This window comes from Muntiacus reevesi, chromosome 2 (genome assembly GCF_963930625.1).
Source record: "Muntiacus reevesi chromosome 2, mMunRee1.1, whole genome shotgun sequence".
Classification (NCBI taxonomy): domain Eukaryota; kingdom Metazoa; phylum Chordata; class Mammalia; order Artiodactyla; family Cervidae; genus Muntiacus; species Muntiacus reevesi.
The window spans coordinates 189361029-189593341 of record NC_089250.1 but is presented as its reverse complement, the minus strand read 5'-3'; the positions used below and the strand labels follow the sequence as shown (position 1 = coordinate 189593341).

Here is a 232313-nt window from a genome sequence, read left to right as displayed (position 1 = left end):
CAGATGTGTCTGAACTGAACTAGCAGTGTGGGGAGATGTTAGACCTATGAAAAGCAATATACAGATTCCTATGCTGTCATTTTGTCTTCTGCAAGTGTGTTTATATTGTTGACAATGCAAAAACAGGGTAATTGGCTACAGACTTAGGATATTACAGACCTAAACATTTTTCTTTTCTGTCTTTAGCATAGATATGTTAGAATCACAATTTTCTTTGCATCTTTTTACATTAAGATGTTCTTTATACAGCTTTCATGTTAGATTATTTAATCATAGTTTTTTAAATTAATAAGATAATTGAAATAAACATTAAATAATTGCCATTTTTAAACCTTTTATTTCTTACTATGGGAGAAGGGGAGATACGTTTCTTGTTTTTAACTTGCAAACATAATTCATCCAGTGAAAATCTATGTATGTAAAGTCAAACTAAAAGAGATGGACCGAGTATATAATGCTATGAAATTAAGTGACAAATAGTAAGGTATTCTTGAATAATTAAGCCCATGTATATTTGTTTTGAATTGAGTCTTGAAATATGTGATAATTGAATGTAAAAACTTTGTGAATTGTAGAAGAATAAGGTTATTCACTGTAATGAGGTAGTTCATACTTGTCTGCTAGTTACATAAACTATAAGAACTACTTTTACAAAATAGGATGGACTTTGAATGTGATGCAATTGACAGATACTGGCATCCTCAGCTGAAGTGCTACAGATACTGGGGGTCATACATTCAACCAGCTGCAGTTTTGCAACCCAAGAAAAAGGTGAACTTATGCTTAACAACTGCTTTCATGATGAACTTTTGGGAAAAAAAATCAAGAAAACTCCCTGGCAATCTTCAGAAACACTAGTTGTGACTGTAATTACTCCGTGGTCTTTGATGGCTGTTCCATCTGACAGCACTCTAGCACCTTTCCTCATTGACGTGGACTTCTTATGCACTGCTGCTTCATGGATGACAGCTTCATTGGTTTGGGTAGGAAAGTTTCTATTACAGCTCTTAACATCAAGCAACTTTCAGCTTTTAAAAACCCTTTGTGAAAATTCTGGTAACAGCACTATAGTGCTGACTGTAGAATGATTAAATGTTCAGTGTTGGCCTATCTTATCAGAATAAACTGTGCCATTAATCCTCTCACAGACATACATACATAAGGTAGATAGCAATCAACAGAATTTAGGGGACGATTTTCTGTCTCCAAATAACATGGCTTATATTTCCTCCAGCTGATTTTTTCCATGATTGTAGCAGATGTCATCTAACACGTTTACGATCGTGTTTCTTTCCTCTAGAGATCTTGCCATGGCAGCAACTTAAGTAAATAAATGTACTTAACACATGCACAACTCAAAGTCTAGTAGGTTTAAATTTAGCAGTTATATTAGATTTCATAGTAAATGGAATAGGAAGTGTTTTTATTTCCCTGTAGTTCAGTGGATTCCATTTGAACCAATGTACTGCCAAATTTCAGATAGGGTAAATTTGGTTCAACTTATGATAGTTTTGGCTCTAGGATATTCTTAATTTTCAATATCCTAGGACATAACTGAGTCTTCCTTCAGTAAATACACTTTTCACATACCTCTAATCCTATGCTTCCTTGAAACAGTAATGTGCTAGCTGAGTTGTTTATTAAGAAGTGTTTTAAGGGCATGGAGGTGTGGGAATGTTGGGAGTGTTCTCCAAAATAAGGGAGAAGCAGAAAGGCACCATGTCTGATTAGGTGGAAAATTAGGCAGGATTTAAGTGACCCTCAGAATGGTGGTAGTCTTTTCTGCCTTGTCACACATGCCACTGTGCCCTTTACTACGTACCGTGGAGACCTCAGGTTTGTGGACAGCAAAGGCAGAATGACGTTGTGCTTCCCGAGGCTCCCCTCTGCCGGGCACTTGAGCGTAGTGCTTGTCAGCCCAAGTCCCCGCTACCTCCTTGCCTGCTGACTGGGAAGAGTGTTTGTGCCGAGCTGCAGCTCCCGCACACCTCAGGCGACCAGACCACCCACATGCGTTAGGTGAAACAGGTCTGAGCCCAGGTCTGCATTTTAAGGACTTAACATTTGGCACTCGTCCTCGTTAACTAGTTTCTTCTCTTTGTTCTAGAAGAAATGTGGCTCTCTCTCAGGCCAGGATTTAGTGACTAGTTTTCACTAGATGGCAGGTTAATACCTAGCTCTCCTTTCTTAAAAAACAGAATTGAAGGGAACTGATTAGGTTTGCTGGGTTTTTAACCTAATTCCAAAGCATGGCAGACTGCTCTAGGTAGGAATTATGGGAATCCAAGGTAAAGAAACCTTTTTCTTATGATTTGTAGCTACCTACTGTGCCTGACTTGGTGCCTGTGTGAGGATTAAGCCCTTAGTCTGCTCTTGCAATTATTCAAATGACTGAAGTTTAAAAATTTGCTTTTGTAATAACAATAAAAATTGTCATCTTCCCTTTTGAAGGATTTGTCCGTTTGTTTGTAATTACTGTATTGTGTCATACTCTGAGTGTATGTTTTCTTTACAGTTCTCAATGTTGTGTTCAGGCGTCAGACACACAGGCACTGCAGAGCAGTGTGTGCAAGACTGACAATATTTTTTATACTTTGTGGCCCATAGAACCAGTGTCAAATACAAAAGTTGTATCAACGCATCTTAAAGCAGAAAAATAGCATTAGTACCTTGGATGTTTTAGCTTTGTAGTGGATAATTTTATCTCCCAATCTAGAATAAATGATGACCAAATTACAATTAAGTTTTCCGAATTTTAAAAGAACCAAAATTTGATGCTAGCATGAAGATTTCGAAAAGTCATACATGGTCATGGCATCTTTTTGTGGTTCTTTGTATTTAATTTGTCCTCTAAACTCAACATTAGTCTTAAAAGTGAAATAAACAAGAATAAGCAACAAAAGAAGTTGTAATTTTATGATTTATATGCACCTATAATTTGCATGTCAAAGGCATTTTCACCAAAAGTTCTATGAGTTTAGTGAAGAGCCAGGCTACTGATAATTTCTGTTAGTACAACAGTTTAGCTAGAGCAGGCATAATGGAAGAAACATGTTGAATTTGCTTTACACTCTTGTTTGTCACTCTAGGTTGAGACTTCACCCCTCTGAATTGAGCAGTACAGTCCTCCTAAAGAACTTTGTGTTTGCTAATAAATCACACAAATTGTTATACTTCAAACAAAAACTATCTCCATGGCCATCTTTGCTATTTTCCTGGTAAATACACTTAGTTTTAGAATAAAAGAAATTTTGAAAGATTAGATTCTGAAGAGTAATTACTATTTATAAAGAAGGTCCAGCAGACAGAATGTGTACACAAAGGAGAATTTTTTTATTCAGATAAAAGTTGCATACAGAGAAATGCACAGATCTCAAGTTTTAACAATGAATTATCTGGTGTATACAATTATGTTAACATCCCCATCAACATACAGAACATTTTCATCACTACAGAAAGTTTCTTTCTGCCTCTTTCCAATCCATCCCTTCCTCCTGCCAAGGCAATCACTACTCTGCCATAGATCAGTTTTGCCTGTTTTTGAACTTGATGTAAATGGAATCATGTTATGCACCCAGTTGTCTTTTTTTTCCAGGGGTTTCAGAAATTAACCCACCTGTCTAATCACTAATTTATTCTCTTTACTGCTGGGTCATTTGTTTGAATTATCATTAGAAATGCAAATAAGTAAATAAGCCAGAGAGAAAAGCTTCACATCTCCTCCCTTTATCTGCTTTTATAAGGCTGTTACCAAACACAGACCACTTAGTATTACTCAAAGGTGGTGAAATAACTTGAGCTTCCCTCCCAATCTATCAATCTTGAGTGCCTGCCTCACTCTGTTCCCTTTGATGTGCCCTGTCAGTTCTAACACTGGATTGTCCCAGGACTTCCCTGATGGCCCAGTGGCTAAGACTCTTGTGCACCCAATGCAGGGGGCCTGGGTTTGATCCCAGGTCAGGGAACTAGAACCCACGCAGAAAACTAAGACTCCGTGCAGCCAAATAAATACTAAGAGAAAAAATATTAGATTGTCCCTATCAGACTTTCATGTTGTTACAGCCAAGTTCATCTGACTTGTACCTCTACTGATTAAATCTCAGGGCTAAGTCCTTGTTTTCTTTTTTTGGTAGATTTTTATTAAACTACATGTATGAATAACTTTTAGAAGTTCTTTTATTGATCCCTTATTGATGACCTATCATACTTCACAGAGACTATTGGAAGTCACTCAGTTGTGTCCAAATCTTTGTGACCCCATGGACTGGAATTCTCCAGTCAAGAATACTGGAGTGGGTAGCCTTTCTCTTCTCCAGGGGATCTTCCTTCCCAACCCAGGAATTGAACTGGGGTCTCCTGCATTGCAGGTGGACTCTTTACCAACTGAGCTATCAGGGAAGCCCAAATATTGAGGCTATTGAAAACCTTCCTAATTTAAGGAAAGATGCACTTTGACTATCAGTAACATTTACCAATTACATACTGTTATGGTTAAATGAACACAGTCCTCCAAGAAGTTGTCAGCTGCTTATCTTCAATAATAAAAGATGATCCATGGTGCCCAAAGTACCCCCCTACCAAATTTTAGGCCTAGAAATTACTTTTTTAAGAATAGTCTTGATGACATTTCTCAGGGAATATAATTCCTCTAAATTAAGGCTGATAGGATTAAAAAGCTGTCTTCCTATAGGTGCTCAAGGCACCCACATAGCTGTACAGATACAAGGAGAGAGCTAAACAGGAACAGCAAACAGGTTAATAGTTTCCCTACTGAAATTTTCTCTAGTTTTACTGTTTTCCTGCTTCTCATTCCCTAGGGCCTTCATTCCCTAAATTTTTTTTAATCAGAATCTAGTAATTTCTTATCAACCTCTTCTTCCCTCCTTGAGTTTAGGTACACTACCTCCCCTCTTTCAGACCCTAAGATGCACACTTCACTTTTCAATCCTTTTAAAATGATTATTTTCAGCAAAGGGCTAACCCTGTCCTATTACAGTCTGTGCCAGGTACTATGTACATATATATCTCATTCAATTCTCTTTAACAATTCCAATGGAGAACTCTTACACATTTAAAAAAAAAAAAAAAAAAGGCTTGGGAGATTAGCTGACTTGTCCAAAGCTAAATAACTACTATATTACTGAGTTAGGATCCAGACTCAGATCTTTCTGACCAAAAAGACCATATTCTTCCTATTTCCCTTATGTCACAGTCTGTACTGTTAGCAATACTGTTTCACCTCATGCCTAGATCAATATTTTCTAGCAAATTTCAATACCAAGATGGATCTTGAGGACACTGACAGAACATTTTAAAAATTGCTTTTAGATAACCCAGACATTGGATATTTAACTATATGGCTTGTTTTGCCATTTGTACTAATAATTATCCTAATTCTGTAGGGCTGTCTAGATTTACTAGTTGATTCTAGCAAATATTTATCTTCAAGTAACTAGAATTTGAGCTCCATTATTAAATTTGTTATTAAACTTTGTTTACCATCCAGCAACATCTTCATACATTCTTAGCAGGTAGTTGCATTATGATTTATTAAATCCTTTATATGATTATATACTACTTTGCATATAGTTGATGCCATTTTGTTAATAAGCAGACAGATTTTGCAACTACTAAAAAAATTTCAAGAATAAAGAGAGACCTCTTTGAGTACCTTCAGGGAAGCAGTAGTATTCAGTGAGCCTGGGTACTCAAAATGTTGACTGACTCTTACTTATGCTTACTAGAACAGAAACACTACAAAACTTAGTAATTGTTCCATTAGAAATGTACATGCTAATTACTTTGATCTCTTCCCCAAGATGTTATGTATTAATTTTTAAAAAGCAATTTGCACATATGGTTCAAGACACTTATTGCTTTTCCTTTAACTCAATCTCCACTGATAGAACTGCCTTTATTACTCCTTTTCAAGTATAATTTTCATTTTGGCTGGCGATTATCATATTTAATTCATTTAAAAGTGAATAAAGGATAGATGGGCATAAATAATGTAATTAAATAGGTGGAGCCTGGATAGAGTTTACAGAGTATTAATCTTGTGTGTGTTCAACAGTATCTTGAGTTTAAAAAGTTTTAAAAAGGAGAGGTAGGATTGACAGCAGTTTAAGAAGAATTTAAGTTACTTAATTTATGAATGAAATATCTACCCTCAGGTACTGAGTGAAATTTTATAGAATATGGATTAGTTTTTCAGGTTAGTTCTTTTAAAAGACTAATTGATAAGAGTAAAATATTTTCCAACATAAATCCCAAAGTTAAATAACATATTGTAGCAACTACATCTATACAGAAACAAATGAAGTACAATTCACATTTAAAACTAGTGCTCACTAATGGTTAATTCAGGTCTTAATAAATAGCAGGCATGAATATTTCGGAAGGGGTAAAATTCCTTGAGAAATTTCACTGAACATGAGAATGGTTTCAAATACAACAGAGCAAAAAGAATGAGGATTTTTTTAAAAATTATTTGAATTAAAAGGTCATTGGTGACTTTACAGGGAATAGTAATAGTGTGATTGAAATGATGGAGTTAGGAGAAAGCTAAAAGCACTTGGCTACAAAGACAAAAAAAGGTAGGGGAAAGAAACAGGATGGCACTAATTCTTTTTTTTTTTTGGGGGGGGGGCACTAATTCTTAAGAACACACATGAAGCACAAAGACAGCTACTGGAGAAAAGGAAAAAGGAAGACAATGGAATAGAAGGAAAATTAAAAGAGTAAAGCTTCAGAAGGTAAGAAGGGATTCACAGATTCAGTGTCCACTCAATACATGCCACGCAGACCCTGTGTATAGTAAACTTGAACGACAGTTCTGGTCTCAAAGGACTCAATCTAGTGCATAGAGGAAACACACTAATCAACAGTCACTATCACACAACAGTGAAAACACTAAATTTAGAGAAGAACTCTTAATATTGCTATTCTTTCAGTCTGTAAGTAATCTGAGTTCATGTGACAGCTTATAAAAATTACAGCATTGATCACATCCTGCCTCATAGGTCTTACTTCGCCCTGTTGCCCTGTTAAGCTGTAAACTCCTTGGTGATAAGTACATACATGAGTTGTAACCTATGGATCGAAAGTGAATAGGTTAAGACCACAGATGCTCAATCTGTGGAGAAATAAAAAATGCTAACTAGTAATTCAACAGATGCTATAGAAGTTGACATAGCATTTATATCTATATAAATCTATATTTCGATACATAATCGTGTCCAATTCTTTGTGACCCCATGGACTAGCCCGCCACGCTCCTCTGTCCATAGGATTTCCCACGCAAGAATATTGGAGTGGGTTGCCATTTCCTTCTCCAGGGGATCTTCCTGACCCAAGGATTGAACCCATGTCTCCTGCACTGCAGGCAGACTCTACCGACTGAGTCACCAGGGAAGACAGAGAGGTAGATAAGCAAATACTATTATGTACATTATCACTGATAGTAAGGAGAACTGGCAATATAAAGAATTCCCTGGGACACGAAAATATTTTCACTTACTTCATCTGCCTTAGCCTGGGCTTCCCTGGTGGCTCAGATGGTAAAGCATCTGCCTACAATGAGGGAGACCCGGATTCAATTCCTGGGTCGGGAAGATCTCCTGGAGAAGGAAATGGCAACCCACTCCAGTATTTTTGCCTGGAAAATCCCATGAACGGAGGAGCCTGTTAGGCTACAGTCCTTGGGGTCGCAAAGAATCTGAGTGACTTCACTTTCACTTTTACTTTCATCTGCCCTAATGGTAAATAAAAACTTAAAACATAACCAATGTTCCATTTTTTTCCTCTCTTACTCATATCTCTCATAATCCTTTCACTGAAATTGTTTTCTATAAGGTCACCATAACTTAACTGCCCAACAAATGGCTTTTCAGTTCTTCAGTATTTATGGTATTAACACATCCTCACTTCTCCATTCCTAAGCACCCTCTTGGTTTTCTTTTACATCCTAAACTATTTCTTGATTTTATAGGCTCTTTTTCCTCCTGTCTCCTAATTGAGGGTTTCTCCAAACCTCTATTCTCTCTGCTGCTTCCTTTGGCAATCTTATGTATTTCCAGTTTCCTTTTTTCTTTTCAGCCTTGCTGTCCAGCCTGTGGGATCTTAGTTCTCTCTGTAGTGGAAGCTTGGAGTCTTAACCATGGGACCACCAGGAAAGTCTCACTTGGTTGCCTAAGTAGTCTCAGGACTTCTCAAAGCTTCACCCAGAGCAAGTAATTTGAATAACAGAAAGAGGCAGGGGAAAAGAACACTTAAGGTTGAACCTATAGTCTTTTTATAACCTAATCTCCAAAGTGCCATCCCCTCACTTCTGCTCTATTCTATTTACTAAAAGCCAATCATTAAGTCAAGCCCTTACTCAAGGGATAGGGGAATGAAACTCCATCACTAAAAGCTTCAGTGAATTTGTGGGCATATGACTCTTTTAACCACAATACCACAGAAAGATCAACTTTCCTAAAGTCTAACTCATCACTAATTCCTCTTTTTCCCTGACACCAGTTCAAAAACCTTGTATCCGTATGGTTTCTCTAAAATATAAAACTTCAGCTTGATAATAAATTCCTTAACCTTCCTCATCTCTTTCTCCCCTCTGTGCATCCCCACTCCAGCCACTTACTACTTCCAAACACCACCATCCTCTTTTACCTGAATTCATGCTGTTCCCTAGGCCTGGAAGTCTGGTTCTTGACTTGAATTCAGGTGACAACATGTGGCAGCCCTAATGCTCTTTTCAGAATACTAGGAGACACACTACATGAAGCCTAAAGTAACAGCTCATGATCATGTTAAAATGAATTCCAATCTGCTAGCAAGTGAATCTGGAATTCTAAATGGAATTCTAAACAGATTCTAAAACAGGCAACTGGGAATGGGTGCCAAAGGTTTAGAACATTTTTCCTACAAGTTTTTGGTTAAAGACAAAATGAAAAAAAAAAGACAAAACGAGACATAATACTGTAAATTAACTGTATTTCAATAATTTTTTTTAAAAAAAGACAAAGTCAGTATTAGAGAACAGCAGAACTCCCCTTTTTTCAGCTTTGGCAATGGGGAAGGAGCATTTCCTTGAAAGCCACTGACATGGAAGGCATCCCACTCCCATTCTTTCATATTAAAATTTCCATAGCTTTTTAAGAAACATTTGATTTACAATATAGTGTTAGTTTAAGTGTACAACACAGCGATTCAGCTAATTTATCAGTAAATCTTTGCTGCTTATCTATTTTATGTACAGTAGTTTGTACTTAATCTTTTTAATTAAACTTTTTATTTTGTATTGGAGTATAGCCAATTAACAATGTTGTGACAGTTTCAGGTGGACAGCAGATGGACTCAGCCATATATATACATGTATCTGTAGCTCTTTGCAAAACGAGCCATCCTGAATATCCATCAAAAAGCTCCTTAAAAAAACTCTGGTTTACTTCCGTGGTGAAAGGCCATATGGCCGTTAAAAAAAAAGAGAGAGAGAGAGAGAGAGAGAGAGAGAGAGACAAAGCCTTAAGTACTGACTTGGACAACTTCTAAGATACTTTAAGAGAAACGGGCAACGTACAGAACGATGGGTATAGAGCCTACTAGTTGTCTTAAAAAAGAAGAAAACTAAATTGAAGCCCAACCATCCATAAAGAGAAAAAAGTTAAAGTCTTTCCTAAACATACGTAGAACATCCCTGGAAAGCTCCAGGAGAAACAGGTAGCCAGTGGTCCTCTGGGGCCGCGGGGAGGGAGAGGGGCCTTCTCTCGTTCTCCAGTCTGCACTTGCTCTTACCTCCCTCCTCCGTGAAACTCGAAGCTCAGGAGACAGGCCCCGGCTCACCGTTCGGGCCCCACACCGCTTAACTACTCGTCCGGTGTTTCCAGTGCACGGAACCGTCACCAGTCGGCGGGGAAAGGCCTGTGGCTGGGCAGCGGCGGGGGTTCGCCCCAGGTCACCCGGTAGGTAGGTGGTAGGGCCAGATTCCCCACGCCCCGCGCCTCCTGCTCCAAAGTCGGGGTCCACCCAGAGCGGGTGGACCCACCGGGTGGGCGGACTGGCCTCCCTTTCCGCTTCAGGGCGCTCGCCCGCTTTCGGGGAAGAGTGAGAGCCAGGCGTTGCCAGGCTGCTCCCAGCTCCTCACAGATACCGGGAGTTGAAGAAACTTGAGAGGCATCCATGCCCCTCGTCTTAGCGACTCAGGTCGCAGACGGAGAACCTACCTCAGTTTGCTAGAGCCCGCCAATCCCTAACGCCCCGACGCCGAAGTGCTCGACCCCGCGATCCTGGAAGTGACGCGACCATCCGGTTCCCGCCTCCCAGCTTCCGGCTACGGGCTTGGATCCGCGCGTGCGCAAAGAGAGCGAGCTCCCGGGTCGGCACGCGAGTCTCCACGCGGTGAGGGCGACATGGAGGCTTCGGCTTCTACCCCGCCGTCTACTTCAACCGAGACTTCAGCTTCGACTCCAGAGACCCCGGCAGGCCCGGAGCAGCTGGACAAAGAGCAGGTGAGTGGCCCCTGAGCGGGGAGTTTGGAAGCGGGGCAGCCGAGGCCTTGTGAGTCGCGGATTCCGAGGGCGGGCTCTGCGCCGTTGTGGAGGCCTTCTGGGCTTAGGGTCGCTCGTTCGCTGTGTCCTCCGCTCTCCTGCTGCCTTAAACAGCCGGCTAGACGCCCGCCGCCTCCAGCCCTGCGGCCTGGCTCTGTTGAGCTGATTTTTTTTTTTTTTTTTAATGGTCGCTCCGCGCGACTTTCGGGGTTCTAGTTCCCCGACTAGGGATGAAACCCGTGCCATCTGCAGTGTGAGCTCAGAGTCTTAACCGCCGGACCGCCAGGCAAGTCCCTTACTTTGGGTTGGATTTCAGGTATTCTTTGGGACCCTGGGGTGAGGCCCATCTGGCTGTGCTTCCCTGCCGTTTGCCCTTTTTTGCTTTTGTTTCTTCTAATTCATAAATCTCTCAGTTGATTGCAAATAATTAGCGCGGAACACAGAGTAACCTCCGAGGAGAAGTCCTGGGAGGAGGCGTCACAGCACAAGAAGCATCCGGGCAGCTGGTCTGTTAACAAGCCCGAGAGGGAAGCAGGCTCCTGCTGAAACAAGGCCTCCGGCAGTATCCGTCTGAAACAGCTCTCAGCAGCTTGGAGACGGAGCCTCCAGCGAGGAGACTTCACCTCTCTGGGCTCCGGGGTCTCTATTTGAGGAGTGGTGGTAAAGAACCCACCTGCCAGAGCAGGAGACATAAGAGACGCAGGGTTTGATCCCTGGGTGGGGAAGATCACCTGGAGAAAGAAACAGCAACCCACTCCAGTGTTTTTTCCTGGAGAATCCCATGGACAGAGGAGCCTGGTGGGTCCATGGGGTTCCAGAGAGTCAGACACCACTGAAGAGACTTGGCACACACACAGTTATTACAGGGGAGTGGGTCATGGCTCTATCAGTTGCTTCTTCTGTTCCACACACGTTGCCCATCAGATTTCTCATCTAAAGTAACACTCAGTTTACCACTCGGAGACACTTGCAGTCTTACAGCAGGTTTTTAAAAAATATTTATTTGACAGATCTGGGTCATAGTGGCCTCATGTGGAAACTCTTGGTTGCTGCATGTGGGATCTAGCTCCCTGACCAGGGTTGGAACCCAGGCCCCTGCATTGGAAGCACAGAGTCTTAGCTACTGGACCACCAGGGAAATTGCTAGCAGATGTTTTAAAACAACTGATACAGAAGTTCATGCTGGCCACTGTGACTCCATTTTGAACTGCCTTACAGAGTTTTTGTTGCTCCATCGCTAAGTCGTGTCCAGCCAGAGCATGGAGGCTCCCCTGTCCTTCACTGTCTCCTGGAGTTTATGTTCATAGAGTCAGTGATGCTATCCAACCATCTCATCCTCTGCTGTCCCCTTCTCCGAGTTTAACATTGCTTAAATATTTTAAGTTTTTTGCAAGATGAGTAGGTATCAGAACACAAAAGGAATCACCTTATAACAGCAATACAGTGGGGCAAGAGAAAAGGAAATGTCTCTAAAACAGGCCCAAATTATACCTTGAAAACCACACGACTGATTTGACTCCTTCTGGGTATTCTAAAAGAATGCTTTTCTAAGTTCCTATCAAGTTTTCCTTTTCAGTTCAGTCATTTCAGTGGCTCAGTCGCGTCCGACTCTTTGCGACCCCATGAACCGCAGCACACCAGGCCTTCATGTCCATTGCCAACTCCCAGAGTTTACTCAAACTTATGTCCATTGAGTCAGTGATGCCCTGCAACTATCTCATCCTCTGTCGTCCCCTTCTCCTCCTGCCTTCAGTCTTCTCCAGCATCGGGGTCTTTTCCATTGAGTCAGTTCTTGCCATCAGGTGGTCAAGGTATTGGAGTTTCAGCTTCAGCATCAGTCCTTCCAATGAATATTCAGGACTCATTTCCTTTAGGACGGACTGGTTTTCCCTTTAACATTCTGAAAATTAGGCTTTGTTAGGAATAAAGCTGCAAATTAGCTTAATTTTTTGTTAATTTTTATTGCCGTGTAGCTGCTTTACAACGTTGTATTAGTTTCCGCTGTACAGCAAGGTGAATAAGTTGTGCGTGTACACATACCCCTGCAGTTTGGCCAAGTCGCTTGGTCCTCGGTAACTTCCTCGCATTTAAAAATGGGCTCCGCTCTCCAGGATCAGAGAAGGTGATGCAAACAAAGCAAGGGGGCCGGGGGGGGGGGGGCCTGGCGCATAATAAGCACTCAGAAAATGTGAGATGCAGATGTATTGCGCTTTTATGGGGTTTGCTGCCTTCATGGTTGAGTGCAGGGGAAGCATGCTCCCACTTGATGTTTTGTTTTGGCCTTGCGGGAACCTGTGTCTCCTGCAGTGGAAACTCAGAGTCTTGACCACTGGACTTCAGGTGACTGCATTCCCCTGATTATAAATTGCACATCCTTCATGAGTATGGTTGTGGAGATTACTTGTGAAAATAGAAATTGAAGCAGGGCAAATTCTGGGGAGGGGCTAGATTCTGAATTTTGCTAAATTCGATTGAAATTTGACTTACTTGTGTATCTCCACTTTGCAGGTTAAGAAGGCAGTGGAGGCTCTGTTAGCACATTCCAGATCCAGGAAAAACGCGAATGGATTACTTCTGAATGAGAATGAAAATTTCTTTTTAATGGTGGTATTATGGAAAATTCCAAGTAAAGAACTGAGAGTCAGATTGTAAGTTCTTGTTTTCTACTTTTGCTGGTCTTAACTGGTTGGCTGTTTTGTGCAGCTTTAACAACTGTCGACTTAGTTTTTGGTGGAAACTTTGCAAACTCAAAATACCTGGTTTGAAAACCATCAGATTTAGACATGCTTAAATTTTCTAAAAATTCCATCTGTTTTCTGAATGGTTGGTGGATGGTTTGACCAAAGCCAAACTCAGTTCTGTTGAATTGAAAACCTGGTTTTTGAGAGGACAAAGGTTAGAATAAATGAAGCAGCTTTTGTATTTTTATAGAATCTTTTATCTTTCCATGTCAAACTAGTTCTAGGCTAAAATTACTGAGGCGCTAAACTCATTCCTGTGTACAGAGACTATTAAAAATTTGACCGTGGTCGTTGGCTAAGAGGAGACTCTGCCTTGGACCCACCAGTGTAATAAATTGCACTCCACTATCTAAAAAAAAAAAAAAAAAAAAAATTTGACCGTGAATTCCTTACATAAAAGAAACCCATGAAGATTACACATTCTTATTGCTATAACTCTTAGGTCAAAGGTGCCAGACTTAGCAAATAAAAATACAGGGGAATTTTTTTGTTAGTATAAGTAGGTCCCATGCAGCATGGGGACATAATTATACTTAAAAAAATGTTTCAGGTTTAACTGGGTGTCCTATATTCTGTCTGGTAATCTGCCTCTCTGTGAAATCCTTCATTTCCAAAGCTAACTCTTGTTACAGAAAGCAGGGTGTGGGATAGCTTTTCTTTCCCCCATAAGGGTGGAGGATAGGGGTTATGAATAACTGCAATTGGAGATGTTACCCCCAGATGTCCAGTGGTTAGGGCTTCACTTTCTAATGCGGGGGGGGGGGGGTGCAAGTTCGATCCCTGATTGGGGAGCTGGGATCCCCCATGCCTTTTGGCCAAAAACAAAAAACAGAAACACTGTAACAAAGTCAATGAAGATGTCTAAAAACAATTTTTTTTTTTTAAAGAATGTTTACAAATTGGGAAGACCCTTTTAACCCTCAGACTCTCTCAACCTCATCCCCATGAACAGCTCTAGCCATGTTGTTTTAGTTACTGCTTTACATATCCGGCTGTGTCTTTCTTTATTCCACACTTTTGCCCTCACATTCTCCAGGTTACTTTCCCAGCTGCTCACCTCTTGGTGATTTCTGCCACTTGCCATCTCATTGTCCAAGTCCTGCTGCTGTGGCTTGCTCTTCTCTTAAACTAAGGAAATGTTTCCTCAGGACACAGACCTAGCACCCGAGCTAAGCGTTTTTTTCCCTTTTTTGAGACTCAGCATAATGCATGTTTTGCTGGTCCCTGTAGGTTTGCTGGGTTTTCTGTTTTAGCTCTTTAAGAGTTATGATTATGGAGCCCAGAGATTTCTGCAAGGTGGCATTCTGAACCAGAACTGCCATTAGGAAACTGGATTATTCTAGCACTTTGTAGTACATATGTATATATAGCAAACATATAAAATAATGATCAGACTTCCCTAGTGGGCCAGTGGTTAGGATTCCACCTTCCAATGCAGGAGGCACAGGTTTGAATCCTGGAAGGAACTAAAATGCCATGTGTGTTGTGGCCAAATAATAGTTACGTTTGTACTATTTTGAGTGTCCTTGATAAAAAATGCCATGTGTGTTGTGGCCAAATAATAGTTATGTTTGTACTATTTTGAGTGTCCTTGATATCATTTTAACTCTTAATCGTATCCCAAATGGTAATGGTATTTTGGTCTGTGGATATTTGTGGTGATTTAGTATTTGAATCTTAACTTTTCTGTACCATTGAAAACCGTGTATGTGTGTGCTGTGCTCAGTAGCTTATTTGTTTAAAAAAAAACATGAATAAAGTTTATTGAAATGACTGGATTTATTGTGTATTCTGTGGAATATAAACATATATATGATCAGTTATAATGCCTTATTCCTTGGTCTGTCTCATGTATTTTGCAGGTCTTTGCCTCATGGTATTCGATCAGATTTAGCAGATGTTTGTTTATTTACCAAAGATGAACCCAATTTAAGCTCTGAACAGACAGAGCGTTTTTATAAGAAGCTTCTAAACAAGCATGGGATCAAAACCATTTCTCAGGTAGGGAGCAGGTTAATATTTCAAGACAACTAAAGAGTGGATTCAGTTAAAGTAACAACAGGGTCTTCCCTGGTGGTCCGGTGGTTAAGATCCTGTGCTTCCCCTGCAGGGGGCCTGGGTTCGAGCCCTGGTCGGAGAACTGAGATCCCTCATGCCTGTTGGCTCTCCCTGCTGCCTGGACCCCCCAAAAAAAGATTTCAGTTGAAAAGACAAATAATACCTTACCTAGTACATGTTCCTCTCTTGGGAATTTAATTTTTAAGTTAATTTTCCCTTTTTAACTCTCATTGGCTTTGGGTAGGGCATAGTCACTCTGCCTTGTAACGAATGAGCTGTTGAGGTTTGTTGGCCTAAGAGCTCTACATGTGCATCAGTGATGTTTCTGTCTTGAAGATTTTACACAAGTTGCTCCGTTAAATTGCTCCTTTCTCCTTCGGGGTGTCCTGGGTTTGCCTCTGGCTCGGCACTTCCCGCCCTGCCTGTAGTTGGTGGTGCAGTGTCTTTAGCTGAGGGTCCCGCTCATTCCTCTGTGTCCCCAGCATTCATCCTAGTGCCTGTGCTGTTTCAGGCACATTCGTGTCCACTCAGCTGTGACTCCAGGGCATTTTAAAATCTAAACACTGTATTTCTTCTTCTTTTAATCAAAGTATAGCTGGTTTACAATATTGTTTTGTATCTGTTGATCCCAAACTCCTAATTTGTTCCCCCCCTCCCCCTTGGTAACCATAAGTTTGTTTGCTCTGTCACTGAGTCTGTTTCTATTTTGTTTATTCATGTTTTTACATTTTCTTAAATTTCCTAGATTATCCCCCTCCGAACTTTAAAAAAGGAATATAAGGCCTATGAAGCCAAGCTCCGCCTCTTGGGTAGTTTTGACTTCTTCATTACGGATGCCAGAATCAAGCGGCTCTTGCCCTCACATCTGGGGAGGCATTTCTACAACAGAAAGAAGTAAGTTTCTCAGCTGTGACTGGACTTGAGTAACGTGGCGTTCACGGCTGTGCGTGTGCTGCGGTAAAGAGCCATTGTGTTCTTCTAGGGTTCCAGTGTCTGTAAACCTTCAGTCCAAGACTTTATCTAGAGAGATCAACGACTGCATCGGGGGAACGGTCTTAAACATCTCTAAGAGCGGCTCTTGCAGGTAGGTAAAAGGCATGAAGGTGCGCCTCTGTTTAATTTTATGTTTAGAAATGGTTTTATTGGGGTTGCAAAGAGTCGAACACAACTCAGTGACTGAACGGTAACAGCGGTGGCTGTGTAAACATTTATAAGATGGTGTGAATCAAATCAGACTCTTCAGCTAAAACTAAAATTCATTCCTTAGAAGCATTCAGTTCTCTAGAACGGTGCTGCCTCCTAGAACTTTCCACAGTGCTGGAGATGGTTTGCGGCTGTGCAGTCTCATAGGAGAACAAGCCACACGTGGCTGCTGAGCTCGTGATGTGGCTGCTGAGCTCGTGATGTGGCTGCTGCAGCTGAGGAACCAAATTTCCAACTCCTTGATTTTAGCTGAATTTTAAAAGGCATGTCTGCTGACTTTTACTATATTGGACAGGGCACCTCCGGATGTTCAGGAAAACAGGAGAATAAGACCAGTGCTTAGGGAACATTAGTAGTTCTGGGCTTCTGTGTTGACTGACATCATTTATCCTTTAAAGTCCAGGCCCACTTCAGTCTTGCTTTAACTTCTTGAGAAGTGAGTTCCCCATCGCCCGTTTCACCAGCCTGTCTTATATCGGCATGGTCTCATGGAGCTTCTCTTTCCTGGAATGCTGAGCTGGGTGGAATCCCCTCACCCACCAAAGACCTTTTAGGGCAGTGACTGCATCCCAGCCTTCAGGTGGACAGATAGCGGCTCAGCCTTTTGCTTTTTTTTTTTTTTAATTAGACTGAGAAGCAGGTTGAGTTTGCCTGCCTGAAGGGAGAGTTATGTTTGAGTTGTGTGGAGGAACATAATTCAACATCATTTCATAAAATATGTAATCTGATGACTGGGACATCTGGTGTGGGGCTGGGCGTCTGCCAATAGGGCAGGGCTGTGGAGCCTTCCCACCCAGAGATTCCCCGGAAGCCCGTGTGGGCCCAGTGGTCACATCCATAACAAAACGGGATGTCTTGGCTCTGCTCACCAGGGAGGCCAGCCCTCAGCAGTGTCTCTGGGCGAGTTAGAGCAGGGCATGGCTGGGGAGACTGGTGGACTCTGGTGTCATCTTCTGCCTGCAGGTGGGAACCCTCCTACTTGGGTGAGTTAAGCAGCTCAGTAGAGTGGATGGTCAGGCCTGGACCCCCCACTCTATAGACTATAGGTTGACCTGAAAGTGGCGGTTCATGGGAAGTAGTTAGCTTGAGGGTCAGAGGCCTGGTTCAGGGTGCGCTTCAGGTCAGTGCCAGTGGGCACACAGAATGGGCGACTCCTTCTTTGGTTGGAGAGAGGTGGGATCACCAGTCCATGTCACCCTCATTCTGCAGATAGCCCACCAACAGCCAGCCTGCCTGTCAGCTCCCCTGGTAGGGAGAGTGGGAGCTGGCAGGACCAGGGGACCTGGTGGCTGAGCTGTGGGCACTTTCGGGCTCTCCACTGGTCCATGGGTACCCTCTGGTTCAGCTGAGGAGATAGTTTTGCTCTCAGCCAGAAGATGCTATTCCACGAGCAGCTGATGCTGCGTCAGGGCAGTGGGGCTCTAAAGATAGCAAGCGGACCTCCTGGGAGTGGGTCCTTTCCAGAACAGCCACTCTTGGGGGTTATCACCCTCAAAGCTTGAGGGGCTGGCCTGGGGACCCGTGTTCTCCAGAATGCAGGTGGGATTCCTGGCAGCCCTCCCCACTGACCCTGCCAGCCTCTCGCTCACTTCCTGCTTTGCTGGCGGAGGTATGGTGACCTCACAAAGCTGCGGTAGTCTCTGCTGTACCGTGAAGTGACTCAGCCGCACCCATACACGGACCCCTCCCTCCTGGGTTCCACCATCTGGGTCACCAGAGAGCAGCGGCTCATCACCTCCGGATATTTCAGGAGGAGGGCATTTCTTCTGGAGCAGGAAAGATGACCATCTTCTCTTAAATAAATGGAGGAGCTAAAGATCTTAATGTTTCAACCCTAAAAAAAAATGTTTGTGTTGTGTACTTCTGTTTCTCATTTACCAGCCTATGCTTTATTTTGAGAAACAAGTTATGTTTTCATATCTCTGTGTCGGATGCTTTTTCAGCACTATCCGCATCGGTCACACGGGGATGCCGACTGAGCACATCGTTGAAAATGTCGTTGCCGTTGCAGAAAGGCTCTCGCAGAAATTGCCGGAGGTACGGTCTCGCAGGTGTCTCGCAGTCCGTCCTTCATATCAAGGAAGCAAAACCCGTACGGGTGACGTTGCTCTTCTCTGTTTCAGAAGTGGGAGAGCGTGAAGCTCTTGTTCGTGAAGACTGAGCGGTCAGTGTCCCTGCCTGTCTTCTCGTCCTTTGTCAGCTGTCAGGGCGAAGCCCAGGGACTCCACGCACGAGACCTGTTGAAAAAGGTTAGTAGAAGTTCATATCCTGGACAGGCTTCATCACGTCTGTAAGCACAGCTCAAGAAGAGAGAACAGAGGTTCAGAAGAGCCTGCAAGAGAGGTTGAGAGGAAGAGGAAACCCAAAATCTAGGCTGTTGAGTACTTGGTTTTTCATGGGCAAAATGTAAGACTGCTTGAGGCTGACATGCCTCTTGGTTCTGGTTTGTGGGTTTTAAGTACTGCTGGTACTACTGTAAAAAGTGGCAGGAGAGAAAATGGAACCTTTTGTTATTGGTTGGACCAGTCTCCTAGTTGATTCAGTCTTTCTTCAGCCATGTTCATCCATGTGTCCAATGAGTGGTTTTTTGTTTTTTTTTTGTTTTTTTTGTTTTTTGGTTTTGTTTTTGTGCCTGAAAAACAATGTCCCGTATATAAGTTAAACTACACACATCCTACCGTATACTTTAAGTCATCTTTAGGTTATAATACTGAATGCAGTGTGAATGCTATGTAAACAGTTGCCAGAGTGCAGCAAATTTAAGTTTTGCTGTTTGGAGCTTTGGGGATTCCCCCCCCCCCCAGAACATTTTTGATTCACATGTGATTGAGTCTGTAGATATGGAACCCTGCATGTATGGAAGACCAGCTGTTTCACAACACATACTGTACAGTTCTGGATCATTCGTAACTCAACCTATAGACAAAGTTGACTTCCACACAGCCGGTGACTACACGCTTCACATACTCAGATTCTGGATAGAATTTACCACATAAAATGCATCTTTGGCTGTGGATTTGAGACAAAGTGAAATTGGGTTTCAAGTGGTGGCAGTGGGGCTCATTTGCTTGGATCTTGTGCAGGTCTAGGCCCTTAGGAGCTGATGACAGACCTGACTGCACGTGCTAAGAAGATTCTGCCCTTAAAATTATGCTTGGTTGTTTTTGGAGGTATCAAAGAAAAGCCGAAAGAAGAAGTCAAGAGCTCTTAAAAGACAGCAGGAGAAGAAAGAGAAGAAGCTTCTGAAGCAGGCTGGAAAGGCCAAACCTGCCCCGACGACTGACACGGCAGCTCCCAAAACCGGGGGTGCTCCAGCCCAGGACCCTGCACCCCAGAAGGAGACCGGTGGGGTGAGCGCCCTGCCTAAAGCACAGGACGATTCTGAAGATGAAATCCCGTTGCTGGTGCCATTGAAGGAAACTCCAGCTGCAGGAAGCACCAAGGTATTTTCATTAATATTGGTGTCCATTGTGGATGGTTCTGGGGCCCACGTGTGCCAGCAGGCACTGCCGAGGGACAGGAAGTGCTACACCTGGGAGGCAGCTCTTGTAAAAATTTGTGAACTAAGGGATGAAAAATACCAGGGTGAAAAAAAAATAAAAAAATACCAGGGTGAGCCCCAAGAACCTTTGACGGACTCTGCCTCCCTCCTTAAATATTGGAGTGACGTGTAGTCAGCCAAGGCTTTCTTCATGTACCTTGGAATCAAGGGAGACTCAGCCATATTAATAATGCTAATAATTCAACCATGTTGCTTGTGGTTTTGAAGAACAGATTCAGTTTCCGAAGGTGAGTCCTCAGTCACCACATTATTCATCTCAGAAAACTTACCTGAGAGGAAACCTGGGTGCTGGGTCCTGCCTCTGACACCTTTTCAAACACTCGGTCCTGCATGGCTCTTAACAGAAGTCTGACTTCATGGGTTTCAGAGGAGGTGGTTATAAGGAACTGAAGTTTTATTTTGGGGTGCTTTGTTAATGTTTTCACTCAGAGTATCCATCCAGCTACTGGGGAGAGACTCAGAGGGGAGCAGTGGGTCCTTTTTAAGAGATTGGAGGGTGGCCCTCATGATGTGTCTGGGAGACTCACAGTGTCTCTGGGCACAGCCCATCAGGGTCGTCCCATGGCTGTCACTACACTTTACATGTTCTGTGTATTTTTATAACAGTAATCCTTAAAATCTTCAACAAAATTATAATTTTCCTCTGTTAGTGAAAATATTCCTTTTTAAAGTCTCCCCAAAGTGCTATTGAGATTTTTTTTAATATACTTGAAGTTAATGTTGGTGATCAGTATGTTTACTGTAAGCAGCGTAATTGTTTCTAGAAGAAGTAAGCTGTATTTGTTTTAGTGTGACTGGAAGGTGGCATGCTGGAGATTAACGAGGGGAAGCATCGCTGCTGGGTGACACGGTTCAAGAGTATTCAGGTGTCGGCAGTTCCCTGGAGGTCCAGTGGTTGGACTCGGCGCTTTCACTGCCGTGGCCCTGGCTTCGATCCCTGGTTGGGGAACTAAGATCCCACAAGCTGTGCGGCATGGTTGGAAAAGAGTGTCAAAGTGTGTGTGCCTTTTGAACCACCTAGGAAATTTGGGGAAAGATACAAAAGTTTCATCATATTTTTAATGTTTTTCAAATTTTCCACCTGTTGTTTTATATTGTCAGAAACAAAGTCCTGTTGGTGGTTTTGTCTATATTGTCTCTCTGTGTGGGACACAATCCATTGCTGGAATGTTATCCTTGGATCATCTAGGCTGCTTGGAAAATCCAGGAGTCCCAGCCTGGAGTCCTGGAGTGCAGTCCCCGCTTTTTTCTAACATGCCCCACAGTTGATTTTCACTGGGTAACCAGCCAACCAACCTGGTTTTCAGCAGGGTAACCCACGGCCCTAACCCACATATAGGGAATTTACTCCTGGGGGTGAAGAAGAGTCAGGATGAGGTCACAGGTCTCCCTGCCATGCTCCCAGCGCGTGCTTCCTGGACCCTTAGCCCCAGCCATAGGAGATGTTTTTTTCTCTGATTGGACCAAGAAGATGCTAGGGTCCTTTCTACAGTTGTTAATTATGAAGTGCAGCTGCCTTCCAAAATGTTTGCAAGTCACGAGGAAAAGGCCGTTCCTTACTCTCTCTGCTGCAGTGTGCCTTTTAGGGGCTCTCTAAATTTTAAGAACAGAAGCTCTTTGGGTTATGTTGTCAGTAGTCTGGCCCACATTCACCACCTGTTTCTTTTTCTTAGAGAAAAGCTGCCGCAGGAAAGAAGTCTCCAAAAAAGAGTCCTGGTCCCAGCACAGCTCGTGGGAAGAAGAGAAAGGCCTCCCCAGCCCTGGAGACCCCAGTAGCTGCAGAGGCCAAGACCCCAGGGAAAGGCCCAGGGAAGAAGGCCAGAGTCAAAGAAGAGGTAGAGAAAGAAAGAAACTCTTCACTGGGGAAAAAAGACCCAAGACAGACTCCCAAAAAGCCAGAGGCCAAGTTCTTCACTACTGCTAGTAAATCTGCGAAAAAAGCCCCCCGTACCCTGACGCAGCGACCCAAAAAGCCCAAAGTACGCCAGTCAACCTAACATCAGAGACTTACCAGCAGGAGATTCAGCTATCCGAAGGGCTTGTAAAAAAGTCCCTGGGTTCTGACTGATCCCTGCTGCAGCCTCAGAGTGAGGCCTGCCTAGACTTCAGTGTATTTTTTAATACATCCACAAGTAATTCTGATCCATATTCGTGGGTGTATAAGAACCAGTAGTTGAAAGTAAGTCCATTTATTTTGTTGTTGTTCTGTGTATGTACTAATATAATAGAGGGAAAATACAGTGCTTCTTCGTGGTTGTGTTTTTTATTATTAAAGTGTCACATTTGTTTCACGATACACTGTTGGCATTCCATATCTTGTTGGTGTTTTATTTGAATGCCTGTGAGATAATTCTTATCTTCATCTGCTTTCAATCATTTGTTCACTTGACAGCTCCATTACAGTAATTTGTGCAGATGTATCCAGAGCTTGTCTGCAGGCCACTGGTGGACTTGCATGTGAATCAGCCATGGAACTGGTGACCAACTCCAGTTTCATGGCCCCCATTCTGAGTTGGGTCTTGGAAAAGACCCTTGAATCAGAAATAAAATAATTGATTCCATGGCCCAAGATTCCAGATCACTGAATTAGCATACATTTGTTGAGGGAAATTAACCATCATCATTTAGAGAAGCCCTGGATCCAATCTTGCATGCTGGAGGCAAGAAAATACTTATTTCCCATAGCCTTTCCTTATTCCTCCAGATTACTCCTCACCCTACATAGATTTACTTACCTAGGGGAGGAAGCTCAGGAGAAAAGACTATAAAACTTCAGGTCATTGTCAAACATACCTGAGGCAGTAAATTGACTTTGCAGTTACTTCCGCTGGATTTGAACTGGAGTATACGTCTCTAGTAGTAAGTGATGTAGGTACTAGTACAGAAAAGACAAAGTGAAGCATGCTTTCAAAATCATGTCGTTGATGAATAGAACAACTAAAGGAATAAGAGCTTTAGGTGGTTCTCCAGGTTTTTAAATCATGAAAGCTTTTGAAACAAAGTGACTCCATTCAAAATGAATGGAGTCATTCAAAAATGACTCCACTGTTATTTTAGACTGTTTAAAGTGAGTACACTATGTTTAATGTAGGGGTTTAGCATAATTGATTTGTTTACCATAGAAAGTAGATTCCATGGAAAAGTGTATTTAAGACTATAAACCTATAATTCAAAAATAAAGACAATCCAATTTTTAAAATGAGCAAAGGGTCAGAATGGACATTTGCCCAAAAGAGACACACAAATGACCAACAAGCACTTGAAAAGATGATCATCATTAGTCATCAGGAAAATGCTAATCAAAACCACAATGAGATATACCACTTGACCCTAAAGGACAAGAGAAATGTGAAGAAATTGGAATGCATTGCAAATGGGAGTATGAAATGGTGCAGCTGCTTTGGAAAACAGTCTGGCCATTTCTTCAAACGGCTTAAAACAGTTACCCACATCCGTTCCTTTGTATACACCCAAGGACATTAGGAACATAAGTCCACGGAAAGATTTGTTCTTGAATGTTTACAGCAGCATTATTCATAACAGAGAAGTAAAGCAACCCAATGTCCATCAGCTGATGAATGGATAAACAAAATGTAATCTATCCATTCAATGGAATATTATTAAACCACAAAAAGGAATGACTTACTGATACATTCCACAACATGGATGCACCCTGAAAATACTATGACCTGTTAACCTCCAAGTCCGAACTTTCAAGGTGGGAATGTGTGTTTGCATGTGCAGTCACGTAAGGTGGCTCACGTGTCTGGCATATATTGTCACGTGTGCATCTTCTGTAAGTAATGCTTTTATAGTACTGTATAGAGATGGTATCTTTATTTCAAGCCCAGGGTGTCTGGAAGCAAGAGGGTGGATAGAATTGAATCTAGCAAGGAACCAGAACCTGTGCCAACAACATCAGGGGTGAGTGAAATTGCAGCTCGCCCTCCACCTCCTATTGCTGGTGATCCTTCAATGTTACTGTCTTCTCCCTCCTCCATCAGTCACTCTTCTTGCCTATTCACTCAATGCCAGCCCCTTAATGCCAGCTGTTGTACTGTCCTAGGTCCTGTACCATAAGATTAAAAATATTTTCCTTGATTTTTGTGTTTGTGTTTAATGCACTATTTGTGTGAAAAGTTTTATAGACCTACTACAGTACAGCACTGTATCAGTTGAGGCCGATTGCTCAGTTGTGTCTGACTCTGCAGCCCCATGGACTGCAGCACGCCAGGGTTCCCTGTTCATCACCAACTCCTGGAGCTTGCTCAGGAGTCCATCAAGTCCATCATGTCCATCAAGTCAGTGATGCCATCCAACCATCTTACGCTCTGTCGTCCCCTTCTCCTGCCTTCAGTCTTTCCCAGCATCAGGGTCTCGTCCAATGAGTCAGGTCTTCGCACCAGGTGGCCAAAGTATCAGAGCTCCAGCTACAGCGTCAGTCCTTCCAATGAATATTCAGGACTGATTTCCTTTAGGATGGACTGGTTGGATCTCCTTGCAGTCCAAGGAGACTCTCAAGAGTCTTCTCCGACACCATAGTTCAAAAGCATCAATTCTTCGGTGCTCAACTTTCTTCATGGTCCAGCTCTCACATCCATGGGTGACCACTGGCAAAACCATAGCTTTGACTAACAGACCTTTGTCAGCAAAGTAATGCTGTGCACGCACAAGTCCTTTTGAAGGAGATGGCCATTACAGTCATTACCGTAACATAGTCTGGCCTCAGGTCAAACAACAGGGAGGCAACACAGCCCCACCCATTGGAATAAGACCCAGTTTCCCCAACAGTCACTCTCTCCTATCAGGAAGCTTCCATAAGCCCCTTATCTATCAGAGGGCAGGCAGAATGAAAATCGCAATCACAGAAAACTAACCAAACTGATCACATGGACCACAGCCTTATCTAACTCAATGAAACTATGAGCCATGCCATGCAGGGCCATCCAAGAAGGAAGGGTCATGGTGGAGAGTTTTGACAAAACGTGGTCCACTGGAGAAGGGCATGGCAAACCAGTATTCTTGCTTTGAGAACCCCGTTAACAGTATGAAAAGGCAATAAGATAGGACACTGAAAGGTGAACTCCCCAGGTTGGTAGGTGCCCAATATGCCACTGGAGAAGAATGGAAAGGTAACTTCAGAGAGAATGAAGAGATGGAGCCAAAGCGAAAACAACACCCAGTTGTGGATGTGACTGGTGATGGAAGTAAAGTCTGATGTTGTAAGGAATAATCTTGCATAGGAATCTGGAATGTTAGATCCATGAATCAAGGTAAACTGGAAATGGTCAAACAGTACTATATAGCTGATTGCATTAGTTGGGTACCTAACTACATTGGACTTAACGAAATTGCTCTTGAAATGGAATTTGTATGTAGGGAACTTAACTGTATTAAGTAAAAGGAGTCAGACACAATGACCATCTATTGTAAGATTTCATTTACATAAAACATTCAGAATAGGTAAAGCCATAGAGACAAAAAGTAGATTAGTGGTTGCCAGGTTCAGAGGGAAGGAGGGTATGGGAAGTAACCACTAATGTGTACAAGGTTTCTTTGGGGATGATGAAAATGTCCTGTAATTCATGGTGATGGTTGTAGTCTTGTGAAAAAAATACTAAAATCTTCTGAACTGTACACTTGCAAAGGGTAAATTGTATGTTACATGAATTATATCTCGAACAGCTTTGATAAGAACTAGTGTTCACAGAAGCAAGTTCAAACTTCTCATTTATAAATATAAAAACCTACTATTGAGGAGTTTTATAAAAATTCAATCTTTAGTTTTTCCTAATAGGGTGTACTTTAATATAATTCCAGATTACAGAAAATGTTTTGCATTTTCCCCACAAACTTCAAATAGAAAGTGAAAGAAAGTAAAGATGCTCAGTCATGTCCGACTCTTTGCTACCCCATGGACTGTAGCCTACCAGGTTCCTCCATCCATGGGATTTTCCAGGCAAGAATACTGGAGTGGGGTGCCATTTCCTTCTCCAGGAGATCTTCCCAACCCAGGAATTGAACCTGGGTCTCCCACATGGCAGGCAGATACTTTACCATCTGAGCCACCAGGGAACCTCACAAACTTCATATAGATGCCTCTAAATCACTTCCAGTTTCTCCCTGAGTACCACCAGATACTGACATGTTCTAGAGACTTCTCTGGTGGTTCAGTGGTTAGCACTCTGAGCTTCCACTGCAGGGCACACCAGTTTGATCCCTGGTCAAGGAGCTAAGATCCCCATACGTTGAACCCAGTGGTCAAAACAACAACAACAACAACAAAAACTAAACATTGCAAGAAAATAATATCCCAAACCCCACATCTCAAACACATGAGAATAGTGTATTTTCTATTGTTGTTTTACACAAATAGAATTTTTCATTTCCTTCTTTTTTTTTTAACCATTTATATTTTTCAAGTTTCACTCATAAAATTTCTATTCTAATGAAAAAAGAAAAGTTCTCTTTTCTTAATTATACTTCAGGTTGCTGCCTGGATGGAAGGGGAGATGTGGATTACCAAGAGGTACAAAGAAACTTTGGGAGGCAATGGATGTGTTTATGACCTTACTTGTGCTGATGCTTTCATCGATATATGTATACATATGTCAAAACTCATTGAACTGCACTTCAAAAACTCATGAATTGGTGCAGCTTCAATTCTGGTCAGGAAGCTGAGATCCTACATCCACCATGGCCAAAAAATCCAAAACATAATAGAAGCAATATTGTAACAAATTCAGTAAAGACTTTAAAAACGGTCCACATGAAAAAAATCTTTAAAAACAAGGGTCCCAGGCTTCTTAAACTCAGGGCAGTTGGAAACCACTGGTACCAACTAGCTAAGGAGAGAGACTTCCCTCATCTTGACCAAATCAAGTGAAGCCAAATGAAACCATGACTATCAACATCCCAGGGATAAATAAACCTATGATTTCCTAGTGTTTTACATAAATGCACGATCTGTAATCAGTATATGATACGTGAGTGTCCCACAAGGTTCTCAGCCTCTCGCTATTTTCTATCACTGGATTAATTGGGATGAAAGCTGACAGGTGATAAAGGCTCTCCATAGAATCCACGTTATTGCAATTATCCAATCAAGATCCTGTCTCCTATAAAAGAAACGCAGTGAGGTAGCTGTGATCAAGGTTTCATCTTGAAATGTGTTTGCCTGTTTGTTATTAAGGAGATTCATTTAATCAGGTAAAGGGAACTCTATTTTTAAAAAATATATGTTGTGGTGTGTTTGAAAGTCATCTAAGATTTTTTTCTCTTGTTACTAGGTGAACTCAGGTATGTCTAAAAAAGATTCACTGATCATTGCAGTTCCCCAGATGTGTTCCTTGTTTTGCCTTTTGTCTGTTTTCCCTTACTTGTCGATATTCTGTGTATATGTGTCAGTAGTTTCTGACTCTTTGAGACCCCATGGACTGTAGCCTGCCTCCTCCATCTATGGAATTTTAAAAACAGGTAAGAATACTGGAGTTGCCAGTATTCTGGTTTGCCATTTCCCATTCCAGGAGATCTTCCTCACCCAGGGATCAAACCTGAGTCTCTTGTATCTCCTTCATTTGCAGGTGGGTTCTTTACCACTGTGTCATCTGCTAAGCCCTCTGCATGTCTTTATTATCTATGCATGTAAAGTTTATTTCTCCCAACTAATCATTTACAGCTTGTCTGTAATGCCTCTTGACAGTCAAGGAAATTTTTTTCCCCCTTTGAAGCACCTGTTTCACTTTTTCCAAGAAAAACTTGAAAGCATATATTTATTTAGCCAGAAAAACTAAAACATGCCTTCAATGTAAGGCTCTGGAGGAAACAGTAATAAAACCAATAGAAATTAAAGAGGAGTAGTTTAATAAGGGAACAAAATAAATTGGAAAACTGAAGCCATGCCTGGTAACACTCAAAGTTAGTTGCTGAAGAAGGTGACAAGTAGCTAAATGTGGCAAGCCAAAAAAAAAAAGTGAAAATTGTATGAATGAGGCAAGAAATATAGTCAGATAAAAGAAGTTATAAAAAAGCTCACGTAAAACTTCACGGCAATATACTTGGCATTTTAGGAAAAAAAATATGGTTTTCTTTTTCTTTCTCACCATTTATTTAAACAAATGCTAATACATTAATTCTGTGTCTGGCCTTATTTAGAGAGTTTTTATAATTGAAATATAACTGATGTACAATATTATGTTAGTTTCAGGTGTACTGTTGATATTTGCATTTTTATTATGAAATGATCAGCACAGCAAGTCTAGTAACCATCTGTCCCAATACAAAGTTAAAATGTTATTGACCATATTTCTTTTGCTGTATATTTCATCCCTGTGACTTATAAGTGGAGGTTTGTACCTTTAATCCCTGTCACCTGTTTCACCCACTCACGTCTCAGCCCCCACCCTTCTGGCAATGACCCATTTATTCTCTGCATCCACGAGTGTATTTTCATTTTGTTTGTTGTTTTATTTTTTCAGACTCCACATATAAGTAAGGTCATGCAGTATTTGTCTTTGTCTGCCTTATTTCACTTGACATAATACCCTAAAACACAAGGTTTTCTTAAATAAGTCACCAAAGAGTGTTACTACAAGTTACCAAAATTGAATCAAGGAGAGTAGAAACATCAGAATAAACCAACTTTTTTAGAAGAAATGAGAAAGGAGGTCGCCTATCTACCTATGCTGGCTTGAAAAGACAGTTCTAACAGTTTTGTAGTCATCTTACAAAAGCAGTGTTACGCTAACCTCAGCACCCAGAAAAATCCTCTTGACAAAACTAAAAATATAATGGAAAAATTCTTAACAATGTGAGCAAATCGTGTCTTTTAAAAACTTTTAATCATAATTTACAAACATTTAGACAAGTTTTAGAAAGTCCCTACTCTCCACTGTGGTGCAAAAGCTTGTTAATGTTTTTAGTGGTACATAGGTATATAATTATTTGCTGAATCATTTGAGAATTGGCTGATAGTTTAATAAGACACAACCATGTCCTCTAGCAAACCTCAGGTCTATGGTGTTCCCCGGTTCTGTAGTGTTCTCTGGATATAATCTAGAAGTTTGTGACAGATGATTTCATGGAGGATACTGAAAGAAATAGTGAAAGGAAATTAAGAATATGTACTCATCCTCCTGAATTTTCTGTCAGTCTTCTTTGGAAGTCAATTCCCAGGTCATCCAGAAAGAAGTCCTTTGTTTTATACCACCAGGACACTTAGTAATTCAGTGAATATAATTAAAAATTTGATCCAAAAGTACTGTCATGACAACTGGAGAGATAGGTTCCTGATCAACCTTTTGATTTTTTTTACCCTTAATTTTTAACTTGGGCTTCCCACTTGGCTCAGTGGTAGAGAATCCGCCTGCCAATGCAGGAGGCACGGGTTCAATTCCTGGGTCAGGAAGATCCCCTGGAGAAGGAAATGGCAACCCACTCCAGCATTCTTGCCTGAAAAATCCCATGGACAGAGGAGCCTGACAGGCTATCATCCATGGGGTTGCAAAAGAGTCGGACGTGACTTCATGACTAAACAACAAACAACAATTTTTCCCACCTCTCATCCTACAGATAAGACTCGTCATGATCCCAGCTACTCAAGCTCATGGTCAGTGGACCTGGTTTCAAAGACTAAAGCAAGAATTCTGCAAGCCTATCTGTTGGTTCCGTATCGGATTAATAATTATGCTCCTCAAAATTGCTGTGGTAGCCTTCTTCGGTAATCATTTACCTTTCTCCCTCTCAGTGACAATAATTGCTTCTGGCATCATTTTAATCCTCATTTCTGGAGGGATCCTCTTGTATGGATTATGCCAAAACTCAGACTACACCTCTCTTGGATCAGAAGAATTAGGGAGGCATCGAACTGCCCACAGTCATCCTGAGGGTTTTGAAACAGAGGCAGCAACTATCTGCACCTCGCTATGATATATATTAAACCCAGATATCACTGGGTCTTTTACCCTTCTGAAAGTTCCTTGAGTATAATTAAAGTAGAAATAAACTCTGACCTCTAAAATGTTTTGTTTTCTGAGTTTGGAATGTATTTTTTCTCTCTTGCCTGTATGAAATCGTTCTTCTTCAGAAGTCCTCTCTCTCTCAAATTCATCTCGAAACTAGTTTTGTCTTGCTTGCTTCTGCAGCTCCCAACCTTCTTATTCTCTTCCTACCATCACTGGTGCTGCTTCTCTCGGTCTTCACTGTCAACTCAAGCAGATTTTAACCTGCGATGGCCTGTTCTTGCCTCACCATCCTTGGTCATGTTTTGTACCTTGTCATAAACACTACCTGTGAGACCCCTAGAACATCATTGCAGACACCTCACTGGCTCACCACACTTCCCTCAGGGAAGTTCTGAGCTGCTTCTTGATGTCTAAGAAAACTAGAGCCAGCCAGTAGTGAAAGTAATAAAATTAGATTTTACTCAGGAAATATTGCAATGGGAAAAGAGACTTCAGCGTAGAACTGGGCTCAATTTTTCTTCTTCTTTTTTTGATATTTATTTATTTAACTGCACCCAGTCCTAGTTGTGGCACGCGGAATCTAGTTCCCTGACCAGGGATCAAACCCAGGCCCCTTGTATTGGCAGTGCAGAATGTTTGCCACTGAACCACCAGGGAAGCCCCCTGGGCTGAGTTCTGCCTACAACATGTTCAAGTGGGAATTTATGGCGCAGGTGAAGTTTGGGTATCAGTCACTGGGTAGAAAACTACTGAGGAAACATTAGGGGTGTGTGGAGGGGGACATGGTGAATCTGGCTAAATCAGCCTAACAGGATTTTTGCAGAAGGCAGGTCAAGGTGACATCACCTGAGAGCTGGGGTGGGGAGAAACAGGAATCTGACCAGCCATCAGGGGTGGGGGTTTCTCACTAAACCAACTTAGCAAGTTTCCAGCTCAGATTGGAAGATGCAAAGACCAGCACAGAAGTGCAGAAGTTGAGTCCCAATTGGGATGAGGACTCAGAGGAGCCGGACTAAATCTGAGTCAAGAAGAGACACTTTGTCCTTGAAAGTACCCCCAATTTTCTACCATTTATAACTCTCCAGGCCTGGGCACCTAGGAAGCCCACTGAAGTTTGCCACTGTGGACATGAATCTATAGACCCAAACATCTTAGAGCAAGTCATGCTACAAGACTGAGTGACTTCTTTGAAAATCATGATTATTGCCTCAGAGGAGACTCCCTATATCTATTCCACCTTTTGAGATTGTTCCCCACTCCTTCAGTCCTAATGGTCAGTGGAATCTTTTTTTTTGCCACACCATGCAGATTGTGGGATCTTAGTTTCCCAACCAGGGATCAACCCCAGGACTGGGCAATGGAAGCATGGAGTCCTAACCACTGGATGGATGGTCAAGGAATTCTCAAGAGTGAAATCTTGTCTTTTAATATAACTGACCAAATGTCTTTGCTTCCTCAACACATGTGTGTGGGGTTTCACAATGAAATGATGACTTCTTATGCCACCAACTCACCTAATCACCCTACAGATCCCACCAGTGCACCAACCCTACCCAACAGCCCTACGTACCTCACTGAATATGAAGGGAGAGTCCAGAAACTAAGACCTTTGGGGAAGGTTTCTGTTATGGTTGGTGGCTCAGAAGGTAAAGAATCTGCCTGCAGTGCAGGAGACCCTAGTCTGATATCTGGGTCAGGAAGATCCCCTGGAGAAAGGAATGGCTACCCACTCCAGTATTCTTGCCTGGAGAATTCCATGAACAGAGGAGCCTGGTGGGCTACAGTCCATGGAGTCGCAAAGAGTCAGACACAACTGAGTGACTAACACTTTCACTTTTCTTTCTGTCATGGTTGGTAAACTCAAAGGTCTTTAGAGGATGCTCAAACAGTCCAGAGAGCAGCACACAGAAAAAACATCTTTCAACCTGCATCTTTAACATTTCAGACACGTAGAAAGCAGCATATAAATGAAGTAAGTATAGAGTGTCATAAAGGATCCAGAAAAAAAATTGCAAGAACTCTTGAAAATAAAAAATGAGGGCAAAAATACAAAATCTAAAACTGTTGTATCATACAAGTGAGGGGATAAATTCAAGACAAATCACTTCCAGTGGAAAATACTGAAAACAATGTTTAATACTTTGTGAAAGACGCGATAGAATAAGACAAAGAAACATTTACCATCCCTGAACTGATGTCAGAAGGAAGTAAATGTAATAGGAAATCACCATTTAGGTGATGGTTTCTCAGTGAGGTAAATAATGAACTTTGTTTCTAGTTGAATTTTTTTGGATTTTCCCAACGTTTCACTAAGACTTTTTTTTATTACATGGCAATAAAATGGACAGGGAAGCCTCATGTGCTGCTGTCCATGGGGTTGCAAAGAGTTGGACACGACTGAGCGACTGAACAAAAACAGAAATAAAAAATACTAGTTTAAAAAACAAAATTGCACATATATGTATATGCATGCATACACACATATTCATTTATAGATAGATCCATCCATCTATCTGTGTATATACGTATCAATAGGTATGAATGGATGTCTCTATCTATCTCGGTGGCTCAGTGAAATATTACAGGAAATGAAAATATATTCCTCCCAAAACTGGCAAGGAGCTGAAAGACAGTACTTAGCTTGTCTGCTGACATCGCATACAGACCATTTCTTGGTATTGTCTTAAACATAATCATCAACATTTTGTGTTGGCTTTTCCACTACTGGAATGGGGAAACATCCCCATGATACCTTGGAAATATCTTGTGCTTCTGAAAAGTTCTGTAAGAAAAGATATTCAAATCCAACAACTTCCAAGCATAAGGATGATTGGTTTTCTGATCTTCTTTCCCCAAAATATATAAGGCTTTTAATTTTTCATCTATATTTCCAGTCTATATGTTTTCAAGCGTTTGTCAAAACAAATTTCCTTTTCAATAAAGAAACAGTAAACTGGCATTTATACTCTTTAATGTCCTAAATTGTTTGTAATGACTCCAAACTGGAAACAACCTAATGTTCATAAACAAGAGAATGGATTAAACCAACAGTGACATATCCATACAGTGCAATATTACTCAAAATAAAGAGGAACAACTATAGATACTAAAAACAACAGGAATGAGTCTCAACATAATTATCCTAAGTGAAAGATGCAAAAGAGAAAGGAATACATACTTGATACTATTTACATAAAGTGCAAAATAATCTTTAGTAACAGAAATCAGACTGGATGGCTGCTTGAGTCTAGGGAGGGAGGCATGGGCTACAAGAGGACATCAGGAAACTTTAGAGGGCAGCGGACGTGTTTAATGATCTTGTTTGTCTGATGCTTTCACTGATATGTCAAAACTCACTGAACTTCACACTTTAAATTTGTGCTATCGTTTGTATGTCATTTGTACATCCATGAAGCTGTGAATAAAGAAGTACAGAGTAAATAAATTTAAGCAGAGTCCCCCCGCAGGCTTAGCATCAGTGTTCTGATATTAAGAAGCCTCCGGCGCCGTGGGAGGTCCGTACTCCTGGTCCCAGCGCTGGAGCCTCCATGAAGCCCCAGATGAGCTGCGCTCTCAACAAGGGTCCAGGGAATTCTCAAGCTTGGGGCAATTGGAAAACCCTGGTACCCATTGGGTGGCAGCTCTTATCTTGACCAAACCATCATCAGGTGAATCCAAATGAAACAACTACCATTAAAATCCCAAGGGGAAAGCAAATGATCATTTGTCTTATTTATGCCACATTACCCTTAACCATCAAATAACAAGTGTTTGTCACCTGTCTCTGCTTTAAGAAGGTTTTCAGTCTCCCGACACCTTATATCATTGGATGAACTGGGAGAAAACCAAACTGATGAATGAAATAGTTCTTTATAGAATCCGTGCTATTGCAATTATTCAATCAAGATCCTGTCTCCTATAAAAGAAACACAAAGAGCTGTATTTAGCATTTCACCCTGAAGGGTGTTTGCTGATTTCTGTTGAGAAAGAGCTGCTTTTAATGCCAGGTAAAGCGTGACTTTTTTTTTTTTTTTACATTGTTGTAAAAGTAGTGGTGTGATTGGAAGTCACTAAGAAAGCTTTTTTTCATGACTAGGTAAGGTCAGGAATATCTTTTGAGATTCACAGAGCATTGCAATTCCTGAGATGTGTGTTTTCTCTCATGCCCTTTGTCAGTTTATTTTTTTCCCTTTAATTTGTGGTGTCCTTTGTTTGTAATGGATTTTAACTCTTTGTCTTCTCACTGTTGAAAATACATTCTCCCATCTGTCACTTTAACTTCGTCTCTAGTGTCTTTTTTTCTTTATGGCAGCTGTGCTAATTTTTTTCAGTGAAAACTTGAACTTTTTTCTTTATTTAGCAAGACTGAAATTACATAAAACGTGCATTCAATCTAGGAACTGAGAAAAACTCTCTTTAAACATTGGAAATGAAGAAGGAATTTAATATGAACATCTAAAATTAGTCAACTGGAGAGCAAACATTATGGTTGATGGATATAAGTAAAAGCTGGTTTTGGGGAAAGGAAAGTATTTTTCTTTTTGGAACCCTGTCAAATCAACTAAAAACTTAAAGTTTATTATGAATAAGACAAGAAATATTGGACAAAAAATTATAAATAAGACAACAGACAACTTCATACCTATATGCTTGACATGCTAGACTACATGACTAGTTTTCTGGAAACCGACATTACCAAAATTAAATTTAGGGAGGACAGAAACTCCAAACAAACCACTTTCTTCAAAGAATTTTAAAAGTTTGTCACACATTTATCTAGGGATAGCCTGAGGAGCTGATTCCTTTGAGTTGCTGAAAGCTTTGCAATTATTTTACCAAGGTAGATAGATTTACCCTAGTCTTGGCATCCATAAAAATTTCCACAACAAAACTGGGGCCTTAAGTTTAAAACATATATGTAAAAATTCCTAACAAAACAAGAAAATTAACCCCTGTGTTTTTTTTAACTTAGTCATAATATTTACAAAAATTTAATCAAAAGGTGGCTTATCTATACTTAGATTTAACAGATTATTTGGTCAGAACTGGTACATGTGTATATAATTATTATCATTATTATTTTTATTGGAATGATTTGAGAGTAAGTTGTAGACTTCATGACATTTCGCCCTTAAACACTTAAATTTGCATCTTCTACACGTAGAAACATTCTCCAACAGTAACTCACTTATGTGCAGGAAAATTACTAAATAATTTTAATATAATCAAGACGGTTATGAGGGTTTATTTCAGGACACAAAGATGAATCCAAATTGGGGAAATCATCAAATATCATTGTACTAATAAAAGAAAACTGAAAGTCCCATTTATCAACAAATACTGAGAATGTGTTTGAAAAAACTCCCTAGAAATTTTCATCACAATTTGCCACAGAAGAACAGAAATGTTCTCTAAATGTGCAAAAGAGAATCGGCACTTGTCCAAGAGCATGAGCAACAATCAAAGTGTTTCTGAGAAATGTAATATACACAGCTCTGTAGTTTCCAGTATGTCTGAGATATTCAATTTCCTTGACCCAAGAACCATAACATTTTTGGAGGAAAATTGTGTCCTTCATTATACATTAAGTTGACTTCTAAAACAATTCATTGTAAATTAATATAATCACAAAAGATACACTGACATATTATAAATGATGTTTCAAAGTAACTGCTATACCACTTTTAAATGCATGCATTGAATTTGAATCTGTAACTCCATCATCCGTTTGAAAGACATATGAACTGAACTCTTCATTAAAATTCAAAATTTCATGTTCTTCACTTCCTTTTTCTTCAACTTCCTTTTTATTCCATGCTCTCTCAACTAGAGGTGCTGTCCTAATGTAATATGTTATGCCTTAAATCTTTTTTTGATCAATATATCATAGTTCTCTGCAGTAAGAGTATCAGTTCAGTTCAGTCTCTCAATCATATCCGACTCTTTGCGACCCCATGGACTGCAGCACTCCAGGCCTCCCTGTCCATCACCAACTCCTGGAGTTTACTCAAACTCATATCCGTTGAGTCAGTGATGCCATCCAACCATCTCATCCTCTGTCGTCCCTTCTCCCGTCTTCAATCTTTCCCAGTATCAGGGTCTTTTCTAGTGAGTCTCTTCTTCGCATCAGGTGGCCAAAGTATTGGAGTTTCATCTTCAGCATCAGTTCTTCCAGTGAATATTCAGGACTGATTTCCTTTAGGATGGACTGATTGGATCTCCTTGCAGTCCAAGGGACTCTCAAGACTCTTCTCCAACACCACAGTTCAAAAGCATCAATTCTTTGGCACTCAGCTTTCTTTATAGTCCAACTCTCACATCCATACTTGACTACTGGAAAAACTATAGCTTTGACTAGATGGACCTTTGCAGTAAGAGTATACATAAACCTAAATTGTAAGAAATATTTTTGACTGCAAGACTCTAGGTGTTAAATTTCTTCTAAGTTAAAAATTCAGTTAGTATACTTCTGATCAAAATAAGATAGTGCAAATCATATTTTTAACAGGAAAAGGAAACTGGTAAGGGCTTCATCTCCAATAATGGAATAATATGTTCTTTTCTCATTTTTTTCCCTTTTCAAAATGCATATGTAGAGAATTCTCATTGCTAGAATGAGACCAACTTCAGCATCATTACACTTCTTTTATTTTTCAGAGACAAAAGAAACTCATTCACAAACATAGAGATGGGCATGTACAGAGATGTTATTTAATATTTTGGACTCCTTCAAGGTTACATGGAAAAATCACAAAATGATCTTTTATTGAGTTATTTTCCTGAACTGAAGCTTCCATTGATTCCTTCAGCTTTTGTTAACAGCAAAAAATAAGTGACTTCCTCTTGTAAAACTGTTACATGGTTATTAGTCATTTATTTTCTTAAGATAGCTGCCCACATTTCTAATTGTTCCTATATTTGATGCCTCAGATTTTTTTTTAATACCTACCCTAATGCAATGCACCATAGCAAGATAAATACGAATGAGATGATTTTCGTTTGAAGAAGGTGAAGGGCATCTGCCAAAGGGATACCCTACCTGCAGGCAGAGCAGCTGTAGGAAGGACCACAGCTGAGGTTGTAGAGCCTGATAAAACTTTCCAAACACAAACCACCTGGGTGGACTTTGCATCCCTTGAGGGTACACATGGGTTCATTTGAAGATCACTGTTCTAGATGATGTAATAAAATAGGAAGATGCAATAGTAAAGTGATTGGGGAAATTATTCTTATGGATATAGTTTTATACCTAGAAAATCCAGGATTTAACTGAAGAGTTTTAGAATTAGTACAATAAATTTAAATGTCTAGTGATAAGAAACGGTTTACAAATCTAGCAGTTTTCCTTTGTGATGGTAATTGCCAATTAGAATGAATAAAAATTTCACTTACTAAGTTAATCATATGTCATTGGATATAATTGTAATTTTGTGTTATACATAGAAATAAAGGAACAGAAATGTAAATATTAAATAAGAACTGAGCATAAAGCAGTAATGAAGACTAGAAAGATGAACTCAGTAGAGAACCCTTCCTGAAAAGGAATTCTTATTATTATAAAATGCAATGTCTTTCCAAGAAATGGTTAGTTACAATTTCAATTATAAGGCCCAACTTATCTCTGGCTGTTGAGGGTAATACCAAGAGATGTCTAACAGACAGGTTTTGGGAAACACTTTGAACAGGATCACAAAAGGGAGTCTAAATCAGTACAAATTGGGACTGGCAAAAGACTAGACATAAATAGAAGATAGAGTGTTGAAATACATCCTATGGTGTAGTTATTTAATATGATAGAGGTAGCATTTCAAAACAGTGTGCAAGGATTAAATATTCTGTAAGTGGTAGAGGACTGCTTGGCTATACATTTAGGAGGGAATCTAGAGTTCCTTTTCATCAAAAGTACAAACATGGTCAATGGATTAAAATGAACACTTGTTAATAAAATGTAACACTTGACAGTGTTGATGTGGGTTATTGCTCCTTAAATATTTCTTGAAATGTAACAAAATGTGCTAGTACCAGGATTTGTTGATCAAATGGAGTTTATATCTGAGAAAGTAGAGATTAATAATATAATGGAGAGTAAAAAATCCTGTGATTCAGTTGAGATTGTTGTGGCTCTTTTTTTAATTTTAATTTTTTTAAAGTATAGTCGATTTACAATGTTGTGGAGACTGTGGCCCTTAACCACGCTAATTAGAAACCCTGTCCTTCATCAGGTGGGTCCTGAGACAGCAGGCAGCCCATCTGTCTGATAAAACATCGATCAAAATAGGAGTTATCTGCTGACCCTTCCTTAACTCTGCCCTCCCAAGTGGCCCTGGGAAGCCTGGTGAACTCAAGACTCCTCTTCAGTCCACTCAGGCAAGGACAAGGGCATCGGTGGGAATTTCCTTCTGGAAGCTTCCTTCTGTCTTGCTGGTTAAACCTTGCAGCTGGGTCTTCCTACTGGCAGAGGAAGGAAATCACAGCCTCCTGGGCTGCAGGTCAAATTTCCCTTGTTATGTTTTGTCGGGAGAGTGTGTTGCTTTTAGCATGCATTCCATTCCATTATATCTGTATGTGTAATTTTTTTAAAAAATGTTATTTTAAATTTTAAGACTTTTGGCTGTGCTGGGTCTTCATTGCAGCACAGGCTTTTCTCCAGTTGCTGAGCTGGAAGCTACTCTCCAGTTGCAGTGTACGGGCTTCTCGTTGTGGCTTCTCTTGTTGCGGAGCATGGGCTCTAGAGCACTCGGTCTCAACAGTTGCCACTCCTGGGCTCTGGACCACAGGCTCAGGGGCTTAGTTGCTCCGAGGCAAGTGGGATCTTCCCCAGCTGGCAATCAAACCCGAATCTCCTGTGTTGACAGAGGATTCTGTACCTCGGAGCCATCTGGGGAGCTGTACAACTGTATCTAAATTAAATAATGAGGCCCTTGTTTTGTGTTCCATTTCGTTTATGTCTGATGAACAATCTAAGATATATCTCCAAGTAATGTTGATCTTGCCATAAAGAGCAATGTGTGTTCTGAGTCTTTGCATGTCTGCCAGCAAACCTCAGGACAACATGATATACCCAATCCCTAGTGGTCTTTCTAAAAATGACCCAGAAGTTGGGGACAGACAAGTGTCATGAAGATATTGAAAGAAATATTTAAAATAAATATGGATTAAAGACCAATCTTCCCTGATTTTTCTAGCAACATTCCTTTGGAATTCAACTCCTAGGTTGTCTTAATTACTAGCCCTATGTATTATATCACCAGGACACTTGATAATTAGCATGAATGCATGCTCAGTCACTAAGTCATGTCCAGCTCTTTGTGACACTATGGACTGTAGCCCACCAGACTCCTCTGTCCATGGGATTCCCAGGCAAGAACACTAGGGTGGGTTGGCATTTCCTTCTGCAGGGGATCTTCCCCACCCAGGGACCAAGCCCTCATCTTTGGAGTCACCTTAAGATAACTTAGGGTGAATGGAATTTGAAACTTCATTTAAAACCAAATCCCCATCAAGTTAACCTTTTGATTTATCTGACCTTCAATTTTTTCTTTCTTCTAATCCCTGTAGCTAAAACTCATCATGATCCCAACTTTTCCAGCTAACAATCAGTGGACCTGGTTTCAAAGAATCACGCAAGAAGAAGTTTCACGTAGATGCTGGTTGTGCTTCTATATGTTCTACGCTGTGACATTAGCATTGTTACTTGGTGGCGTTTTCATCACTTTGTTCTCTGGTCATCCAGCTTTCGCCCTTGTAATGACAATGATTGTTACCGGCATTGTGTTTTTCATCCTCACTGGATTGATGTACTTGTGTGAAGCAAACAAAGTATCAGCTTTCATACAAGAAAAATTTTCAAGAAGAATAGCTCAGGATCCTTGCAAGTCTTTAGAAATGGAAAAAACCAACGGTTGCCACCTGACTGTAATATCATCTTAAACCTGGAAATCCTTGGGACTTGGATATTTTAATGATTTAAATAGAAATAAACTCTGGCTTTTTTAAAAAAAGAAAAGCTTATTTGATTTTGGAATGTTTCTATTCCGTCTTGCCTCTCTTCAGTCTTCTTACAGAAGCTCCTGTTCTTTCCAGTTCCAGCCAGATGAACGGACCAGGTTCCTCTTCCCTGTTGCCACAGCATGCTTCTAACCATCGCCGAAGACCCAGCCCCTGCCTCTCACTCTGGCTTTTCACGTGGACTCCTCCAGATTTTAGTTGACCCATCCAAGACCATAGGTGCCCAGCTTATGGCCAACCTCCCTGGCAGTGCCCTGATCTTGTCCATTGTCCTGTCCTGTAACTTTTCATCACTGTTGCCTGTGAGTCTCCAAAATGATCCTCCAGACACCCCTTCCTCCCACCACACAGCCCTTATCATCCTTGGTCAGTTCCCCTGGCATCCCTCACCTAACCATCCTCTGATGTAATGGTGTGGTCCACACTTTTGATGCTAAGTTCTCCTCACTCTCTCACAGTGCCTCGACTTTTTATCTCTTTGGGGCTTCTTTTTGGAATTACCTTCTACTTTTCCTCCCCTTATTCTTGCCTTATACATTCCCTTCTACATGCCTGGTGACATACGGACATGTGAACCTGCTTGAACTAAGCTATCTCCCTGTGTACATGAATCCAAGGAGATGATCACTCAATAAAGGTGACCTCTTCCTTTCTTTTTCTTAAAATTTTATTAATTTTTTTGGGCTTGCTGGGTCTTCACTGTTGCCCAGGCTTTTCTCTAGTTGTGGCAAGCAGGGGCCACCCTCTAGATGTGGGCTTCTCATTGCGGTGGCCTCTCTTGCTGCAGAACACGAGCTCTAGGCATGTGAGCTTCAGTAGTTGCAGCACATGGGCCAGTAGTTGCGGCTCCTGGGCTCTAGACCACAGGCTTAGCATCTGTGGCTCATGGGCTTAGCTGCTCCTAGGGATGTGGGATCTTCCTGGACCAGGGATCGAACCCATGCCCCCCACACTGGCAGGGGGATTCTTTATCACTGAGCCACCAGGAAAGCCTCGGTGATTTTAATTCCTTTCAATCATGATCATTCACCAAAAGGATCACCACTGCTGTCCTGCTTTTCTGAGTTGTTTCCAGTCCTTCAGTTCAGGCAGGAATTGGAAGACTCTTTCTGAAGTTTACTGGCCAAAGAAAAACTGTCCCTTCTCCCCTAACTTGTAGGGATCCCATAATAAAAACACTGCTCAACCTACTCTAAGTTGAGGGTTGGATGGCATCATCCACTCAATAGACATGAATCTGAATAAACTCTGGGAGACAGCGAAGGACAGGGAAGCCTGGTGTGCTGTAGCCCACGGGGTCACAAAGAGTCAAACACGGCTTAGTGACTGAACAACAACATACCCACCAAGGAAACCCTATCCTCCAACAAGCCCTACCCAACAGCCCTGGGGTCTTCCTTCTGAAATGAGAAGGGAGAGTCCAGAAACTAGGACCCTCTGCGAATGCCTCCGCCATGGTTTGTAAACTCAGAAGACGTTACAGGACATAGAGAGTGTAGGGAGCAGTAAACTGACCTAGCTTTCAACTATGTAACTGACATTTTCAGACACTTAGAACATACTACATAATTGAAACAGCAATAGGGTGTTATAAAGGATTCATAAGAAAAAAGCAGGAACTCTTGAATTATGAGTTCAAACCATGTTATGGGCCAGACTGGATGGGAGGGGAGTTGGAGGGAGGATGGATGCATTTATATGTCTGGCTGAGTCCCCTTGCTGTCCACTGGAAACTATCACAACATTGTTAACTGGCTATATTCCAATACAAATTAAAAAGTTAAAAAACTAGAGGGTGGGAGGGATATTTGAGAAAAAGGGGACGTATGTATACTTATAGTTGATTCATGTCATTATACAGCGGAAACTAACACACACTGTAAAGCGATTATCCTCCAATTAAAAAAAATAAAAATAAAATTCTTTTTAAAAATGAGAGCAGGACTTAATTCAAAAAGTCGGGTACAATAAATGTAAAAAGAAATATTCAAGAAGAACAGCTTACAGTGGGGGAAACTGAAAACAATGTCCAACAATGAAGAATTTTTCAAAATCTTGATATAATAGAACAAGACCACAAAATATCTTACCATCCCTAACTGATATCAAAAAGATAGAAACACAAAAGGAAACCATCATCAGTGTTGACTGTCTCTGGGAGCTGGAATAACTATTGATCCTATTTATACAAAAATATTTCTTTTATCTTTCCAAATTTTGCAAGATTCTGTAATTTAAAAAAAATCAAATGTCAAAAAATAAAATTGCGATTTTATTTTCCCAAAGTTCTCAAGATTCTGTCATCAAAAAAAAAAATCAAATGTTGAAAAATAAACTATATCCAGGTGATCTGGTTAAAGAATACATGACATGAAATTACATTTCCAAAAGGGAGACTTCCTGCGCCATCCAGTGGCAAGAAGACTGTTGTGTGCTCCATTTTAAAAACAGCTGTAACTCTTTGCCTTGACTTTTCCGTCCTTGAACTATGGATACATTTCCTAAATGTTTTTGAAGTATCTTGCTTTAAAAAATATATATTTATTTATTTATTTACTTTTGGCTAAGCAGGATCTTTGTTGCTGTTGAGGGCTTTTCTCTAGTTGTGGCGAGTGGGGGAAAACTGAAAACAATGTAGTGAATTTTATTGTGGAGTGCGGGCTTCCATAGTTGTGGCACATGGGCTCAGTTACTCCGAGGCACGTGGGATCTTCCCCGATCAGGGATCCAACCCATGTGTCCTGCACTGGCAGGCGAATTCTTTACCACTGAGCAGTCAGGGAAGCCCTGTCTTGCACTTTTGAGACCGAGAATTTATAAGAAAATAATATTGAAGTCCCCACCTCTCAAACAGAAGGATGGTATGTTTTCTGACAGTCTTTCCATGTGCATAGGGTGTCTCTCTTCTCTTCTTTATGACCATCTGTCATATTTAACTTTTTCCTAGCGAGTTTTTTCAAAAGAAAAGGGAAAAGCAATCTCTCCTTCATTGTACTTCTTCAAGTATCTAAAATTACTTGTGATAGTCTCAGCTGGAACCAACTTACAGATCCATCCACAGAGGGAATGGGTTTATCCTGGCAGTGGAATTGTGGTTCTTTGTGACCCACACCTCTTCCCTTCATTCCAAGCCCACCCTGGACTTCCCTGGTGGCTCAGCTGGTAAAGAATCCGCCTGCAATGTGGGAGACCTGGGTTCGATCCCTGGGTTGGGAAGATTCCCTGGAGAAGGGAATGGCTACCCACTCCAGTATTCTGGCCTGGAGAATTCCATGGACTGTATAGTCCATGGGGGTCACAAAGAGTCAGACCCGACTGAGCGACTTTCACTTCACTTCACTTTGCAAAGGAATACTACTCAACACGAAAACAACAGTCTGTTGATACTCAAGACAACATGAATTAATCTCAAAATAATTATGCTGGGGGAACAAGCCAGACAACAGAAAAGTACATACCAGATAATGTCATTTATATAAAAATGTAAACTCATTTTTAATGACAGGCTGTAGATTGGTGGTTGCCTGGGAATGAAAGGGAGGAGGTGTGGATTACAGAGAAGCACAATGAAACTTTGGAGGTAATAAATATATTTTTTATTTTAGTTAGACTGATGCTTTTATTGGTTCATACATGCCAAAACTCAATGAATTGAACACTTTGAATATGTGCTGGTTTTGTACCTCACTTGTACATACAAGTGAATAAAGAATCACAGAGTGAATTATTTTACACAGTGTTTCTCCAAACTTTGCTGATATTAAGAAGCTCCTATTACCTACAGTTAACATACTCAACAGTGAAAAGCTGAAAATGTCTCCTCTAAATTCAAGAGTAAGACAAGAATGCCCACTCCCATCATTTCTGTTTAACATAGTATTAGAAGTACTAGCTGGGCTTCCCGAGTAGCTCAGCTGGTAAAGAACCTACCTGCAATGCAGAAGACCCCAGTTCAATTCCTGGGTTGGTAAGTTCCCCTGGAGAAGGGGTAGGCTACCCACTCCAGTATTCTTGGGCTTACCTGGTGGCTCAGATGGTAAAGAATCTGCCCGCAATGTGGGAGACCCAGGTTCAATCCCTGGGGTAGGAAGATCCCCTAGAGGAGGGCATGGTAAACCACTCCAGTATTCTTGCCTGGAGAATCCCAGGACAGAGGAGCCAGACAGGCTATAGTCCATGGGGTTGCAAAGAATAGGACATGACTGAATGACTAAGCACAGCACAGCAGTATTAGCTACAATAATCAGTCACAAAGAAGAATGAAATTCTGCGGTTAGCAACAATATCATAGACCTGGAGAAGGATTTCCTAGTGGCTCAAATGGTTAAGAATCTGCCTGCAATGCAGGAGACCTGGGTTCAATCCTGGGGTCAAGAAGATCCCTTGGAGAAGGGCATGGCAACCCACTCCAGTGTTCTTGCCTGGAGAATCCCAGGACAGAGGAGCCTGGCAGTCTACAGTCCATAGGATTGCAAAGAGTCAGACACGACTGAAGCAACTTAACATGCACTCATGCATGGACCTAAAGAGGCTCATGCTTAGTGAAATAAGCTAGATAAAAAGAAGACAAGTTTTGTATGTTTTCATTGAAACATAGAATCCAAAAAAATTAGACACTTCCCTGGTGGTCCAGTGGTTAAGATTCCATACTTCCACTGCAGGGGGTACAAGTTGGATCCCTGACTGCATGGGGAACTAAGATCCCATGTGCCTTGTGATGTGACCAAAAACAAAATAAAATTCAAAAAACAAAACAAAACAACACATTTTAAAAAAAGAAGCCCCTGGTGCTGTGTAAAATCCATACTCCTGGTCCCACTGCTGAGTACTGCATGAAGCACCAGGTGAATTGTGCTTTCAGCAAGAGCCTCAGTGATTCTCAAGCTCAAGGAAGTAGGGAAACTCTGGTATAAAGCGGGTGGCAGCTGAGAAAGAATGACCCTTCCCTCACCTTGACCAAACCATCATCAGGTGAAGCTGAATGGAAACCACCACCATCAACAAGCAGGGGGAAAAACCTATGTGATTTCCTAGTGTTTTCCACAAGTATATGACCCTTAACCACCATTATAGCAAGTGTTTGTCACCAGGATCTCCTTTAAAGAGCTTTCTCAGCACCCCCAGGATCTTATATCACTAGATGAATTGGGAGAAAACTAAGCTAATGGGTGAAATGGCCCTCCACAGAATTCATGCTGTTGTTATCCAATCAAGATCTGTCTCCTATAAAAGAAACACAAAGAGCTGTGTTGGATGTTTCATCTTGAAAGGAGTTTGACATTTCTACTTTTTCAAGAGCTGCATTGTAAGCCAAGTAAAGGAATCTACAATTTTTTGCACGTAACTGTAGTGGTATGTTTGGAAATCATTATAGATGCTCTTTTCATCATTACTCAGTGAGGTGACATATATATATATATATTTTTTTTTTTTTTTGAGGTATCTTTTTAGATTCACTGACCATTGCAGTTCCTCTGATGTGTTTACTCTTTGTCTGCTTTTCTTTTTTCCTTAATTTGTTGATGTTCTTTGTTTAGGAAGGATATTAACTCTTCTACGTGTATAAAATAGTGACTTACCAACACTCTGTCTGTGATGTCTTAATGCCTTTCAGGAGTTTTCTTTCTTCCTTTATTTCACTTTTCTGAGTAAAACATCAGTGCCTTCCTTACTTAGCAAGACTGAAAATATGCATTCAATCTAAGAAACTAGAATAAATAAAATCAATGGAAATAGAGGAGGAAATGTAAAAGCCTAAGTTAAACTTGAAACCAAATACATTACCATGCCTGAAGGGTAACACTAAAAGCTTGTTCTTGTAAAAACAGTGACAAGTAGATCAATTCTGTCAAAACATTTTTTTTTAATGAGTATTTGGTGAGCAATAACAAGAAATAGTGTCAGGTAAAAGGTAATGTACAACTGCATATCAAAATACCTGATAATTTACGTGAAAGGGATAGTTTCCTTGAAAAGTTATAAAAATGGATCAAGAAGTAACAGATACAGCAGACAAATCACTCCAGAAGAAAAATTCACACCTCCTCCTAAATAGCCTGATTGGCCTATTGCTCTGAGCTCTGGAAATTTGTCAAAGGCACCTTTCTATAAAGATAATTTTACCTCAACCCAGAACCCACAAAAACCTTCATGATGAAACTGGGGCATAGTCTAACTCAAAAACCTACTTGGTAAAGTTCCTAACATAATGAACAAATAAAATCTTACTTTTTAAAAAACCTTTAACCACAATTTTAAGTCTATTTATTTTTAATTGATGGATAATTGCTTTACAATATTGTGTTGGTTTCTGCTATGCAGCAGCATGAATCAGCCGTAAGTGTATATATGTCCCCTTCCTCGTGGCCCTCCGTCCCACTTTCCACCCCATTCCACCCCTCCAGATTGTCATAGAGCTCTGGTTTGAGTTCCCTGGGTCATGCAGCAGAGTCCACTGGCTATCTATCTTACATATGGTGGTGTATATGTTTCCATGCAACTCTCCCTATTTGTCACACCCACTTCTTCCCATTCTGTGTCTGCACATCTGTTCTCAATATCTGAGTCTCCATTGCTGCCCTGCAAATAGGTTCATCAGTACCATCTTTCTAGATTCCACGTATATATGCATTAATATGATATTTGTTTTTCTGACTTACTTCACTCTGTATAATAGGCTCTAGGTTCATCTATCTCATTAGAACTGACTCAAATGCATTATTTTTTATGGCTAAGTAATATTCCACTGTATTTATGTACCACAGCTTCTTTATCCATTCTTGTCAATAGACATCTAGGTTGCTTCCATGTGACCACAATTTTCAAGTCTGTAAAATGTTAAAACACAATGAACACTCACCTACCCTCCTTAATGTTAACAAATTAACACTTTGTTGTAACTTTAGCACATGTTCATAACATTTGTTGCTATTGCTATCATTGTTGTTGGCTGGATCACTGAAGAATCAGTGGCAGACTTTATGAAATTCTTGCCTAAATGCTTGAACCTGCATCTCCTGTTTAAAAAAAAAAAAGGAGGGGGCATTCTCCTACAAAAATTGAATGCCACCATGAGTTAGAAAATTACTTGCACCTTTGCAGCCAATTAAGCCGACTGTGCGCTTTTCCCCATGGGGGCCCAGTGTGCGATGGCTGCAAACAGCAGCCTCCTTGGTAGTGTATGCAGCCTCTTGCCTGTACAGGTAGCCCTAAGGGACCTTGGAGACAGCTCTTCCTAGTGGGCATTCATGACTGGCCTGCTGTTTCTCAACCTAGACTCCAGACAGGTATGCGCGGTGCCTTTGGAAAGCCCCAGGGCACAGTGGCCAGGGTCCACATTGGCCAGGTCATAATGTCCATCCGCACCAAGCTGCAGAACAAGGAGCATGTGATCGAAGCCCTCCGCCGGGCCAAGTTCAAGTTCCCTGGCCGCCAGAAGATCCACATTTACCAAGCTCAATGCGGATGAATTTGAGAACATGGTGGCAGAAAAGCGACTCATCCCGGACGGCTGTGGGGTCAAATACATCACTAATCGTGGTCCCCTGGACAAATGGCGGGCCCTACACTCATGAGCATCAGCTCTGTTCCCTCCTTAATCACGCTCACCAATAAATGCTATTTCCTGTCAAAAAAAAAAAAGAAAGAAAGAAAGAAAGAAAATTACTTGTACCAGTTAATAAAGATGGCCATGAGTTCAAGAACACAAGGATAGGTCCAAATTAGGAAAACTGATAAACCTCATCATACAAATGAAAAAAAGCAGAAAGTCACATTTACCAACAAGTGCTGAAAATGCATTTGACAAAATTCCCTGCAATTTCTGATAAGTTCTCAAAGAAGAATAGAAATGCTGATTCTAAAAAAGAGAATCTGCCTACACAAAGAATGTAAAAAATGGTGAAATAACTAAAGCATTTGAGCTAAAGGCAATCTACAAAGTGAGGCAGTTTTTGATGTTTTTCTCCCTAGGTTTGAGTTCTTCAATTTCCTTGATCTCATGCATCATAACATTTTGGGAGAAACACCATAGTTAATTATACATTAAGTTGACTTCTAAAGTTTTCCATCACCTTAGTGAAAGTGAAGTGAAAGTGAAGTTGCTCAGTCGTGTCCAACTCTTTGCGACCCCATGGACTGTAGCCTACCAGGCTCCTCTGTCCATGGGATTTTCCAAGCAAGAATACTGGAATGGGTTGCCATTTCCTTCTCCAGGAGATCTTCCCAACTCAGGGATTGAACGCAGGTCTCCTGCATTGTAGACAGACCTTAAATAGTCACAAAGAATGCATATTGTAAACGCTGACCCATCAAAATAACTGCTATATCACTTTCAAATGTATGTATAAGCCTGAATCTTCACCACCATCATTCATTTACACATAAATAAATTTTTCTTTGTCTCAAGTTTTGCTTTATTTCCTTTTCTTTAATCTGTTCTTCCGTTTCATTCAATCTCTCCTGAAATGTGTCTTAATATAGTATGTTATGCTTTAAAGTCTTTTTTGATTACTCATATCATTGTTCTCTGCAACAAAGATATACATTAATATGTATATGTATATGCTTGGGTTTAAGGTAAATTCTTCTGACCATGATGTTCTAACTGTAAAATTTCTTCTGAACTGGGTTACAGTTATGATTTGTATACATATGATCAAAATAACACTGCTATGTTCTGAACATTTGTGTCCCCAAATTCATATGTTGCAGTCCTACCCCTTTAGGTGATAGTATTAGGATGTGGGGCCTTTGGGAGGTGGTTGGGTCAAAAGGACTGAGATCTAATGAGTGAGATTAATGCTCTTAGAAAAGATCCCACGGACCTCCTTTTCCCCTTCCCCAAGGTGGGGATAAAAGGAAAAACCCAGGAGAGGTCTCTCTCCGGTGATACTGGCTTCCTGATCTCAGAGTTGCAGCCTCAAGACCCTGATCACTATATTTCTGCTGTTTATAAGTCACCCAGTCTGTGGCATTTTGTTAGGGCAGCCCAAATAGACTGAGAAAATATATTACAACACAGAAATATATTAAAGACAGAAAACTTTTTTTTTGTTAGTTGGAGGCTAATTACTTCACAACATTTCAGTGGGTTTTGTCATACATTGACATGAATCAGCCATGGAGTTACATGTATTCCCCATCCCGATCCCCCCTCCCACCTCCCTCTCCACCCGACTCCTCTGGGTCCTCCCAGTGCACCAGGCCCGAGCACTTGTCTCATGCATCCCACCTGGGCTGGTGATCTGTTTCACCATAGATAATATACATGCTGTTCTTTTGAAACATCCCACCCTCAACTTCTCCCACAGAGTTCAAAAGTCTGTTCTGTACTTCTGTGTCTCTTTTTCTGTTTTGCATATAGGGCTATCATTACCATCTTTCTAAATTCCATATATATGTGTTAGTCTGTAATGGTCTTTATCTTTCTGGCTTACTTCACTCTGTATAATGGGCTCCAGTTTCATCCATCTCATTAGAACTGATTCAAAAGAATTCTTTTTAATGGCTGAGTAATATTCCATGGTGTATATGTACCACAGCTTCCTTATCCATTCGTCTGCTGATGGGCATCTAGGTTGCTTCCATGTCCTGGCTATTATAAACAGTGCTGCGATGAACATTGGGGTGCACGTGTCTCTTTCAGATCTGGTTTCCTCGGTGTGTATGCCCAGAAGTGGTATTGCTGGGTCATATGGCAGTTCTATTTCCAGTTTCTTAAGAAATCTCCACACTGTTTTCCATAGTGGCTGCACTAGTTTGCATTCCCACCAACAGTGTAAGAGGGTTCCCTTTTCTCCACACCCTCTCCAGCATTTATTGCTTGTAGACTTTTGGATAGCAGCCATCCTGACTGGCGTGTAATGGTACCTCATTGTGGTTTTGATTTGCATTTCTCTGATAATGAGTGATGTTGAGAATCTTTTCATGTGTTTGTTAGCCATCTGTATGTCTTCTTTGGAGAAATGTCTGTTTAGTTCTTTGGCCCATTTTTTGATTAGGTCATTTATTTTTCTGGAATTGAGCTGCAGGAGTTGCTTGTATATTTTTGAGATTAATCCTTTGTCTCTTGCTTCATTTGCTATTATTTTCTCCCAATCTGAGGGCTGTCTTTTCACCTTACTTATAGTTTCCTTTGTTGTGCAAAAGCTTTTGAGTTTCATTAGGTCCCATTTGTTAAACACAGAAAACTTTTAAGAACCGCACGTCCAGTCATAGAACATGTATACCTTTTTCTTTGGTTTGCTTTAAAAAATCTTTTTGTTTCTGTTGCAGTATAGTTGATTTATGATGTTGTGTTAGTTTCTGCTGGATAGCAAAGTGAATCAGTTATACACAGCTCTACGCTTTTTTGAAGTCTTTTCCCACATAGTTCATTAAAGAGTATTGAGAAGAGTTCCCTGTACTATACAGTTGTTGTTAAGCTGCTAAGTCGTGACCAACTCTTTTGTGACCCCATGGACTGTAGCCCATCAGGCTCCTCTGTCCTTGTGATTTTCCAGGCAAGAATACTGGTGTGGATTGCCATTTCCTTCTCCAAGGGGTCTTCCCAACCCAGGAACTGAATCCATGTCTCCAGCATGGGCGATAGTTAGTCAACCTTTCGGTTTATCTAACCTTAATATTTTTCTCCTCTTATTCCTTCAGACAGGATTCATTATGATCTCACCACCTCAAGTTTATGGTCAGTCAAACTGGTTTCTGAGAATAACTCACGTCAAATGTTCATATCAATTATACAAACAATTCTTTTTGTTCTTTGCTGTATTCATTGTTTTGATTTTTGGAATTGCCATGGCAGCTTTCCCTCTGGATCGCAAGACGTTATTCCTGGAAATCACAATAATTATTACTGCCATCGTTTTTCTCATCATTATTGGAGTGCTCATTTTTTATGAAGTCTGTCGAAAGCTGGAGGAATTTATCCCTCCCCAAGTGGAAGAATCATGGAGGTATAGAATTGAACACATTGAAATTTAAGCTTCAGCAATAGATTCCAAATGTCAGCACCTGATTATCACCTTATCTGAAATCTGAACCTCCTTAGGACTTTGGACCTTTTTAAAGTCTTTTGAGCATTTTAAAAGGAATAAACATTGACTTTTTAAAAGGTTATGATTTTGGAAAGTTCTTGTTCCCTACTGCCTCTGTGAAATCTCTTTCTGGGAAAGCCGTTTTTTTTCTCGAATATGTGACAGATAAATGTACCAGTGTTCTCACACCTGCTTTTATTTTATTTACTTTTATTTTTGGCTGCACTGGGTCTTTGTTGCTTTGCGTGGGCTTTCTCTAGTTGCAGGGAGCAGGGGCTACGCTTTGCTGCAGTGCAGGGGCTTCTCCTTGCCGTGGCGTTGAGGAGTGCGGGTCTCTAGGGTGCTTGGGCTTCAGTACTCGCAGCTCTCAGGCTCAGTTGCTCTGTGGCATGTGGGATCTTCCCAGACCAGAGATCGAATCTGTGTCTTCTACACTGGGAGGTGGATTACTATACACTGCACCACCAGGGAAGTCCTTCTTCCAAGAAGGTTTTGCTTCGACCAACTTCTTGCTCTCTTCCTCCCATCACTTACGACCTACCTCTTACTCTGGCTTTTCATATCAGCTTCTGCTAATTTTAACACGTACGGAGGTGACCCTCTGAAGACTCCAGGTTCCCAACTCATGACTCCTCACTTGCAATGTCCCAATCTTATCTCTGCTATTGAAGAGGAGCAGGACCCTATGGCCCTTGGCCTGCATGTCCTCAGCCTGCCTTTTGTGTGTGAAAAAAACTTTAGCCAAAGAATAACTTTAATCAGAAGGGAGAAAAGGCGGAAGCTAAGAACAGCAGTCAAATAGGACAAAACAATAGTCAGTAAGCAAAGTCAAGGACCTTTACTTCCTTTTCAAGGATTATAGATAATATTGTGAACCACACTCTGTGGGTTGTTTTGTAGAGACCAAACCCAGGTGGAAGAAATTAATGACATGATGATCAGATCGCAGCCATGACATAAGCTGCCACAATTCCAAGAATTTTCCCCAAAGAAATGAAAACAAATCAATCCTGGAACACACACACAATGTAACATGACCTTATTTTACTGTTCCTAAAACGGATATCAAAACCATTTTCAAAAATGGTTTTGTGTACTTAAAAACCTAAGAGAATAGATCTCATGTTGTATTCTTACCAAAACAAAAAAGCCAAGAAACACAATAAATGGTTTGGAGGTGAAGGATATATTTATTACCTGATTTTGATGATGATATCACAGGTATAGGTATATGTCCAAATACATCAAAATGTATATATCAAATATGTATGTTTTTTTATATAGTAAGTATGCCTCAAAAAACTAAACACACTGGAAGCCACTGCTAACGGGAATTGGTTCTGCATGGTGGAATACTTCTATTTGGATCTTACTTATTTTTTTCAAAGTCTCCCAAACAACATATGTGTTACTTTGTAATCAAAACCCAGCAAATTCTTAAATTTGCTGGACTGCCATGCAGCCCACCATAGATGATAATATAGGCATCATACTTAAAAAAAAATCCTAGATAATGTGTAAGTTACATCTTACAAAAAAATGTCACTGAAATTGCCTTTGAACTGGACTCTCGGCTTCCCTTCCTCTCATAGCCCTCTGTCATCTCTTGTTAACAGAGAGCATGATTTTTTTTAAGTTTATTTTATTGAAACATAATTGATTTATAATCTATTAATTTCTGATATAAAGGAGGCAGTTACACATGCATGTGCATACATACATACACATTCTTTTTCATATTATTTTCCATTATGGATTGTCACAGAATATTGAATGTATTTCCCTGTGCTATGCAGTAGGACCCTGTTGTTCATCCATTCTATATATAATAGTTTGCATCTGCTAATCCCAAACTCTCAATCCATCCCACCTCCAACCCCCTCCCCCGTGGCAACCACAAGTCTATTCTATGTCTATGAATCTGTTTCTGTTTCATTGAAAAATTCATTTGTGTCACATTGTGTTTTTTATTTATTTAAAAAATTCTTAATGTAAAATTTTTATTGGCCATGCCACATGGCAGGTGGTATCTTCCTCAACCAGGGATCCAACCAGTGCTCCTGCATTGAGAGCAGGGAGTCTTAACCCCTGGACCACCGGGGTCATATTTAAGTATGACCACCTGTGACATATTTCAGATTCCACCTTTAAGTGAAATCATATGATATTTGTCTTTCTCTTTGTAACTTACTTCACTTAGTATGACAATCTCTAGGTCTACCTATGTTGCTGCAAATGGCATGGTTTCATTCTTTTTTAATGGCTGAGTCATATTCCATTGTGTATACACCACATCTTCTTTATCCATTCATCTGTCGATAGACACTTAGGTTGTTTCTATGTCTTGGCTATCCTGCATAGTGCTGCAAGAAACAGGGCGCTTTTTAAAAAATAATTATTTTTGGCTGCATGGGAACTTCGTTGCAGTGTGAGGGCTTTCTCTAGTTGCGGTGGTGATCGGGGGCCTCTCTTCCTTGTGGCATGAGGGCTTCTCTTCCTGCAGACCATGGGCTCTAGCGTGCTCGGGCCCAGTAGGTGTGATGCATGGGCTTAGTTGCCCCGTGCCATCTGAGATCTTCCCAGATCAGGGATCGAACCCTGCATTGCTGGGCAGGTTATTAACCTCTGGACCACCAAGGAAGCCCTAAGGAATTCTTGAGTCTGTCCTGCAGAGCAACAGATCTGGTATAAGGTGGGTTGCAGCTGACAAGGAAACTTTCCTCAACTTGGCCAAACCATCATCAGGGTGCATGTGCGCTGAACCGCTTCAGTCGTGTCTGAGCCTGTACAACCCTATGGATGCAGCCCACCAGGCTCCTCAGTCTGTGGGATTCTCTGGGCAAGAATACTGCAGTGGGTTTCCATGCCCTCCTCCAGGGGGTCTTCCTGACCCAGAGACTGAACCCGCAGCTCCTGCATTGTCACCTGGGTTCTTTACCACTAGCGCCATCTGGGAAGGAAGTCCAAACCATCATCAGGTGAAGCCAATGAAACAACCACCATTAATAGCCAGGGGGAAAATAAAGGATCATTTCCTAGGTTTTTCCCAAGACACATTATTCTTTTTTTTTTTTTAAATATGGAACGCTTCACGAATTTGCGTGTCATCCTTGCGCAGGGGCCATGCTAATCTTCTCTGTATCGTTCCAATTTTAGTATATGTGCTGCCTAAGCGAGCCAAGACACATTATTCTTAACTACCACATAGCAAGGGCTTCTCTGCTGGCTCAGTGGTAAAGAATCTGCCTGCCAATGCAGAAGACGTGGGTTTGATCCCTGGGTCGGGAAGATTCCCTGGAGGAGGGCATGGCAACCCACCCCAGTATTCTTGCCTGGGAAACCCCAGAGACAGAGGAGCTGGGTGGGCTACAGTCCATGGGGTTTCGAAGAGTCAGATATGACTTAGTGACTAAACAACAATAACAAGCCATACAGCAAGTGTTTGTCATCAGTCTCTCCTTTAAGAAGGTTTCTCAGACCCCAGCATCTTATATCATTGGCTCAACTGGGAGAAAGCTAAGCTGAAGCATGAAAAAGGCTTTCCATAGAATCCATGTTATTGCAGTTATCCAATCAGGATCCTGTCTCCTATAAAAGAAATAGAAAGTGCTCTGCTTAGCATCTCATCTTGAGGTGTGTTTGCTGGTTTCTGTTGTGAGCAAAGCTGCATTTCATGCCAGGTAAACCCCACTATCACCTCTATTTATTTATAAAAGCAGCGATGTGTCTGAAAGTCATTAAAGACGCTCTTTTTCTTATTTCTAAGTGAGGTCAGGGATACCTTTTCAAGTTCACCAGCCATAATTCTACAGATAGGGGTTTCTTGTTATACCCTCTGTTTTTCTACTGGTTTTATTTCTTTACTGTCGATGCTTTGTGTATATAAGGGACCCTATGCAAGAGTTCAGGAGGGTGTAGAAACACACAGGTATTTTTACCTGGAGAATCTCATGGACAGAGGAGACTGGCAGGCGACAGTCCAAAGGGTTGTGAAGAGTTAGACATGAATGAAGCGACTGAGCACTCACCCATGAATGCAAGAGTTCAAATTACCTTTGATGGGGTTTGTCTAAAGCACATGCTGCTTTCTGCCTCTACTCCATTAAACCTAAATTAATAGGGGCTTTGCTTTGTGATCTGTATCACCCGTACTTAAAATAGGATAACAGTTTCAAATGATGCATTTAAGTAATTCTGACACTTCCTTAAAATGAGATCTTGAGTCTCTTCTTGTCCCCAAGCAAACCTCAGGACTATGAGCTATGCCCAAGTGCTCTGTGGAAATGTTCCAGAAGTTTGTGATAGTTTCATTAAGGTTATTGAAATAAGGATTTAAAGAAAATTAATATACTTATATTTCCTGACTTTCTGGTAACCTTCCTTGGTCATCCTAGACCCTAGCCCTTTGTTTCACTCGATCAGGACACATTACAACTTAGAGAGAATAGAATTCAAAACTTTGTCTAAAAGCAATGTCATGGCAAATGGAGAGATGGGTTCCCAGTCAACCTCTGATTTATTTGACCTCATTTTTTTTCTTCTAACTTCTGCAGATAAGATCGTCATGATCCCAACTTTTCAAGCTCATAACCTGAGAAGCTAGCTGCTGAGAATACAGTTTATACAAAAGTATCTGGCTTTTTTATTTTGGAGTAATCACTTCGTTCCTGGAACTTTTTGCAGTGGCTTTCTTTGCTGATCAGATACATTTTCGTCTAGCAATGATAACAGCTATTTCTGGAATTGTTTTTATTGTCATTACTGCAATCTTTGCCTCATATGAAGCTTGTCAAAACAAAACCCAGAAAATTCACCTTTAAGCCTAGAAGAATTATCAAACCTTAGAAACCCCCAGAGGCTTAGAAATAGCTATTTTGAAATGGGGGCACCAACCACAAGCACCGGATTTATAATTTGATGTTAAACCCCAAATACCTTTGTACCTTTGGATGTTTTTAAAAACCCCTTGAGCATTGTTTTAAAAAGAAATAAAACTCTGGTTTCTAAAAAGCTTACTATCTGATGCCGGGGTCCAACCCCAGCAGGATCCAGGGGAACCCTCAGGATGAACGGCGTTGGCGAGAGAGAGACACGTAGGACTGGCCTTGATAGGGCCAAGTCTGCTAGGGAGAGAGAGAGAGAAAGAAAGAGACCAGACCAGGATATGCAGCAGAGTCTGGCAGTTGCTTTATTTTTCACCATCGCCTTTATACCCTAAGTTGGTACATTTCTAAGGGGCAGATAAACACACAGACTTAGTTTAACATTACATCACCTTGTCCTTCACGAAACCAGGTGTGCTCTGTATATTTTTTGTTTATGAGAGTATTTTCCCATAGATTTTTTGTACATTGTCTTCTGGCCTTGAGGTTAGCAGAAAACAGAAGGTTGGCAGTCTCATGGTACAGCAAGTTGTAACATAATAGAAATACAATCCTGTTAACATAAAAGTCAGTCTTTTTGCAGAAATTCTCAGCTAAATTTATCTAAAAAGTTTAACACACAAAGACTCTGGCTCTGAAGAGGCAGCCCCTGTTTAGCACTCCTGGTTAAAATTAACAATTATCTTACTGTTTTTACATTAGGGCTAAACTCTTATTTTACTAGATCTTTAACTATATTAACAATAGTTGCCACTGCACAACCTCAGCACATTAACATCAATCAAACGTTGATCTAATAACCACTTTTAAAACAATATTTTTTGTATTCTCTGATAGGGCTTCTTCACCCCCTAAAGGGCTCTGTGCTTATTAGGGCCTTTTTTATGGTTAATCTCTATGTATAATATCTTTTGGCTTTCAGGCCTGTTGACAATTTATGGTTTGCACCTGGTGCAACTTTAAGCAACTTCAGTAGCTGACCCTGTCTTTTTTGTGGTTAATCTATTTTCTTTCTATTAGGTGTCATCTCCAAGGGAACTAGATAGGATTACATTTTCACAGAACAGAAATGCAAAGGATTGCAAAAACAGCAGATATGGCACAAAACAGGCTCCTAGTCTAAAAGTTAATTACCTGCAAGAAGTCACCAGCTAATCTCTATCTAAACTATTTTCTATAAGGCACCTTTGTGGCTATAATATTTGTGGAGCTTTTCTCACCCTGTGAAGGGGCCTATGCTTAGTTTCTTTTGTTAGCATACTGTACTTAGGATGTTTAGAACAATCATGAGCATTTTGTGCAATGAGAGCACACGTTTATCAAACAAGCCAGAATGCCAGCAAAAGAGTTTGAATTGAAGCATTTCCTTCATCCCTGGCCACTTCATAGGGTACCAGTGTCCAGGAGATTTATTAACTAGCTTTTAAGTTGGTCTTTATTCAGTGAAAGAGGAGCAGGAGAGCTCTCGGCAGGCAACACAAGAATCTGCAGCAGGGCAAATAAGAACAACAGCAGAAAAGGGGGGAGGATATAGGGTAGGGTAGAGGCCGAGGCCAACCTGGAGGGTCCCTTATCCTAGATGGCCTTGCCTGTCAGGTATTTTCCTCGTGACCTCGTCACGGGCGGGACCTCCCATAATGGCTCCCGACAATCTGATTTTGGAATGTTCTTGCCTGTATGAAATCTCTTTTTGCAGAATTCCTTGTTCTTTCAAATTCACGTCAGATGAAGGAACCAGGTTCTGCCTCTCTGTTGCCATGACTACCAACCTTCTTGCTCGTTTCCAACCATCACTAAGATCCAGTTGCTGCTTCTCACTGTCTCTTCACATCAATTCCTGTGGACTTTAACATACACAGAGGGGACCTTTCCAGGCCCACAGGTGCCCAGCTCACATCCCTCCTCACATGCTTTGTCACATTCCTGTCCTCCCCAAGAATTATCTACCTCCATGGTCCCATCCTGTGCCTTGTCAGAATCCCCAAACATCACTGCAGACCCCTCATCCTCTAACCACACAGCCCCCTTGTCCTCACTAACTTTCTCTTCTACCCCTACTTGACAATCCTAGATGGGATGGAGTTCTCCTCTCCTTTGATTGCCATGGTCTCTTTGCTCTCCTGAAGTGCCTTTTTTTTTTTTTTTCCTTTTAGCTTAACATTTTGTTAAAAAACAACAACTTTATGTTTTGTGTTGGGGTATAGCTGATTAACAACGTTGTGATAACTTCAGGTGGACAGCAAAGGGACTCAGCCACACATACACATGTATCCACTCTCCCCCAAACTCCCCGCCCATCCATAACGAGGGACATAGTGCCATGTACCTACAGTAGGCTGTACATCTTACACTAGTAACTTGTTGGTTATCCACTTAAGATATAGCAGTGTGTTCATGTCGATTCCAAACTCCCTAAATATCCCTTCCCCCTGGCAACCATAAATTCATTCTCTAAGTCTGTGGGTTTTTTATTTTTATTTTTTAAAATATTTATTTATTTGGCTGTGCCAAGTCTTGGTTGTGGCCTGTGGGATCTAGTTCCCTGACCAGGGATGGAACCCGGGCCCCCTGTACTGCGAGCAAGGAGTCAGCCACTGGACCACCAGGGAAGTTCCTCCCATAGCGCCTTGACTTTTTTCTTGTCCCTCTTGGGTTCTAAATTTTTCACCCTCTCTGATCCTCCTGTATATTCCGGGCACTTCTACTGGCCTATCCGCGTAGTCCAGAAACCCAAGAAGCCACACCTCCTGGAGCAAGTGACACAAGAAAGTGTCCTTCAAATCATGATCACAAAGTTCAGTCACCCGCACTGCGGTCCTTCTGTTTCATTGTATCTTCTCCTTTGCTGCCAGGCTGGGAACTAGCAGACGCCTCTATGAGAACAGTGCCTCAAAAGAATATCTTCCTTCCCTTTGTCTGACGTTTTTGGGTGCCCCCTCCTCCCACCACCATTGAGAAATGGACTCACCATGCCACCTACTCATTCTAGAAATCTCACCAGTCAACAGCGCTACCCAATGGCCTGTGATATAGGAAGACAGAGCCCAGAATCAAGGACCTGGAGGGAATTCTCCTCTCATGCTAGAACAGCTAAAAGTAATTTGCAGAGGGAGCTGATGCAGATAGTAAACAGAAAACAATTTTTTTCTTTCAACATATAATTACTATCCTCAGGTCTGGGGTAGTAGGCTGTATCACAAAATGAAACAAGAATCAGATTGTGTGAATGATCAGTAACTAAGGCAAGGACACCTGGAAATTGAAAATGAAGGCAGAAATTGAAAAGTGAAAAGATTTGGAAGATGAAGGAGAGAAGCCTATGAGGTCAGCCATTTGTGATGGGGACAGTGGAAACAATGTTTAAACACACCAGATTTTTTTAAAAACTCACATTCAGTTTTGCAAGATGCAAGAAGTTCTCTGGATAGAGTGCACTGACAACGTGAATGTACTTAATGCTACTGAACTGTCCACTTAAAAATGGTTACAGTGGTAAATTTCATGTTACGCCTGTTTTACCACAATCAAAAATCATTTTTTAGAAATGGGATATGGCAGAAGAGAATATGATTCAAATTGATATGGGAAAAAAAAAGAACTTCAAATGAAAGTTCCCACCAACATATGACTTGAGGGTGGTGCAATAATTGATAACATAAAGGAAGGGCTATAGAAGATATACTTTAAATTGCAAGTGATAAAGAAGATTGAAGTTGGTTGTTGAGGCTGAAGTCCTCAGGGGGATTTCCTAATCTGTAGGACTATGAGTCATCCCCTAATAACCTTCTAGACCATTCACTGGTATTTTGTGGGGGGGGGGGGTGCACTGCATCTTCGTTTTTGCGAGCGAGCTTTCTCTAGTTGGAGCGAGCGGGGGCTACTCTTTGCTGTGGTGCACAGGCTTCTCATTGCGCGGCTCCTCTTGTTGCAGATCAGAGGTGCTCAGACCTCAGTGGTCGACGTGCATGGGCTTAGTTGCTCTGTGGCATGTGGAACCTTCCTGGACCAGGGATTGAACCCGTGTACCCTGCATCGGCAGGTGGACTGCCATCCACTGCACCACCAGGGAAGTCCCTGTTGGTCTTACTTTTAATATCTGCTAGAAACAACACATATGCACTGGAAATGGAAGGCTGACCAAATCCAGGATTCGTGAGTTCACAGCAGCAGAGTTCATGTGCAAATGTGTTTCTTGCCTCTTCTGTTGATGTTCCTCTTTCCATTTTTTTCAAGAAGTACGAGGCCATGAGGAACTCCATACAGCAATTTTTTATCACAGCTCTTCATAGAATCGTTGGTGCCAGTGAGATTTATGGTGCCCCAAGAGCCACACAGTTCTATAAATCCCTAGACACCTGACAGCATTGGTTTTTACCCTATCTTTCCATTAATGCATACTCGTACCTCATGATGAGAAAATGCAGACTGTACCAACAAATCAAATTATTTGAGCCTATTGTTTTTAGATGTAGAACAGAATCACCTGATGAAAAATTTAAAAGAAAATTCTACTTGCCAGGAAAATCTAATTCTGACATGTACATCCAGCTGAAGATCATCAATTTAGTCTGAGCGGGGGCACTTCTGATTTTATCGATTTGATGAGGTTTCAGTGAGTAGTTCTGGCTGATGAACTGGGGGTGTAACCGAGTAGGACCTTTGGGGGCCTTCCCAGGACAGACTACCCCCCACACCCAACCCATGTCCTCCAGCAGCCTGTTGTCTGTAGAAAACTTTGGCTTCCTAGGCCTTCCCCAAGCTCCAAAGAATAAATTTAATCAGAGAATTGAGAAAATGTAGAAATCAAGGAAAACAGTCAACCAAGACAATAATAATAGTTTAGCCATTAAACAAAGTCAAGGACTTTTAGTTCCTCCTCAAGGGCTACCAGTTATCTTTTAAGCCTTTTGCAGGTATTTCAACTCCCATTAAGTGGAAGAAGTTAACTGCTTGCTGACCACAAGCACATAGACCCCAACCCCAAGAAGGTTGATGATGTTGACTCCCCAGTTACCTCACCATCAACCAGTCAGAAGAATGTTCATGAGCTGATTATGTGTCCACAACCTCTCTCCTTTATCTTGAAAGCCATTGGGGAGTTTGGGTGTTTTGAGCACTAGCTACCTGGACTCCTTGCAATAAACACTGCACTTTCTTTCACCAAGACCCATTGTGAGTAGATCTTACTGCATGTGGGTAAGCAGATCCAAGTTTGATTTGGTAATAGAAAAAGCAGTAGACTCCTGCTTTTAATTAAATACTTTAAAAGGATCTTCTTTCCTCATCAAGAAATCTTTCTCAGTCCCTTCTGAGATTCTTGGTTATTCTTGGTGTAGTTTTCAACTGGGAATATCAGATATATAGATGTACAGTCTGCTTGGGAGTATGCAAAGACAGAGGTTTCCTTTCTTTGTATGAGGAGTTCCAGGCATTGTGGGGATGGCCAAACAGAACTGAATATCTGAAACAATCACTTTTATTTTTTAATATTTATTTATTTATTTGGCTGCATTGGGTTTTAGTTGCAGCACGCAGGATTGCTGATCTTTATTGCATGTGAACTCTTAGCTGCAGCATGTTGTATCTAGCTCCCCAACCAGAGATCCAACACCAACCCCCTGAATTGGGAGTGCAGAGATTTAGCCACTGGACCACCGGGGAAGTCCTTGAATCAGTCATTTTTAAACTTTTCTGTTGCTGTGTAGTTGCTCAGTCATGACCAACACTTCTGCGAACCCCTGGACTGTAGCCTTCCAGGCTCCTTGTCCACGGAGTTCCCCAGGCAAGAACCCTGGAATGGGTTGCCACTTCCCTCTCCAGGGGATCTTCCTGACCCAGGGAACGAACCCACATCTCCTGCACTGGTAGGCAGGTTCTTTATCGCTGAGCCACCAGGGAAGCCAATAGAGAGGGCTTCAGAGTCTCCTGAAGGGTTTACTGAAAGCCAGACTGCTGGATCCCACCCCCGAGAATTCCTAATCTGGTAGATCTAAGTTGGAGTCTCCAGAACCTGCATCTCTAACAAGATCCCAGGTGATGGTGCTGCTGCTACATTGGAGAACTCGTTGAGAAACTCTGACCTATTCCACCTGCTCAGGCCTGAGAGGGAGGTATTACGAAATACCAAAGGTGTTAATGACTACTCTATGGTGCCAAAGAGACCATAGAAGGAAAGCAGACTCCGAGTTGAATCCTAATTCTGCCACTTCCTGCCTGAAAACTCTGTGCAAATTATCTAACTCTCTGTACCTGGTTTTCTTGTTGGTAAAATATGGATGATAATACCTGCCTCACAAGATTCTGTCTGTAAAATAGTTGGCCTAAAGTAACATACAGGAGAGAGCATTTCTGCTGATGACCTTTCTCATAAGTAGTTTATAAATTTTTCACCACTCTTCTCAGTCCTGGCTGCATATTAGAGTCATCTGGGGACCTCTTGAGCCCCAAACACCAGCCCCAGGCGTGTTAATATAGTAGATGGGATGACACCATGGATGTTTTCACTTTCATTGGGGTATAATGGCTTCCCTGGTGGCTCAGACGGTAAAGAATCCGACTGCGGGAACTGGAGGGGCGGGGGCGGCGTGGAGGAGGCGGAGGCCGGCCATCAGCTCCGCTCCAATGTGTTCGCCATGTCCCGGCAGGCGAAAGACGACTTCCTGCGGCACTACACAGTCTCCGACCCCCGGACCCACCCCCAGGGCTACACTGAATACAAAGTGACGGCGCAGTTCATCTCAAAGAGGGACCCAGAGGATGTCAAAGAGGTGGTGGTCTGGAAGCGGTACAGTGACTTTCGAAAGCTGCATGGAGACCTGGCCTACACCCACCGCAACCTCTTCCGCCGCCTCGAGGAGTTCCCAGCCTTCCCCCGCGCCCAGGTGTTTGGCCGGTTTGAAGCCTCGGTGATTGAGGGGCGGCGAAAGGGGGCCGAGGACTTGCTTCGCTTCACTGTGCACATTCCCGCGCTCAACAATAGCCCCCAACTCAAGGAGTTCTTCCGGGGTGGGGAGGTGACACGGCCCTCCGAGGTGTCCAGAGACCTGCACATCCTTCCCCCGCCCCTGATTCCCACACCACCGCCTGACGAGCCCCGGGCCCAGCCGCGTGAGACTTGCTTGTCGCAGCCACTTCCAGCAGAGAGAAGGGGCCTTGAGGAGTTGGAGGTGCCAGCGGACCCGCCACCATCCAGCCCTGCTCAGGAGGCCTTGGATCTCCTCTTTAACTGTGGGAGCACCAAGGAGGCATCCAGTTCCCCTGCCCGAGGCCCCCTCACTGAGGCTGAGCTTGCCCTGTTTGACCCCTTCTCCAAGGAAGAAGGTGCAGGACCCAGTCCTACCCACATAGGGGAGCTGGCAGCGTTGGAGGCAGAATCTGGAAGACTGGACCAGGAACCCTGGGAGCCAGGTGGACAAACAGAGGAAGACGAAGAGGAAGGAGAGCCCGCCCCTGCCTATCTGAGCCAAGCCACAAAACTCATCACCCAGGCCCTACGGGACGAGAAGGCAGGCGCCTACCCTGCCGCTTTGCAGGGCTACCGGGATGGGGTGCACATCCTGCTCCAGGGAGTTCCTGGTGACCCATCACCTGCCCGCCAAGAGGGTGTGAAGAAGAAGGCGGCCGAGTACCTGAAGCGGGCAGAGGAAATCCTGCACCTGCATCTGCCCTAACTCCCACCCCGAGATGGGAGTGGACCTGTTCCCAGGACTCCGGCTCCAGCACTGCCAGCCACCCTCTTGTCTCCCTGGTGCCTGATCACCTGGTCCTATAACTGGCCATTTCTGTATGTAACTGGACCAAGAATGAGAAAAATAATGGATTCTCAGCTGCCTGACCACACCTGCCACCTTGGAATCAGGGACTCACATGTCTGAGCCTGCCTGTCTCTATCTTGATATGGGAGGCTGCAGCTCTGGTCCGTAAGCCATCTGTTATCCATCTAGAATCGGGGTCTGCAAACTACTGCCCACAGCTGGATATGCCCCACTGCCTTTTTTTTATAAGGCCCATGAACTAGAAGAGTTTTTACTTTTTTTTTAATAGTTGAAAAAATTCAAAATAATAATATTCTGTAACAGGTGAAAATTATAATGAAATTTAAGTGTCTAAAAAATAAAAGTTTATTGGAACACACACACACACACACAAAAAAAAAGAATCCGACTGCGATATGGGAGACCCAGGTTTGATCCCTGGGTCAGGAAGATCGCCTGGAGAAAAAAAGGGCACTCCATTTCAGTATTCCTGCCTGGAGAATTCCATGGACAGAGGCGTCTGGGGGGCTACAGTCCACAGGGTTGCAAAGAGTCAGACATGACTGAGTGACTTTCACTTTCACTTTCAAAATTGCTTTATAAGGCTGTGCTAATTTCTGCTGTACAAGAAAGCAAATCAGCTAAATATATATATATTCTCTCTTTCTTGGACCTCCCTTCCACCCGCCCCCATTCCCACCTATCTGGGTCATCACACAGCACTGAGATGAAATCCCTGTGCGATACAGGAGCTTCCCACTAGCTGTCTATTTTACACCTGGTTGTGTATTTATGTCAAGCTCCCAAGTGAGTCAGATAAACATCAAGAGTAGAGAACCCCTAACTTAGTAGTTAACAAACTAGTAGAAGACGAAACAATAGAAGGACCAGGTTTAGCTCCTCAGTGGAAGACATGATCCGTGTGAAATAGACCCATGATGCCTTGAGAGTATTCAGAGATACCTGGGTGTTCTCTGTGCTAACATTAACAAGAGTAAGCTCACTACCAGTCCCATTAATGAAGTCCTTCACAGCCCTCCGGAGAGGGCAAATTACTGTGCTAAGTGGGAATAAGTGCTCATCTGAGGCTTAATAATGGCATCCCCGGAAAGTTCACATTATTGTCATTATCTAATCAAGATCTTCTCCCTCTTAAAAGGAAAAGGAAAGGCTTCAACTCTTCTCCGAAGGTTATGCCAGTTTGGTTGGAAAGCCTGCTAGCTGATTTCTTGAAACTCCTCCTTATTTTTACTGGGTAAAAATAACTACTGGGTAGGTAAAACAAGACTGTCTTTCATGAAAGTGTTAACTTTTTGCAGATATATGCATTGAATTAAGAAAATTTTGTTAAAAAAAAAAAGAAAATTTCAGTTACCATTTTGATAAGTACTTTAAAAAATCATGAATGGCTCTGAAATTTAATCAAATGACTTATCGGTACCTATTGCAATACTCATATGGGCTTTTTTCATATGCTTTTTAAATGTGGTGTTGTGTTATAGTGAGATTTTTGTCAAGCTAAGCCATCTTTCCATGCTGGGATAGCCATTATTTGTTGGCTATATGTGTGCATGTGTTTTGTTTTTAAATACGGATACCACACTCAATGGGCTTTCCAGGTGGCGCTAGTGGTAAAGAACCCGCCTGCCAATGCAGGGGATGTAAGATACGCGGGTTTGATCACTGGGTTGGGAAGATCCCCTGTAGAAAGAAATGGCAACTAACTCCAGTATTCTCACCTGGAGAATCCCATGGACAGAGGAGCCTGGTGGGCTACAGTCCATGGAGTTGCAAAGAGTCGGACACAACTGAAACGATTTAGCATGTACACACAATGCTGAATGCTGAATTTAAACTAGAGTATTTCTTAATTATATATGAAGCATGCATATTTCTGTATAGCTAACAAGAATTTGTTGATAACTTCTTTGTAACTGAGAAGATTGTTTAAATCTGGGAAATGGATGCATGAACGAATAGCTAATCTGATGTAAAAATGGATGCCAGAATATTACCTGCAGTGCCTGTTATTGTAATCCCATCCCAAAAGACAGTACATTAGTTGGTAAGTCGTGTCCAACTCTTGTGACCCCCAAGGACTGTAGCCCACCAGGCTCCTCTGTCTGTGGCATTTCCCAGGCAAGATACTGGAGGGGGTTGCCATTTCCTTCTCCAGGGAATCTTCTCTACCCAGGGATCAGACTGGCGTCTCTTGCATTGCAGGTGAATCCTTGACTGCTGAGACACCAGGGAAGTGCATCTAAAAAGGTATATGAGACTGTAACTTCTGAGGGATCTTCATGGAGGACAAAAGGACTGTCTGAAACCTAGCCTTAGGGACTTCCCTGTGGTCTAGTGCTTAAGACACCGCACTCCCAGGGCAGGGGGCTTGGGTTTGATCCCCGGTCAGGGATTTAAGCTGAAGGAGGAAATGGCAACCCACTCTAGTATTCTTGCCTGGAGAACCCCATGGACAGAGGAGCCTGGCAGGCTACGGTCTATGGGGTCGCAGAGTTAGACACGCCTGGGCAACTGAGCACACACACACAGGGAACTAAGATCACACGTGCTGTACAAGGCGGCGAAAAATACAAAAGAAACAAAAACCCAAACCTAGCCCTTTACGTTATCTTCTAAGAGTATTAGATTCAATAAATAGTCTAACAAGTCGTGTTCACAGTAGATTTTAGATTGTATCTAAATAAAATGTCATCTCAAATAGAGAGACATATTAATATTTTGCATATCTAACACATTACTTTTTTTTTTTTTTGCAACTGCAGCAGCAAAAACTCGCCATGTTTGAGCCTCATAACTGGAGGATAAGGCTACCAAAAAGCATGCTGCAAAAACCTTTTCACATTCGCTACCGGGATTCCCTCATCCTCACCAGCCTGGGATTCGTGACTTTGGCTCTGGGAATTGCTATCACAATCGGAGCTTTTAACAATGTGGTTGTCCTCCTTGGGATGATGCTTGATTTTCTGGGTGTCCTTCTTGGTATTTCTGGGGGTATAAACATGTACACCACGTACTCGTGCTTCCAGAACTCCTTAGGAGCACGAGAGGCAGCTGAGAACATTCATCTCGTGTGCTGTCAGGTTCTACATCAAAAGCCTGAACTCTTGGCCAGCACCTGCTTGTAATCTCATATTTAACCTGAATATCTCTAGGACTCCAATTTTGTTTTATGCACCATTTTCAAACTTGAAATAAAATTCTGAAAGCTACCGTGAAAGAGATTTTCAATGTCCCTTCTTACTTTTTTTTTTTCCTCTTAATTTGACCATGCCAACACATTGGATTTGCTATAGAAGTTCATGACTGTTGACTTCTGATCTCTGGTGAAAGAAGGGAATGTAGGAGTACAGGTGATGATGTTAAACCTTTCCATATAGAAGAGATACTGACACGAACTTCTACTGTAGAATTCAGTCTTTCCACTCATCCACAAAGACTTGTGACCTCTGTTTTGGGCCCCTGAATCTTGGCCTCAAACTGCCCAGCTCTCCAGAGATGGACCTGGAGTCTGTACTGTGATCTGTTAGGCTCAAGCCTCAGTTCTCATGTGGATCCAATGATTTGGAATGGAAATATACTGCCTGCAACCCACGTTCCTGTCTGAGCCACCAGCGAAGCTTAAGAGGTGGGTGCTAGTTGTGAAGAACCTGCCTGCCAATGCGGGAGATGTAGAAGATGTGGGTTCAATCCCCAGGTTGGGTAGATCCCCTGGAGGAGGAAGCAGCAACCCACTCCAGTGTTCTTGCCTGGAGAATCCCATGGACAGAGAAGCCTGGTGGGCTACAGTCCACGGGGTCACAAAGAGTTGGACACAACTGAATCGACTTAGCACACAACCCATGTTCCCATCATAACTGTCAGCCAACACCAATTGTCTTGTTGGGTCTTCTAGTTCTTCACTCACAGCTGACGTCATTCACAGTGTGGCACATGGGTCCCTAGTTCCCTGACCAGGGATCGAACTTGCACTCCCTGCACTGGACCACAGAGACTTAACCACCAAACGGCCCGGGAAGTCCCCCCTCTGCCTTTGAGCTGGCTATTTCCTCCTAATGAAATGCACATTCTTCAAAACTCGTGCCATCTCATGGTAGCACACCTCCCCTGCCCGGGGCTGTCCTCTTACGGTCCACCTGTCCAGGGGCCAACATCGTATTCCTCATCCCTCATCAGTCGTGGAGAACTTCTCCAGTCCTACCGTTTTGTTCTCATTCCTATTATTCTTGAGGACAGGGATGACCCACCAGCACAAAAGCTGCTTGGTTCTTGTTGGAATTTAAAAAAATAACTTGATTGCAGGGACTTGCCTGGTGGCCCAGTGGTTAAGAATCCATCCTACTACAGCAGGGGGTGTGGGTTCGCTGGTTGGGGAACTAAGATCTCACATGCCTCTTGGCCAAAAAACTAGAACATAAACAACAGAAGCCATGTTGTAAGAAACTCAATAAAGATTTTACAAGGGACTTCCCTGGTGATCCAGGGGTTAGGACTCCTTGCTCCCAGTGTGGGGGGCCTGGGCTTGATGACCCAACGAAGCCAAATAAATAAGTGATTTTTTCTAAAAAGACTTCACAGATGGTCCACATTAAAAAAAAATCTTTTTTTATTAACAAATTTTATTGAAGTATAGTTGATTTACAATGTTAATTTCTATTCTATAGCAAAGTGACTCAGTTATACACATATATTCTTTCCCATTATAGTTATCACAGGACTTTTTGAACTTTTTATTTTATATTGGAGTATACAAACTTAAACAAACTTTGGTGCTCAGTCGTGTCCGACTCTTTGTGACCCAATGGACTGTAGCCTACCAAGCTCCTCTGTACATGGCGTTTTCCAGGCAAGAGTACTGGATAGGGTTGCCATTTCTTCCTCCAGGGGATCTTCCCAACCCAGGGATCGAACCCGGGTCTCCAGCATTGCAGACAGACGCTTTACCGTCCGAGCCACCAGGGAAGCCCCATATTGGAGTGTAGCCGATTAACAAATGTTATAATAGTTTCAGGTGGACAGCAAAGGAACTCAGCCATACATATACATGTATCCATTCTCCCCTCCCATCCAGGCTGTCACATAACACCGAGCAGACCTCCCTGTGCTACGCAGTAGGACCTTGTTGGTTATCCATTGTAAATATGGCAGAATGTACATATCTGTTCCACCCATCGTCCCCCCCTGGCAAACGCAATTTCCTTCTCTGAGTCTGTGAGTCTGTGCCTGTAAATAAGTTCATTTGTTTCATTTCTTTTTAGATTCTACTCATAAGCAGTGTCATAAAATATTTCTCCTACTCTTTCTGACTTACTTCACTCCATAAGACAATTTCTAGGTCCATCTATGTTGCTGCAAATGACATTATTTCATTGTTTTAATAGCTGAGTAATATTCCATTGTATATATGTACCATATCTTCTCTATATTCCTCTGTCAACGGCCATTTAGGTTGCTTCTGTGACTTGGTTATTGTAACCAGCACTGCAATGAACATTGGGGTGCATGCATCCTTTTGGATCACGTTTTTCTCCAGATATATGCCCAGGAGTGGGGCTGCAGGATCATATGGTAGCCCTACTTTTAGTTTTTTAAGGAATCTCCATACTGTTCTCCATAGAGACGGCACCAATTTACACTCCCACCAACAGTGTAGGAAGATTCCTTTTTCTCCACACCCTCCCCAGCATTTATTATTTGTAAACCTTTTGATGATGGCCCTTCTGACCAGAGTGAGGTGTTATCTCATCATACTTTTGATTCCCATTTCTCTAATAATCAGCAGTGTGGAGCATTTTTTCATGTGCCTGTTGGCCATGTTTATGCTTCTTTGGAGAAATGTCTATTTAGATCTGTGCATTTTATTATTATTATTTTTTTATATTGAGCTGCATGAACAGTTTGTATATTTTGGAAATTAATCCCTTATTGGCTGCATCCTTTGCAAATATTTCCTCCCATTCTGTAGGTTATCTTTTTGTTTGTTTTATGATTTCCTTTGCTGGGCAAAATCTTTTAAGTCCCATTTATTTATTTTTGTTTTTAAACCCATGCATTTCAAGTGTGCGGTTTAGTGGTTTCCAGTATATTCACCATTGTGCAATGATCAGTAACTGTAGAACATTTTCCTTGCCCCACCCTCTCCAACCTCATAACCTACTTCCTCCCAAACATGTGTGTGTGTGTGTGTGTGTGTGTGTGTGTGTGTGTGCACGTGCGTGCAAAGTCATGTCCAACTCTTTGCGACCCCATGGCCTATAACCCACCAGATAATCCACCAGGCTCCTCTGTCCATGGGATTCTCCAGGCAAAAATACTGGAGTGGGTTGCCATTTTCCTCTTCCCTTTCTCCCCGACATAGGCAGCTACTAACCTACTTTCTATCTCTACAGATTTGCCTGTTCTGGACATTTCATGCACATGTAGGTTTTTGCAGCTAGCTTCTTTCACTTAGCATGTTTCTAGGCTCACCCATGTGCACCTTGTATCAGTATTTCTTTTTTAAATTAAAAAAAAATTTTTTTTAATTTTTTATTATTTATTTTATTATTATTATTTTTTTTAGTACTTCATTTTTTTTTTTAGTTTCTTTTTTTTTTTTTTTATTAGTTGGAGGCTAATTACTTCACAACATTTCAGTGGGTTTTGTCATACATTGCTATAGTTTCATAATAAAAACCACACCAATTTGTATGTGTGGCCAAGGATGGAGGTGTGGAAAAAGAAAAGAATTGAAATTGAGGTAGAAAATAACTCTTTGCCTATTTCCTTCGAGTCTTGTTTGGAGAAGAACCTCTGGAAAACCATGAGTTAAGGATAACACTAGTCTACTAGCATGTCAGAGGTAGAACCAATATAATCTCTTTAAATATAGATATGTCATTCCTCCAGGTAACTCCTTTAAGGTGGTTTGGTTCCACCAATGAATAAAGTTCCTAATTCTACACTAAGTTCATCCTTTGGGACGTCAATATCATCTCCTGCTTCTTCCCCAAGCTTCTTCCACCAGGGTGCTTGTATATGTTTCAGGGTGGTGAGATGGGCCTGGGTTGGCTTTGGCTGCCACAGGCCTGGATCTACTTAGGAAGAGCTCAGGATCTTTTCCTTCTGCCTCCTTCAGACTTGGTGCTTTCATCAACTGTTCAATGCTGGTGCTGATCTGAGCCATCAGCGCCTCCCTGTGCTATTGAGCTCTCTCTTCTAGAGCCCTGCCCATGAAGTAGTGTTGCAGTTGTTTTTGTGGTTGGGAATGGAGCTCCTTGCTGGTCACATCTGATATCTGAGAACCGGGATGTCTTCTGATATAGTCATCCACTTGTTGTTTCAGTTCAATTCTGCGTGCATCAGTGAGTTCTCTGAGTCGAGGCCAAGGAGCAAATAGTTTCTTTTTCTTACGGCATTTTGCCAGGAATTAAAGAGTTGCTCTCTGAAGTATGACAGCTGCTTTATATTCCGTAAGAGATGGCCTCTGTTGGCGAAAATTTTTCCTTTCCCTGTACCCTTTCCAATGTTTCTGGATAATCAGTGCTGATTTCTCTTCTATTTCCCGGTTATGTTTTTCCACCTGACCTGGATGAACTATTTCAAGCATACTCAGCCGAATTTCTCAGGAAAGTCTCATGGCTCTCTCCCTTTGAATTTGCAGCTGTAATCTGTGGTCCTCTTCTTCTGTCTACTTAGCTTCATTAACATCTTTATTCGTTTAGATCTGAAACTCCTCTGCAAAGTAATCACAGCAGATGGAAGCTTCTTCAATCTCTTTCTAGTCTGGAAACCCTTCCAATAAACTTGAATCAAGCAAGCTGCTTTATGTTGTTTCTGGTCTTTTACTTCCTGATAGGCCTTAGGGCTTAAAAGACCAATGAGCTGTCTAAGTTCTTGACTAAACTCTGTCCCAGGTTCTTGTTTATTTAGTAGACTTCTAAGTCTTTTGCAGCAGGCACTCAGTCTCAGTAAAATCAAAATTTCCTGATGGGATTCAGCCATCAACAGTAGTAGCTTTGTAGCAGTACCTCTTATGACTGGACTAGGAGTTAATAAAAGTTTGAAAACAACTTCATCTAAAATTGAATGCAGTAGTACTTCATTTTTGGTTGCCAGATCATATTCCATTGCATGGAGAGACCATATTTTATTTCTTCATTCACTACTTGATGGGCAGCAGCTTGGTTTTGGGCTCTCTGTCTAGCCAAATGGCCTTTCTGCTACACTCCATTCTTCATCATCCACAACAGTACCCTGAATTCTCACTTTTAATCATTCCAACTTTTTAGGTTCTTTTTTTTTTACAAAAGTAATTAACTTCTTTATTGTGGCCACACTGGGTGGTCACTGCTGTGCGTGGGCTTTCTCTAGCTGTGGTGAGCGGAGGCTCCCCTCTGGTTGCGGAGCTCAGGCTCGAGGGCGCGTGAGCTCAGTGGTTGTGGCACACAGGCTTAGTTGCCCCTCAGCAGGTGGGATCTTCCCAGACCAGGGATCGAACCTGTGTCCCCTGCATTGGCAGCTGGATTCTTAACCACTGGACCACCAGGGACGTCCCTTTCAGGTCCTTCATGCTATTGTTCCCACTGGTGAGATTCTTTTCTCGTGAGACCACCAACACACAGACAAACACACACACACAAAACTCCCAATTTTCTCAATTTCCATGAATCCTCTAATGTCTTCATTTCTCCCCTCATCTGATTTAGACCCTGTATCCCACCATGATTGCTTCCTTTCAAATGTCTCCAGCTCTCCTTATCTCTCCCCCTCCACTCTCTCCTGCTTCTTAAAATACATGAAACGTGGTCAGTATAAGAATTTACTGGGACTTCCCTGGTGGTCCAGTGGCTAAGACTCTGAGCTCTCAGTGCAGGGAGCCCAGGTTCAAACCCTGGTCAGGTAACTAGATCCCACATGCCTCAACTAAGAATTTACATGCTGCAACGAAAGATCCTGTTGCAACTAAGGCCTGGTGCAGCCAAATAAATAAATAAAATAAGTAAACATATTAAAAAAAAAGAATTTACTTCTTAGATGGCTGTACTGAGGCAGTTAAACGTTATGCCTAAACTGACATATGTTGATCTAAAATCAAGTTCACCCACATCAGCTGGGCATCAGGCTTCTTGTCCATCCTTATTTCCAGCCCCCAACTTCTCACGGGAGACTGGGAGACTCCTTTCTCAGGAGACTTACCACTTTAACACAGCGACCTAGGCTTACTCAGTGAAAGTTGGCCTCTTTATGCTCCTTCTGCAAATTCACCAGTTGAAAAGGCTGTTTGAAGAGATCCTGAAGGGTTTTTTGATGTTTTATTCTTAACACAGGCAGTAAAGAATTACCAAACATCTGAAGAAAGCTCTACGATGAATGAGTCACCCAAGCAAGAAGACAAAAAAGGAACTAGGGAAGAATAAAACAATGCAGGATGCCTTCCCATTCCCAACAGAAGAATAATTTCCCGCCTAAGAAAAGCCATACTCAGGAAAATTATCAAAGGTGAGGTTAGGATAGAGATATTTTCAGACACACAAGGTCAGAAACATTGGCTTGACCTGTAATCTTTCTCAAGAAGCCTAACAGGAACTTGCCTGGCGATCCAGTGGTTAAGATTCCGAGCTTCCAATGTGGGGGGTCGTGGGTTTGATCCCTGGTCAGGGAACTAAGATCCCACACGCTGTGCGGCCACACACACACACACACACACACACACATGCACGCCCTACAGAAACAAATTCTTAAATCAAGAAAGAGAAAGCTTTTTTATAGAGATATAAGAGTTATGGGGAGATTACAGCTCTCTTGAATCAAACCAAGAACTAGAACCTGAGCTTTCTGGTTCTCAGTCCAGTGATGATTTTACTATGTTACACTGTTTGCAATATTTGTCTCAATAAAACTGTGAGTTTTAGAATGCAAGATTCACTTTACGTTGCCACAATGCTAAGAGAGAATTTCCAGTTGGTCTTTGAATTTAATATTATTTAAGCACCAACATGGAGAAGGAAATGGCAACCTTCTCAAGTATTCTCACCTGGAAAATCCCACGGACAGAGGAGTTTGGTGGGCTACAGTCCATGGGGTCGCAAAGAATCGGACACGAAGTAGGTGACTAAGCATGAAGCACCAACATAAAGTAATCTTACAGGCCTACTGTGGTTTCCTTGACCTGTCAAAATGCTATTGTCACGAATAAGTCTGTGCATAACTGATGAAATCTGGTCAGTGTCAGCCTCCTGGTGTTGATAGTATAATACACTAACGCTGGGAGAGGCTGAGGGGAGGGCACACGGGACTTCCCCATACATTTCTTAGCAATCTCCTGTGAATCTGTAATTGTTTCAAAATAATAAGTTTTAAAATTAAATTGTATGAAAACACAGATTATTGAAATTTACAGACTTGGTGACTGTCATATGGAGTAACTCAGAGACAAATACCATGTATTAATGTTTATATGTGGAATCTTAAAAAAAGATACAGATGAACTTATTTGCAAAGCAGCTATAAAGACGCAGATGAAGAGAACAAACTTATGTATACCAAAGTGGGAAGGGGAGGGGCGGGATGAATCGGGAGGCTGGGATTGATGGATATATACTATTGATATTATGTATAAAATAGATGAGAACCTGCTGCATAGCATGGGGAACTTTACTCAGTGCTCTGTGGTGACCTAAACGAGAAGGGAATCCAAAAAAGAAGGGGTCTATGTGTAGGTATAACAGATTCATTTTGCCGCAGCAACTAACACAACACAGTAAAGCAAATACACTCCAATAAAAGTGAAAAACAAAACAAATAAAAACCCAATGTCAGTGTGTCTAATTTTACATTGAAAAGTAAAAGTGAAAGTGTTAGCTGCTCCCTTCTGTCCGACTCTTTGTGATCCCATAGACTGCAGCCTGCCAGGCTCCTCTGTCCATAGAATTCTCCAAACAAGAATACTGGAATGGGTTGCCATTCCCTTCTCCAGGGGAACTTCCTAACTCAGGGATTGAACCCGTTTCTCCCACATTGTGGGCACATTCTTTACCACCTGAGCTACCAGGGAAGCCCCCTACCAAGAAACACCCCCAATGCTATTGTAATTATAAGGATTGACCACAGGGTGTCACCAGTGGCCTGTCATAGCCCTCTGAAAGTTTGTTTTTAACTCTTACTAAACAAGAGTTGTCATTAAGGAAGAAAGGAGTTGTTCATCTTAAAGGATAAAGAATATAAATTCAATATATTTGAATATGTTCAAACATAATTTTTTCTAACTGGGTGCACTAGGAAGTCCCAGTATCTCATTCTTTTTTTTTTTTTTTTTTTTTTTTTTTAAGGTGAAAACACAGAAAACCCTAAGAAAAGGAAGAGTTTACCCAAGGCAAATAAGACAGGTTCTAGAGGAATCTCACTTCTCAGAAGCGTGGCCCATGGACCAGTAGTGTTGGCTATGAATTTGTAAGATGTGCAAAAAGCTCAGGCCTCATCCAAGGTGTACTGAATTAGATTCCTAACAAGCTCAAAAGTCCACCCACCACACCGTAAGTAGTAAAAATCTAAAAGAGACCTGGGGGTTCAGGATGGTGGGACATATGTATACCTGTGGCTGGTTCATGTCAATGCATGGCAGAAACCACCACAAAATTGTAAAGTAATTAGCCTCCCATTAAAATAAATTAATTAAAAAAATAAAAATAAAAAATTCAAAACTAAATTAAAAAAATAACTTCATTGAAAAAAAAGAAAGAGACTTAAGAAAATGAATGCAAGCATGGAAAATACCAATTGCTGCCAATACAACAAAACTGTCCTAATTTGGAGCTCACTGAATCAGAATTACAATTTTAACCTGGATTGGATTAAATATTGTTACTATGTGTGCAAATGCATAATTATACCTATAAAGTAATGTTTGCACATAAATGTGTATGTACATAAATATGTAAATTATATTCCATGTTTATTATACATCAAACTTCGGTCCTGATTTTGCAAATAAAACATTTAGAGATAGCTTGTTTTATAAACTTAGACCAAATCATCAATATGGTTTACACTGGTCTCGTGATTTTTTAAATGAAATGATATATTCTATGATCACTTAATAATTACTGAATTTGAACAAGATACCATGTCACTTCCTTCTTTGGAATTGCTAATAAAATCAGATAATCAAATGTCAGCAGGATGCTCTCAGAGTATTGTGAAGTAAAGCTTTCAGAGTTTAATAGGGGAAAACTTTTATCTCCTCTAGCAAATTTACTTTTTAATCTCTTGATATTACGGTTGTGTAAATTCACCTTATTTACTTCCTGCAGCTCGTGAATGCTATTCACTTTCCCCATTTCCTTTCTCTTAACTTTTGCATTTGATTTTTTTTTTCTTCCCCTTTCTGGCCCCCCTGCATTTGATTTTAATATTTTCATATTCCTCTGCAGTCTTTCACTCTCAGGGGACTTTCCTGGTGGTCCAGTGGCTAAGACTCTAAGCTCCCAAAACAGAGGGCCAAGGTTTGATTCTTGGTCAGGGAACTAGATCCCACATGCTTTGAGTTAGAGTTCACATGCTGAAACTAAAACCCAGCACAACCAAAATAAATAAATACATATTTTTTTTAAAAAGGAGAGGTTCTTATTATGATAACTATTGTCTATAAAATTAACAGTTCCTCACTATTTTAAAGCTATTTTACTTCACAGCCTTCTAGTAATCTACTTCATTGCTTTTATGGGGCAAAACATTTCCAGAGCTGCCACTTTCAAATATTTTAAAAAAGCATATAACACAAAAATTACCACCAGAATGGCTACGGTTGTTTATTAAACATGGTGAACTTTGTCACAGAGCTGACTTCCTTGAAGGACACTGTGCTCCCTGGCTGATGGCATCTTATGGTGGACTTTTCCTTCCCTGTCTGGGTTTCATTCCTGACCTTTTCTCTGATCTTATCAGTCTCTGCTTAAGTTCCTCCTGGGCTGATCACTTCTAACATAGGGACATCTCAACCATAATGGACAGAATGCTATTTAATAATAGCTTGATTTTCATAACTAAATATAAAATGTTATAAAATACAAATTCAGAAAGATACGTGAACCCCAGGGTCCACAGCTGCATTATTTACAAGTGCTAAGGAATGGAAGCAGCCTAAGTGTGCATCAATAGATGAATGAATAAAGATGTGAGGCACACACACCATGGGATACTACTCAGCCATAAAAAGAATGCCGTTTTATTTGCAACAACATGGATGAACTTGGAGAACATAAGTGAAATAAGTAAGACAGAGAAATACAAATAATTTATGGTATCCCTTACATGTGGAATGTAAAAGTGACAACAAGCTAGTGAATAAAACCCCAAAGAAGCAGATTCAGAGAACAAACCAGTGGGGAGAAGTAAGTGCAGAGGGGCCACAGAGGGGTGGAGAGATAAGGGTTATTAGGGGATCGCATGAAATCGTGTGCGGGAAACATCTGAAAACTATAAACATTATAGAATTTAAAGAATTTTTCACTCAATAAAAATTTTAAAGCTTAGGAAACTTAATGAAAAGATTATAGCATTTTCATTGTAATAAAAGCCCTATCTATAACTTTAGAGAAAAATATGAATGCTATATACATTTTAGAGGAACCCAAATGTAGAACTGAATAGATTTGCTTTATTGTTGAATAGAAATATAAATGCAATAAAAATATATACATATATGATGTTACATGCAATCTTTTTTACATTCGTGTCTTCTGAGAGCCCTCATGCCCTTGGAAATCTTTCAAGGTGGCCTTTTAAATTGGCCTTAGGAGATCTGTGTTGCAGGGCAGTGGGTGTTAAGGAGTATGTATTCATAATCAATATCTTCCTACCCACTACCACCCATCTGGTCTTCTGTACTTTGGATTAATTTCTGACTAGCAAACTGTCTTTTTTTAGGGGGTATTCATACAGTAGTGGGACACATTTCTCAATAAATAATTACAGACCAATAAATAGTAATATAAAAAAATGAAATGTTTATTGAATATCTGTGTTCCAGTCTCTACGGGATACGATGTTATAGAAAAAAAATACAGTCACTACCCTCATGGGGCTTCAGTCGATGAAGAGAGACAAATATGAATCAAATAACATGCAAACAAATGCAACCTTGCACTTGTGTCTAGGGCCAAAAGGGAGGTACCCCATACACTGAATGTCTCTGCTGGCAGACTTGATCTCCTTGGGAAAGTTAGGGAAGGCTTCCCTAAGAAAGTGTCATATGGGGACAGGGAGGCCATGAGTTCAACCTTTTTTTTTTCTGCCCCTCCCAGTGCCTGACAAACGGAAGGTTGGAGGGGGGAGGGATGCCATTCCCTTCACTGGGCCTGGAGCTGAACTACAGGGGGAAAGGCTTGTAAAAGACATAGGAGCCAAGAGGTTACCAACTCAGGTAGAAAAGTAGGATGACGGTGCTGAGAATGTGGCGGTAGGAGGGCTGTTATAAAAGGCCAGAGGAAGTCACTCGTATCTTAAAAACTACAAAATAAGACAGAGAGTCACAGATGTAGAAAATAAAATTTTGGATACCAGGGGGTAAAGGAGGAAGGGATACATTGGAAGATTGGCTTTGACACATACACACTGCTGTATATAAAACAGACACCTAAGAAGGACCTCCTGAATAGCACAGAAGACTCCACTCAGTACTCTGTAATGGCCTCTATGGGAAAGGAGTCTGAAAAAGCGTGGATATATGTATATGCACATGCATAGATGAGTCACTTTGCTATAAAGCAGAAATTAATACAGCATCGTAAATCAGCTACACTCCAATAAAAACCATCTAAAAACACAAAATAAGAATTATAAAACTCATCCCAAATGGCCCGAATGGGGATCATGCACACAGAGGAAAAGTGAAAAGGAAGGACATGTACAGAAAATCTTCCCGAGCTCTCTAGCTGCCATGGGTCTCCCTCCCCTTCCTCCCCTCCCTCTCCTTCTTCCTCCCCTTCCTCTCCTTCTTCCCTTCTCTCCCCTCCCTCCCCTTCCTCCAAGTTCAGCTTTTGAGATGTGGTGTTGGAAATGCTTCTGAGCTGTCCAAGAAGAGAGGTTAAGTAGGCAGTTGGATTATTTATTGGGCTGGGACTCAGGACTGATCTGGACTAGAGACCTACACGCAAGAGCCACCAGTGCATAAACAACAGTGGAGGCCAGAACCATCAATGAGATTGGCTAGATGGTAGAGAACTGGAAAAGAAGAGGACCTATATCCATTTATTATCTTCCTTTATCAGCACTAGAGATACAGTCTTTGTTTTGGAAAAATGTGCCAGCCACTTATAATCTTCTTTAGGCATCTTCTTTAGTACTTTTCCTTGGAGGAATAATCCTTTGTCCCTTTCTTGGCTGAGTTGACAGAGCTCAACCAAGAAAGGGAATTACATACTGACCCCCCAGCACCAGGGGGGAGTATATAATTGAAGCCCAAGCCATTAGTTTCTAACATGATACTGTCAATGGACAACAACTCAACTGTGTGACATCCCCCAAGCCTCAGTGATTGATTCGGGACGGTCAGACGCTGACCTGGTTCTGGCCAATGAGACTCAGGCCTTGAGTATTTGTGGGGGTTGCTGAGAAGACGCCCCAGAAGCCTGAAACTGCTAGCAGCTCTTTGGACTCCATAAAGGGAGGAACTGCCTGAAAGTAACAGGGTTGAGTGATGGAGAAAGCTTGGGTTTTGCTGACATTGAAGTTGGCTTTACCTGGGTAGGTGAATTTACATGTGATTAAGTTAAACTTGCTTTCTGCCTTAATCTAGGCTAAGCAGGGCCCCCTACTTAAAGATCATTGCTACCAAAAGATTCTTGATATACCCATTCATAGACTTTGAAGAAAATGCCAGTAGAGAACTCCCTGGCGGTCTAGTGATTAGGACTCCATGCTTCCAATGACAGGGGTTGGGGTTTGATCCCAGGTTGGGGAACTAAGATCCTATAAGCCAAGTAGTGCAGCCAGGAAAAAAAAAGAAAAAAAAAAAAAACCAGTAAAGGGTTGTCCTTAAAAAGGATCTTGCCCCTGAAACGGTAAGTAAATCACTAATACTGTGGGTTCCCCTGGTTAGAGGGACTTCTTTGCCAGAACTTGATGTACTCCCAAGGTGCCAACTACTGCAATGTTTACTCGAGATGAATTAGCCAACTTAAAACCTGTTCCTCTGATCAAAGCTGAAGAAAAGCAAGACAGACTTTGCTGATACTGTAGATGAGGTGAGGAAGAGTAACATTTGAATTGAGGAGCAAAGAGAACTCTTACAAAGTCATGATGAGCCTAAGAATGTTTAAAATCTGGTTAGATTTTTAAAAAATATATAACTTTATATTTTTGGCCACGCTGTGCGGCCTGTGTGATGCCAGTTCCCCGACCAGGGATTGAACCTGTGCCCCTACAATGGAAGCGTGGAGTCCTAACCACTGGACTGCCAGAGAAGTCCCTAAAACCCAGTTAAATTTTGCTCTAGAAAAGAAACAAGAGATTTAAGCCCATCCTATAATAAATTTGTGTGGAATATACGAATTTTGGGGGGTTGCAGCATATATACATATATACAAACACACACACACACACACACGCATATTCCTAGAAAGGTCTTTTCTAACGAAAACACATGCCTTAAATAGCATGCCTGAAGGACGGACGCTGAATTAGCGAGCAGAGCTGGCTCAGGCTTGTTTTTTTTTAATTGATATTTAAAATTTATAGCACAACCAGATGACTATGATTCAGATTTAGAGTTTATTCACATTTATTCCTTTTTTGCAAATGTCTTTAAAAATACATTAATTTAAAATTTTGCTGTAAATCAGTCTAGAGCAGCAGATGTAGATTTGTGCTAAGTACATTTTATAGCAACTTCACAGAAGGGAAAAATGACTTTGGACATGTTGTTAGAAGCATTCACGTGGTTACTCAAGGGAGAATTTGTACATTTTTTATATCTATGGCTTCTGCAATTTCTTAATAAGCCTTGGCACTCTGCCAAAGGCTATAAAAGACTGAGTAAAATTTATGATCCTTGAGCATGTTAAAAAAAACAAACACTCTATTGTAAGTTAGTTGGATTAAAAGAGCCTGCCGGCCATTTCCTTTAATTAAGGCAGTAAGTATCTTTTAAACTGCAGTGTCGCTGGTAAGTTTTCTTCTGATTTCATGTTAATCCTCCTCGTGTACACATGTCCTGAGAATTTCACATGTTAAAAGACAGAGATCTTGGACCCTACATCCAACAGATCACGTTCGCTTAACCTACACTTTAGGTTCATCATAGGGGCTTCACTGATGGCTTGGTGGTAAAGAATGCACCTGCCAATGCAGGAGACTAGGGTTCGATCCCTGGGTTGGGAAGATCCCCTGGAGGAAGAAATGGCAGCTCACTCCAGTATTCTTGCCTGGAGAATCCCACGGACAGAGGAGCCTGGCGGACTACAGTTCGTGGGGTCACAGAGTCTGACATGACTGAGAGACAGCATGCACGCCCAGGGGCACTGGGCTCTTTCCTGTTCTAACTGTCTATTTCTCAAGTCCTCATCTTCGAGGATCTTCAAATAGCAAGTATAATTTTAAGCATCTTGAGTGTAGGAACTCTGACTGTAGGTTTCAGAATTCAGCACACGGAATGTAGTTGGCACTTACATTTGTTGAACAGATGAATGGAGCTCCCTGGATCCCATCCACTATTCCAGAAGGACCATTTCCAGGTGGTTTGAGTTCCAGAGGCTGGAGGCAGTAGAAATCACGGGCTGGATTAATCAGTGGATGGGGGAAGAAAAGTCAGCTGGGAATAGGTATGGAGGGGAAGACAGAACACAGGGAAAGGGGACCCTTGTACTTCCAACTTTGGGGCAGAAAGAAGTAGGAGAAAGAATTGAAAATAATTCCTGCTGTGAAGACAGCACTCCTGAATTTCTCTTGATCCTCTTTTTCTAAATGTTAAATGTATCTCCCCACATAAAAGCAAGGAACTGTGTGACACATTGTGGCACCAAACTTAGTATCAAGTCCACGCTAAGAATCAAGGGAACACACTTTGGAGGCAGAAACCTGCTTTCCTACCACTGTATCCTTTTTGGGGAACTCCAAAGAATTCCTGGAAAAATGCTGACAAGTAAAACGTAAAGTCTTTCATCTTATTCCAATTATTTATTTATCTGCTTCTTTTATTTTCTTGGATAATTAGGGCTCTTTTACTCTATACTGGGCTTCCCTTGTGGCTCAAATGGTAAAAAATCTGCCTGCAACACAGAAGACCTGGCTTCGATCCCTGAGTCAGGATGTCTCCTCACCTGCAATTAGTCACACATGTAAGTTGATGTACAGGCCACCAGCCCATGGGTGGTTTTAGCAAGCTATCTTCAAAGCTGAGTAACATGAGATAAATACCAAGAGAAAGTGGAGAGGAAGCACATGCCTAATCCATATAATACCTACAAAGCCAAATAAAGGAATCCAGTTTATACTTTTTGTATCTTTCTTATATTTTAGCATTTCATCAAAGCAGAATGTGGAAGAAGTATCAGTTCAGTTCAGTTGTTCAGTCGTGTCCGACTCTTTGCGACCCCATGTACCACAGCATGCCAGGCCTCCCTGTCCATCACCAACTGCCGGAGTCCACCCAAACCCATGTCCATTGAGTTGGTGAGGCCATCCAACCATCTCATCCTCTGTTGTCCCCTTCTCCTCCTGCTCTCAATCTTTCAAATGAGTCAGCTCTTCGCATCAGATGGCCAAAGTATTGTAAGAAGTATAGTCCCAGTGATTTACTTTGATTACGCAGTTCATATGACTATTCAAGACGGAATATAATAACATTACATTTTAAAAAATGCTGAACATGTAGGTTCCAGCACAGGTTCCCATAGAAGCACTGACATAATTTGTGCGTGTGGCTTGTTGAAGTATCATGTGGTCATTTAGTAAACATTTAACATGTGCCTTTCCTGTTCTGAGTCACCATAAAATTGAAGGTTTTCCTTTTCTGGAACACGTATATAAATTGATGCTTTCAAACTGTGGCACTGGAGAAGACTCTTGAGAGTTCTTTGGGCAGCAAGAAGATCAAACCAGTCAATCCTAAAGGAAATCAGCCCTGAATATTCATTGGAAGACTGATGCTGAAGCGGCAGTACTTTGGCCACCTGATGCAAAAAGCCAACTCATTGTAAAAGACCTTAATGTTGGGAAAGATTGAGGGCAAGAGGAGAAAGGGGCATCAGAGGATGAGACAGTTGGATGGCATCACGGACTCAAAGGACATGAGTTTGAGCAAACTCAGAGAGGGAGTGAAGGACAGAGAAACCTGGCATGCTGTAGTTCATGGGGTCCCAAAGAGTCGGACAAGACTTAATGACTGAACAACAACAACAAATATAATTTAATATTTGCAAACAGATTGTTTCTATTTTCATTCTTATTTGAGGCTGGCCCTGTGGTGAATCCATTTCTGTAGATAATACATTGACAATAGCCTCAAGATGGTGGGTTTATCTTTAAATAATTTTTTAAAGATTTTTTGATGTGGGCCATTTTTAAAGTCTTTACTGAATTTGTTACAACATGACTTCTGTTTTATGTTTTTGCTTCTTGGCCAAGAGGCATGTGGGATCTTAGCTCCCCGACCAGGGATCAAACCCACACCCCCTGCAATGGAAGGCGAAGTCTTAATCATGGGATCATCCAGGAAGTGCCCTGAGGTTCCATTTTCAAGCCAGTGACTCAAGCATTTTTCCCCTTCAGGATGCCTAAGAGATCTGTCACCCTTCCATCATGCCCCCCTCAGGAACAGTTTTTCCAAACGTAGGGGGACTAGGGAGCATGCTTCATGGTGTCTGGAGGTGGGACCCGGTGCAAATGCCCCTCCCCACCTCCAAGATTGTGGTGGCAAGTTTATTCATTAGTCAACACCTTGAGGGAAATGTACTGCTAATTACTGACCATTCTCTGTGCCAGGTGCCTTACGTACACATTATTTAATACTTACTGTGAGAGAGGGATTATCAGCCACATGTTAGGACGATGAGCTCAAGAGTGAGGTGTAAGAAACGGGCCCCAGGCCATCCATATGGGTAAGGAGCGAGTTGGGATTTAACCCTTGTTTCCCAAACTCCAAGTTCCCTCCCCACTGTGCTATCTCCTACTAACAAACTGCTTGTATCTTAGATGTTCACTGTCTCAGTTGGTACCTGCTGCTCTCACAAAATAACCATAGATTGGGTGGCTTAACCAAGAGACATTTTTTTTTTCTCACAGATATGAAGGCTGGGAAGTCCAAGATCAAGATGACAACTGATCCGACATGTGCGGGGGTCTCACCAGATCCCCATCCCAGCTTGCAGACGGCTTTCTTCTCCTTGTGTCCTCACACGATGGGGAGAGAAATCATTTCCCTCATTTCTCTTTTATAAGGGCACTAATCCTGTTCAAAACGTCTGCACCCTCATGACCTGATCACCTCCCAAAGGCCCACCTTCTAATATCATCACATTGAGGGTCTGGATTTCTAACATAAGAACTTAAGAGAGGGGACACAAACATTCGTGCCACAACATTCACTTCATATTTATTTGGAGGAACTTGAGTCAGAGAGAATGGTGGAACTTGAGTCAGAGAGAATGGTGTTTATAACATTATGAACATTTTTTTTTTTCCTTTGGAGGGGACTTAGGACGTGAATATACAAGACAAAACCCACTTTTGTCATGTGTGCATGCCAGCTGCAGCTGAGAATCTTCAGAAACTTTACACACAAAACAGAGCCATCAGTGATGTTACTGCCAGGGCCAGGAGCTGCTGGCCAGAGATCCCCCCAGTCCAAGAACTCACTCCCACACTTCCAGATGAGTGCTAGCAGATGAGGTTCTTAAACGACCACTCCTAATTTGGTGCCCTGCTGAAAGGAAAACCCAAGGCAACCAAAAATAGACATATACTGAGAGAATTTTGACAGGATAACATGCAGAGGAGTGGAGAATTCAAGGTGGGTAGAAGACTGGGATCACAAACTAATGCAACACACCTTAGCAAAAACAAAACCCATCTAAAAAGAACAGGCCAAATAAAATAAAAAGAAGAGGCCTTGGGACTTCCCTGGTGCTCCAGTGCTTAAGAATCCACCTTGCAATGAAGGGGACTTGGGTTCGATCCCTGGCTGGGGAACTAAGATCCCGTAAGACAGTGCAACTTAGCCCACGCATCACAACGACTGAGCCTGCACACCACAGTAAAGATCCTGCATGCGGAAACGAAGACCGGCATGGTCAAATAAACAAAATAGATTAATTAAAAAAAAGAACAGGCCTGGTTTGCCTTCTCTTGCTTAGCAGAATACACACTTCTGGTCATAAGAACTCTCCCATAGATAGATTAGATAGATGTGAAGATCATCCTACATGATCTGGACAGGCTCCGTGTCACCACAAGGTACTTACAAGGGAAAGTAGAAAGCAGGAGAGCCAGAGAAGATCTGACGTCGGAGGCAGAGCCGGGGAGGTGCATCCTGAGAAAGGCTTCCCTCATCACTGCTGGTTTTGAAGACGACGGGAGGTACCGTGAGCGAAGGGAGACTGCAGCCCCCAAAAGGTGAGAAAGGCAAGAGAACAGTCTTTTCTGGAGCCTCCAGAAGCAATCAGCCCTGCCCATACCTTGACTTTAGCCCATGAGACTCATTGTCAGACTGCTAGGACTGTAAGATAGTAAACATGCATTATTTTAAGGCACTAAGTTTGTGGTGATTTGTTACAGCAGCCAAAGGTAACTCATACAATCCCCCCAAGTTTTCTCCTGTACTCGCAAAACGAAGCCCATCTTCATATAGCTTTACAACACCCTTCAGGGCCTGGCCCTTGCTCATATCCTGTCTAATTTCCTGGGACCCCACTGAGGTGTCTGTGGTCCAGTCACTCTGGCCTTTCGGCATCTTCTTCTCCTTTCTTTCTTTCTTTTTTTTTTTTTTTTTTTGCTGTGTCAACACATGGGATCTTAGCTCCCTGACCAGGGATCAAACCTGCACTCCCTGCATTGGAAGTGCACAGTCTTAACCACTGGACCACCAGGGAAGTCCCTTTTCAGTATCTTCTGACTTAAGTTTCCTCTCTCCAAGCACCCCTGCAGCCAGTTACCTCTTGCTCATCCTGCACACTTTAGCTCCTAGTTACCTGGGGACATCCATTTGAGAAACGTTTATAGGGTGCCAGCACTATTCTAGGAGCTGGGAATAGAGAACAGGGCAGAAAGAGTCTCTACTGTCCTACGGTGGAGGAGGAGGACCACAAATAAGAACCCAAATGATCAAGCAAGTTCATTCCAGAGAGGGATGACCAAACAGAGCGCTGAGTCAATGGGCACTTTTAGGTGGCGGTCAGGGAAGGTCTCTCCAAGAGAAGATGTCTGAGCTGAGACCTGAGTGATGAACAGAATCCCTTCCTCAGACGGTCAGCTCTCCTTGAATGCTCCTGTCACAGTGCTTACCTGGTGTTACAGACTGAACTGTGTCCCCTCCAAATTCATATGTTAAAACTTTAACTCCTGACATGACTGTATCTGGAGACAGGGCCTTTGAGGAGGTAATTAAGCTTAAATGAAGTCAAAAAGGGTGGGGCCCCAAGCCAATATGATAGGTGTCCTCCTAGGAAGAGAAAGGCTTGTACACAGAGGAAAGACCACGAGAAGACACAGAAAGGTGGCGGCCCTCTGCCGGCCAAGCAGACAGTTCCCGTCAGAAACTAACCCTGCCAACACCCTGATCTTGGACTTCCAGCCTCTAGAACGCTGAGAAAATGCATTCTTGTTTAAGCCTCCAGGTCTGTAGGTATCTTGTTATAGCAGCCTGAGCTAGTACACCAGGTTTATAAACTGACATCACCCAGATCACTGTCAGAGCCACCCAGCAGCCTTATGGTTCCCTTTCTTGTTCCTCCTACTACGCCAAGTCTCAGCACAATAGCCCTAGAGAACTTCCTGAAATGCAGATCACATCATGTCACTCCCAATTCAGACTCAGCAGTACCACGCAGGTAAAGCTCCAAATTCCAAACAGTGGCCCGTTTCGGTTACTCAGACCTGACTGCCCTCAAACACACCAGCCAGAGTTCCCTCCTGTTCCCCTGAGACCAAGCTCCAGCCTCCCTCTGCTGGGAGCACCTTCCTCAGCTCTGCAGACGATCACCTTCCCAGAAGCGTCCCTCCCCATTTTAAGAGACTCTCCCAGCGCGGTCTCTTTATCCAGACCTGTCTCCTGGCTTTTCACCGCCCAGAACCGTCTTTTCTGCATCTTGGCGGGTTCCCACTGCCACTCCGCATCCCATGATGGGGCAGGGACTCGACCTTGTCCACCGCTAGAGCCCCGAGCACTGCTGGCTGTTGAAAATACAGGTGGATGGGGGACTTCCCTGGTGGTCCAAAGGTCAAGACTTTGCCTTCCAGTGCGGGGGCTTCAGGTTCTATCCCTGGTTGGGGCGCGGAACAAAGACCCCCGCATGACTTGAAGCCGAAAAACCAAAACACAAGCATTCTAACAAATTCAAGACTTTTTAAAAGGTCCACATCACCAGGATAGGGAGGTACCTATTAGAAGTTTTAGATTGTTGACGACAGATTAACAATAAAGTGATGCTCTGGTGGGAAAAAAAATTAAAAGGTGCACATTAAAAAAGAATCTTAAAAAAGGAAACAAGAAAATACACGTAGAAGAGGTGTCATTGGGGGAGAGGAGAAGAGATGTGAAGAACGGGAGCCAGGCCCTCTAGCCGTCCATGTCAGAGTCGCCACTGAATTCCGTGCTCTTCCTCATCTGCAGGAAAGAGGACAACGACGTCCACAGGCTCCAAACAGTTCACAGGCCGGAGAGTACGGAGCACCAGCTAAGGACTTGCTAAATAAACAGTGTCTCGGGGGAGGCACCTCCCGACACGCGAAACGAGGTCAGTTCCCTGTGAGGCGCTGTTCTAACTCCCCGCTAGCCTCTGCTCCGGGGCCGCGCGGTCCAGAAAAACACACGTCCGGCGCGCATCCATTTGAACCGCACGTCCACCCCCAATCGGCTCCCTGGACCGCTGCTTCCGGGAGCCACGCGGCCGCTCCAGTGGCTCCGCCCCGCGGACGCAGCCCGGCGCGGACCGCACGCCCGCCTCGGAGGCGGCCCCGGAGGCCCGGGCTGAGGGTCGCCGCCTCCCGGTGCCGCCGCCGCCGCCGCCCGGCCAGACGTGGCGCCGCCACCGCCCCCGGCGCCGACGCTCGCGGGCGCAGCCAATGGCGGCGTCTCCCGGGCGGCGGGCGCGGCCTCCGGCCGCCAGAGGGCGCCGCGCGAAGGCCAAGGAGCCGCTGCCGCCGCCACCGCCGCCGCCGCCGCCGCCGGGTCGCGGAGGGAAGCTGCGAGCGAGCGCCCAGGCCACCGCTGCCGCCGCCGTCGCCCGCTCACCGCGCGCTGCTGCCCGCCCGCCGGCGCGGCCGTCCCCGCAGGTAGGTGCGCGCCGCCCGCCCGCCCGCCGGCCCGCGCGCCGCCCGGCCCTCGCCCGCCGCCGCCTCGTGCTCGCGCGCGGCCGGTAACGGACACGGGCGGGGGAGGGGCGCGCGCTCGGCCGCCCCGCGGCGGAACGGCGGCCCCGGGGCCGCGGGGCTCGGCCACAAAGGGCGCGCGGCCCCGGCGCAGGGGCGGCCCGAGCGCGCGCCGCCGCCCGGGCCCCCGCGGGCGCGCCGACGGGGGCGGGCGGGTCCCGGTGCCTCCCTCCCTGGGGGTCGGCGGGGGGGCGCGTCTCCGCCAAGTGGGGCGCAGGGGCGCCGCCGCGCGCCCCATTCCCGCATGTGTTTCGGTTGACAAAACACCCCCTCTCTGGATATTTAACTAAAAAATATACATTTTCTCGTACTATTTGTGTCTGTTCCGGTGATCGAGGACCCCCACCCCCCACCAATCCAGTACCTTGGGTTTGGGGGCGGGAAGGATGCTCGCGGGGCCCTTGGCTCATTAATTTCAGGTCACTTTCCCTCCCCACCCCGTTATTATTATTATTTTTTTGGCGCGGGGCTCACGTCTAGGACGCGCACGAATGGTTTCCTGTCTTTATTGTGGACACCGAGACGGCCCGGACTGGAGGTTTCTTGTCCCCACCCTTAAAGAATGAAGACCTGTCAGTTCCCATTAGCGTGAATTTCCTGTCGGCGACGGTCACTGCAGGGGTGTGGTCCAGCTGGAAAGCTCTGGCTGGTCCCGAGAGGTCGCGCCTGCACCCTGATTGGGTGAAATTTTCTGGACTTGGGTCTTTCCCCCCTCCCCCGTCCTCCGATACGTAGTTAGGTATTTTAAAGACCAACCGTCAGCCTGAAGTTCGTGTGAGCTGGCCCCGGAAGGTGGCCGCTGAGTGCCGGAGCGCTTGCAATGTGGCTTGACCTACTAGAGATGCCCTCTTCGGTGAAAGAAACACACCTGATTTTAAATCACTTAGGAGAAAACAGTTAAAACACCCCCATTCGTCATTTTTTCCCTGCTTAAATTATACAGGTTGAGATGTTAATGTTTCGAACATGTTGGGTTAACTTAAATACATTCTTAATGTCACTGGTTTCATTTTGCTCTCCCTTCTCGTTTTAACATGGCTACTTGAAAATTTAAAATTAGATATGTGACTGGCATTATATTTCTGTTGGACAGCGTTCAGCCAGAGCCTTGGAATGGGGCAGGGGTGATTAGGAGCCTGTGCCATCTGCTTATTTTTGCCTGCTTCTGTGATGGCATGTGGCCTCCTTCTCTGCTAGGCTCTCAAGGAATCCCCTGCCTCTTCCTTCTCACCCTCAACTGGACTGCCCAACTGGTTGCTTAATGAGGATCTTGTCCTAATTTGCAGAATAATTCAAATTAGTGGACGGAATTTTCTTTGCTGAAAAAATGTTTTCCATCAGCTGTCTACTGGAGTCTGCAGTTTCACTTAGAATCAGACCGTGAACTATCGAAGCTGAGTAGTGTGTGTGTGTGTGTGTGTGTGAATCAATTAGTATAGAATCTCAAGTCCAGTGACTCTTGGAGAGTTGTGAGCATTCCAGTAAAGGACAAGGTAGCTGTATTCTGTTGCCTTGGTTACTCTAGAATGGCTTTCAAGAGAAAGTATAATGTGTGGAGATTTGATTTCCAGATAATATCTTGAAGTGTGTGTGTGTGTTAGTGAAAATACTTTTTCTCCAGAATCTTAGGGTTGAAGGTGAAATTTGTGTTCTCTAAAGTGTGAAATGTTTGCCAATCAACAGAAAAACTCTAGATAGTATTTTTAGGGTGGAGAAATAAGAAAATATTAATCCAGAAGTTTAAAATATATACTTGTTCCAAATATTAATTTAAAAAATTTAATTCACATACACGCACACACACAATAGAAGCATTTTAAGTGAGGTGAAAGTTTCCTTTGATGCAAAGAAACAGGGTCATTTATCCTTACCAGGTTTTACCCAAATAAGCTTGCTTTTTAATTTTGTTACGAGTTTAGCGATGTGTTGTTTAGTTAACTGATTACTATTAATTTCACAAACTGTGAAGCCTTGGGAACCAGGTAATGGATACAGTAAAAGAGAGGCAGAAATTTTTCCGTTGCACAAGTGAGAAAGTGGAACCTTTGTGTTTTATAGAATACTTGAGTCTGGAGCAGGGTGGTAACCTGGCAGTTCACGCCTCTGCAGTCCTGGGCATGTCACTGACCCAGGGCCTGGGAGCCCCTGGGCAAGCTGCTTGTAAGATTATTTGTCTTTCTTGTCCATTCCTCCCATACAGGATTCCTGTGTCACGCAAGATGTTCCCTGGGCCTTAGGAGGCCTGAGCCCCGGAAGGGGCACCTGGCACATATTACATCTGAGCGATCTGAGAGCAAGTTCAAAGTGAACAGCTCTGGGTGGGGAGAGGGGTTGGGGGTGGAGTAAAAGTGTGAAATTTCCTCCCTGGTGTTGCTTAGCACAGCCTTCATCTTGGGGCTTTCATTTTCAGTAGAAGGGGCAAACCGCCTCATAAGTATATCCAGGAGGAGATTTCCCTGTTCCAAGAAGGTGCCGGAACATCTGTGATAATGTTTTCCTCCCTGGGTTCATGGTCTCTATGGGATGTGATGTATCCGCCTGCTTTTGGTGAGTGTTTCCATAGTGTAGGAACACTGTTGCAAGCTGGGGTGACAGGGAGCAGTTAACTTTAACTACTTTGCCTGGTGTTTGCGCCTTGACCCAAAGAGGCTTGAGTCTGAGGACCGCATTGACTACAGGCTGATGATTATAATTTTTCACTTGCAACTTAGGAATGCCTTTTTAGGCAAAAAGTCAGGCACTGTGCTGCACATTCCCTGGGGCACCTTCTCTGGTCCTGTGTGAGGATGTCTTGGAAGTACGGCTGTTTAATAATATTTACCCCCTTCCTAAACACATGATGTTGTGGGTGGAGCGTATTTCCACTTGCCACTCGGCCCTGGAGTACTGTCCTAAAATTCCCTGTGTCCACACCATTGACCCCCTCTGCTTCTCTTGAGTTGCTTTAAATTTCATCCCTTGCCAACGTCATCCTGTGTGCCTGAGTGTGCAGAGGGCTTTATTTATTCGGTTCCTCTTGAGTGGCACTGAAGTGCCCACCTGTCTGTGGCAGCTGCGTGCGTCTTTCAGAGCCCAGCCCCGGCGCCCTCGGAGCCACGCTGGCCCTCCTGGCAGAGCTCCTCGGATGGGAATTCAGGCCCAGGGCCAGCCCGGGCGGCGGGGCCGCTTCCTGGCTTGTGATGCTGGCCCGGCCGTGTCACTCCTGTGTGCTTCGACTTCCTCTCGCTACCTGCCTCTCAGGATTCTTAGGATTAGATGATTTCATACTCAGAAAGCACTTGGAGCAATGCCTGGCATCCAGTCAGAGCCGTCAGTGTTAGCTGTGATTTTTATCTCTGCCGAATATTGTAGTCACATTTCGTTTCCTCCGTGTCTTCTGATAATGGACTCTGGTTCCCAAAGTTACCATGAAAGGCCACAGTTTCGCGTTTCATGGTTTAGTGATAGCTTTGTACTAGGCTTCGATGTAGTGGGTGTCACCTCACAGGCACAGAATAAATATGTAAGGAATTATACCGGAGAGCCAGGGGACCTTGCCTCCTGTGAAGCTTCAGAGTGAGTAAGGAACTTAAAATCAGCTGGTTCCAGGAAGGTGATGTGTGTTCCGGTTTACAGGAGGTTAGCTAATTAATGAATTGTTGTTGTTCAGTGGCTCCCTCGTGTCCGACTCTTCCCGGGCCCCCTGGACGGCAGCATGCCAGGCTCCCCTGTCCTCCACCATCTCCCGGAGTTTGCTCAGACTCCGTAATTGAGTTTCTGGCTGATTCTGTTTATTTATTTTTACTGTTCAAAGCTCCCCCCCTCACCCTCCCACCACTTCCTTTCCGTTTAAGGAGAAGAGGGTGTGGCTGACTGGCTCTTCCCCTGTTGGTGATGAGTGAACTCTTTCAGGAGTGACTTAGGGTTTCAGGGTTTTCCTCTGTTGCGATCCAGTTGATTCCCACCCTATTGATTCACTCCCTTGTTTGTTCCCTGAGGACGTGGGGTCCCCCTCAGCCAGCCCCGCTGGCATCCCGTCACAATCCTCTTTGGCCCCGTCCTTTGGTTTATCACACCTGCCTTGACTGAACCGCTGTCCCAGGGACTTTGAATGGAGTGTTCTCTTTACACTCGGTCACCTCATTCATTCTTCGCTCAGGTTGACCTGGACCCAGGGAGTGTGAGGTGATCGTGGCTAAGAAAGACAGGGTGTCTCTTGGCAGGGAGTGAAGGGGGGGACAGCCTCTAAAGCTGACCCTGAAGCCCAGACTCAGGGCTGAAAGAGCAAGCTCAGGGCAGATCTGAGAAGGGTGTCGTGGGCAGGGGGAACCGCATGCATGAGCTGCCGGAAGCGTGGAGCCCTTGACTCACCCCAGGGACCCACAGGAAGAGGAGCAGCGTGAGCCAGGCCGGGTGAGGGCGGGGTCGCCGTCAGGAGTCTAGATTTGGTTTGGGGTGCAGAGGAGTTTAAGCAGGACCGCAGTACTCAGCTTGTGTTTTTAAAGAGCATTCCTATCAGTGTAGTGAGGGGGTGGGACAGTGGCGAGGCGGGGATGCAGAGCGGAGATGGGAAAGGAGGGAGTTGAGGCACCCCCTGGCCGGGGCTGGGTGGCCCCAGAGGCCTGAGCGCTCTCAGATCTGGGTGCCCGGCAGGTGCTTGACAGTGGGACCACTGTGGCTTTGGCGGTGGATTGGTTGGATGTGATGAGAGAGAGGTTTCTGGTTTGAGCCGTTGACCAGGAGGTGATTTCAGTACTGGGAAGGGCAGAGTTAGGCTTGGGAGGAGGAGGGTATAACATTAGGGGCCTTCCAGTTAGAAATGTTGAGTAAAGGTCACACACTGGCCCAGAATTTTCTATGGGTCTTACACATGTCAGTGTAGGATAGATGGCCTTTTGGTAAATGGCATTTGGGCAACTGGTAGCTATTTGAGAGGGAGTATGTATATATATACATATCACTCCTTAGAGTAAACTGGTAGATCCGGTTTAAGGGAAAAAAATTTTTTTTTAATGAAACAGTGAGACTACTAGATGAAAACAAGGAGAGTTATTTCATAATCTCAGAGTGGTGCAGACATTTCTTTCTTTCTTTAAATAATTTTCTTTCTTTCTTTATTTCGGCATTGTTGGGTCTTCACTGCTGCGAAGGCTTTTCTCTGGTTGCAGCGAGCAGGGGCTACACTAGTTGCGGTGCATGGTGCATGGACTTCTCGTTGCGGTGGCTTCTTTTGTTGCAGAGCATGGGCTCGAAGGCGTGCAGGCTTCAGGAACTGGTGTGTGGGCTTGGTAGTTGCAGCTCCCGGGCTCTGGAGCACGGGCTCAGTAGTTCTGGCACACAGGCTTAGTCGTTCCGTGGCATGTGGGATCTTCCCAGATCAGGGATCAAACCCTTGTCGCCTGCTTGACAGGCATTCTTAACTACTGAGCCGTCAGGGAAGCCCAGGCATTTCTGAGTATGTCAAAATCCAGAAGCCATAAAAGAAAGTATTGAGCTACTTAAAAATAAAACTTTTGCTGTCAGAAAGTACCATAATCAACATCAAAAGTTTGACATCATGTTGGGGAAAATAATAATAACATCACAAAGGACTGCTTTCCTCAACACATAAAGAGCTTCCATGAATCAAAACAATTCAGCCTGGAAGAAAAACGCTTGAAGGAAATGAAACAAGTCAGTTCACAGAAAAGGAAGTACAAACGGCTCTTCAATCTTAATAGATGTTCAGCCTCACTAGTGATAGGAAGGCTGAAACAAACAAAGCCCCAGCCACAGTTGTCACACTGTCTGTCATCTCCCTGACGGTGATGGAAACGTCCGATAATTTCTTGTGCACTGGTGGTGGGTAGGGTCAATTGGTAAAACTTGGCAGTAGCTGGCAAAATAAAGAAATGCGCCTACCCTTCATCCTTTGGAAATTCTTTGAAGATATGCACATATGAAATGTCCTGTGTTCCTGGTGAACTTTTAAAGGTTGGAAACAAGCAAATTGTCCTAGGAGCCTGGTGACTTTACGGTGCAGCCATGTCACGGAGCACGCTGCCCGGCTGTTAATGCAGCTTGATGTGTGTTGACGTGGACTGACCTTCAGGACGAGGTGCCAGTCGAGAAAAGTAAGGTGCGGACACGTGTTAGGAGCCCCGGTTTTTATAAAAAATAGCGTATGCACAGGATATTTTTAACCCTTTATTTTGAAATAATTATATACTCACAGGATACTGCGAAAGTCATATATTGAATCCCATGAACCCTTCGTCTGCTTCCCCCAGTGGTGCCGCCTTGCCTAACTGAAGTGCCGTAGCCATGCCAGGAAACTGACCTCTGTATGATACTGTTAATCAGACTACAGACCTTACTCAGTGTGTGTGTGTTTCTGGGCAGCTTTATCCCACGTGTAGATGCATGTAACCACCTCTGTAGTCCAGGCACAGCTTTGTTCATAGAGTGTCTTTGTCAGGATGCCTAACAGATCAGTGTCAATGATGGTCTGTTGATTGATTGCCCTCAGAGTGCTTACGAGCAGCTGAATGATCGGGCTGGGAAGGCGACGTTCCTTTTCACTCTCATGGTATCATAAAGCCCTGCTTTCTGAACAGCGGGTGGCATCTGGACATCCAGGTGGAACTACCAGGTAGAAGGTATCTGCGAGCTCTGCCAGGGGATAGACACGGGGCATTGTCGGGCCCTCGATGAGAATATTTCACATCTGGGCGGGGCAGGAGGTTCCTGATGGGAGAGGGTGATGGTGGGGTCACAGGCAGAGGGGTTCTGGTGCACCCCAGGGCCCTCACGTTTAGAGGTCAGCTGGAGATAAAGCCCCCCCCCCCCCCACTTCAAAGAGGGAAGGGACCCCTCTCATGTGCTGCTGAATTTGAAGAGAATTGGTTATTGGATTAACTTTATCAAGTTTCCTTCACTTTAAAACAGGCTGGATTCTGTTGACTGGATCCCAAAATAAGATGGTGTGGAAAGCCTTTATTGTTTTATTTTAAAATGAGATGTGGGGGGAGACTTCATTGCATAGGTAAAACTAGCTACGGCGGGAAAAAATCAGAACAGTGATTGCCCTGGGTGCGGGGTAGGGGAGGATTGGCTGGAGAAGGGGCCCGAGGGAACTTCCTAGAGTGAGGGCAATACACCGGTGTGTCTCAAGGCCAGGGTCTGGGTTACACGACTGTATCATTTGTCAAAACCTGCCTTAACGTGTGTGCGTTTTACCGTAAAAACTGCAAACAGATGTTGAACTCCACATAATGCTGAGGTGTTTTGCGGTGAGTTATAATTGATGTCTGCAGCTCACTTTGCAGTTTACAAAATTGTGTTGGTGGATGGACGGAGGGTGGGCAGACATCAGTAAAGATGGGCAGATGTAATACACATACCAAAATATTAATTTTAGGATATAGGTAGTATAGAGGTATATGATATTCAAAATAAAAAAAAAATTAACTTTCCTGTGTGTATAAAATTTTTCATAGCAAAATTGAGGGGAAAATTCTACAGAACACGAAACACTGTGTTATCTTATATTTAATGTCGCTTCATGCTATGTTCCCCAATCTTTAAACATGTAAAGGTGGCATGGTATTTCCTGCTGTTAAGAATCTACATCTTACTTTCTCTTAATCACTTGCTTGAGTCGTCAGCTCTTTCTCTGCTGCCCTTTGTCCTTAAGAGGCCAGGGTTCAAGGTTTTCGAGCACTTCCTGGGGAAGCAGCTCTAAGGCTCTTATCTTGGCGGATTATCCTAACCCCGGAGTCCCTTCTGAGTCCACAGATTTGCTTTTTTTGTTGTTGTTACATAAATGAACCCATTCATTATAGGCTAGGCAACGTTATCAAATGGTGGTGCTTCTCCTGGTCCTTAATTCCTTCAGTCTTCTTTCTGATGGCAGCCTTGAGTGTGAGGCAGAGGTGGTGGTGAAGGTCCAGGCCCCACCAGCTGCTGTTCTCACGCAGGAACCGCAGTGCCAAATGCCCACGGCTCGTCCCTTCATCTTGGTTTTGCCACAGAAGGAGCAGGTGTGCTTGGCACGCTGGCGGTTTCATTTTCTTCACCATTTTCCTGGGGGAGGCACCATAATGGGCCCCGTGTTTGCCCACGATTCCAACCTTGTTAGTGTGTTTTGCCAGGTGGCCACCACCTAGGTCCGAGCCCAAGAGCCAGATTTACTTTTCAGGCGAACCTCAAACTAATTCCCCACCTCGCCAGGCAAGGGTGGGGAGAGGCCCGTCGTTCCCTGAAGGAGAAGGGAGGCTTCTTGCCTGCAGCTTCTTTTCTTTGATCCCAGTCCCGCCAGCCTGACCACCCTGGGCCCCCAAGTGCAGCCCTGGGTGCCTTTGAGCTCCTAGGTTCTGACTCTGCCTTAAGTTAAAGGAGAAAAAACTCGAGTGGCCCCAGAAGGGCTCAGAAGCCGCATAGGCTTCTTTGAATACTTTCTTTTTCCAGAGGTCATTTATTCACAAGATTTAAAAACAATTTTTTTTAAAGGTTTGCTGTGAAGAAACTGTCTTCCCCGCTCCCCGCCCCGGGTTTCTCTCACTGCTGTTGCTTCTGTAAATCCATCTGGAGTTATCTTGTGTGTGGCTCGTGCTCAGCTGCCTCAATTGTGTCCACTCTTCATGACCCTATGGACTGTAGCCCACCAGGCTCCTCTGTCCGTGGCATTTCCCAGGCAAGAATACTGAAGTGGGTTGCCATTTCCTTCTCCAGGGGATCTTCCCTACCCAGGGATCGCACCCGTGTCTCTGGCATTGCAGGTGGATTCTTTACTGCCAAGCTCCCAGGGAAGCATGAACGTTGTTGAGACAGTAGAGGAAAAGTTCTCATCACAAGGAAAAAAAATATTTTTATATTGTTTTAATTTTGTGTTTATATGAAGTGATGGATGTTCACTAAGCCTGTTATGGTAATCATTTCATGAAGTTTATGTCGGATCATTGTGTTTTATACCTTAACCTTACACAGTGCTGTATTTAGTGGTATCTCAATAAAACTGAAAAGGGAAAAAAAAGTAAAAAGCCTTAGCACCAGTTCCCAGGTTTCAGGGGACTCCAGCCTCCATCTCACTCTACATTTTGAAAAACGGTAGAATTAAAAATAAAACTTGCTTAACACATGGTAAGCAGTAATGAAACTAAAACTATTCAGCTATGTATACTTGAAACTTGGGTGCAGATTCATAGTTTTTGTGACACAATGTCCTCTTAGAATTAACTCTCAGGAGTCCTTGTCCAAGGGTGACTGTGTGGCCCTCCCAGCCCCTCCCCACCCCACCAGGGAGCATTTAACAAAATCTGGAGATACTGGTTTGTCACAGCTGAGGGGAGGAGTGCTGCTGGCCTTAGTGGGCAGAGGTCAGGAAGCTGCCAGCGTCCCACGGCACACAGGACAGCTCTCCATGCTAGAGAGTTTATTGTCGTTATTTAGTCTCTGAGTCACGTCGGACTCTCTGCAACCCTGTGGACTGCAGCACGCCAGGCTTCCCTGTCCTTCACTATCTCCCAGAGTTTGCTCAGATTCATGTCCATTGAGTTGGTGATGCCATCCAACCATCTCATCCTCTGTCATCCCCTTCTCCTTTTGCCCTCCAATCTTTCCCAGCATCAGGGTCTTTCCCAACGAGTCAGCTCTTCACATCCGACCAGAGTATTGGAGCTTCAGTGTCAGCATCAGTCCTTCCAGTGAATATTCAGGGTTGATATCCTTTAGTATTGACTGGTTTGATCTCCTTGCAGTCCAAAGGACTCACAAGAGTCTTCTCCAACACCACAGTTCTAAAGCATCAGTTCTTCGGTGCTCAGCTTTCTTTATGGTCCAACTCTCACATCTATACATGAGTACTAGAAAATCATAGCTTTGACTATACGGACCTTTGTAGGCAAAGTGATGTCTCTGCTTTTTAATATGCTGTCTGGGTTTGTCATAGCTTTCCTCCCCGAATGGCTGAGTGACCCTAGTTTAGGATGCTGGGAGGTGACGTTTTATCCCATTTCTCTTCTCTGTGGTTCTCCTGTAGCTTTCTGGGAAACACATCATGAACAATGGCCAGTCAGGGTAAATACCCCCGGTGTTGACATCAACCTCAGTTACATTTGAGGTAAACCCTTACCGTCCAGAAAATTCCAATTAAAGTAACTTCACTTAGATCCACATTCTATCAGTTGTATCAACAAGGATTGTTTCAAAAGTCTGTGTAACAAAATACGGATCAGGCTTAGACTCTGCCCACAAGGAAGTCAAAATCCCTCAGAGGCAAGCGGATATGAAACCTTTTTGCTCCTGGAAGGTTTCCAGAAGCAAAACAAGGCCAGGACTGTTCACAGGGCTGCTTCCGTGAGCGTAGAGACAGGCCAGAAATAAAACCCGCAGTTGAAGGAGGGTAGATGAGAGGGGGCGAGAGAGGTGATTGGTGCGTGGTGATTGTTTAGGAGGGGCCTGCCCAACCTGCCCAGCTGTTCAACGTGGAGCGGGGAGAGTGTGGGCACCCTCTGCTCGAGGCACGCAAGACAGTGGGGACCTTGGGCCCCCCAGCGTCCTTGGCCTTGAAGACCCTAGTCAAGCTGGGGGAGGTGAATGTGTCCACAGTTAATTGTGCGACATGACCTCGATCCTGAGTGTTTTAATTGGGGTCCAGGAGCCCCATGCCTTGTGTAACTTGTTGCCTGTTTCTTTCCAGATTTCTCCTTTAGAAAGTGGATGTGTGGGATATCATGTCCAGTGTGTCCGAGGAGAGAAGAAAAAGGCAGCAGAACATTAAGGAAGGACTACAGTTTATACAGTAAGGGCTCCCTGCACACTGTGTCCTCGCCACGTAGCAGTTCCTTTTTGCTGTGGCTCTGCATTTACCAGGGGATAGGAAACTTTTAGTCCTATTCACTTGGGTTAGAAATCAGATATTTTTTGTCCCAGCAATGCTTTCTGTTCCCGGAACATCAGTCCCTTTGTGTTCCGAGGCCGTCACTGGTATTTCAGGGTTAAAATCCTGACGTAGCTCCCGAAATGTTTGACGGAGGAATTTGAACCTATTTCACTCTGATGAGGGAGAGTCACAGCGGTCAGCACCAGGGCTTTGTGGCCCCAGTCCTCCTGTTGAGGAGCCCGCTCTCCAACTGGCCTTCGTGACGCACGTCAGCAGCAGGGCCGCAGCCCGGGTGGCCGTGTCCAAGCAGAAAGACTTCTTTGTCCCTCCTAGGAAGGGGGTATTCTTTCCCTCTGTTCTGCAGTGAATTGGAACAAGTAGAACTAGTGTTTCTGTACTATTTTAAAACTTTTTCGGCACGTGAAGAATTAGGCCCTCTTTTAGTAGAAGTAGATTTGAAAGGTAAATGTTTACCCTAAAGAAAGTACAAAAGAATAGTTTTAGATTTTTTTCGTGACTACAGTTACATGTGAATCATGGTCATAGAGGACAAATAGGTCTTTCAAATGTGCTTTGAACCAGTGGTGAGCTAATGAGAACCGCTAGTTTTAGGGTCACTCCTGGATAAACAAATCCTGACAGGGACCTGATCATCAAAATTAACTGGTTTCTTCTTCTTAGGTCACCGCTGTCGTATCCAGGAACACAGGAGCAATATGCGGTAAGGAAAAGATGTGTTTGAAAGTAGCCTGTGGACTGTCACATGTAGCCCAGCTTGGCAAACCCTGATGCGGCCTTCTGTCTGTCTTTGTCAATAAAGTTTTATTGGGACACAGCCATGCTCATTTGCTGGTGTGTTATCTGGCTGCTTTCACGACATGGCTGAGAGGGACCGCATGGCTCACCAAGCCTCAAATCCTTATTGTCTGGGTATTTATAGCAAAGCTTTGCCAGCTCGTGTATATAAGACAAGGCTGAGTTTTTTCCGACATACTCGGACAGTTGTGTATTTTCTTTCCTCTGGCAATATAGTTTTGAAGTAATTTCTTTTGAGCCCCTTGACAATTACTTTTTGCCTTTCATTTCAGAAAGAATGAGAGGGACAGACTGTGTTGAGAAGGAGAGTACAGAGAGTCTTTTGGTTTTTTTTTTTTAGCAGAGAAATTGTCACAGTGAAGGGGTGACTGGGTAATCAAATGAAAGAGCTGGAGATGACTCTAGCTGGAGAGGAAGCCCAGTGGGCTAGGCCTGGAACTAAAGACCCTCATCTCTGCAGGCCGTTAGTTCCCTGTGGCTTTGTGTCTCTGTGGGTTTTGGTGTTTCTGAACGTCACTTCTTTCTCTCTGCCTCCCTCCTTCTCTGTTCATTTCAGCCTCTTCCTTCCTTTTCTCCAAACAGACATAGAACTGTAACGTATGAGAGCTAGCAATCATGTGGAGCAGTCCTTTGATTTTACGGGTACTCGGGGCCAGAGAGGGGAACCAGCCTGTTTCTCAAGTCACCTCAGTCATTAAAGATCGATCTGGACAGTTTCCTTTGTCACTTTCATCAGCTTAGATGTGAATTCATGAAACGAGATGAAGAGCTGCATGTTTATCTGTCCACTTGATACGAAAGGATTACTTATTAATTTATTTTGGGGGCTGCACTGGCTCTTCACTGGGGGCACAGACTCTCTAGTTGAGGTGCACAGGCTTACTTGCTCCAAGGCATGTGGGATCTAGTTCTGTGACCAGGGATCGAGCTGGTGTCCCCTTCGTTGGAAGGCAGTTTCTTAACCACTGGGCCACCAGGGAAGTCCTGGAAAGGGACTTTTAAAATCTTAAAGCAATGATAGTAATCCTGAAGGAAACTTAAAGAACCTTTGCCCCTACCAAAAGAACATGTATACTAAAAGCAAAAAAAACAAAAAACAAAGATTTTACATCCCCTGGAAGAAAAACTGACCAATCTAGACAGCATATTAAAAAGCAGAGACATTACTTTGCTGACACAGGTCCGTCTAGTCAAAGCTATGGTTTTTCCAGTGGTCATGTTTGGATGTGAGAGTTGGACTGTGAAGAAAGCTGAGCACTGAAGAGTTGATGCTTTTGAACTGTGGTATTGGAGAAGACTCTTGAGAGTCCCTTGGACTGCAAGGAGATCAAACCAGTCAGTTCTAAAGGAAATCAGTCCCGAATATTCATTGGAAGGACAGATGCTGAAGTTGAAACTCCAATACTTTGGCCACCTGATGCGAAGAACTGACTCATTGGAAAAGACCCTGATGCTGGGGAAGATTGAAGGCAGGAGAAGGGGATGACAGAGGATGAGATGGTTGGATGGCATCACTGATTCGACGGACATGAGTTTGAGCAAGCTCCGGGAGTTGGTGATGGACAGGGAGGCCTGGCGTGCTGCAGTCCATGGGGTTGCAAAGAGTCGGATACAAGTGAGCGACTGAACTGAACTGAACCCCCTAAATCAGTAAGCCACCTGAACATTTACAAAAGAAGAAATACAAATGATCCATTAAAATGTGGAGTTCAACCTTGCTGGTAATCACATATGCAAATAAGTAAAGGATACCGTTTTTCCCCTAGAAACTGGAAGATTTTGTGTGCGTGTTCACGCACGTGTGTACACATGTTGGCAGGGGTGCTCTCAAGCAAGCCACTAATTGCATTCATCGTTACTGCCTTTTTTGGAGGGCAATTAGAAATACCAGTTAGAAGCCTTAAAATGCTCATTCCACTTGTAGGAATTTATCCTCAGCACAAAGTTGGCGATGTCAACAAATATCGACAGGCTGCTTTTGCAGCACTTTTCTTTGCATTCACTTTCTTTGAATTTTTTCTTCAAAAAAGCAAGCAGGATGAAACCCTAGCTGAGATAGTAGTGACTTGGCCTAGATTTCATAATTTCTTACAATAATGCTTGTTGCTCTGTCAAATTATTTCCTCTGAAGTTTTAGATACAGAAATTAAAATTTGCTTGTACTCTGACTTGTTTCTTAAAGAGTTTCAAGGGGTAACATTCTTTTTATTTTTTTTAAAGGTATATTTACGTGCTCTTGTGAGAAATCTTTTTAATGAAGGAAATGATGTTTATCGTGAACGTGATTGGAACCACTCTATAAGTCAGTATTCAGAAGCTTTGAGTATAGCTGATTATGCAAAGTCTGAAGAAATTTTAATCCCTAAAGAAATCATTGAAAAACTATATATAAATCGTATTGCTTGCTATTCCAATATGGTGAGTTGTGATTTGTAAAGTACATTAGCAAAAGTCAGCTTTCTAATTTCAGTTTATAGGAAAGATGTATTAGCTGCTTTAGAGAGGCCTCAAGCTTTGAAAAATCAGTTTTGGCCAAATACTTTTGAATTTTTAAAAATAATTTGTTTCTTTGATACTGGTCCTTGGAGATTCCCTTTTGAGTATGGCTTTAGGGGAGAGGGGGTGTCTGCTCTTAAAAAAAAATAAAGTCAGCCTAGGAAGATACAGGTATTCACAGATGGGTGTATCAGGTGTCTCTGCTGACAATTTGCTCCTTATGTTTCTCTTAGGAGTTATTTTTATTTTTTTTAATAAAAAAAAAAAGTAGTGAGCCTTCAAAAGAATTAACACAACCTCTTCACTTATCTAAACTTAAAAAGTAGTATTTTGATGTTCTTACAGTTTTCATATAGACATTCACGCTTAGGACCTCAGCTATACCTGGACAGCTTTCTTTCTTGAAGATCTGGGGTCTTTTATGGCCAAAGGTCTGGGTGGTGGTTACATAGGTAGCCATGATATTCTTTCTATTTTTCTGTATTTGAAATTTCATAATGAAAATAATTTTAAAAAGACAAAATGAAAACCACTAACAATCCATTTGAGAGGAGAATCTGAATTTGTTTGTGTTTGCATCATTGCAAGACATGAATTGATTGATACTTTATTTGGTCTCACTCACCAGGGTTTCCATGATAAAATTTTAGAAGACTGTGATACAGTCCTCAGTTTAAATGCCAGTAACTACAAAGCTCTGTATCGGAAATCTAAGGCTCTAAGTGATTTAGGAAGATTCAGAGAGGCTTATGATGCTGTAGCAAAGTGCTCCTTGGCAGTGCCTCAGGTATGGTATTTATGTTCTAGTTCATTTGTTTACATCCTAGCCATTTTATTGCTTCTGTGTAAATGAATGGCATCAAAAAGTTACGTTTTCCAGCCGGCCGTCCACCTGCTGCAGCTGGGAGTAATGGCCCATAAAGCAAGTGTCTTGACAGAGGATAAATTAGAACTGTTTTGTCCCTTCACCTCTATGGTTAGTAAATACAACCCTCTGTTAATCATATATTCTGACTTTTTTCAGGATGAACATGTAATAAAACTAACTCAAGAACTAGCTCAGAAATTGGGATTTAAAATAAGAAAAGCATATGTTAGAGCCGAGGTAAGCTGGAGTTCTCACCATAAGGTATTTTCATTTTGTTTTGAAACTTGGAGGCAGTTCTGGTTTTAAATTAGCATCTTCATTTTCTTTCAGCTCTCACTAAAATCAGTTCCTGGGGATGGGGCTACAAAGGTAAGGTTATTACTCTTGTAAGAATCATAATTTTTTAAAAAAAGAAAAGATAGAAGTATTAACAGTTCTGCTTTTAATATTTTTGGGTTTTGTTTACTTTTGAAACCTTTTTATTCCTCATACACCTAAGTGGCCAGAGCTTCCTGCCCTATGAAAAGAAAACAAACAGCTCCAGTCATATCTTTTGCTCTCAATTAGCATTTCCTGAAGGCCCATGGAGCATTTTACAGAATGTTCATAGACATTAGATGTTATTAGAAAAAGTGGGTTGGGGCCACATACTAATTTTAGAAGTCATTGAGTTAAACACAACTAACAAGGTTTATCTTTTTTAAAGATAAGTTTTCTTAGACCTGTTAGGAGGCCACTGTGAGTTGGGGAGGGTGTAGTGGTTACACTGGTCCCTCTGGAACCGGAAGGCTCCTGAATATCCTTGGAGAAATACTAAGCCACATAAAACTGGTGGCAAGAGGCCCACACTGTTTAATCCTACGTATTACAAAGGTTGGGCTTCCCAGCCAGGTGGCCTGCAAATGCAGGAGACGCAAGAGATGCAGGTTCCATCCCTGAGTTGGGAAGATGCCAAAAAGGAAATGGAAGCCCGCTCTGGTGTTCTTGCCTGGCAAATTCCATGGACAGAGGAGCCTATTGGCAACAGTCCATGGGTCACAGAGTCAGACACGACTGGGCATGCGCTGGACTGCTCCACACGACTGAGTGTGCACTGGACTGGCCGTTACGAAGGTTTACACATTCTGTTTGTCTCTATCTTAATTGGAAGGAGATCAGATGTGAGAATCGGCATTGCTTTCTTGGAATGAGTTTTATAGCTTGCTTTATCGTCTAGAATCCTGAAAATACTATGATCTATTATTTGGTTCAATTTCTAGGCTTTGAACTGTTCTGTGGAAGATATTGAACCAGGTACGTTTTCACACACATGTCCTCTTAATCTGAAATGCCAGCCCTGGGGACTTCTGGTGGTCCAGTGGTTAGAACTGCACGCTACCAATGCAGAGTGCAGGTTTGACCCTGGTCAGGCAACTAAGATCCCACATGTCTCACTGCGCACCAAAGAAAAAGAAAAGAAAAGTGCCCGTCTTAGATGTTATGCACATACAGTGCTGTCAGTTAGGATTGCTGGGTCGTTAGTAGTATTAAAACAAGAGTCATTTCAGAACGCGCCTCTGTGCCTCGGGCTGTGTCAGTAGTGACTGATGGTACTGACTGTCAGCGAGCAGCTCGGTGTCCACCATGGTGTCACCACCCTCTCGTAGCTCCACCCGAAAGGAGCCCAGGCGTTTTGAGAAAGGAGGAAGCGTTTTCACAAGTGAATATATCTGTTCCTGGGCAAAACAAGCTCTTCTTTTTAGAATTGCTTTTACTCTTTTATTTGAATTGCTTTCACTGTTGTATCTATCTGTTTATAATTGCTTTCATATTTTGACCTTGCTCTTCATTTTCTATTGTCATTGGCTATTAACATTAGTATTATGTAAATATACTGAAAATAAGTGAGCACATGTCCATTCATGTTACAGATTTATTAACTCCGAGGCAAGAAGCACTTTCTGTTGTTTCTATACCCGCATCCAGTTTTTCTCACCAAGTTGGAAATGAGCTGGCTTCAGTTTCCATTATGCCCTTGACTTCTGTTTTGCCACTGCAAGTGGAAGAGAGTTCTCTGCCATCGACGGTGTTGGCAAATGGAGGAAAGATCCCCTTCAGCACGCCAGAAGCGTTTTTAGATGATGGAGATATGGTCCTTGGAGATGAAATAGATGATCTCCTGGATTCTGCACCTGAAACGAATGAAACCATCATGGTAAATTTCAGTCTGACTCCTTCTTAAAACCTTTCTTAAAAAATTGTGATATAACCTGCTAGATATTTTCAGTATTGACTGTAGGCTAAACTTAGGCTTTCTTGAAAATTACTTTTGTCCTTTTCCATTGGTAACTGGTTAATTTTGTCATTTTTTAAAATTAAAAAAGCAGAACAGGCTAGGAATCACATGTTATGGGAAAGGGAAATTTAACTCCCTGGCAAAGGATAGGCATTTGGTGTGTACGGAAAAATGAATCGATGGATTAAGGATTTCTCATTCCTTAAGGATGATTCTCCTATAGCTACATAACCATGAAGCAAACTTGGGTCCACAGGCCACATCTGGCCTGCTGCCTCTTTTGTACGGCCGAACACTAAAACTGGTTTTGAGATCTTTATGTGGCTGGAAGAAAGGGAGAAAAAGAACAATGTTTTAAGATGCATGAAAATATCTCATAACACTGCAGTAACAGACTTGAGTAGTTGCACCAGAGACCGTGTGATCCACAAAGCCTCCAATATTAATAGGGCTGTGTTATTATCACCGACTCCTGCTGTGAAGTATACCAAGATAGTGGCAGCAATGATACTAGAATGATGATGCGGAGAGGCAAACTCAGAGCTGGTTTCCGGGGAGAGTAAATCCAGTGATGTCCTTGTGGAGCTGACAAAGAGAAGACGTAAAAGGCAGACAGACGCTGTGGGGTGCGGGTGGGGGAGTTGGTTCCTTCCACTTTGATCTGGGGCAGGTTATTTCACCTCTCAGTCCCTCGGTTTCCTCATCTGTACAGTGACGGTCCTCATAGGATGCGCCTCAGAGGGTTAGGAGAATTAAATGGACAGTATATCCTGCCCTTTATAGAAAAGTTAGCTGACTCCTGCCGTGAAGTATATTAAAATAGTGGAAGGTATTTTAATTGATACAGGAGGCTCTTGAAAAGTCACCGTTGTGTGGGGGAGGGGCAAGGCATTGTTGCATTTGTTCTCCTGAGGTTGTGCATTGACGTCTCCAAAAGGATGGTCCCCAGTTCTCCAGACTGCTGCAGCTCCCTTCCCGCGACCACCTTTCCTTCCGCCCTGGCCCCATACATGCCCTCATGGTTCCTCCTTGAGGAAACCTTCTGATTGGCTCAGAGTAGGGAATGTTAGGAATCCTAGGAAGCTTGGGAAATGAAGCAGGGACTTCTCTTTTAGGTCACGGTGGTATTAGAAGTCACATCTCCAGACTTTTCAACAAGTGGGCTGGAGAAGAAGTCAGCTCTGTCGCTTGGATTCTGCCATCTTGATTTTGACTCCCACTTTGTTACCTAATAAAATCACCCAGCTGAGTAATTTGTTCTTACGTGCTGATATTAAAAGCAGTTTGGCCAGCTTGGGACAGAGTTTCACGGACTTCATTCCGGTCTTGTTTCCTCCGCAGCCGTCAGCCTTAGTCAGAGGCCCCCTCCCAGCTGCCAGCGTTGGCCCGAGTGTCCCCTTCTCGGCGGCGTCTCTTTTGGGTGCCTTGCCCATCGGGGCGAGGTACGCACCTGCGCCCTCCTTCTCGGAGCTGTATCCACCGTTGACTTCATCCTTAGAAGATTTCTGTTCTTCTTTAAATTCATTTTCAATGAGTGAATCCAAACGAGGTAAGACTCAGCTGCTTATGTAAACAGTTACAGTCCATTTTCTAAAAAAGACAGTCTGTTTAACTAACACTAGGTAGTTGGTACTTGAGTTTTTTGTAGCTGAAAATACATTGTAGTTCTAAAACCTGAACCTTCCTGTTTTAAATTCACCTGGACTTAACTGTGCCATTGTGGAGATCAAGAAGCCAAGGCCTAGAGTAGGAATGTACGTGGCACTGTTTGTTTGTTTTCTTTTGTTTTAATAGGATAGCTCGTTAAGGTGGGTGTCTGTTGTTTGTGGGGGGGTGAAATGACTTTTAATGTTTTCTCTAGAAAAGGGATAACCCCCTCTTAAAGGGTCTTAAAAACAGGTTGTCCTTTTAAATTCTGAACTAGGCAATACTTAGTTAAGACTAATTTAAAATCAGTGTTTAGAATGATAATAGAACCATGTATTTTTGGCTTCATCCATTGAGCTCAGCAAACTATGGTGCTTTACTTTTGCAAGGGATTGCTGAAGTTTGGGCCTGACTCCTGTTTTTGTAATTCTAGGCTTAATGTATCCTTTAAGTAGCCACAAGAAAAATCTTCATATTTTTGTCAGGCATCATTACAGTTAAACGAATCAAAACTAAAATAATTGATTTAAAGATTGGCAACTGAACAAATGAAAATTTGTGGAAAACAGAGGGCAGAGAGAAAGTAGTAAGTGGTAGACTAAGAAAAAGAAAGAAATTGAAACTGACTGATTCTCTTAATGTTTTGACGAGCTTCATACTTTCAAAAGGAGAGAATCCTTTCCCATTTTTAATATGAATTATCTTCTTAGTCTTTTTAACATTCCCATTTGATAGTCCCTGCCTTAGCTCATGTCTCTGAAAAATTGCTTTTTATTGAAATTTGTTTGTCTAAGGATTATTTATGTCCTTGGTTTCTGGAGGAGAGGAGAGACTCCTTAGCCCTCTTTGGGTGTCAATAATGAGCAAGAAAGCTTCTTGGAACTGGGATGGGAAATAAGGTGGGAAGCCATAGTGAGCTGCTAAGCCCTGATGTTCTTACTACGTGATTAGAATGAAAAGGTCTGTTGAAGTTTTTTTATTATTTTAGATCTGTCCACCTCAACTTCTAGAGAGGGAACAGCGCTTAACAACAGTAATTCTTCCCTTTTACTTGTAAGTGCCACTTCCTCTTTTGTAACTACGTCGCTTAAATTGCAAATAGGTCTTTTACTTAAGTAACTGAGTTATTTGAATGAACGGTACCAGCTCCCTGGAATTTTGTGTGTGCTGTGGGAAAGAGTGCTAAAATAAGACTCTTCTGGAACATCCAGTAATAAGTGCTCTGTGTTTAAGGCTGGATCTGTCATGGCAAATTAATCAACAGTGTAAGAGGCTTTAGCGCAGCGTGAATGACGAAGAAATGCAAGATCAGGGCATGAAAACCCTGTTGGCTGATGAAGCAGAACAGTTACCCATCGCTTATAACAGCTCATGGAGCATCCCAAAATGTGGGGGAGGGGCCTAGAGACCCCAAAGACAGGAAAATGTATAAGGAAATGGTTTTTAAATAGAGACGTACGTAGTAAGGACAGAATAGTCCCACCTCTAGTCTGTGCAGAATGTCTCATTTTTCAGATGCGTTTGTTTTCTTCTTTAGTGATAGTGCAATATTTGTTGGCTGTTTTTTGTTTTTTTGTTTTTTGTTTTCTTATGCTTCTTGCAGATGAATGGACCAGGCAGTCTGTTTGCTTCTGAGAGTTTCCTGGGAATTTCAAGTCACCCTCGGAATGACTTTGGAAACTTTTTTGGAAGTGCAGTAACTAAACCTGCTTCTTCAGTGACCCCAAGACATCCCCTTGAAGGAACCCATGAACTGAGACAAGCTTGCCAGATCTGTTTTATAAAATCAGGTCAGGACCAAACCAAGGAGCCCGTCAATAACCTGAGAGTTCTTAGGAATTTGTAAATCTATGTGACTCTTGCATCTTTATTTGAGTTCCTTCTAAAGAAGCAGCAATTATTGATTAGGAGCCTTTAGAGTCTAATAGGATAAGTCTCCGGAGAAGGCAATGGCACCCCACTCCAGTACTTTTGCCTGGAAAATCCCATGGATGGAGGAGGCTGGTAGGCTGCAACCCATGGGGTCGCTCAGAGTCGGACACGACTGAAATGACTTAGCAGCAGCAGGATAAGTCTCGGTTCTTCTTTGATATAATTTTATGTATAGAATCATTTGGAATACAATATTTACCTGATTTTGAAAATTCTTTGTATTTTAAGTATATGTTTAAGAACTTGATCATTTTCAAATCGAGTGAGAACTAGAAAAAAGCATTTTAAGATGAGTATGTGATACAGTGTTTGTGAAAATTAGAGTACTTTCTGTTGGATTATTTCATATCTTTACCCCTAAGTCAAGTGATACAAACACAGTTTATTCTAAACGGGGACCAAATTCATTTTCTTTCTTAGTTTATTTAAGCACATGCTTTACCTTTACTCAGTTGGTAAAGAATCTGCCTGCAATGCAGGAGACCCTGGTTCGATTCCTGGGTTGGGAAGAACTGCTGGAGAAGGGATAGGCTACCCACTCCAGTATTCTTGGGTTTCCCTCATGGCTCAGCTGGTAAAGAATCCACCTGCAATGTGGGAGACCTGGGTTTGATCCCTGGGTTGGGAAGATCCCCTAGAGAAGGGAAAGGCTACCCACTCCAGTATTCTGGCCTGGAGATTTCATGGACTGTAGAGTCCATGTGGTCACAAAGAGTTGGGCATGACTGAGTGACTTTCACTTTCACTTTACCTTTAGAAGCCATTAGAATTCCTATTTTAATAATTAAATAAGGGTTATATCTTGGGAGCACTGGTGTTTTTGTTCTAATCTTTGTGTTTTGTCTGACAGTACAAAAGGCAAAAATTACTTTCCCTAGCTTGTTTATACTTGGGGATTATGAAAGGACTTTTTCATGGGAATTTAATAATCATTATTCAGTTGCTCACATCTGCTTATAACTGTGCCTGTAAAATGAAATGATACTTCTTGTGCATATGAACAATCCTTTTTATATCTTTTTCAGGCCCTAAGCTAATGGATTTCACTTATCATGCTAATCTAGACCACAAATGTAAGAAAGATATTTTAATTGGTAGGATAAAGAATGTAGAAGATAAATCATGGAAAAAAATACGTCCAAGACCAACAAAAACAAATTATGAAGGCCCTTATTATATATGTAAAGGTATGTGCTATAATTACTTAATTGGTGTACCATGGCCTAAGTGAGAAATAATTTGCTACTTTTATTGCAATGGTCCCAGTATTACTGTTACTAAAAATGTTTAGAATTAACAGCAAATTCCTTGGTTTGAAAGATTAGTATTTTTTTGTATTATTTTTTACCTTTGCTTTTAATTTGCTGTGTAGTGGGTGTTGTATAGTTATTTATTAAAATGGGGTTTCACCAGGTTTTTTTTTTTTCCACTAGGTTTTAAACAGAAAACTGTCTCAAAACTTTGGGTTCTCTGACATAGTCTAAACAGAATCAGAACACTGAACTAAGGCTTTGATAATGTTACTCTTTTAATATATTTTTGAGAGAAACATAGTATTTTCATTTTGTCAGACTGCTTCACCTAAATGAGCTTTCATTCAGTTGAGTTGCTCAGTTGTGTCTGACTGTGACCCCATGGACTACAGCACACCAGGCTTCCCTGCCCATCACCAACTCCTGGAGTTTGCTCAGACTCATGTCCATTGAGTCGGTGATGCCATCCAACCATCCCAACCTCTGTCGTCCCCTTCTCCTCCTGCCTTCAATCCTTTCCAGCATCAGGGTCTTTTCCAGTGAGTCAGTTCTTCACATCAGGTGGCTGAAGTATTGGAGCTTCAGCTTCAGCATCAATCCCTCCAATGAATATTCAGGAAACGAGCTTTGAATGTCCATAAATGATAGAATGGGAAAGACTAGAGATCCCTTCAAGAAAATTCGAGATGCCAAGGGAACATTTCATGCAAAGATGGGCTCAATAAAGGACAGAAATGGTAGGGACCTAACAGAAGCAGAAGATATTAAGAAGAGGTGGCAAGAAAACACAGAAGAACTGTACCAAAAAGATTTTCACGACCCAGATAATCACGATGGTGTGATCACTCACCTAGAGCCAGACATCCTGGAATGTGAAATCAGATGGACCTTAGGAAGCATCACTATGAACAAAGCTAGTGGAGGTGATGGAATTCCAGTTGAACTATTTCAAATCCTGAAAGATGATGCTGTGAAAGTGCTGCACTCAATATGCCAGCAAATTTGGAAAACTCAGCAGTGGCCACAGGACTGGAAAAGGTCAGTTTTCATTTCAATCCCAAAGGCAATGCCAAAGAATGCTCACACTACCGCACAGTTGCACTCATCTCACACGCCAATAAAGTAATACTCAAAATTCTCCAAGCCAGGCTTCAGCAATACCTGAATCATGAACTTCCAGATGTTCAAGCTGGTTTTAGAAAGGCAGAGGAGTCAGAGATCAAATTGCCAACACCCACTGGATCATCGAAAAAGCAAGAGAGTTCCAGAAAAATACCTATTTCTGCTTTATTGACTATGCCAAAGCCCTTGACTGTGTGGATCACAATAAACTGTGGAAAATTCTTCAAGAGATGGGAATACAGACCACCTGACCTGCCTCTTGAGAAACCTATATGCAGATCAGGAAGCAACAGCTAGAACTGGACATGGACCAACAGACTGGTTCCATATAGGAAAAGGAGTATGTCAAGGCTGTATATTGTCACCCTGCTTATTTAACTTATATGCAGAGTACATTATGAGAAATGCTGGACTGGAGGAAGCACAAGCTGGAATCAAGATTGCCGGGAGAAATATCAATAACCTCAGATATGCAGATGACAACACCCTTATGGCAGAAAGTGAAGAAGAACTAAAGAGCTTCTTGATGAAAGTGAAAGAGGAGAGTGAAAAAGTTGGCTTAAAGCTCAACATTCAGAAAACAAAGATCATGGCATCCGGTCCCATAACTTCATGGCAGATAGATGGGTAAACAGTGACTGACTTTATTTTTCTGGGCTCCAAAATCACTCCAGATGGTGATTGCAGCCATGAAATTAAAAGATGCTTACTCCTTGGAAGGAAAGTTATGACCAACCTAGACAGTATATTAAAAAGCAGAGACATTACTTTGCCAACAAAGGTCCATCAAGTCAAGGCTATGGTTTTTCCAGTGGTCATGTATGGATGTGAGAGTTGGACTATAAAGAAAGCTGAGTGCAGAAGAAGTGATGCTTTTGAACTGTGGTGTTGGAGAGACTCTTGAGAGTTCCTTGGACTGCAAGGAGATCCAACCAGTCCATCCTAAAGGAAATCAGTCCTGACTGTTCATTGGAAGGACTGATTTTGAAGCTGAAACTCCAATACTTTGGCCATCTGATGCGAAGAGCTGATTCATTTGAAAAGACCCTGATGCTGGGAAAGATTGAAGGCAGGAAGAGAAGGGGACGACAGAGGATGAGATGGTTGGATGGCATCACCGACTCAATGGACATGAGTTTGAGTAAACTCCGAGAGTTGGTGATGGACAGGAGGCCTGTCGTGCTGCAGTCCATGGGGTTGCAAAGAGTTGGGTATGACTGAGTGAGTGAACTGAACTGAAATGATTTTTTAAACTTAGGTGGTGAACATGCAAACATCAGGGCATTTTTTGCCCTGTCTGAAATAAAAGTAATTTAGAATTGTGCTGCTTTTTTTTGTTTGTCCATTTGTTTGTTTTAAGTGTTAATACCATTGGGACTTCCCTGGTGGCTCAGATGGTAAAGAATCTCCCAGCATTGGGGAGACCCAGGTTCAGTCCTGAGTCGAGAAGATCCCCTGGAGAAGGGGATGTCTACCCACTCCGGTATTCTTGCCTGGAGAATTCCATGAGCCTGGCAGGCTACAGTTCATGGGGTCTCAAAGAGTCAGACACAACTGAACAACTAACACTTTCATGCTTTTAATACACCATTCCTGCGTAATAATATGAGTACCATGGTTTGAAGCTATTCATGAACTGTTACAAAAATTTAAACAATGCTCTTAGTGTGTTTAATATTCATTGGCTTTGAAAACACAGCGACCCATGTTTTAAATGTCTTTTAATTCCCTGTCTCCCCCCACTCTTTTTTTTTTAATTTTATTTGAAAATCTTTTTTTTTTTTCCGTTTTTCAGAGGATAGTTACTTTACAATGTTGTGTTAATTTCTGCTCTATAGCAAAGTGAATCAGCCACACGTATACATACATCCCCTCTTCGTTGGATTTTCCTCCCATTGAGGTCACCACAGAGCATTGAGTAGAATTCCCTGTGCTGTACAGTTGGTTGTCCTTAATTATCTGTTTTATTCATATTAGTATATGCATGCCAATCCCAATCTCCCAATCCATCCCACCTCTGTTAATTTCCTGTCTTTCTAGATGTTGCCGCTGAGGAGGAATGTAGATATTCAGGCCACTGCACATTTGCTTATTGCCAGGAGGAGATAGATGTGTGGACGCTGGAGCGGAAGGGGGCGTTCAGCAGAGAGGCTTTCTTTGGTGGCAATGGAAAGATCAGCTTTACCGTGTTCAAACTGTTCCAGGAGCATCTTGGAGAATTTATATTCCTTTGTGAGGTACTGTCTCCAAATCTTCTTTCTAATGTGAAACAGGTGGTGGTTTCTGACCCAGTAGTATCAAGTACTTAGGTCTGGTCCTGCTGTATGCTAAAGCATTTGCTTAAACAATGGTAGCCACTATTACTATCCAAAAGAATAACATTAAGACGTCCTATTTGCCAAGTGTTAATTGACATGTGCTTGTAATATGTAAGTATGAACGTCATCAACATCACACAAAAGTTATCATCTTGTATTACATTTTTATGATAATTGTTCTTCTCTGTTTCAGAAATGTTTTGACCATAAGCCTAGAATGATAAGTAAAAGAAACAAAGATAATTCTACTTCATGTTCTCATCCGGTTACAAAGCATGAATTTGAAGACAATAAGTATGTTGGTATTTTCTAATATTTTTAGTGACAAAATTAATTCTCTTTTTAGATCCAAATAAAACCAGAGTAATATCTCCCCAGGCATTCCCCTCTCCTTTTGTTGTTGTTTTGAAAGATGGTGACTATTTTTAAGTGGCTAATAGGTTTTGCTGAGAATTTTAAAATGAATTATTAAGATTTAATACAGAAAAGCAATAATGATTTATAGCTTCTCATGACATGGATTTAGGTATTTTAATATAGCCTAACATAATTATCCTCTCCTCTCCCCAATTAATCCTACAGTTGCATACAGTGATTTGTTTTTTTCTGATAAAGATTTAAAATGTATTTTCAGTCTAGAATTTTACATTTTGTATGTGTATATGGACTTCTTGTTCACTCAGATGGTAAAAAACCCACCTGTAATGCAGGAGACGTGGGTTTGATCCCAGGATTGGGAAGATCTGCTGGAGAAGGGAATGACAACCCACTCTAGTATTCTTGCCTGAGAATCCCATGGATAAGAGCCTGGCGGGCTACAGTTCACGGGGTTGCAGAGTCAGACATGACCGAGTGGTTAAGCACACACACACGTGTGTATGTACATTTTTGTAAAAAGCTATGGTGGAACAGTAGTAAAGTGTCACTCCATTTCCCTCTTAGGTGCCTTGTCCACATTTTGCGAGAGACAACAGTCAAGTATTCCAAAATACGTTCTTTTCACGGCCAGTGTCAGCTTGATTTATGCCGACATGAGGTTCGATATGGCTGTTTAAGGGAAGACGAGTGCTTTTATGCCCATAGTCTCGTAGAATTGAAAGTCTGGATATTGCAAAATGAAACAGGTGCGTTTGTGTGAGATTGAGACAAGTCCCCTTGAGAGCAGTCAGGGTTTACGAAATGGTGTCAAAGGCCTTTCTCCACCAGTCTGGTGTGGCGGCACTGTTGATTTTATCCTGAGTCTTAAACCTGAGTCACTTCATGTTTAGAGTGGCCTGTTTTGAATGTGGTCTTCTTTAAATAATTGCTGATACAAGTTCATGTATGCAGTATGGATCCGTGAGGAAGAAAGACTCTTTGGAAGGCACCAAGAGCTGTATTTGCAAAGATTCCATTTCAAAAGAGTAGTATGATATTCATCCTTGGTAACAGATTATGCCAAATGGGGGTAAAGAATTTAGTCTGACTGTGCCTAGACAGGTAGCCTGGTATTGCATAAAGAACCTAAAAAAATATCTTTGGCATTTCTCAGGTATCTCACATGATGCTATTGCCCAAGAATCTAAGCGATATTGGCAAAATTTGGAAGCAAACGTACCTGGAGCTCAGGTATGTGTTTCCTTTGTCCTTTCTGCATTTGGGATCTTTTCTGGAATGGCCTGATGGACGTGAGTAGTTGGCAGATGCAGTTTATACTTCCATAAAATCCAGTTATTCTCTTGAGTTTTCTTGAGTTTACTGAGTTAAGTGGGAAAAAAAATTGAGTAAATGTGAAAAAAAATTTCTGAATTTTAGTTGATTATCATAAAAAAAAAACAAACTAGGCATCTCATAACACCTGCCAAGAATATAGGTTAGGGAATTCCCTGGTGGTCCAGTGGTTAGGACTCTGTGATTCCACTGCGGGGGCCAATGGGTTTGATCCCTGGTCAGGAAACTAAGATCCTGCATAGCCAAAGAAGAAAAGAATATAGGGTACAATTTTCCCTAATTATTTTGTCTTTTGGCCACACCACATAGCATGTAAGATCTTAGTGCCCCAACCAGGGGTTAAATCCACATCCCCTGCAGTAGAAAGTGCAGAGTTCTAACTACTGGACTCTCAGGGAAGTTCCAGGATACAGTTTTCTTATTCAGTTTATTTGACAAAACAGTTGGGGTCTTGGGCTATGAGGATCCTCAGAGTAGGGGAGTAGACTATGTAGTTTTGCTTACCACTGAGCCAGACTGCTTTATCCAACCATCTTCCTTCCTCTCTCCCCACAAATCCTAAACATTAACACCAGAGCTGACTTTGATAAGTTGAGGTTTGGCATCTTTCATCATATTCTCTTATATTTGGGTAGAGAACTGGAGATTTAGTTATCAGGTCATATATATAGTGGTCAAATCATCAGACCAGACAAAAACAGAACTTGTGTGCTGTTATATTAAAAAAAAATAATAATAGCACACAGTTGTGCATGGTGAATGAATGTGTTCTCAGAGAATGGTTTTCTGTTCAATTACAACTGATCTCTTAATTACTTAAGGTACTTGGCAATCAAATAATGCCTGGATCCCTTAATATGAAGATAAAATTTGTATGTGCTCAGTGTCTGAGAAATGGCCAAGTCATTGAACCAGACAAAAACAGAAAATATTGCAGTGCAAAAGCAAGGCATTCGTAAGTAGTGTGTGTGTGTGGAAATAGTGCCTGTTTCTTTTCATGGGCGTAAAATCGTACATATAAGAAAGAATATTAAGACTGTGAGGAGGGCAAAGGAAAGTAGGCAATTTAGGAGTAATTGCAAAGCGAAAGGAAAGAGATTTTTAGGATTTAGTACTAAGAATTCAACAAAATTCAATAGTGTTTTTCCTGTATTTTGCCATTTCCTTGTGTAGGATTTATAGGGAATGTCTGTTTATAAATATCAACAGGAAGTGAAATGACAGAATCATAAGGCATTTCTTTTAGAAGGGTTGAAAAAAAAAAAATCTCTGGTCCCTTAGGTACAGACTTTGGACCTGCCCATTTATGTTATGCCTCTGCCAGTGTGTTTTTGTTTTTTCTGAACTCCATTTTTCTTAGGTGGACCAAAGATCGTCGTGCGATGAGAGTGATGTCTATTGAACGTAAGAAGTGGATGAACATCCGTCCTCTTCCCACAAAGAAACAAATGCCTTTACAGTTTGATGTACATACGTAATTTTTAAGCCACTTTTTTTTTTATTAGGCATTTCAAATCATTAGAAAGTAGTAGTAATTCAGATGGAAACTGGTACCCTTTAAATAATGCTCACCGTGTTACTAAAATCTAAGTGGTCCTTTTGTTTTCCTTCCCCTTTTGTGTGTGTGGCTCTGGCGCAGTTTTTAGGTTGGTTAGAATGAGTTACTTAGGAGACATTGAAAATGAACTAGAGAAAAGTGATGGTCTAGACTCAGCTTATTTTCCAGATGAATGACTGTGAGCAAATGGGAGAGAATTTCATCTATATTTAATTCCTCAGCTTTGCTATCAAACCCAAGACTTTCCGTATTATTATTAACTCTGTTGATGAGTTTTTGGTGTGTTTTTTTTTTATTTTATCACACCTGTTTCTTTCACTGAAGCAATGGATGCTCACTAAAGGATACCTAACGTTACAGGATTTTCTTGAAGTAACCCAAAGGAAAAATGCTTCCTGTTAGAGCAACATGTTCCCCAAAAGCCCTTACATTGAGAACACCAAACTGACTTACAAGGTGGCACATTTCAGCTTGGTCCCTCTGGCCCCTCATGATCTTAAAGATGGTCGTCTGGGCCAAGCTTGGAACTGGCCCGACTTTCTTGTTCACAAGAGAGTGTCTGGTGGGGTTTTACCTGAGCTCAGGTGAGGGGCGCTTTCTGCCCCAGTGGAGGAAACATGGAGAGAGTCTTTTGCCCAGAGCAGCAGTGCAGATGGGCTGCGGAGTCCCCAGTAACGAGGCTCCTTCTCCAAACTGCCAAGGAGTTGAGGAGGAGGCGGGTTCATTTCCCATCACCCAGGGCACCTTGCAGTTTGTGAAACTTAGCGCAGGTTACAAGGCCAGTCTTTGAAGGAGGTGATGTGTATGTGTTTATCCACTGTGGTTTCAGCCTCATAGATGGGGTGATTGATTAGCGGGCTATGATAAGAGAGGAGGAAGGCTTATTAGAACCAGTGATTATCTTGTGCTTCAGTAGATAGTGGAGATTATAGATGTACTTCTCAAAATTTTGCCGAAACAAAGACCACTGGGAACAGTTTTAGCTCATGAGGCAGCTGCCTAGAACCACTGATTGTTCTCTCATCGCAGACGTGGTGTTCTACCTGTAATACTTACAGGAGCCCATTTCCTCTGTTTCCCGACCCCACTAGATATTGCTAAGGGATCCTTTTTCTAAAAGAAGAAATAACACTCTGCGTGTGTGTATGTGCGTAGGCAGTGTGGTGAGGTGGAGAGAGGATGGGCTTCAGGGTCTGCCCAAAGGGCCAGTTAGCCTCAGTCTGCTCATCTGTAAATGGGAATCATTGCATCCTAGGGAAGATACCTGAGATGGTGGTGTGTAAAAACCGCACAGAGCGACCTTCTCCTTTATCTTCTCTTCTCCCTGCTCCTTATCACTGAGCTTTGAAAGACAATGGTCAGTGTCTACCCAGTAATACCTAAGTACTTCCTGGGGCTTGACTGGGAAAAGAATATAAGAAAATCCATCACAAGAATGTTTTGTTGACTATTGACTTCCTGCAAAAAATTGTCAAGGGGTTGGGGGGTCTCTGACTTTGGTTCAGGGGAGGAAAGGAGCAGTGTTTAGTGTTAACTGTTTCTTGATTTTTGGTGAAAGTCAATGCTAAGCATTTACTGTTATATAAACTAATACATAGAGCCAGCTCCTGTTGAAACATGGATAAACAAAGACAAGCTAACAATGAATTGTACTAGGATTTATGCTCCATAAAGACAAGTACATTGATGATATTTACGAATGAGTTCTCGGTGACAGTGGTATTCCTAGTTCTTAATAGTCACAGGTCTTAGGGAAATCTGTGTTCTGCTGACTGCTCTCACTTTATTTTTCCTACGAGTATCACTGTATTTACTCTGTAAAATAAAAATGCAAATAACCACAAGAGGTATTACTTGAATGCTGTATAACTGGATGGCCTGGTTAGTGGAATAATTGTCTTCTGACACTGCAGAGCTAGTGAATGATGGCTGAGATTAGCTGCCAGTATCGGTGAGAAGTAAACATCAGAGGTTTTCTCTGACCTTGTTTATTGGAGGTGTCTGCAGTTTCTGTCCTGCTTCCCAAGGGCTGACAAGGAGGTCTCCTGGGTGTCAGGCAGAGGAGAGTAGGATATGTCATATTGAGGGGGCCAGAAACTTGAACTGCAGAGATACAGTGCTCTGCTGTGTTAAAAGCAGATACTCTGAATAAGTGAATCTGTTGACATTTTCTCATAAGAAAGTGTTCCATATTCCAGTTCCATACTTACGCTCTTTTAAAAAGTTTTGAGACAGAAAGCTTGATAACATCTCATGTCTTTGGGGCTTATAGTCAATTTGAATAGGAGCAAATTAATCTCATTTAAAAACTATGTTACTCAGCATTAGCATGGATAATAATATTGATTTTGCTTAAATGTAAAAATTAGGCCGTTTTACCCAGTGTGCTCTGTCTTAAAGCACATTCATGTATTTTTTACACAGCTGTGCAATCATATTGCTTCTGGGAAAAAATGTCAGTATGTTGGAAACTGTTCCTTTGCTCACAGTCCTGAGGAGCGAGAAGTGTGGACCTACATGAAGGAGAACGGGAGTAAGTTGATGATTAACCGTGGCCTTGACACCCACGGAATCCAACTCGCCTGGAAGTCCCTTTCCTCCCTGTAAATTGCCAGCTTACAGGGAACACAGAAGGCAGTCTGTGCTCTAAACCATTATCTCATTTTATCAGTGAAGCAGAGTCTGACCACCAGTCGTGTTTGCTTAGGTCAAATTTGGATACAAAAACATAGGTCAGCATCCTCTGACATCACAGGCATGTCCCTGGGTCACTGTCTGGGGAAGTTCAGTCCCTCCACGAGTGCTCGGGTCAGATCACCTGCTCCTGGTGTGAAGAGTCACCCCTGAATTCATCAGGTTGGAACTGGAGGTTTCATCCGGGAACTCTTAGGGGTAGAACAGGCCCAGACACAAAGGCCCAAGGAGAGAATGTTTGTCTTGGTCAAGCGTCAGTTTTACTGTGAGAGCCTTGGAGAGAAGCCTCAGGCAACCTTTCACTTCTGACCAGAAAAGGTTTTGCTACCAGGATCATTGTTCTTCAGTTTTAAGTAAACTGATCAAAATTTACTGATGGCTTAAGATCTGCAATCTGGGGATTACAAGAACCAATCTGATTTAAGCACATCACCTATCATATTTCAGCCATGTAAACATTCAGTGACTTGTGTGAGTGGGACTCCTTGCTTGGAGTGAGTACTCGAGGTTGGCCTTCCTGAAGGTATCCTTGCAAATCAGGGCTCTTGCAGCAATTCCTGAAGGAATTGGCCACTACCACTGGCCTGAAGGAAGAAGGATTTCCTATTTTTATCTCTAATCTTAGCTGGAGGTATATTGTTAGAAACACTTAAGCAGGCAGTAGTGCCAGGTTTTGACCTGATCCTCATTTACAGCTTTTTTTTTTTTTAAACTCAGTGCCTCTCAGCTGGGGATGAGTTTTGCCACCCACACCCCTCTCCCCTTGGGGACAGCTGGTAGCGTCTGGGCCTTTCATTGTCATGACCCGTGGGGCAGTATTACTGGCAGCTAGTGGGCAGAGGCCAGGGAGATTGTTAACCATCGTACATGCACAAGGCTTATCCAGCAGCAAAGAGTTGTCCGGCTCAGCACACAAGCGGTGCTGAGGCTGAGAAACCTTAGTTTTATCAGTAGATGGTAATGCCGGATACACTTGTTCCTACTGTAAGCAGCAGCTTGCAGCCACAGCCCAGGACCTGGTCATCACCGTGCTGTTGTAAATTGCACCCCTGCATGTCCGTCCTCTGGGACAGTAGCTGGACTGACGGAACCCCATCGGGGTCAGAATCTTGGTCCCTATAGTAGGTTTCTCACCTTTCTCAGTAAACAGTGAGGAGCTGCATAAGTTGCCTGTGTGTTTACGGCACTGATAACGAGTGTTTGACGTGGGCCATTGTGAAGCTGTGGCTTTCCTTTTCAGCAGTGCCCTTGAAATGGCTTCTGAATTTTATTTTTTGACTGCACCGTGCAGCATGTGGGATCTTAGTTCCCTCACCAGGGATCAAGCTTGTGTCCCCTGCAGTGGAAGCTCAGAATCTTAACCACTGGACCACCAGGGAAGTCTTGGGTTTCTGAATTTTAAACACCTACAACGTGTCTTGCAAATGCAGGGAGAAGTTCATCAATCTTGAAAATTAATGTTTGTCTGCGTCCTAACGGACCTGAATTTGGTTCTTACCCTGAGCGTCTGGAACTGGCCTGTCTCTCGTGTCTAATAGATGATCAGTCTCTGTTTGTTTCTTGATTTTCTTTTGAAAATTACGCCAACTGTTGCAAAAAGAATGCATGCTCTTGTATTTAAATGGTGTCTTTAAATATTTGCCACTGAAAGGAGTTCATTTTTCTTTAGTACAAGATATGGAGCAGTTTTATGAACTCTGGCTAAAGAGCCAAAAAAATGAAAAAAGTGATGATGCAGCCAGTCAGTCCAGCAAAGAGAATGGAAAGCAAATCCACATGCCGACAGATTATGCGGAAGTTACTGTAAGTACCGCAGGTTGGTTCTCTTGCCTGTGCTTCCAGGCCTTTCTTTTCTTTCCCACCTTCTCCCAAACCTGGCTCCCTCGCTCCCAGCTGGCCTACCCGCCTCCCTCCCGGTGTCTTCATTTGCACTGGCTCCCCACTGTGAGTCTAAGCCTCTCTGTCCTAAAAACTCCTTTCCTGCCTCCTTTTTCTGACTCTGGAAGCAGGAGCTGGTGAGTCACTAGCTTGAGACCCTGGGTAGCTTACTGAATGCCTCTGTAAGAGAGATGCGAAGTGTGATGAGCCTGTGGGTGTATCCCACTGCTGGGCCACGGCAGGTGTTCAGGAACCGAGGGCTCCCCACCCCGAGGTCCTCCTTGTTTTGGATGGGATGCTACACAGCATGTGGGATCCCCAGCCAAGGACTGAACCCGTGCCCCCTGCGCTGGAGTCTTAACCACTAGACCATCCCAGAAGCGCCCACCCCGCCCCAAGTCCTCTTGTTCCCTTATCATCCTCCTGCGGTCTGACCTCTGTCTCTGGGTTCCACCCGGACATAAGTCACCTGTGGTGTTCCACTGGGCTTTCTTTAACATGTTTCAGAAAAGTAAAGGGGTTAATATAAAGAGTATCTTGAACCAACCATCCCCACTCAACTGATGTTAACAGTTTGCCGTGTTTGCTTCTGTTGGGTAAATAAAATGTCCCAGATGAGGTTGGAACCCCAGTTGTCACCCTTCCCAGAGGGACCAGATCCAGTGTGTCTTTCTCCAGGCCATGTCTCCATGTCTTGGACTGTCGATTGCTAATCTGTAGTTCTGCCCAGCGTGGTTTTTTAAACTGACACAGACGTACGCGTTAACTCTGCTCCTTGTTTCCAGTTTGTTTTTTTGGCCTCTCTCTGAATTCAGTCAGTCAGACCCAGGTCAGGGACGTGTCTCCGCTCATCATGAGCCCTGTGGACTCTGCCCTCTCTGCCCGGGCTCAGCACAGAGTGCCTCGTCACCTTTTCTTAAGTACTGCTGGGGTTTCCAGAGCAGGGTCACCCCGACTTGCTGGGTTATGAGAGTCACCTGTCTCTGTGAGCCTGTTCTCTCTACCCCCTTCCCCCCCACTCCCCAGCATGTGAAGTCCTGGTTCCCCCACCAGGGATCAAACCCACATCCCCTGCATTGGAAGCACAGAGTCATAAAGGCTGAGCCGCCAGGGAAGTCCCTCTGTAAACCTGTTCTTACCCAGCGTCACACCAGATTCTGACCCAGGGCACTTGGGAAGTACTGCTCAAACACCGCAGGCTTGCATCTGTGGCAGCACAGGGTTCCTAATAAAGTTCGTGGGTCTCTGCCCCCGGGGCAGCGTCTTCCCAGCACGGGTACTTCCCCGGCCCCCGGCACAAATCTGGGCCCGCAGTAGGGGCTCAGTTCATGTGCAAGAGTGGAGTTACTGCTCCTTGTTCTTCTGCAGGAGGCGAGCCCTGGGCTTTCGCAGCCTCTCTGATTTTCCTCATGGTATTTATCCTCCCCGGGACCCTGGTTTGAACCTGGCCCCCCATCCTCCCGACAGACACCCTTGTTGGCAAACTGACTTCTTGCCAGAGAGTGCCTGGACCCCCGGCCCAGCCCATTGCCCTGGCTCTCTGCTTCCTACGTGCTGGGGGGACCCTTGGCCCATCTCTCCCCGCTGGACGGGCTCCCCAAGAATAGAATGTGGGCCTTAGGTGGAGTTGTTTTTAGTCAGTCTGGGACCTGAACATGGGTGACCCATCAGGGCCCCGCCAGACAGCAGCTGCTGACGCGATGTGTGTCTTCTTTGCGCTGCAGGTGGACTTTCACTGCTGGATGTGCGGGAAGAACTGCAACAGTGAGAAGCAGTGGCAGGGCCACATCTCCTCCGAGAAGCACAAAGAGAAGGTCTTCCACACCGAAGACGACCAGTACTGCTGGCAGCACCGCTTTCCCACGGGGTATTTTAGTATTTGTGATAGGTATGTGGGTCTCTGCAGCTCCCCACGTGAACTCTGCCGATTGGGCTTGAATTGCACAGTCATTGTATCAGTAGACAGGGTGCAGGCTGAGTCGCCTCCATTGTCAGACTCTGTGCAACCCCATGGACTGTAGCCCTCCAGGCCCCTCTGTCCATGGGATTCTCCAGGCTAGAATATTGGAGGGGGTCGCCATTTCCTTCTCCAGAGGATCTTCCCGACCCAGGGATCGAACCAACGTCACTCACCTCTCCTGCTTGGCCAGGCAGGTTCTTTGCCGCTAAGACTACCTGGGATGCAGCAGACAGGGTACCTGGGTGGCAAAGTCTTCTAGTCCTGGGTGTTGGCATTTGGGCTCAGTTTTAGTTTCTCCTTGAACATTTTCTTCACTCACCTGTGTTACCTGAAAAGATTCACTAGTTTGCCTGCACTGGAGTGAAACATCTTAAGATAACCAAATAGGGAAGTAAGTTCATTCAGGCTTGCACAGATGGTCTGTGAGCCGGCAGTGAGGATTCTCTGACTCTTCACAGCCCTCTTTTCGTAGTAGATGTAAGTGTAGTTAGAAAATTTTTCAGTGAAAAGCTGCGTAATTTTGAATTGCTCCTTATTTTGTCGTTGCTGTTTCTGTTTGATTTCCCCATTTAGATCCATGTGATACGTAGAATTATTGAAGATACTTTCTACTTCCTGTCCCCTCTGACTTCTTTCTACTGCATCAGGAAGGAGTGGAGTGTTTTTTTTTCCCCCTGGCAATCAGTCTTTTTCATTAACTAGTGCATTTAAATAGTTTAAGGTACTTTTTTCTCTATTCTAGATGCCAAGGCAATAAAATACTCATTTTTATTGTACTCCAATATAAAAGTTTTAAAAATATTTATTTTTCTAGGATTGTTAGCTTGAGCTAAAAGTTTAACACAAACCATAAAGGTAGTGAAGAGCACATTTTAAAGATTGTTATAAGCATCGGGTGGACACTTACCAAGCTGACTTGTCCTAACAGGTATATGAATGGCACCTGCACGGAAGGAAGCAGCTGTAAATTTGCACACGGCAACGCTGAACTTCACGAATGGGAAGAGAGAAGAGACGCCCTAAAGATGAAGCTCAACAAAGCACGAAAAGATCACTTAATTGCCCCCAACGATAATGACTTTGGAAAATATAGTTTTTTGTTTAAAGATTTAAACTAATATGCTGGCTTTTATGTATGTTACCTAATCAGGGCATTGACCAGAAAAATTGAAAGTGTTCTAAGGCACGTAGCAGAGGAGCTGCAGGTTTTCTGCTTGTATTGGCGTCTCGTCCCTCCTGAGCAGCAACCCACAGTAGGTAGGAAAACGGGCTGTTGGACAGGTCTGGCCAGGCTCAGGGCGTCACCTGGTGAAGTGACCGCTACTGGTTGCCATCTGTTGAACAGACTTTTGGATGAATTGTGTTGGGGAAGAGGTGATGTCTAGGATGACTCCTTGAGTTGGTCCTTCAGATAAGAACCACGATGGTGAGAGAGAAACACTGTACTAGGATCAGAACACATGATGGATGAAATTCTTCACGTGTTTTTAAGAGGAACGAATTTGTCTAATAAAGTTCGCTACTTATCTGTACGTAGGTTGCTAAAAAGGATTTTCTTAACTCAGATTTTAAGCCAAATAACCATTTAACACTAGTATATGTTAAATGGGGTATTTTTCTGTATTTGTATGTTTCACTATAATAAGGGAACTGAGGATAATGTGCATTGAGACTATTTTGAAAAATAATCAGTTGACTCATTTTATTTCTTGGTCTTTTGCTGTTTAAATGATGATTTTGAAAGATTAAACTTGTACTGTTGGTATTGTGTAGTGTATGGACCAATATTGCCTGTAATAAAGATTTTATATATAGATGTCTTTCATTTTGTGGTATGGTCCTTGCCTCACAAAGAATTGTTAAAACTGGGTACTAAAATCACAAGGTTAGGTCTTTCTTTTTTCTGGCCACTCCATGCAGCTTGTGGGATCCCAGTTCCCCAACCAGCGAACCTGGGCCCTTGGCAGTGGAAGCATGAAACCCTAACCATTGGGTCACCAGGGAATTCCCTAGATTTTTTAAAAACACTTTTCTTTAAGCAATTAATGACAGAAGGTAAATTAGAGCGACACGGCAGCAACTTCCACTCTCTCCCACTCTCGTGATTTGGATTGCTAAAAGGCTTCTCTTCTTGACCGACATGCTAACCCCTCTACGAGCTCTTCTGTGTTTTCATTTAGATGAACACTCAGCAAGGGGACACATTGTCAGTTAGGACATTGGCTGTGGGACTCCACAGAGATAGCCGTCTAGGGTCGTTGTGGTTGTTGAAAGGCCACTGAAGACATGGTCAGCGCAGAGACAGAAAGGCACTGTTGTCGTTCTGCTAAGTCTCCCTAGTCTGACGGCCTTCATGACGTTTTTCTTTTCCATCCTTCCAGACTTCTTTTGTGCTCTTTCCAGGGAGAATAGATGTTAAAAAAAGATATCTCTGGTGCTCTGTTTCAACCTGCAGTTTAAATAAAAAGTTGGTTGTTTTAACATTGGAAATCTAGGCTTGAAACCTAGTTTGGAATCCTCTGACTGGTCAAGAGGAGAATTTTTTTGATTTTCACACCCCACCTCAAAATCTTCTGTGCCTCGGCTCTCTTGAAGTTCTCTGCTCTGAACCATCCCACTTCTGCCTAAGTCATCCAGTTTGTTGCTCTGGTTTCCACCTAAGAACCCTGCAGGCCACAGCCTTGGTCTCAGCACCAGGATTTACGGTTGTTCAGTCACTAAGTCATATCCGACTCTGCGGCCCCCCGGACTGCAGTGCACCAGGCTCCCCTGTCCTTCACTGTCTGACGGAGTTTGCCCAGAAACATGTCCATTGAGTCGGTGATGCTCTCTAACCATCTCACCCTCTGCTGCCCCCTTCTCTTTTGACTTTCTTTTCCAGCATCAGGGTTTTTGCCAGCGAGTCAGCTTTTTGCAGCAGGTAGCCAAAATACTGAAGTTTCAGCTTCGGTCCTTCCAGCATCAGTGAATATTCAGCATCAGGAAATCAGTCTAATTATGCCATGATGAAGTCACATCCCCATCCTAGAAATGAAGAGAAGAGAGTAGTATTGGGGTGAGGGGAGGTAAGGAAAATAAGGTATAAAAGAGCAAAACTGCAATATTAACAGCATTGGTAACTAATAAATCAATGTGTCTACTTGGACAGGTTTATCTGCCTACCTCCTCCAAAGTGGATTTTTTGTTTGTTTCAGTGTTTAACAAATGGAGATACAATTTTAAAACCCCCAAATGTTACCATTTTAAAGTATAAATCCATGGCTTTAGTAGAATCCAAATGTGCTACAATCACAATGAAAAAGTGTTTTACTCCCTAGAAATAAAACCTACACCCTAGTCTACCCACTCCCCTTGATTTTCAAGCTGTCAGTCAAGTCACTCAGTTGTGTCCTACTCTTTGTGACCCCATGGACTGTAGCCTACCAGTCTCCTGTGTCCATGGGATTTTTCCAGGCAAGAGTACTGGAGTGGGGTGCCATTGCCTTCTCCAGAGGATCTTCCCGACCCAGGGATCGAACCCGGGTCTCCAGCATTGCAGACAGATGCTTTACTGTCTGAGACACCAGGCAAGCTGTAGGTGACCATTAATCTGCTTTCCTTCTTATTTAAAAAAAATATTTATTTGGCTGCCAGGTTGTGGCATGTGGGATCTAGTTCCCTGACCAGGGATTGAACCCAGGCCCCCTGCATCTTGAGCTCAGAGTCTTGTCTAGGGTTGTCTTAGACAAGGACAGGGAAGTCCCTAATCTGCTTTCTGCCTTTGCTAGATGTTGCATGTACGTGGAGTTATAGAATATGTGGCCTTTTCTGACTGGCTTCTTTTACTGAGTGTAATGTTTAAGAGGGCAGCAGAGGATGAGATGATTGGATGGCATCACTGACACCACAGACATGAGTTTGAGCAAACCCAGGGAGATAGTGAAGGGCGGGGAAGCCTGGCGTGCTGCACTCTGTGGAGGGCATGACTTAGTGACTGAACAATAACAGTGTTTTCAAGGTTCATCTGCACTGTAGCATGTCATCACTATTTCATTCCTTTTAACTGCTGCATCATCCTTCATTGTACAGATCTGTTACATTTTGTTTACCCATTCCTCTGTTGAAGGGCATTCAGCTTGTTTCCTCCTTCTGGCTCCTGTGAATAGGAACATTCATGTGTAAATTGTGTTGTCTGCAATGAGCTGCTCCCATCAGTCCTGAAGACGTGTTGGGAGGTGGCAGGTAGATTTTCCTCTGCCCAGTTCTTCCACCTGTGTTGGACGTGCCTGGACAGTAGGCCAGGGCTGGAAGTGCTCACCCCTCTCCATCTTCCTCAGCCTTCGTGGGTCTGCTCTTTGAGGGCTGTTTGCCTTTGACTGAGTTCCAGCGATCCCCACTGGGAAACTGAAGGACAGCATGTTCCCTGGGCAGTTAGTGCAGGTTCACACACTCCTTGGTTGACCTGCAGAGATGAGAATATGGGTTTCCTGTCAGTACTTGTTGCAAGGGAATAAGGAGTGCCAATTCATGGGAAGACAGCTCTTCGATCTTGATATAAAGTCTCTAAGAAACAGCACCATTGTCCAGCTTTACCTAGTAGGCTCAGGGTGTGGGCTCCCTCCTGTGTTATCTGCCAGCCTGTGCCTTGTGAGGCACATCCTGTTTAGTAAGTAAATGCTTCGAGGCTTTAAAAATTAAAAAGCAAAACAAAAACCAAGCATTAGATATTTTACACACACACACACACACACACACACACACACACATAAATACACTTCTCTGGTAGCTCAGCAGTAAAGAATCTGCCTGCAATGCAGGAGACATGGGTTCAATCCCTAAGTCAGGAAGATTCCCCCCAAGAAGGAAATGGCAACCCACTCCAGTATTCTTGCCTGAGACATCCAAGGACAGGGGAGCCTGGAAGGCTATCCATGAGGTCACAAAGAGTCGGACATGACTTAGAGACACTAATCAACAACAAATGTGTACATGTTATATATATATGTATGTAAGTATATATGTATACATACACACACATATATATACATATACATACAATGGAATATTAACTCAGCCATACAAAAGTGAAATTTGTAGCAACTAGGATGGACCACAGTATATTATACTTAGTGAAGTAAGTCAGAAAAAGATACTATATGATATCCATTATATGTAGACTCTAAAAAGAGAATACAAATGAACCTATATACAAAACACAAACAGATTCACAGACATAGAAAACAAATTTATGGTTACTGAAGGAGAGAGGGAGGGACAAATTAGGAGTATGGGATCAACAGATACTACTATACATAAAAGAGATCAACAACAAGGATTTACTATATCTTCTACATAGTACATGGAATTACTGAATACCTTGTAATTACTATACCTCGGTGAATACCCAATATCATGTAATTACTTATAATGGAATGTAATCCACAAAACACTGTGCTGTATATCTGAAATTAACATAACACTGTAAATCAACTATACTTCAATTTTTAAAAAATTTTGTTGAAACTACAGGATGTAAAATATGGGTTTTCTTGTGCAAGAAACACTGACAGAATACCAAACCAGAGACTCAGATTTAAGAAAGCTGATGAAGGGACAAAGTAGAATAAAATATTTGAAGCAAGTGATAGCACTGCTTTCTGAGTTACCATAGTAACTCATTTTTTAAAATAACCAAATTTGGCTTAGAAACAATACTAAGGAGACAGTTAAAAAGACAGAATTACAAAATTTTGGGCAGGGGAAAAGTTGTGATTATTTGCACACACACATAAAGAGCTCTAATTTTAAAAAAAATTAACAAGGAATTATTTCTCTTCAATTCTAAGACAGGATTAATACCTGGGAAAAATATATGTCCCAGGTGCCACAGTGGTTAAGAATTCGCCTGCCAACACGGAGACAAAAGAGACATGGGTTTGATCTTTGGGTTGGGAAGATCCCCTGGAGGAGGAAATGGCAACCCACTCCAGTGTTCTTGCCTGGAAAATTCCATGGGCACAAGAACTTGGCAGGCTACAGGCCATGGGGCTGCAAAGAGTCAGACACAACTGAGCACATGCACAAAGAAAGACATATATGTAATCTCCCTGCTGCCTATGCAAATGCCACCACCTTGATCATGGTATGAAAAGTGGCCATAAAAGCATAGATACTGGTTGACATGGACTAGTTAAGGGTCACACAATTTAATGACTGAACAATAAGAACAAGCCTTGAAGAGGAAGAGCAGTGCAGCCTGGCCCAGATGGCCTGGTGTCACCTGAAATGAATTTCCCATTGTCCATCATTGCTGGAGCAGCAATGTCTGGAAAGAGAGGGGTAAAGGAAACATACTTTGGTCTCCTGGCTTGTAAGACACCGCCCTGCATGGTCATAAGATATAGTGGGTCTCATGAAATAGCCTACAGGCAACAAAAGCACTTTGAACTTTATAAAGGCCTGTGCAAAAGACAGGTGTCTTATGAAAGAGTAGGGTGGATTCTGCCCTAGTGGCCTACAGTGAATGAGTACCCATGACTTTGGACTGCACTTGTTTTTTTTAGCAATATACCGTGTTAACTCAGATCTAAATAAATCAAGGGAACTAGAAATGGTAAGTAAAGTTAATATCTTTTTAAAAAACTAGAAATGAATTTTAAAAAATTTTCTGCTTCCAACAATATTATATAAAACAATAACATAACACTGTATTACTGGGTTTGTAGTAGATTAAAAAAGAGCAATAACAGCATAAAAATGGGAGGAGGAAATGGAGCTATACTGGAGAAGTTTCCATATCTTACTGGAATTAAGTTAGTGTAAATCTGAAGTAGATTCAGAAAAAATGTATACTGTAATCTCTGAAGGGCTTCCCTGGTGGCTCAGATGGTAAAGAATCTGCCTGCAATGGGGGAGACCCAGGCTGGATTTCTGGGTCAGGAAGATCCCCTGGAGAAGAGAATGGCCACCCACTACAGAGACTTATCTAGAGAATTCCAAAGACAGAGGACCATGGTGGGCTACAGTCAGTGGGGTCACAGAGAGTTGGACACGACTGAGCAACTAACACACAATCGCTAAATGCTGCCGCTAAGAATATAAACTGGAAAAAAATAAGTTTTAAATCATTAAAGGAATTAACGGTGTTTTAGAAAAGAGCCACTTAACATAAAGGAAGGAAGGAAAGAGCAGAAAAATTGGGATTGTGAGAGGAGGTACTTCCCCGGTGGCCCAGTGACTAAGACTCCGCACTTTCAATGCAGGAGGGCCAGGTTCCATCCCTGCTCATGGAACTATATCCCGTATGCTGCAACTAAGATCTGGTGCAGCCAAAAAAACCAATATTAAAAAAAAAAAAAAAAGATGTGCGATATACAAACCAAAGAGCGAAATGGCATGCGAACATGAGCTACCAACATGTTGAGCCTCCGTGGTTAACAAACTGAATGCTCCGGGCCACTCAGGAAGGTGGCCATTCCTAGAACCCTTTATCTCCCTGGAAACCTTGCACCGGGGTTAGCACGCTGGCTTGTGGCATAAGTGACTTCTCATCTTCTGGGATTTTTGTGTTTGTTTTTTTGTTTTTCTGTGGCATCATATTGCCTTAGTTCTCTCCGCGTTTTATTACCAGGTTTGTAGTTATTGACAACGTAAGTCTAGTCTTCCGCTTTGGCCCCAGCGGTTGGGTAATTACGGACATTCTCTTAGCTCCAGGGACACGGGCGTCCCAGGTATACAATCCTTTTCTGTCACTCTCAAATCACATTTCATTCTTCTCCGACTTGTCGTTTTTAATCACAAAAACTTATTTAGAAATGACCTAACGTTTAGAACATTTGGGGCTCCCCCTGTGGCTCAGCGGGTCAAGAATCCGGCTGCAATGCGGAGAGACCTGGGTTCGATCCCTGGGTTGGGAAGATCCTCTGGAGAAGGGAAAGGCTAGCCACTCCAGTATCCTGGCCTGGAGAATTCAAAAGACTGCATAGTCCATGAGGTCGCAAAGAGTCGGACACGACTGAGCAACTTTCACTTTCATTAACATTTAGAGTCAGAGAGCATTTACAGTCGGCAGAGGATCGCTGGAGCGGCTTGTTAACCAATCTGCTTTTCAGTCTACTCCCCTATTAGCCTTGTGGACGCGGTCAAGGGGTTCTTCCAAGCCTCGGTTTTCCCATCTCTAAAGCGAGTACAGGATGCACAGACCGTTTTCCCAGGGCTGTGGTGTAGGGACGTGGTACCGCGGCGCACAGCACTTCACTGTGCAGGAAATGGACACTGGGAAAGAACAGTCCCTAAAACTTATTTAGCATTCATGATGGGCCCAGCAGTTTCCATTAAGGACCTCAGTTAACCTTCAAAGCATCTCCGTGAGGTCGGTATGCAATTCCACAGATGTGTCGCTGACACAACTGCTGCCACAGCTCTTTTATTTTACTTTTTTTCATCACAGCTCTTTTAAACTCCCGGAGCCAGGTGGGGGCTCTCCGCAGCTGCTACTCTCCGGGGCTGCTTTAGGGAAGCGCTCGATTCAACCCGTGGTAGGAGCAGCGGGACACCGAGCGCCGGCGCCTGCGCAGACTCAGTGGACGGACGGGCGTAAACGGGGCGAGCACGTGGCAACGGCGGCGGGCGCGCAGACTCCAGGGACGGGGCGGGGCCTGTGGGACTAACACGCCTCCGCGGCGGCGCTGGCTGGGGGTGGGGCCGCGCAGAGGCCACGAGAGAGGGGGCGTGGCCACGAGGGCGGGGCTTCCGGGTGGTGTCCGGCTCCGCCCTCTGCACGGAGTGGGCGGGAGCCGCGGCGGCGGCCGGGCTGACGTGGAGGTTCGGGGTTAGCGGGCGCGGCCAGCTGCGGGATTGGGGAGCGACGGGCCGGGCCGGGCCGGGCCTTCGGGCCCTTGGCGGCGGCGGCGGTATAAAGCCGGCGACGGGGAGCATGTAATGTCGGAATGCGGAGGCCGCGGCGGCGGCGGCAGCAGCAGCAGCGACGACGCCGAGGAGGAGGGCGGCGGCGGCGGCCCCGCGGGCTCCGGCTCCCTCAGCCCGGCCCCGGCTGCGTCCTCGGAGGGCCGGCTCCGCCGCGGGCTGCGCGGCGCCTCTCTCATGGCGCGCCGGCGGCCCGAGCTGCTCTGCGGGGCCGTGGCACTCGGCTGCGCGCTGCTCCTCGCCCTCAAGTTTACCTGCAGGTGAGGCGGCCCGCACCCCACCCCGGCCCCGGCCCCGGCCCGGCGCCCCTTGGCCCGGCCGGCGGCACGTGGCCGGCCTGGGGACCTCAGAGTCGAGGGTCGAAGCGGCCTCCGGAAGTCGGGCCTGACTTTGCCCCGGCCGGTGGACTTGACTCTCCTGCCTGCCGCATGCGGCCCTGCCCGCCGCTTTCCCTTCTCGGCGGCCAGCGAGCCCTCAGGCGAGGCTCTGAGGTGCTTCCCGGCGCCCTTTCCTCCCGTTTTCGTGCGGAGGAAGGGTGGGCCAGGTTCTCATGTGCTTGTCACCTGTTGAGATTTTTTGGGGGTGCACCTGTCACTTCTGCCCATGCTGTAGGGCCCTCATTTATCAACCCGTTTTATTTCCCTATGCCTCGGGTAGGCGTAGACGACCATTAGCGTCCCGGACGTTGAGAGTTCATGCACTCATGGATCTAACGATTATTTATCCGCACCTACTGTATGCGGACGGCTCCTCGAGGGTGAGTGATGAATATCAGAAGTCCCTGTTCTCCATTCCAGGGGGTGGTGTACAGGCAGTAAACGAGTAACCTTAGCATAATTTTAGAGGGTTTCAGTAACTGCTGTGCAGCGAGTAGAAGCGATGAGGGTGGGGCCTAAAGACCTCCCCCGGGGAGCTACATAGGAGAATCACCCGAGAAGGTGAAGGGGCCAGCACTGGGGAGATCCGGGGGTAAATGTCCAGGGAAGAGCAAACAGCAGGTGCAGAGGTCCTGGGGCAGGACAAGGCTGGTGGACTGGTGTTTTCCTGAAACTGGAAGAAAGGCCTGAGTAGGCTGGAGCTAGTGGGTGGGGTGGGGGAGGGAAAACCAGTTAATGTGTCTTGCTTTGGAAAAGGACACATACAAATTTTGCTTTGTGTTTTAGCGTGTCTAGTGTGTTTTAGTATTTTAGTGTGTCCACAGTGTGTCTCCTGGGACTCCAGTTTTTTTATAAGTCTGTGGTGCCACTGACTGGCATAGCGGCCACTGGGAAGATTTCAACTTGAAACATTTTTATGGAGTCTGTTAAGGACAATACGTGACCCCTGTTGTCAAAGAGATGTCAAAAGATTGGAGATTTTAGTGGAAAGAAGAAATTATAATAATTATCGCTGATGAATTAGGAGATGGGGATTGACATATATACGCTAATATGTATAAAATAGATAATAATGAGAACCTGTTGTATAGCACAGGGAACTCAACATAATGCTCTCTGATGACCTAAATAGAAGGGAAATCCAAAAAAGAGGGGATCGTGGCTACATATGGGCTTCCCAGGTGTCTCAGTGGTAAAGACTCCACCTGCCAGTGCAAGAGATGCAGGAGATACGGGTTTGATCCCTGGGTCAGGAAGATCCCCTGGAGAAGGAAATGGCAACCCACTCCAGTATTCTTGCCTGGAAAATCTATGGACAGAGGAGCCTGGAGGGCTGCAGTCCATGGGGTCGCAGAGAGTTGGACACGACAGCGTGCATGCGCACACACACGGAAGTATATGTATAGCTGATCCATTTCTCTGTATAGCAGAAACTAACACAGCACTGTAAAACAACTATAGCCCTGATTAAAAAAAAGTCATATAAAAACCAAACCAAACAAAAAACGTTATTGAGCATTTGCCGTTGTGCCAGGTGCAGCCTGCCCGCTGGGTTTCTCAGCCTTGGTACTGTTGATATTTTGACTCAGATAATTCTTGTGGTAGGGGGCTGTCCTGTGCATTCCGAGATGTTCAGCGGCATCCCTAGCCTCTACCTGCTACCTGCTCTTACCCCCCACTCCCCACAGTGTGACAATAAGAAATGTCTCCAGATGGTACCTGATGTCCTCTGGGGAACAGAGTCACCTGTTTGAGAGCTACAGATTCCATGAATGCATTTATTTATTTAACACGTGACCTGAGAGTCTGTTATGGATCACTTAAGTCACCCAGTAAAGTCTGGAGAGAGATGTGCATGTGTGTGCGCGCACACACACACACACACACACTCTCTTACCCTTCACACACACACACTCTTACCCTACACACACACACACACACTCTTACCCTACACACACACACACACACACTCTCTCTCTCTCTCTCTCTCTCTCTCTCTCTCTCTCTCACCCTTCCAGTTTACACAGGAAAGAGTGGAGCTTTGGCCATGTTGCAAAACTTGCGCCATTTCACTTCCACCTAGTGAGTGGCTGAGCTGGAATTTGAATCCTTTATTGTCAGAAACTAGGCTCTTAACTGTGTTCTATATCACGTCCTGCACAAGGGAATTACACAAAGTATTTTACAAGGTAGAATATGGCAATGTGGTATTCGAGTTCAGATTAGGAAGAGAGGTTCTCTCTCCTCCAAGGGTAGAGAGCTTACTTGCATCAGTTTGTCCATTTATAGCAATAAAATGTAGTGTTTTCCCTGAGAGAACGAGACTTAGTAGATAGGAAAATCCTTTGAGATTTCAGGAAGAAGTGTAAGTCCAGTTAATGGAGCATGCTGAGCGAGATCCCACCTGCTTCAGGCAAGGAGAATGAGCCAGTGAACAGTCTGTTTGCCTGTCCAGCTTCTTTCTGTGCTACAAATTTCACAGTCTTTTAATAGACTCAAACTGATTTTTTGATAATCTCCTTTGATTGAATGGTGTCATGATACTACTTTATTGTTCTACAACTGACTCTGACATTTCTGCCGCTTTTTTCCGATTTTGCTTTTAAGATCTTGTGTGTTAATGAGGACAGAGGCTTAAAGGAGAGTAGAACTTTTTTTTAAGTTATTTTTTATTAATAGCTCCAGACCTGAAATAAAGACAACCCCCTTTAGTGTCCTATTGCTTATTTTTTAAAAAAGAAAAAAAGTTGATTTGGGGTTGAAACACTATTAATAGTTAGTTGTGTATTTCTGAGCACTTAATCTCTGTCCTATGGAAACACAGTGGAAACAGTGGCTGACTTTATTTTTCTGGGCTGCAAAATCACTGCAGATGGTGATTGCAGCCATGAAATTAAAAGAAGCTTACTCCTTGAAAGGAAAGTTATGACCAACCTAGACAGCATATTAAAAAGCAGAGACCTTACTGTGCCAATAAATGTCCGCCTAGTCAAGGCTGTGGTTTTTCCAGTGGTCAGGTATGGATGTGAGAGTTGGACTATAAAGAAAGCTGAGCATCGAAGAATTGATGCTTTTGAACTGTGGTTTTGGAGAAGACTCTTGAGAGTCCCTTGAACTGCAAGGAGATCCAACCAGTCCACCCTAAAGGAAATCAACCCTGAATATTCACTGATAGGACTGAAGCTGAAGCTGAAACTCCAATACTTTGGCCACCGGATGTGAAGGACTGACTCATTGGAAAAGACGCTGATGCTGGGAAAGATTGAGGGCAAGAGGAGAAGGGGACGACAGAGGACGAGATGGTTGGATGGCATCACTGACTCGATGGACATGGATTTGGGTGGACTCTGGGAGTTGGTGATGGACAGGGAGGCCTAGTGTGCTGCGGTTCATGGGGTCGCAAAGAGTCGGACACAACTGAGCGACTGGACTGGACTGGACTGGACTGAACTGAATCTCTGTCTTAGCTGCCTTTCTATGCATTGAATGTCCATGACTTAATCCTTCTCTTTTACGCTGCATTGTGGGTATGTTTTTGTGGGGAAAAGTTATAAGTATGTCTTTGGGTGTCTGTCTCTGTTATCTCTGTTGTTCAGTCGCTCAGTTGTCTCTTGACATTTTGGGACCCCATGGACTGCAGCATGCCAGGCTTCCCTGTCCCCCATTATCTTTCTATGTGTATATATTCATTTTCCTTTATTTTGTTTTGTAAGCTCAAAGCTGCCTTAGATCCCTTTTGGACGGAGGTATAGAGCGTGATTCTTATATAAAAATTGGGAGTTGCAACAGGACTTCCTTGTTTGCAACCAGCTCTTTGAGTTTTTTGGTACCTGAGACTTTGGCTTCAAAGCTGCAGGAAATCTTTCATCTCCTATAGTTTCTCAAAAACTGTAGCAAGTTTAGGAGTTAAATGGCAACTCATGAATGCTTCTGATGGGGCAGAGGCATTATGGGTTTCTCTGACCCGGTTAATGTTTGCTTTTTGCTGGGCCACGCACGGCCTTGTTTGGCTCGTTTATTTGAGGAGCTGGCTCGTCAGTAGTACTAGGTTGATGATTGTCCTTTGTTTGATTTGTCACAGACCTGCATTTCCCCTCCATTTGCGTAATTAACTCTGACCACCAAATTTGAAGAGTAGAAAAATAATACCTCCAAAGACTTTTGGACTTGCCGAGAATGTGTCAGCTTGCCTCAGGGCCTTCCCTCTGGGTGACTGCCTTCCTGTCACTCACATCTCAGCTTAAAAGACACTACCCTGAGCACCACCCCATGGAGGAGCTTCTGGGTGCCCTGCCGCATCTCCATGTTGAATTCTGCAGCGAGCATGATCATTTTGTATGGTTTTATGTCTGTTTACAGGTTTGTTTGTTTGCATGGCGTCTTCCCTGAGAAAGGAAGCCCCTTGAGAACAGGTCCCTGCTCCTATAGCCTTAGTTCCGAGACAACAGTGCCTGAAGCCCAGTAACATTTGCTCGGTGAACTTTTTTTTTTTTGAATTATTGTGTAAGTGACTGAGTTTTTGGGGTTATGAAGATGTTTTACTTAGACAAAGCTCCCTGATTGCAGAGTTAAAATATTAGCGTGAGTGCGTAAATAGATTTGCTCTGACTTTTTAACTTTATGATGTTAATAATTTTTGGTTAAAATGAGGAAGCAATATATTTAAAACTGTCTTAATTCAGGAAGCTGACACCTTCTAGATGTAGAGAAGGGTTTGTACTCTTTTCCTTAAACTAAATGACCCAAGGCTCTTAAGAGTAGCTTTGGCCTTGAGTTTTTTTTTTTTTTTTTTTTTGGCCTTGAGTATTTGTAGAATTTCTTTTTTTTTTTTTTAGTTTATGTATTTGTAATCGAAGGACGATTGCTGTACAGTATCGTGTTGGCTTCTGCCATACGTTAGCATGAATCAGCCACAGGTACGCACAGGTCCCCTCCCTCCGCAGCCTCCCTCCGCAGCCTCCCTCCCACCTCCCACCCATCCCACCCCTCTAGGTTGTCACAGAGCCCGGGTTGAGCTCCCTGCGTCACACAGCAGATTCACACTGGCTATCTGTTTTACATACAGTAATACAGGTTTCAGGGCTACTCTCTCAAGTCATCTCACCCTCTCTTTCCCCCACTCTGTTCACAGGTCTGGTCTCTGTGTCTCCATTGCTGTCTTGCAAACAGGTTCATCAGTACCATCTTTCTATATTCCATATATATGTGTTAATCTTTAGTATTTGTTTTTCTCTTTCTGACTTAACTTCACTCTGTATTATAGGCTCTAGGTTCATCCACCTCATTAGAACTGACTCAAATGCATTCGTTTTTATCGCTGAATAATCTTCCATTATATTACACTATAACTTTTTTACCCATGCATCCTTCAGTGGACATCTAGGTTGCTTCTGTATCCCATTACTGGGCATATACCCTTGAGAGACCATAGCTGAAAAAGACACATGTATCCCAGTGTTCATTGCAGCACTATTTACAATATCTAGGACATGGAGGGGCTTCTCATAGCTCAGCTGGTAAAGAATCTGCCTGAAGTGCAGGAGGCCCAGGTTTGATTCCTGGGCTGGGAAGATCCCCTGGAGAAGAAAATGGCGACCCACTCCGGTATTCTTGTCTGGAGAATCTCATGGACAGAGGAGCATGGCAGGCTACAGTCCATAGAATCGCAAGAGTCAGACTCGACTTAGCGACTAAACCACCACCAAGACATGGAAGCAACTCAGATGTCTGATTTCTTTTTTGGTTCTAAGTATCTGTCTGTCTGCTGCATATCTCAGAGCTGGCAGCATGTTCCTACCTGTTCCTGCTTCCTGCTACTTTGCTTGTACTGAGAGACCAGATGATCAAGTTCATTTGAACACATATAAAGTTAGAACAGAATAAAATGGTCCTTAGAATCGTTCCTTGTAATGCAAGTGTACTTTCTGACATTTTTGATTCAGATTAATAATATATGTCTATGGATTTATGTTTAATTTGCTTTCACATATATTCAGTTGAGGTGAGTAGGGTAGGTTTCTTCATTTCACAGATCACTGATCTTTGCAGTCCTGGGAGCTGCTAAACAGTGAGGATTTATCAGTGAAAAAAAGAGCCAGGGTCCTTACCCTTAATGGAGTTAATAAGCAGGTAAATAAGTAAGTCACAGATTATGGTGAGAGCTGTTGAAAGCAACTAATAGGATTCCGAGAGAAAAAAAATGGGAGAATCATCGGAGCAGTCCTCACCAAGGAGGTGACCATCAGCCAAACTTGTTTCTCATCAATGCCATTGTACTATAAGTTACATTTGGTAAAACTCACACATTTTACGTACGTAGGTCCGTGGCTTTTGGCCAGTGTAACCACCCCCATCCTTTAATTCCTTGTCCCCAGAAACTTTCCTCAGTGCGCTCTGCAGTCTGTCTTCCTTGCTCTGCTCCCAATTCCAGCCCACCGCTGATGTGGTTTATTTCATTATAGATTAGTTTTGCCTGTTATGGAATTTCATGTCAGTGCATTCATATTATATGTACTCTTTAGTGTCTGACTCCTTTCAGTGTATTTTGAAACTCATCCAGTTATAGTATGTATCGGTTTTTTTTTTTTTTAATTACTGAGTAACATTTAATTGTAAGAACACACAAATTAGTTTATTTGTCCTTTCACCTAATGATTTATTACAGTGTTTCTGTGCTTACTGTGTATGTGGTTTATCTTCTCCCATCCCTGTGGTTTCATGCTATCTATGTCTTTATGTTTAAAATGCTTTTAGAGAGCATATGGTTAGGTTTTGCTTCATTATCCAGCCTGGCAATCTCTTCCTCTTAATTGGGTGGTTTAGTCCTTTTATATTTAATGTAATTGTTGATGTGGTTGGGTTTGTGTTTACCACCTGGCTGTTTGTTTTCCATTTATACTTTCTGGTTTTTCTTCCTCTCTCGGTCTTTTTTCTGCTCACCTTCCCGCCTACCTCCCCCCACCCCCCACCTGGTACCACATGGTCTGCAGGAATCTCACTTTCCCAACCACGGACCAAACCCAGGCCCTCAGCAGTTTGAAAGCATGAAGTGTCAACCACCGAACATCTAGGAAATTCCCTGTTTTCGGTTCATTGAATTTTCGTAGGGTTCCATCTTTATTTCCTTTCTTCATTTCTTAGCTAAGCTGCTCTAATGGTTTTATACTGTTTTAATCCAGATGTGTGGACAGCTCAAGAGTGTTCACTGGGGCCCATTAACCTGATGGGATGCTGCTTCAGCCCAGACCTTGTTGTCTTTGCTCTGGCCACTTGTTTAGTTTTATTTTCTTTCTTCCCCTGACCTTCTGTGAATCTTAAGTACATACTTAGGAAACCTGTTTTCCAGTTAAATGGGCAGTTGCTTTGCTATTCATCTGTATTAACCTTTGTATCATGGTACATACATACAAATGGAGACATCTACATTATTATTACGTTTACCTGAGTGTCCTAAGTATAGGCCAACCGCAGCTAATGAACTTAATGTGAGTGGACTGTAAGCATTTCCCATGCCTGTTAGTGGTGCCACGTATGCTCCCTCCTCTTGATTCTGAGCAAACTCACTGGTGGCTCTGAAACCCTGGACGTCAGTGGCTTTTGTGGAGAGCAAGGCTGCAGAGAGATAAGGATGGAGTCTTTTGGGTGGGGGAGGCAGGAGTCTGGATTATTCAAAGACATTCTTCTCGTCTGCTCTCCACTGCCCTCCCACCCCACACGCGGGGCAGACAGTGTTAGAGAATGTTTTTAACATGTCATTTGAGTCTTGCATTCTCTCAGTCAAATCTTGCCTGCGCTCAGCACAAAGTGCTGCTTTTATCCTCCAGGCCAGTGTTTGGGGAAGTCCCTTTCCTTATTTAAGAGAAGACTTTTCTTTTAGCCTTTGTTCTCTTTCTACACAGAGCTGTTGTTAGAAGAAGATAAACTAAACAATTGTGTCTTTGCTCTTTTTTTAGTCGAGCAAAAGATGTGATAATTCCAGCAAAGCCACCTGTCAGCTTTTTCTCCTCGAGGTCTCCGGTTCTTGACCTCTTCCAGGGGCAGTTGGACTACGCAGAGCACATTCGCCGGGATTCGGAGGTGGTGCTGCTGTTCTTCTATGCTCCATGGTGTGGCCAGTCCATTGCCGCCAGGGCTGAAATTGAACAAGCAGCGACTCGGCTTTCAGACCAGGTAAGGTGGATAGTTAGCCTGACCATCAGATGACTGGCAGTCCAGGTGCATGGCAGGTTCTGCCCACAGAGACACCTTTCCCAATGGCTGATTTTGCCAGGGTGAAGGCCAAGGGCCTTATTTGGAGCCTAAATCGTAAAGCCCCTGTGAGCAGAGGCTTTCTGATTGTGGTTGTCATAGTTGGTTAGAGGCAGGAGCGGGAGGAGATGCCACGTTTTCTCTTGATGAGGCCAGTGCTCATCTCAGGGTACCACGCTGTCTGGTTTCAGTGGGGAGACTGAAAATCCTCATTGAATATACTGTTGATATTTGCTGGTTACTTATTTTACGTAAGAGAAATTTATGTGTCATGATTACAGTTCAACTAGGCAGACCTTTCAAATACCTAGACCATAACTACATTCAACAAATATTTAATGAACGCCACCTTCACGCTTGGTAAGAGGAATATATAGACAATTGATATATAGGCCTTCTGTCTGACAGTGGTTTTCAATTCAGTGGATCCCAGTTGACCTTTATAAAACAAGTATTTTTTGATGTCCCTTTTTCTGTCCTCAGAAGGTATTCATAGATGATAAAATTTCTCTATACATATAGTTTCAATGTAGCCAATCTAATGCAGTAATTGTAACATAAAGATAAGGGGAAAAAGAAAAGTGATATATAATTAAACGTGTGTTTTAGTATGTAAGTGCTGGGGTAGGTTAGATCCATGTACCTTTATGTAGAACCACTGTGTGTTATAAATGCAGAAACAGTTACAAATGCAGCCCCATAAAGTAGGATGTGTTGGCCACACAGGGGCCACGAGGGCATTGCTGTCAGTGACTTGATTTTTCTAAATGGTGAACAGCTCTTGGTAAAGTTCTGAGCCAACCAAAAAGTCCTTTCTGCCCTCAATTAAACAGAAGTTGCCTTCTTGAGAAATTCAGTGAACGTAGAAGCCATGCTTTGGATTGACGTATATAAAATGGAGTCGAGTTCTGAGTCGAACACTAATAAGCAGATTTCCCTCCACATCAGTGGTGGCAGGACGTTTAAAAGTGTGGAGGATCGACCACGTGCAGAGCGGCTTGAAGCACTGCGGGACGTCCGTGCCACGGCCCCTGCCCACCAGTGCCCTCTAGTACCTGCCGACCGATGCAGTCAACCAAAAAGCATCCCACAGGTTTCTAAGAGACTACTGTCCAGACCCATTGATCTGGGGTAACTTGTGGCACAGTTGAGTTTCAGAAGTTCATTTAGACCTCTCAGTTGGATTTTCTTGGAAACAATGTTATAAATGGTGGCTAGACTTCCTGCCCAGCCTAGCAAAACCTTTTTAATTATGTTATACCCCTGAACGTGATACTAAGTACTGTATAAATACATTGATTGTTGTATTGATAGCATTGATTCTCAGAGGGTGTGATTTTGTGTTCCAGCTTTGGACCCATGGAATCAATCTATTCCTTGTCTCCCCCCTACCCGCCCCCCCAGCCGCCCACCCCGCAACTCCCCTTAGGAGTGGCTGATAGTAATCAAACTGGGGGCTCTTGTGGGAAGAAAACCCCTAAGGGAGCTCTGGGAGGCAAGCTTAAAGGAAGTCACCCCTTTGTCAGTCATTTCTCATTTAGAGCACTTGTGGGGGGGAAATGTGAGAGTCTGTTGTATTGTAGGGTAAGTGTCAGCCACTTGTTATACTACTGCCAGCCTGAGGAATGTGTCCTTCAGAGTGACTGTGGGGATCGTGCTCGTGTGCAGGCCCCTGCTCCTTAGAACAGCCCGCAAGCTGGTGCTGGTTGCCCTGAAGCACGAACTGGGGTTCAGAGGGCAGAATAGTTTGTTAAAGGTCACAGGACAAGTGGTGGAGGTTACAGGCCATCCACAACTGATGGGCTCTGCTTTCTTTCAGAAAAATTTTTCAGCTCCTTCTAAATTGAGAGCTTATTGTTCTATGTTCTCAGTAGGGAAAAGGAGTGGATTTATTTTTGGAAACAGGCAAAAATTTCTGGAGCCACATTACTTAATAAAATTAGCAAATGTGGTAGATTTTGCCCTATTTTTGAAGTGTCAGCCTTAGTAAAGGTATTGTTATAAAGTATAGGTAGAGTATAAAAGGAGTTCTTGAGAGTTTACACTAAGTTTTGAGCGGTACTGCTCTCTGGTCAGTATAAGGCATCTGAAAGTGACTTTTCATTTGTAGTCTTCATATTTTTCAGTACTTTATTACAAAGATTTTTAAACATAATATCAAAGATGAGCTGTGTCTGCCACTTAACTTCTAATAACATTTTATTAGGCTTGTTTTACCATGTATCTGTTCATCTTATCATCCATATAATCAGTGGTTCTCAACTAGAGGCAGTTTTGTCCTCAGGGGACTTTTGGGACTGTCTGGAGGGGTTTTGGGTTGTCACTACTCGGGAGGGGAGGCCAGGGATCCCACAGCATTCGACATCCACTGTGTGCCCTCCCTACCCCTGCCCTCAGCAAAAACAAATAAAACAGCAGCAAAAAACCTGTATCAATTCATGCCCTAAATGTCGGTAGTAACAAAGGTGAGAAACTCTGCTCCAGTCTAACTATTAATCTATCCCATTTTGGGTACAGTTCAAAGTCAATTTCAGGCACTGGGATACGTCTCCTTAAATACTTCAGCATCTGCCTATAAATACATATTTAATCCATATTTTTGCTACCTGATAGTTCATTTTAGACTATAGTGCTAGTCATCTGTTATCTTTATTAGTTTTTAATATCATTATTAAAAATGATCCTTTGAAATTTTTGGTATGTCAACTGTAGGTAAGATTGTGTTTATTCTCAGATGCTCAGTTTGACTATCAAAAGACATATCCTACTGGTAAGTTTTACTATAATCATGCTTAGAAAAAGTTTTTTGGTGTCATTCACTTCAGGATTTGAAGCAATTCATTTTCCTCTTGGCCCAGACTGCAAAATATTCAGAGTCCCAGCTGGACATTGTGGACTAGAGTCTTCCTTTGTCCTTGTCAGGGTAAATGATGCCCCTGATTTTTGAACACCCAAATGATTTTTTTAATGCTTTCTGTTTCAGAGAGGGATTGCTTCATTTCTATAATTTTGTTTTTTAAATCTTGGTGATTTTTCAGTTGTTATTTATAGTCATTTGAAACCTTCTTTGACTTGCAGGTGTTGTTTGTCGCAATTAACTGTTGGTGGAATCAGGGGAAATGCAGAAAACAGAAACACTTTTTTTATTTTCCTGTAATATATCTGTATCATCGGAGGTAAGAACTTTCAAATAGTGTTTCTAATCCAATTCAGTTTATCAGTTTCAAAGTGAATTTTTGTTTTATCCTGTTTAAAAGTATCCACTGTAGAAAATTGAGAAAATAACAAATAAGCAAAAATAAGTAAATAAAGGATCTGTAATTTATCAACCATCCATAATTACTTTGTGTTTTTTTTTTTTTTTACTTTGTGTTTTGATTTATATCCTCCTGTGACTGTACATATCCACACCCCCCATTTTTTACGTAAAAAATGGGGTCATGTATTGATAGTAGTAATATCTCCTCAACTGCTTTTTTTTTTTGTGAACATTTTTTCATGTCATTACGTATTCAGTAGCATTGTTTTCAATTGTACTGGTTACTCCACTGTGTGGCTGTGTGTTTCAAATATTATAGAAGTATTTTATGGAATAAAAATGTACTAAAGTCCTTATCCCATTATCTAGCAGCATAGCATAGTCAGGATATCTAACATCTTTTCAAATTGGGAAGGAAAAAACTACAAGTCTGCAATCCTGTAATCTATCATTCTGAAATCCAGAGAGCTTTGAAGACCTGAAAGAGTTCTGTGAACATTGTCCCCAGATGCATTCATCTGGCCTAAAGTACCAAGAGGCCACCTATAGTCCTTGTACCACATCAGGTGCCGCTGTACTCATTTTACTGCAGAAATACTGCTGTTTGATTTTGGAGAACTGCCCAGGCCTTGCTCTGGGTTGTTTAGTTGCTCAGTTGTGTCTGACTCTTTGTGACTCTATGGACTGTAGCCCTCCAGGCTCCTCTCTTTATGGGATTATCCCAGCAAAAGTACTGGAGTGGGTTGCCATTCCCTCCTCCAGGGGATCTTCCTCAACCCAGGGACTGAACCCATGTCACCTGTGGCTCCTGCATTGGCAGGTGCATTCTTTGCCACTGAGCCACCTGGGAAACCCCCCTGTGGATGTTAGGTCTAATATCTGACTTGAAGGATTTGGGAGACAGAAGATGAAATTCTGGGCTCTGTTCAGTGCAGTTGGCTTGAAGTTTGTTACTGAAGGGTTAAGAAGAGTTGACCAATAAGAACTTCACTTTTTAGGCTTTATTACCTCTCTCTAAAATTCTTGGGCCTTAATCAATGGAGATTTCTACAGATATCACCAGACTATCATTTGTGGATTATCTATCCCCTTCAAGCACATTCCTGTGTCTCTAACATAAAACTTGTGTGGCTCAGAGTGTTGTTTCTCGGGGGCTATTAAATAGTATTTGGGCAGAAACACACATTCCTACCCCATCTCCACCCTCAAATTTCCCTCTGGGTATAAACACAGTTTCTCTGAGTAACTTTCTGATGGTCACTTCTTTTTTTTAAGGTAAGTATATGGTGTTGTACTAATATTTGAAAGTGCTAAACCTCGGTAGTGTGTAATGGGCGATGAGCTTGCCCTGAAGAGATCTCTGTGTTTCTTTTTTTGGAAATAGGGCGCAGATGGCTAGCAGGGAGTGTAGGCCTTGCAACTGTGTGTAACCAAGCCCGCTGCCCAGAGGTAGACTTAACTTGATGTGACATTAAAATCACAAGAGTTCCCTTGAATTGAGTACAAATGTCATTTCAGGATATGTGGGTGTGCAACATTGTCTTACGCTATTGGTTTTCTTAGTTTTATAGAAAGATTGAAAGGACATGAAAGGAGTATCAAATACTTAGTCCAGCCCTCTTATTTTACAGATGAGGAATCTGAGGCTAGTATTCCTTAACGTGCTTGCCCCTCATCTTGGCTTGTTAAACCTTTACTTGTTTAAGTCACTTCAGAACCATTAATACTCATTTTAACATCTACCATTCCCATTGTACCAAAAATAAAGTGCTATGGCCAAGGCACCCAAAAGGTAGCCTTTTTGTATTCTGTGCTGTTTGTGTAGCAGCTTAACTAGTAGTAGCTACCTACAGAAATTAACAGGCTTTCCTGTTTTGTGAAAGCAGACTCCATTTTTTGACTTGTTTTGTTGCCAGTCACAAAGGCAGTTTACCAAAGTCTCTGAAGCAAGGAGTAGTTTTCCCAAACCACTCTGCAGAATTCAGCTGCCCTCAGTCAGCTTGTGCGAAAGCCGTGGCCGTGGTGTGCTGGCAGAACGTGCTGTATGACCTGCGTCTGGGCGTCTTCTCGTTACACCGGGTTCCTGGGACCCTCCTAACGGTACCTGGGAACCTCAGCGGAGCCTGTGTGCTTGAATAGACGAGGTTTCCAGGTCCCTGGCCCACTTTCTGCTAAGCAAAATAAGTTATCAGATGATTTTTTTGATTTCTTCCTTTAAATTAGAAATTGGTGGTGGATGATGAGGTTGGTGGTGGTAGTAATTTAAAAACAAATTAGTTAGCAAATGAATTGTAGTAGGACTTGAATCGATAGAGTTGCTGACCCAGTGTCTCCGCTGTGTGTGCAGAATGCTATTTTTGCCTCTTTCATGCTGATGTTCCTGTCTGCTCTCATATTCTGCAGTGCACACTAAAGGTTGTGTTTATGTCATTACATTATATGTATGTGTATTAATTTCTGTCATCATATATAAATACCATGATCCCCATTTATATAGTTCTTTTTTGTGCTCTGTTGTTGCTATTAACAGGAAGCTTAGTGTCAGTTTCTACTCAGAGAGAAGAATGGGTATAGATTTGCTGAATTTCGCCATACTCCCCCATCCTCTCCACATTACCATCCAGTTATATTTGAGCAATGTCTATTGTGCAAGAGTGAAGAAAGCCCTGTGAGCATTCTGATTAGCTTAGGAGGATAACTCGGTGTTGGCAGTATTGCTTATTGGTCTAAATAAAACTCCTGTGTGTCCCCAAGCACAACTGTCTGGGAGAGCAGGGAAGATCATTTGTACCGTTCCCTAACTTCATACCTTCATGTAATTTTTTGTTGTAATAAAGTTATAAGTAGGTTTAAGGTTTATTTAGTGATCGTTTGTGTAAGTGCCTCTGAGAATATTTAATGACTACTTGTTAGTAGGCCAAGGACCAACTGCTCAACTTGTTCCTTATTTCACAGTGACTTGAAAAGGAAAGTCTACTCCTCCCCACTTCTTCCTCCCCTCCTCCATCCTGTAGCAGAATTGTGTAAAGATCCTGCAATCCTTTGGCATTTGGTTAGTTTTCAGAGTTGCCTGTTTTTTGTTTTTTATAGAAATGTTACTGTGAGAATTAATTTTTTTTTCAGAGACTAGAATGAACTTTGCTCTGAAATTCAGTTTGCAGAATTAATTTCATATTAAAAGTAATGGCCAGTTGTACCTCCCCTCACATAAAATGCTTGCTCTTAATTAGGCCTCCAGTTACCCTCCTGAGACAAGGAAGGCTACTGACATATGAACCAGTTGGGATCCTAAAGCAGGACATTTTCATTTTGTGGTGTTGATGATTCAGTTATATATTACAGGTTTAATGCATGGTGTATTTTTATTTTTTTGGTACTAGTTTTGGACCAATCGAATACAAAGGCCCCATGAGTGCTGTTTACATTGAGAAGTTTGTCCGCCGGGTGATGAAACCAGTTCTCTACATCCCATCTCAATCAGAATTACTAGATTTTCTCTCAAACTACGAGGTACCTGTCTTTCCTATCTTCTCCCATTTCCTCAGGCTTCACTGGGTTGCATTGGATTGTTTTTATTAGAAGAGTCTTTATACCTCCTGATATGCAGCAATTAAAAGATCACATTATAGGTAAGCCCCAATTAAATGCTTTTGGAGATACTTAATTATAGGGATGATTTGACCAAGTGAATTTTTAGAGAACAGAAAACTTGTGAATACTGTTTTTTATTCGGGAATTTTAAACAAACTTTCAGTTTCTCTCACAGTTAGCTTAGAGTATGTAAGAATTAATTTACAATTTATATGCAATTGTAGATTTCTAAAAATTTTATATGATGCACACAGCACTTTTGGGCATCCCAGGTGGTAAAGGTCCTGCTTGCCAATGCAGGAGACATGAGACGTGGGTTCGATCCCTGTGTCAGGAAGATTCCCTGGGTTGGGAAGATCCCCTGGAAAAGGGCACAGCCACCCACTCCAGTATTCGTGCCTGGAGAATCCCATGGACAGAGGAGCCTGGCGGGATACAGTCCATAGGGTTGCAAAGAGCTGGACATGACTGAAGGGACTAAAGCACATAGGGCATAGATTTCTAAAAATTTTATATGATGCTGACAGCATTTTACTATGAGATATCTGGTTTTTCTTGTAAGTTGTAGTTTAGTTTAAAAAAAAAAAACTAGAAATATGTTCTTTCTGTTTTATTAAATGTGTAAAAATTTCAAGGTTTATTAACAGAGAGTTTCCTAACATGGCATTTCAACTGTTTTCCTATTGCCAGTCAACCCCTGATGGATTATTTTGTTGGGATCCTCAGTGTGTGTTCAGGACAGGTTGTTATTGAGAGACCAATATAAATCTTAAAATAATCTCAAAAATTATAAAAATAGTTCCACAGAAAAATTCACTGGATCAAATGTAAAATCATACTTATAATGTTAGTTGCTGAGTTGTGTCTGACTCTTTTGGGACCCCATGGACTGTTGCCCACCAGGCTCTCTCCATGGAATTCTGCAGGCAAGAATACTGAAGTGGGTAGCCATTGCCTTCTCCAGGGGATCTTCCCAGTCCTGAGCCTCCTGCGTTGCAGGCAGATTCTTTACCATCTGAGCCTCTTGATCACAAGTAAAAATGATACTTAGCTACAAGAAAATCAAGACTGTAAGTACCCAGTAGAGATAAAAAGCATATGAATCCACCTCTCACTTCTTGAGAATTTAGTAACTGTCATTTGGTTAAAATTTACCTTTTGCGCTGTATATATTTTATGTAGGTGGGATATGAATTTCTTTCCCCAGAACCTCATTTACAGCTTTTTTCAGTTGTGTTGGAAACACTTTGTGTTAACTGTGAGCAGATTCTCTGGCAGCAGTGTTCCTCCCCAGTTATTCTGCTTCCAGGCCCCAGGTGTGCCTTAGGGTAGATGCCGCCCACCTCAAACGTGAGTAGAGGGTAGGTTTCCGTGCCCCTCCTGGGCTTGCTCCTGTTTGCCTGGGAGGCTGGTGAGCGGACCTGCAGTGGGAGGCAGGGCACCTGGGCCCCATCCCTCTGGCAGCACCAACTGGATCTGTGACTGGGGCACATCACTCATCTGCCAGGCTCAAGGTCTGGGAGCAGGGTTTTCCTGAGACTCCTTTTAAACTTTTAGGTGTGGTGATTGTGTGATGAGGGTTTTCACGTAGATTTTCAGTAGATGACAGTCAGTCACTGGGGGTGGTCCATCAAGACGGTGAAGAATCAGGACTCAGGCAAACTTGAATCCAAACTCACCTCTGTCTTCTTAGCTCTGTGGCCTCCAGCTAGTATTTAACCTCTTTAAGCCTCCATTTTCTCATTGGTAAAACAGGGATTAAATGAGATTTAAAAAAGGAAATGCCAGCTAGGATGTAGTCATAATAAATGAAAATCTTATCAGTGAAAATTACATTGTGGAAAAATCCTGGGTAGTTAGCACTACTGAGAGAACTTAAAATGTGCATAACATCTGCTGGAATTCCCTACTTATATAAAAACCTTTTGTTTGTTTTGTAACTGAGATGATAAAAAATGACCTGTATAGGCCAAGAGGTCTTCCTTCAGGTGAGCTCCGTTGAGACTTCTGTAGAACACTGGGCCTGGATTGGTGCCCTCTCATTTTCCCTTTACGTTTTCACTCAGTGTCCTCTAGAAAGTAAAGAAATGGGAGAAGAGCTGTGGAACATCACATAGCATACAGCATGTACCTACCCGTCCCCAAAAGAGTGTGGAAAAAAAACGGAGATTATTTGGCTTTAAAGAGCACAGAGAGGTGACTTTATGATTATATCCAACTCTATGAGAGATTTGTGCACAGAGAATTTTGAGCCAGTTCTTAAGCAGAGGTCGCGTGATAAGATAGACTCAGCTAGGACTCTATAGGACTGGGTTTTAGCCCTGACATCTAGCTCTGACAGAAATCTTTGATTTCTGCGTTTTATGCAGATTTCTCATCTCTGAAGTAAGGGAGATGGCTCAGATAATCCCTCCTGTTTTGGCTTTGGTGAGTTTAGAGGTTGGAAAGAGACAGACAAGATTCATCATTTTTGGTTGGGAAAATATTTTTGAAACCGTGCCTTTGTGCATGTGTATCAGAGATCTTTCTAACCCTTTTTTATTACTGTCTCTAAGATGTTTGTAGTGTCTCTGCAGTTGGATCTGCAGGAGAGAGACGAGGGCACAACTGTGACTGAGCAGCAAGGATGACTCCTGACCTTGAGCTTCTGCATTCTTAGAACCCGCTTTGCAGCAGCAGCTTTCAGTGATGGTGCTCCAGGTCTGATGTTGAGTTCACGTCAGACTCGGTGTGTGCCAGTGACATTACTCAAGTTGTTTGTTTGTTTTTGGCAGCCCACTTAATTAGAAAGATGACAACAATGGTTAGACTACCTTTAAGATGGGACCCAAGAGAGTGCTGCCAAGATGGAACCCTGTAGAGCTTCTCTCGGCCTTTCAAATGCCTCCTGAAAGCTGCAGATGGCTTTTATCTTATTAGAATCGTCTTTGCTGGGCTTCTGTTCACTGAGATGAAGCCGTTGGGTTGGCAAGAGACAGTATTTGATTAATTGTGAAAGAATTTCGGAATCGAGCCCAGCATGGTTTCAAATGGGAAGTCTTTTATCTTACGAAATACGCCAGATACTGCCTTAGAAGCGATATCAGCTTCATTCACTCTCCGTAAGATAGCATAAAGACACAATTTCAGATCCAGAAGTGAAACTGCTGTCATGGTTTTGATAGTTGAATAAATAAAAAAGTTTAAAGGAATTTTTAGAGGCCCCACTCTGAAGCACAGTAAACTGTATAGGCATCCTCTAAATTAAGGTTTCTCAGCCTCGGCATTGCTGACATTTGGAATCAGGTAATTCTGTGCTGGGGGGGTTGTCCCGCGCTCTGCAGAAGGCTCCGCAGCATCCTTGGCCTCCACCTGCTAGATGCCAGTGGCGCCGCCCCTCCGCCTGACGTGTGCCGACCAGCAGCACCCAGGCGGCGTCCCGCGTCCCTGTGGCGCGCGGAGACACCCTGGCTGAGAGCCGCTGCTGAGTGACTGTCCCTCAGATGAGGCCTTCAGGACGCCTCACGGCCTGAGTACAAACACACATTTTTTTATACAGCACACAGAAAGCCACAGTCTAATTATTACAAGTGTCTCTGCTTATCACAGTGTCAGTAGAGAGATGAAAATTAAGCAGTGCCTTAACCAGAAAATTCTGGAGTATTACCCGTGGGGAGCTAGAGCCAGGAGTGAGTTAGTTTTCATCTACAGATGTCCCTGATGCTCAGCATTTTACTCAGTTTGTTTGTACCACACCCTCCCCCCACCCAAAAAAAGCATGCATCCTAAGTATGTTAAGGGTATTGCTGATTTAAAGAAGTCTTAGTATGACAGATACTTGCTTTGATCAAATATGGATTTCAATATCAAATCTGTATTTGGATTACAATATCCAAATGTTGTCTTTACAAATATGGATTTCAATATCAAGTGTGTTTAATATGTATTTAATATCAAAATCCATATTAAAAAATATGGATTTCATATTCCATGAAATTACAAATATGGATTTCAATATCAAGTGTGTTTAAATTTAGGTATACTAAAATTGGGCAGAAATAATTATTTAATGTTTCTGTGGCACTTCTAACGTTTGTTAGGATGGCATTGCTTCTATCTCTAGACGTGTCTGTGATGTGTTACAGGAATGCAAATTTGATAATTTCCTTCTCATTTAAAAAAAAAAACATATTGGTTACTTATAAGTTTGTCTCTAATCTAGGTATTTATGAACAGTGTGGATCATTGTAAGATTGTGTAGTGTTTGTTACTTGGGAAGTGATGCTACCCTGCAATTAACAACTTTCTATATTGACATAAACTTCGTCATTCTATGTATACTGAACTCTATTCACATATGCTTCTAATGCTGTTATAAACAGAAATGCTCTAATTCTAGGTTGGTTTGAATTTTTATAAGTCGGACAGATGAATCCTTTTAAAAGCCTATTTCGGATTATTTAATAATTACCTAGAAGAGCGGAAGTTTTTAAAAAATGGAGAAAATATATATGTGTGTGTGCATGTGTATATACGTATATGTATATAGTTTTGACAGCGTTGTGCAGCTTGCTGGTTCTTAGTTCCCCAGCCAGGCATCGAACCCATGCTCCCTGCAGTGGAAGCAGAGAGTCCTAAACATTGGACTGCTGGAGAATTCCATAACCAATATTTTATTTGACTTAGAATACCTCAGACCTACCCAAATCAGATTGCTCATTATTCACCATGCTTTTATGTTTGTAAAATATGACACTAAACTCAGATGCTATTTTTGGGAAAACAGTATTGCATTTAATTTACTGAACATTGCAGAAAGACATTGAAGGGTGAGTATTGTAAGTCCTTGACTCTGTAAATTCCAAAATACCTTAGACGTTATCAGCAAACCAAGAATGAGTAAACTGTGCTTGGGTAAGTGACCAGCAGTTTTCAAGTGCTTTTACTTCTGATTTTCCCAGCAGCCATGTGAGGTAGATGGAAACTGTAGATCCTTTAAACAGATTAAGAAGATAAAGGTACAGAGAGGCAGAGAGGGTATGATTTACCCTAAGTGGAGATTGGACTACAGTCCAGGTCTTCTGGCTCCCAAGATTCCTTCTTATATACAAAGGAATGACTAAAGTCTCTGATTTGAAATTTCATTATGTAACTAGAGGTTAAAACTTTGAATATTTAATTATTTTATGTCATTTTTGATCCTTCTTCATGGAAGAAAAAATTTGAAATAAATCTTGACTGTAACTTTTTTCCCTTCATCTTTAAGAATGGTTCTAAGAATAATTAGTGATAAATGATGGGCCATGGCTATTGACTATTAAAGAAGCAGAGTTTTATTAATTAGGTCATTAGCATTTGTTCTGCAGAACTGGGAGTGTTCTGTGTATGAAAACCACAGGATTGACGCTTGGTAGAGTCTAGAGTGTTCTTCACAGATATGCACTAAAATCATACCTGCCGTATAAATCATGAATGTAGCTAAAACTAAATGGACTTGCAGGTGGACCCTGCAGGCAGAGATCAGGAGCTTTTATGTCATCTTGTTGCAAACCATGTTAAGAAATTCTGCTTTCTTCATTTACTCTTATTGTATGATAAAATTCCTCTTCCTTGAAAGTTCTTCCTACATATTTAAGATACAGACAAGACAGTTTATTACTTGGGGACAGCATAGTCAAACATACCCCAGTGTCATTTTTATTTAGACATTAAGTTGATTGGAAAGGAAATAGGACTGAGTGTGGTAATGTCACTTCACAGTCACTAATTTTATGACTGTCGGTAATTTTCAGACATCGTTTGTCTTAAGTATCAGTAGCTTCTATGTCCGTAGTGCTTACTTGTTAATATTTTAAAGCATGTGACAGAATCATCTGATTTGTACCTTTTAGTCTACTACCAGATGCCAACAGTGTTATTTAAAACTCATATCTGTAACCAAAATATTTTCAAAATCTTTTCATGAATTTCTATAATATTATCTTTTTAAGAGTAATGATTTAGCATACCATTCATTTATTCTTAGAAGTTTTGATAAACCAAGTTGTTTTAAATTTAAGTGGGATAAGAGAAGGTTTGGAAGGTGTTTGGAGAGAGAAGCAGGTCATTGGGTAAATTGCCAGTTGACAGAAATCTGAGCACTTGGAGACAAACCTAGAATGCTGCATGGTACCTGCTGTTATCCTGTTGTTTGTTAGTAAAATGTTGTTTGTACTCTCATGTTGCACAAAGAAGTAGATGCTGTTTCTGTTAATTCATAGTTCTATACAACTGTGAGTTAAGCAGCTTTACATTTTCTAAGTGTGAGTTAACATTATTTGAGAAATACCGTTGCCATTGAGGAAAGCAACACAGAGGGAACAGTTCTCATGGCCACTAGAGGGCGTGCACACCATCTGCTGAAATTTATGCCACACCACAAATGGTGCTCTCGTAGGAAAGACATATTTTATGCTGATAAGGTTCGGCTGGCCTCCTATAAATACCCCATTTATTTCCAGCCTCATTATAGCAGGTACTGAATATACTGTACATCATGGAATGGAGTTGAAAACCCACAGACTGGGTTAGGGTATAATCTGGTACTCTTTGTGTTTTGTTCTTCACCGTGAGAATAAATTACTGTTGGTTTAAGCCACCAAGTTTTTGGTAATTTGTCATGGCAAGCCCTAGAAAGCTTAACACTGAGGTAATATCAGAAAACCATTGCTACCGACAGAGACAACTGACAGGACAGATGTGAGAGCAGAGAAGGGGTGTGAGTGTCTTAGAAGGCAGAGAAGACATCTCTGAAGATGTGACATTCAGACAGAGACTTAGAGTGAAGCCTGTGTGATGTGATCCATCCCTGAGGAAATGTGGGGAAAGTGCTCCAGGAGGCAGAAACAGTGAGTGCAGAGGTCCTGAGGGAGGAATTGGACTTGGGGGGCGGTGACTAGAACAGAGGGGAGAGCGGTGGGAGTTGAGGGCACAGAGGTGTCTTGTGACTGCAGTGTGTCCTGATTACACCTTTGATGAGGTGGGCAAATGAAGGAGAGGGGAACACTGGCAGTTAGGTTCCTGTGGGCTGTTGGGTTCACCTGTCAGCTGTCCTGGATCAGGGAGGGACTGATGGAAGGAAACACTGTGGCTGGACCCTGAGGTTGGACCATCTTTACACACTGATGGGCATCAGAGTGAGGAGGGGCAGCCTGCATGCCAGCAGGCTTCCGCCCCAACCTCAGCCCAGGGTTCTGCTGCCCCACGTGCTTGGCCTGCTCATCTGAAAGAGAGCCTCAAAAGTATATGAGGCAGGGGCCCCGGTGTCTGCTTTGAACCAGCCCCTGGGTTGATATGCCGCCCAGCAAACGGGGTGTAGACCCGGCATGGTCGTGTATGTGGAATGGCATGTGTTTTGTTTCCCAGACTTCCGTTTTTGCAGATTGAAGAAAGAACTGTGGTGGAAACTCTGAAAGATATAATTATTTCTCAGATACAGCTTTGGTTGGAGAGACATTGAAACTTTGGGGAAATGGTTGTGAAATTTATTTTACCTGAAGCATAACCAGAGCCAGTTTAATAACTTTTAAATGGTAATTTGCAATAGAAATAAACAGATAATTGTCACTTTATTTCCTTTTTATTATTTTGAAATGTTAGCTTTAAGGGACATTCTGAAACATGCCACTTTTCAGAATTTAATACACACTGTCACACTACTATGAATATTTGAAAAATAGTACCTAAGATAGTTAGAAGTTGCTTGTTTCTTTAAAATAGCTAGTATTTTCTGATTTATGCAACCTTTAATCCTTTGATATGATTGTTGAATTTTATGATCTTCATATTTTTGGCAGTAAAAAAGTAAAAATAATTTTACCTATGGGTTTTTTTTGTATTATTTGTGGAATTTCTTTGGAAATTTCAGTACCAGGTCTTCTGAGAATAGAGGCTCCTTCATTCAAGCTGCATAGCCCCTTGGGAAACCACAGCAGTGATGCCCTCAGCAGGGATAAACCCTTAGGCTGTTGAAAGGCCTACAGAGGACCCCTGCAAATGGTTTAACCTTTATTCATTTTTAAAGGTTTAATCTGCATTTCTCATGAAGACGTAGAATTCAGATAGTTTTTATTTCCATTGAGGTGTGTTTACATAAACACACATATAATTACATACATGCATGTAGATAGATACGTGTTTATGGGCCATATGTCTTCTCCTGTGAAGCCACCTGAAATAACATGATGGGAAAGAGAGTTTGAAGCTCACTTCATATAATTTTTGGCCATGAAACCTTTCTTAATATTTAGAATGACTTTATTCCAATTGGTTTTGATTTAGGAGATTGAAAGAAATTTAAATGGGTGTATTTTTTTCCCATCACTTTTCATTTTATCTTGTATTACCCAGTATTAACTGACTGAAATCCTGAAGGTCTTGTTTTCCTTTGTTCATGGTAGAAAGGCTGATATACCATCATAGGTTGGTTTAAAACATAGGGACCCAAACACTGTGTCATTCTACTTTGAGCCAATTCTGGATTGGCTTGTTGGAAACATTTAAGGAAATTTAGCAAAAAAAAAAAATCCTGTTTCAATAACTTTACTTTCTTATTTCCTCAGTTGTCTGAGAAATTAGTTATTTGTTGGAATTTTTTTTTTTTTTGGATATTAAGATTAAACATTGACCGTCTCAGTCTCTACCAGAATGAAAAGCAGTTAATTTATTTAAAATGAAATCTTATTAGACTAAACAAGTGCTTTAGATTTGAAAAACAGCATGTTCCATTACAGATTAGAAATTTCCATTTTTATACAACGTACTGATTTTAAACTTTACCAACAGGGTAAATTTCTATTTTACTATTTGGGTAAAATAGTAAAATGATCACATCAGCTCCAAAATTATTTATTAAAAACAGTGTTGTGTGTTTTAGGACTAGAAAGGACTCCTTACCTTTGCTAGTGCTTTATGTTTATCACGCTCATTCTTCTCAGTAACCGCAGGATGAATGGTCCCCATTTGCCAGTTAAGAAAGCTGAGCTTCACATTGAAGGGTTCACCCAATATCACTGAGCTGGCAGACTTGAGCTTAGGTCTTCTGACTCTAAGCCAGCACTCTTTGCTCAAGGATCTCACAGTTGGGCTTCAGAAACATTTAGTTACAGAACAAAGTCAGACAGAATGGTGCCTGTAGGGCCTTCTAAGAAGGAAGAAATTATTCTGAACGTGAAAGCAGAATGTGTCTGGTGGAGCACAGTTAATTGGTTCGGCAGAATGGAGGGGCGTGGTTCTAAGCTTAGAGGAATGGAATGAGCAGGTGGAAGCTGGGGTGGAGGACCAGGAGAGCTCTCCGCAGGTTGACCTGACAAGAGAGGAGCGTTGCCCGTGAGGAATGCTGGGCTCTGAGTGGGCGGGGAGGAAGGAGCCCCTAGAAGGATGACCTTGAGCCTTAGTGGGGCCACTCAGGGGTAGCCTGATTTCCAGTGAGCAGGAAGGCATTTGGAGGGAGGAGAGGAAGAAGTTGAGGAAGAAATGTAAGAAAGGTTGCAGATATTGAACTGGTTTGCCTAGAGTTGCTAAACAAAGGCACGTGAGTACTTGAACGTGATGGTGAGGTTTCAAACCAGGGACCAGGGGTGTAGGAGAACTGTCCACAGAGGGTGAAAAGATCTGCCTAGGATGTTTCAGCTCTGAACTGCCCCATAAAAGTTGCTGCAACTCAACTCGATCCCTTACCCTGTCTGTCTAAATGGAGGGAAAGGGTCAGTGCTAACCGGCAACTTTTTTCATGGACTTCTGTTAGGTTTTTTAAAAAAGGAATGCAACAAATTGAGATTGTTAAGTTGTAATGGCATGTCTTTCTTGTTTTGAAATATTTCTCTTTATGCAGCGACCAGCGATACCCCAGTCACCTAATTCTGCTCTTGTTCTACAGCCTGGAGTTCTCGGGTACTTTGAGTTCAATGGCTCACCCCAGCCCCCGGGTTATTTGACCTTCTTCACCTCAGCACTGCATTCATTAAAGAAAGGTAAACAGGATTCATATTAACACATTAGTGCTTTAACCAAAATATATGTATATTGATATCTACTTTTGCGTAGGTTATCTTTGTGATTATATATTTTTGTTCTCTTGATTTTTTTTCTCTGTATTACATTGTTTTATGTTCTATTGACAGAATTTTTTGCTGTTTCAAGTATAGTCTCTTAAATGTTTAGAGAACTTTTTAAATGTAGCTTGATCACACAGTGTCTATAATGGTGTGTTTTGTACTTTAAATATTATTATATCATATTCTCTCCTTTTTTGTGGAGTTAGACCTTTTGATCAAAGTTTTTAGTGGTTGTATTGTCAGTTGTGTGAAAGTCATGTCATATTACAGCATCAGCCTACTTCCAGGTTCACTGTTCTCAAATCCATACATACATATTTTTTACTTAGCTAAACCATATCCTGTTTGAAGCCCTACTTTGTAGGTTAAACATTGTTTCCTGCCCATTTTTTCATGTTGCTCCATTTTCTTTCTCTGTATCAGCTGTGACCTTTTATCAGTTCTCTGTTAGATAGTTTCATCTGCTCTTCATCTCCTCATGACAAGCCGTGGTCCACGCCTGTTCCTGCCCCTAGACTAGACCAGTGGGCACTTAACTGGTGCCCAGTATCGACACTCCTTCCTCAGATGGGGGCCGCTGTGCCAGTCCTGCCTGAAATGTGTCTTCTCCATCCCCAGGGCCCAGGGCCTGGCTCTCCACCTTTTAAACCCCCTGTTTATCCTCCAGATTCCCCTCAAGTAGCACCTCCTCAGTCTCCCACGCTGGGGAGAGATGTGTTGTTTTCTTTCATAGCACTCAGCATCGTTTATATTTATGTGTCTACTTCTGAGATGATTTGTTTACTGTCTGTTGCTTTCCTGGGACTGGGAGATTTTGAGGGTGGGGACCATGTGTCTTCAGTTTAGTGTTCTTTCTCCAGCATCTGGCACATAGCAGGGGCTCAATCACTATTTGCCAGATGAGAGATCGCATTGATCCTTTAGTAGGTCAGCCAAAATATGTAGCCATCCTCCTGTTACTGTATATCACATTGCTTCAGTATTTGGGGGGGTATTATGATAGTATACTATTAATACGTCAAGCAGTTACATTATTGGCCATGTTAGTGTGTACATTGTCTTAAGGTTCGATGCATAGAGAATCTGCTGTGTGCATGCTTTTCGTGCAGGGGACATTGGGAGAGGAGCTCAGCCTGTCACATTAGGTGTCTCTTCTGTCCCCGTGAAAGACTGGGCTGCACAACTTCAGGCGACTAAGGAGGCTCAGTGAGTCAGAGTTTGAATTTTGAAGACAAAATACTGCCAACTTAAATATGCTTAAGCAGATAGATGTTCAAAAATCCTCTTAGAAAAACTAAATGAAGTCCTTTGAAAATGATGTATAAAAGGGCAGCCTAGAGTTAGCCACTAGAGTAATGGCAGCATTCAGGTTCTTGAGTTGGAGAAGCTGTTTCAAGATTTGAAAGGTGTGTTGTTATCCAGCTAACTTAATGTGTGTTAATGTTTCAAATTACCTTTTCATTCAGAGGTTTCAAAAACATTGCTTCTTCTGGAAAAAATCTTTCCAAATATAAGGTAGTAGCCTTTATTCCCATTTTTCTTTGAATATAGTTGTTTTTTTAAGAAGTTTTTTTCCTGTTCCTTTTTTTAAGCAAGGAGGGTAACAAATGGGTTAAGATTACCTGAAGGTACAAAACAAACCTTTTGGTCAAATCACTAATTTTGACAAATGATTATATCAGATTTCTTCTCGGAATAAATCTAGCTCAGTAAATTTACAACATTTCTTCCCTCTCTAGTTGGGTCTTGTAAAATTGTGTTGCCTATGGACTTTGCAAGAACTGAGTTCATTGTCTTTAATAGTTTTTCACTCTGTTTTTGTGGCTAAGATCCCACCTAAGCTTTAATGAACCATTTTTAGAAGACAAACACAAATTTGGAAGGATGAATTTCTATGACATATGTACTGTGAAGGATTACCTAAAGTAAATCTTGGGCATCTGGGTGTTTTTCACCTTTGCTTTCTCCTACGCTGAAGTCAGATGGTATTTTACTTGCTATTAATAGCCGATGCCCAGTAACAGAAACCCATGCAGGCTTTTTTTTTTAACGGGAAAGTTTGAAATGTAAATTCTGGGTCATTGTTGCATTTCTGTCATGTACACAAATTGAGGCCTGAGGAACATTTGACCCGTTTAACATTTGGTTATGAAGAACTTAACTGATGAAGTGTTTAGACTGTTGTGGTAGAAAGCAGATGTCCTGGTTCACCAGGCCACGAACATATATAAAATGCACTTGTCTTTCCGTTGCCTTATGGTTTGTTTTTTTTAAAAAATTGCCTTAGAGTTAGCCAGGACACTCTCTAACGTTTGTTTAGCTTGCCATTGGTCTACAAATATTTTGAGAATGTACCATACATGAAGCACTCTGCCTGGGTGTTGGGGGGTGGCGTGCTGAGAGGGGCCGTCTCAGTCACTTGTGTCCTCTGCCTGTTGGTCTCCGTCTAGGTGCCGATTCGTCAGTTTATGTTGGCCCTGCTGTTAGATGGTTATGGGCAGTAGCCCTTCGTTATATTTCTGTCCATTGTTTTCTAGCCATTTTACTTTTATCTTTTTTTTATATAGCAGTTCTATATTTTCATGTAGTTAAATTTGTGGTTCTTTTTCTTGATCTATTTATTTTTTTAAAAATCTGATCACTAATTAGTTCACTTTCTTCTCTTTGGATTTTAAAATTATTTAGCACTTTGTGGTGCCTGAGTTTACCTTAGCTTAAAATACAGAGCACAGTTGATTTTCCTTACTTCTTACTGGCTAATCAATTAGCACTATTTACAGAGTAACACTTCCTTTATCCTTCATCTTGATGATGCCTGCTTAACCAAAAAATATTTTCTTAATGTAATTGGGTCTATTTTCTGTGTTTTCTCTTGGTTTAGAACCCTCTTTTTGTATGAGTAAATATAATTTCATTTATTGCTCTGTAAGTAAGTGCCTGGTGAAGTCTGGGCTCTGCTTCTTTTAGTTCTTGTGTTTTATGAAATATTCTTTTATATCCATCTACGTTTTGGGCTGGGAATTTTATTAAATGTTTATATTGACTTAGAGGTAATTGACATTTTCATAAAATTTAGCTTCCCTTTCTAGGCTCACAGCATAATTATTCATTTATTCAAACCTCCCTTTCAATTTTTTGTAAATGGTCTTGGCATGTGTGCATGCTCAGTCACGTCTGACCAGGCTCCTATGTCTCTGGGATTTTCCATTCAAGAATACTGGAGTGGGTTGCCATTCCCTCCTTCAGGGGATTTTCCTGATCCAGGAATCGAACCCATGTCTCTTGTGTCTCCTGCATGGCAGGTGGGTTCTCTGCCACTGCACCCCTTGGGAAGCCCCAAAGGTCTTACACACCCTCATTACTGATTAATCCTTTCAAAGTGCTGAATGATTAACTGTGGGCTGGCATTCTGGGTGTGTTTCTGGATCCTGGGGATGCTGATCCCTTGTACTTTTCCTCTCTTCCTAGATTGCCAAGTCTTTCCTCTAAGCCTTTTCACCGTGATCTTGGCAGACAGGCTCTTTCTTCGTTTGCTTAAAGAAAATTTGATAGAGGGGTTGATATTTTTAGGGTGCCTACTTGATTTTCTTCTGTCTTATGATTATTTATTTACTGTAAAGATGTGTTCTGGTAAAATGTTGTTATATTCTGCTATGATTCCGTGCCCTTTTTAAAAGAGAAAATTTGCAAGAAATTTCATCCATTTGACCTTCAGAAGGGATGCAGTGCTTCCTGAGGGAAAGCAGGGGCCTGGGAGCTGGTATCTGGTCCTTAGCCTTTGTCTGCCCCGGCAGGGTCTATACACTTGAACAAAACATTCAACTTTTCTGTGTTTGAGTTTCTCTGCCATAAAATGGGAGAGATGGAGGTAAGGGTAAATGCTTGTTTTTCAAGGCCGCATCAGGTGTGAATTATGTTGTATGTGAGTAAAGTAGTAGTCTGAAAATCTGTAGCAGTCTAACGGGAAGGCCGCCGACTGAGGGCGCCTGAGGTGAGCTCTGGGCCTGGTCTCTTCAAAGCGTCTACGCCAGGCGTGCTGCGCCCGGACCAGCCAGCAGCTCCTCCTCTTCCCTACTCCTGGAGCTCTCCATCCTTGCCTCTTATTGTGTAGTTAGCCCTCTGTGTCCACCTGTGGATTCAGCCAACCCTGGAATGAAAATATTAGGAAAGTTTCAGTAAGTTCCCCAAAGCAAAAATTGAATTTATCACACATCTGCCATCTAACTGGCATAGCATTACATTGTATCTACAACTATTTATTGAGCATTTACACTGTATTAGGTGTTATAAGTAATCTAGAGGTGACCTAAAGTATACCAGAAGATGTGTGTAGGTTACATGCAAATGCTGTGCCATTTTGCGCAGGGGACTTGAGTATCCCTGGATTTTGGTATTCAAGGGGAGTTGGCAGGGGGCGCGGCTGGAACCATTGCGCTGTGGACACCAAGGGATGACGGTGAGGCATGGTGTTCTCCCCGTGGGGCTGACTGCATCTCTGTCCCCCCAGAATGTGAGCTAGTTTGTTCAGACAGTATTTACTGAGTGCCTTGAGGCCAAGGTTTTGTCATCGGGCCCTTGCACTTCTTATAGTTTAGCTAAAAGTTTGAATGAATAACTTGTGAAGAACACTTTACCTTGAGATTGCCGAGGTGGGAGTGATTTTCTCAGTGGGATGTTGTCACTTTGGATCTCCTGCCCACCACCTCCATGTCCCCTCATGTCTGTCCTTTCAGGTTCCTTAGACCAATGTTACAGGAGTCACTCAGCCTGGGCTGGACTGAGGCCCAACCTGGCTCATTCTTGGCTTCTCACTGTCTCCTCATACTAGAATCCTAATGGATTGAATTGAAATACACATGATATTTTGGAGAAGTGAATGGCAACCCACTCCAGTATTCTTGCCTGGAGAATTCCATGGACAGAGGAGCCTGGTGGGCTACAGTCCATGGGGTCATAGAGAGCCGAACATGACTGAGTGACTAACATCCACACACACACAGGATATTTAAATGTCATCCTCAAAATACACTGAACTGTTAACTGAAGACCCACTCCCTTCTTTTACCTTTAGGAATTCCTGAGTGTAACTGACAACAAACTTTGTGGCTTCAGTCTTCTAAGGAACACTTCTGGAAAATAACTGTTGCAGTGAATTTTTTTTAAATAGAAATTGAGCAGAGGAAGTAATTCCAGTGTAGGGTCCCCCTCCTCCACCAGGTGGCGTGTTGTGGTGCTGCGATTTGCTGGGACAATCCTGTCAGGACACAAAAAAGTCCCTTCTCCGTATTTTTACTCACGAATAAAGCTTTTTTGGAGCACTTTTCTGTTAGATTATGAAACTTTATACAACATTAAGAGATCTGAAAGGTAGGATTTTCTTATCCTGTAAGTGACATTCTTAAAGTAATTGAAAAAACAAGGAGCTGGGACTTCCCTGGCGGTCCAGTGGCTAAGACTCTGCACTCCTAATGCAGAGGCCCAGGTTTGACCCATGGTTAGAAAACTAGATCCCATGTGGCTGCAACTAAGAGCTCACATGCCATAACTAGCAACCACATAAATAAGTAAGTAAATAGTTTTTAAAAGACCAACAACCATTAAAAAAACAACCCAAAAAGCAAGGGACTGACTTCTTAGGCAAGGTTGACTCTGAGGTTACTGTATTTCCTCAGGTTCCTGGGTCTAACTCTTGGAACTTTGGACCAGGCATTGGGTTTAACAGTTCTCCGTGAATGGAACAGGTTCTTGATCAGTTGGTTTCTCAGATAATCTTTTTGTTGAGATTATTGAGGATTAATGAATATTGATTAGTGAGTATTGTTGTCACTATACTCACTTGCAGAGGGAAATCTTTTCTAACTTGTGGTGATCTGAGGCCCTCTGGGTACTGATTAATACACATTAGAGTAAACATATTAGGAATTCCATACTTTATTCCCATTTAAAAATGACTTTTTAATTATGTTGCTATTATTTTAGCAAGGATATGATCATATTTCATAGGAAATGCTTTTATTCCCATTATGACATCTCCTCAACCTTGTAAGTTCTGTTTAGTTCAGTTCAGTTCAGTCGCTCAGTCATGTCCGACTCTTCATGAACCCATGGACTACAGCACGCCAGGCCTCCCTGTCCATCACCAACTCCCTGCTAGATAAGCAGTGCTGCTAGATAAGTACTAAGCCCGAAACCAGACATTCCTGTTCTTGAGTTAGATTCAGAAGCATGACTTATTAATTCAGAGAACTTTGGAGGGTCCACTTTGTACTCCAGCTGTAAAGAAGAGTAGCACTTCTTACCATCCACAGTGCCCCCATAGGGTGGCCCACAGGTGGGCTTGTCCACAGAGCGAGCGCAGTAACACGTCTGTGACAGGCTTTGTCGGAGCACGGAGGTGTGGGGTGTGCGCATCAGAGCAGGGAAGACTGGAGGTGGGCGGCGTTTCCCAGGAGATGAGGAGTCCGGAACAAGAGAGTGAGGATGAGGAGCAAGAGAGCGGGAGACAGGTGGCGCTGAGAGAAGCAAGGTGTGCAGAGAGCTCAGAAACAAGCTTAGTGGTCACTTGCAGACACTCTGATTTCTTGGACCCGTGTGTTTGAAAAATTATACTGTCTTTACTTTCTAATTGTTTTGTGGTATTTTCTACTTTTTTGAAGTTTACCTGTTTTATGAGTGTGTATGTATATGTGTTTTTGTTGTTGTGTTTTAGGGGTTTTCTTTTTGGCCACTCTTGGCGGCATGTGGTATCCCAGTTCCCAGGTCAGAGATGGAACCTGTGCCCCCTGTGGTGGAAGCATGGATTCTTAACCTCTGGACCACCAGGGAAGTCCCTGTCTGTGTGTGTTTTGATTTTTCATCCTATTTTTTCAGGGTTGTTGGGGGTTTTTGGAGAGGTTTTTTGTTGTTGTTGTTTTAAGCTGAAATAAGACTCCTAGGCAAAGAACCCAAAACATTAAAATCTTGAAAACTTCTCAGGGATCGCCTTCTATGATAAAATCACACACTTACAGTGAAACCATTTGGTTCAGACAAACCCAGTTCTGGTCTCCACTTGACTGCTTGTTATGTAACATTGAGCATGATAAATTGATGCTGAACAGAGCACTTTACCCGGAAGATCCAATCTTCACTGCCACTCTTTGAAGTAGGATGTTACCTTCTCAGTGTTACTGTCTCAGGGGAGGAGACTGAGGCTTCGGAGAGGTTGTTAACAGACCCCAGGTCACTGTGAGGCAGAACAGTGGCTCCCCAGAGATGTCCACATTCTAATCCCAGGACCTGTGAATATGTTACATTGCATGACAGGAGGAAATGGAGGTTGCGTGTGGATTTAAGCTGCTAATCAGCTGACACTGACAAAGGGAGGTTATCCTGGAGTATCTGAGTGGGCCCAAGATAATCAGTACAGTTCTTAAAAGTGGAATTGAGAGGCAAAGAACAGTGTCAGAGTGATCCAGTGAGAGAAGGACTTGTCTGGCCATTGCCGGTTTTGAAGACGGAAGGGGCCACAAGCCAAGGAATGCAGGTAGCCTCTGAAAGGTAGGAAAGGCAAGGAGATGGATTCTCCCCTGCAGCCTCTGGAAGGAACACTCCCTGCTGTCACCTTGATTTTAGCCCAGTGAGGCCCGTTTTGGACTTCGACCTCCAAACTGTAAGATATTTTTTAAAGCTACTAAATTAGTGGGTAATTTGTTACAGCAGAAACAGCGACTTAATATAGTCCTGTCCAGTAAGTGAGGAGTGCTGCAGGAACCGAGCCCACATCACTCCATCTGCCTCTGTGCTCCTGGAATGAGGCCGGCCACCCAGGATGGTGATCCCCACCTCCAAGTCTTTGCTCATGATCTGCTTAAAATGCAGTGCCTCGTCCTGGTTAGTGTCTGCCTTCCTAATTTTTCGGGGCCTAGCTGAAGTCCTGTGGGAGTTGTAGATGTTGCCCAGTCAGCGTGACATCTGGCACTCTGTAGACATAGAGTGGAGATTTCCATCCACTGGCTCCTTTCTTGGAACTCCTGTTGCACTCCTTGGCTGTGTCTCCCACTTAGCAACCAATGTTGTTTTCTGACTTTTTCCTGGACTTTAGTGGCATCTTCTTAACTTGTAGCTGGGGACTGACCCTCCTGATTAGTTATGTTAGTGGCAGGTGTCCTGTGTGACCACGACTCACCCAGTCTCCACTTCTTACTCTTCAGGTTCCCCATCTGCAGCATAAGGGAGCTTTGCCCTAGTTGCCTCTAAAGCAAACTTCAGCTTGAAAATGCTCTGGCCCATGGCCTGATTTTTTTTTTTAGATCTGGCAGCTAAGAATTGTTTTTGTTTTTGTAAAGCATGATTTTAAAAAAATATATATATGTATATATATATATATATATATATATATATATGTGTATGACACCAATGCTAGACCCTAAGTGCAGCATAAGAGGGGATGGAGGAGGAATTTCTAAGGAGATAATGTTTCTTTAGTGAAGTCTTTCCCTCCCTGAGGCTTTTTTTTAAAAAGGAAACTTAATTGAAATACATACAAGAGGTGTATTCAAATTGATCATTTTAATATTGTGCTTTGGCTAAATGAGAACAGTGGTGGGAGGATGTTTATGGTCATGTTAGTGTATAGGACAGGCCTGTTTAGCTCTATAGTTTATGTTCCCCTCAAATGATGAATTTGGAATGATGTTTTTCTTTCTCTCCTTCCTAACTTACAAGTAAAGGAAAATCACTGCTAAGAAGTTACATGTTTACTTGGGGTTCAGCAGTATCTTGGCAAGCATCAGCATATGCATACTGTGTCTGTGGTGCCCAAATGCCAGACTTTTTTCTACGGAATTGCTTTGTGTTTTACGTTAAGGATTTTGAGGGAGCTGCCTGGTGGTCTGGTGGTTAGAATTCTGTGCCTTCGTTGCTGTGGGCTGGGTTCAGTCCCTGGTTGGGGAACTGAGATCCAGTAAGCCATGCCACACAGCCAAAAAAAAAAAAAAAGAAATTGACAATGTAACAAATCTCAGAGTCACATTTCTGCAGGAAAAATGCCTTCCCTAGTTATAGTTCATGCACTGAAGACAAACATTTCTATACAGTTGCATTTCTTTGCAGATTGTTTTATTTTGATGAATGCGTGTAGCGTTGGAAGTGCGTGAAGTCATCATCTGGTGGCTGATGCCGCGTCACTACAGTGGAGACGCTAAGTAACCTTGGAGGGGCTGTTGTTACAATCCTGTAGTCTTCCTTTTTTTTCCTTGTCCAAAGCCTTGGAAAGAAGAGTGGGAAAGCAGAAGTTAATGAAATTGTCAGAGCATAGAGTAAAATGAGAATTGTTTCTGGCATGGGAGGAACCACAATACAGATTTTGCCTTTGGGGTTGTGACCACCTCCCAGAGTAAAGAATTGAGAGAAATTTTCCCAGGGAGTAAATAACTTCTTAGCCATGTAGGTTAAAACCTACGTGACTTAATCCAGTGGTACTCAGTTTTGAAGAATATCATGGTTTATTTGTTAGCAGTGTTCTGTATCAGTATTTCTCTCGACTTGATGTTCCATTTTGCCCTGAGGTCCCTGAGAGATGAGCTCATGTAGAAGCCTCCTGGAGAGCAGATGGCCAGTCCCAAAGTGAAAATTTCCATTCAGTTCCAGCATGTCTGCTCGTTCGTTCAGTATATCCTTGGGTACCTTACTTTGTAGGACACCAAATGCTGTTTAATATAGGCCTCTGAGAGAGAATTAATTTCAGAAGCTCGGCCGTTTAAACCCAGAGCCACAAGGTCTAGAGCCCCACCTTTTCCTTTCTGAAGGAGAGAGTGGGACACATTCTTAAAAATAACCATTCTCTAAAATAACGATTTAGAGAGGTTTTCACGGAAAAACATCTTTGTCTTATGTGTCCTTCTCAGGTAACTGTCCATTATTAAGGCTTACTGGCTGCTGGACTTATCTGAGGCTAATCTTCTTCCTGAATTACATGAATCTTGCTTTTTCATCATGGTCACCTTGGCATAGTTCAGTAGAACTTTTAACATGAACCACAGAGATATTTTAAAATTTTCTAGTAGGCCTTAAAATTGAAGAAGAAATAGGTGAAATCAATTGAATAATTTATATTTTATTTAACCCAGTGTACCCCAATTGTTAGCATTTCAACATGTAATCAGCATAAAAACTGTTGAGATATTTTACATTTTTTTAACCAAGTCTTTTATATGTAACAGCACACTTCAATTCAGATGCTAAGTGTTCATTGGAAATACTTGATCTGTATTTAGATTTCATACAATTTACAGCTGAAAAAATGTTTTACATACCAAATAGTTTTATATTGTTTCATTTTGTGTATTTATTTTTATTGAAATATAGTTTATTTATAATATGATATTAGTTTAAGGTTACAAACTCATCTTTTGAATGTTTTCTTATAACTGAGTTGAGTATCATTTTCAAATTACATTAAATAAATAAAGTAAAAAATTTAATCCCTCAGGTGCTCATATTTCAAGTGCTCGCTAGCCACTTGTGGTTAGTGGCTACCACCTGGGACCATGCACTTAGGACCTAGGCCTCATTATCCCGGTGTCCTGGGAAAAAGCAATTATATCCTAAGATACTGAGTCTCCTGCAGGCACCTCCTTGAGCTAATGCTTCAGTGTCCTGGTAGTCTATTAGTTGGTGAGTGTGAATTGTGTAGCTTTGCTTCTGGCAAGATTTTTATTACTAATTTGAAAGCAGTTAAACATCTATTAATGGAAAATCTAAAAAATATATATATATATATATATATAAAACTGAATCATTTTGCTGCACACCTGAAACTCATACTGGCTTATAAATCAACCATACTTCAATAAAAAGGGAAACAAAAAACCTTTTGCTAACAAAAGGAACTAATTTTTATTATTTTCTGGAATGTTTGAGAATTTTAATATTTTGCCTCACTGAGGTCTTGCCTCAAAATGCAGTTTACCTTAATACCGAACTGAAGTTTTAATGTTAAAAATTGAATTTAAAGCTATGGTTTTAAGCAATAAAAGTAGTCTGATATTAAAACATTATGCAGTGACCAAAACCAAAAACCCTTGATGCACACCAGAAAGATCACAGTGAGCCAGATGAGTCTGAGTGGAAACCAGATGGAATTTCAGATCTTTCCATTCTCGATGTGTCCTTGGTGGTTGCCAGGAGGTAAATGGTGAAGTGGTGTGTGGAAGGTCAATGAAAGCTCCACCCAGAGGGGTGAGGGAAGCAGGGGTAGAGCATTGTCTGAGTGACAGAAAAGAACCCTAAGCTCCTGAAAGGTAGCAAGGGGTAAACCTGCAATAAGTGCTGAAAATAGACAAGGTTTCATGGATCAAAGCAAGGCCATTTGTTTCTCAAAGCACACGAACAGCGAAGTGCCATGATATATTCGTTCCACTCATCGCATGTCTTGTGGGGAGCCTAGTGGTGGCTGTGTGCCCAATAGGTTGCCATGTAGCTAAGGGAGACCAGGCCAAGGACTCAACAGCTTTTGTAGCAGACAACAGACAAACCAGTCTTCTTGCTGTGGTCACCTTGATGTCTGTGTGACCAGCTACAGAAACTGCTCAGTAACTCCTGCTTTCACCGAGATGTTCTTTCAGGATGTCATTGCATGTTGCAGTAGTCTTTCTGACACCTTTCCCTGGATGGTTAATAGACTGTAGCCGGCTGGTTACCTGGCTAACAGAATTTATTAAGATTCTATTATTATTGTTATTAATTGAATAGGATCGTGTCATTGTTGGACCCACTGATGGGGGAGGGGAGAGCATGGTTCTGAATTTGTTTTTTATTATTCAGTACATTCAGAATCCTCAGTTAAAATATTGAAGCTTCATTCATTTTGGGACAAAATTATTCGTTTTATAATTGACAAAGACCCCTATTGTGGAAAGCCCTGGAGCCCTGCCTGACAGAATGTTCTGGATATGGAGATGAGAAGTGTTATTTTCGTGTGTCATTCTTACACTGTGAACTTCGCCTGCTAATTCAAGTGCTCTTTATATACAGGAGACTGCACAGATAAACTGCTTCCTGCAAGCTTTCCACTATCTGAAGGAACTTTTAAAATGTGTGATTTTTGTAAATTTCTGTGTGAAAAATATAGTTTTGAAATTATAGTATGTTTGGGCATGTTAAAGTCTGCCCCGTGCAGGCGGCTGTCCATTCTTATGAATGCAGTTAAGCTAGGTTTTGAATGGTCCCTTTCAGCTTTTGAGTCAGGCTGTCACTCCTGATTCCTCTGCTCCAGTAAATCATGTTGGTGATTTTGGCGGACTCACAAATGAGTTTCCTACTGGCTGCTTCTCCTTCACCGCGCTCTCTATTGGTGGCGGCCTGCCAATATTGAGCCTACTACTCGATGGAGGGTGATGTGTTTGCTCCTACCAGTGCATTTTCCCTCCTGGGTCCTGCTTTTCTTCTGGCAGCTTTGGAATCCGAACTTATATGTTATGCCTTTTTTTTTTTTTAATTTCAAATTTGAACCAATTTTAGAGCTGCAGATATGTTGCGCGGATGGATGGATCTGGAGTTTCCTAACGCCCTCCCTTCACCCAGTTCCCCCCAGTGTTAACATGATTTAACCACTTGTGGTGGTGCTTTTGTCAAAACTAAGAAATTAACATTGGTCCAGTGTGAAGGTCTGTAAACTGCAGACCTTATTTGAGTTTTGCCATTGTTTTCAGTAGCATCTGTTTTCTGTTCCAGGATTCAGTCTGGGATCCTGCATTGCAGCTAATTATTTTTTCTCCTTAGTCTCCTCCTATGACAGTTCCTCACTCTTTTCTTACTCTCCATGACATGGACACTTTTGAAAACTACTGGCTATTTATTTTGTTGCTCAGATTGTTCCGGCTTTGGCCATTAGTGTCTTGGGTTGGTGCCTGTGTCCCTTGAACAAATTCTCCTCTTTTTATGAGCACTTTTTTCCTGACTCAACAAGATGTTTCAGGCTCATCTTGTACTGCCTTTGCCCCAGCTCTGGGATCAGCTTCTTTTCCAAGAAGCCCTGGTTTCTTTTTATTGGAGAATGACATTTAGAAACCCAGATCTGGGGCTTCTTGGTATTCAGTGTCATTACTTCTAGGCCCTTTCAGCAGGTAGAGAGCTCAGACATATATGTGTTTATTCGTACGCGCATGCATGCCTCTGTTCTATCTATTATCTGTGTCTTAAGTCAAAAGTTTATACTAAAAGTTGAAAGTTTACTCTCATTTCCTCTGATTCCAGTCTAACACTGCAGAGTTTACTTTAACTTTCCTCTCTTCATATGTAACTTCTTTGTCCTTCCCTGAGAAGCCTGGCTTTCGCTGTCTTGACGGTATCCAGTCAGGATGCTGTTTGCAGCTCTTCTCTGGTTCAGTTCTTTGTCCTCGCCCCCCCCCCACCCCCTCACTGAGGGGCGTGGTGTTTGCAGCGCCGTCAGGCTTATCTGTTCGTGCTGTGTTCCACGTTGGATCCCCACATAGTGGCTGGTGTAATGAGTCTAGGTTTTGATTGTGAAGGCTGCGAAACTTTGCTGTGGTTCTTAGTTTGGTGCTGAGAGGAAGGTTAGGCTGCCCCACTCCCATTCTCTGGCTCCCATTGCCCACCCCGCCCCACCCTTTGCCATCCACCCTATATATAAGGCTTTCCTGTCATTTTGGGCTTATTCTTCTTGTGTTTCTTTGGTTCAATGCCATTTTCAGCCCCTCAGATTTGTGTTAGATTGTCCAGCCTGGTGTGAGGGACACGGTCACTCTTGCCTCAGCCTCAGTAGTCACTCCTCCTCTGAGGAGGAGACCACTGGAAGGTGGGCTTGTGTGAGTAAGCTAGAAGCTTCCTGTGTTTACTTAGATATCACTTGGTAACATTTAAAGTTTTTTTTTTTTTGCTCTGTAAGCAATGATGCAGTGAACATCTCTGTGCACAGGACGCTTTAAAGTGATTTTGACTTATTTTCATAAGATAGAGTCAGAGCTTCCCAGGTGGCGCAGTGGTAAAGAATCCACCTGCCAATGCAGGAGACACGAGAGACCCAGGTTCGATTCTTGGGTCAGGAAGATCACCTGGAGAAGGAAATAGCAACCCATTCCAGTGTTCTTGCCTGGAAAATTCCATGAACAGAGGAGCCTGGTGGGCTACAGTCCATGGGGTCACAGAGTCAGACGTGACTGAGCGACTGAGTGTAGCGCACAGTGTTTGACTGATGTTTACTTAACACCTGCTAGTAAAGCAGAAAGGGGGTAGGAAAAAATGTACCTTCTCCTACCTCGTTTTATCCACCCTCTTTTAATACTACATATTTTAGTCAACTTTCAATCACACAAATATTACATTAAATGTACTCTTTGGGGGGAAAAAGAAAGCTTCACACATAAGGATCAAGTTCCCTTTGATCTCCAACCCCCAACACAAAAACAGTTTTTATTATCCTTTCAGAGTCTGTATACATTTGTAACCATATGTGCCTGTAGGAGAAAACATACTTTATAAGTGTGAGGGATTTTTCCACATAAAAGGTACACTGTGTCTTGGCTTTTTTACTCACATGTGTCTTAGAAAATCTATTCAGGCTGTATAGATTGCCCCGCTCCACTGTTTTCAACATCTGCAGGCAATTCCTTGGTGACTGCCCTTGGGTATAACACTCAGGGCTCACGTGTAGGCACGAAGAAGTGGATCGGGGGCTGCGGGCCGTGTCCGGGCTCCATCCTGGACAGCACAGCAGATTGCTCTCCCAGGTGGCTGCCATTCTGCCTTTTCCACCAGCTTTGCAGCAGAGCACTCATTTCTTTACTGGTCATCAATATCTGGTACTTCCTCTGTCTCAGATCTGGGAAGTTTTGAAGGTGAAAAGTGGCAATTGTGTTTTCATTTGCTTTCCTCCGAAATAGGTTAAGTGCACAGTTAGCCACTTACATTTCCTTTTCTGTGATTTGCCCATTTTTACCTGTTTTATTTTTCTTCCTAATTCATATGAATTCCTTGTATATGCTAGATTGATTCGTGTAACTAACATTTATTGCTCAAGAGATCAATACACATATGCCCAGATGCTGCTGTAGATGCTGGGGTAAACAGCAATAAACAAGGTTTTAAGAGGAAGTTGGACCAAAGAAAATCTAAATAAATCAGTAGGATTATGTAAATGTTAGTAAGTGCTATTAAAAGCTTAGAGTAACGGTAAAGAGAAGGCTTGAGTTGGGGGAGCCTTGGTGTCCCCTTACAGACCATCCTCTCAAGTGTTTTTGCCTGGAAGCAGGTGGTCAAGGAAACCTTCTCAGAGAAGGTGGGGTGGGAGCCGAGATTTGAATGTTGAGAAGGAACTGGCATGGAAGTGTCCAGACAGAGAGAATAGCATGTGCCTGGGCTCTCAGTGAGGCTCGTGAGTAGGGGAACAGGGACTGAAACAGCGCAGGTCCTAGTCAGAGGCAGGTACCTGGAGGAGACGTATGATCTGTTTGAGGAGGTGGCTTCTTCAGCTCCTCCTTGTCTGTCCAGGCTAAGTGGCCAAAAAGAGCTTTGCTCTGGGGAAATTTGTGTGTCAAGATTTGATCACTGGGTTTTGTGGTTGTTTTAAGGCATAGGCTTTTTCTTTTTAATAAAGGAAAATTTTCTGTTTCAGATTACCTAGGAACAGTACGATTTGGGGTTATCACAAATAAGCATCTTGCGAAACTGGTATCCTTAGTACACTCTGGAAGTGTGTATTTACATAGACATTTCAACACATCACTTGTAAGTATCTTAAAATCACGTTTCTATTAGCGCAGTGGTTCTTAACCTTGTTTAGATCACAGGCCTCTTTGACAACTGGGTGAAATCTGTGGACGCTGTCTGTAGGAGAGTGCACATGGTTTTATATGCAAATTGAGTCCCCTCAGCCCCTTCTAGAGCCCATGCCCCAGAGCTCTCGGATTTAACAGCTAGAAGTTCTGTTTATATTCTTAGATTTTGATGCAGCCTTATTAGCTTTCCTTCTTGGATGAAATTGCAGAATTGCTGTATTGGAGAAGTATTCCTCTGGGACCATGTTGTCAAAGGTTAAGGATCCATTGGGCGTGTTATCCTTTGTTTATCTGTTCCATTTATCAAGAGTAGTCACATGACATGCTTTTCTCCTTTAGCTGATGAGGTGGACTTGGAAGTTCTTGTCAAGTCACGGTGAGACGCTGGTGGCTCCCTGCCCCGAGCGCCGCGGTTTTCCATCGTTGCCTTTGTTCCCTGACTCGGTTGCTCGTTGGTGGCCTGGCCCCAGCTTCGCTGTTTCTGAGCTGCCGACCTGCGTTGTGCCTGGCCCTGTGCTTCTGCTCTGATACTGCTCCCTGCTCAGGCCCCGCGCTGAGTTTATTTTCCTCAGCGTCCTCTCTCCGACTCCATTGACGGCGGCAGTGACTTATGGGTTGGGTGAGGGTCCGAACCCCGATACCCAGGGTGCCCAGCCCTTAAACCCGCGCTCCCAGCTCAGTGTGCGAGGCTCTGCCTGTGGAGGGACTGCTGGGGGCGCCCCCCGCGGCCCGTCTCCCTGGCTTCTGCCTTTCTCTAGTAACCCAGATGGCTTTACTTCTTGCAGTCTATACTCCCAAAGTCAAATACATTCCATGTTTTCCAGATAGAAGTGTTCATGAAGACAACTAACATTTTTTTCCACCTCCCACCATCCTGCTCTGGGAATCAAAATCTGACGGTTTCTCCTGCCGCCCGCCCATTCTCCTTGTGCCTCTGTCTTAAGTTTCTTTGGACCTCATCTGCTTCTGCTGTCTATCATTTTCCTTCATCCTTCTTTTGTAACATGCTTTACAAGCAACGTATATCATGTTAATGTATAGTAACGGGTACTGAGAAAGAAATTTAAAATAGATGGCGAAAAGAAGATAGGACTATGAGAAAGATACTGAAAAACATAATGAATTCATGGTGTCAATTCCATAGTTTTTAAGAGTGACTCATTGATAGAGCAGAATTCCTTTCAGCAAATGAAATATTAATGGGTTACCAGTAATTTTTTTTTAAAGTAAAAGCAGTGGACATCTTGTTATAAGTCAGTTTAAACCTCTATTTGGGAAAGTATAAAATATCTCATTTTCTGGAACTCTCCAAGCATTTTGGAGGGAGTTTTGTTTGAAACCCTGTAATTTATATAATTGGAATTTCAAAAATAATTTTATGTTGACATACTTTGTTAGAGAAAAACCAAGCAGAAAAAATCTAGGCGTATCTCTCCTTAATTCTGTACACACAAAGTATGATCCGTGGCCTTGTATACAAGTTCTAGGTCACTCAGGATTTCATGCAAATATTTCTTGAGTTCCTGCTCTGTGCCAGGTATTCTTGTCCTTGGGGCGGGGGATGGGGGTGGGGAGACAGGTGAGCAAGGCAGATACAAACTTCTGCCCTAACAGAGAGTCCCCAGGGACAAGGGAAACATGATTTTCCCAAGGGTAAAATGACCCCCGACTCCATCATTTCTGTTTCCTTAGCAATCGCTTTAGGCAGGAAGGTAGAGGCCACTGTTACCAGCAGCAGGCTGGGAAACTTGCTGATAGACAGCCAAATTCATCTTTTCTGCCTAAAGGGGAGAAGATGAATCAATCACATGATCTGAAAGTCACCTCTCACAGCAGCTTCTGCTTTCCAAGCCGCTTGTGGGAAGCGCCCTGTCTGGAGGGGCAGAGGCAGAGTGTAGCCGCCCAGGCCGCTCCGAGCCTCGTTTTCCTCACCTGTGAAGAGAGGGCTGAGGCCGGGCAGGGGTGGTGCTGCGATCCCGCCTCGCCTCTCATGTCTGTGCATTTTTCCTTCCCAGGTCTTTCCCAGGGAGGTCATCAACTACACCGCGGAGAACATCTATAAGTGGGCCTTAGAAAACAGAGAGACGCTATTCCGATGGCTGCGGCCGCATGGCGGCAAGAGTCTCCTGCTGAACAACGAGCTGAAGAAAGGACCAGCACTTTTTGTATTCATACCTTTTAATCCCTTAGCTGAGAGTCACCCTTTGATAGATGAGGTAAGAGCCACAGTGGGAAGAGGTGTCTCAGAAGCAACAGGCCAACCTCATTGACTTAGAGACTTCTCTCGTTGCACGATCAGAGTGCTTTCCCTTACTCGCTAAGTGGCTGCTGCGTTCCGTGGTGTCACTCCTTCCTGTAAGTGGGCAGGAGAGTCTGTGCCTTCTTGGTGGGGACCCACCATGGCCTCTCCGGCCACATTACTGACAGTGTCTCAGGTCTGGGTGAGGCAGAGCAGACGGGGCGGTCAAACCAGGCCTCTTTGGAAACGGGCCAGGTTCCCTCTTCCTGTGGCAACTGATATTCTGGAGAGGTGGGGGGAGTGGACAGCACAGGCAGGGTTTACTGTGGCCTTGGGGGTGCTGTCATCACAGGCATTTGGCCAGACTGGTGGCCCTGACCACGCTCAGTCCAGCAGTGGCAGGGTGACCTTGGGATCCCGTGTTTTCCTAACCCTTCTGTGGCTCACAGAGCTGATCGTCATCAGAAGTCAGCCCATCCCGCCTGCCTCTGCTGCGTGTCTTGCCTGTCTCTGGGTGTGAGTTTATTTTATGTATGGATCGTTTGAAGGTACTTAGAGAGTGCAATAACAATCAGCAGAGAGCGCCTGGGATTGCTCAATTGGGTTTATTGGGGGTTTAATTTTTTCCTTCCCTCCAGGATCCCTTAATTGGCCAAAACCAATTTCAGAAAGTCCGTGAGCCACTGACCAGGCTCACCAGATGCTGCTTCTCTGGGGCCCTCTCAGGAGCCTTCCTGAGGGAATGGGGAGGCAGGACCCTCGCCAGGCCAGGGCCCTCCCGAGGCTACTCTGGAGCCTCTTTGCTTATATGATTCATCACTGCTGGGGGCCTTCTGAGTGGGCGCTGCTCCTGTGGTTTAGAGGAGGGAAGAAGAGGAAGTGAGATGGCTCTGTCAATTCTGATTAGAGAGGACTTGAAGTAATGACTTCATTTCTTTGGAAAATCTTCACTACACAGTTGTTTTATGAACTAAGACACTTTGACTTTACTAAGATGCTCTAGTATTAAGAGTATTTAAAGTTGTTTGTAGTAAATGTGGGGTTTTCAACCAGCCATCCCCTGGTATCCATGGAGGTTTGGTTGCAGGACCCCCTTATATCCCAAACTCCAAACATGCTCAAGTTCTGTATTGTAAAATGGCATAGCATTTACATATAACCTATGCATGTCCTCCTGTGTATTTTAAATCACCTCTAAGATTACTTACGATACCTAATACTATATAAGTGACAGTGTTAGTTGCTCAGTCATGTCTGACTCTATGATCCTTTGGACCATAGTCTGGAAGGCTTCTCTATCCTGGGGATTTCTCAGGTAAGAATACTGGAGTGGGTTGCCATGCCTTCCTCCAGGGATCTTTTGACCCAGGGATCGAACCCCCATCTTGTCCGTCTCTATGTAAATAGTTGCCTGAGTGCAGCAAACTCAAACTTTGTTTTCTGGAATTTTTCCCCCCAATATTTTTTTTTTTTTTCCCCCCAATATTTTTGATCCATGTTGTTTGAATTGCAGATACAGGATATGAAGGGCTAACTGTACTTGAATTTTTGTGGGTTTGGTGGGGGCCTGGGGGTGGTGATCTGTTATGTCTTTGAATATAAAGTAGTACCAAGATGAGGCAAGAGGGCAGCTGGGCGCTTTATTAATCACATAAGCTTGAACTTTTCAGTATAATGTGCTGTTGGAGCCTTACCCTTTTAAGAAGGACTGAGATGTTCTTGTGTGTACATGTGTGTGTGTGGGAGGGGGGGGACCAAAACACTGGTTTTATCATTTAAAGTAACCTTTTTTATGCCCAAGAACTATTCGAATAATTTGTTTTTCTGTACAAACACATGTCTTAAATTAACTCTGTCCATAAGTATCATGTGTTATAAAATATGGGTTTTCTTTTAAATTGGAAAAGCACGTACTAAATGGTTTTTACACACACACGCACACACATGCAGCCTGTTTAATGAAACAAAATCCTGAGTGACTTAACACCCTTTAACTAACCATGGCGGGATTTGACTTAAGTTAGTACAGTTCTGTTTTAGGGAGTATGAGTGCCTCTGGATTAGAATGTCTTGCTCATCTTTTGCATTAAACTGCGGCAGTGTTGGGTAGTGAAAGGTCCTGAGTTTGGAAACAGAAGAGTCCTGGAATGAAACTTGAATCTAAATGGCTAACACTGATCTCAGGGTAAAGTGGATCATCTCACCAAGAAGTGTGTACATTCCCCTGAGATGCCCTCCGTTCACCAGGTGTTTATCGAGCCTTTGTTACGAGCCTGGCTCTGGGCGAGGCTCGGGGGGACAGCAGGATAAATCAAGCCCAGTCCTGCCCATGAGGACCCCTGAGCCTGTGGGGAAGAGCGGTGTCTCGACAGACAATTGTGAGGCTTTCTGGGAAAGGCTTCTAGGACCGGAAAGATGCAGAACCTGCCTCTCCCCAGGTTGGGGTGGGTTCGCCTCCACTGGTGTAGGGTCTTGGGGAGAGTGTTGTGGCTTTTCAGGTAGAGGAGGCCCTGACCAACTGGAAAGGCAGACTCGGGTCAGACTGTATTTGGTTTTACCCTCCAGAAGGGAAGCCATTGAATGTCATTTGGCAGAGGAGCCTCATGCTCCTCTGAAATAAAATAAAGATAAGGGGTGGCAGTGTGGAGGCTCAGTGGGCGGGGGGAGAGAATGGCGGTCTGTGAGGAGTGAGGCCGAGTCGAGGCAGTGGCCAGGAGGACGCAAAAGAGATGCTGCCTAAGTCAGTGCTGGCTGGACTGGAGGCATGGGTGATGCGAGGAGAAACTGAGGGCTGGCTGATGTTTCTGCTTTGATGGTGCCGTTTTCCAGAGAGGGTGGTGCAGGAACAGGAAGGCAAAATGGAGGAGTATGGTTTGGAACAGGTTGAATTCGTGGACTCCTCTGGTGCGTGAATTTATTTGGAAACATAGATGCCGTGAAATAGTTGATCTACTTGTTAGGTGCTTGGCGAGTTTTTTAGGCTAGACTGTTATATTAAGAGGAAGAATGAAGCCCTCCTCTGGAGGAGTTTCAGGATATAAAGGAAGGTGACTCAGCTGGGGGCTGAGACTTAGATGCTGTTCCTGGTTCTTCGACAACCCAGACGTGTGTTGTGGGGCGAGCGGCTTCACCCCGTCATGTGATAGGCTGAGACGTCTCCCTCTAAGACCCCTTCTGTCTCCAAACAGGTGGTTCGGTGTCTGTTAACAGAGTGACATGATCTGAAATGTGACCCAGACCTCTCTATTAATAGCTCTAGGTGTGACAGCTTCCTGTTTATTGCTGTTTCCGGCCAGGGCTCTTCCTTCTGAATCAGACAGGATGCTCTCCAGGCCTGTGAGCCCCGGGGTCAGTTCCTTGGTCCCCTGCCCCACCCCACGCCTCTCACGCACTCCGCCTTGTGTTTCAGATCACCGAAGTGGCCTTGGAGTACAACAACTGTCATGGGGACCAGGTGGTGGAGCGGCTCCTCCAGCACCTGCGACGAGTGGACACCCCGGTGTTCAAGTCCCTGGCACCTGAGCCCCCAGCCCGGCTCCCGGACCCGCCGCTGATAACGGCGTCACCCTGCTGCAACACGGTGGTGCTGCCTCGGTGGCACTCCATCTCCAGAACCCACAATGTGTGTGAGCTGTGTGTCAACCAGACGGCCGGCAGCCTCAGGCCGAGCTCGGTCACCGTGCCCCAGTGCAGCTTCTTCGAGATGGCAGCAGCTCTGGATTCTTTCTACCTCAAGGAGCAAACCTTTTATCATGTGGCATCAGACAGCATGGAATGCAGCAATTTTCTAAGTTTCTACAGCCCTTTCAGCTACTACACTGCATGTTGCAGGACCATAAACAGGGGCGTAGCAGGCTTCATTGATTCTGAACAAGGTGTCTTTGAAACCCCGCCCATTGCATTTTCTTCCCTGGAGAAGAAGTGCGAGGTTGAGAGCCTGGGCTCTGTTCCTCACATTGAGGAGAACAGGTATCTCTTTCCTGAGCTGGAGGCAAACAGCTCGAGCTTCACAGGCCTGAGCTGCAGAACCAACAAGACCCTAAACATCTACCTTCTGGACTCCAACCTGTTCTGGTTGTACGCGGAGAGGCTGGGTGCTCCGAGCACCGCTCGGGTGAAGGAGTTTGCCGCAATCGTTGACGTGAAGGAAGAGTCTCACTATATCTTGGATCCAAAACAGGCTCTTATGAAGTTCACTCTAGGTACCGTGGGCCATTTCCTTCCCCAAGTCTAACACTTTGCTTAACTTTCCATAGGTGACTGTTATTTAGGGATCTCATGACGGTTGGCTCTTACTAGCTCATTTTAAATCTTCACACTGCAGTCGTAATTTTAAAAGAAGCTAATTTTGTCTTAAATGAAACAGAAACTTTCTAACTCTGAATTCTGGATAAGTTGGTCACTTAGCCCTTGGGGGCTAAGAGTCCAGCATCTCAGATTGGCAGTGCCTGCCGCATTTCCAAGGTGGGAACCTGGCCACAGTGACAGACAGGGTGGTGCCAAGTGGGTCTTATGGTAACTCCCCCGGGGCTGATGAACAGCCCTGCCAGGGGCTTCACAGAAAGCAGCGGAATGACAGAACTGCCTGGCCCCTTCTGTGTTTCAGGTTTATCTACATATCAGGGCCCCCAGACCTAATTTGTTCTGCTGCTCTTTTTTAGCAAGTTGAGGAATACTGCTATGACCTTGGGTGCCTAGATGGTAACAAGCAAGTGTCAAGTGCAATAAACAAGTGTCAGATTGCAAACCAGCAAGACCCACTTTGGGGGCGGGGTTGGGAAGGGGGTAAAATCACCTTTCTGGGAAAGCCCCACGAGCTTGCCCTTAGAGCCTGGCAACAGCAGTGACCCAGCCCACACGTCCTGTTCCCAGGGCTTCGCTGACATCCTTGATGTGCAGACAAGGAAGTGCGAATTCAAAAGCTGTGTTAGTTCAGCCTCGTTGGAACCATGGGGGAAAGTCGGCGTTTGCCAAGTGGAGACAGGAGGAATGTGGTGGGGAGGGCAACCTTTCATTTTCAAGTTTTGGAGAGCATGAAAGTAAGAGTAAACTCAAAACCCCTAAATATTAGTCACTTTAAGTGCTGTCTTTTAAGTCCAGATGAAGCTTGTTTCCTACATTACACACGTTTGAAAAGACTTATGTAAATGGTGATTTATTTTTCCTACATCAAATTATATTCTAGAACATGAAGCCTCCTGAGTGTGTAGAGAAACCCCGTGAATAGTCACTTAATGAAGTGCGTCCACTTTTGATATCACACCTTGCTCCTCATTCATGTTGCCTGAAGTTACCTTTTGGTGTACTGAGTTTTCTTAAAATGAAACAAGCCTGTATTTTTAAAGTAAGCGTTGATTGGATTTTCCTGCCTCCTGTGCTGACATTCAAGCATCCAGTGAGGTCGTGATGGCTGCACGCTGAATTAAGGGTGATCTAAAAGAAGCCGTCTTCTGATTTCTTTTCATCTTCTGTATCTACTCTGAAACATCTAATTCTGTTGTTCTCTGTCCTGTGGTTGGTGACAAAATTTGTCAAAGTCTTCATACAAAAACATCCAACGTGTTGTTTTGGAGAGGTGACTCTCAAGTCAGCCGTCTCTTGGGGCAGTTTCAGAATTCAGCCCTCATTCAAATTAGTGAACAGTTCTGGGTTTTATGTTTCAAAAAGCCATCTAAGTGTCATTCAGATGTTGATGACTGATTCTCTTTAGTATTCACTCTGCCTTCTTCCATTCCTCCTTCCTCCGTGGAGCCTGTCATTGTTCACTAGGACCTCAGAATGGAGAGAGAAGGGAAAAAAAAGAAATGAAATTCAGATTAGTGCTGCTTCAGATGAAACAAAGGAACCTGAAGACATAGTCATCGGTGGGGAGGGTAAAAATGTTGGTTCAAGTTAGGGTTTTGGATTATTTATGGGCCTTATTTATGCTGTTTTCCCACTAAATATAGTTGTTTATTTCTCTTAACCTTTTAATTAAAGAAGAAACTTGAGGAACTTTAGTAAAGGAAACACAGACCATAGCTCCTCACCCTCAGATGAATGAGTGAACACCTCCCACATTACAGTCACTCGTGCAGTCACTGCATCGGTAGTTAGGCTTAAAGGTCTTGGTATTGTAGGTTGAAATCTCAGTGGTGACTTGTTGATGTCTTACCCAGTCTCTGGTGTCTTGTGGACCAGTGTTAGAAAAAAAGAGCGTCGGATTCCTAGCCCACGCACGGTAGACCATGGAACTCCTGTTAGCTAAAGTGCTGTCTGCTGAGTTACTCCAGCCAATACAAACCCCCTGTCCCCTCCTGTGTGGATTTGTTCAGAGTTCTGCCTGTACATAAAGTGTTAAAAATGTGGGCCTGTGAAGCCAGCCCACTTTTTAAAGTGTAGAGTTTAAAGTGGGCCAGCTACTCTCCTTATACCAAAAGAAGAGCTGATCTCATTTTCTCTTTATTTTTAGAGTCTTTCATTCAAAACTTCAGTGTTCTCTACAGTCCTCTGAAAAGGCATCTTATTGGAAGTGACTCTACCCAGTTCACTTCTCAGCGTTTAATCACTGAAGTGACGACTGATACCTTCTGGGAAGTAGTCCTTCAGAAACAGGTATGGAATCGAGTGAGGCAGAAATCAAGCCATCTGTCCCTATTAAAACAATTTCCAAAGCTGCAATCATGGGTGGAGCAGTTGGTGCTGATGTACAAAAGACTGACCACATAACAGCCTTATTGCAGAACATGCGTGAATTACATGGTGCTTTTGTGATTGCAAAGCATCCTTAAAAAGCACATAATTGAAAACACCAAAAGACCAGGAACTTCCCTGGTGGTCCAGTGGCTAAGACTCTGAGTTCCCAGTGCAGTGGGCCTGGGTTCCATCCCTCGTCAGGGATCTAGATCCCGTATGTCACAACTGAGAGACCCAGGGAAGCCAAGTAAGTAAATATTTTTAAAAAATACCCAAAGATCAAGGTTTCACTGTACTTTGTGCATGAGCAGCATTTGTGGAATGCCTGCCGGGCTCTAAGGACAGTGAGGACCCCAGAAGCGCAGTAACAGCCAACTTCTTCCCACAGGACGTGCTGCTACTTTACTACGCACAGTGGTGCGGCTTCTGTCCAGCCCTCAATCACGTCTTCATCCAGCTAGCTCGGCTCCTGCCCTCAGACACGTTCACTGTGGCGAGGTAAGGAAGCCCATGCTGCTGCACGCTGGGCTGGGTGCCTGTCATTACTCTTCCTTCCAGCTTAGCCACGTGGCTTGTAAGGGTCTGCCAGTTTTCTGTGGACTTGGATAAGACAGGGTTGATTGTCAGCGGGAAGCTGTGAGCAAAACCTCATTGGCGCCAGAGTCTTCTGGTGAATACTGAGTGTTCCTTGCATAATGTTGAGTGTGTTCTGCCCTGATCAAGTTCATCGGAGCACGAGGGTCTTTCTGTGGGAGCAGTGCTGAGCTGTTTGCTTAGACAGCCCCCCAAGTAGCCAGCTTTCTGGAATATACATCACTGGGGCCTTGGCCCACCTAAAGGGGGCCAGTCTCTGACATACTGTCAACCAGCCCTGGGACCTGGAGCCAATCTCTCCACCAGGCCTTGTTTCCCTCCTTATCCCTAAAAGGAAAAGGAAAGATTGGCTAATACCCACATGGTATTCTAGTTGTGTGATTCCGTGGCACTGTATGTAGGATCTTCAGTAAACAAGTGAATTTTACAAAAACAATGCTCAAAGAGTTTTTGGATACGGTAGTAGGCAGTTGGGAGGGAAAATTATTTAAATTTAAGCTATATCTTCTTTCTCCCTCCTCCCCAAGATAACCCCTTCAGATAGGTAGAATTAAATATAAAAGATCAAATCAGAGAAAATGACAGAAAATAGAATATTGGATTTGCTGGTTGCTTTGAGAGGTGGAAACTTGCCAAATAGTGAAAAAAGGATGAACAGATTTCACTAGGAAAATGTGCAACGAAAATACAGAAGACCAACTTACAAAAGGACAAGAGCTGTATTTTCCAGCACATATGTCTTTCCTTTTGTGTATACTGTAAATAATGATTTAGAGCCACACTAGAGGAGTTACTGTGCTGTGAAACTTTTATATAGACACGTTATCTGACTTAATCCTTAGGACAGTCAGTGGAACAGGTGTGATCACCACTCTCTTTTTACTGAGGATGAATCTGAGACACAGAAATATCAGGCAGGATGCCCAGAGTCAAGCGACCTGTAAATAAGGGATCAGGATTCAAAATCAGGCCTTCATACTCCAGACCCTGAGAAATTAAAGTGGTTTAAGAGAACTGCTGAGAGCAAAATGTGGTTTGTATGTATAGTGGAATGTTATTCACCCTTAAAATTTTTAGGAAGGACGTTCTGTAACATGGGTGCACCTCGAGGATGTCCATGCTAAGTGAAAGGAGACACAGAAGGACAGACTCCGGTTTCCATTGCGCGAGGCCCCTAGAGTAGTCGGAGTCAGAGAGGTAGAAAGCAGAATGGTGGTTGCCGAGGGGTGCAAGGAGGACGGGAGTGGTTGTCGAGTGGGGTCAGTTCCTGTTTTGCAGGATGAAAGAGCTTGAGACAGGTGGTGGCAATGGTTACACAGCGTTATGAAAGCACTGTGCACTTAGAAATGGTTAAGATGGTACATTTTGTGTTATGTATATTTTACCACAGAGGAAGTGGGGGATGGAGGGAGAAACAGCTGAGAAGGACTGCAGTGTGAAAGAAAGGTCACAAAACAGACTTTCCACCTAAGAGGAGAGAGTGAATAAACAAGTAGGGAAATGATAATCTAGTAAATATAAATTAAAACAATAACAAAATGTCATTTATGTTTATTAATGAATGCTCTTGAGTGGTAGAATCTTTTTTTGTTTGTCTTTGTTTTGGCCACATCATGTGGCTTTCAGGTCCTGGACCAGGGATCAAACCCAGTCCCCTGGGCAGTGAAAGCAGAGTCCTAACCACTGGACCTCCAGGGAATTCCCATTGGTAGGATCTTGTGTTGATAAAATCAAATGAAATTGGCACAGTCAGATGTAGCTAATAGAGAAAGTAAATTGGCATAAGCTTTTTGGAAAACATTTTAGCACCATTTGTAAGAAGTCACAAAAATGGTTATGTACTTTTGACCCAGTTAGTTTCACTTTGGGGAATTAAGGAAATGGGACTCCCAGAGAAGCGTGTGCTCATCATTACAGTGTTATTTATATCTGACAGGAGAAAAATGGTTACATAAATTATGGTTGAGCATTTGATGGGATTTTTTACCTCTTCATTAGAACAATGCTTTTCATACAGTTAATTTTGAAAAGAATGGAATATGAAATATGACTGCTGGTCTTCACAGTATGTAGGCATAGACACCAGAACTTGAATGAGAATGGCAGAAAGAAGTTCCTGATAAGCCCAGTGGGATTCTGAGGGAATGTTTACAAATATATTTTTTTGATTTTACAGTTTAGTTTTTCGTCGAAGTAAAAAATCAGGAGAATTTGATTATAAACCACTTGCTTAAAAAATAGGACTGATGGTCTCTGTAGCCTTTCACAGGGGGAGGCAGGAGTGCTGTTTTGTTAGTGAAGCTATTTAAAACCGTTATGGTTTGGTTATGTCATTTTTTTTAAGTGAATTTCATCCTTCTGGACAAATGCATGGCACTGATTTCTCCCGCTCCTAATTATACATTCTGAAAATTTCTGTCGAGTTAATGATTCAGAACATTTCCATCTTTTGTACGTGCTGTTTGTGAATACTGACACCTGGCCTAGGTCCACTTCCTCCTTCTAGGATGTTCCTTTTGTTTCAGCTGAGCAGTCCCGGGGGCGAGTGGGCAGGCCCTCCTGCAGGTCCAGCTCAGTGCCGGCTGAAGAGGTGCCTCCACCTAGTTCAGCAGAAAGCAAGCGCACAGGTTGGGTAATTTAGCCCAGATAGCACTTCCTGTATTAGAAAATTAATGTAAAATCTGCTAAGAAAGTACAACTTTTTTGGTCTCTGTCTAGACTTACAAAATATAGAGTGTTATCTTTCATTCCCAGTTTTCTTAGATTTTCAGAACCTTGATGTATTTTGCACAGTGATGTCCTTTTTCCAGAGCTGATTCACAGGTTACGTACTTGCCCACGTTTGTCAGTTAGGTGGACTACCTGTCAGGTGTCAGTGAGACTTTTTTTTTTTTTTTGGAATTCACTTTTACTTTCAAGACGTTATTACATTTCAGGACTTCCCTGGTGGTTTAGATTTCACCTTCCAATGCAGGGGGTGCAGGTTTGATCCTTGGTTGGGAAGCTAGGCTCCTACTTGCCTCCTGGCCAAAAAACCAAAACATGAAACAGAAGCTATATTGTAACAAATTCAATAAAAGACTTAAAAATGGTCCACATCAAAGAAAAAAAAAATCTAAAAAGCACCCTACTGCGTTTCCCTCAGTGAGTCGGGTGAGCAGTTGGCTGTCCCGGAAGTCTCGGAGTTTCTCCCGGGCGCTGTGCCTGCCAGGGGTGTGCTCACTGCCCGGGGTCCGTCCATGTGGCGCACACGGTGCTCCTGGTCCTTACGTTATTTGAGAAAATGCTTTCAGGTTCCAGGTTGGAGTTTCCTGGGCTACTCTTTTATGCTTTCTGTTCTTTCCCTTTGCCAGGATCGATGTATCTCAGAATGATCTTCCTTGGGAATTCATGGTTGATCGTCTTCCTACTGTCTTATTTTTTCCCTGTAACAGGTAATGCTGAATTTTTTTTTTTTTTTTTTTAGTATTTGGGCAGATGGGATTCTTTTGCCGAAAATGAAATGGGTTTGAGGTAATTCACAGAAGTGAAATGTAAATCATTATATATTACTAAAATGTTTAGAATAAAATATATTGTTTGAAACATGTTCCCCTAGGGACCAAGGGGAAAAGGGCTTTGGTGCTGCGGAGTCAGGTGTAGTGGTTTTAATCAATGTGCCCCTCCCGGAGTGTGTTTGACACAAGCACGAGTGTGGCCACTGGCACTCGTTCACCTTCTTGGCCTTATGAGCACACAGTGTGTGCTGAGATGGACAGCAAAGAGCCCCAGGTTCAAGTGGGCAAAACAGTAGCTCATGGCTGGGCGCTCGGGGACTCGGGCCCGACTTGCCCGCTTCCATGTGAGTCATTCATTTCTCATTGAGCGCTGCGGATGGCTTCCTCAGCTCCCTGGTGCAGGGAGGAAACACAGGCTCTCCCACCTACTGCACCCCCATTCTAGGGCTCACAGAGCCTTCTCCCCGTGAATGTCACTTCAAGGGCTGTCACCTTGACCTCTTCACATTTGTCTAAGGGCGCTGCAAGGTCAGCCATCAGGGCACCCCGCCTGAGAGCCCAGGCACAGGGATGGGCTGTTAGGTTAGCAAAAGGACGCCGACCTGGCGGTCAGCGAACATGGATCCGGATGTTTTGGTAGAAAGGAAATTAACTCTTGGCCTTTTAAAGCCTGACAAACCACATGTTCTCTTTGTATAAATCCCTTTTTGTTTTTAAAAGGATGGGTCCTGAGAGACCCAGTCACATGGCTTTGACAATATCTTCTCAGGAAAAGCACTCACAGGATGAGTTTAGTAATGCTGTCTCACTCACGTGTTTTGTTTTCCGGCACTCGATTTTACTATTTATTGCAGCCACTGTCGTGCTTCGCGTGTTTCTCTAAGGAGAGTGCTTCCTTCGTGTGTACTGATTCATTTCCTTGGTTTTTCCTCTCTATCTCAAAGAATTTTTGCTGGTACACTTGCTGTGGTAGTAGGGTCTTGTCTGATCACGCACTAAAAACAGAGCGTGACTCACCCCATTCCACCACTGTGTGGTGATGAGCCTTTTTCTTTCTAAGAAGCATCTCAAGTGCCACACAGTCCAGGAAACGTGGACAATGACACAAGCAGTTTCACCTTGTGTGAGACAGAGGTGGGGTGTGGAGTTTTAACGCCTCATTTTTCAAATTTCAAGCCCAGTTTGAAAAAGCAGTGAAGTCAGAACCACCAGCACATGCCTTTGCACGAAGGCAGTCCCAGCAGCTAGATGGTCTCGTGTTTGGGTTGGGCACTTTTCGCTCTGAGGCTGCCCAAGGGAGTCGCTCTTGCCCTGCAGGGAGGGTGCTGCAGCCCCTTCTTGTTCCCCTGAATTGAAAAGTCAAGGAAGTAGGTACTGAATAGAGAAGACCATCCAGCTCTAGTTCAACAGCGAGCACTTGAGAACTAAAGTCCTACTGCCCTGGGATGGAAATTTTCTTTTTTATAGAAGATTTATTTATTTTTGACTGTGCTGGGTCTCTGTTGATGCATGTGCGGTTTCTCCAGTTGCGGCGAGCAGGGGCTGCTCTCTAGTTGAAGTGCGCAGGCTTCTCGTTGTGGTGGCTTCTGTGGCAGAGCACGGCTCTAGGGCACGTGGGCTCGGTGGTTGGCGCTCCATGGCTCTCGAGCACAGGCTCAGTAGTTGTGGTGCTCGGGCCCAGCTGCTCCACGGCATGTGGGATCTTCCTGGATCAGGGATCAAACCCATGTGCCCTGCATTGGCAGGCAGGTTCTTACCACAGAGCCACCAGTACAGCCCTGGAACAGAATTTTTTTCTTATTTCCTAAAAAGAAATGGTAATCAGAAGTGAATAAGCTCCTTTTTAGCTGGTCCAATGTGAATGTTCAGTTTACTCAGAAGGTGGATGGGCAGAGAGCTGACAACTCCCAAAAGAGACCTTCCTCACAGTCACATGCTTATGTTATTTTTCGTGAAGAGAATGTAAAAGTGCATATGTGTTTTGGTAAAATATAAATTTACACATGCACTGGGTTAAAATGAGTGCAGAAGGGAAGGTATCAAGGCGTTGATGGTGATGGTTTTGCAGGAGTGAGGCTTCCAAGTGGTCTGGTGAATGCCTCTTGTGTGCTTTTTACACCCTTTGCAAATTGCCCTCAGTGAGCACGTTGGATTTAATATCATGAAAGTGAAACCGTAGGAGAGAGCTTGCCATCTGCTGCAGTGTGCAACGTGGGCCTCCTCTTTCTCCTGCAGGGCCACCTTCCCACTCAGGGGAATCTCAGAGCCACTCTTGTTCCACCTTGTCTTCTGTGTGACCTTTCACAAGGCAGGTGCTCTGGCCTGGCCATGGGCAAGCACATGAGAAGTAGAAGGGGTTTGTTCAGTCTAGCGTGGCCCCTGGGGAAGGACCTTGCTTCTTTAGAGGAGCAGCCTGCCCTCCTTCTGTAGTACAGCCCATTGGCCAGTTTGCATTTGGCCTTTTATTATGTGCTAGAGGTGCATACGCGTGCTCTTGGTGAACTTCCAGGAGAGTCAGATAAACAGTGGAACCTTTACCACCACTCCTGCAAAACAGTTACCATTTGGGAAGCAACTTGTTGATGCTCTGTGTCCTTGATGCTTAAGGAGTTCAAAACTATTTTAGCACACCCTTCAGATAGGTTCATGGAGATTGTTCCAGACACTGAAAAACAGCATGCTTACCAGTGTCATTTTCTGTCCTCTGTCCCCAGATACACACACTAAGCTCTTTGCTGGGGACGGTTCACATTTGCTGTGTCCTCGAAGACCAGGTTGTGCTGCAGAACTTGGGGGCAGATCCAACCTCTGCTTACCCGTCCTCGCCTGCTCCTCACAGGGGCCAGGGAGTTCTCAGTTGTCGATTGAATGGCTGGGAGGCGCCAATGGAGAAAGCTTACACATTAAGGAAACTATGCTTTAAAGGAAGACATGGTTATGTGCTTACCCCCAAAGTTTTAAAAAAATTATTCCATTTACCTGAAAGTTTCCATAAACATAAAATGGGGCATATCTGGTTTTAATTTCCCTGTGATTTTCTTTCATAGGGAAAGGGCTACCCTCTGATAGAATACCTTTTGTCTTTTCTTAGGGCTGGGCAACTTTCTTTCTTCAGTCTGTTTGTCAAAGGTGGAGCTCCAGTAACACCTTCCCCATCGTGACAATAAAATGTATCTCCAGGTGTTGCCCAGTGTTCGAAGGGTTGGGGTTACAGTCACTCCAGTTGAGAACTCTTGCTCAGATAATGTGTAATAAATGCTTGCTCAAGAGCCAAGCTGAGTGTTGGAGGTTTTCCCCATCTCACCCAGCATTGCTGATGGCCACAAGAATGATATGGTGCTGATCTGGCCCCAGGACACTCTTCCTGACACACCACTGGCTTTAGGCCTGGGAGCTCTTATCTTTCCTGGAAGGTTGTGAACAGAGCCTGAGCTCTTTGTCCTCAGAGGCAGACACACCTTTGAGATAAACCACTTTAATTACAGAACCAGCACAGGGGACATCCTCAGCTGTGTAGAACATTTTTTTCCGGATGACATTTTCCGTGCGGACTTCCTTTTGGTAGGAAACAGCAGCTTGACCTTCGCAGGCACCCTGGTTTTAGACTAAGAAAATAGGCGCTGCTGTGTGATCTTTCATTCCTTCCCCCATTCTCCCCAGAAAGGACCTAAGTGTGAAATACCCTGAAGACCTTCCCATCACCCTTCCCAACCTGCTGCGGTTCATCCTGCATCACTCAGACCCGGCTTCTGCCCCCGGGAACCTGGCTGGCCCTCCCACCGCAGAGTGTCTTCAGAGCGAGGCGGTCCTGCAGCAGGGGCACATTGCCCACCTGGAGAGAGAGGTCCGGAAGCTGCGGGCAGAGATTGGCGCTCTGCAGCGGGCGCAGGCTCAGGTAGAGGCCCGGTTCGCCAGCGCCCGCAGGGACGAGCACCGGCTGCTCCGGCAGCAGCACACGCTGGAGCGGCAGCATGACCTGCTGCGGCTGCACAGCGAGCAGCTGCGGGCCCTGTACGAGCAGAAGACCCGGGAGCTCGACGAGGTGGCCCGCAGGCTCCAGGAGCTGGCCGACGCCTCGGAGACCCTCCTCACGGAGAACACGTGGCTGAAGATCCTCGTGGCCACCATGGAGCGGAAGCTGGAGGGCAGGGACGGGGCGGACGACCGCAGGCCTCCGAGCAAGGCGCGCTCAGAGCACCCCGAGCCCCCAGGCGCCCCCCGGCTGCCCACCAGCACCCCCCCGCCTGCCAACGTCAGCTCCACGCTGGCCTCCGAGAGGAGCCCCGAGAATAGGACAGACTGACTTTGGAAAATGACATGAAGAAATCAAAGGAGAAAACTGTACATTGGGAATATATTTATGCAAATTTTATTGAAATTTATTGTAAATAAAGATTTTCTCAGTGGTCTAGAAAATCAACTTGAATGTCATTCAGCTTTTATTGAACAGGGGTGACATCCCCTCCACTTATTGCACAAACTTGGTAGCTTTGAGACAAAAACAGTAGCAAAGTCCATGTGAAGATTCGTCAGAAAAGTTAGTCCCTGTTTCAGTGGCTCAGTGTCGGAGTTCCCTCCCCATCCTCCTCCTGTTGCTCTGCCATGACACACAGGATGAAAGGCTAACGTCCTGACTGACAAGTCAGGAAACTTGGAAGCAACAGTTGGGCTATTCAGAAAGAATTCAATGAGAGGTCATAACTTAACTGAGCCATTGGAGTGGTGGCTCTGGTGTCTATGCTAAAAAAAGTAGCTATTGACAAAGAAGAACAGTGAGAGCTATTGTGTGGTTGGTCACCAGTCCTATGGGTCCTTCCACTTCCCCCAGAGACCCCGCTCGTGCCCCACTGTGCCCCTGACCCGGCACTGACACCATGCTGATACGCCTGGTGCAAGAGGCGTAGACGTCAAGGGATAAGGACCCTCCAAGAGTGAAACTAAGGAGAAAGTGATGCTTCATCTTCTCAAAACTGAAACCGCACAGGCATGGTAAGAAGCTCGGGGCAAACCAGACAGTCAGGTGGTGGTCGTTTTCGGGGTCAGGCTCAGGGACTGAAAAGGCAAGTGCTTCGGTTACTTGGGGGAAGGACAGACAGCCTCAGGTGCTGACTGCCAGCTGCAGAAAGTAGAGGTAGAAAGCCCGAAGCTCCGAAACGCGAGGGGAATGGATCAGACACCCCCCACACCTGCCCCAGTTTTCTTATGTCCTCCATTAGAAAGCACACCTCCCTGACCTTCCAATTGACCCCTTTAGAACCTCTGACACCCCCCTCCAGCCCACACCCTGTGAGCTGTCTTTGCTGGTCTCCAGTCTGACACTTGGCCATCCCCATTTGGGGACCAAAGGCAGCATCTCCCCTTCTCTAAAGCCTGGCCACCTTCTAAGGATCCCTTAGTAGCCTCCTGTGCTGTCTCAATCCTGCCTTCAGCTCAGATTGTCTTTTAACTAACTACCCCTCCCCCCCCCCCACTAGCTATCATTTAAGGTTGGACCCTTAATTAAGGGGTACACTGCTAAAAGAAGTGTTCCCTAAGCTCCCTCCTAGGGGTTCTAGAAAGTTGGATTAGTTTCACTTTTTTAGGGGAGATCTGGCTGGGGCCAGAGGAGCTGCCTTCAGCATGCCCAGGAGGCCAGAGCTCTGCGGGGGAGCTCTGACAGGGCGGGGGCAGCCTGGGGTTAGCCAGGTGCTCCCCACCTCTGCTGCCGCAGGAGGCTCAAGTGCTGGGGGCCAGTGTTCTGCAGCTCCACCAGGGCTGGCCTCGTTTATTCCCGAGGATGCGGACACAAATCACCATCTAATCATCGTTTAGGATTGTTTACAGTGGTGTAATTAAAAACCCGAGTTCACTGAAGTCCACACAAGGGACACCGTGGAGGGGTGGGGGGTGTCGATGGCCATCCAGCTCCTCATCTTTGCAAAACCAAGTCCTGAACCTTAAGCCCCTTCTCCCCTGACCCGCCCGCTTAAGTACAGGCTGCTTGGGGCTCCTGCTTCCTCAGGCACCCAAGAAACGGCACTGGGCACTCTCAGCAAGGTCAGGTGACCCTCCTTGTCGGTGGCCCTCTGAAGACAGTGAAATCGAGCAGGTGTGTGGGAATCTGAGCGGAAAGGAAGCAGATCTGTGAAAAGGGCAGGAGGGGGAAAAGGGGGCAACTAAGCCCCGCCCCCTCCAGTGCAGAAAACATTAAATACAACAAACCAAAACCGCCATTGTCTCCCCTTCCTGGGCCACTAGGGTTTGGGATACCAGGTGAAGGCGGCAGCTCTGGTGTTTTCTAGCGAAGCCAGCGCTCTTTAAAGCTGGGTGGGGGGCGGGGCGCCCAGCATGCTCAAGACCACGCGGAGGGGGCGAGGGTGTGTGTCCAAAAACTGCTCTGCCACTGGGACCGCCTGGCAGCCTCGGGACTCGGGGCTCGTGCCCTGACTCGTCCTTCACCGGCTCCCAAGCAGCCGCAGCAGCTTCCTTGCAATCGCTCCACCAGCAACAGGGAACAGGCATTTAACCTCATCTACCAGGAGTTAGGGGGGCGGGGCACGGGGGCGGGTCGTGCCGCCGCTCCCATTCCTCTCTCATAAAGCAAACCACCAAGGCACCCCGGAGGGTCGGCTGCGAGGCTTAACACCGACATGTCACGTCCTCTGCGCACACACACGTGTATCAGAGGCCCCTGCCAAGTGCCATGTGGGTCTCACACATCTAAAGCCACCCTTCCCCACTGCCTTGACTCAGCTCAGCCTTAGTTCGGCCAGTCCCATGTGCTCTATGCGCAATATTTTTAAAAATCAGCAAAAGAGGCTTAAGCACGTGCTTCTGGGGCCTATTTACAGTTCACAGGCTTGTGAGTTCACGCGTTACAGTAGTAGTAGCTCCATCAAAAACAGGCTCAGCTAAACATTCAAGTAACAAAAGCGCTGCGGGGCCAAGAGCCCCGGCTAGGTCAGGTCTGCCCACTGCCTGCAATGGGCAGTCCCACCAGGACGCCGAGGGGTTGCCCAGGGCCAGCGAGCCCCGGATCGGGACCGCTGGGGCCCCGGGAGTCAGTGCATGCGATGATGAAGCCTGGCGAGGCCATGCCAGCAAGTATCAACCCTTCCTCTTAGGCGGAGGCATGTCTGTGGTTTCGCCCCTCCCACGCCTCTCCCGGCTGGCTACACATGGGCCCAGGAGCCTCCGCATCCTGGCTCAGCCGTGGACTTCAGGGCCGTTGGGGGTCAGCTTGGCCTTCCTCTCCACGCACGGTCCCTTGGCTGAATACTGCACCAGCAGGAAGGGCTCCTTGGTCTCGCCATCCCCTACGATGCTCTCCTCGTCCTCCGACTGGCTGATGCGCTGGAGTCGCAGGTAGCACCAGCAGCCCAAGATCAAGGCCCCCAGGGCCGCGATGGCGATGAGGATGACAATGACCGTGACCACTCCCGTGGTGGGGCTGTGGTCCATAATAGACATGGTCAATGCTTGTGGGGGCAGGGGCTGGCTCCGCAGGAAGGTCTCGCGTGGGGACGGCTCAGCAAGACTGGACCCGAGAGCCCTGAAAGACAAAGCAAGACGATGGGACACTCTGCTGGGGACCCTGATGGTTCACAGGCTCTCACTGGGTCTATTTTTAATCAGTTCCTAAGCCTGACGGGCCCGCCCTCATCCTAGTGAAAAACAGGCCGGTTGGCGTTTGCTGGTTTTTTTGGCTCATGATGCCACCGGCGTTGTTTGCTCACCCCAGCTGCTTCCATTTAATACCTTCAGTGCCTCTGCTACCAGCCAGCCAGTCCCTCAAGCAGGAAACCTGAGAGGCAGGAGAGGCAGCACCTGAGACCTGTGACCCCACCGCGGTGGAGGCTGAAAGAGCATCTGTTCCAGGTGAATGAGTGTTCTAGAAACCCAGCACCACTGGGTGTTTAGCAAGCGCTCACAGATGAAAGGAGCCAGTGCTTTGAGACAGCCAGAGACGAGGGACTCGAAAGCAGGGAAGTGACATCAGCCCCGACCAGGGAAGCATATGGCTCAGCAAGCCTTCCGGTACACCTGTGAGAGGGTGCAGCCGGTGACAGCCTTTGCTCCCAAAGGAGCTGTCGCTGCCCTGGCTCGGGAATACTTTGAGGAGGGCACAGGGGAAGCGGGACAGACTGGCCTCTGCCCTCACCGGGCTCAGCATCTAGTGCAAGAGCCAGACAGGTCAATATGCCACACACCTGTAGCTACAAATGCAGGAAAGTCACACTGGGAACATAGGGGTCCAGGTGCCACCAGGCTAAACTGGGCAGGGCAGGCAACAGACACCTGGGAGGTGATGCTGGGACATGCGGGAAGGTCAACCCTTGGAGAAAAGCGTGCCTGGCAGCGGGACACCATCTGCTAAGGTTCTGAAGGCAGGGGGGTTCGCTAGCAAGCATGAGGAGCTGAGGGGGTTTGATCCCTGGACCGGGAAGATTCCACATGCAGCCAGTGGAGATCAGCTGGCTTGGGTGGGGGAGAGGAGGGGGGAAGACAAGGACAGCCCCCTGAGGTTGGAGGTGGTGGCTCCTCTGGGTCCCAGACCGAGCCCTTTTTAACGTCTGACCACACATGGAACAAATAATAGTAACAGCCAGGTGGTCATGAGAGTGCAGGAGAGCCCAGGATGCCTTGGGCACAGGGCCGGCGCAGAGTCGGTGCTCAGCTGTCTGAAGCTGCTGTTTTTGGAGAAGACTGACATCAGGGTAGGTAAACAGTGCTGGAAGGGGAAAGTGTCCCCTCCAAACAGGATGGAGTGCCGCCCTTGAGCAATGACAGCCTTAATTAGCAATGATTCTCCTCCACACCAAGGAGTTCCCCCCAACGCCACCCCAGGACCATGTTCTGGGCAGCAAAGTCAATGTCCCTGAGTCTGTCCAGGGACCAGGCCCTGAGAAAATTCCTGCCCTGCTCCCACCCCCACACTGGCAGAGGGGTCTGGGGCTGGAGGGGGCGACACACCTGGAGTCTGTGCCCTTCTTACCACCTCCAGGGCCAGGCTGCTGTCATCACTCTCAACGGGCTCCCTGGTCCACCTGGACCACTGCAGCCAGTGCCCCGTCACTCAGCAGAAAGGCCCCAGGTGCTTACAGTGACCTTCAGGATCCGATACGGAGCAGCCCCAGCCCCTGCTCATCTCCCACTGACCCCACCTGCCTTCTACCTCCAGGCCTTTGCCCAGCCGGGTCCCTCTGCCCAAATGCTCTGCTCCCCTGGCTCAGTGGTTCTCAAGTGGGGACAGTCGTGTCCCCCAGGGGACATCTGGCAATGTCTGGAGACATTTTGGGTTATAACTGGTATGGGGGTGTTGCTATTGGTACGAAGTGGGTAGAGACCTGATGTGCTGCTAAACCTCCCCCACTGCTGGGGACGGCTCCCCAAACAAAGGTCCCAAACAAACATCATGTGGAGGCTGAGAACCCTGCCCCGGTTAGTTCCAGCCCAGGCAGGGAGCCTTCCTGACCCCTCAGTCCAGGAAGACCCCGTGGTCCTGCGGCTTGCACTCCCTCCCTCCCTCCCTTCAGGGCACCCATCTCAGTCTGCTGCCCTGGCTTCAGTGTCAGCACCAGGCTGGCATTACTTGCTCCAGGGGTGGCCCTGCTCACTTCTGTGCCGCCATCAGGGCTGCCATCAGCTTCCACAGCTCTGCTCAGCCCGTTCTCTGCTCAGGCCTCCAGGTAGGACAGGTGACCCCTCCCCCCACCCCACCCCACTAGAGCCTGCTGGCAGCACCAGGAAAACCCGTCCCCACCCCCATGCTCTCTTCCCACTTGGGAGCACATGGAGCTGCCAGTCTCTTTCCACCCGCCCTCCTGGGTGTCCAGCGCCTGCCGGGGTGCCTGCCCCCACCTTGGGTTCTTGGACCGGAAGGGAAGTCAGTATCAATTCGGAAGGGGAAGTGTGTGTGTTTGGAGACTGGGGGGTAGGGAGCGGGTTCAGGGACAGGAAGTCAGAAATCAAACAGTGGCAGCAAGAACTTGGGGATGGGGCCCCCCAGGGGCCAAACCAGCTGGGCAGCCCCAAAGTGCCCCCAGAGTTCTGGGGGAGAACCAGCGGCCCCAGGACGGATGAAAAAATGGACGCAGAGGCAGCCCCAGCTCCAAGGGACCCTCTGAGAGGGGCGGTGACCTCGAAACCCTGTCTGCTCCCCCCACCACCGGCCCCGGCACCCCAGGCCAGGAGGAGGGGGCGGAGCCAGGTCTGGGCATCTCCCTCCAGGAAGCACAGAGCCCGGTGACCAGGCCACAGTCACACCTGGCCGCAGTTCCCACCCCCACCCCCAAAGTGTGTTTATTACTTCACTCCCTCCGCAAGTACTTCCTGAGAACCCATCTTTTACAAAATTTGGTCACATCATCTCCTGCTCAGAACCCTTGCCGGTACTGGCAGAGAATCCGAATTCCCCTGCCTCCCCAGCTTCTTCACACCCTCCTGCCTCCCACCTCCCTCCCCAAGGCCTCTGCACTTTCTGTTCCTTCTGCCTGCAGTGTTCTTCCCTGCACGTCCCATGACTGGCTGTTTCCCATCAGAGGGAACTTTCTCAGGAGATGCCTCTCAGGGGGGTGGCCTCCCCAGACCCCCCAGGCTCCAGACGCCCCCCACCCCCCGCACGGACCACTGGCCCCGATCTTGTCTTACTTCCTCTTATTTCCCGGTGCTCTTTGCCACCTGACATTCTCTTGGGTCAGGAAAGGTGCTTTCCTGGCTGCCTACTCCTTCCCACAGTAGACTCTGGGCCTGGAGGAGGGTGCCATTCATCCTGCCCATTGCTGGAGCCCCAGCCCTGTTACCAGCACACAGCAGGTGCTCAATATTTGTCTGCTGGCCCACCACTCCAAGTTCCGGGGGGAGCAGCAGTCCTAGGCAGCTGGCCTAGGCAGCCCCTACCCCTGAACACCCCAGAATCTCAAAGCTACCACGGAGGAAGGACAGGCTGCAGCCTGAGCGTGGAGGTGGGAGTCACGTGTGCAAGTGGGTTCCAGGCAGGCCTGACCTGAGCCCCCAGAGGGGCAGCTGTCCCCACAGGGGCTGTGGGGAAGGGAAGATGTCACCGAGATGCAGATCCCAGAGCAACCTGAAGCCGGCTGGTTCCCCCCCGCAACCCTCATGGCCTGGGCTGGACCCTATCGATGGCTCCATCTCTTCCGGGCTTCCCTCCTGCTAAGCTAAGATGTCTCCTGCAAGTCAGTTGACCCCTCACCTTGAGCTAGGAAAGGACACAGGGCAGGACAGGGAGGATAAACACCCAGGCTGGGTAAATGCCCAGAATGGTACATGGGAAACCCAGACCCCTTCAGAACACTCATCCAAGTGGTTAACACTTTATTCCACACCACCGTCTGATCCTCCTAACAAGTTGGAGGCTAGCGCTGCTTAGGGTTCCCATCTGAGTTTCCCAGGTGGGGAAACTAAGGTGCGGGGAGCTTGAGCGGATTATCCAAGAGTGAACCTGGGCAGAAATATGGGGGATGGGACCCAAAAGTGGGGCCCAGCAGAACAAAGGGCAGAGGCTTCCAAGTGCAGGGGGAGAGGGGCAGGCCAGCTTGGGAGCCAGCGCACAGCTGAGGCACTCTAGGGGTGGGCGGCGGGCCATGCTCCCCACAACCTCCGCAGCAGCTCCTTGCCAGCTCCCTTAGTCAGGAGGGAGGCTGGCGCTGGAAGCCCAAGGCCATTTGGATCCCCAAACACAAGTGCCAATCCTCCGCCCTCCCTCCACCCTCCCACTCCGCCTCTCTGGGATCTCACTCACTGCTCCTGGAAAAACAAGATGTAAATGCCCAATGCCTGCAAACACCACCCCTCTGAGCTTGCCACCCCGGACCCCCATCGTCCCTGCCTCGGCCACCAGCAAGCCAGGCATCTCCCACTATCCTGCTGTCCTCAGAGGCCCACCGCTTAGGTCTTCCTCAATGTAAGGTTGGCTGTGTCACCTCTGCCTCTTCAGGGGACCCCAAAATGAAGCCTTAACCCCACTCTGCAGGTCCCTTCACACACCCCAGGCCCAGTGGAGCCTCAACCTCCAACAACAGCAGATTGAATTCGAGTCCCCTTCTTCATCCCATTCCACCCCTCCACTCAATATCTTGAGTTACTATGACCCAGCCAAGCAAACTGCCCCTAACGGCCTCAGTTTCTCCGCCTGCAAAATGGGAATGAGACCCTGGCCTCACCAGCCAGGCTGTGGGGAGGCTGAGAAGTGATCAGAAATGTGACAAAAGGACTATGGAACCACCAGGTTTGTAGTCGCCAGGCCCCACACCTTCCTGGGTGTCAAAGGGAGGACGGCGAGACCCCAGGGTGGCCCCTCACAGCACCCCCTCTCCAAAGGACCTGCTCCCAGGAGGGTACAAAACCGGGTCCAGGCCCAGTGCCATAAATAGCACCTTTCTCAGGGGACGTGCTGCCACCTTCTTCTCGCTTAACTGGGCACATCATGAGTGTCATCCGGCCCAGTTGGACACCAGTTAGCTACCCCCGCCCTGCAGCCGCTACCTTCTGGGACTGTCATGCTTACAGGGGACCAACCACCTCCACACAGTTAAGCCATGCCCCTTCCCCCAGCAGAGCCATCTGTCAGGTGTCCCAACAAACCCCGCATGGTCTCTTCGGGGGACCCCGAAACTGGGGTCATTTCCTGCCCAGTTTCTGATGAGGAACACAGGACTGTTGGGGAGGGTGGGGCCCGTCAAGGGGGCAAGTGAAATATCTGCTCTGTGCCAGGCCTGGGCCAGAGTCTGGACCCAAGGGAGCATCACATAGGCCACTGCCCTCGACGAGTCAGGGCGAGGACAGTGGCGATGCGGATGAGAGATTAACTGTGCTGTGCCCAGCTCTGCGTCCAGTGTCACCTCACCTTCCACCACCCACCCATCACACCACGGTCCTCCCGAAGAGGAAATTCGCACCAGAACCCTCTAGGTTCCCCTGTGCAGAAGAGGAAGCTGGCGCAGGCAGAGCCCCAGGGACTGCCCCAAGGTCAGTCTCAGTCTGCTATGCCCGCGCCCTGTGAATCAGCCACTGGTCATTCTCACAGGCTGCCCCAGGGTAGGCCCACTTGCCGGACAACTTTGGTAATAACAGTAGATGCCTGACAGAAGTTGGCAGTGATTACTCTGTGCCTGACACTGGGCTAAACACTTCACACAGATCATCACCTCTCAGCCTCAAGAGTCTGTGGCTCAGAGAAGTTAAGTCAATTGTCCAAGGTCACACAGCTGGAAAGTAACTGCGAAAACCCATGCAGCCCGGATCCAGAATCTGGGATTTCAACTCTGACACTCAAGTGGCATATTATTTGACCCCTACTTCCCCCGCTCCCATGCCTGAGGGGCCAAGGGATACAAGTGAAGCCCAGTCCGCCCCCATCAGAGCAGTCTGGGTGACTGGGGCTCTATACTGGGGACACGGGGATGACAAGCGCCCGGGCAGCTCCCGCGTGCCAAGCGCGGGCGACGTGCAGGCGCGATGCCAGGCGCGCTCCACGCACCCTCTCATTTAACCCTGCCAGGCAACTCCGTCGTCTGCCCGCCTCTACCAAAGAGCTAAGAAGAGGCTGGAGAGAGGAAGGGACGCGGCCCGGGGTGGGGGGACAGCTGGAGGGAGAACGACAGCTGGAGAGGCAATTCCAGTTGGCTTGTCTGGGGGAGGAAGCTTGAGGGGGCGCGACCACGAGACCCAGTCATGCCCACGCCGCGTAGTCACCGCCGACGGAACCGGGCACCAAACCTCGCAGCCCGTCCTCAGTTTCCCCACCTGCGAAGTGGGCGCCAGACGTCGCCAGGACCTCCTCTCCTACCCCCCGGATTCCTCCTAACCACCCCGAAGGCTGCCAGGATCCCCGCCTCCTGTTAATTTTTGAAAATCTCTAAGTGTCCCGAGGAGCCCCGCGGCCGGCCTGGGGCGCCGAACTGCGGGCCGCGGTGAGGGGCACGCACTGCGTTGGTGGGGGGGTACACTCGCTCCCTGCAAAGCAGCCGCCGCCGCCGCCCCCCGCCTCCTCCTTTGTCCCGATCTCTCCGCAGCGCAGCGGACAAAGAACCCCCGCCCGCGGGCGCGGTCCCCCGGAACAGACCCTCCCCCCGAAGCCGCGCCCCCCGCCCAGGTGGCCCCTCCCCCGCCGCAGCGACCCCCAGCCCGCCACCGAGCCTCCCAGCGCGCGCCCCAACCCCAAGCAGGGCCGCCCCTTCCCCTTCTGCAGGGCTCCGCCGGGCCCAAGCACCCGGCACCCGCACCCCCCCGACCCTTCCCGGCTCCACTCACCATGGCGCCGTCCGCAGCCCGGCCCGATCGCCCCGCAGTAGCCCCGGGGGCCCGGCTCCACCCGCCAGCCAGCCCGGTCCGGTCGCCGCGCACCGTCCGGACGCAGGAGCCCCGCTCTGCGGCGGGCGGGGCCTCTCCGGCTCCGCCCCCGGACGGGGGCGGGGTCCTCCCTGAGTAGCCAATGGGAACCCGCGCTTGGACGACTGGGCGGGGCGGGCCGGGGCGGGGTCACGTGCGCGCGAGGCGGGCCGCCCGGGCGGGGCGGGGGCTGCGCGCAGCTGGCAGGACTGGGGGTGGGGGGCGGGCTCGGCCTCGGCGCACGGCGATTGGGCGCGGGTGGGTGCGGGGCCCCCGTGCCCGGAACCCCCGCCTCCAGCCCCCAGAGGGTTCCCTTACTCCTGCCAGCAAACAGAGGGGAGAACTGAGGCGCATAGCAGGTAAGAGTGTGGCAAGCTGACCGGGCAGGACAAAAGACAGGCAGGACCCCTGAGTTACCTGTCCTCCCTTGGAGCGGGAGCTGGTCGTTCACTCGTTTATTAATTAGTTCATTACTGCATCATCCATCCATTCATTCGACGTTTGTGGAACGCCAACCCTGTACTCTGGGTGTACCAGTGGTCGCCGGAATAACCACGAACAACACAAGCAAGGACCCTGACCTCAGCAGAGCTCCCATTCTGCTGCGGGCTGAAACAGGATTTGCAGCCTTTTTGAAAGCCTCTTTTAATCATGGTTATTGAACGTAATAGCCCCCGCGATTAGGCCTCACCCAGGGCTAGGCCCTGTACTCGCCTCTCAACACACTACATGGAGAAAACTGGGAAGGGAGGAGCTGCTCATTTTGCAGTTGATGTTCCAGAAAACTGAAGTACCACAGCCCACATATAATAAAGACAGAATTGGAGGCCAGGCCTGTTTGCCCTGGGAATGACTGCCGTCAGTCCACTTGTCCACCCAGGAAGGCAGTCAAAGAAGAGGACACTCCAACCCCCTGTGGCCAGCTGGCTGTAAGAGGGGCAAGGATGGGTCCTTCAAGGCCTCTGCGGCCCAAGTTCCCTGGACCACTGCCTCTGGCTTGCAAGGTAGGAGGGGGCAGGTGGAGCACCTCATCCTGGGAACTGGTAATCTTGTCTGGAAATGTCTTTTCCAGTCTCATGTAGAGTCCTTGGAACTTCCCTGGTGGTCCAGAGGTTAAGCATCCACCAACCAGTGCAGGGGACAGTTCAACCCTGGTCCCGGAAGATTCCACATGCTGTGGGGCAATTAAGCCCCCTCACCACAAGTCCTGAGCCCATGGGTTGCAATTGCTGAGCCTGTGCGCCCTTGAGCCCATGTTCCACAACAAGAGAAGCCACTGCATTGAGAAGCCCAAGCACAACTAGAGAGTCTCCCCCACTCGTTGCAACTAGAGAAAACCCTTGGGCAGCAACCATGACCCAGCACAGACAAAAATAAATTAAAAAAAAAAAAAAGCAGAGCCCTCTGGGAGAAGATGGAGGGCCCCACTCTCAAGGCCATAGTCACCACGCTCTTTCTGCTCCAGCCACTCGGGGTTGGTGTCTCCCTGCTTCCAATGCACCGTGCCGTTTCCCACCTCTGGGCCTTTGCCTGTGCTGTTTCCTTCAGCTGAAATGTTCTTCCACTCCATCTTTCAGAGGGCCCTCCCTGATTTCTACCCAGTGCTGTGTGTTATGTTCTAGCCCATGCACTGCAAAATTGTACATTTACAAAAGCATATGATACGTGCTTGTCTGAAGGAAGGAAGGAATGGGCAGACTGCAGACCTCCGGGTCTGACCCCGCTGCACCCTAGCCAAGAGGCTAGGCCCAAGAGGTGAGCTGGGGGTTAAGTTAGAGTGGGCGAAGAGGCAGAGGGGCATTCAGCTCCAGGCCAGCTCCCCAGAGGCCAGAGCCAGACAGCTCAACACAGCTCCTACTTCTGAGTTGGCCCAGTGCCACCCTCAAAGGCTCCTGCCGGGTCAGACACACCTGGAAGCCCCGGTGAAAGGAGCAAGTTCTTCCCACAGAGTCAGTTTCAGCGGCCTCTGTGGTCCCAGCCTCAAGTGACCAAAGACCTCATTAGTGGTGAGCAGGTGGGAGGGACAGGCCCAGAACCCCAGAGCCAGGGTTGGCAAAAAAGTGACAAGGGACTCAGGGACACTTTGAGGGGAAAGATTCTGGGAGGAAAAAATAGTGATGGGGGTATACAGCATAGCATGTATGATGAGCCTCAGACTGGGTGCAATGCAGCCTTTCCTGCAAGGTAGCTTGAGAAAAGCAGCCTGACCTCTCTGACCCTCAGTTTCATTGCCTGAAAAATGGGGGTGACAGCAAGGGCAGTTGTGAGCACCACAAGGGTTTAGTACAGAGGAAACAATTCCATTCACTCTCTCTTTTTTTTTTTAATACTTATTTTTTTGGCCATGCCACACAGCATGTGGGGTCTTAGTTCCCCTACCAGGGATCAAATTTGTGCCCCTTGCATTGGAAGCATGGAGTGTTAACCACTGAACTGCCAGGGAAGTCCTCCATTCACTCTTAACATTAGTAGTAGGGTTGGATGGGTGTGGGAGTGAACCTGGGCTTCCTCATTTAGATCTTAGGCAAATCACTGCCCAATCACATTTCTGTGAGCCTCAGGCTCTTGGTCTTCACAAGGACAACCCACCTCTGGGGTGCTGAAAGGTAGGGGGGCTGGGAATAGCCCAGCTATCTGTCTTGCCCAGAGTGAGTTTCTTCAACAATAGCAATAACAACGAATAAATAATAAGAGCAGCAAACCGTGTTCTAAGCACTACTACATATACATGAACCCATTTTAATCCCCATTTTACAGATGGGACAACTGAGGCACAGAGCAGCGCATGTGCACAGAAATTACCTGCGGGGGGGGGGGGTCTTGTTAAATTGTAGATTCTGACTCAGTAGGTTGGGACCCAAGTTTCTGCATTTCTCACAAGCCCCCAGGTGGTAGTGATGGTTTGGGTACCACGCTTTGAGCCACAAGGGACTAGTGCATTTGCTAAAGGTCACAGGTGGTGCGCACCAAGCCTTGATTCAAGCCCTCCCAGTAGACTGCCAAGTCGCGAACTTAACCGCCACCCTAACTGTCTGCCGCAACCCTAGCTTTCTCCCCTGCAAAGAGACAGGAAGTATAGCTCCCCTCCCCAAGCCCATTTCTTCTCTCCGGGAAGTGGGGGTGCTAATACCTCCCACCGTTGGTGACATCTGGTCCATAGAACTGCCCTGCCCCCAGCATCCCAGGGGTCCTCCTGACGATGACAGGGAGGTTTTTAGATGCTCATTAGCCAGGAAGATAATTAAGGGCGAGGGCTGAGCTCGCCGTGACTCCCTGGGGCTTGCTGGGGCTCAGCTGGGCCTGCCCTGTGCCAACCTGGCCCTGTGCCCGCTTCCCTTGGGGCTCAGGAGGGGCTGGGACAAGGGAGGGGCTTGCCAGGGAGTAGAGAGGCCTCGGCCAGCCTCCGGGGAGACTCCAGTGGGGCCTCCTGCCCAGCCCCCTGCTCCTAGGGTTCCAGGCCTAAACATGAAGAGAACTGCTGGGCCAGAGGGCAGTTCCACAGGGGGTGAGAGGTGAGTTCTGCAGGGCGAGGTTAGGTGGGACACAGACAGGGTGTCACCTAACTCTGAGTCACCCAGCAATCTGGGTCAAGGAGAGAAATCGGCCCTTGCTGGTCGGTGGGTATAACATCTCTCTGGCCTCTCTCTAGCGCTGGCTCGGCCGCATTATAACCTTATAACCCAAGGCTGACAGTCTTGGGCAATCCACACTCCCATCTCGAATTGAACAACGTGTTGTTTTTCTGCAGTTTATGTTACTGTCTATTTTTGGCCCAGATATTGCTTTTCCGTTTACGATAGTGACATATCCATCCCTTTTTATGTATTTATTTATGTTGGCTGTGCTGTGAAGCTGGTGGGATCTTAGGTTCCCTGCCAGGGACTAAAACCCAAACCGTAACAGTGAAAGTGCCTCGTCCTAACTGCTGGACCCACCAGGGAATTTCCCCCATTCCTTTTTTTTAAAAAAACTATTTAAAAAAATTTGCTCTTGATTTTTATTTTTGGCTGTGGTGGGTCTTCGCCGATGTATGTGGGCTCCCTCCAGCTGTAGCACGGAGCAGGGGGCACTGTCTAATTGCGGTGCACGGGCCCCTCACTACGATGGCTTCCCCTGCTTCGGAGCATAAACTCCAGGGCACACAGGCTTCACTAGTTGCGGTGCACGGGCTCAGCTGCCCCGTGGCGTGTGCGATCTTCCCAGACCAGGAACCGAACCCATGTACCCTGCATTGGCAGGCAGACATCCAACCACTGGACCACCATCGAATTCCTTCCCCTACCCACTCCATTCCTTTTTAAAGCAGTTTCTTCAGGGAGAAGAAAAAAAAGAAGTGGGTTAATTTAAAGCAAAGTGTAATAGAAATAACTAGAGATGGTTAGGGGAGCTAGCAGCGGTGAAGATGGGGGCAGAAGGAAGGCTGAAGTGGGGTACGTGCCAGAGCTGAACCCCACAGCGGCTCGAAGCCCGGTGCTCTTAATTCAGTGCCAGACAAGAGCCCCCAGCCAGGGCAGAGACATCCCATGGGCTCCTGTGTCTCCTGGAAAATTCCAGCTGGGTTGTCATGGGCTGAGAGGAACCTGGGTTGGTTCTGGTCTTCATTTCTGGGGTCTGTTAGCAGCGTGATGAGGGGCAGCCTTGGGGAGTGGGGAGGGCATGGCTGTGCCCACGTGCTCCCTGCCTGAAGCCTGTCCTGTATTTCCACGTGTGGTACCCACCCCCCACCCCAAGCACACACGTACACCTGAGCACCAGAGCCCCTTAATCACCCATTCTTCAAAGCCTTCATTTATTCACTCAGTTTTTTTTTCATTTATTTAGCCGATCTTTATGGAGAACCTCCTCTGTGCCAAGCACTGTGCTCCCTCCTGGGGAGAGAGGCATGAATCAGATGGAAACCTCAGCCTTCCTGGCGTTCACAGCCTCTCAGAGGGAAGACAGATGATAAACGCAGAAATGAGTACTTTGTAGGACTTGTCAGACCGTGTATGCGCTGGGGAAGAAGGGAAAGACAGTAAGGGGAGAGGTGTGGGGGCTGGGAGGGGGCAGGGGAGAGGGGCACTCTGTCACAGACGTGGAAGAAGGCAGTGGTGCAGGAATCCCTTTTATTTTGATTTTAAGTAATTTTTTGTTGTTGTTGATTTTAAGTCATTTTCTTAGCAAACTTCAGGTGCAGAGAATGATGGACTGATCATAACCCAGATTGTGGTGTATTCTCTTTGGTCCTTGCATGACCTGATTTTCTTAAAAATTTCCACAGTTATTTTAATCATGTGATTCACACCACGTAACCCATTAATCAAAAGCTAGGACCTTAACAATGGCCAGTGTCCATCCTTGAGGTTTCCCCATCATGTCCCCCTTGTCATCCCCACCACCTTGGGTCCTGTCTTCATTGCTCCCGACTTTCTTTCTTGGATGGTTTTATCCTCCAAGTCTATTTTTATGTTGTTATTGTTCAGTTGCTAAGTCATGTCCAACTCTTTGGGACCCCCATGGACTGTAGCGTGCCAGGCTCCTATCTCCTGGAGTTTGCTCAGATTCATGTCCCCTGAGTCAGTGATGCTATCTAACCATCTCATCCTGTGCCGCCCCCCTTCTCCTTTTATGTTTTTTTTTTAATGTTAGCTTCTTTTTACTAACTTTATTGAAAGGGTCTATTAGCTTCCCAGGGAAGAAATTCCCACAAACTGGATGGCTTAATACAGTAGAAATTTATTCTCTCACAACTCTGTAAGCTAGAAGTTCAAGATCAAGGTGCTGGCAGAGCCACGTCCCCTTTGAAGGCTCTAGGGAAGGACGCGTTCCATGCTTCTCTCCTGGCTTCTGGTGGTTGCCAGCAATCTTTAGCAATCCGAGGCTTGTAGATGCATCACCCTAATCCCTGCCTCTGTCTTCACATGCCTGCTCCTCTGTGTGTCGTCACCTCTCCGTTTTCTCCCCCAGCTTTATTGAGGAATAATTGGCAAATAAAATTGTATGATTTAAAGTGCACCGTGTGAAACTTCAAATATTAATACACACACATTGTGGAATGATTACCCAGATCAAGATAATGAACATGTTCATCACCTCACATGGTTAACTCTGTGTGTGTGTGTATATGCACCTACGTGCATGGGGTGAGAATGTTTAATACCTACTCTGCAACTTTCTGGAGAAGGAAATGGCATCCCACTCCAGTGTTCTTGCCTGGAGAATCCCAGGGACAGGGGAGCCTGGTGGGCTGCCGTCTATGGGGTCGCACAGAGTCAGACATGACTGAAGCGACTTAGCGGCAGCAGGAGCTGCAACTTCCAAGTTATTAACAAATTGTTAATTATAGTCAGCACGCTGTACGTTAGACCCTCAGAACTGATTCTTGTAACTGAAAGTTTGTACCCTTTGACCTTTTAATCTCCTTGTCTCTTCCTCCCCCACAGCCCTTGGCAACCACTGTTCTATTTTCTGTTTCTGTGAAATTGGCTTGCTTCCCTTCCCTCTCTTTGATTCTCGGTCTCTTTCCCACTTCCTTTCTTCTCCACATGTAAGTGATAACCATATGGTATTTGTCTTTGTCTGGCTTATTTCACTTAACAGATGGTGGAATAATATTATATTGTGTGTGTGTATGTATATGTGTGTGTGGCCAGTCACTCAAGTCATGTCTGATTCTTTGCAAGTAGTCTGCCAGGCGCCTCTGTCCACAGGATTTTCCAGGCAAGAATACTGGAGTGGGTTGCCATTTTCCTCCTCCAATGTGTGTGTGTGTGTGTGTGTGTGTGTGTATTATATTACATATATTATATGATATGTTACATATATATGTGTGTATATATATGCCACATTTTCCTTATGCATTCATTCATTGAAGGACATATAGTTTTTTCCCCTATGTCCTGGCTATCATGAAGAATGCTGCAATAAACATGGGAGTTCAGATATCTCTTCAAGATACTGATTTCATTTCATTTGGATATATATCCGAGAGTGATTGACGGATCACGTGACAGTTCTATTTTTCATTTTCTGAGAAATTTCCATACTGATTTCCATAGTAGCTGCCCAATTTGCATTGCCACCAGTGTGCACAAAGGTTCCCTTTTGTGTGAAGTGGTATTGCGATTTTGATTCCCTTTTCCCCAATTATTAGTGATGTTGAGCACCTTTTCATGTACTTATTGGCCATCTGAATGTTTTCTTTGGAAAAATGTCTATCTGGGTCCTTTGCCCGTTTTAAAAATAGCAAATTCTTTTTCGCTATTGAGTTGAGTTCTTTGTATATTTTGGATATTAACTGCTTGTCAGACGTATGGTTTGCAAACATTTTCTCCCATTCTGTAGGTTGCCTTTTCATTTTGTTGATTGTTTCCCTTGCTTTACACAAGCTCTTTAGTTTGATGTAGCCCCACTTGCTTATTTTAGTTTTTATTGCCCGTGCTTTTGGTGTCTTATCCAAAAAGCCATGGCCAAGTCCAATATCAAAGGGCTTTTTCCTGATATTTTCTTCTAGTAGTTTTATGGTTTCAAGTCTTACATTTAAGTCTTTGATCCATTTTGAGTTTGTGAGTGGTCTAAGACAAGAATTCCATTTCATTGTTTGCCATGTGACTATCCAGTTTCCCCAGCATCATTTATTGAAGGGACTGTCCTTTCTCCATTGCGTGTTCTTGTCGCCTTGTCAAAAATCACTAGGCTGTATTTGTGTAGGTTTAACGTCTGGGCTCACTATTGTTTTTCACTGGTCTTGGTGCCTTTTTTATGCCAGTATCTTTTTATCAAATTTATTAATTTGACTGCGCAGGCTCTTAGTTGCAGCACTCAGGATATTCAGTCTTTGTTGGGGCATGTGGGATCTAGTTCCCTGACCAGGGATAGAACCGGGGCCCCTTACATTGGGAGTGCCGGGCCTTAGCCACTGGACCACCAGGGAAGTCCTGATGCCAGTATGTTTTATTAAAGCTCTGTAATATAGCTTGAAATCAGGAAGTTGTGATTCCTCCAGCTTTGTTCTTTCTCAAGATGGCTTTGACTATTTGGAGTCTTTTGTGGTCCCATACAAATTTTAGGGTACTTTTTTATTTCTGTGAAAAATACCATTGGAATTTTGATAGGAACTGCGTTGATTCTATAGATCACTTTATATAGTATGAACATTTTCACAATATTAATTCTTCCAATCCGAGAACACAAGAGAGCGTTCCATTTATTTGTGTCTTCAGTTTCTTTCATCAGTATCTTACGGGTTTTTTCTTTCTTTTTTTTTTTTTTTTTTTTGGTTTTGTGTTTTGTCTTATAGTTGTCAGTGTACAGGTCTTTCACCTCCTTGGTTAAATTTATTCCTAAGGATTTTGTTGTTTTTAATGCTATTGTGAATGTGATTACTTTCTTAATTTCACTTTCAGATAGTTCACTGATAATGGATAGAAACACAAATGATTTTTGTATGTTGATTTCTATATCCTGCAACATTACTGAATTCATTTATTAGTTCTAATAACTTTTTTAAAAAGTTTTTTTGGCCACAATGCATGGCACGTGGCATTTTAGATCCCTGCCCAGGGATGGAATCTGCTTCCTCTGCAGTGGAAGCACAGAGTCTTAACCACTGGAACACCAGGGAAGTCCTCTAATAGCTTTTTGATGGACTCTTTAGGATTTTCTGTACATAAGATCATGTCATCTGCAAACAGATAATTTTACTTGTTCCTTTTCAACTTGGATGCTTTTTACTTCTTTTGTTTGTCTAATTGTTACTGGGACTTCTTCCCCTTCTTATAAGGAGACCAGTCACTGGATTTAGAGCCTACTCTAACTCATGTGACCTCATCTAAACCTAAATAATACCACTTCCCTGGTGGTCCAGTGGTTAAGAATCCGCCTTCCAATGCAGGGGACACTGGTTCAATTCCTGGTTGGGAAGATCCCATATGCCATGGGGCAGCTAAGCCTGCACGCCGTATCTCCGGAGGCCATGTGCCTAGAACCCGAGCTCTGCAACAAGAGAAGCCACTGCAATGAGAAGCCCATGGACCACAACTAGAGAAAACCCATGTGCAGCAACCAAGACCCAGCACAGCCATAAAAAATAAATAAATAAAAACTGTAATCACATCAGTAAAGGCCCTATATGAGTTCAAATAAGGTTATATGTACCAGGGATTAAGACTCCAGTGTATCTCTTCAGCAACACAATTCAATCCATCAAATAAAGGGAAGCCAGATAACCAAAAAAAAGTATTCTCATATATGTACCTTATGAGACTTCATTTCATCATTTAATAGTCTACATATAGCTAAGATTGGCCCATACTGGGATTTACTTATTTTAACTGTTGTGTCATATTTTCCTAGGTCAACGTATCATGACTGACCAGTCTGGATTCCTGTGGACAACCTCTTGAATGGTGTCCAGGTGTCTGCTAATTTACGTGCTGTTTGAGCATTCTTTTTTGTTTTTTTTTAAAATATTTTTTGGCTTTGTTGGGCTTAGTTGTGGCACATGAGGTGTTTGTTACAGTGCACAGGCTTCTCTCTAGTTGTGACCTGCGGGCTCCAGAGTGCACAGGCTCAGTAGTTGAGGTGCTTGAGCTTGGTTGCCCTGCAGCGTGTGGGATCTTAGTTCCCTGACCAAGGATCGAACCTTTGTCTCCTGCATTGGAAGGCAGATTCTTAACCACCAGACCACCAGGGAAATCCTTGGGCATTCTCATAAGTAGCTCTTGATTATGCATGCAAGAGTTTCTCTGGAGTGTTTACCCGGAAATGAAATCACTGGGATTTTGAATATATGAATATTCAATTGTGAGAGATGACAGCAAGGTACTTTATGAAGTGGTTGCCCTAATTACATTTCCACCGACAACATGTACGATCCACATCCTCTCCAGCACTTGGTATGATTCGATTTAAAAATGTTTTCCAGTTGACTGTGAAATTGTTCCCAGGCAAGATCTTGATTTGCGTTTCTTGATTGCTAATGATGCTGAACATCTTTGTTAATGCTGAGGTCTAAAATATATTCACCTATATTTCCTGCTAAGGTTTCTGAAGCTTAGTTTTTGACATTTAAGTCTATAATCTATCATCTTTGCATCATTAAGTTCGAAAGGATTATTCCTCTCATTGCTGCCAAACATTTTTTAAGGTGGGTTTTTTGTTTGTTTTTGGTATTTAAGTCCTTAATCTGGAGTCGATTTTTGTGTAAGGAAGGATGGATTGTGTAAACTGAGGCGCTTTTGTAGGGTAACAAGTGTAGGACAGTGGGGCAGGATGTTCCACTGGGACTCTTGAGTGTTTTGGAAGTTGTTCACTGGTTATTGAGTTCAAATTCTGCTCCTCTCATGGACTGCTTTGTGATCTTCCACTTAATCTCTGTGATCCTTGGTTTCCTCATCTGTAAAATGAGAATTATAGCAAATACTGTCCTTGGGTGCCACAAGGAGTACATGAGACAAAGTATGCAGAAAAGCTTCCCACATTGTGGGTAAGCAACCTAAGGAGCATTTATTGAGTACTTACTATGTGTCAGATGAGGCCAAGCACTTTTAATGTGTTATTTATTCATTTAACCCCTGACTGCTCCATGAAGTCGATGGTATCTTCCACACTTTACAGATGAGGAAACCGAGTCTCAGATAGGATGAGTGAGCCCCCTAAGGCACAATGCTGGCATGAGTCAGAGGACTTGAACCCTGGCAGTTGAACTACAGAGCCCTCATCCCTCAGCCATCGTGCCATTGTGCTCAGTTGTGTCCGGCTCTTTGCGACCCCATGGGCTGTAGCCCACCAGGCTCCTCTGTCCATGGGATTTTCCAGGTAAGGATACTGGAGTGGGTTGCCATGTCCTTCCCCAGGGGATCTTCCCAACCCAGGGATTGAACCCAGGACTTCTGCATTGGCACGCGGATTCTTTACCACTGAGTCACCTGGGAAGACCATCCAACTGCATCACATTTCAAAGCCATTCCTTCCCTCCCTCATCCTCCAGAATCTAGTCCCTGGGCCTTGCTTCTCCAGGCGGAAGGGTCTCGAGGTGGAGATGGGGGAGTAATAGGCAGTGGGGTTGACCCCTGATTCTCCTGTGGCCCCTGCCTTTGACTCTGAGGCTGAGGAGAGGCTGGGGAAGGAGTGGGGAGCCTGAGCCTCTTGCGGGGAAGTCCATCCATCCTCCCCTCCCCGCACCAGAGGCAGTTGAGCATCACAGTGAAGATGAATCACCAGCCACAGAGTTCTCCCCAGTGTCATCCATTATTCACAACTACCATCCCAGGCATGGGTGGCTTTGGGGTCAGGCAGGAATTATTCCCAAGGCCCAGCTCTTAGGGACTTTTATCCACAGCTGAGCCTGACCACAAGCAACCTTATCCTCTCAGGCTGACGGCTGGGGACTTTCCACCCAGAGGGGCCGGAGACTCCAGCCCGAGCTAAAAGGCCTGACTGACATGGCACTTGGGGCTGTGTTTGAGCCCAGCTCTGCCACTTTCCAGTTACCTTCTTGAGCCTCAATTTCCTTATCTGTAAAATGGGAATAACTAGCCCCACTTTGTTAATAGATTTAGAAATTATCTACAGCTAGAGGGGTGGGTACCAGAGTTGACCACCAGAGCTGCTATTGTGACATTTGCCCTTTCAATGATTGTCTCTCGGGCCTTTCTGGGGACGCAGAGATGGTGTGACCCTTTAAAGTTCACCTTGTAATTTTTTAAAAATTTTACTTAAATATAATTGATGTATAATGTGTTAATTCCTGCTGTACAGCCAAGTGATTCAGTGGTATCACTGATATCAAAGTGATTCAGCGAAGATAGAGATGTGTATACATATGTATTCTTTTTCATATTCTTTTCCATTCTGGTTTATCACAGGATATTGAACATAGTTCCATGCACTATACAGCAGGACCTTGTTGTTTATCCATTCTATATATAATAGTTCGCATCTGCTAATCCCAATCCTTCCCTCCCGAACCCACTTCCACCTTGGCAACCACAAGTCTGAGCCTCATATCTGTGAGCCTGTTCCTGTCTTGTAGATATGTTCATTTGTGTTGTATTTTAGATTCTACATATAAGTGGTATAATATGATGCTTGTCTTTCTCTTTCTGACTTCTTTCACTTAGTATGATAATCTCTAGGTCTGTCCATGTTGCTGCAAATGACATTATTTCATTCTTTTTTATGGCTGAATAGTATTCATATATATATATATATATATATATGTATGTATGTATACACACCACATCTTCTTTATCTATTCATCTGTCGGCAGATGTTTAGGTCGTTTCCGTGTCCTGTCTATTGTGAATAACACTGCTGTGGACATAGGGGTACATGCATCTTTTCAAATTAGAGTTTTGTCCGGATATGTACACAGGCGTGGGATTGCTGGATCGTATGACAACTCTATTTTTAGTTTTTCACCAACTAATTCTTATTTGCAGCTAGGGTTGAAACCATTGTCTTCACCTTGGAATTCCTAAGAGTGATCCCTCAGCAGATAAAGTTCAATGAAGAAATAAAAAATTTGGGAGGGGGTGCCTATAATGCTGTAATTCTCAACCTGTGGCTCCTCAGTGTCATCTGGGAGCTTGTTAGAAATGCATGTCCTTCCCTGCCCAAGCCTGCTGGGTCAGGAACTCTGGGGGTGGAGCCTAGTGGGTTGTCTTTCAACAGCTGCTCCAGGCAGGTCTGGTGCATGCACAGGTGTGAAGCCCATCGCTCCCTCTCCCATTTGCTTGCTTTGTTGACACAGTTGCCATGTCGTGAGCTCCCGCGTTGGAGGCCCCGTAACAAGGAGCTGAGTGCTGCCAACATGTACTGAGGGGACTTGGGAGCTGGCCCTTCCCCAGTCATGCCTGCAGATGAGACCACAGCCCCACCGACGCTTAGATTGCAGTGAGAAACGCTGCGCTGGAAGAATTCTCATTCAGATTCCTGCTCAACAAAAACTATGGGATAGTAAATATTTGTTGTTTTAAGCTGCTCTGTTTTGTGGAAATTCATTTTGCAGCAAATAGGTAACAAATGTGGTGAATATTGGCAAGAAGGAGAGGGAGGGTGGGTGGGAGGAATAGAAGGATATACTGGAGTAATCTAAAGCCTACATTAAAGGGGTTTAAGGGACTTCCCTGGAGGCTCAGTGGTTAAGAATCCACCTTCCAATGCAGGGGATGTGGGTTTGATCCCTGGTTGGGCAACTACAATCCCACACACCAACTAAGCTGAAATGCCACAGCTATTGAATCCGTGTGCCACGATGAAGACCCAGCAGCACAGTCAAAACATAGAAATAATAAAAAAATTTTTTAAAGGGTTAAGGACCTACTGTATAGCACAGGGAACTCTGCTTGATATTCTGTAATAACTTCAATATGAAAATAACTTCAAAAAGAATAGATACATATATATGTACAACTGAATCACTTTTCTGTACACCCAAAACCAACACAACATTGTTCCTCAACTATACTACAATATAAAACTAAAAAAATTTTTTTAAGGATTTAAGAGACATGTAAGCTGATTTCAACATGCAGACCTTGTTCGGATCCTGACTGCACATACTAACTGTCTTGTTTTACGCTGATATTTGGGGAATGCGAACACCAAGGGAATCCTGGATGATATTAAGCTGTTATTGTTCATTTTATTGGGTGTGATAGTGGTTCAGTGCTTATGTTTTGAAAACGAGGCTCTGTCTCTGAGAGAAACATGTTGAACTAGTTACAGATGAAGTGATCCTCTGTTGAGCAATTGCTTTAAAATAATCAGGGTGGGGAGGGAGTAGATGTGAAAGAAAAGGAATTGATGGTTATTGAGGAGAGGGGGCAGTGTGTGGAGATTCCTTTTACTCTTCTCTATTTTTGTATATGTTTGAAATTTTTCACGGTAAAAAGTTAAAAAAAAAATGACATGAGTCCAATGTGCCCACTGTAGAGATGGACAGAAGAAACCCCAGAAGCAGGAGGAAGATTGGAGGGAATAGGGGAGTAGGGAATCTTTGGTTGTTGACAGTGAGGGGTCTGTCCCTGGGCCTGGCCTCCCCGCTTGGTGCTTGTGTAGGAGACCTGAGCCTGGGGCGTGGAGAGGATTCTCTCCCATCATCCGAGACTCGGCCTTCTGGCAGTTTGTAGCTGACACACTAAGCCATCTGAGTCCATACCTGTGAGAGGCATCTTTTTTTGTTTGCTTGGCCACCCTCCACAGCTTCTGGAATCTTAGTTCTCCAACCAAGGATTGAACTGGGGCCACTGCAGTGAAAGAGCAGAGTCCTAACCACTGGACCACGAAGTTCCTGAGAGGCGTCTTTCAAGTGTATAAGGGTGATGATTTTTTCTCTTAATATATTAAGTTGTCACAAAGGGAGTGTTTCATTGTGTTTTATTCATTTATTTTTGTATTTTATTTTAGACTTCTCTCCTTTTATAAAAGGAGATACTTGTTCATTGTAGACTCAAAGGGAATACAATGCAAAGACAGTACCCTTCCTCTTGTCTTCCAGTCACCTCCCAAAGACAACTATTTAAATAATTCTTCAACAGATACATATTTTTAAAATTTACTTTTGGTCACACCCACAGCATGTGGGATCTCAGTGCCCCAAACAGGGATTGAATCCACACCGCCTGCGTTGGAGTCACAGAGTCTTAACCACTGGACCACCTATTCAATAGATATATATTTATGGAGCACCTACTATAAGCCAGAAAGGCACCGTGTCAGGCACTAATGAGAGCTGCATGTGAAATTTAAAATTTTCCAAGAGTCCCATTTAAAAAGTAAAAAGAAACAGGAGAAATTAATTTTAATAATACATTTCTTTAACCCAGTATATCCAAAGCCGTTATATGGAATCAATGCAAAAATTATTAATGAAGTTTTAATGATCTTTTCATAGTGTATTAGTTAGCTCAGGCTGCAGTAACAAAATACGACAAGTGGGGTGGCTTAAATTTATTTTCTCACATTTCTGGAGGCTGGAAGTCCAAGATCAAGGTGCTGGCAGGGTTGGTTTCTTCTGAGGCTTCTCTCCTTGGCTTGTGGATAGCCACCTCTGAGCCTCAGTTTCTCCATCTGTAGCATGGGCTTGGTGAGATCTGATTGAAAGGGAGGCAGGTGTAAGAAAACAAGATTGTTTCTGAGCAGAGCTGATGCCTCCCGGGGCTCCCTGGTCCCCAGTGCTCTGAAGAAAATCCTCCCACACTGCCCTGGGCTCCTGCCAAGCCCTGACCTTGCTGCTCTGGCCCCAGAGAAAAGGGGTTGGAGCCTGTGAGCAGGTCTCTGGCAGGTCCTGACCTGTCCTGGCAGGGAGACCGGAGGGGAGTGAGGCAGGAAGGCAGCTCTAGGTCCTGAGTACCTCCATCTGCCCTTGTATCCTCTGCCCCTGCCTCCCTTTCTGCACTGCAGCCATGCTCAGCCACCGCGGTTCCCTGACCCTCCCTGTCTCAGGGCCTTTGCACAGGCTGTTTGCACTCCTGGCATTTTCTTCTGCCTCTTTTCAGACTTCTACTCACTGTTCAAATCCTGAGAAACTCTTCCTGAGGTCCTGCTCTGTGGCCGCTGCCCAGCCCAGGTCTCACTGTAGTGTGTGGTCCCCAATAGGCTAAGCCCCCCGAGGTCTAGGATCAGATCTGTGCCAACTTGGTAGCCGAGCAACAGTGGATTCCCAGCAAATGGTTGTTGAGAACAAGTGCATGAAGGCACGAGCATGTCTCTGCTCCATCCAGACTTTGATGCTCCACACGCGGTGCTGGGAGGGGCAGGTAAGAGAAGGTTTCCACCCCCAGAGCTGCTCAGTCTAAGGGGAGGCAGACATGAAACAGATAATTATACAATCACGCCGAGCAGTCCCTGGAGGCAAATATAGAGCCAATGAGTATGTAGAGGGAGATGCCACCTTGACGGGGACCTGAGGTTTCCTGGAAGACATGATGTTTGAGGCTTGATCTGAAAGCTGAGCAAGAATAATTAATCCGGCAAAGAGAGGCAGAAAGATCTTTCCAGGCAGAGGGGACCACATATGCAAAGGCCCAGTGGTCAAGAAACACCCAGAGGGGAGTATGTGAGAGATGCCATGGGCTGAGGTTGGGGTGGGAAGGTCAGGTCACATGGAGGGTGGCTAAACTTTATCCGCAGAGCAGTGTGAGGACACGAAAGGGTTTCACCATCCCTGGGAAGATGGAACCCAAATCAAATTGGAAAGAGCTAGCTGTGTCTGCCGCATGAAAAACAAATCAGATGGGCCAGGAGGGCAGGGAGGAGGCCCCTGCAGTTCTTGAAGGACTTGGACTAAGGCAAGGATAGATAGATGTGGACAGACGTGGAGGATTTTTAGCAAAGAGCCAGACTACAGGCCCAGCCATGGGGGCGGTCTGCAGAGACAGCAAAGTGGGGATTCGGAGGGAGGCGTGGTGTCCTGCCCTAAGCAGGACCTGGCCAGCTGGGAGCAGCCTGTTCTCAGGAGGAGGGTCTGATGAGCCTCTGGGGCCCTGGCCACCAACCAGCCAAGAATCCCCTGGCCAGAGACATGGGCCCGGGGACAGGAGGGATGCCAATCCTGTCTCCAGGGATGACACCTTCCAGCAGACAAGTCTTCTACATCCTTTGGGCCCCGCCCTGCCCTGGGGTTGCTATGTGACCTTCTCTGGGCCTTGCCTGCCCTCCTGCTGAGAGCCAGAGGCTCATCCACTTCCTTGGGGATTAAAGACTCCCAGTGGTCTCCTCCCAGGAAGCCCCCACCCAGGTTCAGCCAAACCCCACCCCTGGGAATGTTCATTAGACCAGTGGTCCTCAGCCTTTTTCCATAGTGTGTGTGTGTGGTTTCTTGATGATTTGAGAGCATGACATGTATTGTGCACTTTATTTCTTTTATTATTACATCAGCTCCATGGTGTGTGTGTGTGTGTGTTTGTGTGTGTGTATGTGTGTGTGTGTGTGTGTGTGTGTGTGTGATTTCTTGATGATTTGAGAGCATGACATGTATTGTGCACTTTATTTCTTTTATTATTACATCAGCTCCACGGTGTGTGTGTTTGTGTGTGTGTGTGGCTTCTTGCTGATTTGAGGGCATGACATGTATTGTGCACTTTATTTCTTTTATTATTACATCAGCTCCACAGTGTGTGTGTTTGTGTGTGTGTGTGTGGTTTCTTAATGATTTGAGGGCATGACATGTATTGTGCACTTTATTTCTTTTATTATTACATCAGCTCCACGGTGTGTGTGTGTGTGTGTGTGTGTGTGTGTGTGTGTGTGTGTGTGTGTGGTTTCTTGATGATTTGAGAGCATGACATGTATTGTGCACTTTATTTCTTTTATTATTACATCAGCTCCACCTCGGATCATCAGGCATTGGATCCCAGAGGTTGGGGACCCCTGCATTAGACCACTCAGGATGCACATGCCAAATCCTGGGGACAGAGCGTGAACGAGGGGACAAGACGCCTGCCCGCAGGGGGCTGACCATCTAGAGGGGGAGGAGGGAAACACGAAGACACATTGATAAATACGTTATGAAATATAATTTCAGAGCCAGATAAGTGCTCTAGCGAGTGGCGTGATGGAGACTAATGGAAGTGTGGGCTGGGGTTTGTGTGAGAGAGGAGGTCATGCTCTGAGGATGCAGAGAAGCCTGTCAAGGAAAAGCATTGTAGGCGGGGGAACAGTCAAGGCAAAGGTGTGAGGTGGGACGGCAGAGAGCAGGGAGGCGGGGAGGGGAAGATGTGGTGAAGGAGGGGCCCAAGGGGTGGATCAGGGGTGGACGGCCCTGCGGAGTACGTCACCTGGGGAGGCCTGGCCGGGGTGAGACCGGACGATGGGCTTCGTTCCCCAGACCTACCAGAATCTCCCTTCTCACTCAGCTGGAAACCCCCTCCCCCGGAGTTCCCTATTTTAGCCCTTTCTAGCCTCTCTGCCTCCTTCACCCCCATGACAGGTACTCCCTGGGCTGGAATTTCCCCAAGATGGGCAGTCAGGGAGGGGAAATAACATCCATCGTTGTCAAGGCCATTAGTGCTGGGACCTCCTAACCGAGTGCCCTGGCCCCTGCTGGGCGCGCCGTGACCTGGCCCCCAGCTGCTCACAAGGGGACCCTTCAGGTTTTACAGGCCCCATTCTACAAGACCAGGAGACCCAGACGCAGTGTGACTCGCTCACGGCCATGCGGCCCGAAGGCAGGAGCCAAGATTTGAATTCAGCTCAGTCGTGTCCGACTCTTTGTGACCCGGGTGGACCTGTAGCCCACCAGGCTCCTCTGTCCATGCGGATTCTCCAGGGCAGAATACTGGAGTGGGTTGTCGTTCCTTTCTTCAGGGGCTCTTCTCGACCCAGGGATGGAACCCGAGCCTCCTGCATAGAGGGCAGACTCTTTATCATCTGAGCCACTAGGGAAGCCCTAGTCTCATCCTGAAGGTTGGGCAGAGCCTACCAAGTCTCGCGAGAGTTTCAGGATCCCAGGAGATCCAGAGTCCTCCGCCCGTTTCCTACCTGCTTCGCTTCACTGCCGCCATGTAGGTAAGTGTTGCTGCCAGTTTCCCAGTTGCTGAAGCAGACACCCCAGAGTCATTCTGAGCCCCTGGCTGCCCTCCTCTGCCAAGGGCTGGTCACAAAATGCCCTTTATGGGCTCTGTTGCAGCTTTAACACCCAGCATATCTGACTAGTGGTTCTCTTTCCCTCTTGAGACAAAAAAAAAAAAAAAAAAAGAGGAAATTAAATTGTGGCCGGTTATCATTGATCTAGAGAAAGCCGCACAAAGGTCTGTGGTCACCTTTTTCTAAAGATACACTTCACACGATTGCGCTAAGTGCAGTGGGTAGGCGACCAGGCCAGCCAGCTGATCTCTGGTGTCCCTAAAGAATACTTCAGGACCCCGCGGCTGACTGCGCCCACCCCAGAGGGGCTCTGGGGAGGTGGGGGCCTCCACAGCCCACCCCTTCTGCCGGAGGAGAAGGCATAGAGGGCTCAGAGCCACTGCTGCCCCTCCTTGAAGCCGTGTCCTCTTTGGGGGCAACAATCTGAAACTGATTGTGGTGATGGGTGCATAACCTAATGAAGACACAAAACCACTGAACTGTACTCTTTAATGGGGAATCGCATGGTATGTGAATTACAACTCAATATATCTAGTTAAAAAAAGAAAAAACAACAACAAACACAGGTATTCTGTGTCAGCCCAGGGTGGGTCCAGGTCTGCTCAGACAAATGAAATGTGAAAAAAAAATCATGAGAACATTCAAGTTTTATCTGAAAGCAACAGAGCTAACACTTTTTTTTTTTTTTTTTTTTAATTTATTACTTTGCTGCACCGGGTTGTAGTTGCGGCATGTGGGATCTTCCATCCTTGTTGCAGCACTTGGGATCTGTAGTTTCGGCACGGGAACTCTTGGTTGCGGGCATGTGGGATCTAGTTCCCCCACCGGGGATCAAACCCAGGTCCCCTGCATTGGGAGCATGGAGTCTTAGCCGCTGGACCACCAGGGAAGTCCTCAGAGCTAGCGTTTCTTTAGTGTGGGTGATATGCTGGTTAACTCCTCTGTCATCACAATTCTATCAGGAAGACTTTATTACACCCCCACCCTTGACAGTTGGGGGAACTGAGGCACACAGTGGGAATGCGACTGGCCAAGCTCACACACAAAGAAGTGTCCGAGCAAAGTTTGAACCCCACAGTCTAGCTCCAATACTCACATCTGCCTCTGATACAGATGAGTAAAGAGGACAATATATAACCATCAAGTGTCCCCCAGCTCAGGAGTGGCCCCCCTGAGTTCTTACCAGCACCAGTTAAACCACAGGCTGGTCTAGTTCCAGACACTCTGTGATACTGTGAACACTATCTTTTTTTAAAAAATGCCTAATTGAAGTGTAGTTGATTTACAATGTTATGTTAGTTTGAGGTGTACAGCAAAGTGATTTAGTTAGACATACATATGTATCTATTTTTTTAAGATTATTTTTCCCATATGAAAGGGAAAGTGAGGTTGTGTCCGACTCTTTTGCAACCCCGTGGACTGTAGCTCCCCAGGCTCCTCCGTCCATGGGATTTTCCAGGCAAGTGTACTGAAGTGGGTTGCCATTTCCTTCTCCCATATAGATTAATATAAAATACTGAGTATAGTTGGCTGTGCTGTACATTAGGTCCTTGTTTATCTGCATGCATGGGTGCTAAGTCGCTTCAGTCATGTCCTACTTTTTGTGACCCTGTTGACTGTAGCCCACCAGGCTCCTCTGTCCATGGGATTCTCCAGGCAAGAATACTGGAGTGGGTTGCTATGCCCTCCTCCAGGGGCTCTTCCCGACCCAGGGATCAAACCCACATCTCTTATATGTGGTAAAGAAGGTTCCTTACCACTAGTGCCACACTATCAGTGTATATATGTTCATGAAAGTAAATGTGTTAGTCGCTCAGTCATGTCTGACTCTTTGTGACCCCATGGACTGTAACCTGCTAGGCTCCACTGTCCATAGAATTCTCCAGGCAGGAATACTGGATCGGGTTGCCATTTCCTTCTCCAAGGGATCTTCCCATCCTAAGGATCAAACCACGGTCTCCTGCATCGCAGGAAGTTTCTTTACCATCTGAGCCTCCAGGGAAGCCTGTATATGTTAATACCAAACTTTTAATTTATCTCTCTTTTTCTCCTTTGGGAACAGTAAGTTTGTTTTCTATGTGTGTGGGTCTATTTCTGTTTCTGTATTTAAGTTCATCTGTATCAGATTTTTTTTGATTCCACACATAAGCAACATCATATGATATTTGTCTTTGACTTAGTATAATAGTCTATATGTCCATCTATGTTGCTTTTTAATGGCCTAATAGTATTCCATCATGTATATGTACCACATCTTTATCCATTCATCTGTCAATGGACCCTTAACTTAGGGTGCTTCCATGTCTTGGGTATTGTCTGCAGTGAACATTGGGGTGAATGTATCTTTTTGAATTACACTTGGGAAGCTCTTGTCATCATAGTATTTCTCTGGATGTATGCCCAGGAGTGGGATCGCAGGATCTTCAGCTAGCAGTATCTGAGAATGAGATGGTTGACGGCATCACTGATTCGAAGGACATGAGTTTGGGCAGGCTCCGGGAGTTGGTGAGGGACAGGGAGGCCTGGCGTGCTGCAGGTCATGGGGTTGCAAAGAGTCAGACATGACTGTATGACTGAACTGATACTGATACTGATTTTTAGTTTTTTAAAGGAACCTCCATATCATTTGAGAAAAGTGCAACTTCCACTACATCATCTTGTTTCAGCCCTATCCGCCCCCACCCCACTCACTTCCCCGCCTGCCCCCTGCTGGGTTCTTTTATCATGAATCATATTGTCATTTCATTCATAAGTTCTTTAGAATGTACCTCTGTGATAGGAACTGTCTCAAATAACCACATTTTCATTTAATTGCCACTTTCACACCTATAAGAAGTTCACGGTTGTGTAATATCCTCTCAAATCCCATCTCCACCTGCTGCCCCCTGTTGTTTCCTAAATGTGTTTAAGGGCTGGTTGGTTCAAATCAAGAGGCAAAATCTGTACATTGCATTTGGCTGGTGTTTCTCTTAAATCCCTTGTAAGCTATAACAATTCTCTCTTTTGTATTGCCTTGCCTTTTAGTTGTTGCAGAAAGTGTGAGATCCTTCCTCTTAAGCATTGATTTGCTGCCTTTTAAATGGCCTCCAGCAGAAATTCGAGGGCTGGGGGGTAGGGAGTGGAGGGGTCAGGAGATGGTGGGGGCTTGGCCCAGCCTCCAGGCCTTGTGCAGAGCCTGTATTTCTATCTTACAGGTTATCTGAAATGAAATAAAATCAGGCCTGGGTAGAAAAGGGAGGCTCATTGATGTTGGCAGCAACTGTGCTAAGTCAATCCAGTCGTGTCTGATTCTTTGTGACCCTAAAGACTAGCCCACCAGACTCCTCTGTCCATAGGATTCTCTAGGCAAGAATACTGGAGTGGGTTGCCTCCTTCGGGGGATCCCGACCCAGAATATTGAACCTGCATCTCTTATGTCTTCTGCATTGGCAAGCGGGTTCTTTACCACTAGTGCCACCTGGGAAGCCCTGACAGCAACTAAATATGTTCATTTGTCACAAATGGTGTCCATCCCACCTTCAAAGCATATATGGAACGTGCCCTTTCTCTCTTGCAGTGGATTGGAGGAGGTGAGGGGGGATGCAAGGCTGGGGTGCTGGGAGGCTCCCACAGTCCAGGCGAGAGCTGATGATGTCCTGGGCCAGGGTTGTGGCTTAGGTGAAGAGGGGACAGATTCCAGGAGTATTCTGGAGGTCGAGTTGGTCTGGCACAGTGACCACGGAGGGCAGGAGGTGTCCAAGGTGCTTCATTTATCTTTAAATTTTTTGGCCTCACCCTGAGGCATGTGGCATTTTAGTTCCCCAACCAGGGATCAAATCTGCACCCCGTGAATTAGAAGGCAAAGTCTCAACCACTAGACCACCAGGGAAGCCCCCGGAGTGCTTTGGACAGCAGACTCCTTTCTCTCTAGGGGAAAGCAGCCTTCCTGCCTTGGGCTCATGTGCACCGACCCCCTCCTCCCAGCTCCCAGCTGCAGCTGCAGTTGGGGAGATGAAACACACCAAAATGAGGGTGACTCACTCCTCAGGAAGGACCACCCGCACCCCACGCTCAGCCTTCCGAAGAGAAAGAGCCAATAGCGGAAAGAGAGGGGGTGGGACAAGGGCATGGATGCCAGAATCAGCTGCTTCCAGTGCCGTGAGCTTGGACAGCTCAATACCTCTCTGAGCCTCAGTTTCCCCATCTGAGCAATGGGATGCCCATTCCTACCTGGGTGTTGGAGAAAATTAACGGTGAGCTGCTCTTAAGTGGTGGTCTTGAGGAAGAGAGCCCAGGTGGCCCCAGGAGAGACAGGAGGATGTGAGGACGGACTGGTAGGGAGGCTAAGCATGTCGGGAGCACGGTCTGCAGCTGATGAGGGTATGAGGCCAGACACCTCCCAGCTGGTCCTTGAGCCCCACTGGGGTCAGCCTCTGAGCACCCTGGTTATAGGCAAAGCAGAACTAATGAGAGGGAAGTGATTGGGGTGCCATTTGTGGTTCTGCCAAGCCTTGGGCCATTTCCTTTAAATATATATACATATATATATATATATATATATATTTTTTTTTTTTTTTTAACGTGGACCATTTTTTCAAAGTCATTTTGTTGTTTAGTTGCTAAGCCGTGTCCGACTCTGTGATCCCATGGACTGTAGCCCACCAGGGTCCTCTGTTCATGGGATTTCCTAGGCAAGAATACTGGAGTGGGTTGCCATTTCCTTATCCAGGGGAATCTTTCTGACCCAGGGATTGAACCCAGGTCTCCTGCACTGCAGGCAGATTATTTACCACTGAATCACCAGGTGTTTTAATTCCTCACAACACCCAGCCAGGTGGAAATGGGCATCCCCATTGCCCACATGGGGAAACCGAGGCTCAGAGAGGTACTGAGCTGTTCAAGCTCATGATGTTTATTGAATTTGTTACATCATCGCTTCTGTTTCTGTTTGCTTCTGTTTCTCCATAGTCTTTGAGAGTTTTTTTATTTCTGGAAGACATGTCCCAGATCCGTCTTATACCCTTTCTGCTTGGAATCAGCTATTTCTCAGAGGGGCCCTGTTCCTTTTGGTGATGAATGGGAGCAAGGGATCACAATGGAGCCATTAAGGTGCTTATTCCCATTGGGTTATCATTGCATCTAGGTGTGAAACTAGAGATACTGATCCTTCTCATTCACATTTAAGATGATAAGGTTTTCATTTAACTTCTTTGATTTTGTGTATCTCTCCTTTTTAAAATTTATTACGCAGAAAATCTTGGTTCCTAACAACATTAGCACACATTTCTTATCATCTGTATCCTATATTATAAAGCTGACCTAATAATACCAGTATAATCACTACTTAAAAGATGACCGAGTGCTGTTGATGATTTTCTTGTGCTTCTGTTTCTTTGTGGTCCTTCAGATAAAGACCACTGGGGATGTATCATCAAACTGCTGTTTTAAAGTCACTTCCAGTGATCCTTCTCAGTGTGGTTGCCAAGTTGACAGGTTTATTCATTTCTGCTGGGTATTTTTATTTTAAGGTGGTTTTTTTTTTGTCTTTGCTTTATAATTTTATAGACTGTTTGCATTTACAAAATAAAAACTGAAACCAGATACACTCAGAGAAATCTAGCTTCCACATCTGTTCCTTTCACTAATTACCTCTCTGCCCTTAGGTAACAGTTTTGTTAGCTTCTGATTTATCTTTCCATTGCCTCTTTCTTCCTTCTTCTTCTTCTTTTTTTATTTAACAGTTCTGTCCCAGAAAGGAGCAGTAATATATAAATATATGAAGAAGTTGAAATGTTAATCCCTGTGTCATCTCTGACTCTTTGTGACCCCATGAACTATAGCCCACCAGGCTCCTCTATCCATGGAATTCTCCAGGCAAGAATACGGGAGCAGGTTGCCATTCCCTTCTCCGGGGGATCTTCCTGACCCAGGGATTGAACCCGGGTTTCCCACATTGCGGACAGATTCTTTACCATCTGGGCTACCTGTATATGTATGTATGTACATTTGATATTTATTTATTTGGCTGTGCTGCGTCTTAGTTGTGGCTTGTGAACTCTTAGTTGTGGCATGTGGGATCTAGTTCCCAGATCAGGGATCGAACCCAAGCTCCATGCGTTGGGAGTGCAAAGTCTTAGCCACTGCACCACCAGGGAAGTCCCCTCCATTGTCTCTTTCTGAAAATATAAGCAGATGTATATACATCTCCCACACGTTCAGAAGCTAGAATTTATATCGTGCACACACAATTCTGCTCCTTAGGTTTTGTTTTTGCTATTTTCTCATAAACCTGTATCCTGGAGATCACTCCGGGGCGGTATTAGGAGAGCATCTTCATTTCTTTTCACAACCGTTGAGCGCTCTCCTATGTGGCCATCCAGTTTATTCAACCAGTTTCCCCTTGGCGGATGTTTGTACTGTGTCCAGTCTTTGCTGGTTCTTTTAGCGCTGCAACAACAACAACAACAACAAGCTTTGTGCGTACATGAATTTGTACTTTGGGGGCAGGCTGTTACATACTCTAACCAGATTGTTTTTTTTTTAAGAAAAAATCCTTAAGATTTTTAACATTTTAGAGCAGTTTTAGGTTCACAGAAAAATTGCGAGGACCTCGTGGGAATTTTAGTTACAACTGTGATACGTGTTACCCAGGATTTGCTGGTGCAATGGGCGTGCGTAGCAGCTGTGCTCATGTGTGGGTGGAGAGGTGCCACTTGCTGAGGCAGGCAGCAGGGAGGGGCTCTTTCTAACCTTGTGCCTGTGGTTAACAAGTCAGCTGGTGGTGGAGGGAGCAGGAGTCAGGGTGTGGGAACCCAGGCTGAGGTATGCAGGAACGTACAGACTGCAGCGAAGTCCAATTTTAGCTGATTGGGAGGCTGCAGGCAGTTCTTGGAGAAGGGAGCAGAGTGGGTCTGGCTCAACCTGGCTCTCCCAACCCCAGCTCCTTCTGAAGGGACCATCCTCATCTCCCAGGCAGGAAGCAGGTAGGGGAGGGGACCGATGCCCACCACTGCTGACTGCAGCCTCCTCTGAACCCCGGCTGGGGTAAGTGACACCCCCTCCGCCCGCAGGCCAGGGGAGGGCAGCCTGAACCTGGCCCAGACCTGGGAGACAGACTGACCAGGGTTCAAACCCCAGCTGTGCTCTGTGGCCTTGGGCAAGCTGCTTAACTTTCTGAGCCTTAGACTCTTCTGTCCAAAGGGGATGAGGCGGGACCTGCCTCACTATGGGGAGGACACTGTGGGCATGTGGATGGGAAGTGCCTGACACACAGTAGGTGCTCCCCACTGAGGACCAGCCATCCCTGCTGTGCTGTGAAGGGGCTGGGGCTCAACCATTGGGGGTACTGGTTCCTACCTTTTCTGAGCTGGAGCAGCTAGAGAAACCCACTCACTGGCGGTGATGGAACCCATGGGCGTGAGAGTCAGAAAGTGAGTGAAAGTCACTCAGTCCTGTCCGACTCTTTGTTACCCGCCCAAGGACTGTAGCCCGCCAGGCTCCTCCGTCCATGGGACTTACCAGGTGGGAATACTGGAGTGGGTTGCCATTTCCTCCTCCAAGGGATCTTCCCAACGCAGGGATCGAACCTGGGTCTCCCACACTGCAGGCACATTCTTTACCATCTGAGCCACAAGGGAAGCTGAGAGTCAGAGACAGTTGAGGTTCAAATCCTGGCCTTGCCACTTCCTCTCTAGCTGATGTTTTCTACTCTCTGTTCCTGAGTTTCCCCATCTGTCAAATGGGGATGAGACCACCCACCTCACAGCAGTGTTGGGAAGAGGAATTGAGCTCAAATGTTTAAAGTGCTCAGTCCACAGCCGGGCATGCAGTAAGTGCTGACTAAATGTCACAAAGAACCACAACAGGGGACTGTTGTCTGTGGTCAGCTGCTCAGGTCGGAGCCTGAGGGGCACCAGGGCAGGGGGCAGGGGGTGTGCAGGCTTTGTAGCCCCTGAGCGGGCAGGCATGTGGTCACCGCTAAAAAGATCAAGAAAGGAAAATGTATACACATCTCTCACACATTCAGAAGCTAGAATATATATTGTGCACACACAATTCTGCTCCTTAGATTTTGTTTTTGCTATTTTCTCTTAAACCTGTATACTGGAGATCACTCCCGGGCGGTATTAGGAGAGCATCTTCATCTCTTTTCACAACCGTTGAGCGCTCTCCTATGTGGCCGTCCAGTTTATTCAACCAGTTTCCCCTTGGCGGATGTTTGTACTGTGTCCAGTCTTTGCTGGTTCTTTTAGCGCTGCAACAACAACAACAACAAGCTTTGTGTGTACATGAATCTGTACTTTGGGGGCAGATTCTTACATACTCTTCAAGAAGGGAAAGTCAGGGGGCTTCTGTGGTGGCTCAGTGGTAAAGAGTCCGCCGGCCAATGCTGTCTGATCCCTGGTGCAGGAAGATCCCACGTGTGGTGGAGCCTCTGAGCTCCTGTGCCCCAACTATTGAGCCTGAGCTCTGGAGCCCGTGGTGGAGCCCCGTACTAAGGTCACAGGAGAGAAATCTCTGGAACTGGCTGGTCCACACCTGGAAGCCACAACTGCTAAGCCCAGGTGCTACAACTACTGAAGCCTGTGTACCCTACAGTCCACGCTACACAAGAGACGTCCCCACGATGAGAGCCCATGCACCGCAACTAGAGAAAGCCCTAGTGCAGCGACGAAGACCCAACACAGCCCCAAATAAGTAAATGAAATTATATGTTCAAAAAGCAGGGGAACTCAGAACTCTCTTACAAATATAAAATCTTTGAACATATGTCACAAGTTTATGAGGGAGCTAGTAAGACATTACAGCCAATTCAAAGGAGGATTAAAAAAGCCCAGACACAGGCAGGCAATGCGAGTGCTGAAATGAATTTGCAAACAGGTGCGAAACTGGTCCATGTGCAAAGGGCAGACATCAATTGTGTCTCTACCGGATGCGGGTCATTTGCATTTCTTTGGAGGAGACTCATTTGCATCACAATCGGTTTGCTACCTCGTGGGAAATACCTTGAAGACGGTGCAAGGCCAAGATGCCCCAGGAGGGTGCACTAGGCAAGACACCCCGCCATCTTTTTACCCAGCTCAAAGCCTTGCATAATTTTACACACACAGACACACACAGAGTCACAATCACTAACAAAGGCAGTCATTCACACACAACCACATCTCACACACAGGCCTCCCTCTGTGTGTCTGGGGGTCTCTCTGACTCTCCTTTTGCAGTGAGAGTGATTCAGGCTCCCACCTCCAGCCTTTGCTCCTCCTGCTCAGCACACATCTCCATCAGCCTTCTGCCCACCCACATCTTGCTCATCTCTCAAAGCTTCCAAGCAATGCCTCTCAGCCGGAATCTCTCTTTCCCCTGCAACCCACCCTGTCCCTACTTCTGTCTGTCTTCCACGAGCTTCCACGTGGACACCCATGTAGGGCAGAAGGAGCCTGGACTCCAGAATCGTTCAGTCTGAGTCCCAGATGTGGCACTTGCCCATCATGTGACCGTGGGCAAGTCACAGCTCTGAACCTCCGTCTCCCCGCTTCATCAAGTGGGATGATAACAGAACCAACCTCATGGGTGGTTCCTGTTTTGTTTTGAAGATTAAATTAGCAGAGGCAAAGAATGCCTGTTTGGCAGAGGGTCTGATACACAGGAGAAGAGGGCGACAGAGGATGAGATGATTGGATGGCATTGCTGATTCAATGGACATGAACTATGGTAAACTCTGGGAGATGGTGAGGGACAGGGAGGCCTGGCATGCTGCAGTCCATGGGATCGTAAAGACTTGGACACAACTTGGCGGCTTACCAAGTGGCACACAGGAAGTGCTCAGTACAGGTCAGCTGCTGCGAAAACGGGGCTCCTAGTCCCCTTCGAATGGGTGGCCTGCTAAAGGGCTCAGTCAGCAGGTCAGTGGGGGAGGGATCGCCTTCCAACTGCTGGAATGAAGAGTCTCCTTGGCCCCCCCAGACCCGCCCCCACCCAGCTGCTGTCATCCCCAGAGCTGGGATTAAGCAGAGGCTGCCAGGAACCCCAGCCCCTGGAGGGGTGTGGGGACTGATAGCTGCAGCTGGGCTGAAGTCTCCCGGGGTTGTGGTGATGGATGGGGGGCTAGTTGGTGGAGGAAGTGGCCGCTCTGGACAACAGCTGGCTAGGCGCTGATGGATGTCACAGGGGAGCAGGGATGGCAGGCGGATTGCAGAGTCTAAGAAGCTGAGGGAGGCTAAAGTCTAGCCTCTGGAAAAGCCTGCCTGGGGCTCAGCTAGAAGAGTTAGGGCCAGGGGTGGGGGGCGGGCATTGGAGACCTTGGGTGCTGTGTGTCCTGGATACTTCCTCCTAGAAACACTGTCGTGAGGCCAACACCCAAAGGGCCCATGAACTTCAACATCAGACTCTCGTGGTTGAGGCTAGTAGCATCAATAGCAATGTGATCCCAGTCAATCCTTATAACCACTCGGGTAATGATTTACTATTTTCCCAAGTTTGCCTCTGGAGACACTGAAGCCTAGATGGGGTCAAAGGAGCCAAGATCTGTCTCAGAACAAAGCTACCTCCCAGGAAGCCAAGGGGTCCTCTGAGTAGCACTCAGGAACTCTTCCTTGTGATCACCAGCTCTGAGGTGCTTGTTCAGATCTTTCATTCATTCATTCATGTATTCATTCATCTGTCCACCAAACCCCAGCTGACTTCTTCCATACTGGGCCCTGGCTGGATGCCAGAGATACCCCAGTACTCAGACACAGCCTCCGACCTCACAGAGCTCAGTCCCCAGGAAGAAATAGACCAAGGCACGCTATCCCAACTCTGGACCTTGCGAGTATGGAGTGGTCAGGGGTGGCTTCCTGGAGGAGGTGGACCCTGAGCAGACACCTGAAGGACAAGGGGAAGGAAGAACCCATTGTTCTCTGGGCAGGGCAGTGAGTGGGAAGGAAGGAAGACTTTTCAGTGGTGGAGACAGTTGAGCTGTATCCTGAATGACAAATAGTAAACAGAGATACACACAAGGTTTTCCAGCAGCAAGAAGAATACACGCAGAGGCCCAGATGCAGGAATTGCCGTAGGGTGAGGGGTGCAGAAGGTCCCGGTGGACGGTTAGCAGGGGCCTGGGATGGAAAAAGAAATGGTACATGACGGGATCAGAGACAAGACAGGGTCCAGGTCTAAAAGGCTTCTTTTTTTTTTTTTTGGTGATACAGTTGACATAAAATGTATAGGTATGCAACAATGATTTGATATGTGTATATACTGTAAAATGACATCACAAGTTCAGTTAACATTCATTACCTTGCAGTTTTTTTTGTTGTGATGAGAACCTTAAAGATCTCCCCTCTTAGCAACTTTCAAAAACATAGTAGTACATTACTGTTAGCTGTATACTGTTACTGTGTACTGTTAACTGTAACATTATATTCACAGAACTTATTTATCTCATGACCGGAACTTTGTGGCTTTTGACCCCCTTCCCCCATTTCATGCCTTCCCATCCCTACCCCCTGGCCTCTGGCAATCACCAAGCTGTTTTCTGTATTTGACTTTTTTAGATTGCACATACAAAATGAGATCATACCATTTTTTCCCTTTCTTTGTCTGACTTGTTTTGCTTAGCATAATGTCCTCAAGGTCCATCCATGTTGTAATAAGTGACAAGGTTTCATATGACTGAATAATATTCCATTGTATATATATATATACCACATTATCTCTATCCATTCATCCATCAGTGGACACTTAGGTTGTTTGCATATCACTATTGTAAGTAACTCTGCAGTGAATGTGCAGATATCTTTTTAAGATAGTGGTTTAATTTCCATAGGATACATACCCAGGAGTGGAATTGGTGGATCCTATGGTATATCTAATATTTTGAGGCACCTCCATGCTGTTCTCCATAGTGGCTGGACCAAGTTGTGTTCCCACACTACGCACCAGAGTTCCCTTTCCTCCACACCCTCGCCAGCACTCATTGTTGTTAGGTTGCTCAGTGTCCGACTCTTTGCGACCCCATGGACTGCAGCATGCCAGGCTTTCCAGTCCTTCACCAGCACTTGTTATCTCTTGTCTTTTTGTTAATAGCCATTCTGACAGGTATGAGGGAGGAGGTTTTGATTACCGTGAAAGGTGTGACTTTATCCTGAGGCTGACAGAGGACCACTGACTATGGCAAGCAGGAGAGTGACTCATGAGATCTGTATTTTTAGAAAGAGAACCCGGCTGCCATTGGGAGGGTGGATTAAAGTGGAGCCTGGGAGGCCACAGGGAGGCCTGAGCAGTGATTCAGGAGAGACGCTGAGGGTCCAGCAGGGGCAGGGATGGGTGGTGGATATTCAGCACTGAGGATGCAGAGTGGACAAGGCTGGAGCAAATAATTTCCTGGGCAAATGTTACCACAGAGAGACATAGATGTCCTCCTCACCTGTTTATATGCCTTTTATAAGTGACAAAGCATTGGGTTAAGTTTTGAGGGGTTCAGTGGCACATTGAGGCTCCATTAGCAGGTGGTAGAGCCGCGATGCAAAC

The 232313-nt window shown here is 44.4% G+C and overlaps 4 protein-coding genes, 2 non-coding genes and 3 pseudogenes across 10 annotated transcripts; 5 read left to right on the top strand and 4 right to left on the bottom strand.

Moving 5' to 3' along the window:
- Positions 1-10328: 10328 nt before the first annotated feature.
- On the top strand, positions 10329-22588 carry RSL1D1 (ribosomal L1 domain containing 1). Its single transcript, XM_065924348.1, has 9 exons — positions 10329-10505; positions 13053-13192; positions 15148-15286; positions 16089-16237; positions 16326-16427; positions 18490-18583; positions 18670-18795; positions 19717-19989; positions 21782-22588. The coding sequence occupies exons 1-9, from the start codon at positions 10407-10409 to the stop codon at positions 22103-22105; spliced, it is 1446 nt and encodes a 481-aa protein (XP_065780420.1). The 5' UTR covers positions 10329-10406; the 3' UTR covers positions 22106-22588.
- Positions 22589-47173: 24585 nt separating this feature from the next.
- On the top strand, positions 47174-47308 carry LOC136162216 (small nucleolar RNA SNORA70). Its single transcript, XR_010662034.1, has one exon. It is a non-coding gene; the product is annotated as a small nucleolar RNA SNORA70 (small nucleolar RNA).
- A 6876-nt stretch (positions 47309-54184) lies between these two features.
- Positions 54185-54287, bottom strand: LOC136162057 (U6 spliceosomal RNA). The gene has a single exon (XR_010661908.1). It is a non-coding gene; the product is annotated as a U6 spliceosomal RNA (small nuclear RNA).
- Positions 54288-62572: 8285 nt separating this feature from the next.
- LOC136158485 (sorting nexin-15 pseudogene) lies at positions 62573-64088 on the top strand (annotated as a pseudogene).
- A 6431-nt stretch (positions 64089-70519) lies between these two features.
- On the bottom strand, positions 70520-71798 carry LOC136158484 (IQ calmodulin-binding motif-containing protein 1 pseudogene; annotated as a pseudogene).
- A 16285-nt stretch (positions 71799-88083) lies between these two features.
- ZC3H7A (zinc finger CCCH-type containing 7A) lies at positions 88084-125519 on the top strand. Of its 4 annotated transcripts, none has more exons than XM_065924343.1 (23): positions 88084-88231; positions 98985-99086; positions 99849-99888; positions 102204-102401; positions 103108-103266; positions 103504-103584; positions 103678-103716; positions 104607-104640; positions 105258-105541; positions 106964-107171; positions 108258-108322; positions 108873-109059; positions 110227-110388; positions 113617-113813; positions 114088-114188; positions 114837-115018; positions 115426-115502; positions 116426-116559; positions 116965-117070; positions 119587-119695; positions 121526-121659; positions 123459-123622; positions 124623-125519. In XM_065924343.1, exons 2-23 carry the CDS (start codon positions 99019-99021, stop codon positions 124810-124812), a joined length of 2919 nt encoding a protein of 972 aa, XP_065780415.1. In that variant the 5' UTR covers positions 88084-88231; positions 98985-99018; the 3' UTR covers positions 124813-125519. The 4 variants fall into 4 exon arrangements, with proteins under 4 accessions (XP_065780415.1, XP_065780416.1, XP_065780417.1 ...); XM_065924344.1 differs by lacking the exon at positions 88084-88231 and adding an exon at positions 96819-96980; XM_065924342.1 differs by lacking the exons at positions 88084-88231; positions 98985-99086; positions 99849-99888 and adding an exon at positions 101449-101598.
- On the bottom strand, positions 96144-97100 carry LOC136157365 (large ribosomal subunit protein eL43-like; annotated as a pseudogene).
- Positions 125520-132490: 6971 nt separating the features above from the next.
- On the top strand, positions 132491-191229 carry TXNDC11 (thioredoxin domain containing 11). Of its 2 annotated transcripts, XM_065924339.1 has the most exons (12): positions 132491-132858; positions 140928-141144; positions 144301-144398; positions 147862-147991; positions 157968-158061; positions 173759-173871; positions 175937-176137; positions 179570-180362; positions 182612-182754; positions 183224-183333; positions 186783-186863; positions 190587-191229. In XM_065924339.1, the coding sequence occupies exons 1-12, from the start codon at positions 132614-132616 to the stop codon at positions 191227-191229; spliced, it is 2868 nt and encodes a 955-aa protein (XP_065780411.1). In that variant the 5' UTR covers positions 132491-132613. The 2 variants fall into 2 exon arrangements, with proteins under 2 accessions (XP_065780411.1, XP_065780412.1); XM_065924340.1 differs by lacking the exons at positions 132491-132858; positions 147862-147991 and having other exon boundaries at positions 141008-141144.
- Positions 191230-191279: 50 nt separating this feature from the next.
- Positions 191280-201309, bottom strand: SNN (stannin). The gene is made up of 2 exons (XM_065924341.1): positions 201177-201309; positions 191280-194457 (listed from the first exon to the last, which is right to left on the bottom strand). Exon 2 carries the CDS (start codon positions 194373-194375, stop codon positions 194112-194114), a length of 264 nt encoding a protein of 87 aa, XP_065780413.1. The 5' UTR covers positions 194376-194457; positions 201177-201309; the 3' UTR covers positions 191280-194111.
- Between the last annotated feature and the right edge of the window lie 31004 nt (positions 201310-232313).

Coding starts and splice junctions, on each gene's coding strand:
- RSL1D1 (XM_065924348.1), top strand. CDS start 10,407: ATGGAGGCTTCGGCTTCTACCCCGCCGTCTACTTCAACCGAGACTTCA. Junction 18,584..18,669: donor TCTCGCAGAAATTGCCGGAG/GTACGGTCTCGC, acceptor TCTCTGTTTCAG/AAGTGGGAGAGCGTGAAGCT. Junction 18,796..19,716: donor CACGAGACCTGTTGAAAAAG/GTTAGTAGAAGT, acceptor TTGTTTTTGGAG/GTATCAAAGAAAAGCCGAAA.
- ZC3H7A (XM_065924342.1), top strand. CDS start 101,476: ATGAGATGGTTGGATGGCATCACTGATTCGACGGACATGAGTTTGAGC. Junction 103,267..103,503: donor GCTCCTTGGCAGTGCCTCAG/GTATGGTATTTA, acceptor GACTTTTTTCAG/GATGAACATGTAATAAAACT. Junction 104,641..105,257: donor TGTGGAAGATATTGAACCAG/GTACGTTTTCAC, acceptor TTCATGTTACAG/ATTTATTAACTCCGAGGCAA.
- TXNDC11 (XM_065924339.1), top strand. CDS start 132,614: ATGTCGGAATGCGGAGGCCGCGGCGGCGGCGGCAGCAGCAGCAGCGAC. Junction 141,145..144,300: donor CGACTCGGCTTTCAGACCAG/GTAAGGTGGATA, acceptor TTTGACTTGCAG/GTGTTGTTTGTCGCAATTAA. Junction 186,864..190,586: donor TTATTTTTTCCCTGTAACAG/GTAATGCTGAAT, acceptor CATTCTCCCCAG/AAAGGACCTAAGTGTGAAAT.
- SNN (XM_065924341.1), bottom strand. CDS start 194,375: ATGTCTATTATGGACCACAGCCCCACCACGGGAGTGGTCACGGTCATT.